At 43.9% G+C, this 288,358-nt stretch overlaps 5 protein-coding genes across 9 annotated transcripts; all 5 read left to right on the top strand.

Annotated features, from left to right (window-relative positions):
• The first annotated feature begins 2,991 nt into the window (after positions 1-2,991).
• Positions 2,992-31,668, top strand: ZBTB22 (zinc finger and BTB domain containing 22). 2 transcript variants are annotated; one of them, XR_016307326.1, is made up of 3 exons: positions 2,992-3,053; positions 16,887-30,253; positions 30,308-31,668. XR_016307326.1 is itself a non-coding variant. In XM_089657183.1 (2 exons), exon 2 carries the CDS (start codon positions 16,914-16,916, stop codon positions 18,231-18,233), a length of 1,320 nt encoding a protein of 439 aa, XP_089513309.1. In that variant the 5' UTR covers positions 2,992-3,053; positions 16,887-16,913; the 3' UTR covers positions 18,234-31,668. The 2 variants fall into 2 exon arrangements, 1 of the variants encoding a protein (XP_089513309.1); XM_089657183.1 differs by having other exon boundaries at positions 16,887-31,668.
• A 14,583-nt stretch (positions 31,669-46,251) lies between these two features.
• On the top strand, positions 46,252-89,164 carry TAPBP (TAP binding protein). The gene is made up of 8 exons (XM_089657184.1): positions 46,252-46,498; positions 63,754-63,942; positions 67,588-67,812; positions 71,932-72,273; positions 74,342-74,665; positions 78,490-78,579; positions 80,096-80,142; positions 83,213-89,164. Exons 1-8 carry the CDS (start codon positions 46,450-46,452, stop codon positions 83,231-83,233), a joined length of 1,287 nt encoding a protein of 428 aa, XP_089513310.1. The 5' UTR covers positions 46,252-46,449; the 3' UTR covers positions 83,234-89,164.
• A 16,835-nt stretch (positions 89,165-105,999) lies between these two features.
• Positions 106,000-228,864, top strand: RGL2 (ral guanine nucleotide dissociation stimulator like 2). Of its 4 annotated transcripts, none has more exons than XM_089657186.1 (18): positions 106,000-106,104; positions 123,108-123,209; positions 155,558-155,635; positions 164,334-164,497; positions 170,734-170,793; positions 173,908-174,175; positions 177,203-177,421; positions 183,297-183,400; positions 185,539-185,623; positions 189,422-189,487; positions 191,646-191,720; positions 192,544-192,576; positions 198,124-198,245; positions 200,563-200,652; positions 206,995-207,091; positions 210,370-210,630; positions 214,442-214,550; positions 228,236-228,864. In XM_089657186.1, the coding sequence occupies exons 1-18, from the start codon at positions 106,039-106,041 to the stop codon at positions 228,427-228,429; spliced, it is 2,193 nt and encodes a 730-aa protein (XP_089513312.1). In that variant the 5' UTR covers positions 106,000-106,038; the 3' UTR covers positions 228,430-228,864. The 4 variants fall into 4 exon arrangements, with proteins under 4 accessions (XP_089513312.1, XP_089513311.1, XP_089513313.1 ...); XM_089657185.1 differs by having other exon boundaries at positions 106,048-106,104; positions 210,367-210,630; XM_089657187.1 differs by lacking the exon at positions 106,000-106,104 and adding an exon at positions 108,109-108,477 and having other exon boundaries at positions 210,367-210,630.
• A 1,492-nt stretch (positions 228,865-230,356) lies between these two features.
• LOC149441574 (uncharacterized) lies at positions 230,357-236,819 on the top strand. The gene has a single exon (XM_089657189.1). The coding sequence runs from the start codon at positions 231,020-231,022 to the stop codon at positions 235,733-235,735; it is 4,716 nt and encodes a 1,571-aa protein (XP_089513315.1). The 5' UTR covers positions 230,357-231,019; the 3' UTR covers positions 235,736-236,819.
• A 19,691-nt stretch (positions 236,820-256,510) lies between these two features.
• LOC149441575 (beta-1,3-galactosyltransferase 4-like) lies at positions 256,511-260,953 on the top strand. The gene has a single exon (XM_089657190.1). It carries the CDS (start codon positions 256,740-256,742, stop codon positions 257,802-257,804), a length of 1,065 nt encoding a protein of 354 aa, XP_089513316.1. The 5' UTR covers positions 256,511-256,739; the 3' UTR covers positions 257,805-260,953.
• Positions 260,954-288,358: the final 27,405 nt, after the last annotated feature.

The following is a 288,358-nucleotide window of genomic DNA, read 5'->3' on the forward strand; positions in this document are numbered from 1 at the left end:
ACCCTCTAGTACAATCCTATAAAATCACAGCAGAGCAGTAAAGTGGGAGGTTTCTGCTCCAGGGTATCCACTTCAGCTCCATCGTCGTACCCGTACATTGCTGGAGTTCGAGTAGACAAACCGGGATGGTGCCAGCAGCTGCAGGCATCATCTCTACTCTTGTAAAAGCAATCCCAGCGACTAACTAGCTGCTGGATTGCTTTTAAAAGCAGCGGGAGGAGTCGTTCCCCACCTCCTCCCTCCTATGGCTTTACCAGGACCCACTTGGTGTACCGATCGACCAGCTGGTGCTTCTGCCAGCTGATCATAGAGCCAAACAACGACCGGATCGGCTTTGTTCGGCTGAGATATAGTAACCCGAGTAAGCGATGACTTGACATCCGATGAACAACACCATTTTTAAAAATGAAAAACATTGGATCACAGCGATCTTAGTTTTTCGAATGCTTTTAAGGGCAGAGGAGGGATTTGGGGGTCTCAGGGACCTCTCCATAAAGAGTACCCGTCACATGCCGATTGCTGTCATAGAGGATGTTTACATTCCTTGTCACAGCAATAAAAGTGATACAAAAAAATGAAAGCAACAGTTTAGAAAAAAAAGTAAAAAAAAAAAGGTCCCATAAACAGTGGTTGTTCTTGTGACAGCAATGAAAGTGAGCAAAAAAGAAAAAAAAATCAAAGCAACAGCGTAAAAATAATAAATAAATGAATAATAAAAATGAAAGTGCCCCCCCACAGTGCTCACACGCAAAGGCAAATGCACAAGTCGTCCCACACATGTGAGGTATCACCACGATCGTCAGATCATGGGCAGGAATTCTAGCACCACGCCTCCTCTGTAAATCTAATGTGGTCACCTGTAAAGGCTTTTAAAACGTTGCCTATGGATAGTAAAACTTTGGTCGCCGTTGAACGGGCGTGCGCAATTTTAAAGCCGGACATGTATGGTATCTATTTACTCAGCGTAACATCATCTTGCACGCAGTGATCGTCCTTGAGACAGCAATAAAAGTGAGCCAAAAAAAACTTAAAGCCAGTGTAAAAATAATAAATAAATAATAAAAATTAAAGTGCCCCCCCCAGTGCTCACACGCAAAGTTGAACACACGTGTCATCCCACACAGACGCAAACAGCAATTGTCCCACACGCGATTGTATCGCCGCGATCATCAGATCATGGGCAGGGATTCTAGCACCAGGCCTCCTCTGTAAATCTAAAGTGGTCTCCTGTAAAGGCTTTTAAAGCATTGCCTATGGATAGTAAAACTTTGGGTCGCCGTTGCACAGGCATGCGCAATTTTAAAGCCTGACATGTTTGGTATCTATTTACTTGTGTGACATCATCTTGCACGCAAACAATGGTTGTCCTTGTGACAGCAATAAAAGTGAGCAAAAAAAAAACTTAAAGCAACAGCGTAAAAATAGTAAATAATACAAATTAAAGTGCCCCCGCCCCACAGTGTTTGCACGCAAAGGCGAATGAACGCGTCGTCCCACACATGTGAGGTATCGCCGCGATCGCCAGATCATGGGCAGGGATTCTAGCACCAGACCTCCTCTGTAAATCTAATGTGGTCTCCTGTAAAGACTTTTAAAGCGTCGCCTATGGATAGAAAAACTTTGGGTCGCCATTGCACGAGCGTGCGCAATTTTAAAGCCTGACATGTTTGGTATCTATTTACTTGTGTGACATGATCTTGCACGCAAAGGCGAATAAACGCATCGTCCCACACACGAGGTATCGCCGCGATCATCAGATCATGGGCAGGGATTCTAGCACCAGACCTCCTCTGTAAATCTAATGTGGTCTCCTGTAAAGTCTTTTAAAGCGTCGCCTATGGATAGAAAAACTTTGGGTCGCCCTTGCACGAGTGTGCGCAATTTTAAAGCCTGACATGTTTGGTATCTATTTACTTGTGTGACATCATCTTGCATGCAAACAGTGGTCATCCTTGTGACAGCAATAAAAGTGAGCAAAAAAAAAAAAAACTTAAAGCAACAGCGTAAAAATAGTAAATAAAAAATAAAAATTAAAGTGACCCCACCCCCACAGTACTCCCACGCAAAGGCGAACACATCGTCCCACACATGTGAGGTATCGCCGCGATCGTCAGATCATGGGTAGGAATTCTAGCACCAGACCTCCTCTGTAAATCTAAAGTGGTCTCCTGTAAAGGCTTTTAAATGGTCGCCTAAGGATAGTAAAAGTTTGGATCGCCGTTGCACGGGCGTGCGCAATTTTAAAGCCTGACATGTTTGGTATCTGTTTACTCAGCGAAACATCATATTTTATATCTTACAAGAAATTGGATTATAGAGCTTTTTTTTTAATTAAAATTTTAAAAAGTGTATTATTCCCCATAAAAATGAGTTTGAAAAACCGCTGCGCAAATACCGCGTGACATAAAAAAAATGGCAAAGCTACCAATTATTCTCTAGGGCCTCTGCTTTAATTTGGGGGGCTCTAAGGTATTTTGTAGCACAATCACAGTGATTGTATAGTGGCAGAGAAGGCCTGGTGTGGCAGGGGGTGTACAGAGAATACAATGACCTGTATACAGCACACACATGTATTGTACACGTCCCCTGCATCCCATCACATGTACCCCATGTCCCGGTCCATTCCCAGTACTGCCATCCACCAATCCACATTCAGCCTGCTCCCCCCCACCCCACACACATAAATCTTCGCCTATACATTGTGTGTCTCCGCATCCGCACAAAGCCTTCTATTTAACCCAACGGCCAATCAGCGTGCTGCTTTTCCAGCTGTTGCCTTGACCGACAGCCCCTCCGACCAACCACAGCCGCCGCACGGGCCCTGCGGACGAGGTCGCCTGAACCAAAAGAGGCGGGGTCTCTTGCGCTCGGCGGCCAATCGGCGGTGGCTGCGCCGGTGACCGCATCCTTAAGGGTAAAATAATTTGTGTCGGTAGAGCGCGGCTCGCTCGCTGGGAGGCGGAGGTGGCTGTGCGCCCTTAAGGGAGGGGGCGGAGCCTGAGGAGGCCTGAGACACAGAGGGTGTTAAAGAGGCAGCCAGAGACAATCGTGGGGTGAGATAAACTGCTGTGTGTGCGGAGATTAGAATGCAGCGTGAGGGGTGAGACCCTCCACTGAGCACTGTGTGTGTGTGCGATCCCTGCACCGCCTGTGTGCCGCATACATTGTGTGATATACAGGAGCAGGGCAGCCTGGTGTACTAGTCATACAAGGCTCTGTGTGTCCATCTATCTATGTGTGTGTGTATGTATCTATGTGTATGTGTGTCCATGTATCTATGTGTGTGCATACATCTATCTATCTATATATCTATGTATGTATGTGTGTCCATCCATCCATCTATGTATGTATGTATGTGTGTCCATCCATCTATGTATGTATCTATGTATGTATGTGTGTCCATCCATCTATGTATGTATGTATGTATGTATGTATGTATGTGTGTCCATCCATCTATGTATGTATCTATGTGTGTGTGCATACATCTATCTATCTATGTATGTCCATCTATGTGTGTATCTGTGTATGTATGTATCCATCTATATAATCTATGTGTGTCCATCCATCTATGTATGTATCTATGTGTATGTGTGTCCATCCATCCATCCATCTATGTATGCGTGTGTGCATACATCTATGTATCTATGTATCAGTCTATATAATCCATCTATGTATGTATGTATGTGTGTGTTCCATCCATCTATGTGTGTGTGTTCCATCCATCTATGTGTGTGTGTTCCATCCATCTATGTATGTGTGTTCCATCCATCTATGTATGTATGTGTGTCCATCCATCCATCTATATATCTATGTGTGTATGTATCCATCTATATATCTATCTATGTATGTGTATCCATCCATCTATATATGTGTGTGTGTGTATGTATGTGTATCTGTGTTCCATCTATCTATGTGTAAGTATGTATTTTTATGCATCCATCTATAGATCTATCTATGTGTGTGTTCCATCCATCTATAGATCTATCTATCTATGTGTGTGTTCCATCCATCTATAAACATTGCACTTTGCATGTCAGCCTGCTGCAGTGTTACCAGCAGAAGTGTGAATGGAGAGGGAGGGATGTGTGATTTGTATAGAATACATGTGTGTACTTACAGCAGTATTGCATTGTGCACATCAGTGAGCTGCTATATCCAGAACAGCAGGAGAGCCAGTCAGATGGTTGTAAATTCTATATTAATAAATCCATATAATGCGCATCACCCAGGATGCCAGGCATCAAATACTGAGTGGTATAGGGGGGTGTGAGATATATATTATAATTGTTTTATTTCAGGTACTTGTATAGTGCTGTTAATTTATATTGTACAGTCACATCAGTCCCCGCCCCTGAGGAGCATACAGTCTAAGGTCCCTAACTCACATTCATACATACACATACTAGGAGCCAATTCACCTACCAGTGTGTGTGTGTGTGTATATATATATATATATATATATATATACACACACACAACACACATACTGTACATACACACACTGTACATACACAACACATACTCTCCATACACAACACGTACTGTACATACACACACTGTACATACACAACACATACTCTCCATACATACACAACACGTACTGTACATACACAACATGTACTGTACATACACACACTGTACATACACAACACATACTCTACATACATACACAACATGTACTGTACATACACACACACTGTACATACACAACACATACTCTTCATACATACACAACACGTACTGTACATACACAACATGTACTGTACATACACACTCACATACTGTACATGCACATACTGTATGTACATACACACATACATACTGTGCATACACACTCACATACTGTACATACACATACTGTATGTGCATACACACTCACATACTGTACATACACATACTGTATGTACATACACACACACATACTGTGCATACACACTCACATACTATACACACACATACTGTACATACACAACACATACTGTACATACCCGCTCACACACAAAACCTTTATATTGTGGGAATGGGATGGTGAAATGAATCTGAAATCTTTGTTTCTTTATAATGTAACTATGTCCATCTCTCTAGATGTGTATGTGTGTGCTTCCAGGAGTATTACATTGTGCACATCAGGGCGCTGCAACATCCAGATTGCCAATCAGATGGTTAGACGTGTGTGTGTATATGCGTGTGTGTATATATATGACATTCTGAAAGCCCCTCTGCACACTGCTATATACCCTTACAAGCAGACTATGCAATGAATAGGGATATTTGGTTCACATATATTTCAATATGTTAAGCCAGCCAACTGCGTCAAAGTATATACACACACACCTGGGACATATAGCAGCCAGGGTGAAGATGCCAAATAGCGCCGCCCCCCCCAAAAAAAATGTATGAGCATTATGTGTCAGCAAAAATCACCCCCCCCCCCCCCAAGAAATAAAAAAAAAGAAGTCAAGCACTATAGGGTGGCTATAGAGGGTTATAGGAGGGCAGTGTCGGGGTGCTTCACTAGAGATGCCACTGGCTGTCAGATTGTCACTGTGCAGTGCTTATCTACTCCCCTACCTATGTTCTTTGCTGGAAAGAGATGAGGGAAGATACACAAACAATGCACAGTGGTGATCTGACAGTCCCAATCTAGGAGAGCTGCAGTGGCAGGAGGAGGAACTGGAGGGGAGAGAGAGCACAGCCCGCCCCTCTTCCCTAGCTCTCTCCTCATGTCTAGATCTGGTTGGTATCCTCACTAAGCAGACCGGAGTAGTGAAGTTGCCATCAGTACTCCTGTCAGCTTGTAATTAGGAAATCTCCATGTGGTTCCCTCCCACCTCACATGATATCACCGCGCCCAGGGCGGCCACCTCTTGTCCCGGCCTTGTATATATGTGTGTGTGTATATATATATATATATATATATTTAGTGGTGCAACAAAATGAAAATTCTGGACTGAAACCAAAAATGTTGGATGCACTTGGCTGAAAACCAAAACCGAAATGCACAGTAAAAAAAAAAAAAATAATATATATATATATATACATATGTGTGTGTGTATATATATATATTATATGTGTGTGTGTGTGTATATATATATATATATATATATATATATATATATATGCCATGTGGGATCTCCTGCATGGTGGGGGTTGGGGAAAGACCTGGCATCCTACCCTGTAAAAATAATTGCTATGAGAATTCATGTAAAAAGTCGCTTACAAATGACGGTCCATGCAATCGCCAAGGGTTGGATACGACTGAATGGATAGATATATATAAAATTGTATTTAACGTTTTAATTTTATTGAGGGCAGGCATTGGAGCAGAGTATTGGCCGCAGAAACCAGCCATTATTGGCACCAATTTTTTTTATTTATCGACAAAGTTCTCATAACCCTATTTTTGGCGGCTGATGTATCAATGCATCCCTGATAGATTATATATATATATATATATATATATATATATACACAAACACACACCATTCATTTGTTCTCCATCCACTTAATTTGCAAAAATCTAAATTGATTTTGACATTTTTGAGCCCAAAAAAAAATTGAAGGAAAAGTGTGGAAACCGTCTGTTGAACGGGTGATAAATTGAAAGCTTAATGTATATCTCACCTGTTAAAAATCGAAGTGTTGGTTCTGCACATATGTGACCCAGAAGCAAATTAACAGATGAAAAACTGGTTCATGTCCATTGAACAATTTATCGTTCGACATTCAAGCTCTACATGATGGCAATATCATTTGCCCTCACAACCACATTCTCTTTTTTTGTTTTTTTCAAAAACCCATTCAAATGATTTTTTTGACTAATGTATGGCTAGCATTAGGCAGGCCATAGATTATGTAATTTTCTTCCTTCAGCTACGAATTAAAGGAAGCAAAATTGCTCAATTCCCCCATCAGCACAGTCAGCGTTGATGGGGATATACCTCCCGCAGCACGATTGTGTTCTGCAGTCAGGGAGCACGGGGAGTCTTCCCCACTGGCAGGATACAATGATCACTGACGGAGGCTATAGCCGCCGGCAGTGTTCACACAAAAATACCTGACAGGCTGCTTGTACAGAAGTTGATTGATAGATTGACTTCAGCACAACAGCTTGCCTATGGTTGGATCACAATTCAGCCGATTCCTTGTAAACCAGCCAAATGTCGATCCATCTATGGCCGGCTTTAGGTAACATTCAGTAGATTGTGGCTGGCAGTGATACAAACCGCTGTAGGTGCGGGATTTGTACGGCAGTTACATGCAAATACCGACCTTGGGCGCAGCTAGTGCATGTCCAGGGTTGGCCTTTCTGTTGAGTTTTGGCTGCAGGCAATTGGCCAGTTTTTATGCAGCCATAGCAGAGATTTGTTGTGTCCAGAGGTGGTGTTTAGCTGCCCCTGAATGTCACAAAGTATCCGCGCAGGAACGTAGCTTTAGGGCCAGTTCACACTACATGCGTTTCAGTTGCTTTTTTTTCTGCATCCAAAACGCACAGAAAGTAGGTTTTATGGTTGTCAATGTCATAGTTCACATCAGTGCTTGCAGTTCCAGTGCGTTCCAGTTGCAGGAAAAAGTAGAACCAGCTGCATTTTTCCTGCACAGAACTGTACTGGAATGTGGTAAAACGCACCAAAATGCACCGGAAGACACTTGTCCTGATTTAAATTGAAGAAAAAGAGAAGGGAAAAAATAACCTGGAATGCATAAAAAAAATCGGAATGTGTAAAACATGCATCAAAAACACACCGGAATGTGTAAAAAATGCATCAAAAACACGCCGGAATGTGTAAAAAATGCATTAAAAAAATGCCGGAATGTGTAAATAATGCATACAAAACACGCCGGAATGTGTCAAAAGTGCATCAAAAACGCTCATGCGGAAAAGCATCCAGAATGCATCTAGACTGCGCTTCTTTGGTGTGAACCGGCGCTTAGGGATCTTTAAAAGTGGAACTTAACCCAAAAGGGAATTCCACTTGTGCTTGCCCCCCCCCCCCCTACATTGCCACTTTTTTGGGGGAGTGGGTACTTGGGTTTGACAGGTACCCACTCCCACGGAAGATCGCCGCATGATCTTTTGGCCTCTCCTCCTCCACCAATCCCCCCCCTCCCCCCATAGCCATCTGGGACACACACAGGTCCCAGAAGACTGCGGGACCAGTCACACAGCTTGCACATGTGCAGCAGGAAGCTGGCTGTGAGGCCGGAAGGTTTCACTACCGGTTTCCCTTACCCAACATGCCCGCTCCTGCACCCGAAGCCAACTGAAGAATCTGTTCTGGTGAGGTCATCGCTGGATCCCTGGACAGGTAAGTGTCTTTATATTAAAAGACAACAGCTACAGGATTTAGTAGCTGGTGACTTTTTATTTTTTTGGGGGGGGAGACTCTTTAATATCATAGTTATAAAATATTGCATAGCCATTCAACCAGCAAATCTGCGTGTACATTTGTTCTGTGCAAATTGGGCAAAAACACAAATGTCGATTTTCTCTTTGGAGTATTCTTTTATTATGGGCAGTAGTACAATACCACCTTTTGGCCATGAGATGGCGATGTGGAGCATAGATAATACAAATGCAGATACAATGTAACAAATCTAGAGAACACTCGAGGGAATTGGCAAATACATGGAATCGTTCACAAATAAATGTAACAATTGGTTCCATGTATTGCTAATCCGCTCTGGTGGTCTCTAGAATTATGACATTGTATCTGTTGTTACAAAAACGTATGTACAGTATTTTCTAGGCTCTCTGCTCTATCTGTGCATTAAACCAGGGGTCTCCAAACTTTCTAAACAAAGGGCCAGTTTGCTGTCCTTCAGACTTTAGGGGGGCCAGCAGGGGCGGACTGACCATTTGGAAACTCGGGCACTGCCCGAGGACCCGGGGTCAGTAGGGGGCCCCATGAAATGCCTCTGGTACCTTTTTCATAGGCTTTTTTCAGTTTGGGCAAAGACACAGGGGCCCCATGATCCCCTATTGCCCGGGGGCCCCATGAGTTGTCAGTCCGCCCCTGGGGGCCAGGCTGCGGCCAGTGGGAGTAGAAAAGGTCCTGACGTCAGTGGGAATAAACTGCCCCTTCTTTGGTTTTAGTGGGAGCAATTGCACCCCATAATTGATGTCATTGGGAGGATTTGTGCCCCATAATTGATGTCATTGGGAGGAATTGCACCCCATAATTGATGTCATTGGGAGGAATTGTGCTCCTCCATTGGTGTCACTGGAGGGAATTATGTCCCATTGGTGGCATTGGTGGATTAAACAGTGCCCCAAGGGCCGGATAAAAGCAAGCAAAGGGCCACATCTGGCCCTCGGGCCAGAGTTTGGAGGCCACTGTATTAAACTCCTGCCTGGTCACATTCCTTTTTTGTTTTGGTTTTTTTTGTGGGGTTTTTTTGTTTTGTTTTTCCTAAAGTTCCACTTTAACATTCAATTTTGGAATGATTGGACTTTACAGAAGGAAAACCGAATTCACTGTTTACAAATCTGTTAGTTTGAGAATTTTTTAGTCATCTTGCTCCTTGGAATTTTCTCATCACTGCACTTGAAAATGAACACTGATTTGACCCCACTAACAATTAGAAAATGGATAGAATGTTCTGTAATCGATAATTTTCTCACGAAGATCTACTAGTGTATGGCCATCTTAGGGAAGCACATCCCTCCTTACAGTGCTACAATGGAGAATAAGCCCACTAGCTGAATAAATTCCAGGTGTTTTATATATAGTTACATTGGTCCAGCTTGGAACAATGTAACCATGTATACTCCATACCTGGCTAATGTGCCTGGCAGATGGAAATCACTGAAAGAGACATCCGCTACTCCAGTGATCTCCACTAGCTTCTGGTTCACATGCCAAACGGCTGCATTCTATACACAGAAGGTTGGTTGCTGGGCACCATCCCACCTCTCTGCCTCATTCAGTCAGAGAATACCTTGTATTCACTGAGAAAATGTGAAGCATTCTCTGAATGGCACCTGTGCTGAGCAGCCCGCCTCCTGTGTTCAGTAAGTAGAAATGCAGCTGCTCATCACGGGTGGGTTTTTTTTTTTTTTGCTTTTAGCCCTGCTGTGGGCAAGCAGCAGCGCTCACCTGTCAGGTGGAATCAATCCGGCAGCAGCGCTCGCCTGTCAGGTGGAAGCAATCCGGCAGCAGCGCTCGCCTGTCAGGTGGAAGCAATCCGGCAGCAGCGCTCGCCTGTCAGGTGGAAGCAATCCGGCAGCAGCGCTCGCCTGTCAGGTGGAAGCATTCCGGCAGCAGCGCTCGCCTGTCAGGTGGAAGCAATCCGGCAGCAGCGCTCGCCTGTCAGGTGGAAGCAATCCGGCAGCAGCGCTCGCCTGTCAGGTGGAAGCAATCCGGCAGCAGCGCTCGCCTGTCAGGTGGAAGCAATCCGGCAGCAGCGCTCGCCTGTCAGGTGGAAGCAATCTGGCAGCAGCGCTCGCCTGTCAGGTGGAAGCAATCCGGCAGCAGCGCTCGCCTGTCTGGTGGAAGCAATCCGGCAGCAGCGCTCGCCTGTCTGGTGGAAGCAATCCGGAAGCAGCGCTCGCCTGTCTGGTGGAAGCAATCCGGCAGCAGCGCTCGCCTGTCTGGTGGAAGCAATCCGGCAGCAGCGCTCGCCTGTCTGGTGGAAGCAATCTGGCAGCAGCGCTCGCCTGTCTGGTGGAAGCAATCCGGCAGCAGCGCTCGCCTGTCTGGTGGAAGCAATCCGGCAGCAGCGCTCGCCTGTCTGGTGGAAGCAATCCGGCAGCAGCGCTCGCCTGTCTGGTGGAAGCAATCCGGCAGCAGCGCTCGCCTGTCTGGTGGAAGCAATCCGGCAGCAGCGCTCGCCTGTCTGGTGGAAGCAATCCGGCAGCAGCGCTCGCCTGTCTGGTGGAAGCAATCCGGCAGCAGCGCTCGCCTGTCAGGTGGAAGCAATCCGGCACCAGCGCTCGCCTGTCAGGTGGAAGCAATCCGGCAGCAGCTGCCCAATTGCTTCCGCACCTCCCACAGTATCAGCCTCTCCCCCCGCTATATGTCCCGGGCTCCGCTTGCCCATCTGCGGGCCTGAGACTAGTTCAGTGGGTATAGGGGAGGGAGGAGGAGAGCGGACACATCAGCTCCCCTCCCTTTCTTCTCCTGATCCAGAAGTGATCTGACATCATTTCCAGGTCCCCATTCAACAGATTCCCGGTCATTGAGACCTGGAAAGAATGTAATGCGGTGCGATGTGCACTGCATTACATTCAGTGTAGTACAGGAGAGAAGACCCTGCATGTCTCAAAAAAGAGAACCTGTCACCAAAAATCATCACATAGAGGACTTTTTGTCCCGTATGTAATTTAAAAAAAAAAAAAGTTAATTAAATTTTTTTAAATGGAAGTTACACCCAAGCATATAACCCCCCCCCCAAATTTTTCAAGGCCCCCCACCCCCACGTATGCACACACGCACAAACGTAAAAGTATGCGCTGTGGTGCGTACACATGAAAACGTTGATTGCGATACACACGTTACATATGACCGCACACACCAGAATGACAGCAATAATTCTAGCACCAGACCTCCTCTGTACACTATACTGATGACCTATAAGGGGCTTTAAAAGCGTCAATTATAGAAAATATAGGGTACTAGAGTTTGTTGTCATTTCACGAGTGTATGCAAATTTAAGGTTTGACATGTTGGATATCTATTTACTCGATGCTACCTCGTCTTTTAGATTTTACAAAAAAAAATGGATAATTTATTGCTTTTTGTGCCCTAAAATTAACTTAAGTGTATTTTTTACTGAAATTTTGCATTTCCTAGACCTTTGTGATAATATCGTGTGACATAAAAAATTGGAACTACCGCTATTTTATTCTCCAGGATCTCTGATTTCATAAAATAGACAATGTTTGGGGGGTTTGTGTCATCTTCAGGCCTAAAACGATTTTTTAAGCGTGTGCAAAAAACGCAAAAGCAGCTCTGGCAGCGAAATGGATAAAGGATAAGTCGGACACTCCCCTTTCCTGACGAGCAGCCAATCGATGCTCATCACAACTACAAGGTCTCTCTCCTGTAGTCCCCGGGTGCGGTGCTGGAGACAGGCGGGGGAGATAAACAGCACAATGTTAAACATATTAAACAATTAAGTCTCTATAAAGCCCCTTCTGTTTTCAAAGGCCCCAACATTACTTAAAGCAGATTTAAATACTGTTTAGGTTAAAAAACAATTTTTTTTATCAGGACAAGTAGTTTGGGACACTGATCTAGTCCCTGGCAAGGGCGGACTGACCATTTGGGCATCCGGGCACTGCCCGAGGGCCCGGGGTCAGTAGGGGGCCCCATGAGATGCCCCTGGTACCTTTCATAGACTTTTTTTGGGTGTGGTTTGAATGTAGGCAAGGAAAAAGGGGCCCCATGATTTCTTATTGCCCAGGGGCCCCATGAGTTGTCAGTCCGCCCCTGGTCCCTGGACAAGTAGTTTTTTCAAAAATTTCCACACCCCTGCATTGGTCCAAGCTGGACCATGTATAAAATATACCATACTAGGAATTCTTCTTTAAAGTGATATTAAACCCACAACAGTAAAATCAGTCTGTATATGCAGTAAAGCATACTTGTTATACTCACTGTGGGACCAGGGGTTAATCCTCCGCATTGTGTAAAAAGGCTGTTTGATCCTGACTTCTCTGATCCTCCCCTTCTACTGTGCCCAATCCATCTGCTGATAGAACAGAGCCTTGGGGGCAAACAGCACATGCTCAGTTTGGTGTGTATTATTAGACAGGTTTTTTGGGGGGAGGGTGCATGTGATCAGTACAGGGCTAATCAGCGCTGTCCTGACAGAGGTTATGCAGCCTCATCAGACAATCAGGGGAGAATGAAAACTCCTCCTACAGCTTTAACTACTGCTCTGCTGGACACTGATAGAAGTCACAAGACTGCTATATACTGCTGATGAGAAAAAGTATTGAACTGTTTATATTTACTAAAATAATTAGGGATGCACCTATACCGAGTATTTTCATGAATACTTGAGAAAATACTCCCAATACCTTAACCGATACATTGCGTCCATTAACGCATATTAGACCGCCAAGATTAGCATGCGATTTGAACCGGAATGCTATTCTTATCCAAATCGCAAGCGTTCTCCCCACTGCTCCTATGTGAACCAAGGCTTGTCATAGGCCGGGCTTACACAGGAACGGTGCGGGAAACCTCCCTGCAGGCATCCCACGCTGAGTCTCAGTGGTAGGAGAGGAGAGAAAGTGGTGAGGATTTGAAATCCCCGCTGCTTTCTTTCCTCTCCTTGCAGCGATGACGGTTCAGGCTAGATGGCATCTGATTGGTCAGCTGCTGATAAATGGAGGCCATAAGGCATTGGTTTGTTGATGTGGGCAAACCATTGTGATCTATTGGAAGGTGTCATTTGTCTCCATAGACCCAGAGTGCAGGCTCCACGTGGGTGCTCATCCTGTACATTTTCTGATTGAATAGGAACCTTTATTTTTTCTCCTGCCTTGGAAGCGTGCTGTAATTGATTCTCTGATTACTATGCATTTCTAGCCCCGGTTCAAATATGCGCATTTCTGGATGTGGTTTGAACTGTCCAAATTTGGATGACCGTGTAAATGGAATGTGTACCTATGGGGGTGATGTGAAGGGTGGGGGGATACAGGACAAAGCAATGGGGGGAGGGGTGTGATGTGAAGTGGGCAGAGGACACTGCTTTTAGATGGGGGGGGGGTGTACTGGACACTACAATGGGGGGGGGGGGTTGAAGTGGGCAGAGGACACAACATTGGGGGGTACAAACACTGCTGTGGGGGAAGGGGGGGGCAGAGGACACTACAGTGGGGAGGGGGGTGAAGGGGACATTACAGTGGGGGAGTGTGAAGGGGGCAGAGGACACTACTGTGGGGAGGGGGGTGAAGGGGACATTACAGTGGGGGAGTGTGAAGGGGGCAGGGGACACTACAGTGGAGGGGGTGGTGTGAAGAGAGCAGAGGACACAGCATTGGGTGGTACAGGACACTGCTGTGGGAGGAGGGGGGTGGGGTAGTGATATGAAGGGGGCAGAGGACATTGCAGTGGGTGGGGGGGTTATGTGATGTGAAGGGGGCAGAGGACACAGCATTGCAGGGGGGGAGGGGGGGTACAGGACACTGCTGTGGGAGGAGGGGGCAGAGGACACTACAGCGGGAGGGGGGGAGTGATATGAAGGGAGCAGAGAACACTACAGTGGGGGGGGGGTGATGTAAAGGGGCAGAGGACTTTACAGTGGGGGGGATGATCTGAAGGGGGCAGAGGACACAGCATTGGGGTGGGGGGTACAGGACACTGCTGTGGGGGGAGGGGGCAGAGGACACTACAGTGGGGGGGGGGGGGGGTTATGTGAAGGGGCAGAGGACTCCACATTTGGACACTACTGTGACACATTATGTGTTCTTCGTGTCGTCTTTATATTGGGAGCTTGTATTTATTTTTTTAAAGGGCACTGCTTCATACCCAACACTGGGATCTTTGCTTTCCTCCATATAGTCCAGGTGGATCTCAGCCTCTGAAAGGTTGCCTACCCCTGATTTTAAACGTTTATACATTGCCTAATAATATCATACCACTGTGACAGAGTGAGGCCCTGCCACTCGGAAAATGGTGTGGAAGAGGACACCGGACTCTCAAGTTTACAGTTTGAGAGTCTCCAGAGTATGTTTTATGCGCTGAGAAAATCATGTATTGAGTTTTCTCTGGTATTTGTACTTCCAGATTGGAAGCCTGGAGCTTGAAGGTTCCAAAGTGTCTTGGGTGGGATGGAACCTTCAACCCTGTGTCTGGGCTTTGTTGGCCACCTGCGGCCTGTGTCAGTACATGGGTGTGCAGGGTCATTATGAACCAGCCAGGAGGAGAGCTCAGGGCCGTTGGAGGTGCTACAGCCAAAAGAGAGGCGTGCGCCTATCGGAAGACAGGTGTGTGTTTGTCTAGAAACCAGGGTAGTCTACTCGAGACAGGGCTCTATGTGGGAGAGGTTCCAGGTCATTGGACTGAGGGAGTTGGGCTAACTGAGAGAGTCTTGGGGACTAGAGTTGAGGAAACTGGGGGATGGTTCAGGGGACCAGAGGAATCTGTGAGTCTCAGAGGAGTGAGAGAGCCTGGGGTGTCAGGAGAACCCATACCTACAGGCTAGGAGTGGGCCTGTGCAGTGAGGGACTGCAACCAAGGCTGAGTGAGCCTTAAGAGCCAGGTAGCTTAATATTGCTGGAGAAGAACCCCTGTGTGGGAAACCTTGTGTTTCTGTAGATTTGTTTCCTGTTAATGAAAATGGGCTGCCTGCCCCTAAGCCACAGACGGTTTGAGTCTCGGCTGGTTGTGCAAGGACCGGCTGAGATAAACAAAAATATATGGGCAGGCTAAATGTACCCAAGTTGATTGATCAACTTAAGTACAACCAACCTATAAGGTTTTACATTTCTGCAACTCATGGTTGCAAGAAAGGAAATCGCTCCGTCTGTGGCCAGCTTTAGCAAACAAGCTAGCTGATCAGCAAGGAAAACTTGAAAATTATAGTGGGTCACCGAACCCCTCTTGGAAGACGGTATTATGGGAAAAAAGAAAGTTCCTACGAAAGTCATAGGGGTTGAGGGGAAAGATCATAGGAGAAGAGGGACGAGTTGAGGAGAAGGTCAGAAAAGGATCAGTGTAGAAGACATAATGGCTAGGGAGGGATATAAGAGCCCATTGATATTTGTCGCAACCCATGTTTCCCAATGAGTACCATTCAAATATGTGCGACTTCAAGTCAGTTCCTGCACTATTTTTATGCAACTTTGGTACAATGAATGGAAACGTAAGAACAAAGTCACACCAAAAGTCAAGTCACGCTCCGAAGTCGCACTGGAAATTGGGCGATTTTGGAGCCACGGTAATGTGAATGGAGCCTAAGAGGAAAGTAAGGGGAAGGGTATGGTAAAGATATAGGGTGCTCACACACTAGGGAATCTCTCTCTACTCCTGGGCAGGCTGGACCCCTGCTATTGCCCCCCTGTTCCATAACTCAAAAATTGTACTCACCTTGTTTTATTTCCTTGTATGAGACAATTGAAGAATGCACAGTAGGTCTCTGAAGTGGGAATGGACATTATCCTTTTGATTATTTTCTTTCATTGTTGCTTTGTGGTGTATCCAACAGAACCAAGTAAGGTTGTATTTGAGAAGTCAATCCCGTGTTACATGAACATCATTCCTCCATTTCATCTATTCTAATTTTTTTTTACCATTCCTGCAAGATAGGAATGTGTTTGGACTTCAATGAAGTGCTATGCTCATCTTGACAGTGTTGATTAAATACCTGGCTAAAGATTGAAAGTATTGTTTCTTGGGGAGGGAGGTGTGGTGTAAAAGAAAATGGGAATAATGTATAGGGTAACTGAAGACCAGGGGCGGACTGACCATATGGAAACTCGGGCACTGCCCGAGGGCCCGGGGTCAGTAAGGGGCCCCATGAGATGCCCCTGGTACCTTTTTCATAGGCTTTTTTGAGTTTGGGCAAGGATACAGGGGCCCCATGATCCCCTATTCCCCGGGGGACCCATGAGTTGTCAGTCCGCCCCTGCTGAAGACTGTAGATTCGATACACTGAACCTCACACCAGAAGGTTTGTAACTCTGCACATTGGCACCAACATAAAGCTGTGTGCTGTCCTCTTGTTCACATCTTCAACACCATCTAGTCATGTTTGGAGAAATCTCATGGAGTAGAAAAGGTGTTCGTATGAACTATCTTTTGCTTAGATGATCCAGTGTCCCACTTACGGACATCTGTATTTCGTGACAGCTTATATCTGTGGTTAGGAATATTGTCTTGGACTTTATATATGTTTGTATCCGTGCCAATAAACTTTTCTTGATCTTCTAGGTCCCCCCCCACTCTTCCTACGCTATCATGGAAACCACTGGCCCCCTCATCCATGTGGACTTCCCTGATGTGGCCAGCTCCCTCCTGGAAAGCCTCAACCAGCAGCGTATGGAAGGCAAGCTCTGTGATGTTTCTATTCATGCGCAAGGCCGTGTCTTTCGTGCCCACCGAGCGGTACTGGCTGCCTCTTCCCCCTACTTCCATGACCAGGTGCTGCTTAAGGGAATGAGCTGTGTGGTTCTGCCTAATGTAGTAGACCCGGGGGCCTTTGAAGCCGTGTTGTGTGCTGCCTACACGGGTCGCTTGACCATGCTGGCCGACGAGATTGTCAATTACCTGACGGTGGGCAGCGTCCTCCAGATGTGGCATGTTGTGGATAAGTGCTCTGAGCTTTTGAAGGAGGCTCGAGCCAACAGTGGCTCCAGTAGCGTAGATGGAGCTGGAAGCAGTAGTAATGTCCCAACACCACAGAGACCTCATTCTGGAAGAGCCAGCGAGAACCAGTCTCCCAGTAGCAGCAACTACTTTAGCCCACGGGAGGCACCACCGGAACCTTGTGCAGAGAGGAGTAGAAGAAGAAGCGATGTAGCAAGTGAAACTGCAGAGGAAGCTGGAGTTGAGGAAGACCAAGGAGGAGGAGAGGCTTCTGTTGCAAGTTGTTCCAGTTACCGAAGGCCCAGTATTGTGCCACAAAGGCATTGGGTGTATGTGAAGAAGGAACGGCCTCACCAGGGCCTGGTGTTAACATGTGAAGGTGAGGAGGAAGAAGATGAAGAAGAACTGGAGGAGGATGAAGAAGAGGAACACTTGAGTATAAGTGATGTCCGCACTCTCAATGCTCCAGAAGAGCAGGTGAACTTCTGCGAGCCTTCAGATGGCATGCCTTATGAGGAAGGCACAGCTGCCAGTTCAGGCTATCCGCAGGGTCCTCCACTTCTGCCTCTGGACATGCAAGGAAACCAGCTGCTGGTCTTGCCATCTGGGCACGGAGCAGCTGGGCAAGGGGGCACAGGGACAACCCAAGGAGAAGGCGGAAAAATATTCCTGTGCCACTGCGGGAAAGCATTCTCGCACAAGAGCATGCGTGACCGTCACGTCAATATGCACCTCAACCTGCGCCCCTTCGACTGCCCTGTCTGCGGAAAGAAGTTCAAGATGAAACACCACCTAACTGAACACATGAAAACGCACACAGGAGTAAAACCGTACGAGTGTGAAGTGTGCGCCAAGAAGTTTATGTGGAGAGACAGTTTCATGAGGCATCGTGGGCACTGCGAAAGGAGGCACAGGGCAGTGGCAGGAGGAGGAGGAACGGGGCAAGGAATTACGGAAGCCCCATCTGTGTAACACAGGCAGGGGGGCAGAGTGTGGAGGCAGAAGGGTGAGCAGAGGTACAGACTAGTTTGGAGTAGTTGAACATGAGGGCCAAAATAAGGAGATAAAGTCTGGAGAACATGATAGGGGTGCAGAAAATGTGAGACAAAGAAGACTGCTTCTACTGTTCTTGGAAGACTAAAATGTTAAATGTAGTTGTATAGTACTTGAAGACTGAATTTTGGAAAAAAACAAAACAACGTCACTTTCTTTAAACCAGTGTATTGATCCCTCCGCTAACTTAGTTGCCCTCCTGCAATGGTCCTAAATCAATATTCTTAGTAGACCCCAACTTTTTCGTATGTCAAAGGTGAAGTTTATGCCAGCTCCAGGGCTTACATACTACCAACTCTATGGTGCTAATTTGTTACTGTGCCATTTATGTTCTGCACAGTTTAGGCTTCTCTAGCTAAAGGCCAGAGTCTTCCTGCTCTCTTACTTTCCAAGTGGCCCTGAATTTTGAGCCCATAAAATGATGGCTGTGCACTGCCTGGTTCTAGGCACCCGCTATCCATAGCTTTCAAGGACGGTAAGTTTACACAGGATATAGTATATATTTCTATAATATATGAAGCTGTAGAATACTGTGTACCCAATCAGTTATTCCTAGAAAATTCAATCCCAACTCCAGCTATAACCTATATTTAGGGTTTGGATACAATAGGGAAACATTACACAGGGTGTAATGCTTCCAGATGACCAAAACTAGAAAACGTCAGGAGTTGGGCTTTAGACGCATAATTATTCTCCCACCTTACAGTATGATATACTGTACTTAAATTACAAAAACCCACCATCTACAAAAAAATTACATTTTTTAATTCTGTACTGATCACATGAACTGTGCTGTGGCGTATGTCACATGTCCTTGCAAAAGTGTTGCATCGCTAGTGCTCTTACATGAGGGAGTATGATCCTTTAAAGGCTCCGTTCTCATCTGGGAATTCGTGACCCTGGGAAGAATCTCCGCAATTCTGCCCACCATCCCAAAACACTCTGCAAAAATGACAAATCGCACTACGTCTGTTCGGGTGCCATTCATTTTCAATAGTACCAAAACGCAGTGCAGTTCAGTCGTGATCAATCAAGCTTCAGTAGTGGCAAACCACATCGCGCGAAGCTTGTCGCTCAAAAGAAGCTCCTGCTTATTTGAATGGCAAGCAGTGTGCAATGCAGTTAGGCACGATTGCAGAACTGTTTGGATGCCATTGCAAATGAATGGCACCCAAACAGGTGTGGTGCAATTCGTCATTTTTTGCAGAGTGTTTTGGGATTGCCCGAGATCGCAAATGCCCAGATGTGAAAGGAGTCTAAGGGGGGATTATCGGCAGAGGATGCTTATCTAGAATTGTGAAGAAGATAGATACATATCCATGGCATTTCTTAAGCTGGCCATACACCAGTAGAACTCTGAACATTTTTCTTTTCCAAAAATTTCTTTGATTTTCTAATGGTTAGGGGGGTTCAAATCTACGTTCACTTTTCGACCGTAGCAATGAAAAAATGTGGATGCAATTTGTACATATTGTAATGAAAGCTCTTTAATGCTTTTGGGATTACATTCAAATAGCGGGTCTAGACAAAATTGTTAGGGCTTTCAAACAAAATGTATTGACTCAACAATGGCCAGAAAGAATGTTCTGATGAATGATTTTTCTATGCACGTTCAAATGAAATAACTGGGTATGACCAGCTTAAAGATTGAGAGAGGAGGTACTGTAGAGAACAGATCACTCATTTGAAATTGCTGGTTAGTTTTTGTATATTCTTTGTTTTATTACAGCTGACCTACAGGCTGCAGAAAATGTAACCCTTGATGTGGGTACCCTCCACACTGCAAGGGTTAGATATATTTTGGCAAGGGTCTCCAAACTTTCTAAGCAAAGAGCCAGTTTATTGTCCTTCAGACTTTGAGGGGCTGGACTGTGACCAGAGAATGCCTGGACATCAGTGGGCATAAACAATGCCCCATCATTGGTTTGAGTGGAAGGAAAAATTTCCCATTGTTGGTATAAATAGAATAGTGCCGCATCAATGGTGTCATTTGGTAGAATAGTGCCGCATCAATGGTGTCATTTGGTGGAATAGTGCCGCATCAATGGTGTAATTTGGTGGATTAGTGCCCCATTGATAGTATCATTTGGTGGACTAGTGCCCCATCGATCGTATCATTTGGTGGACTAGTGCCCCAAGTGCCAGATAAAGGCAAGTCACGGGCCACATCCTGCCCCCGGACCCAGTTTGGAAACCACTTGTCTAGGGGATGATGTATAAGCAGCAGTCCTTGCCTTTTTCGTTCCTCCCCCAGGATCCAACACTCTCCTCTGCTATTAAACATTCCCAGAAATGTGGGCAGGGCGTTGGCGTTCTCATGTACATGGCAGGAGCACTGGTCCTGTATTATACGTGGTAACATCAGAAAGCTGCAGTTGAAGAGGAGCAGCTTTGGGCAAATGGTTGTGCAGCAAGAAGGCGGCCAGGAGGCATGGACAAAACCAGCTTTTAGACCTTGCAATGCGAAGGGAGGCCCACTGCAAGTTTTACGTTTTCTCCAGCCTGGAGTTTAGCTTTTTTTTTTTTTTTTTTTTTTAAGGATCTAATGGAGTATAAATTCATTGCTTTGCATTGGTTAGAGACACTTTCAAGAATGAGGCAGTAGTTAGTCAACATTACAGAATGAGCTTGAGTTGAGGAAGCCACTTGGAAGAATAATGAAACCTCTTCACATTTACAGAACAAGCTAATCTAAGCTGAATGTGATTACCTATTTGGTGTACCATGACCTGGATAAGAACCTTCACAAACAATGAGGAACATAATTAGGAGACATTGCAGGAGGGCACATACAAATCCTTAAATTCAGCTTTCTGAGCTTCATCCTCTTTGTTTCAGTTCCAGCAGCCAAAGGAATGAATCTGTTTCACTGGTCACATCTTAACAATTCAACTTTCATCTCAGTAAAAGCAATATACTGATGTTCTCCTATGGCTCTCAGAAAGTTGGAGTTGCTCAGGCCCTTCTAATCCACGGACACAAACTGCCCCCACCATGATATGACTTATCTTCAAATTCTTGCTCAGCTGCAAAGATAACTGTATAACAGCGGCTGACATTGAGTTCTTACGTCTGGCATTGTTTTGCAATGGGCGACGCTTCACCCAACAGACGTTCTGACAGCCGGGGAAGCGATAGCCCTATCTACTCTTATGTTATAGAGGGTGAAAGATGCCTGTGCCAAGGGTCGGCACACAAAGACAACACTTGTACAGTATTTTAGCTTCTTGGATAAGAAGTGTAAACACTACAATTCTCCTAAAGTCCCAGATCCATTGTGTGAGCAGACTGCCCCATTTTTATATGCACATTATTTATTTGGCTGAAGACACGGAGGGATACCTCTAAAAACGGCAACTAGAAAAAGAGCTTCTAAATACTGTCACATTGAGATTTATTTCACATGAGGTTTCCTGTATGTAAGAAACAAGAAGCTTGCAGTGGGCGTGTCTGGGAGTAGATTTTTTTGTATCACAAGCAGGGGTTCCCAAATCACCAGTTGCCTGTTTCAGTAGAGCTGATAAACAACGCTCCATGTAGAATTCCAAAGGTTTAGCTTTCAACATTCTTTGTCGGAGGAAAGTCACTGTTGGCACGCAGAGATGGGCTTTCCTGGTTCACTCAGCCTGTAGCGACTTCTGGCCTCTCTATAGGGTATCTCCTGGCATCCTGGATTCTCTCACTCCACCAAGATCTCCAGATTCCTTCAGTCTCCTGGACCTGCTTAGCCATCTTGGATCTCCCAGACTCGCTTAGCTTCCTTGACACTAGATCCATTTTCAGCTCTAGTTGTGCCTGAGCAAGCTGAGGCAACAGGAAACGCCAAGGCTTTAGCAAAGCTAAACTGGGGTTTGTGCTCAAATCTGAGCACAGCAAGTCTACGAAAAATGTATTTTACAGAGAATGTGGGATAGCTTTTATATATTCATAATTTTTACAGCCAGTTTTTATAATTATTCCTCCTGTCTTCCTTCCAAAAAAAGAAAAAAAAAACACTTGTTACCCACTTTTGTATGTGAAAGAACACATATATGTATAGGACATATATACAGGATTTTGACAACTATTATTAGAAGTTCTGAGTCCATCCTGAGCTAATATTTCATCTTTGGGTGGACTCGGGTGCATTAATACACACACCAACTTTTTGAGATCTCTTGGAGACTTTAATACAAGCTCTCCTGAATTGCCCAATACAGCTATTGCATGGGGCCTCCTTCTCTGCTCCTTGATGCATCCTGTGTTCATACATTTTACATTGCAGAGGATGCAGGTGGAGGAGTAAGACGTGGTGGCTTTGTAATGGTAGGGAAGGAAGGGAAAAAGTGGAGAACTCTGGCAAGGAGTTTTCACTATTGGAGTCTAAGATGCCATTGGGCAATTTAACCCACCTAGAAATAAAATGTCCACCTTGGGTGGACGGATCTTTTAAATCTGTGGTATCCAAACTTTGTAGACAAAGGGCCAGTTAATTGTCCTTCAGACTTTAGGGGGGCAGGACTGTGGCCAGCGGGAGTGCAGATTTTCTAGGCAACAGTGTGAGTAAACATAAACATATTGGGTAGAGGAATATTGCCAAATTGTTGGTGTCAGTGGGAGAAATGATGCCCCATTGTTGATGTCAGTGGACAAAATAGTGCCTCATATCAGTGGGAAGAATAGTGCTGCAAGGGCCAGATAAAGACAAGCAAAAGGCCACAGCCAGCCCCCAGGCTACAGTTTGGAGACCACTGCTTTAAATGGAGGTGTGTTTGGGGAACCAACCTGGTTTTCTTTAGCAGGTTGTGTGTTATGGTTGGCTATGCAGATTCAAAGAGGTAGTCTTTTCCAAATCTTAACATGCATTTTTATGAAGCTCAAAGAGGTCTAGCCACAAATGAATACTTAAATGGATTCTAAACTGGTAGAGATTAAAGCATGTGAATATTGTGTACGATGGTCACCCAAAGGCCTTGTGTTGTATCACCTACCTGCCCTAACCCAGTTCTGTTGAGTGTCATATTTCTAACATTTGACCAACGGTTTCAGCGCTCCCTCTCCCAGCTGTTAGGTACTATTCTCTTGTATTCTGATCAGAAGCCTCAAACTCCACCAAGATGGCGGTGTCTGATGCCATCTTGGCGGAACTTAACACAGAAGAGACATGTTGCAAGAGCTAACAGTCTAGACTTGAAAGGTAGCACCACACAGAGGATATTATGTGAACTGGTTAACCTTCAGAATGTGACTTATTCAAGATGGAGGGTGCTTAAAGTGACACAACCAGGGGCACCATGTAGAAATCCAGTAAATGGAGAAGGTCACCAGTGCTCCTGTATATTCTTTTCACCACTTTATTGTCGAAACATCATGTCACGGCGTTTTGCAGGGTCCATTGCTGAAGGCAGAGCATAGAGAGTACGCCAGGGTTTCTCAACTAGGGTTCCTCCAATGATTGCTAGGGGTTCCTTGAGCAGTTTCTGCCACTCAGATAAGTTCCCACCATTACCATTTACCTTTTTAGCTATCTGTAATGGGGTAATTCTTCCCAATGACCACAAATGTAAGCAGCATTTTTCCCAATGTTCATCACACTACTGTATCATGAGTTGTAGATATACAGTAGTACTTTTTAGCAGGGTTTCCCTGAGACCGGAAAGTTATTTCAAGGGTTCCTCTGTGTTGAAAGGTTGAGAAAGGCTAGACTATGCTAAAGTGACTATTCTGCCCTGGGAAAGGGTCCCTGTAAGGCCTCCGGAATTTTTGGCACGAACCCTATGATAGATATTTTCACACTAAAGTGGTGAGAGGAATATTCTGGAGTGCTGGTGACTTTTTACATTTGCACATAGGTTTGATGTGTCTGGCTTTTAACCACATGACTGTAAAATGACCTTCCAGAAGATTAACTTGTATTTATTTAAATGTTTATTATCCATTTACATTTCTTTTTTAAACTCTGTATATTTCAAATCTAACATTAATATATTGCCAAAAGTATTAGGACCCTCCCCCATATCATTGGATTCAGGTGTTCCAATCACCTCCATGGCCGCATGTGTATAAAATCAAGCCCCTAGGCATGCAGACTGCTTCTACAAAAATTTGTGAAAGAATTGACCGTTCTCAGGAGCTCAGTGACTCCAAGCGTGGTCCCGTGATAGGTTGCCCCCTGTGCAATAATTCTATCTGTGACATTTCCTGGCTGCTAAATATTCCACGCTCAACTGTTAGTGGGATTATAACAAAGTGGAAGCAATTGGGAACAACAGCAACTCAGCCACCAAGTGGTAGGCCACGTAAAATGACAGAGCGGGGTCAGCGCATGCTGAAGCACACAGTGCGCAGAGCCAACAGCTAAAGACCTCCAAACTTGGTGTGACATTCATATTAGCTCAACAACAGTGCGTAGAGAGCTTCATGGAATGGGTTTTTATGGCTGAGCAGCTGCATCCAAGCCTTACATCACCAAGTGCAAAGCGTTGGATGCAGTGGTGTAAAGCACGCCGTCACTGGACTCTAGAGCAGTGGAGACGTGTTCTCTGGAGTGACGAATCACACTTCTCTGTCTGGCAATCCAATGGACGTGTCTGGGTTTGGTGGTTTCCAGTAGAACGGTACTTGCCTGACTGCATTGTGCCAAGCGTAAAGTTTGGTGGAGGGGGGATTATGGTGTGGGATTGTTTTTCAGGGGTTGGGCTTGGCCCCCTAGCTCCAGTGAAGGGAACTCTTAAGGCGTCAGCATACCAAGACATTTTGGACCATTTCATGCTCCCAAGTTTGTGAGAATAGTTTGGGGATGGCCCCTTCCTGTTCCAACATGACTGCACCCCAGTGCACAAAGCAAGGTCCATAAAGACATGGATGAGGGAGTTTGGGGTGGAGGAACCTGACTGGCCTGCACAGAGTCCTGACCTCAACCCCATAGAACACCTTTGGGATGAATTAAAGTGGAGCCTGAGAGCCAGGCCTTCTCGTCTGACATCAGTGCCTGACCTCACAAATGCGCTTCTGGAAGAATAGTCAAACCTTCCCATAGACACCCTCCTAAACCTTGTGTACTCTGAAGAGTTGAAGCTGTTATAGCTGCAAAGGGCGGGGCCAACTCATTATTGAACCCTACGGACTAAGACTAAAGTTCATGTGCGTGGAAAGACAGGCGTCCCAATACTTTTGGCAATAGAGTGTATATACAGGCTTATCAATTGTGCAAACAGCCAATTAAATTTTTAGTTAAGACTTGTCCTCTTTAAAGAGCACCTGTCACCAGCTCAAAGCTGAGGCAGTCACTTTGTGGGTTAGAGTGCAGTGACTATGCTACCGTGCAGCCTATCCATTCACAAAGTGCCTTGTGCTGTTGGCACTGGTTCCATGAACTTTGGTGAGATTAATTGGTGGGGTGAGAGCTCGGCCTGCATAGTACCTGCCTCCATGCTGTATGGGTAACAGGTACGCGTTAATATGTACAGAACATAAATGACAAACACTACAGGAATGTGTATGGAGGGGTACGGGATTCGATTATGTTGTGATTGACAGTGGCACACTTATGGATCAGGGCAATATTCATGAGAATAATGACAGTACTAGGGCACCTTGAGTTTCCATGAATATTGGCCAGCCAGACAATATGGTCACCATATGTGAATGTGGCACGTCTTAGTGATGTCTGCGGTTCCTTATGATGTGTCCATTGGACACTTGGTTACATTTTGTGATCACCAACCTCAAAAAACCTATAATTTTGTTTATAGGATAAAATCTTAATATTTTGCCTATCACTGCTATAATTATCCTTAAAGGGTAACTCTAGTTTTATTGAAAGTAATACAGAACACATATCCCCTCAAGCCATTGTGTCCCTTATTTGTCCTTAACAATTGGCTTTCCAATCTGCAGCCAGACATTGTCTCCTGAAATAGATGAGAAAATTACATTTCTCTACTTTGCAATTACAATAGCTCTGACCCTGTAAGGAAGCCATTCTCCACTACGGTTCTAGGGGTTCCCTGAGCTTTGGCTGATTGACCTTCGATCTGATGGGGCCTTCATAGTTATGGAGCCAACTCCACTATAAAGAGTGAGCTGCATGACACCAATTACCTTTTTAGTTGTTCAGAAGGGTGGCAATATGACCACCACTGTAGGGGTTGCATTCCTCCTACTGACAACCAATGTTAGGGACAGTTTTTGCTATTAACCACCCCCCCCTTCCATGAATTGGTTTTAGTAAGGGTTCCCTAGATACATGAAATCATCAACCCCTGCTTGTGGAATTAACTCATAGATCATATTACTGTTGGCCCGCTGTATGGTATAAGGCAGTGATTTCCAAACAAAGGGCCAGTTTACAGCCCCTCAGGCTTAAGTGCCCTATTATTGGTGTCAGTAGGAGGAATATGTGCCCTATTTTTGGTATCTGTGGGGGGACCAGTGCCTCATTGTTGGTGTAATTGGGGGGAATAGTGTCCCCATTGTTGATGTCAGTGGGGGGAGTAGTGTCCCAATGTTGGTGTCAGTGGGGGGACTAGTACCCCATTGTAGGTGTCAATGATGGGAATACTGCCCTGTTTTTGGTATCTGTGGGGGGAATACTGCCCCATTGTTGGTGTCAGTTGGGGGAATAATGTCCCATTGTTGATGTCAGTTGGGGGAATAATGTCCCAATGTTGATGACAGTGGGGGGAATAATGTCCCAATGTTGGTGTCAGTTGGGGGAATAATGTCCCAATGTTGGTGACAGTGGGGGGAATAGTGTCCCAACGTTGGTGTCAGTGGGGGGAATAGTGCCCTATTGGTGTCGGTGGTTTGAATAGTGCCCTGTTGGTGGTGTCAGTGGGGAGGAATACTGCCCCATTGTTTGTCTCAGTGGGGGAACTAGTGCCACGCTGGTGGTGTCAGAGGTAGGAATAATGCCCCATTGGTGGTGTCAGTTTGGAGGAATATTGCCCCATTGGTGTTTCCAGTGGGGAGGTATACTGCCCCATTTTTTGTGTCAGTGGGACAAATGGTGCCACATCATTTGTGTCTGTGGAAGGAATAGTGCCCCAAGGGCCAGATAAAGGCAGGCAAGGGGCCATATCTGGTGACCGCTGGTATAAGGCATCGCCAGCAATGTCCATACGCTTACTGCACTTGTTTTTTCACCTTTGGTGAGTTCCATTCATGTCCAAAGGGATGCTGGGGTACCAATCTTTGTATTGCAGCACTGGAACTGATCATATGAGCATTGTGAAGCCAAACCCTCACACATTTTTTGGCATTGACACAAGTGTTTGGCATTTGCATGGAGATGGCCGGTTTGGATATTTATGGAACAGAAGCAGATCAGGATTTGCAAGAAAGTTCACCTGGAGGGTTTTCACCAAAACTGGAGTTTAACTTTAAGGATCACTCTCTAAACTGTTCAGAGGTACCTATCAGGTGGCTGGGAACGCGATACGTCGCTTCCTCATTTTCGGTTTTAACCTTTTAAAAAGGCTAAACCGCAGTGCTGCAACCCAGTGGTGTGTTTAGTTCTTATGCTGCCCTAGGCAACTCAGAACCATTCCCCCCCCCCCACCACCGCCACCACCACCACCAACCGACACAACCGCTGCGTCCATGTGTGGCTCCATTAACTTTAATAGGTCATGTTCATTGGCAGTACTGCCTGCTGAATAGGACAGAGGGTTTCATTTTTGCTCCACTTCTGTACAGCTCTGGGCATCTGCATGACTTTGTTTAGGTGGACGATTGGGGAACAGCAAAACCGCAGATCAACCGCCTGCTTTTACTGCCCCTGTCCACACATCTGAATGAGCCCCTAGCCCTGGTTCACACTGGTGCGGCTTTGAAATTGTGCTAGTTCAGCCTGATTTCAAAGCCGCAGATTGGTGCGATTTGTACTGCCGACTTAATTTGCGACTTCACTTAATAGACATCTATGCAAATCTCAATGCAATTGACAAAAAGTAGTGTAGGGGACTTTTTCGTAATCGCTACGACATGAACGGTTCCATTGCTGGCAACAGGGTGCGACTTGTCATGTTGTAGTGCGGTTGGCAAAAAGTAGTGCAGGAACCTTTTTTGTAATCGCTACAACATGAACGGTTCCATTGCCGGCAACAGGGTGTGATTTGGAACTGTAAAATCGCATGACAAGTCGGCCCGGTGTGAACGGGGGGGCTTAGAGCTGAACAATAAGAACCTGACATCCATCACGCTTCACAATTAAGGGGCCATTTTCTGTGTTCAGGAAAACACAACTTTGGAATTCACAAGGAACCGCTGACATCCGAGGCTCGCCATATAGACCAGAGAGCCATCATGGTGTGCACAGAGCAGTAACCCATAGCAACCAAGCTGACTGCAGTTGTCTCAAAGCCAGTTGGTTGCTATGGGTTACCGCACTTCCCTCCATTCTTACAGCTCCCTGCAGCCTCCTATTGAATGAGCCTGAAGGAGGCGAGGAACTGCCTTCTATGTAATGAACAGTCCACTGCAATTTCCATGAATTCCCGCAGTAGCACTACAAGTCCCAGAGGTGAATCGGTGGATGTACACACATGCGTTCAAATCCATAGGAGACATAGCAATATTACTGGGCTGGTGTACATGTTTGCATGGCAGGAACCCAACAGGTCTGACATCTCTGGAAGGTTTTAACAAGACGCCATTTTTATCTCTGAACGCAAAGGGGACAGTCCAGTAGGCTGGATGAACGATTTTATCTGATTCCATTATCCAATGTGTGACAATTCCATCCTCAGAATGGACTGATTCCCTCTACACTAGCAGCCGTTGTCACTTTCAAAGTAGTCCCCCTTGGGAAGCGACGCACTTTTATTTACCTGACTATACCACTGCATATCTTTTTCCGGAATGCTGCGCAGTATCTTTGTCGCGGCGCGCTGGCTGTCTGCAACGTCATCATCTGTGTCCTATTAATACATTTTTATTTTGGAAACCGCCAAACGTCTCAGGGTGCTAAGTCAGGGGAATAAGGTGGTTGGCCAATTTCAAAATGGATTTCTGGGCCAGGAACTCGCGAACACTTGACGCATCATGTGCAGGAGCATGGTCATGGTGGCGAATCCACTCGTCAGGTCAGAGTTCCAGTCTTTTCCTCCGAACAGATTCCCGTAACCTTTTCATTTCCCACATTTGCATCCATTTGGTGCGTTTTTTGGTTCCCCACGTCGTAGGCATCATCCCGCCCTCCTTCAACCACCTAGACCATTCTTCATGGAATGTTCACCATAAGCCTGTTGTAGCAGACCTAAAGTTTCTTTTGCACCTTTCCTAATTTTCATGCAAAATCTGATGGTATTTTTCTGCTCTAGATTCCTGTCACTCATTTTCCGCCAACAGCACGCGTGTTATTTCTCGCACTACTCCATAAAGACTGAGTCATCTGGCCTGTGACCCAGGAGAGTGCAGGTCAGAACATGTCAGAACACGCTTGAGTGCGAATGGCTGTGCGACCCACCACCATCATGCTACGCTGCGGGCATTCCAGGAATTAAATGGTCACACCTGTATTATCCGGCGATAGGCTTCAGTGAGTTGACCCGAAAATGGCAGTTGGATTCCATGAGACTCCTATCTAATCAATGTACGGGTCAAGCTTTAACCCTTAAGGCGTATGTCACACATCTGTTTCCATGTTTTCCATTGCTCCGTCACTGGAAGGATTCATTGACAAGGTCACATAGGAGAGGCGTTTGTGTTGCTTTAATAAACCTTTCTAAATCCCTTGCATTGCCAGTGCCTGTTCTCTACACCAGTGCTCTCCAAACTGTGGCCCGAGGGCTGGATGTGGCCCTTTGCTTGCTTTTATCTGGCCTTTGGGGCACTGTTTTATCCACTGATACCCCAATGGGGCATAATTCCCTCCATTGACATCAATGGAGGAGCACAAATCCTCCTAATGACATCAATTATGGGGCACAATTCCTCCCAATGACACCAATAATCAGGCCCAATGACACCAATGATGGAGCACAATTCCTCCCAATGACACCAATAATCAGGCCCAATGACACCAATGATGGAGCACAATTCCTCCCAATGACACCAATAATCAGGCCCAATGATGGAGCACAATTCCTCCCAATGACACCAACGATGGGGTGCCATTGCTCCCACTAAAACCAAAGAAGGCATGGTTTATTCCCACTGACGTCAAGACCTTTTCTACTCTCAATGACCATAGCGTGGCCCCCCCCCCCTAAAATCTGAAGGACAGCAAATTGGCCCTTTGTTTAGAAAGCTTGGAAACCCCGATCTACATGAATAGTGAATGGTCTAATACACTCAGTATGTTTGCGTCATTTTGCATTCATTTGATCTTGCTTGCAATGTATAGCAGGTGCTACAACTTGCAAAGCTTGCCAAAACCACCATTCTAAACCATTGAAGTACACCACAAACATGTTCCGAATACCACATACCACAAGTGTGTCCTTAAGATCCCTATTCTAGAACAACATCAAGAATGTAAAAAAAACCCTCTGCATTCAGAGAGGAGCGAGTTGTCTCGATCTCTATATTTTGACTAATATGTAATTCTTATGATCGTCTGCTCCATCTAGTGGCCATAATGTGGTATTTTCCTGAAGTAACACAATCAGGAAAATACTGCATTATGGCCACTAGATGGAGCTGAAAATACGCCTGTTAGACAAAACACAGGATTTTTAGTGATGGCTGTGCTATTTTCTATAAGTAGACCGCCCCCTTGGATTTCAAGCTTTTCTAAATAGACCCTCCCAAGCGTTAAAACCCATATTTCCCAGAGATGATACCTCTTCCGTTCTGCCATGTGTCCTAACATACATACCAGCCCTGTGTGTGTATATCTGTGTACACTGTACCCGCACAAAGGTATTGTATCCTTATGCAATATTGTTACAGATGTATATGACTAGACTATATTGAGTCCTCGCAGTAGATGTGTGTGTCTATGTATATAGTTTGTTTTTCCAGACACCTATATGTATGTATATAATGCGGCGTCTCTTAGAGAAGCCAAACTATTTATAAGTGTAATTAGACTGACATAAGGTACGCCCAGACATGAGATGTGCCATCCCTTCCTGTTTGTATACACACGTGCGTATAGATGCACAGTTGTGAGCGCACCGCGTCATAGGTGTACGGATGTATGCGTGTAGATCACATGTACATAGACAGGTTCTCTTACTGTACTAACCCGAGTAAGAAACACTATTGTGTATACATAATTGTACAAGTGTGTATGTACGGCTGTGTACATACAAAGACACACACACAACTTTTTTTAATGCCATAATTTATTGTAGTGAGGGGGCGTGGCCCTCGTTAAGGTGACTAATTACTGTTGGCTTGTAGAATAAAGTGCGTTTACCCGAAACTGTGTGATTGTTTTCTTTCGAGCTTTAACCAATTCAATACCGGGCAATTTTACACCTTCCTGCCCAGGCCAGTTTTCAGGTCTCAGCGCTCTCACACTTTGAATGACAATTGCGCGGTCATACAACATTGTACCCAAGCTAAAATTTTATCATTTTCTTCACACAACTAGAGCTTTCTTTTGGTGGTATTTAATCACCGCCGAGGTTTTTATTTTTTGCTAAATTAACAAAAAAAAAGACCAAAAATGTTGAAAAAAACCACGTTTTTCTTTGTTTCTGTTATAAAAGTTTACAAATAAATAATTGTTCTTCATAAATGTAGGCCGAGATGTATTCTGCTACATGTCTTTGGTGAAAATAACCCAAATTAGGATGTATTATTTAGTTTGTAGGAAAGTTATAGAGTTCACAAACTATGGTATAGATCTGAATATTGATCAATCCTGAAGTACTGACGGCAATCTAATTTCTTGAGGTCCAAGAATGTCAGAATAGTACAGATATCCCCCAAATGACCCCTTTTTGCAGAGTAGACAGTCCGACGTACTTCATAAGAGGAATGGCGAGTTTTTTGAAGTTGTATTTTTTTTGTCATAATTTTTCGGAAAATGAAAAAATGAAAAAAATAATTTTCACTATTTTTTTTTTTACATATTGTCACCAGTGCAGTACAGCGTCTTCATATAACTGGCATGGCGGTGATCAGGGACACTGACTGGTGACAGTATGAAAATATATATATATATATATTTTTTTTTTATTATTTTTAATTTTTCATATTTTACTATGACCAAAGTAGTACAATGTTACCATAGTAACATTGTACTACTTTGGGGAAGTGATCAGTATTTTTTTTTTACACAATTTGCTTATAGCAAAGAATTACTTTGCTATAAGCAAGCATTTACCTGAATGACCGATTCGTTCAGGGTTTTTTTGTTTTTGTTTTTGTTTTTTTGTGCTTAGCTGTGATTTGGCCACAGCTAATCACATGACATGTGACCTGCTGTGACCATTCACAGCTAGACACTAGTATACAATGGATGGCATGAATGAAGCCATCCATTGTATACAACTGTCATGTGACCTGCTGTGATTAGTCACAGCAGGTCACATGGTACCGGCAATGGGGGCCGGTACTCAGATCTGTCATCGGCCTTGTCCGAGGTACACGGCCGGTGATAGATCGCGCCGCTGCACGGCTCTGCAACCGCGTGAACTGCGCATGTGCGGGAGGACGGCAAATGGCGTATACCCCGGAAATCTAATGCATTTTTGCGGCCGCCAAACGGCTATAGGCCAGGCGGCTAATGGTTAAAGTAGAACTATGGGCAAGATGAAAATATGCACATACAGTGGGGAAAATAATAATTTGATTCCCTGCAGATTTTGTACGTTGCCCACTTAGTCCTCATGCACACGGGATGTTTTTATAACGCTGGTAACGGTAAAAACGTGAGTTTTTTTGCATTAGCGTTTAAAGGCCTTTTGCCGCGTTTAGAGGCGTTTTCCCATGTTTGCGTTTTTTAGTGGGTTTTTCTTTACAAAAAAAAAATTTGGGGGGGTCAAAAAAGTCCAAAAACGCTGGTTTGTGGTGTTTTTCAACATTAGAGCATTTTTACAGCTAAAAAACGGGGGGGGGGGGGTTTCCAGCTAAAAAATGTTGATTACAGTCTGTGTGCATGGACACATAGGATAACATGCTGGGGGGTTTACTGGCTGTAGAAAAAAACATCAAAAGCCAAAAACAGCCGCTGTAAAAATGCCCCGTGTGCATGAGGACTTATGAAGAAATGAAGGGTCTATAATTTTTAGCATTGGTGCATTTTAAATGATACAGAATATCAACCAAAAATCCAGAAAAAATACAATACAAATGTTATAAATCGAGTTGGAGTTCAGTGAGTAAAAAAAGTATTTGATCCCCTACCAACCAACCATAATTCTGGCTCCCACAGACTGTCTATGTACTCATGTGGTACACAGATTAGTCCTGTCAATTTAGGGCTCCATGCACACGGGGGGGGGGGGGGGGGGGATTTTAATAAAGCTGGTAACATTAGTTGTTTAAAGTTACGTTAAAAATGTGAGTTTTCAGCAGTTTTTAGTGTTTTTTGCAATAGAGTTTAGCTGCGTTTCGCCACGTTTTTTCAGGTTTGCATTTTTAGTGTTTTTTAACGTTTTTCTTTACCCAAAGAAAATTTTTTGGGGTCAAAAAAAGTCCACAAATGCAGATTTGCCACTTTTTTAGCATTAGAGCATTTTTACAGCTAAAAAGCACCTCTAGAAACACACTAGTTCTTTGTTTTTCCAGCCAAAAAATGCCCCTGCCAAAAAAATGCTGATTCCAGTCTATGTGTGTATGGACACATAGGTTAACATGCTGGGGGGTTTACTGGATATAGAAAAAAACTTTAAAAGTCAAAAACAGCCGCTGTAAAAACGTCCCGTGTGCATGAGGACTTAGAAGGTGCTCCTAATGACAACTCGTTATGTCTATAAAAGACATCTATCAGCAGAATCTCTTTTTTGGGCACAATCATGGGCAAGACCAAAGAGCTGTCAATGTCAGTAACAAGATTGTAGACCTGCACAAGGCTGGAATGGGCTATAAGACCATCAGCAAGAAGCTTGGTGAGAAGTAGACAACTGTTGGAGTGATCATTCGCAAATGAAAGAAATACAAAATACCCATCAATCACCCTTGGTCTGGAGTTCCATGCAGGATTTCGCCTCATGGGGTAAGGATGATCATGAGAAAAGTGAGGGATCAGCCCAGAACTACACGGAAGGAGCTTGTGAATGATCTCAAGGCAGTTGGGACCACAGTCACCAAACAAACCATTGGTAACACAATACCCCACCATGGAATGAAATCCTGCAGCATCCGCAAAGGTCCCCCTGTTCATGAAGGCACATCTGAAATTTGCCAATGAACATCTAAATCAGTGGTTCTCAACCTTCCTAATGCCGCGACCCTTTATTACAATTCCTCATGTTGTGGTGACCCCCCAACCATAAAATTATTTACCCAGTTATTATAATTCATAAAGTGTCGTTTTACCTCCAATACTGCTGCTTTCAACACAGTAGCTGCTTTCTACACAGTAGCTGCTCTTTACACATCGGAAATATGTGTTTTCCGATGGTCTTAGGCGATCCCTGTGAAAGGGTTGTTCGACCCTCAAAGGGGTCGTGACCCACAGGTTGAGAACCACTGATCTAAATGATTCAGAGAAGGATTGGGAGAAAGTGCTGTGGCCAGATGAGACCAAAATGGAGCTCTTTGGCATTAACTTGACTTGAAACATGCTGACTATGACCTTAAGAACACCATCCCTACACTCAAGCATGGAGGTACAAACATTATACTTTGGGGCTAAAGGTACGGGCCAACTTTGCCACATTGTGGGCCAATGGACATGGCCCTGTATTTTAAAATCTTGGATGAGAACCTTCTTCCCTCAGCCAAAACACTTAAGATGGGTTGTGGATGGGTCTTCCAGCATGATAATGACTCAAAACATACGGCCAAGACCATAAAGGAGTGGCTCTAGAAGAAGCACATTAAGGGCATGGAGTGGCCATGTCAGGCTCCAGACCTTAATCCTATAGAAAATTTATGGAGGGAGCTGAAACTTTGAGTTGCCAAGCGACAGCCAAGAAACCTTAAGGATTTAGAGAAGATGTGTAAAGAAGAGTGGACACAAATCCCTCTTGAGATGTGTGCAAACCTGGGAACCAACTACAAAAAACGTTTTACCTCTGTGATTGCCAACAAGGGTTTCTCCATCAAGCACTAAGTCATGTTTTACTTAGGGATCAAATAATTATTTTACTCACTGAACTGCAACTTAATTTATAACATTTGTGTTGTGGTTTTTTCTGGATTTTTAGTTGATATTCTGTTTCTGTCATTTAAAATACACCAATGATAGCAATTATAGACCCTTCATTTCTTTGTATGTGGGCAAACCTACAAAATCTGCAGGGAATCAATTAATTATTTTGCCCACTGTATGAAGCTGGCTGTCACCAAAATTACCAGCAGTTTTTGCTCTTTTGAGTCCCCCCGAAAAAAAGTTTATTACCTGCATAAATAGAGGGACCGCCGCTCTCCCGCTTAGCCCAAGCTACTTAGAAGCCTAAATGTTTCCACCAAACTACGCCCTGTGATACGTTTCACCACGCCCACCAGGGCTTAGTCATAGGGTAACCCAATGACTAAGCCCCTGTGGCCAGGATGAAACCCATCAGTTGGCATGGTATGGTGGAGACATGCAGGCTGAGGTGGTTCTTTACTTCTATATATCACAGGTTGGGAAGGAATGCGGCAGTCACTCTATTTATGTACAGTTGTGTTCAAAATAATAGCAGTGTGTTGAAAAAAGTGAATAAAGCTCAAAATTCTTCTAATAGCTTTTATTTCCATCCACACAAATGCATTGGGAACACTACACATTCTATTTCAAATCAAAACATGAAGAAAAATAGATCAAATTGGTGTTGTTCCTCTAAAAAAATTGAAGAAAAGTGAATATTAGACTGTTCAGAAAAATCGCAGTGTTTGTATTCTTCTTTACAAACTCAAACATTCACTATATAAACTGAAAAATGTTTGAAGATTTTGCTTTCCTTTGAAAAACCTTTATCCCAAAAGGAAAATCAAACTATTGCTCTAAGCCCGGGTTCCCACTGATGCTGTGCGGAATTTGCAGCGTTTTCAGTGTGAATTCCACACCGCATCAGAATCGCACCCCGTTCATGCGAACCGCTGCGGGTGTGTATGTTAACAACACCTTGAAATCGGTCCACAAAACGCGGTGCGATGTGCAGAATCGGATCGCATAGGTGTGAATCCCCATGCGATCCGATTCTAGTGTGGACCAAAAAAAGGGTCCTGCACGTTTTTGGTGCGGGTGCTGTGCGAATAGAGCCATACAAAATGTACGGCTCCAGTCGCACCGCATACAATTCACATGTGATCTGCACAGGAATGCGGTGCTATTTCTATGCGAATCACATGCAATATACCACACCGCACATATGTGAACCTGGGCTCAGTCTGTTGTGTTTTCAATAGAACAGCTCCTACCACTGACAGGGGTGCCTAAAGTGATCAGCTTTTATTTATTTATGTAAAACGTTTATCCCAAAGAGAAAAAACCTGCTGCTCTAACTGTATATACAGTAAAGTGTCAGCTGAAGCTTGGTTTCAATCTGTTAGTGTATCTAAATCTGCTAGTACATCTAATAGACACCCCCCCCAGACTGATGATGTTCCTGTCCAAAGGTGCCCCCTGTGCTGTCATCCAGAGTGGGGGCACTCTAATACAGGAGGTGTGTTACTAACCAGATCACCAGATGCAAACAGAGGGGAAAAAAGCCTAAAAAAGAAAACGAATGCAGCCGCCACATCTAATGATTGGTAAGCTACAATATATTACATTTTTGGTTTGGGGTTTAATGCCGCTTTAAGCTGCTCACCAATAACTGGCGGAGTGTCTGTCGGTGGCCCGGTTTCACACCTGTGAGCAGTAACTGAATTTTTCAGAATCGCTGGTTAGCTTCCTGTGTTGTCACCACAATCTGTGCCAACGGTCCACCTAGAGCCGAGCTGACAAAACGTGCTCACAGCTGCATGACAGCAACTATAACACTTTGTATCAGAGGTAGTTTGATATATATATATATATATACAGTTAGGTCCATAAATATTTGGACACAGGCACAATTTTTGTTTTTTTCAGGTATTGACCAAAATATATTCAAGCTCTAGTTATATAATGGATATGGGCTGAAAGTGCGCACTCTCAGGTTTAATTTGAGGGTATGTACATCCACATTGGAGGAAGGGTTTAGGAGTTACATAATATAAATATGTGCCGCGCTCCAATAAATAAATATATAAATAAATAAATAAATAATCAATATGCTATAAACCATATAATTGAAAACCAAAATTAAAAAATATATATATAAAACGTGACTCAAAATATCTATCCACCTGTATAATATAATATGTAATATAGATTATCCAATTTGTGCAAAAAATGATTATTTGAAATTACGTATAAATATATAAATAAATGTAAAAAATATAAAACATAAAAAAAATATAAATAAATAAATAATAATAGATTTGATATATTAATATATATATATATAGATAGTGTCCACTTGATTTGATTTTCTTATGCGCTCACCTTAATTTTAGCCTAACTGAAAATTAGGCTAAAACATCCTTTTGTCCTAAAAGGAGAGATGAGATATTTTCCTGTGGTAGAACTCCTTCCCGAGATGTAGGTTATACGTTGTAATATTTCTATTATTCCACCTGGGGTCTCTCAGGTTAGCTGATCCCTGTGTTGGATATGGATGGATGGATTTCTCCCTCTCTCCTCCAGGGGTCTACTGCTTCCTTTTGGCTCCACTTCTCAATACTCCATGTAAGTATTGTCAAAAAAGAAGAAAGAACATAGTGCCTTATCCTTTTATAACCTTTTATTGGTAAATTATATAATATTCCACTCACATTTGCAAAATATAAAACCTCTTTTGTATTGTGAAAAAACAACTTTTGTGTGTGCTCTGCACACTTCCTGTACTCGCCGTGTAATCCAGAAAGCGCCGTGACGTCAGAGCCCCTCCCCTATGCGTTACGCCACATGGCTTCATCAGGGAGATATGATCATATCATATCAAGGGATCAAAAGTAATTGGACAATTGAATATAATCATAAATAAAATGTTCATTTTTAATATTTTGTTGAGAATCCTTTACTGGCAATGACTGCCTGAAGTCTGGAACCCATGAAAAAAACTAAAATTGTGCCTGTGTCCAAATATATATGGACCTGACTGTATTTCAAGGATAAAAGTAGGAATTTCAGATAGATAGAAGTGAACACTTGGTGGATTTGGCACGCACGGATTTTTGGCACATTTTGTGATCGTGATTCATTAGCACAAAAAATGTTTGAATGTAAAAGGATAATGCACTATGTGTGTTTTATGTGCATTTTGCGGGGATGAAGATATTGGAGTGAAGATGTGTTAATGGACACCTGAGGAAATTAGGAAAGAAGGAGAGTTTATTGCTTGGACACTGGGAAGGATTCATATCAAGTTTGTGTGTTTGTTGAACACACAAACTTTACAGGCATTCGGCGGGCTCTTCGCCGGCCCTGCCCCACAATGCACTATACCCTGACAGTGTATTGTGATTGGCCAAAGCATTGTGACTAAACACAGGTCAGATGCAATGCTTTAGCCAATCACAGGGCATGTTAATGTCACAAGAGGGTGGGGGGTGATCCCGCCCCCTTGTAACGTCATCACCCTATTTAAGAATTGTCATCGTGGCGCAGCTGTCAGACGGCAGGAGCCAGCGTCGAGAGAGGAGCAGTTTTTTGTTTTCTTTTTTCGGTTGGGTGGTGGCGGCGGGCATCGTGATTGATGCTGGATCTACTTCGGGGGACATATTTTTATTTGTTATTTTTAATAAAGGACTTGTCAAAGACTGTTATTGTCTTTTTTTACACTGTACTTTTTTTTGTGAATGGGTAGCAGTACCATGTACCCCATACTCTTGCACATGGGGGGCACTGGGATTTGGTGGCCCCCTTGTTAAAGGGGGCCTCCAGATTCTGATAAGCCCACTGCCTGCAGACTCCCACAACCACCGGCCAGGGTTGTGGGGGAAGAGGCCCTTGTCCCCATCAACATGGGGACAAGGTGCTTTGGGGGGAAGCCCTCCTGCCCCAAAGCACTCCTCCTATGTTGAAAGCATGTGGCCTGGTATGGTTTGGGGGGTGCTCTTTGTCCCCCCTCCCCTTTCCTGACCCGCCGGGCTTCATACTTGGATAAGGGTCTGGAATGGATTTTAGGGGGGACCCCCATGCCATTTTTTAAAACATTTTGGCACGGGGGTTCCCCTCAAAATCCATACCAGACCCAAAGGGCTTGGTATATATGGGAGGGGGGACCCCACACCGTTTTTTAAAACAAAAAAATGTAATTGTCGGGCAATGCCCTCTGTTAAGAATATCAATCATCAAAAAACATATGGGTGATGGGGTTGCCAATCCCATGGGGCCAATTTCTAGTTTTTTCTTTCAGGGACCTAACAATTTGATTGCAAGGTGTGTGTTGACTTTAACCACTGGAGCTCCGGAACATTTTACCCCCTTTATGAGAGAGCCAATTGTTTTGCTATTCAGCACTGCGCTACTTTACCTGGCAACTGCACGGTCATACAATACTGTACGCAACTGACATTTTTATCATTTTTCTCACACAAATAGATCTTTCTTTTGGCGGTATTTTATCATCACTGGGTCTTTATTTTTTCTGCAATATAAACAAAAAAAGAACAAAAATTTTGAACATCCATATCATATACAATAAAATCACATTTCGTCATAAATTTTGTCCAAAATGTATTCTGCTATATGTTTTTGGTAAAAAAAATCCCAATAAGTGTATATTAATTGGCTTGTGTAAAAGTTATGGCCTCTACAGACTATGGTATGTATACACTATATTGCCAAAAGTATTGGGCCAGCCCTCGAAATCATTGGATTCAGGTGTTCCAATCACCTCCCTGGCCACAGGTGTATAAAATCATCACCTAGGCACGAGACTGCTTCTACAAACATTGGTGAAAGAATGGGTCGCTCTCAGGAGCTCAGTGACTCCAAGCGTGGTCCCGTGATAGGTTGTCACCTGTGCAATAAGTCCATCCATGACATTTCCTGCCTACTAAATATTCCACGCTCAACTGTTAGTGGGATTATAACAAAGTGGAAGCAGCTGGGAACAACAGCAACTCAGCCACCAAGTGGTAGGCCACATAACATGACAGTGCGGGGTCAGCGCATGCTGAAGCGCACAGTGTGCAGAAGTTGCCAACTGTCTGCAGAGCCAATAGCTAAAGACCTCCAAACTTGGTGTGGCCTTCAGATTAGCACAACAACAGTGCATAGAGAGCTTCATGGAATGGGTTTCCATGGCTGAGCAGCTGCATCCAAGCCTTACATCACCAAGTGCAATGCAAAGCGTCGGATGCAGTGGTGTAAAGCACGCCACCACTGGATTCTAGAGCAGTGGAAATGTGGTCTCTGGACTGACCAATCATGCTTCTCTGGCAATCTGATGGACGTGTCTGGGTTTGGCGGTTGCCAGGAGAACGGTACTTGCCTGACTGCATTGTGCCAAGCGTAAAGTTTGGTGGAGGGGGGATTATGGTGTGGGGTTGTTTTTCAGGGGTTGGGCTTGGCCCCCTAGTTCCAGTGAAGGGAACTCTTAAGTGTCAGCATACCAAGACATTTTGGACAATTTCCTGCTCCCAACTTTGTGGGAACAGTTTGGGGATGGTCCCTTCCTGTTCCAACATGACTGCACACCAGTGCACAAAGCAAGGTCCATAAAGACATGGAGGAGCCAGTTTGGGGTGGAGGAATTTGACTGGCCTGCACAGAGTCCTGACCTCAACCCCATAGAACACCTTTGGTATGAATTAGAGTGTAGACTGCAAGCCAAGCCTTCTCGTCCGACATCAATACCTGACCTCACAAATGTGCTTCTGGTAGAATGGTCAAACCTTCCTATAGACACCCTCCTAAACCTTGTGGACGGCGTTCCCAGAAGAGTTGAAGCTGTTATAGCTGCAAAGGGCGGGGCCAACTCAACATTGAACCCTACGGACTAAGACTGGGATGCCATTAAATTTCATGTGCGTGGAAAGGCAGACGTCCTTATACTTTTGGCAATATAGTGTATATGTTACAATGGAATGGAAGAAGTGAAAGATGAGGAGAGTCAGAGCTGGAGTAATCGAGCCATACAAGCAGCATGTGACCGATCCATTTCCCTAGTATTTATCTGTAACTGAAATACCGGTTTTGGGCAGGCAGACATGACTTCAAGCCCTGAGTGTATATTTACGATACAGGCACAATACATGGTACTTACAGGGTTAGATGGGGTCACACAAAGAACATGAGTGGTCCTTCTTGTCAATGAGAATGTTGACTTTCCGTTGGCTGAGATTTTGTAGACAACTCAGTAAGATGACACAAAACTCCGGGGGGTCTCTTCCTCGAGAAGTTGTCTCTTTTTTCCCAAGCAGTCCTAGGCGGTCCTCTCTGTTCTCAAGAAAGCTGTTGTAGATACCTTCTAAAAAGTTGTATGAGCATCACCTTGTCCCCAGATTGGCGTCACATCCTGGGCAGCAGGAAGAGAATCAGGAAATCTGCAAGAGAGAGCCTCCTGAATCTCGAGAGCGCTCAGTGCCCGGCTGATGGAGAGGCATTGTCCCCTCCGTGCTCCGTTATTCTCAATAACCTTGCTGGCTCTAAACTTGTCTGCCAAGAGTCTCGGCAGGAAACCCCTCAAGCCCTGAGTGTATATTTACGATACAAGTACAATACATGGTACTTACAAGGTTAGATGGGGTCACACAAAGAACATGAGTGGTCTTGTCAATGAGAACGTTGACTTTTGGTTGGCCAAAATTTTGTAGACAACTCAGTAAGAGTCCAGTAACCTTGTGGACGGCCTTCCCAGAAGAGTTGAAGCTGTTATAGCTGCAAAGGCCAACTCAATATTGAACCCTACAGACTAAGACTGGGAGGCCATTAAAGTTCCTGTACGTGTAAAGGCAGGGGGCCCAATACTTTTGGCAATATAGTGTATATCTGAAAATTGATCAGTCCTGGTGTACGGATGTAAGAATGAAAAGAAAAAAAATGCTGTTGGATGTTACAAAAAAAACATAGCAGCTAGCACAATACCATAATGCATAGCATAATAAACATCACAAAACAATAGTGCAATACTAGGATAAACAGCATCTCAGGGTGTCCTTACAATAAGTGATCATTCCAGCTTGGGGATTCCCAGCTGACAGGTGAATGTAAAAAAAGGAGAAAAAAATGGCATGGAGTCTCCCCAAAATTTTTTACCACACCAAGTGGGTCTAGTATGGATCTTAACCACTTCCCATCCACATTTATAGATCCTCAGACAGGAAGAGGCGCAATAGTTGAGAAATAATTTTCTTCCATTTCCCTTTACCATAAAAGTAATCCTAGAGGATAAAGAGCAGCTGGATTACCTTTTTACTGAAGGAGATGCCCCCCCCCCCTCTATCGCCGTTATTGGGCTCTTTTGCTGTGATCAGAGTGCCCGGAAAGTATGCGACCAGCGGCATCCAGTTCCTGGGACACAGTGGGAGGAATGGATGTTGTTCCTTCCACTGTGTGGTGTCAGAAACTGGAAGCAACGAGGACTTCGGCATTTCCGGTTTCAGTCTCAACAAGCCATTACCGGCTTGACCAAGGATCTGATCTCGGTTTGATCAGATGCTTTGGAGGCCAGAGGAGAGATATGAGGTCTAATAGACTCCAGGTCTCTCCATAAAGAGGACCTGTCAGCAGTGGCGTCTTGAGGCAGGTGTGGGGGGGGGGGGGGGTTCGCGACACACCGGGTGACACCTACCGCATGGGGTGACACCGGACCTGCTCCATGAAAAGGTAAGTTGTAAAGCAATCCGACGATCCCCGCAGGATGGTTTGGATCTGCGGATTAAGCATACTGGATCAGAGTCCAATACATTATGCTCCCCAATCCGCAGATCTCATCCATTCTGCGGGGATCATCGGCTTTCTTTACAACTTACCTTTTCGTGGAGCGGGTCCGGTGTCACCCCGTATAGGTTGCATGCCGACGATCCCCGCAGAATGGATGGGATCTGCGGATTGGGGAGCATAATGTATCGGACTCCGATCCATTATGCTCAATCCGCAGATCCGAACCATCCTGCGGGGATCGTCGGCATGCAACCTATACGGGGTGACACCAGACCCGCTCCACGAAAAGGTAAGTTGTAAAGAAAGCCAACGATCCCCTCAGGATGGATTGGATCTGCAAATTGGGGAGCATAATGGATCGAAGTCCGATCCATTATGCTCAATCCACAGATCCGATCCATTCTGCGGGGATTGTCGGAGGGGGTGTCACCAACCCTAGGGACGCCCCTGCCTGTCAGGTTCCATGCTATCACAAGGGATGTTGCTCAACCCGCGTGACAGCAATAAAAGAGATTAAAAAAATGTAACCCCTTGGTGCCGACAGCCTCCCAGCCCTTTAAGGGTTCTAAAAGCTGGGAGGTGCGCCTTTGGGTCATGTGACCGCTGTGATTGGCTGTCACAGCGGATTACATGATCAGGAAGGTCACATTTGCAAGTATGCATTGCCCACTTACCGATCACCGCCGGCTACCATGCTGGGAGTGTGCAGGAAGAGTGCTCCTAGCACGTTAAGTAGTTTTAACAGAGCCGCATATGCGTGCCGCCGGTGTCAACAGGTTAAAGATTCAGTGAAAAATGTTTTTTTAATTAAATGAATAAAAAAATGTAAAGCTCCCCTGTCCCCCCAAGCTCACACGCAAATGCAAACTCAGACACAGGTCCCGCACACGTATGTAAATGACAGCCACACCACACATGTGAGGTATCACTGCAAACGTCAGAGCGAGGGAAATAATTTTAGCAGCACACCCATGTCTGATAACCTGTAAGGGGACCATAGTTTGGCACTGTTCCACGGACGGATTTACTCGGCATAACATCATTTTTTATATTTTACTTTGTATTTTTTCCCAAAAATTTGGTGTTTGATAAAAACAAATATCGTTAGTGATGCACTGAAATTAAAATTCTGGACTGAAGCCGAAAATTCAGGATGCACTGCTCCAAAAACCAAAAACAGTTTTAAAAAATATATATTTTCTTGTATATAATTGTATTATATTCGACTTTTTAATTATTAACATGAATTTAAATGAATATGAATTTAAAAAATACAATCCAGTAACATAAAATACCTTTTACTGAGAGTAACACACAAAAACTGGACAGAAAATAAATTGAAATATATATCAAAATAAAAAACTTAAATAGAGGTGTTTTTGCATTGAAGTCAATAGGGGGCGTTTTTGCATTGAAATCAATGGGACATGATTGTGCAGTGAAGTCAATAGGACGCGATTTTGCTTTGAAGTCAATAGGGGGTATTTTTGCATTGAAGTCAATGGGATGCGATTTTTCATTAAAGTCAATGGGAATGCGATTTTGCATTGAAGTCAATGGGAATGCGATTTTGCATTGCAGTCAATAGGACGCGATTTTGCATTGCAGTCAATAGGACGCAATTTTGCTTTGAAGTCAATAGGGGGTATTTTTGCATTGAAGTCAATGGGATGTGATTTTTCATTGAAGTAAATAGAGGGCGTTTTTGTACTGAAGTCCACAGGACGCAATTTATGCATTGAAGCGTGCACAAAATTACGTATATATAAGTGATTTAGCATTTTCTGGTAGCTGTACACGCGCCTCAATTCGCGGCCGCGGCTGTCAATCACCAGGTCCTGGCCGGTGATTAATTGCCGGCGCCTAGTGATTTCCAACGATCATCAACGGGAGGAGAACTGTTTTGTTTGCTAACAGACCTTTTCCATGTCGACTCGGGCACACTGCTCTGGATGGCTGGAAGCACCAACACACCCAGCACACAGTTAACCCTTTGATCACCCCTCATGCTAACCCCTTTCTGCCCAGTGCCATTAGTACAGCGTACAGTGTTTTTTTTAGCACATATCACTGTAGTAGTGTCACTGGGGATGTCAGTGACAGCAAGTCAGATCCCCCCCAGTGTCAGAATGCCCTCCGCAGTCCTGCTATAATCCCAGTATCTATACCATTTGTAAACGCTGTGACTTTCACGTAAACCAATTAATTTACACGTATTGGGATTTTTTTTAGCAAAGACATGGAGCAGAATACATTTTGGCCTAAATTTATGATGAAATTTGATTTTTAACATTTTTTTTACTGGACATGTTTAATAGCAAAAAGTAAAAAAAAATATAGTTTTTTCTTCTCAAAATTGCCAGTGTTTTTTTTTCTCAAAATTGTTTTTTTTTTTATAGCACAAAAAATTAAAAATGCACAGGCAATCAAATACCACCGAAAGAAAGCTCAATTTGTGGGGAACAAAAAGGCAGTACATTTCATTCGGGAGCAGTGTTGCGCGACCATGCAATTGCCAGTTAAAGTAATGCAGCTCCGTATTGCAAAAAAAAATGGCCCCTTCAGGTAGGGGGGGTAAATCCTCAGGAGGGCAAAGGGTTAACTAGAAATGGGGGTCAGTTTTAGAATTTTTTTTAGAAAAATGAACAAAACTTTAGAAAAATTAACAAAACTTTCTTAGAGCGTTCTTTTTCTGGGAAATTTCCTTTGAAAATTCTACCCGTCTAGCTTTAGTAGTTTGTAATGTACAGCGCTGAGCAAACTGTTGGCGCTATATAAATACTGTATAATAATAATAATAATAGTAGTAGGCCCTTAGGGCTTGCTGGGATTAGTAGTCCGCCTGCAGCTAGGAGGCTGCCTGTTGGCCTAGTCACCCCCTGGAGGCTCAGGCATACACAGCGGCAGTTGGACAAGTCCTGCGTGTTGTGATATACAGTAAACTGCCAGCTTTCAGGAAAGTGAAAGTGAAAGAGTCGCAAGCACAGCTCTCATTGCAGTGAGCAGAGGATCTGTGAGCGGAGGGGCAGAAGGGGGTACATGCTGCACTAGGGAGGGTGAATGTTGTATTAGAGGGGGTGACAAGGCACAGCGAGGGGCAGAGGGTCGTTCGTTCATTCGCTGCGATCTCCCAGCACGGCATCTGATCTCTATAATTAGAACAGAGACATCGAGGCCTTTGTCAGCATGATTCCCTCGACAATCTACAAAATCCTCTCCTTTATGTCCCCTCTGGGTAAGTACGGATAATTCCATACCTGCCTCGTCCCCCCTTCCCCTTCACCGCCTTTGTATTTACAGGCCAAACTTAACCCCTTCATCCCCACTTTCTTCCCCCCCCGTCTCTAAACTATATCCTTGTTTCAATGTATAGATCCACGTCTCCTTCCGTTTCAACTGTTTGTTCCTTTTATTATTATCACACTAGCTTTGTTAGCAGGCTTTAGGCAGGCATTTGGGAAGCTGTTTTAGCACTCCTCAAACGCCTATGAAAACTCTACACATGACAACACACAGTGATGTTCACACTGAAGCGTTAGCATCGCTTCACGGCAAAATTGGCACCTCATGTCGAGTCAGGAGTTAAATATATACTTTTTTAAAAACTGTCCATTTCGGTTTTTGGCCAAGTGCATTTCGATGCACCACAACTGCTCTAACTGGTGATGAGAAAAGGTATTTAGCAGTTCATATTTACTAAAATAATTACATTTCCATGTTGTGTGTACTGTGAGAGACCAGATATAGTGAACGCAGGGTCCGGGGAGAGCGGATATAGTGAATGCAGGGTTCGGGGAGAGCGGATATAGTGAATGCAGGGTCCGGGGAGAGCAGATATAGTGAATGCAGGGTCTGGGGAGACCGGATATAGTGAATGCAGGGTCCGGGGAGACCGGATATAGTGAATGCAGGGTCCGGGGAGACCGGATATAGTGAATGCAGGGTCCGGGGAGACCAGATATAGTGAATGCAGGGTCCGGGGAGACCGGATATAGTGAATGCAGGGTCCGGGGAGAGCGGATATAGTAAATGCGGGGTCCAGGGAGACCGGATATAGTGAATGCAGGGTTCGGGGAGAGCAGATATAGTGAATGCAGGGTCCGGGGAGACCGGATATAGTGAATGCAGGGTTCGGGGAGAGCAGATATAGTGAATGCAGGGTCCGGGGAGACCGGATATAGTGAATGCGGGGTCCGGGGAGAGCAGATATAGTGACTGCAGGGTCCTGGGAGAGCGGATATAGTGAATGCGGGGTCCGGGGAGAGCGGATATAGTGAATGCAGGGTCCGGGGAGAGCGGATATAGTGAATGCGGGGTCCGGGGAGACCGGATATAGTGAATTCAGGGTCCGGGGAGACCGGATATAGTGAATGCGGGGTCCGGGGAGAGCGGATATAGTGAATGCGGGGTCTGTGGAGACCGGATATAGTGAATGCAGGGTCCGGGGAGACCGTATATAGTGAATGCGGGGTCCGGGGAGACCAGATATAGTGAATGCAGGGTCCGGGGAGACCGGATATAGTGAATGCAGGGTCCGGGGAGAGCGGATATAGTAAATGCGGGGTCCAGGGAGACCAGATATAGTGAATGCAGGGTCTGGGGTTAAGTAACAATGTAGGCTAAGTTCACACTTGCGTTGGAGTGTGGAGGAGTCGAAGCCTCCCATTCAAGTCTATTTGTGGTGTGGTTCTAACGCTTGGAAAATGCCTATCAAAAACGCGCATAGGGCATTTGGGAAGCATTTGAGGAGCGTTAAAAACGCTTCCCAAGCGCCTACAGTCATGGCCGAAATTGTTGGCACCCTTGATATTTCTCCAGGAAATCATGTATTTCTCACGAAACGTATTGCATTAACACATGTTTTGCTATACACATGTTTATTCCCTTTGTGTGTATTGGGACAAAACAAAAAAAGGGAGGAAAGAAAGCAAATTCGACATAATGTCACACAAACCTCCAAAAATGGGCTGGACAAAAGTATTGGCACCCTTTCACAACTGCGGATAAATAAGAATGTTACAAGCATGTGATGCTCCTGTAAACTCACCTGGGGCAAGTAACAGGTGTGGGCAATATAGAAATCACACCTGAAAGCAGATAAAAAGGAGAGACGTTCACTTAACCTTTGCATTGTGTGTCTGTCTGTGCCACACTAAGCATGGACAACAGAAAGAGGAGACGAGAACTGTCTGAGGACCTGAGAACCAAAATTGTGGCAAAATATCAACAATCTCAAGGTTACAAGTCCATCTCCAGAGAACTAGATTTGCCTTTGTCCACAGTGCGCAACATTATCAAGAAGTTTGCAACCCATGGCACTGTAGCTAATCTCCCTGGTCGTGGACGGATGAAGAAAATTGATGAAAGATTGCAACGCAGAATAGTCCGGATGGTGGATAAGCAGCCCCAAACATGTTCCAAAGACATTCAAGCTGTCCTGCAGGCTCAGGGAGCATCAGTGTCAGCGCGAACTATCCGTCGACATTTAAATGAAATGAAACGCTATGGCAGGAGACCCAGGAGGACCCCACTGCTGACACAGAGACATAAAAAAGCAAGACTACAGTTTGCCAAAATGTACTTGAGTAAGCCAAAAGCCTTCTGGGAAAACGTCTTGTGGACAGATGAGACCAAGATAGAGCTTTTCGGTAAAGCACATCATTCTACTGTTTACCGAAAACGGAATGAGGCCTACAAAGAACAAAACACAGTACCTACGGTAAAATATGGTGGAGGTTCAATGATGTTTTGGGGTTGTTTTGCTGCCTCTGGCACTGGGTGCCTTGACTGTGTGCAAGGCATCATGAAATCTGAGGATTACCAAAGGATTTTGGGTCGCACTGTAGGGCCCAGTGTCAGAAAGCTGGGTTTGCGTCCAAGATCCTGGGTCTTCCAGCAGGACAATGACCCCAAACATACGTCAAAAAGCACTCAGAAATGGATGGCAAAGAAGCGCTGGAGAGTTCTGAAGTGGCCAGCAATGAGCCCAGATCTAAATCCCATTGAACACCTGTGGAGAGATCTTAAAATTGCTGTTGGGAAAAGGTGTCCTTCCAATAAGAGAGACCTGGAGCTGTTTGCAAAGGAAGAGTGGTCCAAAATTCCGGGTGAGAGGTGTCAGAAGCTTATTGATGGTTATAGGAAGCGACTGATTTCAGTTATGTTTTCCAAAGGGTGTGCAACCAAATATTAAGTTAAGGGTGCCAATACTTTTGTCCAGCCCATTTTTGGGGTTTTGTGTGACATTATGTCATATTTGCTTTTCTGCCTCTGTTTTATATTTGTTCCAATACATACAAAGGGAATAAACATGTGTATAGCAAAACATGTGTTAATGCAATACCTTTTTTGTGTGAAATACTTGATTTTCAGGAAAAATATCAAGGGTGCCAACAATTTCGGCCATGACTGTATCTAAACACCTGTCAAACGCTATGGGGCATTTGGCAAGAGTTAGTCCTCATGCACACGGGATGTTTTTACAGCGGCTGTTTTTGGCTTTTGACTTTTTTTCTACAGCCAGTAAACCCCCCAGCATGTTATCCTATGTGTCCATACACACATAGACTGGAATCAGCGTTTTTTGGCTGGAAAAAAACTCCCAGAACTAATGGGTTTCTAGATTAGTTTTTTAGCTGTAAAAATGCTCTAACGCTGAAAAACGCAGCTAAATGCTAATGCAAAAACACTAAAAAAAAGCTGAAAAACTCACCTTTTTAATGTGACTTTACACAGCTAACAGCTAACGTTACCAGCATTAGCCCTCATACACACGGGGCGTTTTAATAACGCTGGTAACGTTAGCTGTGTAAAGTCACGTTAAAAACATGAGTTTTTCAGCTTTTTTAGCATTTTTGCATTAGCTTTTAGCAGCATGTTTCCACGATTAGCAGCATTTTTCCAAGTTTGCATTTTTTAGCATTTTTAAAAAAAAAAACTCTAGAAGCCCACTAGTTCTGGGGGTTTTTTCCAGCCAAAAAATTTTGATTCCAGTCTATGTGTGTATGGACACATAGGATAGCATGCCGGGGATGGACACACAGGATAACACGCCGGGGATGGACACACAGGAGAACACGCCGGGGATGGACACACAGGATAACACGCCGGGGATGGACACACAGGATAACACGCTGGGGATGGACACACAGGAGAACACGCAGGGGATGGACACACAGGATAACACGCCGGGGATGGACACACAGGAGAACACGCCGGGGATGGACACACAGGAGAACACGCCGAGGATGGACACACAGGATAACACGCCGGGGATGGACACGTAGGATAACACGCCGGGGATGGACACGTAGGATAACACGCCGGGGATGGACACATAGGATAACACGCCGGGGATGGACACACAGGAGAACACGCCGGGGATGGACACACAGGAGAACACGCCGGGGATGGACACACAGGATAACACGCCGGGGATGGACACGTAGGATAACACGCCGGGGATGGACACGTAGGATAACACGCTGGGGATGGACACCTAGGATAACACGCCGGGGATGGACACCTAGGATAACACGCCGGGGATGGACACCTAGGATAACACGCCGGGGATGGACACGTAGGATAACACGCTGGGGATGGACACGTAGGATAACACGCCGGGGATGGACACGTAGGATCACACGCCTGGGATGGACACGTAGGATCACACGCCGGGGATGGACACGTAGGATAACACGCCGGGGATGGACATGTAGGATAACACGCCGGGGATGGACACGTAGGATAACACGCCGGGGATGGACACATAGGATAACATGCCGGGGATGGACACATAGGATAACACGCCGGGGATGGACACATAGGATAACATGCCGGGGATGGACACATAGGATAACACGCCGGGGATGGACACATAGGATAACACGCCGGGGATGGACACATAGGATAACACGCCGGGGATGGACACACAGGATAATGTGCATGAGGACTTATTAAAACGCCCAGTGTGCATAGAGCCTTAGAAGTTAGTCAAGTGTGGGCAGCACAGTGGCTAAATGGTTAGCACTTCCGCCTGGCAGTACCAGGGTCATTGGTTTGAATCCCGACCACGGCACCACCTGCCTGGAGTTTGCATGTTCTCCCTGTGCCTGTGTGGGTTTCCTCCGGATACTTCGGTTTCCTCCTACACTCCAAAGACATGCTGGTAGGTGAATTGACTCCTGTCTAAATTGTCCCTAGTATGTGTATGTATGAATGTGAGTTAGGGACCTTAGATTGTACACCCCTCGAGGGTTAGGGACTGATGTGAATGTACAATATATATGTAAAGTGCGGCGTAATTGATTGCGCTATGTAAGTACCTGAAATAAATAAGCATGAACGAGCTCTTAAGGCTTGGGGACTTTCCAAGTCAGTTACTTTCATTTTGTTGGTGGCCATATTGCTTTGTCTGTCATTTTCCGTGTGTTCACCTGTCTAGTGAATTGTTAGTGTGGGATTGAGTTATTACTATTATACAGGATTTATATAGTGACAACAGTTTGCGCAGCACTTTATAAAATGAAGGCAGACATTACAGTTACAATACAATTTGGAGGAAACAGAGGGCCCGGCTCGTTAGGGCTTACAATCTAGGAGTTATTGGTTATTTATTTATTTCAGGTATTTATGTAGCACCAACAATGTACGCAGTACTTTACATATATATTGTATCGTCATATCAGCCCCCAACCTCAAGGAGCGTACAATCTAAGGCCCCTTTCACACGGGCGTTATGTTTTTTTCATCAGTTCAGTCAAATTTTTTCCAATCAGTTTACATCTGTTTTTCATCAGTTTTTTCATCCATTTTACATCCATTTACATCTGTTTTTCATCAGTTTTTTCATCCATTTTACATCCGTTTATGTCTGGTTTTCATCCGTTTTCAGCTGGGTCAGGGTTTTTTACGAAAGAAAAATAGGTCTTTCTTCCGTTCAAAAGAAGAGATCTTAACCACATCCCTGCCGCCCTACAGCAGAAATACTGCTACAGGGCAGCAGCAGCAGGGGTGCACAAAATCACATATATACATATACATATATACATATACATACACAGTATCTCACAGAAGTGAGTCCACCCTTCACATTTTTGTAAATATTTGATTCTATCTTTTCATGTAGTTTTGTATTCCTGGGTAGGGGGCGCGCACAAGCCCAACCCCTGCCACCATTCGCGGCCGCACCTGTCAATCATCGGGTCCCAGCCGGTGATTACCTGCCAGCGCCCGATGATTATCGAGGATCTCCAACGGAGAGGAGGGCTGCTTTGTATATTAACAGTCCTCCTCCCTGTCGGCTCGGGCACACTGCTCTGGGTGGCTGTGCACACAGTGAAGCACACAGACACCGCCTCCTGGTAAAACACACGCTGCACACAGTTAACCCTTTGATCGCCCCTCATGTTAACCCCTTCCTGCCCAGTGCCATTAATACAGTGTCAGTGCTGTTTTTAGCACTGATCACTGTATTGGTGTCACCGGGGATGTCAGTGACACCAAGTCAGTTCCCCCCAGTGTCAAAATGCCTGCCGCAGTCCAGCAATAATTCGCTGATCTTTGCCATTAGTAGTAAAAAAAAACTATTCCAGTTTCTATACCGCCAATTGTAGACGCTATAACTTTCACATAAACCAATTAATTTACACGTATTGGGATTTTATTTTTAGCAAAGACATGGAGCAGAATACATTTTGGTCTAAATTTATGACGAACTTTTGATTTTTAATTTTTTTTTTACTGGACATGTTTAACCGTTTCAATACCGTGCAATTTTCCCCCTTCCTGCCCAGGCCATTTTTCAGGTTTCAGCGCTCTCACACTTTGAATGACAATTGCGCGGTCATACAACATTGTACCCAAACTAAAATTTTATCATTTTCTTCACACAACTAGAGCTTTCTTTTGGTGGCATTTAATCACTGCTGGGGTTTTTGTTTTTTGCTAACTTAACAAAAAAAGACCAACAATTGTGAAAAAAAACAAGTTTTTCTTTGTTTCTGTTATAAAAGTTTACAGATAAATAATTGTTCTTCATAAATTTAGGCCGAGATGTATTCTGCTACATGTCTTTGGTGAAAATAACCCAAATTAGGATGTATTATTTAGTTTGTAGGAAAGTTATAGAATTCACAAACTATGGTATAGATCTGAAAATTGATCAATCCTGATGTACTGACAGCCAATCTAATTTCTTGAGGTCCAAGAATGTCAGAACAGTACAGATATCCCCAAATGACCCCTTTTTGCAGAGTAGACAGTCCGACGTACTTCATAAGAGGAATGGCAAGTTTTTTGAAGTTGTATTTTTTTTGTCATAATTTTTTTGGAAAATTAAAAAATTAAAATTTTCACTATTTTTTTTTTACATACTGTCACCAGTGCAGTACAGCGTCATCATATAACTGGCATGGCGGTGAACAGGGACACTGACTGGTGACAGTATGAAAAAAAATTATATATATATATATATTTTTTTTTTTTTTGTATTTTTTTATTATTCTTAATTTTGTATTACATTTTTTTTAATTTTTTTTAACATTTTTCTTTTCATATTTTACTATGACCAAAGTAGTACAATGTTACCATAGTAACATTGTACTACTTTGGGGAAGTGATCAGTATTTTTTTTTTTTTACACAATTTGCTTATAGGAAAGAATTACTTTGCTACAAGCAAGCATTTACCTGAATGAAATCGATTCATTCAGGTTTTTTTTTTTTTTTTTTTTTTTGTGCTTAGCTGTGATTTGGCCACAGCTAATCACATGACATGTGCATGTGACCTGCTCTGACCATTCACAGCTAGGCACTAGTATACAATGGATGGCATGAATGAAGCCATCCATTGTATACAACTGTCATGTGACCTGCTGTGATTGGTCACAGCAGGTCACATGGTACCGGCAACGGGGGCCGGTACTCAGATCTGTCATCGGCCGTGTCCGAGGTACACGGTCGGTGACAGATCGCACCGCTGCGTGGCTCTGCAACCGGGGAAAATGCCAAATGGCGTGCACCCGGAAAGCTACAGCATTTTTGCCGCCGCCAAACAGCTATAGGCCGGGTGGCTAATGGTTAATAGCAAAAAGTCAAAAATATTGTTTTTTTCTCAAAATTGTCAGACTTTTTTTTTTTATAGCGCAAAAATAAAAAACCACACAGGTGATCAAATACCACCAAAAGAAAGCTCCATTTGTGGGAAAAAAGGGACGTAAATTTCATGTGGGTGCAGCGCTGCATGACCGCGCAATTGTCGGTTAAAGCGACACGGCACCGTAACGCAAAAAATTACCTGGTCAGGAAGGGGGGCAAATCCTCTGGAGGGCGAGGGGTTAACGAATGCGGACATTAACTGATGTAAACAGATGATCATCCGTTTACATCCGCAAGTCCATAGAAATACATGGGTGTCCGTTTTTCATCTGTAAACGGACAGATGAAAAACGGCCATACGGAACGCCCGTGTGAAAGGGGCCTAAAGTTTCTAAATCTGGCCACAGAGGGATAGAAAAAATAAAGTGCCCCCGTCCCCCCCATGCTCGCGAGTAGTTATAAATGCATACATAGGCCACGCCCACATATGTAAATGAATGCAGGGTCTGGGGAGACCAGATATAGTGAATGCAGGGTCTGGGGAGACCAGATATAGTGAATGCAGGGTCCTGGGGGACCTTATATAGTGAATGCAGGGTCCGGGGAGACCAGATATAGTGAATGCAGGGTCCGGGGAGAGCGGATATAGTGAATGCAGGGTCCGGGGAGACCAGATATAGTGAATGCGGGGTCCTGGGGGACCTTATATAGTGAATGCAGGGTCCGGGGAGACCAGATATAGTGAATGCAGGGTCCGGGGAGAGCGGATATAGTGAATGCAGGGTCCGGGGAGACAAGATATAGTGAATGCAGGGTCCTGGGGGACCTTATATAGTGAATGCAGGGTCCGGGGAGAGCGGATATAGTGAATGCAGGGTCCGGGGAGACTAGATATAGTGAATGCAGGGTCCGGGGAGAGCTGATATAGTGAATGCAGGGTCCGGGCAGACCAGATATAATGAATGCAGGGTCCGGGGAGACCGGATATAGTGAATGCGGGGTCCGGGGAGATCAGATATAGTGAATGCAGGGTCCGGGGAGATCAGATATAGTGAATGCAGGGTCCGGGGAGATCAGATATAGTGAATGCAGGGTCCAGGGTATAGTAACAATTTAGGCTAAGTTCATGCTAGCTTTGTAAGCAGGTGTTTGGCATTTGTGAAGCATTTTTAAAGCTGCTTAAACCCCTATGAAAATTCTACACATGGCAGCACACAGTGCTGTTCACACTAAAGCATTATTGTTGCGGCAAAATTAACGCCTTATGTTGAGTCAGGAGGAGTTGAAGCCTCCCATTTAAGTCTATGGTGATGCTCCTCAAAGTCCTGGAAGGTGTTTTCGAGGCATTTGCGGAGCGTTAATACTATTAAACTTCAGTATAGGCATTTGAGGTGCGGTTTTAATGCTTGGAAAATGCTTATCAAACGCCTCAAAAAGGTTCATAGGGCGTTTGGGGGGTGTTTGAGGAGTGTTAAAAACGCTTCCCAAATGCCTGTCAAACGCTGTAGGGGCATTTGGTGAGAGTTAGAAATTAGTTAAATGTGAATGGGCCCATACACACAATAAGAAAATTGTATAAACATTTCCATTTGCAGAACAATTGGTTAAAAATCTGTTTGTTAGTATAGTGCTTTCTACAACCAATTCTGACTGTTTGGACAAAAAAACTAAACAAAAAAAAAAAAAAAAGGTTCAAGTTAGAAAAATTTTATTGCACAGGAACCCATGTCTGATTTTAATTAAATGCGTACAGTGATTGCATAGAAATACTCGAATAGAAAAACGCCTTCATGGAAAATCCAACGATCGTTCATCTGATTTTATCCGTGTGATTTAGGCTTTAGGAAAATTTGAAGCACATTCCCAGAACCTTCACATGTTGTTCAATTGTTTATAACATTTGATTTTGGACTTTACTGAACACAATACACATACACTATTAGAAGTTCAGTTGAGAAAAAAATTCCATCCCGCTTCTTTAGCTTTTCTCATCACTGCAGTCGAAAGTGAAGATCGATTTGACCTCACTAACGATTAGGCTCCATACACACGGGGCGTTTAATAGCGCTGGTAATGTTAGCTGTGTAAAGTCATGTTAAAAACTTGAGGTTTTTTAGTGGTTTTGCATTAGCGTTTAGCATCATTTATTTAGCATTTGCGATTTTTTATTTACCAAAAAAAAATCCAAAAATGCCGGTTTACCGCATTTACTGTGTTTTTCAGCGTTAGAGTGTTTTTACAGCTAAAAAACTCCTCTAGAAGCCCACTAGTTCTGTTTTTTTTTCCAGCCAAAAAACGCTGATTCTAGTCTATGTGTGTATGGACACATAGGATAACATGCCAGGGATGGACACGTAGGATAACATGCCAGGGATGGACACATAGGATGACATGCCGGGGATGGACACACAGGATAACACGCCGGGGATGGACGCATAGCATGACACGCCGGGGATGGACACACAGGATAACACGCCGGGGATGGACGCATAGGATGACACGCCGGGGATGGACGCATAGGATGACACGCCGGGGATGGACGTATAGGATGACACGCCGGGGATGGACGTATAGGATGACACGCCGGGGATGGACGTATAGGATAACATGCCGGGGATGGACACATAGGATAACATGCCAGGGATGGACACACAGGATGACATGCCGGGGATGGACACACAGGATAACATGCCGGGGATGGACACATAGGATAACATGCCGGGGATGGACATACAGGATAACACGCCGGGGATGGACACATAGGATGACACGCCAGGGATGAACACATAGGATGACAGTCCGGGGATGGACACATAGGATGACAGTCCGGGGATGGACACACAGGATAACACGCCGGGGATGGACGCATAGGATGACACGCCGGGGATGGACACACAGGATAACATGCCGGGGATGGACACACAGGAGAACATGCCGGGGATGGACACACAGGATAACACGCCGGGGATGGACACACAGGATAACACGCCGGGGATGGACGCATAGGATGACACGCCGGGGATGGACGCACAGGATGACACGCCGGGGATGGACGCACAGGATAACACGCCGGGGATGGACACACAGGATAACACGCCGGGGATGGACACACAGGATAACACGCCGGGGATGGACACACAGGATAACACGCCGGGGATGGACACGTAGGATAACACGCCGGGGATGGACACACAGGATAACACGCCGGGGATGGACACATAGGAGAACACGCCGGGGATGGACACGTAGGATAACATGCCGGGGATGGACACATAGGATAACACGCCGGGGATGGACACATAGGATAACATGCCGGGGATGGACACATAGGAGAACATGCTGGGGGGTTTACTGGCTGTAGAAAAAAACATCAAAAGCCAAAAACATCCGATGTAAAAACGTCCCGTGTGCATGAGGACTAAGAAAAACAAACTCTCTTAGAATATTCTGTTCCTAAGAATTTACAGGCGTACCTCGGTTTACGAATGCCTCAGGTAACGTAATTTTCAGTTTACGAATGAAAATCCATTGAAAATAATGCCTCAGTTTACAAATTTTTACAAAATTTTTTCGCAATACAAGTGTATGCCAGTGCCGACTTTTAAATGCAATTACCGCCTTTTTTTTTTTTCTTCACTATAGCTCACAGAATTAGCTGTCACTTTCCCGGAGCTAAAGGATACTTTGTTTCTTTTATCTCTGGAAACAAACTAAAAGGAAACTTTGTTTCTTTTAGCTGGAGGGAAAGTGACAGCTGATTCTCTGAGCTATAGTGAAGAGGAAAAAAAGCCGGTAATTACATTTAAAAACCTGCAGGTTTTTTTGGCTGGAAAAAGAACCCAGGACAAGTGGCTTTCTAGAGGAGTTTTTTAGCTGTCAAAATGCTCTAATGCTGAAAAACATGGTAAATCGTGGCAAACTGGCGTTTTTGGACTTTTTTGACCAAAATAAAATTTTTTGGGTAAAAAAACGATAAAAAATGCAAACGCAAAAAAAACAGCTAAATGCTAATGCAATAACACTAAAAACTGCTGAAAAACTCACATTTTTAATGTGACTTTACACCGCTAATGTTACCAGCGTTATCAAAATGCCCCGTGTGTATGGAGCCTCAAAACGCCCCATGTGTATGGAGCCTGAAAACGCCCCGTGTGTATGGAGCCTCAAAACGCTCCGTGTGTATGGAGCCTCAAAACGCCACGTGTGCATGAGGACTTAGAAGCCTTGTCATGTTTTTATTGCTGTCTCTTAGCCATGTAGGTTCTCCCTCTCTATTGGTCCTGGTGACTGTTGGTCGCTGGTACAAAAATGATGGAAAATCCTACATTTTATAGCGCTCACTAGAACAAAAGGTAAGAGTACATCTTCTAAGAGCTACAATATGTGACAACTAAGAGGGGAATCCCCCCCACTTTGGAGAGGTTTGCTTTCACTTTCAGTTGTATCTCAGGAAATGAAGGGAAACCTCCCCAATAGAACATAAACAAGAAAAAAAATTAGCTCCAATTGAAAGTTTAGTTTAAAGTGGTTGTAAACCTCAGACATGAAATATGAACAAAGCACATCCCTGTATAGTGTGTGCTTGTCTCAATCCAGAGCACTAAGTGGATAAGTGGGAGCCTGTGGATAGAGACAGTCTATGCAGCTTTGACTGAAGTTGGACAATGCCCTTGTTATAGGTGTAGGCCATTTACACACCTTCTGAAGTCTAGCCAAAAATTCCCAGAGATGGCCTCGTCCTGTTCTGCCTTGTTTCTGGGGTGTGGCTCAGACACTCCTCACCATTGCTGCTCATCCCCACCATCACAGGGGTGAGCACCCAAAACCCCCATACATGTGTGGTCCACTGTCCCCTTTATCGCAGCATCAAAGCAGTGGTCTCTCTGCACAGGTTAACCACATGCCGCCCAGCCACTGTAGATATACGGCGACAGGGCGGCACTCGCAGGCAAAACCACGTTTTAAAACGTGTGTTTTGTAAACAAATAGGGGGCGCGCGCGAGGCGTGCCGCCGCCCTATCTGTCCCGCCGATCACCACCGCAGATGTGAGTCGCCGGGTCACAGCCATTCCTTAGTGGCTGTTTCCCAGCGATCGTTGGCAAACAGTGACAGAGAGCTGTCACTTCCCTGTCAGCTCGAGGATGAGCTGATCGAGAAAGAACAGTTTTTCTTTCTCGATCAGCCTTGTCCCGCCCAGTACACACCCCCGCCCCCTAGTAAAACACTCCCCTCACTCCTATAACCCTTCCCTGCAAAATAAAGTTAACCCCTTCCTCCCCATTGCCATTAGTACAGTGTCAGTTTTTTTTTTTTTTGCACTGATCACTGTATTAGTGTTTTTGGGGATGTCAGTGACCCCAAGTAAGTACCCCCCAATGTCAGAATGTCCGCCGCAGTCCCGCAGTCCCGCCATAAGTCCCTGATCACCGCCATAATTCGCTGATCTCCGCCATTATTAGTATAAAAAAAACCCTAAAAATCCCAGTATCTTTCCCGCCATTTGTAAACGCTGTAACTTTCACGTAAACCAATTAATTTACACGTATTGGGTTTTTTTTTAGCAAAGACATGTCGCAGAATGCATTTTGGCAGAAATTTATGACTAAATTTGATTTTTGCATTTTTTTTTACTGGACATGTTTTATAGCAAAAAGTCCAAAATATTGTTTTTTTTTTCCTCAAAATTGTCAGCCTTTTTTTTTATAGCACAAGAAATAAAAACCGCACAGGCAATCAAATACCACCAAAAGAAAGCTCAATTTGTGGGGAAAAAAACTATGTAAATTTCATTTATGTACAGTATTGCATGACCGCGCAATTGTCCATTAAACTAGCACAGCGCTGTATAGCAGAAAAATGGCGTAAATTGCAGTATCTATACCATAGTTTGTAGACGCTATAACTTCCACACAAAGCAATCAATATACACTTATTGGGATTTTTTCTACCAAAAACATGGAGCAGAATACATTTTGGCCTAAATTTATAACCAACTTTGAGTTTACTATATATTTTTTATAGCTGAAAGTAAAAAATATTGTTTTTCTTCAAAATTTTTGGCCTTTTTTTGTTTATAGCGTGAAAAATAAAAAGCGCACAGGTGATCAAATACCACCAAAAGAAAGCTCTATTTGTGTGAAAAAAAGGACGTAAATTTCGTTTGGGTGCAGCATTGCATGACCGCGCAATTATCAGTTGAATTAGTGCAGCGCCGAGTAGCAAAAAGAGGCCTGGTCATAAAGGGGGGTAAACCCTCTGGAGGTCAAGTGGTTAAAGTGGTTGTAAACCTCAGACATGAAATATGAACAAAGCACATCCCTGTATAGTGTGTGCTTGTCTCAGTCCAGAGCACTAAGTGGATAAGTCTATGCAGCTTTGACTGAAGTTGGACAATGCCCTTGTTATAGGTGTCGGCCATTTACACACCTCCTGAAGTCTAGCCAAAAATTCCCGGAGATGGCCTCGTCCTGTTCTGCCTTGTTTCTAGGGCGTTGCTCAGACACTCCTCGTCGTTGCTGCTCATCCCCACCATCACAGGGGTGAGCGCCCAAAACCCCCATACCTGTGTGGTCCGCTGTCCCCTTCATCGCAGCATCAAAGCAGTGGTCTCTCTGCACAGGTTAAGCAGGCCATACATGGGTCAAATTGTGAACAATTTGTTCTGTAATGGTGCCACCAATTTCGAAATTTGGTCATTTTTCATGAATTTTTCAGCATGCCTGATAAACGAAATGGGGAGGAACCACGATAATCGGCCAGTGCCATTGCCCCACTAACAGAGCGAAAATCGGCTAATTATTCTTAGGTCCGATTTTTGAATGAAAAAGTGTTCGAAAATCGACCCATGTATTTCCGGCCTTAGGTTTTCTCTGAGCTCACTGAAGGCCTGAGCAGGGGGTGTGTTGGACCACTGCAGTGAGACCGCTGCTTATGCACACCAAGCAAGGGTACTTCTCTAAAGCATGCTGGCAGGGGACAGACTTTTCTACTCAGGCTGTGGTTTTTTTTTTTGTTTTTTTTTCTTTATTATAATTTTAATTTGTCCAATAGTTTTTATTGAAGATTTTCAAAGTACAAATAGTATCAAAGACAAATGGTATGATATAAGAAAAGAAATTGCTCATACATACGAATTCCTGTAATTAACAAACAGACATATCGTAAGAATTTAAAGGGTTTTTTTTTTTTGTTTTTTTTTTTAAGAAAACAAACTGTAAGACTTTGTAGTTTATGTTTTTAGATGTAATTAGATGAACCCTTACATAGTTAAGGAGTTAGTTAGTCTGGTTGACCTACTGCAACCAAAAAAAAGGATAAATAAATAACAGTGAAGTGACTGGCCTCATGTAATACACGGAGATGAAACAAATCCCCCTACATGAGTTGTACCTTTTTATCTGCAGTCAGCTCTTTGCTGCATCTGTTCAAAGTGCTGAATTTATAAAGCTTGTCTGAGAGACCAAAAAAAAAGGACAGAGATCTGAAATTACACTCTGCAGAGCTCAGTGAGGAGAGCTCTGAGAGCTGATTGGAAGGAAGACCCCCCCCCCCCCCTTTCACACAGCACACAGGAACAGAGCTGAGGCTGTCAATCAGCAGGAGGTCCCTCCCCTGTCACCATTTTTCTCTTGGTGTCAAGAAAACTTGTCAGAAATGACTGATAGCAGGGGAACAAGGCAGCAGACAGAAATGACTGATAGCAGGGGAACAAGGCAGCAGACAGAAATGACTGATAGCAGGGGAACAAGGCAGCAGACAGAAATGACTGATAGCAGGGGAACAAGGCAGCAGACAGAAATGACTGATAGCAGGGGAACCAGGCAGCAGACAGAAATGACTGATAGCAGGGGAACAAGGCAGCAGACAGAAATGACTGATAGCAGGGGAACAAGGCAGCAGACAGAAATGACTGATAGCAGGGGAACCAGGCAGCAGACAGAAATGACTGATAGCAGGAGAACAAGGCAGCATACAGAAATGACTGATAGCAGGGGAACAAGGCAGCAGACAGAAATGACGCTTAGTTACCATAGTAACATTGTACTACTCTGGGGAAGTGATCAGTATTTTTTTTTTTTTTACACAATTTGCTTATAGCAAAGAATTACTTTGCTATAAGCAAGCATTTACCTGAATGACATCGATTCATTCAGGGTTTTGTTTTTGTGAATAGCTGTGATTTGGCCTACCGCTAATCACATGACACAGCTGGGCTGTGATTGGCCCAGCTTGTGCATGTGATCGCTGTGACCATTCATAGCTAGACACACTAGTATACAATGGATGGTATGAAAGGAAGCCATCCATTGTATACAACTGTCATGTGACCTGCTGTGATTGGTCACAGCAGGTCACAGGCTACTGACAACGGGGCCGGTACACAGATCTGTCATCGGCCGTGTCCGAGGTACAGGGCCGGTGACAGATTGCGCCGCAGCGTGGCCCTGCGGGCACGTGCAATGCACGTTCCTAAAAGGACGCCATAAGGTGTCCACCCGGAGTGACGAGCTGTTCGCCCAGCCGCCATCTGGCAACTGGTTAAGAACTTCCAGCCTGGTGCAGCTGTCAGTTGGCTGGGAGCCCGCGTGGAGAGCGCAGCATTTTTGTTTTTTTTTCGGGTCGGCCTTTTTACTAAAAAACTTGTCAAAGACTGTCTTCTCTCTTTTTTTACACTACATTTTTTTTTTTGTGAATGAGTAGCGGTACCATGTACCCCATACTCATTCACATGGGGGGGGCTGGGATCTGGGGGAGCTTCCAGATTCCGATAAGCTCCCTGCCTGCAGACTACCCACAATCACCGGCCAGGGTTGTGGGGAAGAGACCCTTGTCCCCATCAACATGGGGACAAGGTGCTTTGAGGGGGGTGTACCACTGCTTCAGAGCACCCCCCATGTTGAGGGCATGTGGCCTAGTATGGTTCAGGAGGGGGGGGCGCTCGCTTGTCCCCACTTTCCTGACCTGCCGGGTTGCATGCTCAGATAAGGGTCTGGTATGGATTTGAGGGGGGCGGGCACTCCATTTTAATTTTGGCATGGGGGTTCCCCTCAAAATCCATACCAGACCCAAAGGGCTATGGATTGGGGGGGACCCCAATATGTGTTTTTTTAAATTTTTCAATTGTCAGGCAATGCCGACAGTTCGATTTACATTCAGCTGTCAGCGGGGGACCGTGGGGGGTAGCTGTGCGGTATCTTACCACATACTCAGGTAAGATACCGCTTAGTGAATGGTCCCCTTTGTTCGAATTTTGCGGTCGAACTTACGTTATGTTTGAATGTTCGTCCGCAAACCGAACGGGGGGCGGGTGTTCGGCCCATCACGAACTGTGTCCTCTGTGCACTGCGCTCTCACACCTCACCACTTCTTTCTGTCATTTGTTCTTTCTTGCAGCGGTCATCCTGCTTGGGCCATTTCCTGCCATGGGGGCCGATCCTCCGTCCTGCTGGTTGGTGGAAGAGGTGGGCTCACCCCGCAGTATCCGTCAGACGCCTGTCCTGCTAGTGTTCAGCGATTCCACCGGGCTGACGCCAGAACCTCCAGTGACCCCTGAACCCGGCACCCTGGTCTTCCATGTGTCAGGTGAGAGGTTGCGGTGCTCCAATCACTAATGAAGTAAGTGTCAGTAACCCACGGCAACCATTTGTTTTTGTTTACTGCAATGCTGCAAGTGCTGACGGTGCTGTGAGTAAAGATACACTGCTGGTTGCTATGGGTTACTCTACTTCATCCACCGCCAATTCCCTTATTAAATGACCTAGCCCATGACAACTGGAGATGAGGCCAGCCATCCAATAATGCACGGAGAGTCCTAAGGCCCTTTCACACGGGCGTTCCGTATGTAAACGGATCTAAACGGATGAAACCGGATGTAAACAGATGAAAAACAGATGTAAAAGGATCTAAACAGCTTAAAAACAGATGTAAATGGATGAAAAACAGATGTAAACAGAAGAAAAACATGTAAATGGATCTAAACAGATGAAAATGAATGTAAACAGATCTAAATGGATGAAAACAGATGTACATGGATGAAAAACAGATGTAAACGGATCTAAACGGATGAAACCGGATGTAAACAGATGAAAAACAGATGTAAAAGGATCTAAACAGCTGAAAAACAGATGTAAATGGATAAAAAACAGATGTACACAGATCTAAACAGATGTAAATGGATGAAAAACAGATGTAAATGGATCTAAACAGATGAAAATGAATCTAAATGGATGAAAACAGATGTAAACAGATGAAAATGGATGTAAACAGATGTAAACGGATCTAAACAGCTGAAAAACAGATGTAAACAGATGAAAATGGATGTAAACAGATGTAAACGGATCTAAACAGGTGAAAAACAGATGTAAATGGATGAAAAAATGGATGTAAACTCATCCGTGTTTTCTTTGAAAAAAATGTGACTGAACTGAAGAAAAGAAACGGAACGCCCGTGTGAAAGGACCCTTAAAGTAGAACTGCACTGCATCTGAGCATCAAAAATTAAAAATGCTATAGAATTCATTTTTAATATTCAAAGCAAACTCCCACATCCATCCATGTCTAAAGGCTTTATTTTGCTGAGAAATCACTTTGAAAAACTCCCCCTGGCATTTCTGTCAGTGGCCATCTTGAGTAAGGGCAGATGATTCATGTAGCAATTACTTCCAGGAATCCATCTGCCCTTAGCTTAGGCATAGGCTGAGCTGAGAACCCTCCCTTCCCTCCTGAAGACTCCTGGGATGTATGACATCAATTGCCTAGGCATGGAAACCAGGAAGGAACTGAAGAAATATTAAAAAAAACAAGTAAATCTGATCTACTTTCCCATCTAATTACTAATGCTACCAGCATAAGGATTATAAATAGTTCATGTTGATTGAGAGAGCGAAGTTCCACTTTAAAGTGATACCATACACACACTGTTCAATTGACATTGTCCCTTTTATTTCTGTATGTGGATAATGGCCACGTAATTATATTTATTAAAAAAAATTAAGTATTTTTCTGATCGATATACAGCTATCACATGACCCCAGCTCTTTCCCAGCCTGTCTGCAGGGAAACAGTGGCAGGTGGACCTTCTAGTCCTCTGCTGCTGGTCACATGTTCATAATAAAGAAAAAAAAAGCTTTTTAAATACGGAGGAAAAATACATAATTATTATCAATAAACTGTTTTGAATTGTCATACAAATATATATTTGAAATCAAATCTTTATTATTTTTTGGCAATAACATGGTGTGGGTGGATTCCTGCTAATCACAGGCTGTGTCATGCCCCTCCAGCTTGTGTCTTAGAATAAGATGGAGGTGAAGCTTCCATCAATCAAGATGTAACATACCTCCTCTATTGCGTATAACTGGTTCATGGGCATGGAGAATGGCAGGAGTGGGCCGTTATTTACCACTGTGTATACGCCCACATGTGTGACTCTGTAGTCTCATAGGCTGCTCAGATGTGATAGGGAGGAAAATGCTCAGCATAGATCACTGCAAACTGAGCATGTGCGGAGCTGCCAACACTGCTCTGCAATATCCCCAGCTGCATTGGGGACTTGGACAGAAGGGGGAGATATAAATAATAAACCTTTTTAGTGTCAAGGAAAATATATAAAAAAAAAACTAAAATTATTCATCCAAGTTTTGATCCATAATCACCGTGTATCTCCAAGAATGCCGTGTACCTCCAAAAAGAAATTAACTAGATAGTGTATTACCCTCAATATATCAGTGATCAACCACCTCCCGTCTGGCCGTTGTATATAAACGGCCTCCCCGTCCCCTGCTTGCGCGTGCTCCCTGGAAGCGTGCAGCGCCGCAATCCGGTGCCCGCTGTGTCCTCCGGACACAATGGAACACCGATCGTCGTACAGGACCTCTCTGTGAGGTCCCAATCATGTGATCACTGATTGGCCAATCAGTGATCACATGCAGAGTAGTAAGCAAGATGTCACTTCTGACATCATTGCTTACTACGTTTGAAATCTGTGAATGATCACAGAGGTCACATGGTACAAGGCTATTCACAACAGCCTTGTACCATGTGACAAGCTGTGACCAATCACAACTCACACAGTATTTCTCAATGGCTGCAAGAATGCAGCCAGAGAGAAGAAGAAATGATTGCTTTTATAGCCTTTATAGGTGTAAAAGCAATCAGTGTAAAAAAAAAAAAAAATCTTCATCACCCCCCACAAGTAGTACAGTGTCACCATGGTGACGCTGTACTGCTAGGGTGACAGTATGTAACAAAAAAGCATAACTAATAATATAAAAAAATAAAATAAAAATGTAAAAAAATTTTCAAAAAATTATAATTTTTGGTTATAAACTAATTTGGGTTATTTTTTTTTTTTACTAAAAAGATAGCGGAATAAATTTTGGTCAAGATTTATGATGACATTTTATTTATTTGCTAAATTTTCTAAGAAAAACATTTTTTTTTCAAAATGTTTGGTCTTTCATTTACATAGCAAAAAAAATTTAAATCCCAGCGGTGAATAAATACCACCAAAATAAAGCTTTATCCGTCTCAAAAAAATGCAAAAAAATTCATATGGGTACAGTGTTGCATGACCGCGCAATTGTCATTCAAAGTGTGATAGCGCTGAAAGCTGAAAATTGGCCTGGACAAGAAGGGGGTGAAAGTGTCCGGACTGGAAGTGGTTAAATCATAAAATATTTCAATCCAAAAAACTTAAACAAAACAATTTAAAGAACTTTTTTGTGCAAACACAAAACCACGCAAAATCGTGAAAAATTTGTGAAATAGTGAATCACTTTGTGTACACTTCTATATACACACTCTTCTGTGAACACATCCTTGTGGCTGAATTGCATACCCTTACCCTAAATTAATAATGTAAGAACTCCGCCACTTCCGGTTATCGTGCAACGTCCAACGCCACGTCCCTTGACGCGTTTCGTCACTTCCTGAATTCCTCGTAAGGCAAGCCTTATGAGGAAGTCAGGAAGTGACGAAACGCGGCAATCACCGGGTGCCGGCGGTGACTCCCCAGCCGGGACCCTGTGATCGACAGCTGAGGCCACCAATGGTGGCGCACCCCCTACCCGCAAAATGCAAAATCCTGTGCATATATACGTGATTTTGCGCAGCCCTGCCGCCCTGTAGCAGTATTTCTGCCATAGGGCGGCGGGCGAGCGGTTAATTGTCAGTGCATAAGGGCATCATGACTCTGAAATCTGAAATGTCTCCTCTCTCCTCCCTTAGACCCCTCTGGGCAGCTTCTTTCCTCCGAGTTCTCCTCCTGCGAGCTGACGCATCATTTACCCCAGGAGGTGCCGCTGAAGTGGGTGAGCTCCCTGACCGAGGAGGAAGTCAGCCCTCCATCTCTGGGTAAGGCGTGGTACAGCATGGCTGTCAGCGATGACAAAAAAGGGATCACTGTGAGCTCTGTGCTGGGACCAGCAGGGGACAAGAAGGACCATTTCGCAGGTAAGGCCTACGGTTTATTGTTTTTTCGCTGTTTTTGTGCACAATATCAAGTCATGCCAGCTCATGGAATGTAGAGGAGTCTCTGTGCCACTTCCAACATAAAAATGTCATAAAATTCAGCATTTATAGGATGGGGGAGGGTGGACAAAGGCACCAAGAGCGCAAATCCTCACAGGTCATTGGTATTTATCATTGTAGCACAGTATGGCCGGTGTACAAGTATTGATGATGTGACCGGCTCATGTAATTATTGATAACTAAAGGCAACTTTTTTTTCTGTTTTTGTTTGAGAGGGAAAGGGATTAGAGCCCCTGTCAGGTTTTTATTGCTGACTGTGTCCCCATTAGGGAGATTCACCCTCTCTATTTTTCCTGTTTACCATTACCCCAGAAATAAAATACAAATCCCACATTTTGGGTTGTCACCGGAACAGGAACAGAGGAAAAATTTTCCAATGGGGACACCAGTCCAGGGATTCACTCACTTTGACAGGATTTCCTCTCACTTCCTGTATTTGGCTATGGGAAAGGAAGTGAAGTAAAATCTCCCCAGTGGGACACAGAAGGCATAAAAAAACTAAAAGCTCACAGGGGCTATAACCATTGCTATTAGGGTGGATTTGATTTAAATCACTAGTCAGTAAGGCTTGATATAAATCCTCGTTTTCTACATAAAGACTAATTCTTGCTGGTATAACTTTAATATACAAGTAGATGAAGATTTTTAGAATAACTTTTCATATTAGTTTTTTTATCCCCAGTTTAATAGGTTAATCATTCATATTTGGACAACTTTTCTGTTGTACTTAGGAAGGAGAAAAATAATCATTACCTTAATAATAACAATTTAAATAGATTTATTCAACTGAAACAATAACATTCCAGCAGATGTGATTGGCTTAAACATCCATGTTTGGTAACTAATTCAGCTAAACAAAATATATATATTTTAAGAACCTTAGACTGTCAGCCCCTTCCTCCTCACACTGTCAGCCCCTTCCTCCTCACACTGTCAGCCCCTCCTCCTCACACTTAGTGTCACTTTCTTCTTGTGCAGATCTATTCCACTCCAAACAATCAGAAAAATATTGTTTCTATTCTATTCACTGAACTTCTTGAAACTTAGCACTGAAGGGGTTGATTCTGTATTCATAGGTTTGTAGAAGTTAGGATGAAGGTCTTTTTCTTAACTCTGTTCATGTTATAACATTTTTGCTGTGAAGAAGAGGCATGTGATCTCCGCTGAGTCAAATTCAGTTTTGAGAACTGCAAAAGTAAACCAAACATCTGTGATAATATCTTGTAGGCAGAGAAACTGCCCAATAATCTTACAGAAACCTCTGGAAGAGCCTGACATTTGTGAATGGATTCATGGAATTTATTTACCAAAAAAATTAAAACATATACAGCCTTATTCTACATAATTAAAAAACTAATCTTTATTTCATGATGGAATAACCTTTGGATGGTAATATATTTTCCTCAAAAAGCATTTTATTTAAAAAAATCCGATTTAACTAAAAAAAATCCGATTTAACTAAAAAAAATCCGATTTAAATAAAAAAAAATCCGATTTAACTAAAAAAAATCCGATTTAAATTAAAAAAAAAATCTGATTTTTTTGATTTTTTTAAAAAAAATCATTGATTTTTATCCACCCTGCTATTAGTGCTACTTTAAGCATTTCAGCTTTCATACCTTTGTACCCCCCATGGACCATTTCTGTTATGGGCCGGTTTAAAAGGTAATAATGTTGTCACTTACAGTGTCGTGTATAAGGATGATGAATACTTTATTTTATTTATCTTTAGAGTTAGGGGGTAAATTATTATTTTTTAATCTGTTATTACATATTAGTTATTTTATTATTTATGTATAATTATTTTTATTTATTTAATTCATTTATTTAATTTATTTTACTTTATTTTTCACTGGAGCTGAAAAACATGCGACAAAACTTGCGAAAACTCTTAAAAATTGCAGTTTTCCATTAATTTCTATGGAATTAAAACACTGGAAAGGAAATTGTGCAAGTCTGCCTAGGGGTGGACTAACAACTCATGGGGCCCCCGGGCAATAGGGGATTATGGGGCCCCTGTGTCCTTGCCCAAACTCAAAAAAGCCTATGAAACAGGTACCAGGGGCATCTCATGGGGCCCCCTACTGACCCCGGGCCCTCGGGCAGTGCCCGAGTTTCCAAATGGTCAGTCTACCCTTGCATCTGCTTGATTTAAGTGCCTGAAAAGGCTCCAGAAGTTGTTAGAGCCTAAAGGATAAGTTCACCTTTTGCACAAAAATAATAAATTCACTTTATTTATTTTTTTGCGCAGGTAAAAAAAGGTGCAGTTAATATTTTCTGTCTGCAGGAGCCTGTAAAGCATTGCACCTGCGATCAGCCCCACATGGAAGAAAAATATATTTGAACTATAATTAAAAAATATTCTTCCCAAATATATTGCCATATATTTGAAATGCTACAATTTTGGCCATATTCACAATATATTTCAAAATATATATGTATATATATATATATATATATATATATATATATATATATATATATATAGCATGCTGACATGCGTTTTTATTACAACATATGTGAAAAATACTTTTAAAAATACATTTCAAATATACTATATTTCTTTAAAAATACAAATCTACATTTTTTGGAATGCAATTACACATATATGTAAAAATATTTGTTAAAATGACTTTTTTTATATGTTAAAAAAAGTCTGAAAAATATAATTAAAAAATATATATAAAAACCTCATTTTAATATATATTTTTACATATATTTGTAAATGCATTCCAAAAATGTAGAATTGTATTTTTAAAGAAATACAGTATATTTTGAAATGTATTTTTAAAAATATTTTTCATATATTTTGTAATAAAAACGCATTTCAACATGCAGTATATATATAAAAATATATTGAATATGGCCAATTTTGTAGTATTTCAAATATATGTCAATATGTTTGGGAAGGATATTTTTAAAATATAGTTTTCTTCCATATGGGCTCTCCTGGTCATCCACTAGGATGCCCTCTTAACTTTCTCTTGATCTCCTCACCGCTCCTGAACTCCACACCGATAAATCAGCTGCAGCCATGAAACCCTCATCCTGATTGGCCCCGTGGGGATGTACTCTCTTCCTCCAGGAAGGCACGTGAGGAATCCTATGGAGTTGTGAAGGAAGTTGAAATATATTTAAAATGGCCAAAATTGTAGAATTTCAAATATATGGCAATATATTTGGGAAGAAATTTTTTAAAATATATTTCAAATATATTTTTCTTCCATGTGGTGCAGATCGCTGGTGCCATGCAGGTCTCCTGCAGACCTGTCAGTATATCGGTTTGCCCATATGGGACGTACAGGCAAGCAGATATACTGACAAGAAGATTCAATGGAGAAACAGAAAAAGGGTGCACCGACCTAGTGCATTATCGTTTAAAATAATTTATTGAAGAAACAAAAATAGGTATCATACTCACAATGGACATATTAACACAGGCATGTCAAACTGAACAAGATGTATGATCCAAACAACATCTGAGTCCATACGATGGAACCCTGGATGACCAACTGTCTAACGCGTTTCGAGGACACAACCTCTTCCTCAGAGCCATTTGCATCCAGTGTATTTGGACCACCCCGGTCTGTTGAGGGCAGCAAGCAGTGCATATTCCAGAAAATTCCAGAACATTCCTATTGGGTCTACTGAGTCCTTTCCTAGCGCAGGAGTAAAGTGTTTGTTGTGTAAGAAGATTCAATGAACTACCACAGCACTCCACAGCTGTCAGGACTTGTAGCGCGTTCATTCTTGGAACTCTGTGAATGAATGACGTGGCTGTGTGGGCGGAGCCCCACACGGCCGCGCTGTTTTCAAATCTGATGGATATTATGGGGAACGTCTCCCCGTACTTCTGCCATAGGGAGGAGGGAGCAGCGGCTGCAACATTGGGAACATGTTACGTGTTACATGTTACTCCTAAAAATGGGAGGAACATGTAACATGTTCCCAAAGGTGAACTTCTCCTTCTCTTGTATGTTTTCATCTACGTATGTCTCCATTGCAATCTCATGTCTCCACTGACAGTCCTTCTCCTCTCAGTTTCTCTAGCTGTCTATACCACCTCTGTGACGGTGAATGCTCCTCTGGGTAAGACTCTGACCTTGCCCTGTGGCCTGTGGCGTGGACAGCAGAGTCGCTTTGCCGTGGAGTGGCGCCACCGTGCTTTGGGAGAAGGAGAGGTCCTCTACGCCTATGATGGATGGCGTGACAGGATTGAGGAGGAGCTCCCGGGGTATGTCATGAACTTCTCCAACTTACACTCCAAGGGTGACGCATCACTCATAGTGGAGAAGGTTGAGACTTCACATGAGGGCACCTACCTCTGCATCATCTACGTGCCATACCTGAGGGCACAGAGGGATATCCAGCTCCAGGTCACAGGTAAGACCTGAAAACACATTGATATATATGTGTGATATATGGTTACATAATATACCTTACTTTTATGACGTGCCTGCAGGGCCGTGGATAAAGGAGTACCACCAGTCCTCCTGTACGGGGCCCAAAGCAGCAGAGGGGCCCAGGAAGCTGAGTGAATCGGATGTGGGCAGGGAGGGTAATTGGCATAGGGGGGGCAATTTCTGTACCAGATCCCCTGTATGGCTCTCTCTGCAGCAGATGAAAGCTGGCCTCTTCTCCTCTCCCTCCTGCTAGCTATCAGCTGCTGCAGTGGGAGCCATACAGGGGTTCAGTTCCAGTAATTGCCCCCCCAGTGTCATTTCTTCCCCCGCAGTGCTGGCAGCTTCCCTCTTCCCTTTCCCACCAGCAGCTACAAGCGCACTATATGTCACATTTACCAGCCCCTTTCTTTTCTGAATGAACACAATGAGTGATACAAAAGAGAGCATCGCTTTCATCAGGATCCCGTAAGAAACCTGAGGAACCAGTACTCAAGCTGGTGGTGTCTTCCACTCACACTCAATACAGGAATTCAAAAAGATAAACAGCCAGCAACTCAGTATCATCCAGTTACAAAAGTGTTTATTGGCCACAGGGTAAATAAAACATGAATATGTTTACGCGTTTCGACTACAAGGCTATGGTTAACCACTTTCACTGCTACAGGGCAGCAGGGCTGCGCAAAATCATGTATATATACTTGATTTTCATTTCTGGGTAGGCGACACGTGTGCCACCCTACCCGTGCCACTATTGGCGGTTAGAGATGTCTCACTGGGTCCCAGCCGGCGATTCCTGGCCAGCACTCGGCGATCATCGGGGAACGCTGACAGGGGAGAGACTGGTGTGTAAACGACACAGGTCTCTCTCCTGTGAGCATGGACATGCTGCTTTGTATCTCTGTACAGGGTGTCTCCCTACTAAAACACACGAGGCACCCAGTAAAACAGCACACAGTTAACCCTTTGATTGCCCCAGATGTTAACCCCTTCCTGCCCAGTGTAATTAGTACAGAGCCAGTGCTTTTTATTAGCCTTATCACGGTATTGGTGTCACTGGGGATGTCAGTGGTAGTTAGTCAGTTCCCCCCCCAGTGTCAGAATGCCACCGCAGTCCTGCTATAAGTCACTGATCGCCACCATTACTAGTAAAAAAAGATTAAAATAAAAATCCCAGTATATATACCACCATTTGTAAACGCTATAATTTTCGTGTAAACCAATTAATTTACACGTATTGGAATTTTTTTTTAGCAAGGACATGTCGCCGAATACATTTTGACCTAAATTTATGAAGAAATTAGATTTTTAAAATTTTTTTTACTGGACATGTTTTATAGCAAAAAGTCAAAAATATTGAAAAATAGTTTAAAAAAATTCTTTTTTTTAAATGTCGGTCTTTCTTTGTTTATAGCGCAAAAAAATAAAAATTACAGAGGTGATCAAATACCATCTAAAGAAAGCTCTATTTGTGGGAAAAAAGGAAATAAGTTTCATTTATGTACAGTGTTGCATGACCGTGCAATTCCCAGTAAAAGTAAAGTAGCGCTGTATCACAAAAAAAAATCACCTGGTCAGGAAGGGGGGTAAATTCTTTGGAGAGCAAGTGGTAAAGGCCTCACGGTCGAAACGCGTTAGGGCGCTTATCTTGTACTTTCCATGTAGCCAATAAATACTTTTGCAACTGGATGATACAGAGTTATCCATTCAGTAATTCTCTGAATGGCAGCCTTGCCGTGGCATGGGACCCTGAAGATTGCCGTGATCACTGGAGTAGAGGTGACTACTACAGTGATTCTCTGGTGGTCCCACATTTATGCCATTTTGTACACTTGCATTGGTCCAAGCTGGACCAATGTAACTGTGGAATACAAACCATACCTGGAATTCAGCTTTAAAACACAATAAGAGTTATTACAAATTTGAATGACCACCTTTTCTCTATCAGATTGAAGTTGCAAAGACATGAACGGTTTCTATAAACAACTCTGTGTTTATAATTGAGCCCCAATAGATCTTGCATTGATTCACATTCTTCATTGTTTCTCCAGCGAAGCCTCAGATCACCCTTCTGCCCTCCCCGCTGTTCGCCCGCCCTGGTGAAGAGGTGACCCTCTTCTGTGAGATCTCCCACTTTCACCCTCTGGAAATCTCGGTGGACTTCTTGGTTCAGCTTCCAGGAGAATCAAGCCCGACTCTAATGCCTGGAACCTCCCTGTCAACTCATGGCCACAACCAAGATGGCACCTACACCATCACCGGCTACCAACGCTTCAACGCTAGCCCTGAGCTCCACGGTGCACGCTATTCCTGCCAAGTCAGCCATGCCAGTTCCACGAAAGTGATGTCCCAAAGTCAGACGCTTCAAATTGCTGGTAAACATAAGATAATATGTACAAAGACTGATATGTCACTGAAGAACTCTGGTCTTCAGAAAACAAATTTATAGTTATCATGGTTGTTCTGTGTAGATCTGTGCATATAACCTCTAACATCTGTGCCCACCTGAGAACCAATCAGGAATTGCCAATAGTGATAATTTAAAATATGTTCCCTTAAATTGTTATAATAATGCATCCTAACATCTCAGAGATGGCTATGTGTGCTGCTAATCACTTATTTTCTCTCCTTGTCAATGCAGAACTATCAGCCTGGTGCCAGGCTGTTAGGCCCCCGATGGAGGCTAAAATATCTCCTGCCTATGCTCATGTTTTATAATTGACACTCTGTCCAGGCTGCTGGAGGAGGGTAGTACAACTGCCAAATACATACCGTATTTTTTGCTCCATAAGACGCACCTAGATTTTAAAGGAGGAAAACAAGAAAAAAAATATTCTGAACTAATGGACTGCAGACATAGTACAGGAAATGACCACAGACTGCGCACACAGTACAGGAGATAAGCAGAGACTGCAGACACAGTACAGGAGATGACAAGAGACTGCGGACACAGTACAGGAGATGACCAGAGACTGCAGACATAGTACAGGAAATGACCAGAGACTGCGGACACAGTACAGGAGATGACCAGAGACTGCAGATATACTACAGGAGATGACCAGAGACTGCGGGCATACTACAGGAGATGAGCAGAGACTGCGGGCATACTACAGGAGATGAGCAGAGACTGCGGACACAGTACAGGAGATGACCAGAGACTGCGGACATAGTACAGGAGATGACCAAAGACTGCAGACACAGTACAGGAGATGACCAGAGACTGCAGACATAGTACAGGAGATGACCAGAGACTGCGGACACAGTACAGGAGATGACCAGAGACTGCAGACACAGTACAGGAGATGACCAGAGACTGCGGACACAGTACAGGAGATGACCAGAGACTGCGGACACAGTACAGGAGATGACCAGAGACTACAGACATAGTACAGGAGATGGCCAGAGACTGCGGACACAGTACAGGAGATGACCAGAGACTGCGGACACAGTACAGGAGATGACCAGAGACTACAGACATAGTACAGGGGATGACCAAAGACTGCGGACACAGTACAGGAGATGACCAGAGATTGCGGACACAGTACAGGAGATGACCAGAGACTACAGACATAGTACAGGGGATGACCAGAGACTGCGGACACAGTACAGGAGATGACCGGAGACTACAGACATAGTACAGGAGATATATATAAATACAATGTGAATATGATATCAAATCAAAAAGCCCTTAAACCTACACTAATTCCAAATTGGAAAAAAACTTTCAACCCCTGAAAGCTTAAAATCAAATAAATTAGTCCAAAAGAGAATCTTCCCTCTTTTAACAAATAATCTACCTATATATAAAACAGCAAAACTTTCCCCATATAATTATAGTTCACGTATATAATTATATGGGGAAAGTTTTGCTGTTTTATATATAGGTAGATTATTTGTTAAAAGAGGGAAGATTCTCTTTTGGACTAATTTATTTGATAGTACAGGAGATGACCAGAGACTGCGGACACAGTACAGGAGATGACCAGAGACTGCGGACATAGTACAGGAGATGACCGGAGACTACGGACACAGTACAGGAGATCACCAGAGATTGCGGACACAGTACAGGAGATGACCAGACTGCAGACACAGTACAGGAGATGACCGGAGACTGCGGACATAGTACAGGAGATGACCAGACTGCAGACACAGTACAGGAGATGACCAGAGACTGCGGACATAGTACAGGAGATGACCAGACTGCAGACACAGTACAGGAGATGACCGGAGACTGCGGACACAGTACAGGAGATGACCGGAGACTGCGGACATAGTACAGGGGATGACCAGAGACTGCGGACACAGTACAGGGGATGACCAGAGACTGCGGACATAGTACAGGAGATGACCAGAGACTGCAGACATAGTACAGGAGTACAGGGCAGGTACCCGAATTTGACAGGTACCCGCTCCCACTTCTTCAGAGTTGTCCTCCTTTCTACCTTCCCGTTGTCTTCTGGGGCACATGACAGGTCCCAGAAGACAACGGGGCCATTCACAAAGCGCAGCGCTTCTTGCGCACGTGCAGTGGGCACCCGGCTGTGAAGCCGCAGGCTGTCATAGCCGGGTGCCCACACTGAAGATGCCGGCGCCAGGAAGAGAAGACTAATGCTAATAGTCTGCTAGCTTTGCTTGCTGCAATAGGGCATTGCATGCTATTGATGAGTATGTGATCTGATAGGAGCCCCAGATATTTTTTCATCCTCGTTTCCCCCAGAGGTTCTCCCCAACGCTCCGTAAGCAGGGCCCTCCTATTCCTTCTGTATTGAACTGTATTGTAATTGTCTCCCTTTATATTGTAAAGCACTGCACAAACTGTTGGGGCTATACAAATCCTGAATAATAATAATGATCATAAATTGACTTCCCCTAATCTTCTAAAATCGCCCCAATTAACCTTTTCCCTCCATTATAATGCAAAAAAGTGGGTCTTAACGCCCAGACGCCACACATGGCAGTCTGAGATTCTGTGCTGACTGAGAGTGCACTCACAGCATACTGAGTTTTCTCTGACAGCTCTTTTTGTGATTGCATACCAGCAGGATGGGCTCCGGATCCTGTGAGAGTCACACTGATAACATGATCAGTTAGTCACTCCGGCATTAAAGCTTGCATAACCTCCCTGGCGGTATGATTATTTCCGATTTTTTTGTGCTGAAAGCGGTGCCATTTTTTTGCATGGAAATATGTAGTTTTTTATTGTAGGCTGTAATTTTTAGGAATAACTCACTGAAATCTGTCCGAACAAGAGTAGTAAACATTCCGGGTATGATAAAACTTGAAACACGAAATCATAAATTATAATTTAATAATCATAAAAAATAATAATATAATAATAATAAATTTAATTCAATAATATAATCAAACCAAAAACACTGAAATTTGAAATACAGAGGCAAATTCACACATCACTGAGCAAAGTCGCAAAATCGTTTTCAGTGTCTGATGACGAATTTCCCCCACGAATCATTATCACTCAATTCTGCAAGTGGTTCTGATTTACTAACGCTGCTCTCTAGCCGGTCTACAACCGCTTTTGACATAAAGGGACGCTTTTTGGACGCCATGGACTTTTCTAAGTTTCCAGGCAGAAAGAACAGTCAAAATGCAGGCAGGGCGCCGGACAAAGCACTCGGGACAAAATATATGTGAAATGCATTGAAACAGCAATGTTTTACTATATAATAATCATTTTTAAAAAAATGACATTTTTTAAAAATTTCAAATTTGCCGCCGGTTCCGGCGCCCGTACGTCCCGACATCACAGGGACCGGAACACGGAAGCCGGATGCCGGCATCGGCTGGAGGAGATGGCCGGGGACGCTGCAGGGGACACATCGTGGGAGTGAAGGACAAGGTAAGTGCTGCAGGGACTCCCTGAGCAACGCCGCATGGTAAGCCCGAGTGTAGCTTGGGGTTACCGCTCTTTGTACTGAAATTTTACCCCGAGCTACACTCGGGAATACCGCCAGGGAGGTTAAAGGTTGACCAGAAGGCAGCGGGAAGGGGTTAACAACAATTCTAGTCTTCTTCTATGTAATCCTGATAGTATCCATGTTTGACAATGTTTTAAGTGTTTGTTTTCAGCACAGGCAGGAGATAGGACACACTAAAATACTGACTTTTAGCCTGACATGCAGACAAGGAGAGAATATAAACAGCCTACAGCCTTTGACTCTCTTTTTTCCTCTCTTTCCAGGTGTGTTGGGACCATCTATTGAGGACGGGATGTACCTCTTCCTGACTGCCCTCTTCTTGTACGGTTTTCTGAGTTACCTCCACAGGAAATGTGAGTAAAAAAATTACAATTTAACGTGGATTATAGGCTTACAATTATTTCTGAAATGTAACGGAACATACTATATATATATATATATATATATATATAGTTAAGCATCCCTTGTTTCATAGTGTAGCACCCTCCTACTTAGCTAGGGAGAGCTAGATAATTATGGTTTTAGATACAGGGCCGAGTAGCAGCCTGGGTGATAGTTCGAGGGTGAAATTTGGGTCAGGACTGAGGGGCTCTGCAGATCAGCTCACTGATACCTCCCCCTGATCTAGAGACTTGGAGAAGTCTGTAGAACTCAGTGGGTGGGCTGTGGAGGTAAGGTGGAGCGGGTCTGAACCCTTGAGGGATCCTGGCTTGGCAAAGGGTCAGGACAGCCCTTAAGAGTGGATGGGCCTGCTCAGAGAAAAGAGAGTTTGGGTGGAGGATATGAGGAAGACTGAGATGCAGGAGCCTTAGAGGGGGCCCAGTGGGAAAGGGCCTACCTACAGGCTGGGACCTTGGAAGGAGGATCACTCAGCCTAACTGACCCCAGAGAGACCTTCCCTGGCACCACCTCCTGTGGTGCCAGGGAAGGAGCCAGCATAGCAAAAGGCTTGGAGTAGTCTCTAGAACTCAGTGGGCAGGGGTTAGGTGGAACAGGTCTGAACTCTGGAGGGATCCTGGCCAATCCCAAGGCAGGAAGCTTGGCACAGGGTCAGGACAGCCCTTAAGAGTGGGTGGTCCTGCTCAGAGGCAGGAGAGTTCGGGTGGAAGATGTGAGGAAGACTGAGATGCAGCAGCCTGGGAAGGGGCCCAGTGGGAAGGGACCTTCCTACAGGCTGGGACCTTGGAAGGAGGATCACTCAGCCTCACTGGCCCCCATAGAGAGGACCGCCTGTGGTGCCAAGGAAGGAGCCAGCCCAGCAAAAGGCCTGAAAGCAGCTACCAACCCAACAGCTCACAGGAAGAGGACTGAGTGAATAATCCTGCACCCCTTGGGCCAAACAAAGGGAGAGAGCATTTAGGTGGGAAACCTGACTAGCTCCCTACCTGAGACTGTTACCCATTTTAGTAGCAGACACTGGATCCCCTTGCCCAGGGATTCCTCCAGGACAGCTGGGTAAAGAAGATCATTTATCTGGGGTCTTGGTTGGTACACCAGGAGAGGCTGGAGAGCTCTCCAAGAAGAGAAGTTCTGTCTTTGGACCTGGATACAGCTTCAGGAAGTTGCCCTCAGTTTGCAGTTCCCTTGGGGATCCCATACACCCCTTACCCCATCCAAATCCAAAACCCCTTAATAAAACATAAAAAAACAAGCTCAAGGACTGTTTACTGTCTTCTGTGTACAAGATCTGAAGGAAATGTGTGTTGCCTGGCTGTGTAGGACCATAGGGGAACCCAAAAACTTAGCAACTCCTAAGGGGGTACTACTATTAGAAAAAGATTAGAAAAAGATAGAACTGTCTCATGAGCATTCTGCTTTGTAATAGTACATACAGACTTACTCCCCTCTTACTCTCTCTCTCTGTTGCAGTTAAACTGTTCTTCAGCGCTGGTCCAGCAGAACCGAATGACAAACAGGTAATACGCTAATAATCAGCTAACACTCAAAGACCAGAATGTGGTCCATAAACTCCACCATTAAGCCGGTAATACGTCATATATTCCAGACATACAATCTCGTCTAGATGTACCAACATCTCTGTAGTGCAAAGGCATTCCTGAACAATCCATTACATTTACATCCCATCAGGCAGGCCCACGCACTACACCATGGTCAGCAAATCTAGGGGAGATCGTGCCATGAGATTGTTATGTGTGGCCACAATTGTACATGCTTGCGCTTTCATATTTTTGTTATTGTAGTAAAAATGGAGATGTGCAAATGAGCCTCTAGTGGGATCTCTGAATTGGACTCAGCTTCAATGCAGGGAGTTCAAAATTTGAATTGAGACCCTTGATTGGGACGTGTTTACATCTTCTGTCCTGAAATCTACTTCCATAGACCTAAATTGGCCCATACTCCTAGGGGTGTATTTATAAAAAAAAAAAATGTGCAGAGGTATTCGTCGTGTGAAACTTCCTATGCATTCATATTCTATTTTCTCTCCAGGTTAAATGCTATTCCTGATATAGAAGTGAGTGAATTGGGAGATTACCCCATGATGGTCACTAGATAGTGCTGACAACCATAGTACAGGAGTAATACGATTGCTTATGAAAGTTAACGTAATTTTTTGGTTTACAAATGAAAATCCATTGAAAATAATGGCTCAGTTTACAATTTTTTTTCGCAATACGAACAGATTAATTGGTTTTCAATGCATTTACAATTTTTTTTTAATCTTGTCCCTGTACAGTATTTATGCCTTTAAAGTGTACTTTATAAAGAGTTTTGAACAGATAAAATACTTTTTTTGTACTTTTTTCTGACCTCCAGAACAGATTCATTGGTTTTCAATGCATTTACGAAGTGATTTTTAACCTCTTGGCGCTGGCCGCATGCAAATGTGCGTGCTCCTGGCGTCTGGGCCTTGACACCGAGCGGCTGCACATTTGCGTGCAATTAAGAAAAACATATGTGCTGAGAGCGCGCGCCTTTCGAGTTCCCAGCACACATGTCCGGTACTCACGGAAAGGTCCCGATCTCTTTCGATTGGGACCTTTCCTGATCATGTGACTGCCGTGACAGCAAATCATGGCGGTCACATGACCCTAAAACCAACTCCCAGCTTCTGAAACCCTTAAAGGGCTGGGAGGCGCCGGCGCCAAGGGGTTAATCATGTCCCTGTACAGTATTTATGCCTTTAAAGTGCACTTTATAAAGAGTTTTGAACAGATAAAATACTTTTTTTTTACTTTCTTCTGACCTCCGGAATGGATTTATTGGTTTTCAATGCATTCCTATGCATTGTTTCAGTTTCTGAATTTTTTGCAATACGAAAAGTTCCACAGAACACATTAAATTCGTAAACCGAGGTACTCCTGTATACAAGTATATAAGCTCCGTCTAGTGGCCATAATGTGGTATTTTCCTGGTTCACTCGAATCTGTATTAATGAATACAGATTAGAGAGAAAATAGCCTACTAACATTTGATTTTGCCCCATCAGCATAGTCATACCTCTATGGCTAAGCCCAATCTGGGTGAAATGTGTCAGAGGGGTGTTGCCTAGATGCAGGGACTGTAGCTGAAGATCCAATGAGCAGGGGAAACAGGAGGCTTTTAAGCGGAACTTTGTTTTGTATCCCATCCAGCCACCATTGCAGCTTAACCCCTTCATGCCGGCCGCACGCAAATGTGCGGCCTCCCGGTGTCTGGGCCTAGACGCCGAGCGGCCGCACATTTGCGTTCATGTAGCAAAAAACATATGTGCTGAGAGCGCGCGCCCTGCGCGCTCCCAGCACACATGTGAGGTACTCACGGAAAGGTCCCAGTCCGCTCTTTGGATCGGGACCTTTCCCGATCATGTGACCGGCTGTGACGTGACATCACGGCGGCCACATGACACTAAGCCATGCCCCGTCCCGCCCACCTCCCGGCGCAGGAACTCCTATTCACGCCGGAACGATCCGGCGTGAAGGGGTTAAGGAGAGCCAATAAAACCTTGGCTCACTTTTTCCAGCCCCCCTATTCTGGTTTGAATGAAACTGAAAGTTATATTTTTTTGGAGCATAACCTCCATTTCCTGCTGCTTGGCTGGTACCGATCCCCATATATTGTCATTAGCCCATTTTTGAAAGTATCAGGTAGATGAAATTTGTGTAGATGATCATTACAAATTGGGGGGCAACAAACATACCAGGCCTCTCTGTCTTTGGAGAAGGAACTCCCTAGTGCCTGTGTAAGGAGCCCTGGAGTGTCAACAATGCACCAAGCCCATACAGATGGGCAAGAAAATTGAAGCCCACCTCTGGACAAAAAAAGTTTTCATATGCAGTTCGGCTGTGCCCGCACCCCATGGGACAACTGTTTGTTTTTGTCTAGGGGATTCACCGTTCTAATTTATATCCACATGAACTTGTTTCTAGGGACATTTTATCTTTATGATTGCATGTTTTTATGTATATTTGATGTTTTCAATTTAATTATTTTGATTTGGTATGTATATTTTACATTAGCAGCAAAGCATTCAGTTTATTTTGTTTATAATGGATGTTCCAGTACGTGATATAGCATCTTCTAAAGCCGTGTGCAGTGTGCATAGGCTATCTGTGCAGCACTGTCGGCTGGAATTAAAGCAAAAGGCGGTCCAACAAAACACTGACATAAGGAAGTGATCCATTTTCCATCTCAGTGATTCTGTTTTTGAATATTTTTTTTTTCTGATATGTGGTTGGTGTTATGTGTTTCACGTGGATGTTATAAGTTGCACTGAGTAAGTACAGCTGGATAAAACAAAAACTGGGTCTGTCTTCATTTCAGGCTGCAAAGCAACAAAATGTGATTATTTTAAAGGGGGTGATTATTTTTTTATGCCCACTGTAATTACATAATTGGTAAGGTTGAATAAAGACACTGGTCCATTCAGTTTCAATGTGTGTGTGTGTGTGTGTGCGCGCGTGCGTGTGTGTGTGTCATAACAATATGTAAAGGGTTAAATGACCGAAAAATGTGATTCACCTTGGTTCCTGTTTGTTTTTATTTCAGAAAAACCATAAAAGAGAGTAAAAGATCGGTCAGACGCTGAAGAACGGACCCAAACACTGTGTGTATGTATGTATGTTTGTGTGTGTGCAATACAGGGACGTACTGATAAACTGTCAGAGGTACAACATTAAAATGGGACAGATTACAACATATTTTACTAGTGTGACAAATAAACAATGATTCACAATGCATCCTGTGGAATGTGTTTCAGAAATAAGAAAAAAAACGTATCTGTGTCATTTTACAGAAATGTCGCAATTTGTGCAACATTGGAAGAGATTGTCTATATTTTGGGTGCACAGAATAGACACAACCAGTAGGGGGCGCAGGACTCTTTATAAACTATGGTGACTTAAAAGATCATTTGTTACAATTTGCAACTTTTTTGTGACTGTTTTGCACATAATGGCCCCACCGAGCCTAGAGAGAGTGTGCCACACAGAGGGCCCGATACATTTGTGGTGGTGCAGCGTGGAAAATTGCAACAGGGAAAATATGTGCAAAATTGTCACAACAAATGTTGCAAATTGTGACAAATGATATATGGTGTTGCAGTGACCATAGTTTCCCTCCGCCACCTACTACATGGCACATGAATGCACTTATTCTATGGGCCCAAAATATACACAGCCTCTTCAATATGATGCACAAACTGGAACATTTTTGTGACATGGGGAATAAGGATTTCAATATTTCTGGTGCACTTGTCACATTCAACAGGAATATGCATTGCGAATCATTATTTGTCAAACTAGTAAAAAAAAAATTGCAAAAAAAAAAAAATCGCAGTTTGCACAATTTTAATATTGCACTGCTGATAGTTTATTGGGCCCAAAGTGTGTATGTCTGTGTGATAGTCTAGTTTCTTTAACGGTGCCCCAAAGCTACCTGTTGTGGTTGCTATGGGCAGCCCGTAAAATTTAATTTGCTCTCCATGTAGGAATCCATTTGTGTAACACTGATAATGCTCACCCTGCGTGGTGTAGTCCTTTCTGGTGTCACTCCTGTGCTGGGCTGTACTGATAAGATATTGAAAGAAATAGCAGCAGTACTACTCATGACCAGCAGGTGGTGACACAGATGGGTTTCTGGTAAAGGAAACCCAGCATGGAAGCAGCCATTGCTGGCCTCTACCTTTGGAAATGCTGATTGGCTGATGGTCAAATGGACCCCAGGCTTCAATACTTTTTGGGAGATTTACTAAAACTGGAGTACTCAGAATCTGGTGCAGCTGTGCATGGTAGCCAATCATCTTCTAACTTCAACTTGTTCAGTTATGCTTTGACCATAAGGCTAGGTTCACATATGTGCGGGTGGTGCGGCTGCGGATCTGCACGAAAATCCGTGCAGCCGCACCACCAGAACAGAGGAATGGGGACCCGCAGGCGGGTGCCATTAGTTCTAATGGCACGTCGCCCACACTGCAAATCGCAATCGTACTGGGAACTGAGGTTCCAGTGCAGGCTGCGTTTTCAAAAGAAGTGCTGGGACTTCTTCCCTGCGTGTCATGGAGCACAGGAGTCCATTCAAATGAATGGGCTGTCGTATCCGCGCAAAACGCAGCCCGCACGGCCGCATATATGTGAACCAGGGGTCAAACCTGGAAGCTGATTGGTTTCTTTGCAGAACTGTACCAGATTTTGCACTCTCCAGTTTTGGTAACTAACCCCCTTTAACTCACCAACCCGGATCAGGGCTTTCTGACTTCTCTTCCACTCTACTATTTGTTCAGCGACTCAGAAACCATTGAGGCCTAGGGGGTAGGTACAACAGCCAGGCAACTAGCCTTTTCAGAGAAGGGTCAGCAGTAGATAAACGAAATGTAATGTGAATTCAAACACATCAACAGAGTTTCTGTTCTTTGTGAAATTTATCGTAACCTTGAAAATGGAAGAATCCAATCAACCACAGGTAATGGAGATATACAAAGGCAGATATTTGAAGTCCAGCCTGGGTGGCCATGGACAGGAATTGTAATTACAGGATCACCAAGGGGAAAAAAAGCCTAAAAAAAAAAAAAAAGGATCTTCGTAAGTTTTTTTTTTTTTGGTTTAGCTATGCTTTAAAGGACAATTCCATCTTTACTACCATGTTTCATATAACGTCCGTATTTAGGGTGCAAGGTGGAACATGGTACCATTCTGCAGCCCTATACCCTCAAATGCCTTCCACGTTTACCTGAATTCTTCTCCCTGCAGCATTCTGTATATTTTTAAACTCCGGCTCCACCCGCACAACCGTGTCATCCATTTACAGGATATGTGAATGGAAAAACTACAGGTTCCATCTGCCTGTGGAAATGGGATTCACAGTCCTCAATGGATCAATTGTAGTGCTATCACTAAATATATAGAAAGTGCAGTTCTAAAATAAGTGAATGATATTATAGTGAAAATAAAGTGCAAAGTCAATCTGACCTATAGCAAAAAAATAAATAAATAAATGATCAGTGGAACAGTCAAGTGCAGCATATAAAAATCAAATATAAAAAATGTTCAATAAATCATTCAATAAATGTTCTGCACCAACTGGGCCCAGTAACACCAATGATGGGGCACAATTCCTCCCAATGACACAAACGATGGGGCACAATTCCTCTCACTGGCACCAATGATGGGGCACAATTCCTCTCACTGGCACCAATGATGGGGCACAATTCCTCTCACTGGCACCAATGATGGGGCACAATTCCTCTCACTGGCACCAGTGATGGGGCACAATTCCTCCCACTGATACCAATGATGGGGCACTATTCCTCCCACTGATACCAATGATGGGGCACTATTCCTCCCACTGATACCAATGATGGGGCACTATTCCTCCCACTGATACCAATGATGGGGCACTATTCCTCCCACTGATACCAATGATGGGGTACTATTCCTCCCAATGACACCAACAATGGGGCACTATTCCTCCCACTGATACCAATGATGGGGCACTATTCCTCCCACTGATACCAATGATGGGGCACTATTCCTCCCACTGATACCAATGATGGGGCACTATTCCTCCCAATGACACCAACAATGGGGCACTATTCCTCTCACTGGTACCAAAGATGGGGCATTGTTTGCTCCCACTGATGCTGGGACATTTGATGCTCCCAATGTCCACTGTTCAGCCCCTGTAAAGTCTGAAGGACAGTAAACTGGCCCTTTGTATAGAAAGTTTGGAGACCCCTGGTCTATGTCATCAACAAGATTTTTGCAATTTTTCCTGATTAGGAATAATCTGTTTAGTTAAAATGAATAGGATTTCCTTGTGCCTTGCCCTGCAGTATTAAAAGGAATTTGCCAAGAAACAGAAACGTGTGAGAAGCCTTAGATAGAAGCGGCCTCTACCTGTTAGCCAGTTCCAGGGTACTGATGTTACTATTGGCACAGCCTTGGGACTTCTACATGGCCTAGGTGTAGGGGAGCTTCAATCAAATGCTTGTTTTCCTCAAGACATATCTCCTTTTAAATTGCCAGAGTCAGGCTCTGAACTGCTGTGTGACTGTACAGTTACAGTAAATAAGCGGCACGTGATTTTCTATGTCGCACATGCATCCAGTGAGAGTAGGTTGGAGTGTGGTCATCATGGCAGGAGGACCACGTGGTGGGTGATTGATCATCACATTAGCGGAGATCAGCCTGTCCAGCTGTGGAGGAGATCTATGGTGTTCTAAGAGCACATCAACACTTTTCTATTGGTAAGGGAAGACACAAGAGAGTGCACTCTCCTTACCACGATACAGATGTATTAAAATTTGGTAACAAGTACATACTCACAAGCAGACCATGAAACATTGAGGCTAGACATTTAGGCTTTAGTATGATTCATTTAGATATAAGTCCATATTTGTTTTAGGGGTGTCAGTATTGACTGTGACCATTAGTGGTATTGGGGTGTTCTGCTTGGCTTTTGGTTGGGCACTTTAGCATATTGACACCTCCTACGAGCCTGGTTGTTGTCTAGTCCCTATCATGTACATTTGCATGACACCATGGGACCCTATGTGGACATGTCCTTGTGCTAGGGCAGATGACCCCCATGGGGGATCTGTCCCTTCAGATAGGCCTGGTCCTTTCCTGGCCTGTTCTTCTCCCCCTCTTTTGGTCCATCGGGCATGTCAGTGCAAGACTGTCCTACATGTGTTGGCTCCTTCTCATGCACATTTAGTAAGGCTGACCATACACTATACAATTTTCTGTTCAATTACTGCCCAATTTCCTTTAGATTTACCTTCAACTATGTAGTGCAAGGGCCTGCTTAATTGGATACAATTGAAATTGTTGTTTAGGTTTGACCTCCTATTATATGGTTTTTGGTAAATCTAAAGCAATTTTCTAAAGAAAATTGTATCATGTGTGGCCAGCCTTAGTGTGCACACGTGATCTGTATATACTTTTAATTTGGATGTTATTACAGATAGTATTGTTTTTGTTTGTTGTTTTTTTTGTTTTTTACCTACATTTAATCAGCATCATTTGTTATTACCCCTGCCTTCTTTGTGCATCCACATTCCCATTCATATATATATATATATATATATATATATATATATATATGTATATATTTATATGGTTTTTGAAATGTTTTTATAGTGTTGAAATGTGTTTCTTGTGCGTTTCTTATTATTATATAATTTTTATTATATGTATTTCCCCTGGGTGTTGTGCCAATGCTGCATATTTGGTCAAATTTTGTGTGGTTTTTCTCCACCTCCTCCACCATTTTTTCAGCCCTTTGCATCCCAGCCATCTCCCTCTGTCAGGTTAATAGGCGTTACTTTTGCCCGTTTTTTGTTGGTGCATTTCCGCCCCTGTCATGCACGACTGCATTGACACACTTCTGGTGCGCTGCTAACAGATTATTTCCCTTGGGCGGGTCTGACAGGGCGCGTGCGCCTCCGCCAGACGTGAGGGGTGCGCATGCGCACCAGCGATGGTGCATTTCTGGTGGTTATGGATCTTTGGCTTGCGATTTGTGCCGTGCCATGTGGCTGGAGGTGGCAACCATCTCTCCAGTCCATCCCGGACATTTTTATATACCCGTAAGTTGGCCACCATCATAATTTAAGATATTTTTATATATTTATATTGATATTTCCTTTTGCCACTAATTTTTCATATATCCATGTGAATGGCAATAGAGATTGCATTTTATTTGTAGCATGCCAAAAGTCTATTGGCCCTTATTGAGTGTGCGATCTAGAGTTTCTGTTTAGGCATTCCATCAGCTGCGGGGCGTATACGTCGGGTGGCCCTTGGTGGGCCCCGCCCTTGGTGGGCCCCACCCTTGTCATTTCCATTCGGAGGGGGTGTGGTGATAGCCTACACATGTTATTTCCCCTATATATGGGGTATTGGCACCTCCAGTTGTCTTAGCTCTGAAGAAGGGAGTACGTCTCCTGAAACGCGTCAACTATTTCCAACTGGGCATTTGTTGGGACAGGACCCCAGTGTCTGGGGCTGAAAGATTTGGCTCAATGTCTGTTTTTATGATCTGCTTGTGATTATTCATCTGTTAACAATTTGAATATATAAATTTGTATAACGGTAATGCACAAGGACAGTGCACCCCCTTGTGTTTTCTCTTCACAGTACTTAGATTTCTTGATCTTTAGAGGACTGCACCTCATCCAATGACAGATACAGTGTAACACTGAGGAGCACGAAGATTAGAGCGCTGTTGTTGTTCATTTTACTTCATTGACTTTTCTATTGATACCTAATCAACAATCAACACACTGTATAGTATCTCGGGTGCCTAGGAAATACATTGTTTTAGCTTTTATGCATTTGTTTGGCTGCAAGCAGAATTATTTTATATTGTTTCGTAACTTGTTGATTTATCCTTTAATTTAATTAGAGAAATAAGATGATCCATGATTGTTAAATGGCATAAAAAAATGTTTTTTCTTCTGTGCATTGGTTTGCTCAATAAAATTGGGATGAGATTCTTCTATAGGTGTCTTTGTGTTATTTAATGGGAGAATTATCAGTCGCTGAGCTGGGTGAATGAAATATGAGGCAGGTGTCTGCATGTGGTGTCAGTGGGCTTTAAAGTGTAAGTTCACCTTTATAGAAATAATGCAAAGGGAGAACGAACACCCGACATCCTAGGCATCGTTGTTACTATGGTGAAGGTCTTTTTGGCTTTCTACAATTGCGCAAAATGTATATCTGAACTACAGAGCTGCAATTTGTACTGGTTGTACTTGCCTTTTGTGTGTTTGTAAAAATACAAGTGTTATGATATATATATATATAGGGGCGAACTGACCATTTGGAAACTTGGGCACTGCCCAAGGGCCCAGGGTCAATAGGGGGCCCCATGAGATGCCCCTGGCACCTTTTTCATAGGCTTTTTTGAGTTTGGGCAAGGACACAGGGGCCCCATGATCCCCTATTGCCCGGGGCCCCATGAGTTGTCAGTCCGCCCCTGTGTAGGCTGGCTGGCCGGCCATACACTAAACAATTTTCTGCCCAATTTCCTTTAGATTTACCTTTAACTATGTAGTGCAAGGGCTTGACTAATTGGATGCAATTGACAGTGTTTATGTTTGACCTCATATTATATGTTTTTTTGTAAATCTAAAGCAAAATTCTCAAGACAATTGTGTAATGTATGGTCAGCCTAACTCAGCAGCTCTGCACACTCTGCTCCCCCTTCCAGCAGTGATTCAAGCAACTTTGCACCTCTCTGCCAGCAATGACTTAGCAGCTCTGCTCTCCCTCCCAGCAGTGGCTAAAGCATTTCAGCTCCCCTTCCCAGCAATGACTCAACAGCTCTACTCCTCTATCCCAGCAGTGACTCAAAAAGCTCTACTCCTCTCTCCCAGCAGTGACTCAAAAAGCTCTACTTCTCTCTCCCAGTAGTGACTCGGCAGCTCTGTTCCCCCTCCCAGTAGTGATTCAAGCAGCTCTGCTCCTCTCTGCCAGCAGTGACTCAGCAGCTCTGCTCCCCCTCCCAGCAGTGATTCAAGCAGCTCTACTCACCCTCCCAACAGTGACTCAAGCAGCTCTGCTCCTCTCTCCCAACAGTGACTCAACAGCTCTGCTCCCCCTCCCAACAGTGACTCAAGAAGCTCTACTCCACTCTCCCAGTAGTGACTCAAGCAGCTCTGCTCCCCCTTCTTAGCAGTGATTCAAGCAGCTCTGCTCCTCTCTCCCAGCAGTCACTCAGCAGCTCTGCTCCTCTCTCCCAGCAGTCACTCAGCAGCTCTGCTCCCCCTCCCAACAGTGACTCAAGCAGCTCTTCTCCTCTCTTCCAGCAGTGACTCAGCAGCTCTGCTTCCCCTCCCAGCAGTGATTCAAGCAGCTCTGCTCCCCCTTCTTAGCAGTGATTCAAGCAGCTCTGCTCCTTTCTGCCAGCAGTGACTTAAGCAGCTCTGGTCCCCCTCCCAGCAGTGACTCAGCAGCTCTGGTCCCCCTCCCAGCAGTGACTCAGCAGCTCTGGTCCCCCTCCCAGCAGTGACTCTGCATCTCTGTTCCTGGCTCTTAGCAGTGATTTAGCAGCCATCCCCTCTACCATCCCAGCAGCGATTTATTAACTGGCAGGAATACTGGGATTGTGAGCTGACCTGCTTAGAGAAAGACTTAAATGATTATAGCGCTGCTCATGTGAAATTTGAGGATGAATTACTCTAATGTACCTGCAGCTGCAGAGGTCAGAGAGGAGGAGTTTTAAAGCTTATTGAACAACTTATTAAGAATGTGTACTGTAAATACTCATATACCCAGAGCCTGGTCAAAGCTACACTCTAAAATACTCAGAAACAGGAGGCAATGGAAATTCTCCAAAAAGGACTGCTTTTTTGGTGACAACTGCCTGGGGACATCCTCCCCCCCCTCCCCCACTCTAGAGAGAACTCCTCTCACTTCCTCTTATGTCTCCAGGACAGGGAGTAAAGTAAAATATTTTCAATGTGAAGACAGCAAAAAACAAAACAAAAACTGAACAATGTTTTAACCCTTCCTTTATCCAATACTGAGAGAAAAATGTTTGGCTTTAAAAACATTTTTAAGTGTTGGTGTTCTACCAAACGTTCATGTCATTTTTCTGTCTTGTATTGAACAACATCAGGTTATTATTGTTTTGTAGTATGCTGACATCTAGTGGTGGGTTTGGGCTACTACAACTAGTTTACCTTCCTCTGTCCTCCCTTTCTGTTTAGTGCTAGTTAGACCCTTGCCACTTCATCCATATTTCCTCAGTCAGTGTAAGTAGTTTGCAGAGACAGGGTTCAGGAAAGTCCTCTTACACTTCTAAAGACTGGAAAAAACATCCTCTGTATTGCAGTTAAATGAAGTAAAATTGCATTGGATTCAACATTTTCGAAGATTTATGCTGCCTGTGAATGATGTCAAGTCAGCAGGTTACCATACTACGTCTAAGTAGTCTAAGGAGGTACATCAATGCATAAAGTGGCATTTGAAACAGAACATTGGTGTGATGGACCGCCTGGCACCCCGCTTGGGTCTTCCATCAGAGAACTGCTTCCTCACCGCTGGGACACAGGACCAAGGTACTACAGTTGGGCATTGCACTACAGACTAGGCGACACTAGCTTAGGTGCAAAACCGGAACAGAAATACAGGTTTTTTATACACTTCAGAAATAGGGGCAGTCCCCACATGAACAAGAAAAACAATTATTACATATTGGGATAAACATGCCACACTGATTAGGTAAGAGCTTGATCACATTATCCTAAAGAATGCAAACGGTAAACAGTATAGCTAACAGTGATCAAATTAACTTCAAGCTAATCAACAGCCAAGCACCAAGACAAGCCAAGGAGCCCACCCCTGACAGCCCGCCACCTCCAACCCTGAATACACTAAGTGCATTTCACATGCTGTCTTTCAGGTGTTTTTTTTTCACTTGTATAATCTGTCCATTGTAAGACAAAACTCATACAATATTCCAACAGTCTGAAAAAGTGGAATTCATCTATCTTCATAGATTTCTTGTGGGAGATTGTTGATAGATGATTCTGTCCCAAGTGGGGGAGGTTCTTCAACCCGGTCTGCAGGAAGGCCCCATATTTCCTGACCATTACCCTGTATAAGGATATTACACCTCTCCATCCACTGTACAAGGGAAGCTGTATTGTCTTTACTCGGAGAATTATTATTATTATACAGGATTTATATAGCACCAACAGTTTGCTCAGCGCTTTACAATATAATGGGAGACAATATAGCAACAATACAGTTCAATACAAGAGGGATAGGAGGGCCTGATCCTTGGAGCTTACAATCTAGGAGGGAGGGGCTAGTGGCACAAAAGGTAATAACTGTGGGGGATGGACTGGTAGGAGGAATAGAAAATTCCATTATTAGCTGAAGGCAGGATAGGCTTCCCTGAAGAGATAGGTTTCCAGAGATCGCTTAAAAGTGAGCAGAGTAGGCGATAGTCGGATAGATTGGGGTAGAGAGTTCCAGAGGATGGAGGCGGCTCTGGAGAAGTCCTGGAGACTAGCATGGGAGGAGGAGACAAAGGAGCTAGACAGCAGGAGGCCGTGGGAGGAGTGGAGAGGACGAATTGCGTGATATTTGGAGACAAGATTGGTGATGTAATTTGGGGCAGAGTTATAAATGGCTTTATATGTTATTATTGTTTTGAATTTTATTTGTTTGGCAATGGGAAGCCAGTGGAGGGATTGGCAGAGAGGGGTGGAGGACACTGAGTGGAGGCCAGTGGAGGGATTGGCAGAGAGGGGTGGGGGACACTGAGTGGAGGCCAGTGGAGGGATTGGCAGAGAGGGATGGAGGACACTGAGTGGAGGCCAGTGGAGGGATTGGCAGAGAGGGATGGAGGACACTGAGTGGAGGCCAGTGGAGGGATTGGCAGAGAGGGGTGGAGGACACTGAGTGGAGGCCAGTGAAGGGATTGGCAGAGAGGGGTGGAGGACACTGAGTGGAGGCCAGTGGAGGGATTGGCAGAGAGGGGTGGAGGACACTGAGTGGAGGCCAGTGGAGGGATTAGCAGAGAGGGGTGGAGGACACTGAGTGGAAGGATTGGCAGAGAGGGGTGGAGGACACTGAGTGGAGGCCAGTGCAGGGGTTGGCAGAGAGGGGTGGCAGATACAGAACGGTTAGTAAGGTGGATGAGTCTGGCAGCAGGATTCATGACCGACTGAAGAGGGGATAGCCTGCGATGAGGTTGGCCAATGAGGAGGGAGTTACAATAGTCAAGGCGAGAGATAACCAGGGAGTGAATAAGTTGCTTAGTGGTTTCCGAATTACTCCCAGCATCGCTCTCAGCGTTCATCACGTTGTTGTCCATCAGAGAATGATCTGCTCTCTCCATGGACCATGATCAGTGGGTAGAAGGCTAGCCCCTAGTCCCCTTCCAAAGCCCCTGTCCTGGTTGGGTCTGTCACTATCGGGTCAAGCCAAAACCTTTTTTCTAGTTTTAAATGGGTTTCTATTCTTCGGGGCTCATTTTTCGAGGAATTCATCTAATGTCCTCCATTGCTAGGATGCGGGCAGCTTCTAAAGGGAAGCCTACCTAGCTTTCCTCTGTTGCCAGGATGCAGGCGGCTCTTCTACTCCAATAGAGCACATTTGCACAGTTCGTGGTTTGCAGGTAAACGGTTATCACAAACATACAGTATAAAATATAGTTCATATGCAGCACCTTACAGGCAGATTTTTCTCATTTCAGATTTTTTATTTTTTTTTACAGATCTGAGCATGGGCTCATAGAAAACAATACACCTGTGTTCTCATCTGTAAAAAAAAAAAAAAAAAAAGTACTGATAAAACACTGGTATTTCATGGCCATGCGCATCAGCCTGTGTAGTAGGTACGCCTAGTGATCTTACGTGACAGAAGCATGGCAGCAGCATTGGGGTGAACTGAGGGCAATAGCTCGGTGTTCTTGTTTTATATAATAGTAAACATGGAAAAAAGTACAAAGTACATCACATAGAAAAAACATTCTTATGCTGGTTGCCTGCAGATCAGGGCATTGCTGGATCCTCTCATGAGTGGACAGCGTTTGCCTCACAATGCAGAGGGACGCCTACAGAGGGAGAATGCGTTGTGCTCCATGGAGGTAATATAACTGGATATAACATTTATAGGTAAAGGTGATCCAGGGAATATCCGATTGCCTCTCGGGGGATCAGGAAGGAATTTTTTGCAGGGGCAAATTGGATCATGCTTTGCTGGGGTTTTGCCTTCCTCTCGATCAACTGTGGGTGTAGGATTATTATTATTTTTTTTTTAATGGTTGAACTGGATGGACTTTTGTCTTTTTTCAGCCAGACTAACTATGTAACTATATATCAGCAACTACATTCACAGAGAAAGGTAAACAGATGATGCCTCGACATGCTCCAGGAAATTCCCCATACAGTCATCTGTGAAGAAAGGCTGAGCGTTCCCCAAGGGCCCCTTGACACCTCACACATTACCACCAGGAAACTCAACCAGGTCCCCCCTGCGATAAGCATTAGACATGTGCGGTTCGTTTCCTTCTGAATCGAATTTCAATTTTTTTTTTTTATTCAGAGATTTGGATATATCAGAATTCCGAATGCTAAAAATAACACATTGAAACAAATCCAAAAAAACAAAATTAAATTCAACTAAAATTCAACTCGAAAACAAAATCGAACAAACATTCAAAAACCAATTTAAAGTGGAGCTCCACCATTAAGAATTGGCACCTTTGGGAAGCGGGCACAATTTCTCCCAATGACACCAACTACGGGGCCCAATGACACCAATGATGGGGCACAATTCCTCCCAATGACACAAACAATGGGGCCTAATACCAAAGGCTTTGGTATCAAATCTAGTTGAGGCAAGTGCACACTGCAGTAAGGCAGACCGTGCCCCAGAAAATAGATGCAGCAAGACATTTTTGGTACGTACATTGTAGTGTGCACTGCAAGGATAGAAATATTAGGGTCACAAAAGGAAAAACTAGAAAAGTGGCCCATTTGTTGGTAAATAAATTACATTCTTAACATGTTACTAAACCCCAGACCCTGCATCCACTATATATGACTATATCTGGTCTCCCCGGACCCTGCATTCACTATATCCGGTTTCCCCGGACCCTGCATTCACTATATCTGGTCTCCCCGGACCCTGCATTCACTATATCTGGTCTCCCCGGACCCTGCATTCACTATATCCGGTTTCCCCGGACCCTGCATTCACTATATCTGGTCTCCCCGGACCCTGCATTCACTATATCTGCTCTCCCCAGACTGCATTCACTATATCTGGTCTCCCCGGACCCTGCATTCACTATATCTGGTCTCCCCGGACCCTGCATTCACTGTATCCGCTCTCACCGGACCCTGCATTCACTATATCCAGTCTCCCCGGACCCTGCATTCACTATACCCGGTCTCCCCGGACCCTGCATTCACTATATCTGCTCTCCCCGGACCCTGCATTCACTATATCTGGTCTCTCCGGACCCTGCATTCACTATATCTGGTCTCTCTGGACCCCGCATTCACTATATCTGCTCTCCATGGACCCTGCATTCACTATATCTGCTCTCCCCGGACCCTGCATTCACTATATCTGGTCTCTCCGGACCCTGCATTCACTATATCTGGTCTCTCCGGACCCCGCATTCACTATATCTGCTCTCCCCGGACCCTGCATTCACTATATCTGCTCTCCCCGGACCCTGCATTCACTATATCCGGTCTCCCCAGACCCTGCATTCACTATATCTGGTCTCCCCGGTCCCTGCATTCACTATATCTGCTCTCCCACAGTACACACAACATGGAAATACAATTATTTTAGTAAATATAAACTGCTAATTACTTTTTCCCATCAGCAGTATATAGCAGTCTTGTGACTTCTATCAGTGTCCAGCAGAGCACTGGTTAAAGCTTGTTGTAGTTCTCATTCTTCTCTAGGAGGATGCAGGACCCCTGACCTCTGTCTGGACAGTGCTGATTCGCCTTGTGCAGATCACATGCACTCTCCCAAGAAAAAACAAAAACCTCTCTAGCAATACACTCCAAACTGAGCATGTGCAGAATGACTCCATACGATATGCCTTATCAGGAGATAAGAGGGGGACACTGGAAGAAGTGGAGGATCAGAGATGACAGGATCAAACATACTTTTTACACAATGCAGAGGATTGTCCCCTTAGGTTCCACAGTGAGTATAACAAGCATGCTTTACTTCATATACAGACTAATTGTACTGTTGTGGGTTTAGTAACACTTTAATCTGTGCAGCACATGGCAGAGACTGAACTTACATCCCCTACATGCAGCATCATTGGTGATCATGGACTTATTGCCAACCTCAGTCTAATCACACATTAATTGTATGTACGTCTTACCCGTTTTTTCCTAATAGTTCCTCCCACCCTGTTTTGTTAATAAAGCTTGGAGATTACATTCAGTCTGGCTTATTGCAGAATAGGAGGGTTTAGCTGCATGTCGAGTTACACACAGGGGACAATGTAGTGAGGAGAAAACCTATAATTAATAAAATAAAATGTGTAGCGCTACCCGCACAGGAGCCCTGTAAGGGAATTCCTGTACTGGCGTATACAAATGCGCATGCGCGCAACATCACGCATAGAAATGAGCACGGGCGCATTGCTAATAAAAATGAGCATAGGTTCTCGCATGCATGCAAGAATGTGCGCACACAGGTGCACACACGCGGGAGCATGCCCACAGTTTCTGGCACCAGACGGACTATTTAAAGGAGGCTCTTACTCTCTGTCAGTGCTGACTGGTCTTCAGCCAATTCCCTGTGTCCTGCTGTATCCTGTGTGTATCCGTTACTGACCCGGCTTGCCATTGACCTGCTCTTGGATCCTGTTTATGCTTCTGCTCATCGGTTTCTTATCCTGGCTTCCTCCTGATCTCGTCCCTGTCTGATGTTCCGGTACCTCATCGCCTGCTCGTTGCTGACCCTGGCTATTGCTCTGACTACACTTCCAGCCTCACGCTTATCAGAAGCTCCGGCAAGCCACGTACCCAGATCTTGCAATTCCAGTGGAGTGCTTCCTTAACCTCAACTGGCCGTTCTGGCATCTCCTCTGTTCCTGACTGGATACCCTGCTTGATTTATCAAGGTTACACCTCCAGCCATAAGTTCTGCAATCAATATCCACAGGCACTCGTGTTCCTCCTGTCCCTCGGCACCATCTGTTCCACCTTCAGTGGGGCCTGGGTTGGAGATATAGGAGAGGCTGACCTCGTCAATTCAGACTTCTATCAGGTACGTGACAAGCCGCTTGGTAACTTCTCTATTCTGTACCTTGACTCCAAGAACAACCTCAGCACCTTTCTCTTGGTTGTGAATTACTACCAGGAAAAAGACGCAAGACTGTTCAGTGGTAAATGAAATCAATGTATTGGTTTGGGTAAGAATAAATGTGGGTTTGAGCATAAATGAACACACAGAAGGGAGGTTCAGACAGCTAGACAGTATATTCACTATGCCAAGGCAACTCAGAAAAGAATACCGTACCACTAGACTGGGATTAACTCATGAATCAGCAAAGTCAAAAGAAAATGGTGCATATTAACTGCAATGTGAATAATACTACTATGACTAGTCTAGAGTCTAGAGGAGGATAGCTAGGATATGGTGCACAGTCCCCTGAGAGGTCCCTCTTAGCATAAGCAATTAGCAAAGGCTCTGTGTAGCAGCTCTAAAGTCTTTTAGTCTTAACGCTTCAGCCGGCTAGTGTTGGGGCCCAGTTATACCGTTCGTACACATGAGAATAGTTAGAGTGCTGCCTATTATTTGTTCATAGAGTATTATTCCTAGGTCTTTCATGAGGAAACCCAATCTATGGTTCCAGCACCTGTAATTAACCCTTTATGCACTGATGTTGTGATTAGGAAGTGCATTAGTTTACCTTTTGTCTTACACATGAGAACAGGCCCAGTCAAGCCTACAGGCAGTGACAAAGCTACTAGATGGTTGTATAGGCAGCTCATAAAAGGCTCTGTCTCTAAAGCATATTCAGAGGTGAGTGGGGGGGGGGGGGGGGAGCGCTAAGACTCATCTACCCTGTGTGTGGTTGGGGATGGACCATCAGCTTTGGGGAATAGTAGAAGGTCCATGTGGAGGTGGTGTCCAAGTCCATCTGTAGTGGGGGGCTTGTAGTAGTGTGGACTTGTCCAAGGAGGCAGCCAGCTGCAAGAGCTTGTAGATACTCCTAATGCAGGTAGAGAAGAGAGACAGCAGCACCACTCTAAGTGTACACGGTTAAAATCAGGCAGATTTTATGGTAAAATTGCACTCACGTAGGTAGGTAACAGGTAGGCATGTCAAGTGATGGAGGTCCAGTGGGAGCATCAGGTCCTTTGGCCAAGCTCTGGGTGTTTTCCCACCGCTCCGGTGGTGTCCAGGGCTCAGGGAGTATCAGAAGGGCGCAGGGAGGCTCACAGGGATGATGTCACCACATGGACCAGGTTTCCAAGATGGCGTGTGTTCAGAGCATGCTCACTCCTTCATCTGTCTCTAAAGCAGCAGATAGTAAATTCCCACAGGGGCAGCTCACCAGTCCCAACGATATTGCAGCTCAGCATCCGATCACACGCCGATTAGTCCACCCTCTACTTTGCACCCAGGTGACTCTGGTTGTCGGCTCCCAAAATCAGTGCTCTGGATCCCATTCAGGCCACCAATATAGTTACATAGTTAGTCTGGTTGAAAAAAGACACAAGTCCATCCAATTCAACCAATAGATGAGAAAAAAGTATATTCAATCAGAAATACAGGACCCTATATATCCACAATTGATCTGGAAGGACAAAAAAATCTCCAATCAAGCATGATCCAATTTGCTCCAACAGGAGAAAAATTTTTTTCATGATTCCTCAAGAAGCAATCAGATATTCCCTGAATCAACTTTACCTATAAATAATAGAATCCAGTTATATTTTGTGTATCTAGGAAAGAGTTAAGAACTTTTTTAAAACAATTCACTGAGCTGGTCAGAACCAGCGATGGTGCACACTGGATTGCGATGTGCTCTCCAATCTCCCTCATGGCAAGAGAAAGTTATGTCCTGTCCAGCTTCAGAAAATGCAGCTCTTTCCCCTCCTCCTGGTAATCTCCCTCTGGGAAATGCAGTTCAAAAGCTCTTGATTACAGTAGAATTTCTCTCCTCTGGACTACAGTTCCCACAGTGCAGTGCTGCCTGACTCAGCCTATTGAATTCTTCCTGCTCAGCAGATCCCTCCTCTTGCTGATATAGCTGTCAGTCAGTTCAGCAGATACAGTCAGCGTTTCTCTCACATTTTATTAGCTAAGCACCTGGCTACAATTGTGTTGCACTCTTTCAGTCAGCACAGGGATAACTATTTCCAGGAAAAGCCCCCACAGATTTATCAGAATGATGAGGATCATGGGATTTGATGTCAAGAAAGTAAGTCATATTGTGGAGCTTATGGACCCTTTGCACTGTATTTCCCAAGAGACACTGTGGCAGCTGCTCTTCTGAGACTGTCCCGCTATGTTCTGCCTCTTGGCACCAAAGGAACCGTTGAAAGCACATCTACTGCTTACTGACCAGACTGCTGAGAGGCCAGACCAGTGAAGACACCTAGAGCAACGCAGCACAGACTGCAGGGATCACATCTGCACAGTTGGCTCTGGGAGACCAGAACATCTTCTCACCCTTTACTTCCCACTGCTGAATCTCTGGAGGCAATCTGTGGAGAGACTGAGGGGGGCGCCCTTCTAATGGAGAGTTCACAGCTGCACCACAGGGACTGTTGAGAGGGCTCACAGGGACTGGACATTATGTATACTGCACCTGTACCAAACCTATACTGCATCTTTAGTGCAGCTATAGTGCATGCTGGTTTACTAAAATGGTCATTAAGTGCAGCAACATGATCCAAACGATAGCAAACAGCATCTAAATCCATCCTGCAAGTCCCCTTTGTTTCCTTCACCCATTTCTTTCATTTCTATGGAAATTGCACATCCAGTACTTCTAGGCCAGGCATAGTCACTATCAATGCCCGTTGGCACTATAGTTCCTGTGTTCGGTCAATCAAGCTTTATCACTGCTCACTGCTGCACTTTAGGTGACCCTGATACTGTTTATGCTGATCTGGATGCCAAGTGTCATCTTATGCCCAGTCCTTATTACTCATCACTCTTTATGTTAAATTGTGTTATTACCATTGTTAATCCATTTACAATGACCCAGAGGTCATATACAGAGGACCCATCCTAACCAGCGGTCTCTATGGGGGCAACGCTACATTAGTCATCCCCTTCTCTATCCAAGGCTGAAAAAAGAATGTTTAGCTTTAACCACTTCCCAACCACGCTATAGCCCAGTGATGGCGAACCTTTTTGAGCCCGAGTGCCCAAACTGCAACACAAAACCAACTTTTTTATTTCAAAGTGCCAACACTGGAATTAATCACTTGCCTACCGGGCACTTCTACCCCCTTCCTGCCCAGGACAATTTTCAGCTTTCAGTGCTGTTGCACTTAACAAAGACAATTGTGCGGTCATGCAACACTGTAACCATATGCAATTTTTATAATTTTTTCACACAAATAGAGCTTTTTTTGGTGGTATTTAATCACCACTGGGTGTTTTATTTTTTGCACTATAAATGAAAAAAGAGCAAAAAATTAAAAACATAAAAGGTTTCCTTTGCTTCTATTATAAAATTTTGCAAACAGGTAATATTTCTTCTTTGATGTGCGTTGGTGAGGCTGCACTGATAGGCAGCACTGATGGGCATTGATGAGGCGGCACAGATAGGTAGCACTGATGAGGCGGCACTGGTGAGCATTGATGAGGAGGCTCTGATGATGCACTGATATGCAGGAAATGATGGGCACTGATAAGCGGCACTGACAGCACCAACTGGAGGCACTGACAGACGGCACTGACTGGCGGCACTGCTGGGCATCATTGATGGGTGGCACTGATGGGCAGCACTAATGAGGTGTCACAGATAGGTGGCACTGATAGGCGACACTGATAATGGGTACTGATAGACAGCACTGATAGGTGGCACTGACTGACATCACTGCTGGGCACTGACTGGCACAACCGCTGGGCACTGACTGGTGGCACTGACTGGCAGCACTGCTGGGCTGCACTGATGGGCACTGGTGGGTGGCACAGGTGGGTGGCACAGGTGGGCACTGGTTGGTGCATTGCTGGGCACAGGTGGGCGCACTGTTGGGCACAGGTGGGTGCATTGCTGGGCACAGGTGGGCGCACTGTTGGGCACAGGTGGGTGCATTGCTGGGCACAGGTGGGCGCACTGCTGGGCACAGGTGGGCGCATTGCTGGGCACAGGTGGGTGCACTGCTGGGCACACGTGGGTGCATTGCTGGGCACAGGTGGGCGCACTGCTGGGCACAAGTGGGCGGAACTTCAAATACGAAGCTTTATTAACTGCTCTAGTAGTAAAATGATATACATGATAGAATGTCCATGCAAAAAGATATATATAGGTAAAACAAAAAGAAGCCTCAGGACTAGGATTGGTGAACATCTGAGAGATATTAAAAATGAAAATAGGAATGCAAGAAAGGGAGAAAAAGAGAACCCACTGGCACAACACTTTAAAGAAGTACACGGAGGCAAAACAGATGGTCTAAAAGTGAAAGGGATTTTCCTGCTGAATATTTCGGCTCGTCGGGGTGACTTTGATAAAGTCCTCCTACAAAAAGAAAAATTTTGGATTTATACTCTGGGGGCACTTGTCCCATTTGGATTAAATACAGAACTCAACTTTGGGGTGTTTTTGAAATAAATTCCCCTGAACTCTTCATATACCCTGAGCTATAATCTATATTGGGATAACATGTATATGAATTAAATATGGACCTCTGTGGACAAAATATGAATCTAACTATGCAATCTTCTCTATTCCTTTTGGGTGGTGAGCATGTATAATAATAGGACTGATATTTGAAATCCTGGTGGCTGGACCTGGTCTTGATGTTTCCCTGTGTGAACAAGAAATATGTTAATAATAATTTCCTCTTTATTATCCTCTTAGAAGATGATTGGATCTATAGCAATTAGGCTCCTCCTGTATATCCAGCAATCATTCTTTTAAAATTCAAGATATGTGTTTTAATCCACTTTGGATATTCTCAGTGTAGTGATATTCTTTCAACACAAGATGGCGAGGTGGAGACTACTTGGTATGCAATTAGTGCACCATATAAGGCGAAGGATTGAAGTCCCCTCCCAGTTCTGACGAAGTCTGCGGTGATTGGCGGACGAAACGCGTCAACGTATTGACGTCACTACGCTCGGCGTCTTCACTGGGTGCGGTGCCCACGAGGCGGGAAGGAACGGCGGTGTCACAGCTCCCTGCTAGGAAGGCCCAAGACCCTCTGAGAACTACCACTGGGCCACTATTACAGCGGTTCGCATAACGGCAATCCCTCAGGGAAACATACCTTCCACCGGTGGCAAGTTATTTAAAGCTTACGGCTGTTGAGATTTATAGAGCCTATATGGTGGCAATAGGGCATGTTTTATGGGCCTAATTTACCCTGTATACTCGGGGAATTTTTTGGAAACCCTCTCTGGAGGATAATCTACATGTATATACATATATACGCTATCCTATTCAGGCATTTTTTTCTGTGACATAGCCACATCCTTATAAAACCGCAATAACCTTCTCTAATTGAGCAATTTTTGGAAACCCTGTATTGGGTATATTAAACTCAGGTATCTACGGCCTGCTATATGCTACATACACATTATATATGTGTTTGGAATCCACGCACTGTGACTACCTGGCTCCTCACCCCCATATGCATTTTTGAAAAAGCATCAAGGACCTGATCCTATTTCAAGTCGACAGGAGTCTTCTTGATCTTTATTGATGGTAATATATCCACATTTTATGTGTGTTTTGTTTTCGGGGCCACTTGATGCCTATGATCTATATATTTATCATTATTATCAATTTTTTTCTCTATATATATCCTCAGAATCATTTGGTACTGTGGACCTTGTTTCACTTGGGGTGGCTATCCAGGAAGTCCCTACATTTGAGAAGCGGGCATGATAGTCTCATTATTGAGAAGGTAATAGTAGTATCCATTGACTAATGTGGAGGGAGGCCTGGTGAATTCTCGATGTGAATTGGTTTTCATATTCCTATACATACACTATGTATTCTTGTGTTCCAGCTCTTACATTCCAGGAAGTCCCTGACAAATATTGGGAACACATCTGTTGAACACATGGTTTACTCGAATTTAAGCGGGAAACCCACGGAAATCCAGGATAACTATCGCATCATTACACAACTCTGCCTTATATGGTGCTCTATTTGCTAAGATGACCCAAAATTGAAGACGCTAAGTGTTTTTTAACATGATTTTATTTTTTTCATATGTACACCGTGCTTATGTTTAACCTCCCTATGATCTATGTGATCAAATAAAGTATTGTTAAAATTCTTTTGAATTCATATTACTCCGCGTGGATCATCTAGTAACCTTCTTTTTCAGGTAGGGGTGTTCTTGTCACACTACCATATTGTTTAGGGCGCATTGCTGGGCACAGGTGGGCGCACTGCTCGGCATAGGTGGGCGCATTGCTGGGCACAGGTGGGCGCATTGCTGGGCACAAGTGGGCGGAACTTGTGTGTGGCACAGGTGGGCACCGATCATCAGGGCACTGATGATCAGTGACCCTGATGATCGGTGCCGATCCCTGTTCTGACAACTACCGGTTTTCGGCAGTACTTTCCTCACAATCTGACAGCGTGAGGAAAGTGCAGCCGAGAACCGGCATTTGCATTTCCCGGTGATCAGCGTGTCATTGGACACGGCTGATCACGTGGTAAAAGCCCGCTGTGATTGGCCTTTTACCATGTCACGTGATCAGCTGTGTCCGCAGGACACAGCGATCACGGAGATCGCCCGGTGCGCGCCCCCGGAGGTGCGCAGGAGAGCGCGTTCTCTTCCTCTTCCTCTCTTCCTCCTGGCATGCCCACTGAGATGGCTCTGCGTGCCAGCTCTGGCACGCGTGCCATAGGTTCGCCATCACTGCTATAGCCGAACGACGGCTACAGCGTGGTTGTCCAGTTCTGGGAGGGTGTCATATGACGTGCTCCCAGAACGCACCCTCCCAGGGGCGGACTGACAACTCATGGGGCCCCTGGGCAATAGGGGATAATGGGGCCCTGTGTCCTTGCCCAAACTCAAAAAAACCTATGAAAAAGGTACCAGGGGCATCTCACGGGGCCCCCTACTGACCCCGGGCCCTCGGGCATTGCCCGAGTTTCCAAATGGTCAGTCCGCCCCTGCACCCTCCCTCATGCCCCCGGGGGTGCTCACCAGGCCATCTCCGTGATCGCTGTGTCCTACGGACACAGCTGATCACGTGATGTGGTAAAAGGCCAATCACAGTGGCCTTTTACCATGTGATCAGCTGTGTCCAATGCAGTTGCCGGTTATCGGCTGCACTTTCCTCACGCTGTCACAGCGTGAGGAAAGCACTGCCGATAACCGGCAATTGTCAGAGGACAGATCGGCACCGATCATCAGGGCACTGACCATCAGTGCCCTGATGATCAGTGCTCATCAGTGCAAGTGCCCAGCAGTGCCCCCCAGCAGTGCCGCCAGTCAGTGTCACCCATTGGTGCTGCCGCTCAGTGCCTATCAGTGCCCATCAGTGCTGCCTATCCATGCCACCTCATCGGTGCCGCCTATCAGTGCCCATCAGTGCTGCCTATCAGTACCCATCATTGTTGCATATCAGTGTAGCATCATCAGTGCCCCCTTTCAGTGCTGCCTATCAGTGCCTATCAATGCTGCCTATCCATGCCACCTCATCAGTGCCGCCTAACAGTGCCCATCAAGTGCTGCCTATCAGTGCCCATCAAGTGCTGCCTATCAGTGCAGCCTCATCAACGCACATCAGTGAAGGAGAAAAATTACCTATTTGCAAAATGTTATAATAGAAACAAAGAAAAACGTTTTTATTTAAAATTTTTTGCTCCTTTTTTCTTTATAGCGCAAAAAATAAAACACCCAGTGGTGATTAAAAACCACCAAAAGAAAGCTCTTTGTGTGAAAAAAATTATAAAAATTTCATATGGGTACAGTGTTGCATGACCACACAATTGTCATTCAAAGTGTGACAGCGCTGAAAGCTGAAAATTGGCCTGGGCAGGAAGGAGGTATAAGTGCCCGGTAGGCAAGTGCTTAAAATGCAATTTTTAAATTCTTTCATATAGCCAGCAATCCCAGGTACCGTATTAAAAACTGCACCCCAGCAGATCCTGAAGGCCCCATGCAAGCCTTGAGCTGGGACCAGGGGCGGACTGACCATTTGGAAACTCGGGCACTCAGTAGGGGGCCCTATGAGATGCCCCTGGTACCTTTTTCATAGGCTTTTTTGAGTTTGGGCAAGGACACAGGGGCCCCATGATCCCCTATTGCCCGGGGGCCCCCTGAGTTGTCAGCTGGGACCACTGCTTTTCAGTGACTATCAGCTCCTGGGTTTCTGATCTTGCTACAGAGCGCCCCCTAGGAACAATTGTAGCAGAATGTGGACGCATTGTATTTATATCTGAAGTGTAGTGACATCACAATTCATGGCACTTCCTCTTAGAATGGAGGCTGGACAAAGCTGTTGCAGTTCTGTCCAGTCTCTCTCTGCAGCAATAAATCACTGCTATAGTGATGTATTGCTGGCTGATCACAGCCGGCAGTAGACCACCATTACTCAGATCACACACATACTGTATATAAATTTTATTTTATATTAAAAAATATCAATTTTTTTTCTACTGCAAGGAAGACGGTCTATAAAAATAAATTTTCTCAGCATTATCCCCAGGTTCCAGCAATGGCAATGGATGATCTGGATGAGATGATGACATCGGCATTTACCACGCAAGGATCAATTGCTCAGGTAAGTGAAAGTCATTTAACGATCGCAAAAAGTAAATGTACTAATTTGTGCCCTCGCCAGCCGAAAATTGATCGGATCCTAAGGTTAAGCTTTTTCTTTTCACTTGGAGCCTTACCACTTCATTCCATTACTTAAAAGTCGCGTTAATGTGATATCATTCTAATCAGCAGACGATGATGATTTTTTTTTTTCTTTTAGGTAAAATTTATGGGGGGAGCACAAATAATGTGTGTGTTGTGTTCAGAAAAATTACAGGAAGACACCAATTTTTTTTAAAATTTTTTACCACTTATTCTGAATAAAAAAAAAAGAAAATATTTGTATGGGCTACCAATTAAAGCCGTATCTTTCCCCCCAAAAATCGATGTAAAATATTTTAGGGGAGATATTGCCAAAAACGGAAAAAAAATCCTTTGGGACTCGAGATGATTTATGCTCACCTTGAGCTTTACCAATGCACAACTTTTGATAAAAGTCACACTAATCACTTTAATCAGCAGAATTTGCCAATTATATTTATATTCTAAAGCGCTGAGCAAACTGTTGGCACTATATAAATCCTGTATAATAATAATAAAAATAATAATAATAGTAATAATAAATAATCATAATAACAATAATAATAATAATAATAACTGGGCATAAATATATGGGGATGTGCAAATTACATAAATGTTTCATTAGGGATAATTAAAGGAAAAATCTATTTTTTTAGACAATTTTTTTACTGCTTATTCTCATTAAAAATCAGGGAAATAAAAATATATGTATCCACACTTTCTGCCAGATTTGTCCGTCTCCCGCCCCAAAAAGGATGTATAATACTATAGGGTTGACTAAAAAACATAAAGCATCATATGTGGGCAGCACAGTGGCTAAATGGTTAGCACTTCCGCCTGGCAGTACTAGGGTCGTTGGTTCAAATCCCAGCCATGGCACCACCTGCCTGGAGTCTGCATGTTCTCCCTGTGCCTGCGTGAGTTTCCTCCCACACTCCAAAGACATGCTGGTAAGTTAATTGGATCCTGTCTAAATTGTCCCTGGTATGTGTATGTATGAATGTGAGTTAGGGACCTTAGATTGTATGCCTCTTGAGGGTTAGGGACTGATGTAAATGTAGAATATATATATATGAAAAGCAATGCATAAATTGATGGCGCTATATAAGTACCTGAAATAAATAAACATATGGAAAAAAAAAAAACAACAATCTGGAACTCAAGAGGCTTTAAAAATTAAAATGCCCTGGGACTGAAGTAGTTAAGCTTTGCACAGATGACTCACCCTCCTGTAATAAAGTTCCCTATTTTGAATAATGAATGCTGACAAGTCTAAGTGGTGTTAAGTTGCAATACCCCCAGTGACCTGAAGTGGTGCTGCTGTGCACTTTAATGTCATTCTTCCCAATTTAGCCCATCAGGATATATAGATCCCCACGTATCAAACTGCTGTATATAATAAGAACTCTTTTTCCATGAGGGACCATCCTTTGATTCATTCTCAAACTGCCCTGGAAATGACATTTGCAATCTGATTGGCTACTATGAAAAACACAGCCAACAAAAATATTCATTTTTTAATCAAATAAGCTCAGTGTTCTTTTTCTGCATCTTAAAAATTTGCCAAGCTATGCCTAACCATAGACCAGCCACTTGTTTATTTCTTTCTTCGGGCAGGGCATGCTGAGAATTGTAGTCCCTCACTGTAATCTCAGGCCACAGGTTATCTTATCACGGCCTAGCGTACGATAATCTCACACCCATCGCTGGCACGCAGTTATTTTAACGCAGCCAGTTTGGCATTTGGGTGACACTGCCAAGCACGGTGACAAAGCATAGTCAGTGTGCGGTGTATAAATAAAAGATCTGCAACGTCCTTGTCATATTCATAGAGAGGAAGTCCTCCGAGTTTAGTAACATTGGCACAATAAGGCTTGTTTCGGAAAGGAGAAGAGGGGTTTCCTGCCGAGGCTCCTGGCAGACAAGTTTAGAGCCAGCAAGGTTATTGAGAATAACAGAGCACGGCGGGGACAATGCCTCTCCATCAGCCGGGCACTGAGCGCTCTCGAGATTCAGGAAGCTCTCTCTTGCAGATTTCCTGATTCTCTTCCTGCTGCCCAGGATGTGACGCCAATCTGGGGACAAGGTGAGGCTCATACAACTTTTTAGAAGGTATCTACAACAGCTTTCTTGAGAACAGAGAGGACCGCCTTGGACTGCTTGGGAAAAAAAGAGAACACTTCTCGAGGAAGAGACCCCCCGGAGTTTTGTGTCATCTTACTGAGTTGTCTACAAAATCTCAGCCAACGGAAAGTCAACATTCTCATTGACAAGAAGGACCACTCATGTTCTTTGTGTGACCCCATCTAACCTTGTAAGTACCCTGTATTGTGCTTGTATCGTAAATATACACTCAGGGCTTGAAGTCATGTCAGCCTGCCCAAAACTGGTATTTCAGTTACAGGTGAATACTGGAGAAATGGATCGGTCACATGCTGCTTGTATGGCTCGATTACTCCAGCTCCGACTCTCCTCACCTTCACCATGAAGTCTCACTTCTTCCATTCCATTGTAACTATATCATTGTTTCTCAACCTTTTTTCAGTCAAGGCACCCTTTAAAATTATGGACAGTCCTGAGGCACCCTTTAAAATTATGGACAGTCCTGAGGCACCCTTTAAAATTATGGACAGTCCTGAGGCACCCTTTAAAATTATGGAAAGTCTTGAGGCACCCTTTAAGATTATGGAAAGTCTTGAGGCACCCCATTCTAAAATGTGGAAAACTATTCTAATAGTTTTATATAACACAGCAATATCCACACATGTAGGACACCCAATGTTGGAGGGGATTTATTCTTCGAAAGCAAATACACTTTTGCAGACTGGTACTGACTAGTATTCCAATGTTTCTCTTCTCCCTCAGTTTTTCTCCATCACTGAGCTAATGTGACCACAGCACTGATAGAGAGGGGCAGGGGAAGGTCAAGCAAGGGTGCTGTGCAGACAACCGACATCCTCCTTATCAACTGATGATGCCATTGGTTGTAAGGATGCCGGTGGCTAGAAGGTCCTAATGGTGCACAATGAAAACCTGTGGCTTTGTGCAACTAAAAGGCAGGCTTTTCCATCTGCTGGGTCATATACATGTTTTGGGCAATTTTTAGACATTTTGCCAAGGCACCCCTGAAGAAACCTTAAGGCACCCTGGTTGAGAATGGCTGCACTATATTGCCAAAAGTATTGGTCGGCCGGCCTTTACACGCACAGGACCTTTAATGGCCCCCCAGTCTTAGTCTGTAGGGTTCAATATGGAGTTGTCCCGACCTTTGCAGCTATAACAGCTTCAACTCTTCTGGGAAGGATGTCCACAAGGTTTAGGAGGGTGTCTATGGGAAGGTTTGATCACTCTTCCAGAAGCGCATTTGTGAGGTCAGGCATTGATGTCAGGGGAGGAGGCCTGGCTCACATTCTCCGCTCTAATTCATCCCAAAGGTGTTCTATGGGGTTGAGGTCAGGACTCTGTGCAGGCCAGTCAAGTTCCTCCACCCCAAACTGGCTCCTCCATGTCTTTATGGACCTTGCTTTGTGCACTGGTGTGCAGTCATGTTGGAACAGGAAGGGGCCATCCCCAAACTCTTCCCACAAAGTTGGGAGCAGAAAATTGTCCAAAATGTTTTGGTATGCTGACGCCTTAAGATTTCCCTTCACTGGAACTAGGGGGCCAAGCCCAACCTTTGAAAACACCCCCACACCATAATCCCCCCTACACCAAACTTTACAATTGGCACAATGCACTCAAGCAAGTACCATTCTCCTGGCAACTGCCAAACCCAGACATATCCATCGGATTGCCAGATAGAGAAGTGTGATTCATCACTCCAGATAACATGTCTGCACTGCTCTAGAGTCCAGTGGCGGCGTGCTTTACACCACTGCATCCAACGTTTTGCATTGCACTTGGTGATGTAAGGCTTGGATGCAGCTGCTCGGCCATGAAAACCCATTCCATGAAGCTCTCTATGCACTGTTGTTGTGCTAATCTAAAGACCACACGAGTTTTGGAGGTCTTTATATTGACTCTGCAGACAGTTGGCGACTTCTGCGCACTGTGCGCTTCAGCATGCGCTGACCCCGCTCTGTCATTTTACGTGGCCTACCACTTGGTGGCTGAGTTGCTGTTGTTCCCAGTTGCTTCCACTTTGTTATAATCCCACTAACAGTTGAGCGTGGAATATTTAGTAGCCAGGAAATGTCACGGATGGACTTATTGCACAGGTGACCACCTATCACGGGACCACGCTTGGAGTCCCTGAGCTCCTGAGAGCGACCCATTCTTTCACCAATGTTTGTAGAAGCAGTCTGCATGCCTAGGGGCTTGATTGTATACACCTGTGACCATGGAGGTGATTGGAACACCTGAATCACATGATTTGGAGGGCTGGCTCAATATTTTTGGCAATATAGTGTATATCCATTTGAGCTCCGGAAGGTTTTACCCCTTTCATGACCAGGCCATTTTATTTGCTGTTTGGCACTGTGCTACTTTATTTGGTAATTGTACGGTCATGCAACGCTGTACACAAACTAAATTTATATTTTTTTCACACAAATAGAACTTTTTTTTAGGAATATTTGATCACCACTGGGTTTTTTATTATGTAAATGAAAAAAGACCAAACATTTTTACAAAAATAAAAACAATATTTTTTTAATTTCTGCTATAAAACCAAAATGTATTTTGCTATGTCTTTGGTAAAAAAAAAATCCAAAAAAGTGTATATTGATAGGTTTTCATGAGTTTTACTGTCTATAAACTAATGTGTGTATATATACTGTAATTTTTTTTTATACTAATAATGGAGGTGATCAGCAACTTTTATGACTGTGATCATGCGACAGGCAATCTGACACTAACTGACACTGGTGAGGAACTGACAAACTAACTGTTTTGCAGGTAAAATAAACAGAGAGATTGTTTTCTCTGTACAGAGCTCTATGTTGATTGTCACAGCGTGAGGAAAGTACTGCCGATAACCGGCTGTCAGAGGACGGATCAGCACCGATCATCAGAGCACTGATGATCAGTGCCCAGCAGTGCCACCCACCAGTGCCGCCCACCTGTGCCGAGCAGGGTCACCCACCTGTGCCTAGCAGTGCCACCCACCTGTGCCCATCAGTGCCTAGTAGGGCCACCCACCTATGCCACCCATCAGTGCTGCCCAGCAGTGCCACCCAGCAGTGCCGTCAGTCAGTGCCACCCATCAGTGCCCATCAGTGCTGCCTATCAGTGCCCATCAGTTTGCTTGCTTTAGAAATCACAGATTGGCATTGCATGCCATTATTAAGCTTGTGATCTACCAGATCCCCCAGATCCTTCTCCACCATTGATTCCCCCAGATCCTTCTCCACCATTGATTCCCCCAGTTGTACCCCCCCAGTATGTATGATACATGCATATTCTTAGCCCCCAAGTGCATAACATTACATTTATCAACATTAAACCTCATTTTCCACATAGTTGCCCAATTACACAGAGCATTGAGGTCGGCTTGTAAGTTAGAGACATCCTGTAAGGACGTTATTCCACGGCACAGCTTGGTGTCATCTGCAAAGACTGAAATGGGATTTATAATCCCAGACCCTATATTGTTTATAAATATATTAAAAAGTAAGGGTCCCAACACTGAACCTTGGGGTACACCACTGACAGCCTTAGACCATTCAGAGTATGAATCAGTAACCACTACTCTCTGAATACAATCTTTTAGCCAGTTTTCCATCCATTTACATACAGATTTTTCCAAGCCTGTAGACTTTACCTTACACATTAGCCATGTGTGGGGCACTGTGTCAAACGCTTTTGCAAAAGCCAAGTATACCACGTCCACCACCACCCCTCTGTCCAAGTATACCACGTCCACAGCCAACCTCTGTCCAAGTATACCATGTCCACCGCCACCCCTCTGTCCAAGTATATCACGTCCACCGCCATCCCTCTGTCCAAGTATACCACGTCCAATGCCACCCCTCTGTCCAAGTATACCACGTCCACCACCACCCCTCTGTTCAAGTATATCATGTCCACCGCCACCCCTCTGTCCAAGTATACCACGTCCACCGCCACCCCTCTGTCCAAGTATACCACATCCACCGCCGCCACCCCTCTGTCCAAGTATACCACATCCACCGCCGCCACCCCTCTGTCCAAGTATACCACATCCACTGCCACCCCTCTGTCCAAGTATACCACATCCACCGCCGCCATCCCTCTGTCCAAGTATACCACATCCACCGCCACCCCTCTGTCCAAGTATACCACGTCTACAGCCATCCCTCTGTCCAAGTATACCACATCCACCGCCACCCCTCTGTCCAAGTATACCACGTCCACCGCCACCCCACTGTCCAAGGTTTTGCTCACATCCTCATAAAAAGAAATCAGATTTGTTTGACAACTCCTGTCTTTCATGAATCCATGCTGTCTGTTGCTTAAAATATTTTTTTCCAGCAAGAACTCATCTATGTGGTCTTTTATTAAACTCTCCAGTATCTTCCCAACTATAGAAGTTACACTAACAGGTCTATAATTACTTGGTAAAGATTTTGACCCCTTTTTAAATATTGGCACCACATTGGCCTTATGCCAATCCAGTGGTACTATGCCAGTCATTATAGAGTCCCTAAGAATTAGGAACAATGGCTTAGAAATGACAGAGCTCAAATCTTTAAGGACCCGTGGGTGTATGCCATCCAGTCCAGGTGCTTTATTCACCTTTATTCTGTCTAAATATTTTTGGATCATATCAGTTGTGAATCAATGTGGATCATCTGGAGCTGTGTCGATACCATGTCCATTATGGACAAGAGCTCCCCCATCCTCCTTTGTATATACAGAGCTGAAGAAGGTATTGCCTTCTTTTTGTCCCCATTCACCCACTCTACATGCTCGGACCGGACCTTTTTACTATTAATATATTTGAAGAATTTTTTGTGGGTTGGTCCTGCTATCTTTTGCAATCTGTCGTTGATTTTCAATTTCTGCGGCCTTTATTTCCTTTTTGCATATTCTGTTATATTCTTTGTAATGTTTAAACGATGATAGTGTTCCTTCATTTTTATATTTAATAATCGCTCTTTTCTTATGATCTATAGCTTTTTTAAATTTGGCTGTAAGCCACATAGGTATGATTTTTAGCCTTTTATACTTGTTGCCCATGGAATATATTTTGCAGTGTGTTCACATACAGTCTTTTTGAAAAACTCCCATTTCTGTGTTGTGTTCATCAATGCCAATATTCCCTCTCAGCCTAAGTCTTGGAGAGCAGCTCTCAGCCTTGGAAAATTAGCTCTCTTAAAATTTAGCATTTTTATTTTTCCTGTATGTGCTTGATGTTTACAGCTAACAATAAATGAAATCATGTTATGGTCACTGCTACCCAGATGTTCTTTTATATGGACATTAGTAATAAGCTCTGCATGGTTTGAGACTACCAGGTTCAGCAGAGCATCATTCCTAATAGGGGCCTCTATGAACTGTACCATAAAATTGTCCTGCAGCAGGTTAAAAAATGTTTGCCCTTTAACTGTTCCTGCAGTACCATTACTCCAGTCAATTTCTGGGTAGTTAAAATCCCCCATTATTATCACTGTCCCAGCCCATGCAGCCTTTTCGATCTGTTCAAGGAGCTGAGTCTCCACCTCCTCATTAACACTGGGAGGCCTATAACAAACTCCAATGATTACCTTTGTAGTACGCACCCCCATGTGCAGTCCCACCCATAATGCTTCAGCCTCATCACAATCTCCATCAACTAGGTCCTGTTTCACACTCACTCTGAGATCACTTCTCCCATGATTACCTTTCCTTTTTACCCTGTCTCTCCGAAAGAGAACATAGCCAGGAATATTAATGGCCCAGTCATGTGAAGAATGAAGCCAATATTTAGCAATACCAATTCAATCATAGCTCTCTTCATACACCAAACCTTCCAACTCACCTATTTTGCTTGGCAGACGTCTGGCATTGGTGAACAAACACTTTAATTGATTGATACCTTGTTCACACATATTTTGCATATTTTTTATTGTCATACAAATGGTACCAATTCCACTGGTTGTTTGTAACATGGGAACCTTCTTATCATCTGCCACAGCCCTTCCTCCATCTTTCCCCATTCCACCCACCAATAAGAACTGACCCCTGTTTGATCTGTCTACCCCGTTATAATACAATTCTCCCTCCCCCCTCAATCCCAATTTAAATACTCCTCCAGGCTTCCCATAAACCTCTCCCCCAGCACAGCAGACCCCCTTCTATTAAGGTGCAAACCATCTCTAGCATATAGGTTGCACCCCAATGAAAAGTCAGCCCAGTGCTCTAGAAACCCAAATCCTTCCCTCTTACACCAGGTCTTCAGCCATGCATTGAGTTCTCTAATCTCCCCGTCTTTCCTGAGTTGCGCATGGCACAGGTAATATTTCAGAGAATATCACCTTGGAGGTCCTTCCCTTCAACTTGCAGCCTAGTTCTTTAAATTGATTCTTAAGGAGCCTCCACCGTCCATGTATCCTGTCATTGGTTCCAACATGGACCAAGACAGCTGGGTCATGCCCAGCCCCTGCCAGTAATTTATCTACCCGGTCCACCACATGCCGAACCCTGGCACCAGGGAGACAGCAAACCATTCGGTTGAGGCCATCCTGGTGACAAATTATTCCATCAGTCCTTCTGATCATAGAATCCCCTACTACCACCCAGGGGCAGACTGACAACTCCTGGGGCCCCCGGGCAATAGGGGATCATGGGGCCCCTGTGTCCTTGCCCAAACTCAAAAAAGCCTATGAAAAAGGTACCAGGGGCATCTTATGGGGCCCCCTACTAACCCCGGGCCCTCGGGCAGTGCCCGAGTTTCCAAATGGTCAGTCCGCCCCTGCTACCACCATCTGTCTAGGCCTTCCTGCACTACCCTCACCCCCCCTCCCAGATGGTCTGCCCTCCCGGCTATTAGGGATAGCAGTGACATCCAGGTCTACCACCCCTTAGCTTGCCACCCCCACATCTCCACCCAACTTGGCAAATCTGTTTGGGTGCACAAACCCAGGGCCAGCCTTCCTTTTCTGTGAGCCCCTACCACTCCCTCTCATTACAGTAACCCATCTTCCTACCTGATAATCCTAATTAGCCCCTCCCCCCTCCACATCAGAGAGCAGAAGACCCCTTTCAAGGTCCTCGTTCTGCCCAGTGTTGTAACTTGCTCCTCCAGATCTCTAACACGAGTTTCTAGAAGGGCAAGCCGCTCACATCTGTTGCAGCATTATCCATCCTGGAGCTGTTGCTCCATTGTTGCATACATGCGGCACACTGTGCACTGCACAAAACCTTCCACCCCGCCAGCACTCATATCATAGTTACAATATGAATATTACTAATAGGAAATATCAGTTGTCACTTACAGGTCAGTAGACTCCTGTTATAATCTCCTGTTTTCCACTCCGGTTTTTTAACTCCACTCCAGGTGATGAGAGATGAGATATGATTATGATGTGTGAGAGATGATGATAATGGAGAGATGGGAGATGGATGATGGAGAGATGGGAGATGGATGATGGAGAGGTGGGAGATAGATGATGGAGAGATGGGAGATGGATGATGGAGAGGTGGGAGATGGATGATTGAGAGGTGGGAGATGGATGATGGAGAGGTGGGAGATGGATGATGGAGGGATGGGAGATGGATGATGGAGAGGTGGGAGATGGATGATGGAGAGGTGGGAGATGGAGGGATGGTGGAGGGATGGGAGATGATGATGGAGAGATGAGATGAGAGACATTGTTGAGATAAGGAATTATATGAGAGGTGGATGAGAGATGAAATATAATAATAATGTGTGAGTGATGATAAGATGGTAGATGAAATGAAAGATGATGATGATGATGGAGAGATGGGAGATGATGAAGGGGAGTTGGGAGATGATGATGGAGAGATGGGAGATGATGATGGAGAGATGAGAGATGATGAAGGGGAGATGGGAGATGATGATGGAGAGATGGGAGATGTTGTAGATGAGATAATAAATTATATGAGAGTGGATGAGAGATGAGATATAATGATGTGTGATAAATGATGATAAGATGGTAGATGATATGAGAGATGATGATGGAGAGATGAAAGATGATGATAGAGAGATGAAATGAGAAATGTTGTTGATGATATATGAAATTATATGAGAGGTGGAATAGAGATGAGATGTAAGGATGTGTGAGAGATGATGATAAGATTGTAGATGAGATGAAAGATGATGATGGATAGCTTGGAGATAATGATGGATAGCTGGGAACTGATGATGGAGGGATGGTAGATGATGATGGATAGCTGGGAACTGATGATGGAGAGATGGAAGATGATGATGGCTAGCTGAGAACCGATGATGGAGAGATGGGAGATGATGATGGATAGCTGAGAACTGATGATAGAGAGATGGGAGATGATGATGGATAGCTGGGAACTGATGATAGAGAGATGGGAGATGATGATGGATAGCTGGGAACTGATGATGGAGAGATGGGAGATGATGATGGATAGCTGGGAACTGATGATAGAGAGATGTGAGATGATGATGGATAGCTGGGAACTGATGATGGAGAGATAGGAGATGATGATGGATAGCTGGGAACTGATGATGGAGAGATGGGAGATGATGATGGATAGCTGGGAACTGATGATGGAGAGATGGGAGATAATGATGGAGAGATGGGAGATGATGATGGAGAGATGGGAGATGATGAGAGATGGGAGATGATGATGGAGAGATGGGAGCTGATAAAGGAGAGATGGGAGATGATGATGGCTAGCTGGGAACTGATGATGGAGAGATGGGAGATAATGATGGAGAGATGGGAGATAAAGATGGAGAGATGGGAGATAATGATGGAGAGATGGGAGATGATGATGGAGAGATGGGAGATGATGATGGAGAGATGGGAACTGATGATGGAGAGATGTGAGATAATGATGGAGAGATGGGAGATAATGATGGAGAGATGGGAGATGATGGTGGAGAGATGATATGAAAGATGTTGTAGATGAGATAAGACGTTATATGAGAAGTGGATGAGAGATGATGATGATGCGTGATAGATGATAACATGGTCTATGAAATGAGAGATGATAATGGAAAATGGAGAGATGGAAGATGATGATGGATAGCTGGGAACTGATGATGTAGAAATGGGGGATGATGATGGAGAGATGAGATATGATGATGAGATGATATGTGAGAGATGATGATAAAATGGTAGATAAGAGGGGGTTATGGAGAGATGAAATTAAAAATGATGAAGAGATGAGATGAAAGATGATGTGTGAGAGATGAGTTGAGAGATGATGATGAAGACATGGGAGATGATGTCCTAGATTGTAAGCTCGAAAGAGCAGGGCCCTCGATCCCCTCATGTTTTGCATTGTATTGGTATTGTTCTGTCACATGTTCTGTCCCCCTTTGTAATGTACAGCGCTGAGCGAACTATTGGCGCTTTATAAATACTGTATAATAATAATAATAATGATGATGGAGAGATGAGATATGATGAGATGAGAGATGATGTGCGAGAGATGACAAAAATGATGATGATGATAAGATGAGAGATGATGATGAGATGATGACAGAGTTGCTGAGGAGTTGTTGAATGCCTGAAATACAGAGACACCACTAGAAGGAGAGTCTACAAATCTGGACACAGTACAATAATGGAAGTATGATGCAGCAGGCATTTTGTATTGCTGGGTCTGATGCTGTAAATTGGCTTTGGGAAAATAAGGAAGGCACAATCCAAGTGTCTGAGAACATGCTTAGAGTTTTGCCAGAGCACCCTGGAATCCATGCGAGACCTCAGGGTACACTACTGTGCAAACAACAACCCCAGCTTTTATGTTTGTTATGTAGCCTACCCTTCCCTCCTGCTTGCCTTTCTATTGATCAAAGAGTGTGACTGGTGGCCCGTCTGGCCATTAGGAAGGCTGGGCTACAAGGTGGGCTACAATGCAGCCATGAGGGTTGTGTTTCTTCCTTGCATAACAGAGTACCCCATGGTTGTAGGAGTTTCGGGGTGTTCTGGACACAAAATAAACATGCATGCTAGGACCTGGACTTCCCTGCTTTACCACCTCAGTTTAGAGTATTTGACAGTTCTTGAGTTTTTTTTTTTAAGACCAACTAAACTTTCAGCTTAAAATTCGCTAAATACATTCCAAGTCTGCCCCCTGGCAGCACCTGGCAGAGAATGAGTATTGCTCTCTGTGGGGAAGCAGCGGCTTCTCTGCAGAGGTCTGACACCCCCCCTGATGATTCACAGCTAGAACTCTCCAATCGACAGGGAACATGAGTTTTCCTACTTGCAGAGCTCATTGGCTACTTGAGTCTGACTTATTAGTGGGGGTTTCAGACCTCTGCAGAGAGACCACTGCTTCAGCATAGAGAACAGGTGTCCTCTGCAGCATGCTGGCAGGGAAGGATTCCCTACATCTGTACAATCGATCCCCCGAAGCCTCTTCTACAAGATGCTCTGGGCCGCGCTTGCACAATGATGTCAGGATGGCAAAGGACTGCCCAGAAGAGCCAAATCAGCAGAGAGTGCCGGAGCAAGGGTAGGGAAATTGCGCTCACTTGCATGAATTCAATCTAAAAACACAGACATTGGCGAGGTGCCATTGTGAATGATTAACACTGCAGCATACCAATGCATGTGTTGTTGCAGCTTATAGGTGTGAACCAGCCTAAAAAAAATGTGTTTTGTTAAAAAATATGAGCAGTGTAAATACCTGAATGTGACCAGGGGCGGACTGACAACTCATGGGGCCCCCGGGCAATAGGGGATCATGGGGCCCCTGTGTCCTTGCCCAAACTCAAAAAAGCCTGTGAAAAAGGTACCAGGGGCATCTCACGGGGCCCCCTACTGACCCTGGGCCCTCGGGCAGTGCCCGAGTTTCCAAATGGTCAGTCCACCCCTGGACGTGACATCAGTGTCTGACAATCTCTGTATAGCAGGGCCCTGTGGGGGGTGTAAAATCAGGTGGCTGAGCCATGATTTTATATCCCCCATGCCCCCCCCCCACTGCTGCCCGCCTAAACACTAACATACAGCTGTACACATGCTGGTGCCACCAACACATTCAAAAATTGGTTAGCACTTCCGCCTGCTAGTACTAGGATCGTTGGTTCGAATCCCAACCATGGCACCACCTGCCTGTAGTTTGCATGTTCTTTTTGTGCCTGCGTGGGTTTCCTCCAGGTACTCCCGTTTCCTCCGACACTCCAAGACATGCTGGTAGGTGGATTGGCTTCTGTCTAAATTGGCCCTAGTATGTGTATGTATGAATGTGAGTTAGGGACCTTAGATTGTACACCCCTTGAGGGTTAGGGACTGATGTGAATGTACAATATATATGTAAAGCGCTGCGTAAATTGACGGCGCTATATAAGTACCTGAAATAAAAAAATAATAAATGATGCGATTCTATGGGGCCAACCCACAACCAAACACGCGTTTGTGATGTGGTAGTCCAGCAATTACAAGGTTTATTATATATTTCAGGTACTTATATAACACCATCGTGTATGCAGCACTTTACATATATATATATACAGTATATACAGTTGTGTTCAAAATAATAGCAGTCAGACATCACTAACCGGATCAATCACTGTTTTTGGTAGAAATGATATTTCTACATGGCAAATAATTTACTAGCAGGTGTAGTAGAGTAATATAAATCCACCAGACCCAACAGTCATGACATGCATGCTGCTGATTCTGGGTCATTGAATCACTAATTGAAAGGGGCATGTTCAAAATAATAGCAGTGTGGAGTTCTATTAGTGAGGTCATTCATTCTTTGAAAAACAGGTGGCAATTATTGCCCTTATTTAAGGAAGGAAGGCAGCAAATGTTGTACATGCTGGTTACAGTGCATTTCTCTCTGAAATTCTGAGGAAAATGGGTCATTCCAGACATTGTTCAGAAGAGCAGTGTACCTTGATTAAAAAGTTGATTGGAGAGGGGAAAACATATAAAGAAGTGCAGAAAATGATCGGCTGCTCAGCTAAAATGATCGCAAATGCTTTAAAATGGCAACCAAAACCTGAAAGACGTGGAAGAAAGCGAAAAACTACCATTCGAATGGATATAAGAATAGCCAAAATGGCAAGGACTCAGCCAACAATCAGCTCCAGGAAGATGAAAGAAGGTGTGAGTACTGTTACAATTAGAAGACGCCTATGTGAAGCCAAGCTATCTGCAAGAAGCCCCCGCAAAGTCCCACTGTTGAAAAAAAGACGTGCTGAAGAGGTTACAATTTGCCAAAGAGCACATTTTTGAACCGTCTAATATTCACTTTTCTTCAATTTTTTTAGAGGAACAACACATAATTTGATATATTTTTCTTCATGTTTTGATTTGGAATAGAATGTGTTGGTTCCCAATGCATTTGTGTGGATGGAAATAAAAGCTATTAGAAGGATTTTCAGCTTTATTCACTTTTTTCAACACACTGCTATTATTTTGAACACAACTATATATACATATATATATATTGTACATTCACATCAGTCCCTAACCCTCAAGGGGTGTACAGTCTAAGGTCCCTAACTCACATTCATACATACACATACTAGGGACAATTTAGACAGGAGCCAATTCACCTACCAGCATGTCTTTGGAATGTTCTACAGTCAGGTCCATAAATATTGGGACATCGACACAATTCTAACATTTTTGGCTCTATACACCACCACAATGGATTTGAAATGAAATGAACAAGATGTGCTTTAACTGCAGACTGTCAGCTTTAATTTGAGGGTATTTACATCCAAATCAGGTGAACGGTGTAGGAATTACAACAGTTTGCATATGTGCCTCCCACTTATTAAGGGACCAAAAGTAATGGGACAATTGACTTCTCAGCTGTTCCATGGCCAGGTGTGTGTTATTCCCTCATTATCCCAATTACAATGAGCAGATACAAGGTCCAGAGTTCATTTCAAGTGTGCTATTTGCATTTGGAACTGTCAACTCTCAAGATGAGATCCAAAGAGCTGTCACTATCAGTGAAGCAAGCCATCATTAGGCTGAAAAAACAAAACAAACCCATCAGAGAGATAGCAAAAACATTAGGCGTGGCCAAAACAACTGTTTGGAACATTCTTAAAAAGAAGGAACGCATCGGTGAGCTCAGCAACACCAAAAGACCCGGAAGACCACGGAAAACAACTGTGGTGGATGACCGAAGAATTCTTTCCCTGGTGAAGAAAACACCCTTCACAACAGTTGGACAGATCAAGAACACTCTCCAGGAGGTAGGTGTATGTGTGTCAAAGTCAACAATCAAGAGAAGACTTCACCAGAGTGAATACAGAGGGTTCACCACAAGATGGAAACCATTGGTGAGCCTCAAAAACAGGAAGGCCAGATTAGAGTTTGCCAAACGACATCTAAAAAAGACTTCACAGTTCTGGAACAACATCCTATGGACAGATGAGACCAAGATCAACTTGTACCAGAGTGATGGGAAGAGAAGAGTATGGAGAAGGAAAGGAACTGCTCATGATCCTAAGCATACCACCTCATCAGTGAAGCATGGTGGTGGTAGTGTCATGGCGTGGGCATGTATGGCTGCCAATGGAACTGGTTCTCTTGTATTTATTGATGATGTGACTGCTGACAAAAGCAGCCGGGTGAATTCTGAAGTGTTTCGGGAATATTATCTGCTCATATTCAGCCAAATGCTTCACAACTCATTGGATGCCGCTTCACAGTGCAGATGGACAATGACCCAAAGCAGGCTGCAAAAGCAACCAAAGAGTTTTTTAAGGGAAAGAAGTGGAATGTTCTGCAATGGCCAAGTCAATCACCTGACCTGAATCCGATTGAGCATTTCACTTGCTGAAGACAAAACTGAAGGGAAAATGCCCCAAGAACAAGCAGGAACTGAAGACAGTTGCAGTAGAGGCCTGGCAGAGCATCACCAGGGATGAAACCCAGCGTCTGGTGATGTCTATGCGTTCCAGACTTCAGGCTGTAATTGACTGCAAAGGATTTGCAACCAAGTATTAAAAAGTGAAAGTTTGATTTATGATTATTATTCTGTCCCATTACTTTTGGTTCCTTAATAAGTGGGAGGCACATATGCAAACTGTTGTACTTCCTACACCGTTCACCTGATTTGGATGTAAATACCCTCAAATTAAAGCTGACAGTCTGCAGTTAAAGCACATCTTGTTCTTTTCATTTCAAATCTATTGTGGTGGTGTATAGAGCCAAAAATGTTAGAATTGTGTCGATGTCCCAATATTTATGGACCTGACTGTAAATCAGACCGCCTGTCAAGCACCTCTGAAAAGGTGTGGATCGCTCTTTAGAGGCAAGGCAGTCACTGCCACACTTGTGAACAAGCCATGCCGACAAGAAGCATGCTGCTAGAATGACAGAGATGAGCTTGTCTTATTTCACTGTCTAGCCACAAGGCTGTGGGTGGATTCAGGATGACCTGGGCTCAGAAGAAGCTGGTTGAATGATGCTGGCCATCAGACTGAGGACATCTAGTGGCAGGAAAAAAAAAAGGACTGCAGGGTAAATCTCTGTATTGAAGCTGAATATTGCAGAAAAGCTGTTTTTGATTTTTATTGTTTTATTGGGCTTTTCATTTTTATTGTTTTACTTTTGTCTGCTGCTCTGCTAACTCAGGATCTGTGATTTCTGGAAACACAGTATGTCACAAAAGCAATTGTTGCTGTTTTTGGTCCCCCCCCCCCCTGGTAATAACCAGGACTGTCCATCCTGACACTTCCACAGAAGAATTTGCAGCCCAGTACGCAGGATGGGGGAGGGGAGGGTGGCGTGTTGCTGCAGGCGGTTTTCTCATTATCCGTGTACTGTATAGGGCCCGGTCGTCTTACACATTTTTTTTCCGTCTTGTAACATGTCGGTTTGTTGCTGTTTTTGTGTTTAGTCTGTGGTGACACACATGATCCTGCGCACACGGAGGACGGCACTGGAGGAGGAGAGACGGGGACACAGAGCCAAAGCAGAGTCCAAGGATGACCAGGCGGAGGTGAGACCTTCCTTCTCCATACACCCTCCATGCAGGAGGAACTCTTCTAGGACAGGCCTGGGAGGAAAAACTTCTTCATGTATCACTTTTATGTATTTAGAGGTTCTGGGACTTTCCCTGGAGAAATATGGGGCTGCCGTGGCAGAACTGCTTCTGAAAATGCTGGTGGCCTGGCTTCTGACGTTCCATACTTTCTGAGCCGCCCAGAATCAGGAGTCCTCATGGGCACACTGGTGCGGAGTTAAGCCGGACATACAGTGCATGAATATCAGCCACGTGTCGGTTTGCCTAGGGCTTGTTTGCATTTGTGGCAGCCCTTGCCACCCCTCTAAAAAGTGATCTGTGGTGGATCATTCTTCAGAGGGCAGTTGACAGGTGATATCTTGCCTCCTCAGTTCTTGTTCCAACATGGAAGAAAAATATATTTTAAAAGTATTCTTCCCAAATATATTGACATATATTTGAAATAATACAATTTTGGCCATATTCAATATATATATATAATTATTATTATACAGGATTTATATCGCGCTAACAGTTTGCACAGCGCTGTACAAAATGAAGGCAGACATTACAGTTACAATACAGTTTGGCACAAGAGGAAACAGAGGGCCTGGCTCGTTAGAGCTTACAAGCTAGAATATATATATAGACTGTATGTTGAAATGCATTTTTATATTTTACAAAATATAGGAGAAATATAGGAGAAATATTTTTAAAAATACATTTCCAAATATACTGTATGTCTTTAAAAATACATTTAATCTACATTTTTGGAATGCATTTACAAGTATATGTAAAATTATATGTTAAAATTACTTTTTATATGTTAAAAAAAATCTGAAGACTATATTTAAAAAAACGATATATTTCAAAATATTTTTATACATTCATATATTTTGTAATATATAAAAAACGCATTTCAACATACAGTGTATATATTTGCGTGTATATATATATATATATGTGTGTATATATATATATATATATATATATATACAGTATATACACACACTGTATGTTGAAATGTGTTATTTATATATTACAAAATATATGCAAAATTAAAAAAAAAATACATTTCCAAATATACTGTATGTTTTTAAAAATACATTTAATCATCATACGAATAGCTGTGCAAATTTTTTTTTAAATAAATGCACCCTCTAGAATCTCTAGTGTTGGAATACAGCCCAAATCAAGTGTATGGGGAATTGTTGGTTTTTATCCCATATGGAAGAAAAATATATTTGAAATATATTTTAAAAATATTCTTCCCAAATTTATGGACATATATTTGAAATACTACAGTTTTGGCTATATATTATATATATATATATATATATATATATATATATATATGTATATATATACTGCATGTTGAAATGCATTTTTTATATATTGCAAAATATATGAAAAATATTTAAAAAAATATATTTTTTTTAAATATACTCTTCAGTTTTTTTAACATATAAATAAGTAATTTTAACATATATTTTTACAATGCATTCCAAAAATGTAGATTTGTATTTTTAAAGACATACAGTTTATTTGAAAATGTATGTTTAAAAATATTTTTCATATATTTTGTAATAAAAATGCATTTCAACATACAGTGTATATCAATTTTATTATATATAGTATTTCAAATATATTTTTCTTCCATGTGGGTTTGAAACTTTAAGATCCCTTTCAGATGGGGCGGATCCGGCAGTGTGATCCGCCTGCTCAGAGAGCCCCCCCCCCCCCATCTCTCTGTTGATCCCCACTGAGCTGGCAGATGACAGGTCTCTGAGAGAACGCAGGCACTGCCCGCTGATTTCAATGGAATGGTTGGATGGAAATGGACCGCCTGTCCGTTTCCACCTGATTGTCATCCGATCCGATCCACTGGATGGCGTACAGGATCAGATTGGATGCCGGTGGACAAAAGTCCGCTGACACCCGCAGAAGTCTATGGATTGACCAATCGGGTCTTCCTGAAAAACAGACAGGTGGACCCCATCTTTCTGCATCCAAAATGATCAGAACGTAGGTTATATGGTTGTCAATGTCATAGCTCACATCAGTGCTTGCAGTTCCAGTGCGTTCCGGGTGCATTTTTCCTGCACAGAACTATACTGGAACGCAGTAAAATGCACCAAAAACGCACCGGAACGCACCAAAAATACACATGTCCCAATTTAAATTGAAGAAAGAGAGAGGGGAAAAAATTAACTGGAATGCGTAAAAAAACGCCCTGGAACGAGTCAAAAACACATAAAAACCGCACTGGAATGTGCCAAAAACGCATCCGGAACTCATCTGGACAGCGTTTCTATAGTGTCAACCGGCCCTTAAAGCTTGCACAATCACCTGCATTGCATGTGGTTCCAGCGAAGCCCAGTCACTTGAATTTTTGCCTTGTCCATGAGGCAAAGCTTCACAGCCATGTGCACAGCCCCCTGCAGCTGCTGCGGGGTGTTGAGGAATTGGGGGGGGGGGGCAGGTAAACGGAATCAACTGCTTATTTTTACTGCCCATCCCCAATCACTTAGTGGTTGGTGCTTTGGGCCCACTCCTGCCTGACCTCCCGTCTTTGTAAATTCGAAGAAGCAAGGCAGAAAATTGTCAGCTGTGCAGCAGCTGCATCCAATCAGATACAGGAGATGTTCTGGTACCAGGGGCGGACTGACCATTTGGAAACTCGGGCAATGCCCGAGGGCCCGGGGTCAGTAGGGGGCCCCATGAGATGCCCCTGGTACCTTTCATAGGCTTTTTTGAGTTTTGGCAAGGACACAGGGGCCCCATGATCCCCTATTGCCTGGGGGCCCCATGAGTTGTCTGTCCGCCCCTGTCTGGTACTTTCGACAACTGATAGGGCTGGTATTATTATAGCCACAGTGAGAGTCTCATTCATCCACACTGTATGCATCCCTATGTGTATTGCCCGCTTTAGTGATTTGAGGCACTGAAGCAGGAGGATCGGAATGACAGCCAGGCAGCGAGTATTTGTGGGAGAGGTCTGCAACGGCCGCCTCCATGTTTCTCGTTTGCATGTGCAGGCAAAAGGAGGTGATAAATCCAGCTTCGGCTGTACTGCCTTGACAGATGTAATATAACCTGCTCCTCCTTACACATTGGTTTTTGCACGGAGATTACCATGATAGGATTTTTTTTCACTTTTTTATGGTGAATGTTTTTTGTTTTGTTTTTTTTTGTGACATTATTGTTAGTAAAAAAAAATTGTGTAAAAAAAAATAAATTTTTGATGAAATGAAAACATATTGTCACTAGTCAGTGTCCCTGATCATATATTCCATATACCAGGGGTAGGCAACCTTAACCACCTTCCGCCTGGCATATAGTCCAATGACGGGTGCAAGGTGGTTCTCTCGTTCTGATAGGACGTCATATGATGTCCTTCCATTCTCACCGTGCATGTGCAACTCAGGGAGTGCGCAGCGTGGCGATCGCCGGTGCGCTGTGTCCCTCGGACACAGCGGATCACGGAAAGAGCCGAAGTTGTCGGCTCAGTCATGTGATCAGCTGTGTGTAATTACAGCTGATCACATGTAAACAGGGAAATGCCAGTTATCGGCATTTCTCTTCTCTCGAGCTGACAGAGGAGAGGAGAGCCGGTAATCGGCATTTCTCTCCTCTCGAGCTGTCACGCTGACAGAGGAGAGGAGAGCCAGTAATCGACTTTCCGCGCAGGGGACATGTACACTGATCATCAGGGCACTGATGATCAGTGTGCCCTGATGATCAGTGTGGCCCCAGAAGTGCCACTTGTCAGTGTCCATCAGTGCCAGCAGTCAGTGCTCATCAGTGCCACGTGCCAGTGCCTATCAGTGCCACATCAATGCCACATATCAGTGCATACTAGTGCACATCAATGCCACATATCAGTGCCCATCTGAGCTGCCTTTCAATGTCACCCATCAGTGCCAGTCAGTGCCACTTATCAATGCCAATCAGTGCCACCTATCAGTGGTGCCAATCAGTGCCACCTATCAGTGCCAGTCAGTGTCGCCTATCAGTGCGCATCAGTGTCGCCTATCAGTGCGCATCAGTGCCGCCTATCAGTGCCAGTCAGTGCCACCTAACAGTGCCAGTCAGTGCTGCCTATCAGTGTCGCTTATCAGTGCCATATATCAGTGTCATGTATCAGTGCTGCCTTTCAGTGCCCATCAGTGATGCCTGTCAATGCCCATCAGTGCAACCTACCAGTGCCTCCTCATCAGTGCCACCTATCAGTGTCCAAAAATCACTTATTTACAAAATTGTTTAACAAAAACTAAGAAAAAACTTTTTTTTCAACATTTTCAGTGGTTTTTGGTTTGTTTAAGAAAAAATAATAATCCCAGGGGTGATTAAATACCACCAAAAAAAAGCTCTATGTGTCTCAAAAAAATGATAAAACTGTCATATGGGTACAGTGTTGCATGACCGCGCAATTGTCATTCAAAGCGTGACAGCACTGAAAGCTGGAAATTGGCCTGGGCAGGAAGGGGGTATAAGTGCCTTGTAGGCTAGTGGTTAAAGAGGTGGGGATCTGCCTGAACAACATGGGAGACGTCACAGATCACCGGGGCCCAGTGCTGCCTCCTCACACATGATTTAGACCTCTAATTGCCGTACTGCCGTGTTGCGATCACGCGCATTGCACGGCAATCATGGGTTTAAATCAGGTGTTGAGAATGCAACATATCGCCTCCTCGCCACCTGTCAAATGCACTGGAATCGCTTTGCAGAGGAGCAGTTGTGAATAAGCCCTTAGTTGTCATTGTCAGCAGCACCCTAAGGGCTTGTTCACATGTAAAGTTGGGAATAATCAATAGAGAAGATGGGGCTTTCAGGGTGCATAGACATGAATACCGCACATTAAAAGTTATATCATTTTATTTCGTATTTTGGTAAAACACAAGAAAGGAAAAAATACAAAAACATAAAAACAATTTTAATTCTAAGAATACCAACTGAGATTCAAACTTGGTTAGGTAAATGTAGTATACTCCCTACATGTTTCGCCCTCACGGGCTTCTTCAGGGGAGATTTTTTGAGGAAATTTCTACCACCAAGGTAGTCCTGGATATCAAAGCTCACAGAGCTAGAAGAAAATGACCTAAAAAAATCTTATTGGCCTACACGTCCAAAACAGTTGTAGAGGATATAATGGGCATCAGATATCATCTGTTAAATGCTTTAGAATATATAGGTATAACCTAAAAAAGATCTATTTTACATCCATCTGTTAAATATTACAATTCAAGTAGCAAGGAAAATGTAGGGAAAAAGGATTTTAATTTAGGATCAATTTTCAATTCCACCACCAGATATCAGCAAAGGACAAAAGTCCAGACGATATTAGCTCCGTTCAGATTCAATACAGCCTCCAAGATACTCAGTGTGCACTGGTGATTAGCAGAAAGAGAAAGTAAAGTTGGGGGTGGGATAAAACCCTGCAGTTGAATCACGGTTTTACCCCCCCCCAATCCCTACCCCCTTTAGCTGCACATGCGGCAGAAGGAATTACATGCCCTCAAAAAAAAAACAAAAAATGCAAAAAAATAAAAAAAATAAAAAAGAATTAAAAAAAAAAATTAAAAAATGCAAGTGTGTCGCGCTCCACCAATAAAATTAAATGTGAAATATGCACAATAGGATATATATATAAATTTTAATTAAAATAATAAATATAATTTAAAATAACTTAAGTGAGTCCAACATTAGTTCAGCAGCATGATATTGCAATCCTACTAATGCTGCGTGCTTGTCTTACGTTAATCAGTGACTGTCATGTTTCACACGACTGTCATTTTGACTGTCATATGCCTTTAAGTGTTTCTATATCTTGTCTCTGCTCCTCCCTTTCCTTTGGTTTAGTTAATGCTGTATAGATAGCTCCACCCCTTTTCCCAGTAAGGCATTGCAGCAAGCCTCATGTCATGATGTAGAGCACATTATGATCTTTTGACCTATCGAATGTTCATTGTTGTAAGATTCTCTCAGTTTATGGAATAAACTTCACAAGATCTACAAGGTGTCTTATCGATTGAGTCACTGACTGTGGTATCCAGCTGAGGTTGAAGTTATCGCTATCTCATCACAGCTGTAAGTTACAGAGATCACACTATCAATGCTTAGATTGGAGAGACAGAAAAGTGACTTTGGTGCAGGGGCTGACTGACAATTTATGGGACCCCTGGGCAATAGGGGATCATGGGGCCCCTGTGTCCTGGCCCAAACTCAAAAAAGCCTATGAAAAAGATACCAGGGGCATGTTATGGGGCCCCTTACTGACCCCGGGCCCTCGGGCAGTGCCCGAGTTTCCAAATGGTCAGTCTGCCCCTGCTTTGGTGTGTCTTTCACTAGTGACAAATAATAATCAAAAAGTCCACAAATCTTTGTGTGCTCCTTCACCCATGTGCGCTCACCTGATATATATGACCAAACTGTTAGGTGAGGTCAAAAACAGCTTGTGTCCCTTTAAATGGACTCAGAGATGAGTAGATATATGTATCCCTGTTTCCCAAATGGATGAGTGGAGTGTTTCCCTTATTCCAGAAGGGGTCTCGCTGTTTTCTAGAGACCTATTTCCTGGGGTCGGATGGATGGATGGAGTTATCCCTCTTCCCTCTAGGGGGTCTCTTCACTTCTTTCTGATTTATCTCTCTATATGCATAAGTGCCATGTAATTAAAAAGTAAAATATAGTGCCTTATCTTCTGTAAAAAAGTATTTATTAAACAAATATAATGCACTCACATGAAATACAGTGAGGAACAGAAGTATTTGAACACCCTGCGATTTTGCAAGTTCTCCCACTTAGAAATCATGGAGGGGTCTGACATTCACATTGTAGGTGCATTCCCACTCTGAGAGACAGATTTAAAAAAAACATTCAGGAAATCACATTGTATGATTTGTAAAGAATGTATTTGTCTCGCACTGCTGAACAGAAGTATTTGAACACCTGAGAAGATCAGTGTTAATATTTGGTACAGAAGCCTTTGTTTGCAATTACAGAGGTCAGACGTTTCCTGTAGTCCTTGACCAGGTTTGCACTGCAACAGGGATTTTGGCCCACTCCTCCACACAGATCTCCTCTAGATCTGTCAGGTTTCGGGGCTGTCGCTGAGCAACACGGAGTTTCAGCTCCCTCCAAAGATGTTCTATTGGATTTAGGTCTGGAGACTGGCTAGGCCACTCCAGAACCTTGATATGCTTCTTACGGAGCCACTCCTTGGTTATCCTGGCTGTGTGCTTCGGGGGTCGTCATGTTGGAAGACCCAGCCACGACCCATCTTCAATGCTCTGACTGAGGGAAGCAGGTTGTTGCTCAAAATCTCACAATAAATAAATCTCACATTCATCCTCTCCTTAATACAGTGCAGTCTTCCTGTCCCTTTCGCAGAAAAGCACCCCCAAAGCATGATGTTACCACCCCCATGCTTCACAGTAGGGATGGTGTTCTTGGGATGCAACTCAACCTTCTTTTTCCTCCAAACACAACGAGTGAAGTTTAAACCAAAAAGTTCTACTTTGGTCTCATCTGACCACATGACTTTCTCCCATGCCTCCTCTGGATCATCCAGATGGTCATTGGCAAACTTCAGATGGGCCTGGACATGTGATGACTTGAGCAGGGGAACCTTCCGTGCAATGCATGATTTGAAACCATGACGTCGTAGTGTTCTACCGACAGTGACCTTTGAAACTGTGGTCTCCGCTCTCTTCATGTCATTGACCAGCTCCTCCCTTGTAGTTCTGGGCTGATTCCTCACCTTTCTTATCATCAGTGATACCCCACGAGGTGAGATCTTGCATGGAGCCCCAGTCCGAGGGAGACTGTCAGTCGTCTTTAGCCTCTTCCATTTTCTAACAATTGCTCCAACAGTTGATCTATTTTCACTAAGCTGCTTGGCAATTGCCCCGTAGCCCTTTCCAGCCTTGTGGAGGTCCACAATTTTGTCTCTGGTGTCTTTTGACACCTCTTTGGTCTTGCCCATGGTAGTAGTTGGTGTCTGACTGACTGTGGGGTGGACAGGTGTCTTTAAAGAGCTCAGACAGGTGCTACTAAGTTAGATTAATGAGTGGAGTAGAGGTGGACTTTTTAAAGGCACAGTAACAGGTCTTTGAGAGCCAGAATTCTTGCTGTTTCTTAGGTGTTCAAATACTTATGTTCAGCAGTGCAAGACGAATACATTCTTTAAAAATCATACAATGTGATTTCCTGAATGTTTTTTTTTAATTCTGTCTCTCAGAGTGGGAATGCACCTACAATGTGAATTTCAGACCCCTCCATGATTTCTAAGTGGGAGAACTTGCAAAATCGCAGGGTGTTCAAATACTTCTGTTCCTCACTGTATATAATAAACGCTTTTATGTGCAATAATACAGATCCTCAATGTGTTTGCCGCACTCTAAATACTTGCTGTGTATTTTCCTTTAAGCATCGTGACGTCAGAGCCCTTCCCCAATGCGTTACGCCACCGGGTCACGTGGCTTCATCGGGGGAAATTATTGGTTTTTATTTTTTTAGGAAGTACACCCCCTGTTGCTTTTGATGGGTGCTACCGCCTGTCAACTGAGACCCATTCAAGTAAATGGGGCCACTCTGTAAGCTCCCTGCAACTGCATTCTTCTGTGGGGTCCAAGGGGTTAAAGCCAGTGGTGAGAAAGTGACACATCGCTGCCGGTTTAACCCCTTGTTTGCTGTACTGCAGTTGCAGAGCGACCTCATTCACTTGAATGGGTCATGCTTGGCTGGTGCTATAGCCACCAACCATGACAGGGCGTAGGAGCCGCACTACACAGGAGGGATCGGCATACGTGGCTCTTGCTTCGTACTACAGCTCCAACTTTACAAGTAGTCCCTCTGCACTGCACTCTGTTTGATGCTCTGGGATGGCGGGTCAGCAAGCCAAGACCGAGATCTACCAGCCACCTGGCTGCGATCTACTGGTTGCTGACCCCCGATATATACCATAGATTGTAGACTATAAAGCAGGCCATATATGAGTTGAATTCCAAATGATTTTTCGATCGAAAATCAAAAACCGTTCATTCTGTAATCCGATGGTGCCACCAATATTTTTTAAAATCGGTCGTTTTTTTACGAATTTTCCAGCATGCCCGATAAACGAAATGGGGAGGAACAACAGAAATCGGCCGGTGCCATTGGCCCACTAACAGAGCGAAAATCGGCCGATTATTCTTAAGTCTGATTTTCGAACTAAAAATCTTTTGAAAATCGACCCATGTATGGCCGGCCTAACTTTCACACAATCCAATTAACCACTTCCAGTCCGGACACTTTTACCCCCTTCCTGTCCGGAAACTTTCACCCCCTTCCTGTCCAGGCCAATTTTCAGCTTTCAGTGCTATCACACTTTGAATGACAATTGCGCGGTCATGCAACACTGTACCCATATGAATTTTTTTGCATTTTTTTGAAACAGATAAAACTTTATTTTGGTGGTATTTATTCACCACTGGGATTTTTATTTTTTTCTATATAAATGAAAAAGTCCAAACATTTTGAAAAAAAAAGTGTTTTTCTTATAAAATTTTGCAAATACATAATGTTCATAAATCTTGGCCAAAATGTGTTCACCTATCTTTTTAGTAAAAAAAATAAATAACCCAAATTAGTTTATAACCAAAACTTTTTTGCATTTTTATTTTATTTTTTAATATTATTATTTGGTTTTTTTTTTAAACATACCCTCACCCAAACAATACAGTGTCACCATGGTGACACTGTACTACTTGTGGGGGGTGAGGAAGATTTTTTTTTCTTTTTTTACACTGGTTGCTTTTACACCCATAAAGGCTGTAAAAGCAATCATTTCTCCTCTCTGGCTGCATTCTTGCAGCCATTGAGAAATACTGTGCGAGCTGTGATTGGTCACAGCTTGTCACATGGTACAAGGCTGTTGTGAATAGCCCTGTACCATGTGATCTCGGTGATCATTCACAGATTTCACACGTAGTAAGCAATGATGTCAGAAGTGACATCTTGTTCACTACTATTCATGTGATTGCTGATTGGCCAATCAGTAGTCACATCAATCGGGAACTCACACAGAGGTCCCGTGCAGCGGAACCTCTGTGTGAGGACACCGCAGGCACCGGATGGTGGTGCTGCATGCTCCCAGGGAGCACGCACAGGCAGTGAATGCGGGGGCCATTTATGTACATGGGCTGGACGGGAAGTGGTTAATATACACTGATGTGGGTTATCTTTCCCAAAGAAATGCAGCAGAATACATTTTGGCCTAAATTTATGAAGAAATTTTTTTTAAATTTTATAACAGAGCAGTGTGCCCAAGCTGACAGGGAGGAGGACTGTTAGTAAACAAAACTGTCCTCCTCCCCATCAGAGATCCTCGTAAATCACTGATTCAGTCGAGTAATTACCTGCCAGGACCCGGTGATTGACAGCCGCGGCCACAAATGGTGGCGCGGGTAGGGTGCGCAACCTACTCAGAAATGCAAAAATGCGTATATATACGTGATTTCGTGCACCCGTACCACCCTATAGCAGTATTTCTGCTATAGGGTGGATGGGAAGCAGTTAATTTGCAAAAATAAGTGCTGTAAGATGCCACCAGTACCAATATTAACCACTTGCCTACCAGGCACTTATACCCCCTTCCTTACCAGGCCAATTTTCAGCTTTCAGCGCTGCCGCACTTTGATTGACAATTGCGCGGTCATGCAACATTGTACCCATATGAAATTTTGATCATTTTTTTCTCACAAATAGAGCTTTCTTTTGGTGGTATTTAATTGCCACTGGGCGCTTTACTTTTTGCGCTATAAATAAAAAATTGCAAAAAATTTAAAAAAAAAATAAATTTTTCTTTGTTTCTATTATAAAATTTTTCAAACAGGTATTTTTTCTCCTTCACTGATGTGCGTTGATGAGGCAGCACTGATGGGCACTGATAGGCGGCACTGATGGGCACTGATAGGCAGCACTAAAGGGCACTGATAGGCAATACTAATGAGGTGGCACTGATAGACAGCACTAATGAGGTGTCACGGATAGGCGGCACTGATAGGCAGCACTAATGAGGTGTCACGGATAGGCGGCAATAATATGCAGCACTGATAGGCGGCACTGATAGGTGACACTGATGATGGGTACTGATAGACGGCACTGACTGGCATCACTGCTGGGCACTGACTGGCGGCACTGACTGGCACAACCCCTGGGCACTGACTGGTGGCACTGACTGGCAGCACTGCTGGGCTGCACTGGTGGGTGGCACTGGTGGGCAGCACTGGTGGGTGGGCACAGGTGGGTGGCACTGGTGGGCACAGGTGGGTGGGCACAGGTAGGTGGCACTTCTGGGCACAGGTGTGTGACACTGCAGAGTGGCACAGGTGGGTGCACAGCTGGGCACAGGTGGGTGCACTGCTGGGCACAGGTGGGCGGAGCTAGTAGGCACACTGCTGGGCACAGGTGGGCGGAACTTGCGGGTGGCACTGCTGGGCACCGATCATCAGGGCACTGATCATCAGTGCCCTGATGATCGGTGCCGATCCCCGCTGTGACAACTGCATTTCCCTGTGATCAGCGTGTCATTGGACACCGCTGATCACGTGGTAAAAGGCCGCTGGGATCGGCCTTTTACCACATCACGTGATCAGCTGTGTCCGTAGGACACAGCGATCACGGAGATCGCCGAGTGCGCGCCCCCCTGGGCGCGCAGGAGAGCGCGTTCTGGGGGGACGTCATATGACGTCCACCCAGAACTGGCCGGCCGCAGTGAAGCCATCATTCGGCTATCTGCGGTCGGCAACTAGTTAATGACAAAATCCGTGTCCCGGACGGACTGTATCTGTGGCTGGCAGTGGCAGGGTGATAGTTGCAGTGAGTGGAGGATGATGGATTCACACTCTGACAGATCCCAGGCTGGAATTCCCCAGGCAATGGGGGGAGGTAAAATTGTGACAGCAGGCAGCTGAACTGAGCGATCCCACACAGTGACAGATCCAACACAGCACACCACGACCAACACTGACACAGATCAGCAGGCACTAGAAGAGTAGGCTGTGGGATCGTGATGATGTCATCACTCACTGCCACATTGCACATGTGATGGATGTCCGGCCGGCCTGGTCACACACAGACACGATCACACAGTGATCAGCAGCCACCAGCAGGCTTGCAGTAAGGGACTGAGTCTAAGAGGAACACTGGGAGGAGCTGCAACTCAGACACCCAGCATCATGTCCTTTCTTCCTCCCCTCTACCACCCCTCCTCTCAGCTGGAGGATCATTCATGATACGGTGGCATCCCACACAGAGAGAGGACTGGCCTGTGGTGTGCCCAGGTGCCCCTAGGTGGCAGTGCGCCCTAGGTGGCTGCCTAGTTTGCCTAGTGGAAGCACTGGCCCTACAGTAATCGTGCACCATTTAGGAGATAATTACTATAGTAGCAGCCGGTGACATCCATTTAGAGAGTTTTGCGCGGCCATGACACCATCACATATGTGCGCAGGATGACGTCATCGCAGCTTGGCCAGTCAAACAGCCAAAGTCAGCAAACCTGGTGAAGATGGAAACCTTGTCAGTGGTGACAGCATGCCGCTGGGGGGCTTTGTTCTAAGGTAAGTATACTAGGGTTGTTGGTTTGAATCCCAACCATGGCGCCACCTGCCTGGAGTTTGCATGTTCTCCCTGTGCGGGTTTCCTCTGGGTACTCCAGTTTCCTCCCACACTCCAAACACATGCTGGTAGGTAATTGGCTCTTGTCTAAATCGTCCCTAGTATGTGTATGTAGAGAGGCAGACTGACCATTTAGAAACTCGGGCACTGCCCAAGGGCCCGGGGTCAGTAGGGGGCCCCATGAGATGCCCCTGGTACCTTTTTCATAGGCTTTTTTGAGTTTGGCCAAGGACACAGGGGCCCCATGATCCCCTATTGCCCGGGGGCCCCATGAGTTGTCAGTCAGCCCCTGTGTATGTATGAATGTGAGTTATGGACCTTAGATTGTACACCCCTTGAGGGTTAGGGACTGATGTGAATGTACAATATATATGTAAAGCTCTGCATAAATCGGCTGCAAACACATACCAAGACCAATTTAGACAGGAGCCAATTAACCTACCAGCATGGCTTTGGAATGTGGGAGGAAACCCACACAGGCACAGGGAGAACATGCCAACTCCAGGCAGGTGATGCTGTGGTTGGGATTTGAACCAACGACCCTAGTACTGCCAGGCAGAAGTGCTAACCATTCAACCACTGTGCTGCCTCTGTACTTGTAATCCCTTTCAAGATCTCCATTATCTGGTCTTTCTTTCTCCTGAGCTCCACACAGAATGACTCACACATGGCTGACTCCATCCCCATCAATGAAAAATCCATCTCCAGACTGACAGGCTTTCCAATTAGCTAATGAAGGCATTAGGGTGGCCATGGCCAGACTGATCTTCACATGGTGTACAACCTCTAACAATGAGCTTCTATTCTTTCTGGTCTTTTCAATATACCATTGAGTCTGGGATCACACTGATGCATTGGGGGACATCGCACGTGAGTCACACAGGGACCACACCACATTCCTGTACAAATCACATGCCATTTCTGTGCGACGCGATTGGAGCCATACATTTTGTATTTCAATGGTTTTTATTAATTAATAACAACTAATACAGGAGCAACAAATCACGCCCATACAGGGGCTATCAATTGCACATAAAAGGGAGCCATACATTTTGTACGGCTCAGATCGCACCAAAAAAGTGCAGGACCCTTTTTTCATCCGCAGCAGAATCCGATCGCATAGGTGTTCACACTGAGTCCCCTGCCTAGGGATTCCCCCAGAACAGCTGGATGAGGAGTATCTAGGGTCCGGGGTGGTACACCAAGAGATGCTGGCTAGCTCTCCAAGAAGAAGGATCTGTTCTTTTGCTGTTAAAGGGACTTGTAGATAGTTCAGGAGGATTGTCTTCCATTGCCATCACCCTTGGGCCTCCTATACACCCCTTACCCCATCCAAGTTTAAATTCCCCTAATTGGATCAAGAAAACAAGCTCAAGGGTTGGTTACTGTCTCCTGGATGCAAGTCTGATTGGAAAATGCGTGTTGCCTGGCTGTGCAGGACTATAGGGGGGACCCAGGGCTCGGTGACTCCTACAGGGGTAGTGCTACACAAGCTTTGATAACAAGTCCTCGTTCACACTAGTGCAGTTTTAAAATCAATAAGTGACCCCCGAACTCCTCTCTTGATTTCCCGCAGTCAGAGCTGCGCACCCCGTTTGTTTAAAAAAAATATATATATTTTTAACAGCAACTGCCACTTTTTTTGTGGGCAACTCCCACTTTTATTGGACTCCCTACTTCCCGGAATCAGTAGCTCTTCTCCTGTCAGGGGCCACACCTGCAAAGTGTAAACACACAGGTGATGCGAATATTTCACTGCCATTGTGCCCTAGAGGCTCAGCCGGGGCGCACAGTTCAGCGGTCATGGCCCTATGCATTATGTGTGGATACATATTCATTGCAGGAACTGGTTTGGCAGGGTGCGCGGCTGTACCTACAGAACGTATGTATAGATGCGTGTGAACACGTGTAGGTTTCAGGAAGGGAAGACGCCCAGGAACGAGACAACAATCTACCTGGTTTCCCCGCCTTAAATGTTTAACCCTTCGTTCCCTGCTTCTGTCTGCATTGCACGCCTCGCATCCTCTGCAGCTGCTGTGTTCATCCTCCCCGCATCCGGAACCCGACTTCTCCTGCCTGTCATCCTCTTCTCTATCTGGTGCCCCTTCTATGAATGTTGCCTTGAACTTCTGCCTGTCAAGGGGGGACCAGGGAGTCGCCTCCAAAACGACGTGGTACTGTCTTCCCGGCAAGGTGAGTCACCTGACACCTCTGCGCTGCCTTTGCTAGCTGGTGGCTCTGCAATTGTTGGGGAAGTCCAAGGGGAACCCATGGATGGAAAGCTCTAGGTGGCAAAGGGTTACTTCTGTGGAAGGCGCTACTGACCATTGGACATGACCATTGGCACACTGCCATGAGAAGTCAACGGATGCCCTGGGTGAGTCTGGGTTCCTTTATATGTGGTGGTCCCTTTAAGGACAATGACTTTGCTTTTAATTTAGATGTTGGTACTCTCATGGATCAGAGTAATGACATGCTGCTTCCGCATATGTTTGCAATGGATGAGTAATCCCACATGGAAGAAAAATATTTGAAAAATATTCATCCCAAATATATTGCCATATATTTGAAATGCTACAATTTTGGCTGTATTCAATATATTTCAATAAATATATATATATATATATATATATATATATATATATATATATACTGCATGTTGAAATGCGTTTTTATTACAAATTAGATGAAAAATATTTTTAAAATACATTTCAAATATACTGTATGTCTTTAAAAATGCAAATCTACATTTTTGGAATGCATATACATATATATAATATATATATATAACATGTTTGAAATATATTTTAAAAATATTCTTCCCAAATATATTGACATTTATTTGAAATGCTACAATTTTGGCCGTATTCAATGTATTTCAAAATATATTTCAATAAATATATACTGCATGTGTTTTTATTACTAAATATATCAAAAATATTTTTAAAAATACATTTCAAATATACTGTATGTCTTTAAAAATACAAATCTACCTTTTTGGAATGCATTTCCAAATATATGTAAACATATATATTATGTTTGAAATATATTTTAAAAATATTCTTCCCAAATATATTGACATTTATTTGAAATGCTACAATTTTGGCCATATTCAATGTATTTCAAAATATATTTATTTATATATATATATATATATATATATATATATATATATATATACTGCATGTGTTTTTATTACAAAATATATCAAAAATATTTTAAAAAATACATTTAAAAAAAAAAAAAATATATATATATATATATATATATATATATATATATATATATATATATATATATATAGTGCTACAATTTTGGCCGTATTCAATATATTTCAATAAATATATATATATATATATATATATATATATATATATACACACACACTGCATGTTGAAATGCGTTTTTATTGCAAAATATATCAAATATTTTTAAAAATACATTTCAAATATACTGTATGTCTTTAAAAATACAAATCTACATTTCTGGAATGCATTTACAAATATATGTAAACATATATGTTAAAAATAATTTTGTTATATAAAAAAGTCATTTTAACATATATTTTTACAAAAATTTTAAATGTGTTCCAAAAAATGTAGATTTGTATTTTTAAAGACATACAGTATATTTGAAATGTATTTTTAAAAATATTTTTCATATATTTTGTAATAAAAACGCATTTCAACTGCAGAGTGTGTGTAATATATATATAAATATATATATATAAATATATATATATATATATATATATATATATATATATATATATATATAATTTATTTTTTTTTAAATATATTGAATATGGCCAAAATTGTAGCATTTCAAATATATGGCAATATATTTGGGAAGACTATTTTTAAAATCTATTTCAAATATATATTTCTTCCATATGGGATGACATGCTGCTTCCACATATGTTTGTAGATGAATGCCTGGTGGTCTCTACTAACTCTCGGTTATTCTGTTGACTACTTGGCCAATTCTGACATTTCTGTCATACATGTAAAAATCTGCATTTATTTTGCTAGAAAATTACCTAGAACCCACAAACATATACAGACGTACTTCGGTTTATGAATTTAATGCGTTCTCTGGGACATTTTGTATTGCGAAAAATTCACGGTTTCCCACAGGAATGCATTGAAAACCAATTAATCCTTCCCGGAGGTCAGAAAAAAGTAAACAAAAAGTCTTTTATCTGTTAAAAACTTTTATCTGTTATAAAGTGCACTTTAAAGGCATAAATACTGTACAGGGAGATGATTAAAAATTTCCAGAATAGCTCCAAAACTCGATGCAAAAACTGCTCCAACACCTCCACCCTCGACGCCACGTGCTACCCACAGACTCCAGCATGCACGGGGCCGGCGCTATAAACCTCCCAGGCGCAATTCATTCTGGGGAAACTTGCTTCATTTTGCAAAAAAAATTTGTAAACCGAGGCATTATTTTCAATGGATTTTCATTCGTAAACCGAAAATTAGGTTAACTGAGGCATTTGTAAACTGAGGTACGCCTGTACTTTTCAAGCGGAGGTCCTAAAGAATAAAACGCTGGGTGTTTGGAATTTTTTATTGGCACGTGATATTTCTGCAGCAGTTTTTCAAAAGAAAATTTTTGGGGAAAAAAATACACTTACTGAATGTTAGTGAACACAAACACAATATAATTCCCAATTGTTTGGTAAAATATAAAAGATGATGTTATGCCGAGTAAATAGATACGAAACATGTCACGCTTTTATAGATGCGCACGCCTGTGGAACAACAAATTGTGGTATATTAAATTTTCCATAGGTGACGCTTTAACAACCTTTTAGGCTCCATTAACATCTGAGCGTTTTTGTAGCTCAAAGCTCTAGAACGCTTAAGGAGAAAAAATCAAATATTCTCAATGGAGATGGTTCACATCTCCACTCCAAGTCGCCTGAAGCTCAAACAAGTTCTAGAGCTTTTTTGTAGCTCGAATTGGGCAGATCCGCGCGTTTGTGACGTGTTTTTATTCCCATAGAAATGCGCGATTGGCGTGTTTTACCAAGCTTTTGCACAGTTTTCTGCTCAAATTAAAAATTAGTATTACTGTATGAATAAATAAATGTAAAATAAATAATGATAAATAATAATAAATAAATAACCTCTAACGTTAACCCCCTAACCCTATAAAAAAATATAACAAATTATTATTAATAATAATACTACAATAATAAATATCCACATCTGAACAAAAAATAAAAAAAAATAATTATAATAATTATTTTGTATTCTTATTAATATTATACTTATTTTAAGCATCAGGGGTTAAGGTTAGGGGGTAATATTTATCATTACATAGTATTTATTTATGATTATTTTTAATTGTGTATTTATTTTACATTTATTTGTTCATTATTATTAATATTAATACCCTAAACCTACCAAATAATAATAAATAAACAACAATAAGATGATAATATATTAACCCAACCAAAACCCTAACCCCTAATCTTAACCCTAACTTAACCAATTCAATACCGGGCAATTTTCCCCCTTCCTGCCCAGGCCATTTTTCAGGTTTCAGCGCTCTCACACTTTGAATGACAATTGCGCGGTCATACAACATTGTACCCAAACTAAAATTTTATAATTTTCTTCACACAACTAGAGCTTTCTTTTGGTGGTATTTAATCACCGCTGGGGTTTTTATTTTTTGCTAAATTAACAAAAAGACCAAAAATTTGGAGAAAAAAAAAAACGTTTTTCTTTGTTTCTGTTATGAAAGTTTGCAAATAAATAATTGTTCTTCATAAATTTAGGCCGAGATGTATTCTGCTACATATCTTTCGTGAAAATAACCCAAATTAGGATGTATTATTTAGTTTGTAGGAAAGTTATAGAGTTCACAAACTATGGGATAGATCTGAATATTGATCAATCCTGAAGTACTAACGGCCAATCTAATTTCTTGAGGTCCAAGAATGTCAGAACAGTACAGATATCCCCCAAATGACCCCTTTTTGTAAAGTAGACAGTCCGACGTACTTCTTAAGAGGCATGGCGAGTTTTTTGAAGTTGTATTTTTTTTGTCATTTTTCGGAAAATTAACAAATTTAAAAAATTTGTTTCACTATTATTTTTTTACATATTGTCACCAGTGCAGTACAGCGTCATCATATAACTGGCATGGCGGTGATCAGGGACACTGACTGGTGACAGTATGAAAAAAAAAAATTATATATACTATTTTTATTTTTTTATTTTTTTTTATATTTTTTTTTTCATTTTTCACTATGACCACAGTAGTACAATGTTAGCATAGTAACATTGTACTACTTTGGGGAAGTGATCTGTATTTTTTTTTTTACACAATTTGCTTATAGCAAAGAATTACTTTGCTATAAGCAAGCATTTACCTGAATGACATCGATTCATTCAGGGGTTTTTGTTTTTTTTTTTATTTGCTTAGCTGTGATTTGGCCACAGCTAATCACATGACATGTGCATGTGATTAGCTGTGACCATTCACAGCTAGTCAGTAGTATACAATGGATGGCATGAATGAAGCCATCCATTGTATACAACTGTCATGTGACCTACTGTGATTGGTCACAGCAGGTCACATGGTACCGGCAACGGGGCCGATACTCAGATCTGTCACCGGCGTGTCTGAGGTACACGGCTGGTGACAGATCGCGCCGCTGCGCCGCTCTGCAGGAGCGCAATCTGCGCTTGTGCGCGAGGACGCCGTATGGCGTCCACCCGGAACGCTGATGACATTTGCCGCCCGCCATTCGGCAAATGGTTAAACTAACCTTAAATCTAACCCCTTACCCTAACAAAAAACAAAATCATAATAAATGAATAATAATAAAAGAAATAGAAGCTGGTGGAAAAGCTAAAAAGCAGAAAAACCTAGCAACAAATGATGCAACAGATTATATTTTTCTCTATTGGCTAATTTTAAAAAAAGCTCAAAAACGGCTAAAAAGCACATAAAAATCATGGTTACAAATGCGCAAAAATGCCACGCTCAGATGTGAATGGAGCCTTAAAGGTTACCAGTTTAGAGTTGCACAGGAGGCCTGGTGCTAGAATTATTGCTCTCTCCTTGACATTCGCATTTGCGTAATGAGCACGGAGGGACATGGCTCTTGAGAATTTTTTATTTTAACATTTTATTTACATTTTTTTTACACTGTACCTTTTTATTTATTTATTTTTTTATCGGCTTTATTGCTATCACAAAAGAAGAACTTATGTGTGCAAAAAAAAAACCATGCAGCAAACACGGCAGAACACACAAAGCTCAAAGAGGTACATGGGCTCCTCTGCCGTGTGTACAGCAGCACGTTAAAGAGAATGGTCTGCTCTATGTGTGACGCACAACAATGCCCAAGGAAACGTACACATGTGCGATGCCGGGCGACATAATGTGAATGAAGACTTTGGGATGATACTGGAGAAAATCCAGATAAACTCTTATACAGGGGCGGACTGACAACTCATGGGGCCCCCGGGCAATAGGGGATCATGGGGCCCCTGTGTCCTTGCCCAAACTCAAAAAAAGCCTATGAAAAAGGTACCAGGGGCATCTCATGGGGCCCCCTACTGACCCCGGGCCCTCGGGCAGTGCCCGAGTTTCCAAATGGTCAGTCCGCCCCTGCTCTTATATATGTTACATTTCTCCATTTATATACTGCAATCTCTTTTCCACTGTGGATTTGGCTTCATCCAGGTCTCGTTTTACCAGCAACTAAGATGTAACAAGTAGAATCTTTTTGTGTATACATATACACACACACTATATTGCCAAAGGTATTGGTCGCCCGGCCTTTACACGCACATGAACTTTAATGGCATCCCAGTCTTAGTCCGTGGGGTTCAATATTGAGTTGGCCCCGCCCTTTGCAGCTATAACAGCTTCAGCCCTTCTGGGAAGGCCGTCCACAAGGTTTAGGAGGGTGTCTATGGGAAGGTTGGACCATTCTTCCAGAAGCACATTTGTGAGGTCAGGCACTGATGTTGGATGTGAAGGCCTGGCTCACAGTCTCCGCTCTCATTCATCCCAAAGGTGTTCTATGGGGTTGAGGTCAGGACTCTGTGCAGGCCAGTCAACTTCCTCCACCCCAAACTGGCTCATCCATGTCTTTATGGACCTTGCTTTGTGCACTGGTGTGCAGTCATGTTGGAACAGGTAGGGGCCATCCCCAAACTCTTCCCACAAAGTTGGGAGCAGGAAATTGTCCAAAATGTCTTGGTATGCTGACGCCTTAAGAGTTCCCTTCACTGGAACTAGGGGGCCAAGCCCAACCCCTGAAAAACATCCCCACACCATAATCCCCCCTCCACCAAACTTTACACTTGGCACAATGCAGTCAGGCAAGTACCGTTCTCCTGGCAACTGCCAAACCCAGACATGTCCATCAGATTGCCAGACAGAGAAGTGTGATTGGTCACTCCAGAGAACACGTCTCCACTGCTGTAGAGTCCAGTGGTGGCGTGCTTTACACCACAACATCTGATGCTTTGCATTGCACTTGGTGATGTAAGGCTTGGATGCAGCTGCTCGGCCATGGAAACCCATTCCGTGAAGCTCTCTACACACTGTTGTTGGGCTAATCTGAAGGCCTGACTCTGCAGACAGTTGGTGACTTCTGGGCACTGTGTGCTTCAGCATGCTCTAGTAAGTGCATTTTATTCCTTGTGTCCTAATAAATCTTTCCATCCTATTACACATAGAAGTACTTCCTCTCTTCCCTTGTCGCTGTTTAGAGCCTGGATTCTCTCTCCTGGGGTGCTGCTGCAAATGTTTGATGGTTATCCATTTCTCCCCATCACCACATGGATGTTTTCAGCTTACATACGACTGTTTGGATTCCTATGGGCTTTCTTACCAGAACTCCCTACATATCCTACTTATTGCTAACATGTATGGGGAGCAGGGCTTTTTTCTCAATAAATAGATGCAGGAACTCCCTCCTTCTGAGTCACTTCTGCGCCCTACCCACCTCTGAGCACCGTCCCTGGGTTCCATACCCTACCCACTTCCGAGCACCGTCCCTGGGTTCCGCACCCTACCCACCTTCCAGTACCTCTCCTTTTAGAGAATACAGAGCCAAGTATCATTGTGTGGTGTAATTTGTTAATACTAACAAGAAAAGCAGTAAACTAGACCCCCCTGGAACAATAGAGTCCCTCAGCAACAATGAACTCCTGGAATTAAATACCACCCCAGCAACAATAGACCCCGCAGCAGCATCAACAGACCTCCCACCAGCCAGCATCAATACACTCTCCAGCAGCCAGCAACAATACACTCTCCAGCAGCCAGCAACAATTCACTCTCCAGCAGCCAGCATCAATACACTCTCCAGCAGCCAGCATCAATACACTCTCCAGCAGCCAGCATCAATACACTCTCCAGCAGCCAGCATCAATACACTCTCCAGCAGCCAGCATCAATACACTCTCCAGCAGCCAGCATCAATACACTCTCCAGCAGCCAGCATCAATACACTCTCCAGCAGCCAGCATCAATACACTCTCCAGCAGCCAGCATCAATTCACTCTCCAGCAGCCAGCAACAATTCACTCTCCAGCAGCCAGCAATAATCAATACACTCTCCAGCAGCCAGCAATAATCAATACACTCTCCAGCAGCCAGCAATAATCAATACACTCTCCAGCAGCCAGCAATAATCAATACACTCTCCAGCAGCCAGCAATAATCAATACACTCTCCAGCAGCCAGCAATAATCAATACACTCTCCAGCAACCAGCAATAATCAATACACTCTCCAGCAACCAGCAACAATACACTCTCCAGCAGCCAGCAATAATCAATGCACTCTCCAGCAGCCAGCATCAATACACTTGAGCAGCCAGCAACAATACATTCTCTATCAGCCAGCAACAATAGGCTCCCTCCCTCAACAGTAGGTCCCTTCCAGCAAAAACTCACCCCCAGCAACAATATATCCCCCACCAGCAACAATAGACTGCCATGCAAAAATAGACCCCTCCAGTGACAATAGATCCCCCAGCAGTTAGCATCAATAGACCCTCCAGCACCCCCCAGCAGCCCTTGTTATGACATACATTCAGTGCTGGAGGTGCCAGAACTGCGTTCCCCCGCCTGAAAAAAGCCCTGACTGGTACTCATAAGAGGGTATTTGTAAATAAGTTCTTCATCCTATGAAACTGCTAAATGCTAATAAACTAATTTCTCCCAGAGTCAAATGTTATTCATTCATACAGAATAGAGGGAATCAGGCGCATACAGCATTATGGGCACTAGACGGTGCAGATGGTCATAGGCAATCAATAGTTATTTCCTATGATCGTCTGCTCCATCTTGTGGCCATACTGATGTATTTTCCTGATTCATCCTATTCTGTGTGAATGAATAACATCCACCCTGGAGAGAAATCAAGACTAACAACATTCAGATTTAGCAATAGTGGTGTGACCCTCCTGCGCTCCAAATAATGTGTTTAAACAATTAACAAATAAAATAAATGAACCCCAAACAGCTGCTAGCATTAAATCATATACCAGTGATCAAGTGAATATAAACCATATAAATGCTGCGCTACATTCAAAAATAAAAGTGAATGTGGAATCCAATGACATAAATCAATATAGTGACAATAAAAAACCATATAAATGCTGCGCTATATTCAAACTAATTAAAGTGAATGTGGAATTAAATAACTTAAATAAAACAATAGCAATAATAATAAATATAATAAAAAATTGTGCTTAGTGATAACACAAAAATAATGGCAAAACACAAACTAAAATCAATACGCATGTGCATAAAAATGCACATACATATATTACACGTGCAAAATGTGAAGTGAGGTCAATCTAAATAATACACACAAAACTCAAAATCCAATAATGGAATATTAAGGTGAAAAAAGTCCAATAATGGAATATTAAAGGTGAAGAAATTTTGGTTTTGGTAAACTGTGTTTCCAATATGCTGTAAGGTGACCACAGGTGAAACAAAACGTGCAGGTATCTGGGTGGACTGGCTGCTACGTGAGTGCTTTTTTATTATACATGTGATGTTCCTATGGTATAATAAACTTACTACACTATGGGAGGATCCATTTGTTTTATTCTGGGAAAGTGATATTTCATCTACACTTGGAGAAGAGCTGAGTGGGAATATTGTATCCTGAGAAGTGGTTTTGGAGTGCTGTGGTGCCTGGAGGATCTGTGAGAGAGATCCATACTGCTCTGTGACCCGCAAGGGTCGAAGTGATGAGGTGAGAGGCTAATCCAGAAGGTGGTTGGATTCACAAGTTATCTACACCCAGATACCTGCACGTTTTGTTTCACCTGTGGTCACCTTACAGCATATTGGAAACACAGTTTACCAAAACCAAAATTTCTTCACCTTTAATATTCCATTATTGGACTTTTTTCACCTTAATATTCCATTATTGGATTTTGAGTTTTGTGTGTATTATTTAGATTGACCTCACTTCACATTTTGCACGTGTAATATATGTATGTGCATTTTTATGCACATGCGTATTGATTTTAGTTTGTGTTTTGCCATTATTTTTGTGTTATCACTAAGCACAATTTTTTATTATATTTATTATTATTGCTATTGTTTTATTTAAGTTATTTAATTCCACATTCACTTTAATTAGTTTGAATATAGCGCAGCATTTATATGGTTTTTTATTGTCACTATATTGATTTATGTCATTGGATTCCACATTCACTTTTATTTTTGAATGTAGCGCAGCATTTATATGGTTAACATTCAGATTTGCCCTCATTTGCACAGAACATACTTGCTGTTTTACAGGATGAATAGCTCAGCAATGTTTTTTACTTCTTTGCTGTTATCTGCCACTTTCAGGTTCCCTTAATGATCATTTGTACAGTTGCAAGAAAAAGTATGTGAACCCCTTGGGATTATGTGGAGTTTTGCATGTATTGGGTATAAAATGTGCTCTGAACGTCATCTAAGTCACAACAATAGAAGAACACAGTCTGCTGAACATAATACTACACAAACATTAGATGTTGCCATGGTTTAATTGCACATAACATGTAAACATTCACAGTGCAGGGAGGAAAAAGTATGTGAGGCCCTAGCTTAATGACTTCTCCCAGAGCTAATTGGAGCCAGGAGTGAGCCAACCTTGACTCCAATCAGTGTGATGATATTGGATGTGTTGCTGACAGCTGTCCTGCCCTTAAAAAACACACACACCTGTTTTGGGTTTACTGGTTTCAAGAAGCACTGTCTGATGTGAACCATGCCTCGCAGAAAAGAGCTCTCAGAAGACCTACGATCAAGAATTGTTGACTTGCATGAAGCTGGAAAGGGTTACAAAAGTATCTCCAAAAGCCTTGATGTTCATGTGTCCACGGTAAGACAGACTGTCTACAAATGGAGAAAATTTAGCACTGTTGCTACTCTCCCTAGGCGTGGTCGTCCTGTAAAAATGACTGCAAGAGCACAGCGCAGAATGCTGCATGAGGTAAAGAAGAATCCCAGAGTGTCAGCTACAGACCTACAGAAATCTCTGGCACATGCTAACATTTTTGTTGACACATCTACAATAAGGAAAACATTAAACAAGAATGGAGTACATGGGAGGACACCACGGAGGAAGCCATTGCTGTCCAAAAAGAATATTGCAGCACGTTTGAAGTTTGCAAAAGAGCACCTGGATGTTCCACAGCACTACTGGCAAAATATACTGTGGACAGATGAAACCAAGATTGAGTTGTTTGGGAAGAACACACAACACTATGTGTGGAGAAAAAAAGGCACAGCACACCAACATCAAAACCTCATCCCCACTGTAAAACATGGCGGAGGGAGCATCATGGTTTGGGGCTGCTTTGCTGCCTCAGGGCCTGGACGGATTGTTGTCATTGATGGGAAAATGAATTCCAGAGTTTATCAAAACATTTTGCAGGAAAACGTAGGACCATCTGTCTGCCAACTGAAGCTCCGCAGAGGATGGGTGATGCAACAGGACAATGACCCAAAGCATACAAGTAATTCAACAAAACAATGGCTGCAACAGCACAGAATACGCCTTCTGGAGTGGCCCAGTCAGAGTCCTGACCTCAACCCGATTGAAATCCTGGGGCATGACCTTAAGAGAGCGATTCACACCAGACATCCCAAGAATATTGCTACACTGAAACAGTTTTGTGAAGAGGAATGGTCCAAAACTACTCCAGATCGTTGTGCAGGTCTGATCTGCAACTACAGGAAACGTTTGGTTGAGGTTATTGCTGCCAAAGGAGGGTCAACCAGTTATTAAGTCCAAAGGTTCACATACTTTTTCCTCCCTGCACTGTGAATGTTTACATGTTATGTGCAATTAAACCATGGCAACATCTAATGTTTGTGTAGTATTATGTTCAGCAGACTGTGTTCTTCTATTGTTGTGACTTAGATGACGTTCAGAGCACATTTTATGCCCAATTCATGCAAAACTCCACGTAATCCCAATCCCACATACTTTTTCTTGCAACTGTATATTGAAGGTATTCACACGTCTCATTCATCACATACCCCAAAAGTAAGCGAAATTATGCCCTAAAATAGGACAGTGGGCGGGGCCATGCAGATCATTCCTTCATGCCTTCAGACTTGTATACAAAAATGAAGACTGGTATGGCTCCCTAATGGTACTGTAAACACTTTACACAGGAAAAAATAAAAACACTAGTCATAGAGAAAAAGAACAAGAGGGCAATCAAAGGGTTTTTGGTATATATTTACATATGAACAGCCCCTACCTCAGAGTTAAGTACTTTGATATCTATATATCAGAGAGATTCCCTATATTAGATGTCACTGCTCCTGCCACGTATTCAAAATAAAGATCTGTCAGAAGGGGGAGAGGAAACCCACATAAAAATATAATACTAGATTGTACGCTCCTTGAGGGTTAGGGACTGATGTGAATGTACTATATATATGTAAAGTGCTGCGTAAACTGACGACGCTAAATAAGTACCTGAAATAAAATAAAAATAATGCCCTATCAGCCAGATGCACATCCAGGACCCCTGGTGCATAGTGCAGATAGAACCGAATACTATAGCACATCTGGCTTTTTGACCTTGGGACCAGGCAAGACAAGTTATGGTGAATAGCAGGTGCATGTCTACATACATTGCTGCCTAAGGTGGGCATTATTTCTGCCATCCCTGCCCCAAGGTTGCCACTATCCCGATACCACCCCATTTTTGTGGTCCCCCTTCCCCCTTTGTTAGTAGGACACTGCCACAGCAGCCAATGATGTTGTGCAGCTATTGTACCATTGGTTGCTAGTATGCAGGCGGCTGGGCCATAGAGCATCATAGCAACCAGCTTGGTAACACTGCCCTGGGTAATGTGAGTGAGGACGGAGTGTTTGGTATGGACAGTCTAGCCCAGAGGTCTGCAAACTGCAGCCCACGGGCGGGATGTGACACTTTGCTTGCTTTTATCCGGCCCTTGGGGCAGTTTTCCTTCCACTGATACGAAGCACTATTCCTTCCATTGACACCAACGATGGGGCACTATTCTTCCCGCTGACACCAAAAATGGGGAGCTATTCTTCCCGCTGACACCAGCAATGGGGCGCTATTCTTCCCGCTGACACCAGCAATGGGGCGCTATTCTTCCCACTGACACCAACGAAGGGGCACTGTTCCTCCCACTGACCCCTATGAAGGGGCACTGTTCCTCCCACTGACCCCTATGAAGGGGCACTGTTCCTCCCACTGACCCCTATGAAGGGGCACTGTTCCTCCCACTGACCCCAATGACGGGGCACTGTTCCTCCCACTGACCCCAATGACGGGGCACTGTTCCTCCCACTGACCCCAATGACGGGGCACTGTTCCTCCCACTGACCCCAATGACGGGGCACTGTTCCTCCCACTGACCCCAATGACGGGGCACTGTTCCTCCCACTGACCCCAATGACGGGGCACTGTTCCTCCCACTGACCCCAATGACGGGGCACTGTTCCTCCCACTGACCCCAATGACGGGGCACTGTTCCTCCCACTGACCCCAATGACGGGGCACTGTTCCTCCCACTGACCCCAACGATGGGGCACTGTTCCTCCCACTGACACCAGCGACGGGGCATTGTTCCTCCTAATGACAACAGCAACAGGGCCCTGTTCCTCCCACTGGCCCCAACAATGGGGAAGTGTTCCTCTCACTGACCCCAAGGATGGGGCACTGTTCCTTCTAGTGATCCCAATGATGGGGCACTGTTCCTTCCACTGACACCAGCGACGGGGCACTGTTCCTCCCACTGATACCAAAAATGGGGAACTTATTACCCCACTGGCACCAATGATGGCACACTATTCCTCCCACTGACCACTAAGCTTAGGGTATTGTTTATTCCCACTGATGCCAGGTCATTTTCTACTCCCACTGGCCACAATCTGGCCCCCCTAAAGATTGAAGGGCAGTAAACTGGCTCTTTATTTCAAAAGTTTGGAGACCCTTGGTCAAGCCAGAGTGCCTCCCCCCCACCATATGCCACCTGAGGCTGATGGGGACTTGAACAATCAAAGCAGTGTGTAGCACAGAAAATACTTCTAAGGGTTCACAATCACAATGGTGTGCAGCAGTTTGTCTGCAGCGCAGGTGCATGTGTATTTTGCATGCGTTTTTAGCCACAGTCCCACTGACTTCTATTAGGTTGTGCATTTTTTGCCGCACTTTCTGAATGCTCACCTGCAGGTCCTGCATGCCACATCTTTGGTGTGCTTTCAGAAAATGCAGCAAAAAGGTGCAACTTAATGGAAGTCAATGGGACTACAGCTGAAAAACGCGGGTAAAACACACATAGACTACGCATACACCTGTGTTGCTGCCAAACCGCAGCACACCAGTGTGAACCCAGCCTGAGCATGCTTGGAGCTGTGTACACCTGCATACAGCCTTCTCCTATAATTAGAGTGAAGCTAAACTCTCCCATTCAACATTTAAAGTGATTGTAAACCTCAGACATGAAATATGAACAAGACATATCCCTCTATAGAGTGTGCTTGTCTCAATCCAGAGTACGAAGTGTCATTTCTGTCTGCTGTCAGTATGAATCGCTTTTGACAAGTTTTCCAGACACCAAGAGAAAAAAGGTGACCGGGGAGGGACCTCCAGCACACAGTCTGTGATTGACAGCCTCAGCTCTGTTCTTGTGTGCTGTGTGGAGGGAGGTGTCCCTTCACTCCAATCAGCTCTCTAAGCTCCTATCACTGAGCTCTGCAGAGTGTAACTCCAGCTCCCCGCCCCCTGCTTTCTGACAGCTCAGACAAGCTTTAAAAATTCCGGACATTGACTAGATGTAAGGAAGAGAAGACTGCAGATAAACTGGTACAACTTATGTAGGAGGATTTATTTATTGTCTGTGTATCACCTGAGGCCAGTCACTTTACTGGGTATATGTAGTGTATAACCACTTTAACTATTTATTTTATTCCTTATGCGGCTAGCATTAGTAAATAGGTAGGAAGGAATATATTTACTTGTTTTAAACTTTTTTTTTTCACATTTCTTCAGTTTCTTCCTTGTTTGTGGCCTAGGTCAAAATGATGTTCTACATCCCAGGATTCTTAATGGGCATTTTTTTCTTTCTTCAGAAGGAGGGGCTTTCTCAGCTAAGGACCCCCTCTTACCTGCATTCCTGAGCTGAGGGCAGACGGATTCTAGGAAATAAATGCCACAGCCCACATGGAGGAAAAATATATTTGAAATATATTTTAAAATATTCTTCCCAAATATATTGACACATATTTGAAATCGAATGTTCGGTGTATTGTAACACTGAGAGACAGAATAGCAACAACAAATTCAGCAGAAATGCGTCTAACAAATGATGCACTGATTTGCATGTTCATGAGGGAAATAAGTATTTGATCCCCTTCACAAAACATGACTTAGTACTTGGTGGCAAATCCCTTGTTGGCAATCACAGAGGTCAGACGTTTCCTGTAGTTGGCCCCCAGGTTTGCACACATCTCAGGAGGGATTTTGGCCCACTCCTCTTGGCAGATCCTCATTAAGGTTTGGTGGCTGACATTTGGCAACTCGAACTTTCAGCTCCCTCCACAGATTTTCAATCGCAATAAGGACTAGAGACTGGCAAGGCCACTCCAGGACCTTAATGTGCTTTTTCTTGAGCCACTCCTTTGTTGCTTTGGCCGTGTGTTTTGGGTCATTGTCATGCTGGAACACCATCCACGACCCATTTTCAATGTCCTGGCTGAGGGAAGAAGGTTCTCACCCAAGATTTGATGGTACATTGCTCCGTCCATCGTCCCTTTGATGCAGTGCAGTTGTCCTGTCCCCTTAGTAGAAAAACACCCCCAAAGCAGAATGTTTCCACCACCATGTTTGACAGTTGGGATGGTGTTCTTGGGGTCATAGGCAGCATTCCTCCTCCTCCAAACACAGCAAGTTGAGTTGATACCAAAGAGCTTGATTTTGGTCTCATCTGACCACAACACTTTGAACCAGTCCTCCTCTGCATCATTCAGATGTTCAGTGGCAAACTTCAGATGGGCCTGGACATGTGCTTTCTTGAGCAGAGGGACCTTGTGGGCACTGCGGGATTTCAATCCTTGTCGGCGTAGTGTGTTACCAATTGTTTTCTTGGTGACTGTGGTCCCAGCTGCCTGGAGATCATTGACAAGATCCTCACGTGTAGTTCTGGGATGATTCTTCACTGTTCTCATGATCATTGACACTCCATGAGGTGAGATCTTGCATGGTGCACCAGACCTAGGGAGACTGACAGTTGTTTTGTGTTTCTTCCATTTGTGAATGATTGCACCAACTGTTGTCACCTTCTTACCAAGCTGCTTGGCGATAGTTTGGTAGCCCAGTCCAGCCTTGTGTAGGTCTACAATCTTGTCCCTGACATCCTTGGACAGCTCTTTGGTCTTTGCCATGGTGGAGAGTTTGGAATCTGATTGTTTGATTGCTCCTGTGGACAGGTGTCTTTTATACAGGTAACAAAATAAGATTAGCAGCACTCCCTTTAAGAGACTGCTACTAATCTCAGCTTGTTACCTGTATGTAAGACACCTGGTAGCCAGAAAACCAACTGAACGATAGGGGATCAAATACTTATTTCTCTCATGAACATGAAAATCAGTGCATAATTCGTTAGACATGCATTTCTCTTCAATTTTTTGTTGCTATTCTGTCTCTCAGTGTTACAATACACCGAACATTCGATTTTAGACTGATCATTTCTTTGTGAGTGGGCAAACATTCAAAATCAGCAGGGGATCAAATACTTATTTCCTTCACTGTGTGTGTGTGTGTGTGTGTGTGTGTGTGTGTGTGTGTGTGTGTGTGTGTGTGTGTGTGTATATGTGTGTGTGTGTATATATATATGTATGTGTATATATGTATGTGTATATATATATATATATATATATATATATATATATATATGATGCATTTTTTATATATTACAAAATACATATAAAGTAATTTTGACATATATTATTACATATATTTGTAAATGCATCATCTACCATTATTCAAGATGTCTGCGCCTAGAAATGCTCGGTGGGTGTTTTTCTTAACCTCCCTAGCGGTATTCCCGAGTGTAGCTCGGGGTAAAATTTCAATACCAAGAGCGGTAACCCCGAACTACATGGCGTCCCCGGCCATCTCCTCCGGCCGATGCCGGCATCCGGCTTTCGTGTTCCGGTCCCTGTGACGTCGGGACGTACGGGCGCTGGAACCAGTGGGAAATTTGAAATTTTTAAAAAAAGGCATTTTTGCTGTCATTGCTGTTTCAATGCATTTCACATACATTGTGTCCCGAGTGCTTTGTCCTGCGCCCTGCCTGCATTATTACTGTTCTTTCTGCCTGGAAACTGAGAAACGTCCATGGCGTCCAAAAAGCGTCCCTTTACGTCAAAATCGGTTTTAGATCAGCTAGAGAACAGCGATAGTAAATCAGAACCACTTGCAGAATTGAGTGATAATGATTCGTGGGGGAAATTCCTCATCAGACACTGAAAACGATTTTGCGACTTTGCTCAGCGATGTGCGAATTTGCCTCCGTATTTCAAATTTCAGTGTTTTTGGTTTGATTATATTATTGAATTTAATTTATTATTATATTATTATTTTTTATGATTATTTATTAAATTATAATTTATGATTTCGTGTTTCAAATTTTATCATATCCGGGATGTTTACTAGACTCTTGTTCGGACAGATTTCAGTGAGTTATTCCTAAAAAATTACAGCCTACAATAAAAAACAACATATTTCCATGCAAAATAATGGTACCGCTTTCAGCACAAAAAATCGGAAAGAATCATAACGGCGAGGAGGTTAAACAATAACGCATGTAGACATGGATGGATGGGGGGGTTTGTGCTGAATATTAAAAATTAATTAAATGGCGTTTTCAGTTTGTTGACTCAGATATAATTTATTTCCACTTTAATTTGTACAGGTGGGTATACACAACACTTATGGTTCCTGGGCACCAAAACACGGATGTATTTTCTGTTACCTGGCTCAGTATAGCTGTGTATGAGCCCTTATTGTTCTTTGTGGTGCTTTTGAATATGTTGTTTTTACAACTTTGTTTGTTCTGTTTGTTTGCCCGAGCAGCTGTGTAAATGCAAATCGTTTCGTTTCGAAGACGCAATGTGTGTTTTTTTCCGTTGCAGGCCTTGCAGTATGAGGGAGAGGAAGAGCAGGAAGGGGTTACATACAGCGTGTATTTACGTAGTACAAGCACACAACAGGTAAGGCGAGCTGTGCGTCTAATAATAACTATCACTTTACATAATAGAATTTGCCGATGTCGCTGGCCTGTTTTGGTCTGCACTGTGTCAGGGACTGGATAAGGAGTTACCAGTTACATTCAATTCCAAGCACACAGCTGACAAATATACAATTAAAATACATAACGCTCAATTCACAAAGCTAACACTCAAGGAAAAGTCAGTTTACATAGAAACAAAAAAAAAAAGTGACAGTTGTGCTCAAAAGTTTGCATACCCTGGCAGAAATTATGGAATTTTGGCATTGATATTAAAAATATGACTGATCATGCCAAAAAACTGTCTTTTATTTAACCACTTCACGCCTAAGGGTAAAACAAATCTTAATGCACTCCCTAAACGCACTCTCCGCTCCTCACAAGACCTCCTTCTCTCTAGTTCCCTAGTCTCCTCCTCCCATGCCCGCCTCCAGGACTTCTCCAGGGCATCACCCATACTCTGGAACTCCCTACCCCAATACATCAGACTATCACCTATTCTTCTCTCCTTTAGGCGCATCCTGAAAACCTATCTCTTCAGGGAAGCCTACGCGGCCCCCTGCTAATTGCCGATCTCCTCCAATCTTCCTACCACTCCATCCCCCACAGCTTTTCCTCCTGTACCACTATCCCCTCCCTCCTAGATTGTAAGCTCCAAGGAGCAGGGCCCTCGAACCCCTCGTGTATTGTATTGTTATTGTACTGTTGCATGTTCTGTCTCCCATTGTAATGTACAGCGCTGAGCGAACTGTTGGCGCTATATAAATACTGTATAATAATAATGCCTAAAGCACAATTTTGCAATGTTGACATGTGTTAGTAAAAATATCCATATCATCACAACTACTTTGTACATCCGGGTGGATTATACTGTGTTTTTTTCGGGACAAATGGGCTTTCATCTGGTGGTAAATGGTAATGGATATCTCCTGATTTTTTTTTTTTTTATTATCAAAGGAACACTGGCCCAAAATAGTAAAAAATGTAGCTGTGTGTTTCTTGTTACTACCATAACTTACCACCAAAGAACAACCCAAAATACATTTTCCAGCTCTTGACGATCACAGCAATACCATATATCTGTATGTTGTTTGTACCCCGTAGTACAGCCCTGAAATAATAGTGCGCATTTTGTTTTTTTTGTGGGTTTTTTACTTAAAACACAGTGACACTAACACCAATTAAAAAAAAAAAATCCTGACCTTTGACCCTGACCTTTTGACCTTTGACCCTGACCTTGACCAAAACACTAACCCTGGCACTGAACTAGATCAAACCTTGTTCTAGGTATTTTTTCTTTATTTTTTTTAATATTTATTTATCTTTTTTTTCTAACAAACATTTTTTTTCCTCTATGCAAGGAGTTAGAGAGATACAATGTATCTCTCTCCTGCATTCATAGAGAAAAAAACAAGGGGGCGGGCTATACAGTGACTGATCACTTTGATAGCCAATCAGAGGCTATCAAAGCAATCATGTGACCCAGAATCGGGAGTCCCAGGTCCCGATCGTTAGAACTGGACCCGGGGCTCTCAATGACACCCCGGTCTTTGTGGTGGGAGTGTGCTGTGCGGCACGTTCCCAGCAGAAACACAGGTACGCAGATATTCTGCCCCTCAGAAAAAAAGCCCAATTCTGTGAGGCCGCATATCTGTGTTATGGCGGCGTGAAGGGGTTAAGGAGAGTGATCATAAGAAGCCATTTATTATCACATAGTTGTTTGGCTCCTTTTTAAATCCTAATGATGACAGAAATCACCCAAATAGCCCGGATCAAAAGTTTCCCTCCCCTGGAATGTTTTGCCTCGGTACAGACACACAAGGTGACACACACGGATTAAAATGCAAATTAGAGATCAATTTCTCACATCTGTGGCTTTTTAAATTGCAATTAATATCTGTATATAAATAGTCAATAAGTTTGTTAGCTCTCACTTGGCTACACTGAGCAGGCTACATACTGAGCCATGGGGAGCAGAGAAGAATGGTCAAATGACCTGCGTAATAAGGTAATGGAACTTTATAAAGATGGAAAGGGATATAAAAAGATATCCAAAACCTTAATGATGCCAGTCACTCACTTATTAGGAAGTGGAAAATTCGGGGTTCTCTTGATAACAAGCCAAGGTCAGGTAGATCAAGAAAGATTGCAGCCACAACTGCCAGAAGAAATGTTCGGGATACAAAGAAAAACCCACAGGTAACCTCAGGAGAAATAAAGGCTGCTCTGGCATGGTTGTTTCAAGGAGCACAATATGACAATACTTGAACAAAAATGAACTGCATGGTCGAGTTACCAGAAAAAAGCTTTTACTGCACCAATGCCACAAAAAAGCCCAGTGTGGAATGTCAAGGTGTTGTTGGGCATATTGTTGGCTCACTGAGCAGGATAGACACTAAGCCATGGGGAGCCGGAAAGAACTGTCAACAGACCTGTGTAATAAGGTAATGGAACTTTATAAAGATGGAAAGGGATATAAAAAGATATCCAAAACCTTAAAGATGTCAGTCAGGACCAGGGGCGGACTGACCATTTAGCCAATCGGGCACTGCCCGAAGGCCCGGGGTCAGTAGGGGGCCCCATGAGATGCCCCTGGTACCTTTCATAGGCTTTTTTGGGTGTGGTGTGAGTGTGGGCGAGGACACAGGGGCCCCATGATTTCCTATTGCCCGGGGGCCCCAGGACTTGTCAGTCCTCCCCTGGTCAGGACTGTTCAAACACTTATTAGGAAGTGGAAAATTTGGGGTTCTCTTGATACCAAGCCAAGGTCAGGTAGATCAGGAAAGATTGCAGTCACAACTGGCAGAAGAATTGTTCGGGATACAAAGAAAAACCCACAGGCAACCTCAAGAGGAAAAAGACTGCTCTGGAAAAAGATGGCGTAGTTGTTTCAAGGAGCACAATATGACAATACTTAAACAAAAATGAGCTGCATGGTTGAGTTGCCAGAAAGAAGCTTTTACTGCACCAATGCCACAAAAAAGCCCAGTGAGGAATGTCAAGGTGTTGTTGGGCATATTGTAATCTGACTTTTTTGTGGCATTGGCGCAGTAAAGGCTTCTTTCTGGTAACTTGACCACGCAGCTCATTTTTGTTCAATTATCTTCGTTTATATCAATGCCAAAATTTCAGTTTCTACCAGGGTATGCAAACTTTTGACCACAACTGTATATGTAGACTGTTGCAGTATTATACATTAGGTCCTTTAGTGTGCTTTGATGACATTCATAGTGAACTGTACACCAATGCACCCTTGCCCTACATTAAGGTGCGGTATTCTGTGATGGATGAAGTCCTCCCCGTGGCACTGCAAACAAAGGCAGACGCACCTATTTTCATTCATGTGTTGAGGTGTAGCAGGCCAATCATTTTGAAAAGGCTACAGCTCATGAAAACGCACACATTACAGTGCAGGGCACTTTGGTTTGAATGGGCCCTTACCATCATTTTTGCTGGACAGCTCAGTCTGCATCAGGGGCGGACTGACAACTCATGGGGCCCCCGGGCAATTGGGGATCATGGGGCCCCTGTGTTTTTGCCCACACTCAAAACACGCCTATAAAAGGTACCAGGGGCATTTTATGGGGCCCCCTACTGACCCCGGGCCCTCGGGCAGTGCCCGAGTACTCAAATGGTCAGTCCACCCCTGATCTGCATGTAAAGGTGGAGAAAGATATAAATAAAGGCTTGTGTTATAGAAAAAAGGAATTCATATGCTGGTTTAAAGCAGGACTCCGGGCAAAATTTTTATTTTCCCATGCAGTGGCACTGCATTGGTTAACTGCTCGTTTTGTCCAGGGGCCCAAGGAAAAGCTATACTGGTATGGATTTGCCATTTTTTTTAATTTTGGCATGGGGTTCCCCTCAAAATCCATACCAGACCCAAATGGCTTGGTATGAATGGAGGGGGGGACCCCATGCCGTTTTTTAAATAATTTTTTTTAATTGCTGGCAATTCTTTTGTTTTTCATTCAGCTGGGGAACCCCTCTGACAGCTGAAACATTAACGCATGTTTTTCACTAATAAAATACAGCATGCCTTGATGAAATAACTCCATGCTGTATTTTATTAGCACTTTTTGGTGAATGCAAATATTTTTTTTAAAAATACTATGCGGTATCCTACACTCGGATGCGGTAAGATACCTCTAAGTCAATTGTGCCCAGTGAGCCTCTCACCGGGCCCCCTACCGACCCCGGGCCCTCGGGCAATGCCTGAATGGTCGGTTTATTCATTGTCTAGTGGAGAAGGTGTGACACCGGAAACTGTAAAGCTGAGGCTCAATATAGAGGTGTCATCTGGAGGAGTACCTGGATCACAAGACTACCCAAAGAGAACTATAGATCCTTTGGCAGGTGACACTGGTCACATATATGTATTTCAGCTGTATGTCCTGCAGGTCTGGCTGCAATAGTTTGATTCATGATCTCACCATCACTGCTCTCTGATTCATGAAAAAGTGGTCACATGTTCTAATTCCCCTTTAAACTCCTGTATTGCACAAGCTGGATGTATACATTTCATAAATACAGAACTGCCATATAATAGTAATTGCCATTACGGCAATAGCCTCACGTCACGTCTCTGTGCTGCTGCCTGACAGTTGTCCCTCTAAATTCTCTGTGCTGGTGGAGGAATCTGCTCAATGTCCAACTCTCCTCTCCTGAAATACTCTGCACTGTTGGAGGACTCTGCTCATTTCTCTACCTAACTATCCTCTCCTGAAATATTCTGCACTGTCGGAGGACTCTGCTCATTTCTCTACATAACTCTCCTCTCCTAAAATACTCTGCACTGCCGGAGGACTCTGCTCATTTCTCTACCTAACTTTCCTCTCCTGAAATACTCTGCACTGCTGGAGGACTCTGCTCATTTCTCTGCCTAACTCTCCTCTCCTGAAATACTCTGCACTGCTGGAGGACTCTGCTCATTTCTCTGCCTAACTCTCCTCTCCTGAAATACTCTGCACTGCCGGAGGACTCTGCTCATTTCTCTGCCTAACTCTCCTCTCCTAAAATACTCTGCACTGCCGGAGGACTCTGCTCATTTCTCTGCCTAACTCTCCTCTCCTGAAATACTCTGCACTGCTGGAGGACTCTGCTTATTTCTCTACCTAACTCTCCTCTCCTGAAATATTCTGTACTGCCGGAGGACTCTGCTCATTTCTCTACATAACTCTCCTCTCCTGAAATACTCTGCACTGCCGGAGGACTCTGCTCATTTCTCTGCCTAACTCTCCTCTCCTGAAATACTCTGCACTGCTGGAGGACTCTGCTCATTTCTCTGCCTAACTCTCCTCTCCTGAAATACTCTGCACTGCTGGAGGAAAACTTGCCTAATAAAGGCTGCTGGGAATACCAGCCGAACACAGACTTGTACGGATCATTCAGGTCTTGTTATGTTTTTGAAGAAATGACTCAGCTCTTCCCTGGAATATAGTCTGGCACATGCCGCGCTGGCAGGAGAGCACAGCCATTGTCTCATTATATTGGATACGGTACATATTGTGTGTCAGAGCTGTGTTCTCATCACTAGAACCTTAATATAATTTCCAGGAACATGTTCCTCAGCTCATTGCACACAACATCGTATGGTAAAGCCATGCAACACGCTATATGTAATTCTGATATGTTTAATAAACATGAGTTCCCCGGTCTGCACACTCACTGTAGACCATTATGAGAGACTCCCACCATGCGTGTGCTTAGTTCCTGGGTCTGCCAACCCACTATACCCATTATGAGAGACTCCCACCATGCGTGCACTTAGTTCCCGGGTCTGAACACTCACTGTAGACCATTATGAGAGACTCCCACCATGCGTGTGCTTAGTTCCTGGGTCTGCACACTCACTGTAGACCATTATGAGAGACTCCCACCATACATTTGCTTAGTTCCTGGGTCTGCACACCCACTGTACCCATTATGAGAGACTCCCACCATACATTTGCTTAGTTCCTGGGTCTGCCAACCCACTATACCCATTATGAGAGACTCCCACCATGCGTGCACTTAGTTCCCGGGTCTGAACACTCACTGTAGACCATTATGAGAGACTCCCACCATGTGTGCACTGAGTTCCTGGGTCTGCACACTCACTGTAGACCATTATGAGAGACTCCCACCATACATGTGCTTAGTTCCTGGGTCTGCACACCCACTGTACCCATTATGAGAGACTCCCACCATGCGTGCGCTTAGTTCCTGGGTCTGCACACCCACTGTATCCATTATGAGAGACTCCCACCATGCGTGCGCTTAGTTCCTGGGTCTGTACACCTGCTGTGCCCATTATGAGTGGTTCCTACCATCCCTGCCCTGAATTCTTGGATCTGCACAGCTGCCATACCCATTATGATGGGTTCCCACAATCCCTGTAGAGTCCCTGTACCCATTATGGGGAACTCCCACCATCCCTGTGCCGAGTTCCTGTGTCTTCCAAATTTCTTATGACTAAGTCCAATGACGAAACGCGTCAAGGGAAGTGACGTCAAGATGCACAGCTGAACCGGAAGTAACCGAGCGGCCATTTTGGATCCTGGAAAGTCCGAGATTATACACATGAGAGGGTCTCAGAGGATCTCCAGAGGTCTGGCTGCTACTATTCTGATTTGATTGCAATTTGAAAGATGAAGGATAATGTAAGCATGTAATAAAGTATTTACTCATGATTATATGTGGATTTACACTATTATTTACTCCATATATTTGATGGGCATCGTTGTTGGAGCATGGTGTTCAGGAAAGAGTGAGCTTTTTTCTTTTTTTTCTGAGGTTCTATGGTCCCAAAAATCACTTTGGAGGTTGTTTTGCAACATGAAGGTTTTTTGAATTTATGGACGTTTTTTTGAATTTTGAGTGACTATATTTATTTTGGAGGACATTTCTAATATTTTGGTTTGTGTTAATTTATTTTTATTTTTTTGGATAATTTGGACAGTGTGGGATTGTATTTTATGCATATTTTTGATCAGAGTTCCTGTGTCTGCTTGTCTGCTATACCCATTATGAAGGGCTCCTACCATCTCGGCCTTGAGTTCCCAGGTTTACAAAACTGCACTGACCTTGTTGAGGAACTCTCTTCATCCCTGTGCTTAGTTCCTGGGTCTGCACGCTCATTATGAGGGGTTCCCACCATGCCTGTGCTGAGTTCCTGGGTATGTACACCTGCTGTGCCCATTATGAGGGGTTCCCACCATCGCTGCCCTGAATTCTCAGATTTGCACTCCTACCATACTCATTATGATGGGTTCCCACCATCCCTGAACTGAGTTCCCAGGTCTGCACAACTGCTGTGCCCATTATGAGTGGTTCCCACCATCCCTGCCCTGAGTTCCTTGATCTGCACACCTGCCAGGACCACTAAGAGGGGTTTCTACCTGCTTTTCATTGAGTTCCCAGGTTTACATACCCATTGTGCCCACCAACTCAAGAAAATAATTATTTGCACCACAAGATCAATAAATGAGCCCTTTCATTATAAAAGACTGCTTGGTTACAATCAATGTCTTTTTATTTTTTTTTTATGGCAAACAACTGCATATCTCTGTTTGATTGTTTATCTTCAGGGTGGATAAAAATCAATGATTTTTTTAAAAAATTCAAAAAAATCAGGTTTTTTTTATTTAAATCGGATTTTTTTTATTTAAATCGGATTTTTTAAAATAAAATGCTTTTTGAGGAAAATATATTACCATGCAAAGGTTATTCCATCATGAAATAAAGATTTGTTTTTTAATTATGTAGAATAAGGCTGTATATGTTTCATTTTTTTGGTAAATAAATCCCATGAATCCATTCACAATGTCATGCTCTTCCAGAGGTTTTTGTAAGATTATTGGGCAGTTTCTCTGCCTACAAGATATTATCACAGATGATCGGTTTACTTTTGCAGTTCTCAAAACTGAATTTGACTCAGCGGAGATCACATGCCTCTTCTTCACAGCAAAAATGTTATAACATGAACAGAGTTAAGAAAAAGACCTTCATCCTAACTTCTGCAAACCTATGAATACAGAATCAGCCCCTTCACTGCTAAGTTTCAAGAAGTTCAGTGAATAGAATAGAAGCAATATTTTTCTGATTGTTTGGAGTGGAATAGATCTGCACAAGAAGAAAGTGAAACTAAGTGTGAGGAGGAGGGGCTGACAGTCTAAGTTTCTTCAAATATATAGATTTTGTTTAGCCAAATTAGTTAACAAACATGGATGTTTAAGCCAATCACATATGCTGGAATGTTATTGTTTCAGTTGAATAAATCTATTTAAATTGTTATTATTAAGGTAATGATTATTTTTCTCCTTCCTAAGTACAACAGAAAAGTTGTCCAAATATGAATGATTAACCTATTAAACTGGGGATAAAAAAACTAATGAAAAGTTATTCTAAAAATCTTCATCTACTTCCATATTAAAGTTATACCGGCAAGAATTAGTCTTTATGTAGAAAACTAGGATTTAAATCAAGCCTTACTGACTAGGGATTTAAATTGTGATTTAAATCAGTTTGATTTAAATCAAATCCACCCTTTTTATCTTTATGTATATGGCCAGCACTAACCTGTATATGTTCTATTGACTGAAACCCTCCCCGTCTGTCAGCTGATTTACAGCTCAGTTTGGCAGGATTGTTCTGCACATTGACAAGGATGACTTGTGTAATGCAATCTGTCTTCTCTCCAGGCTCCTGTGAAAGTATTAACACTGCGTGCTGGAACTCTTCCAAGACTTGTCCGCCATCTTCTCGAAGCCCGAATTCTGGGGGACACCTCCTACATCCCGGTTTTCCTGGCCACTTATCGCACTTTCAGTAGCACCAGTGAGGTGTTGACGTTACTGCTGGACAGGTTGTGTAATTTTGCTATGTGTGGGGGTCAGTGTGGTGAAGGGGGGGGGGGGGGGTGCTATAGAATGGCAATGTAGATTTTCCCCCACATATTTGTCCATTATGTGGCTTTTGGTGATCCCCTCCTTTGATTCCTCTGAAATGAAGTCTAGCAGAACCAGTTTCTAAAATGTACCTAGAAATGGATAGGTTTAGAACCTTGGTCAAGTTTTTTTGCTGATATCGTCCCCACTAGGGAGATTCAGCCTCTAAAATTGTCCTGTTGATCATTTTAGAAGAAGAGAAATCCAACATTTTTATACTCACCGGCCACTTTATTAGGTCCACCTTCCTAGTGCCAAGAAAATCTCCTCCACACCATCACACCACCACCACCAGCCTGAACAGTTGATACAAGGCAGGATGGATCCATGCTTTCATGTTGTTTACGCCAAATTCTGACCCTACCATCTGAATGTCACAGCAACCAGTCTGCCCATTCACCTCTGACCTCTGACATCAACAACACATTTTCCTCCACACAACTGACACTTACTGAATATTTTCTCTTTTCCGGACCATTCTCTGTAAACCCTAGAGATGGTTGTTCGTGACAATCCCAGTAGATCAGCAGTTTTTGAAATACTCAGACTAGCCCTTCTGGCACCAACAACCATGTCACGTTCAAAGTCACTTAAATCCCCTTTCCTCCCCATTCTGATGCTCGGTTTGAACTTCAGCAAGTTGTCTTCACCACGTCTACGTGCCGAAATGTATTGAGTTGCCACCATGTAATTGGCTGATTAGCAATTTGTGTTACCAAGCAATTGAACAAGTATGTGAGTATAACCTGTGCAGAGGACTGATCAATTAGACTGGCTGCTGCTAGCAAAATCACAAATGTGTACAGGTGAACAAATGTGTGAGTGCAAGGGGGGGGGGGGAGGGGGAGTCCTCTTTTTTGGTGGGACTTTAACAGCACAATTTATTTGTATGATAAATTTCAACAAAAGAGATATTTTTATAAAAACAGTATGAAATTAAATTTTTACAATCTTCAAAAATAAATATAAAGCTATAAAACATATTGCGGCGTTGTCATCAGAGATGGTATTGCAAATCTAATCATGGATCATGCATGGTTCACGCTTGACGCATTTCGAGATCAACAAAAATCTCTTCTTCAGAAGTGCTCAAGAAGGCATGACGTCTATCACAAACATATATCAATATACATGACGCAATCTAATTATTGTAAACGATTTGATACTTTACAATATGGTTGTACACTTACATGATTCCATGTGAGGTAAAAACCGCCAGGAGATATTAAAAACAAATTGTTATGTGAACACAGCCACGGATTTCTGCCTGAGATATATGAGAAATCCGTGGCTGTGTTCACATAACAATTTGTTTTTAATATCTCCTGGCGGTTTTTACCTCACATGGAATCATGTAAGTGTACAACCATATTGTAAAGTATCAAATTGTTTACAATAATTAGATTGCGTCATGTATATTGATATATGTTTGTTATAGACGTCATGCCTTCTTGAGCACTTCTGAAGAAGAGATTTTTGTTAATCTCGAAACGCCTCAAGCGTGAACCATGCATGATCCATGATTAGATTTGCAATACCATCTCTGATGACAACGCCGCAATATGTATTGTAGCTTTATATTTATTTTTGAAGATTGTAAAAATTACATTTCATACTGTTTTTATAAAAAAATCTCTTCTGAATTGTTGAAATTTATCATACAAAAATTGTGCCGTTAAAGTCCCACCAAAAAAGAGGACTTTTCCCCCCCTTTGTATTTGTTAGGGATGTTGGCACTTTGTGTATTATATCCCTTCCTCTCTCTAAATGTGTGAGTGCAAACATAAAAATTGCTGCGCTGCCTCTCCCAAACACTACTTTCAATAATTAAATAAATGAATGAACTCCCTACTATACAAAGGGTCCCCACAAATGTGCATGTGTTATAATGCCCCGTGGGCTGACAATTATATCCCTCCTCCCCAGTGACTAAATCCCAAATAAACCAATAAGTACATACAAAGTGCTTAAAAGACAATAGTGCTAAAAATAGCACATATACAATGCCATGAAACTGTGTATACATTGAAATTATATAAAAATATATATATATTAAAGTCCCAATAATTGTGCAAACATATAAAAGTTCCAAAAAAACCCCAAAGAAACCTTCATCCGCATCCGTTGTGAATATTAAGTGATACAGTAGTAAATCTTATTATCCATAGCAATTCTCTATGCGAAGTGCTCCAATTAGTGCTCCCCCTCCAGAGCCCCACTCAGCACAGATTGACCACCTGGAATGGTAGGTCAATTATTATTATTATACAGGATTTATATAGCGCCAACAATTTGCGCAGCGCTTTACAATATAAGGGAGGCAGTACAATTACAATACATTTCAGTACAGAAGGAGTGTGAAGGCCCGGCTCGTGGAGCTTACAATCTAAAGGAAGGGGGAGGTGATACAGAAGGTGATAGCTGCGGGGGATGATCTGGTGGAGGTGATTCAAGTACAGTTCTTAGGTGGAGGTGGGGTAGGCTTCCCTGAATAAGTGAGTTTTCAAAGATCGCCTAAAGGCAGACAGGGTGGGGGCTGACTGGACATACTATGGTAGGGAGTTCCAGAGGATGGGAGAGGCTCTGGAGAAGTCCTGGAGGCGAGCATGGGAGGAGGTGATGAGGGAGCTGGAGGGGAAGAGATCTTGGGAGGAGCGGAGTGGGCGATTTGGGCGATATCTGTGGATAAGGTTGGCAATGTAGCTAGGGGCAGTGTTGTGGATGGCTTTGTAAGCTGTGGTTCGTATTTTGAATTTTATACTTTGGGTTAGTTAGTGGAAGAAAGTGAAGGGATTGGCAGAGAGGGGCAGCAGTCACTGATCGGTTGGTAAGGTGTATGAGTCTAGCAGCAGCATTCATAATAGACTGAAGGGGGGATAGCTTGTGTAACGGTAGACCAGTGAGGAGGGAGTTGCAGTAGTCAAAGCGGGATAAAACCAAGGTGTGGATAAGTTGTTTTTTGCTGTCATTGGTCAGAAAGGGGCGGATTTTGGAAATGTTCCGGAGGTTGAGGCGGCAGGATTTAGCCAGTGATTGGATGTGGGGCCCAAAGGAGAGGTCAGAGTCTAGGATTACGTCTAGCATGAGATGTTGCAGTGCTCTCCTGCAGGAGAGGTGGCCGTCTGTGTGGTCTTGACACCTCTATACGCTGATGACAGACTCCATAGTGGAAACACCTCTAGATCAATTGTTTGTGCCAAAACTCCTCCAGAACCTCCACAGTACTCCACCACCTTAAAAACTTCAAAGGGAAACTTCCATAGCGTAACCGTATTTATTAGGTAAAAAAACATTTAAAATTGGACTTACATAAAAGCCATGTGTATGGCACTTTAAATCCCAGCAAAACGCAATTCCTTCTCAGAGGACAAGTGTAGCGCTATCAAGCCGCGCCCTACATGTTTCGTTGTATGATGTCATCAGGAGCAAGGTGAACAGGTGTACCTAATAAAGTGGCCGGTGAGTGTATATTTGCCAACAGAACAGGAATAGGGAAAAAAATCTTGCCCCCCTTTGTGTCTATAACAGCCCCCAGCCTTCTAGGAAGGCTTTCCACCATATTTTGGAGGGTATCTGTGGGAATTTGTGTTCATTAGGCCAAAAGAACCATTTGTGAGTCAAGTTACTGATGTTGGAAGACTTGATTCCTAATGAGCTTTGCCGTTCTTCCCAAAGATGTTCAGTAGGGTTGAGGTCCGAGCTCTATAGTGGCACTCTAGTTCAGAGGGTCTCCAAACTTTCTAAACAATTGGGTGGAATTGTGCCCCATCGTTGGTGTCATTGGGAGAAATTGTGCCCCTTCATTGGTGTCAATGGGGAGGAATTATGCCCTCTTGTTTGTATCAATAGATGTAATAGTGCGTCAAATACCACATAAAAGCAAACAGTTTGGAGACCACTCATGCTCCTCCACACCAAACTCAGCTTTTTCCCATGTGGTGTATCACCAATATTCTGAATTTCTGAATTAAAATTGCCTAAAAATGTCCATGTGTGGCCAACATAAGGGGACTTTTGACAGGAAATGAGTCCCAATTGTATTTATATTTACCCACTCAGCAGTAATACAATTTTAATGAAAGTATTCAGTGTCTTCTGTAATAAGGGAAATTCCTTCTTCCTTCAACCTCTTTTGATGAGGAGGGCCACTGTTTGGGTAGAGCTTTTGATTGGCTGGCTTAACATCAAGCAACCGATCTAGATCTACAAATAGACACCTTGAAAACAATTGCCAGGAATTTCCCACTTCACAGATAAAACTTTTTGGGGACTTTCATTGGCATTTCTTTAACTCTAGCTGTATAGGTGGGATGACCTTCTTGGCTTTAGGTCTTCTTTATGGTATGAATCTACGTCTGCGAAAAACATGTTCCTGTAAACTAGCGCAATCAAAATCAAATACAATTTAATGGTTGCAAGGAAGCACCAATTTATAGGGGCAGATTCAAATAATTATTTTAATACTTTAAATAATAATATCCAGAAAAGTGCAGTGGAGTCCCTAAATGCCAAGAAATAGTTGGTGCTTGAAACCTGTAGGCTCACAGCAAGGGCTCTATATTCTATTCAGCCAACATAGGAACCAGAGAAGTGCATTGTCTGCTGTCTCTGTAAACTGTTGGATGGCGAAAAAAGAACGTTAGTTGGTGGGCTCCCAGAAGGGAGGGATTTCAGTGCAGTAACAGTCATGATTGGTCCAAGGCATACAGGTTCAGAAACTGCAGAACGGGTGGGTTGGAAAAGTGGTAACATCACATTTGATGGGCAGCCACAGACAGGACAAGGTCATCTAGAGCCTAGGGTGGACATGCCAAACTGTGAGCGCCGCCCCCCCCCCACAAGAAGTATGAGCATTATGTCAGCAAAAATCCCCTCCCCCCCCCCCCCCCCCCCCAAAAAAAAATGAGCACCAACTTGCAAGCTTGTCCCCTAAGCATACATTTCCGAGACTAAATCCCCCTCCCAGCACAAATCCTTAAATCTTTGCCCCCGATTCCGCATCCTATCATGTCACCTCTTCTACCACAAACCCCCCAAATCTCCCCTCCTAGCATAAATCCTCTCCCCCCCCCCATTCCTCCTCCCAACACAAATCCCCCTAAATCACCACTCCTAGCACCCCCCTCCCCCAGTTATCCCTCCTAGAACATTTCTTACCCCCTGCCGCCCCCACAATTCCCCCTCCCAACACAAATCTCCCTAAATCACCACTCCTAGTACCCCCCCCCCATTATCCCTCATAGAACACTTCTTACCCCCTGCTTCCCCCACAATTCCCCCCTCCCAACACAAATATCCCTAAATCAGCACTCCTAGCACCCCCCCCCAAATTATCCCTCATAGAACACTTCTTACCCCCTGCCGCCCCCACAATTCTCCCTCCAACACAAATCTCAATAAATCACCACTCCTAGTACCCCCTCCCCCACAATTATCCCTCATAGAACACTTCTTACCCCCTGCCGCCCCCACAATTCCCCCTCCCAACACAAATCTCCCTAAATCACCACTCCTAGCACCCCCCTACAATTATCCCTCCTAGGACACTGCTTACCCCCTGCCACCCCCACAATTCCCCCTCCCGACACAAATCTCCCTATATCACCACTCCCAGCGCCCCCTCCCACCCCAATTATCCCTTCTAGAACACTGCTTACCCCCTGCCAACCCCACAATTCCCCTTCCCAACACAAATCTCCCTAAATCACCACACCTAGCACCCCCTCCCCCCAGTTATCCCTCCTAAAACACTTCTTACCCCTTGCCGCCCCCAAAATTACCCCCCCCCCCCCAACACAAATCTCCTCCTACCCTATCTCCTCGCAGCTCTTTCCTCCACCAACCTCACTTGATACCACAGTGCCCAAGGCAGCCTCCCCTCCTGCTCACACCTTGTCCTTGTCCTTGCCCTGGCCACAGAGCTCAGCAGGGATGGCTGGATCACAAGAATAAATCAGCACTTCCCCAAATTTCCAGCAACTACAGCGATTCCTATATACAAATATTCAATGTGTGTTCAGCAGTAGTTGTGGCATGCCTATATGGAGAACTGTGGGGGGGGGGGGGGGGGCAGGGTAAGAAAGTAGGAGCTCTACATCGCCATCTAGAGGAGATAATTGTAGTTACACACTGACACTTCTGTCTTTTGTTGCAGATTACAGAACAATAATCACTTACAGAGCAACGACCAATCACTTAGAGGGAAAGATGATGAGTGAGTATGAAACCTTTTGCACCCGCGCTGTTCATTTTTTTTTACACCTAAAATAAAATATATATGAAAAATTAATACAGTGTGAGTGCATGTACAGTATATGTGTGTGTATGTGTGTGTGTATGTGTGTGTGTGTATGCAGGTTTAAGAAACAGAAATAAAATGAACAAGTAAAAAATGTTATATTTTGTATGTGTGTATGTATGTGTGTATGTATATGTGTGTGTGTATATGTGTGTGTATGTGTATGTATATATATATATATATATATATATATATATATATATATATACACACACACACACTAGATTGCCAAAAGTATTGGGCCAGCCCTCCAAATTATGTGATTCAGGTGTTCCAATCACCTCCATGGCCACAGGTGTATACAATCAAGCCCCTAGGCATGCAGATGCTTCTACAAACATTTGTGAAAGAATGGGTCACTCTCAGGAGCTCAGTGACTCCAAGCGTGGTCCCGTGATAGGTTGCCCCCTGTGCAATAAGTCCATCCGTGACATTTCCTGGCTACTAAATATTCCACGCTCAACTGTTAGTGGGATTATAACAAAGTGGAAGCAACTGGGAACAAACGTAACTCAGCCACCAAGTGGTAGGCCACATAACATGACAGAGCGGGGTCAGCGCATGCTGAAGCGCACAGTGCGCAGAAGTCACCAACTGTCTGCAGAGTCAATAGCTAAAGACCTCCAAACTTGGTGTGGCCTTCAGATGAGCCCAACAACAGTGCGTAGAGAGCTTCATGGAATGGGTTTCTATGGCCGAGCAGCTGCATCCAAGCCTTACATCACCAAATGCAATGCCAAGCGTTGGATGCCGTGGTGTAAAGCACGCCGCCACTGGACTCTAGAGCAATGGAGATGTGTTCTCTGGAGTGACCAATCACATTTTTCTGTCTGGCAATCTGATGGATGTGTCTGGGTTTGGCAGTTGCCAGGAGAACAATACTTGCCTGACTGTATTGTGCCAAGTGTAAAGTTTGGTAGAGGGGGGATTATGGTGCGGGGTAGTTTTTCAGGGGTTGGGCTTGGCCCCGTAGTTCCAGTGAAGGGAACTCTTAGGGTGTCAGCATACCCTTCCTGTTCCAACATGACTGCACACCAGTGCACAAAGCAAGGTCCATAAAGACATGGAGGAGCCAGTTTGGGGTGGAGGAACTTGACTGGCCTGCACAGAGTCCTGACCTCAACCCCATAGAACACTTTTGGGATGAATTAGAGCGGAGACTGCAAGCCAGGCCTCCTCCCCCGACATCAGTGCCTGACCTCACAAATGTGCTTCTGGAAGAATGGTCCAACCTTCCCATAGACACCCTCCTAAACCTTGTGGACAGCCTTCCCAGAAGAGTTGAAGCTGTTATAGCTGCAAAGGGCGGGGCCAACTCAATATTGAACCCCACGGACTAAGAATGGGATGCCATTAAAGTTCATGTGCGTGGAAAGGCAGGAGACCAATACTTTTGGCAACATAGTGTATGTATGTATTTGTATACACAAAACTATTCCACTTGTTACATGTTCATCGTATTTCTTAAACTAGCAATGCATGACGTATATTTATAGCAAAAATTGTGGCGCTAGTTATATTGTGAAATTGCATTTGTTCTGTGCAGATGCGAGCAGAATTTTATCTTACTAACTCTAGTCGAATGTTATTCATACATACAGAAAAGAGTGAATTAGGAAATTACTGCATTATGGCCTCTAGCTGGTGATGAGGATCATAGTAAACAAGTAGATTGGCTCCATCTAGTGGCCATAATGTGGTATTTTCCTGGTTTACTCTTCCATATTAATGAATAAAATTGGAGAGAAAATAGCTTCACAACATTTGATTTTGTCCCCGTCGGCACAGACCTGATGTATATGCAGTCACGCAGGACAAATAGCTCTGCAATTTTTTTTAATAAATGCGCCCTCTAGAATCTCTAGTGTTGTAATACAGCACCATTCAAGTGTATGGGGAATTGTTGGTTTTTATCCCATATGGAAGAAAAGTATATTTGAAATACTACAGTTTTGGCCATATTCAATATATTTAAAAAAAAAAAAAAAAAAAAAATATATATATATATATACACATACTGCATGTTGTGTTGAAATGCATTTTTTACATATTGCAAAATATATGAAGAATATTTTTTAAAAATATATGTTTTTTAAATATATTCTTCAGATTTTTTTAAAATATAAAAGTCATTTTAAAATAAATTTTTACAAAGCATTCCAAAAATATAGATTTGTATATTTGAAAATGGAATTTTAAAAAAAAGTTTCTTATATTTTGTAATATAAAACACATTTCAACATACAGTCTGTGTTTATATATATATTTATATATACAGACACTGTATGTTGAAATGCATTTTTATTACAAAATATATGAAAAATATTTTTACAAACATTTTTTAAAAATATATTCTTGAGATCTTTTTAACATATAAAAAAAGTCATTTTAACATATATTTTTACAATGCACTCCAAAAATGTAGATTTTTATTTTTAAAGACATACAGTATGTCTGTATGTGTGTGTATGTGTGTGTGTGTGTATATATATATATATATATATATATATATATATATATATATATATATACTGTATACATTTTTATATATAATTTTTTTTTTTTTTTTTTTTTTTAAATATACTGAATACGGCCAAAATTGTAGCATTTCAAATATACGTCAATATATTTGGGAAGAATATTTTTAAAATATATTTCAAAAATATTTTTCTTCCATGTGGGATTTCCCATGATCATCAGTTACATGTAGTGGCCTTTATGTGATATTTATTTATTCACTCTATCCTGTATAAAGGAATTACACTTGACCTGGAGAGAAAATAGCCTAGTAACATTCGATTTTGCCCTTTTTCACACAATAAATGTACATGAAGTTTTGCAGGATGAAGAGCTCTATGAATTGTTTTCCTATTCTCCTGTCCTTTTAGTAGTGATATTTGGAGTCATGACCATGGTAGGTTAGCTTGGTAAAGATCTGGTCCCGTTTCTAGCGTGGATTTTGCCGCTATTGCGCCATATAGTGTGTAGTCCTTCATCCTCACAGTTCTGTCTTTTCTATACTCTCTCCAGCCTCAGCAGTCTCTTCTGTGCCTGGATGTCTCAGCACCCCGAAGACTTTCTGTCTCTTCAGCCGGAGAAGAGGGATCAGCTGGCTGTGTGCCTTTGCAGACTACGGAAGGCGAATTTGGTAGCAAAACTACAGGAGCTCAGAGCCGCTGACAGGGACGGTGCAGATCAGTCCCCAACGGCAGGGGACGGGACAGAAAACTCAGACCCTCTGGATGTCCTGACATTTCAAGCTGGATATGTGGCCGAGCAACTCACCTGCCTAGAAGCTGTGAGTAAAATCAATGCTTCTATGTCTCTAATGGTGGCCATCTACGATTCAATTTCATTGTCCAATTGATGTGTGACTCAATCACCACGATCGAATCAGGAATTGATCAAATAGCCATAACCACCTGTAGCACCCCTCTAGTTAGCTAGAGAGAGAGACTGAGTAGCAGCCTGGGCATGAGTCAGCCAGGTCATATTTAGGTCAGGCTGAGGGCTCTGCAGATCAGTTCCCTGAAACCTCTCCCTGCTCTAGAGACTTGAGAAGTTTCTAGAAGGCAGTGGGTGGGGGTGAGGAGGGTCTGATCTGCACACTTAAAGTGTTACTAAACCCGCAACAGTAAAATCAGTCTCTATATGCAGTAACCCACGTGGAAGGAAAATATATTTAAAAAATATTTCTTCCCAAATTTGAAATACTACAACTTTGGCCGTATTCATTATATTTAAAAAAAAAAGTATTCTATCTATCTATCTATCTATCTATATATATATATCTATATATCTCTATATATATATCTCTATATATATATCTCTATATATATATCTCTATATATATATATATATATATATATATATATATATATATCTCTATATATATATATATATATATATATATATATATATATATATATATATATATCTATATATATATATAATGCATTTTTTATATATTAAAAAACATTTTAAAAAATACATTTTCAAATATATGTCTTTGATAATACATTTAATCTACATTTTTGGAATGCATTTACAAATATATGTAAAAAATATATGTTAAAATGACTTTTTTATAGGTTCTGAAGAATAAGAAATAATATATATTTTTAAATGTTTGCCTTTAGAAAATATATTTGAATTAAAATTTTTTAGAATACATGTTAAAATATATGAACATAGGACAATATATTATAAAAAGATGTCACATATATAATTTTTTTTCTAAATATATTGGAAATATATTTCTCTTCCATGTGGGAAAGCATGTTTGTTATACTCACTGTGGAACCTAAGGAGTTAATCCTCCGCATTTTGTAGAAACACTGATCCTGACTTCTCTGATCCTCCCCTTCTTCCAGTGCTCCCCTCTTTTCTCCTGATAAGACATATCGTGTGGAGTCACTCTGCTCATGCTCAGTTTGGTGTGTTTTTTTCTTGGGAGAGTGCATGTGATCAGCACAGGGCCAATCAGCACTGTCCAGACAGAGGTTAGGGGTCCTGCATCCTCCTAGAGCAAAATGAGCCGCCATAAACCCAACTCCAGCCATTATTTATTTATTTTTGGTGTGGAAGGGATAAAACCCTCAACCTTTTATTGTATTTGGTCCAGTCCGATCCACCTGTCAGTTTTTCCAATGGCTTTTAAATGGGCCCTCAGCCTTGAATTGAAAGGTACTAGCACCAAGTTCCCACCCCGGAACTTAGTTTATATATTAATCAATACATAGAAATTGTAAAAATAAACATGACTAGTGCACCCGAGATAGGTTCATCCAGACCCCACTACACCACCGTTACCCTTTACCCTTCCATACCAATCCCCTTTACTTACTATACTTACAGAAAACACAACACCAATTTTGGAGTATAATGGCCAGCACGGCCTTTTATTAACAAATCAATTTTAAACACATCAACCATTCCTTATAACAGAAAACATAAAGAGTTGTCGTTGGTCTTTGAAGGCACCCCCAAAACGATCCGAAATGCACCTGCGGACAACCATATTCCACTAGGCCTCCAGCCGCAACCAACCAGCTCGGAGACAACCATACCGTCCGCAGTGCAGCACCACCACCTTCCAGTTAAACCTCGGTTAACTGGGAATGGTCCCGGGCACACCATACCAACGATGGATCCCACACCATTTTGTACCTCCAAGATAAGCACCGCCTCCAAAGACCAACCACCGCCCAGGAACCAAATTAACACCCCCCCCCAGGAGGAACACAACATTCACCAAACAGGGTGGGCGGGAGGGAAGCTCTCTCTCCCACGTCCAGCTCCCAACTGATGCCCCTCCCCAGAACACCCCACCCTAAAGTGCAGGAGACCCCACCTACACTCTCCTCTACCAACCAGATCCCCCAGCTATCCTTTACCAATTCTAAACAATCATTAACCCTCACACGTCTTCCTTCCCACTCTGGGCCTAGTCATGCCTGCCCTTCGCTAATTCTTTTCTTCTTTTATCGCTGCGGGCATTTCTTTTCAAGTGATTGTAAACCCTCACCTTGTAACAACCCATTCAGAAATGAAAAGCAAAACATTTTGTGTATAGATATAACAAAAAAAAAATACACTTTTTTTCCCACTTTGTTTATATAAGTGAACACATTCTCTCTGTTCTCAGCTGCAGAAGAGCTGGAGGAGGAGAAACAGAAGCTCACTAATCTTCCCAGTGAATGGCTGTGCAGGGAGGGGAAGGGGGTGTCAGGACAAGTCTGATTGTTGGAGGAGAGCAGGCTGAGTCCCCAGCATGGCTAGAGAACTGACCACACTGTAGCCTCATGCCTAGTGTGGTCAGTTTTTAATAAGAGATCCGAGGGACTGGCAGGATCACTGGGGATTTCACACGAAGGAAGCAATACAAAGAGAACAGGATACTGTTTCATACAAGTACAGGGTACAGGAGGCACATATCGGGAATATAAAATGTTAGGTTGGTATATCCTTTAACCTCTTGGCGCCGGCGCCTCCCGTCCCTTTAAGGGTTTTAGGGTCATGTGACCGCCGTGATTAGCTGTCACGGCGGTCACATGATCGGGAAAGGTCCCGATCGAAAGAGGAGATCGGGACCTTTCCGTATCGGACATGTGTGCTGGGAGTGTGCAGAGCGCGCGCTCTCCGCACGTATGTTTTTCTTAATTGCATGCAAATGCATCGGCATCAAGGCTCAGACGCCGGGGGGCCGGTGCGAAAAGGTTAACATATAATGGGTCTCTAGGGGCCCCTGTACTTTCCTGTTTGATTCCCCTGTAATCTCTCTTGTGAACGCTCACTTTTTGTCATGTTCATATCTTTCCTTCAGGCTCTGTTCTTAAGAGTGGTCCCATACGAGTGCCTGGGGTCAGTTTGGTCCCGAAGAGACAAGGGAGGGGACCATTTCGATCGATGCCATTCTGTCCGAGAGACCGTCCGTCACTTTAATCGACTCTCGGGCACTGTGACCGCTTCTTGTGTCCAGGACCCCTATCTGAAGCCCCAGCAAAGGGCGCGGATCATCGAGAAGTGGGTGAAAGTGGCCGAGGTAAGTGGACAGGACCAACTGCAGAACCGTCTCGCTGGTGTGACTCTGTTAAAGGGTTATGATGCCAATCGTCTGTCATTAATTTTTTATAGAAGCGGCCATTCTTGGACCCATGTACTGCATGGTAGTTTCCTTGATGGTGACTGGGTTAGATATCCTATGGGCGCCTGGGGCCGTATGATGTAAAATTTGGCCAATTTTCCCTGCTTTGGAGTCATGGGTACTGCACACATATATGTGATTTTGCGGTTCCAGGTGGGGGGGGGGGGTGTGCGCCCTACCCGTGCCGCCATTCGTGGCCTCGGCTGTCCGTCACCAGGTCCCGGCTGGTGATCCTTCACCGGTACCCAGCGAGTATCTCTGACGGGGGAGAGACCTGTGTATGAACAACACAGATCTCTCCCATCAGCTCCTGCACACTGCTTTGTATGGCTATGCATAGCAGAGCCATACAAAGCAGTGTGCTTACAGAGAAACACACACACAGCCCCTATAGTGAAACAGCACACAGTTAACCCTTTGATTGCCCATGTTAACCCATTCCTGCCCAGTGCCATTAGTACAGTGTCAATGCTTTTTATTAGCACTGATCACTGTATTAGTGTCACTGGGGATGTCGGTGACAGTTAGTCAGTTCCCCCCAGTTTCAGAATGCCTGCCACAGTCCCTCTGAAGTCCCTGATCTCCGCCATTCCCAGTGACACCAAATCAGTTCCCCCCCCCAATGTCAGAATGCCCACCGCAGTCACTATACAATCAGAATACTATATAGTTAGAATCAGGGGCGGACTGACAACTCATGGGGCCCCCGGGCAATAGGGGATCATGGGGCCCCTGTGTCCTTCCCAAACGTAAAAAAGCCTATGAAAAAGGTACCAGGGGCATCTCATGGGGCCCCCTTCTGACCCTGGGCCCTCGGGCAGTGCCCGAGTTTCCAAATGGTCAGTCCAGCCCTGGTTAGAATACATTTTGGCCTAAATTTATGACGAAATTAGATTTTTAAAATTTTTTTTACTGGACATGTTTAATAGCACAAAGTAAAAAATACTGTTTTTTTTCTCAAAACTGTCGGGTTTTTTTTTTGTTTACAGTGCAAAAATTAAAAAAGGTGATCAAATACCACCGAAAAAAGCTCTAAAAAAAGAATGTAAATTTAATTTGGGTGCAGCGTTGCATGACCGCGCAATTGTCAGTTACAATAACGCAGCGCCGTATCGCAAAAAATGGCCTGGTCAGGAAGGGGGGTAAATCCTCCGGAGGGCAAGGGGTTCAAAAATCGAATTGTTAATATTTTAGCAAACACAGAAATATATTAATTTCATTAAAAAAGTGGAATAAATGGTGCACTGTATTATCTAATGTGGAATCAAACCAATCTTGTGCAAAAGAAAAAATGAAAAAAAAGAAAAGAGTCCAAAGTATCCAAAGCTCTGTGTAATAGCCACTCCCGGGGGAATGACTGCCATGTCTCTTCATTGGTAACCCTCACCTTAATGTTTGACCATCGTTAGGTCACATGGCACATCTTTATGATACCAGCATCCAGCAAGGGGCATAGTGGTGACACAGAAATAGTAACCCTCCAGTCTGCCTCCGCCAACATGCGCTAACAACATGACTCCACTAACCGCTTGTCCGCCGTCCTATAGTAGAAATACTGCTACAGGGCAGCAGGGCTGCGCAAAATCACTAAACAGCTCATCCACTCCCTCATCATATCACGACTCGACTACTGCAACTCCCTCCTCACTGGCCTGCCTCGCCGCTGGGTATCCCCGCTTCAGTCCATCCTGAATACGGCTGCCAGACTCATTCACCTTACCAACCGCTCCATCTCCGCCACCCCCCTCTGCCAATCCCTCCACTGGCTTCCGATTGCGCAACGGATCAAATTCAAAATCCTAACGCTGACGTACAAAGCCATCCACCATACTGCTCCGAACTACATCACTGACCTAATATCCAAGTACCGCCCAACACGCACACTCCGCTCCTCACAAGACCTCCTTCTCTCTAGTTCCCTGGTCTCCTCCTCCCATGCCCGCCTCCAGGACTTCTCCAGGGTGTCACCCATCCTCTGGAACTCCCTGCCCCAACCCATCAGATTATCACCTACTCTCCTCTCCTTTAGGCGCACCCTGAAAACCCATCTCTTCAGGGAAGCCTACCCCACCCCCTGCTAACCTGCCGACCTCCTCCACTCTTCCTACCACTCCATCCCCCACAGCTATCTCCTCCTGTACCACCATCCCCTCCCTCCTAGATTGTAAGCTCCAAAGAGCAGGGCCCTCAATCCCCTCATGTTTTGCATTGTATTGGTATTGTTCTGTCACATGTTCTGTCCCCCTTTGTAATGTACAGCGCTGAGCGAACTATTGGCGCTTTATAAATACTGTATAATAATAATAATAATAAAGAAATGCCCGTAGCGAAAGAAAGAAGAAATAGCGCAGGGCATACATGACTAGGCCCAGAGTGGGGGAAGGAAGAGCAGAAAGGGTTAAGGTAGCTCCAGGGGGATTTGTTATTGTTAGTGGGGGGTAGCTGATTGGTAGAGGTTGGTGTAGGTGGGGTTTTGCTGCACCTTAGGGTGGGAGGTTCTGTGAGGGGGCGTCAGTTAGCTGGGCGGCAAGAGTGTGAGCTTCCCTCCCGCCCTCCCTGTTTGGGTGAGTTTTGGGTCCCTCCAGGTAGAGGGGGGGATTATGTTGGTTCATGGACAGTTGTTGGTCTTTGGAGGCGGTTCTTATTTGGAAGGTAAACAACAATGGTGTGGGACCCATCCGTGGTATGGGATGCCCGGGGACATTCCCAGTTAACCAAGGTTTAACTGGAAGGTGGTGGTGCTGCACTGCGGACGGTATGGTTGTCTCCGAGCTGGTTGGTAGCGGCTGGAGGCCTAGTGTATATGGTTGTCCGCAGGTGCATTTCGGATCATTTTGGGGTGCCTTCGAAGACCAACAACAATTCTGTGGGTTTCTGTTATAAGGAATGGTTGGTGTATTGTAACTTGAGTTGTTAATAAAAGGCCATGTTGGCCATTTACTCCAAAATTGGTGTTATGTCTTTTGTTAGTATAATTGGTTAAGGGGAAGGGGGTTGGTGCGGAACGGTAATGGTGGTAATGGGGAAGTGGACGAGCCTATCTCTGGTGCAATAGTCATGTATACGTGATTCGCATTTCCAGGTAGGGGGCGCACGCGCGCCACCCTACCCACGCTGCCATTGGCGGCTAGGGATGTCAATCACCGGGTTGCGGTTGGGGATTCCCCATCGGCACCCAGTGATCGCCGTGTAAAGCTGACAGGGGAAAGACCTGTGTGTATACAACACAGGTCTCTCTCCTGCCAACAAGGACATGCTGCCTTGTATTTCTCTGCACAGCGGAGAAATACAAAGCAGCATGTCTCCGTAGTAAAAGAGCACACATTTATTATTATTTATTTCAGGTACTTATATAGCGCCGTCAATTTGCTCAGCGATTTACATATATATATTGTACATTCACATCAGTCCCTAACCCTCAAGGGGCGTACAATCTAAGGTCCCTAACTCACATTCATACATACACATACTAGGGCCAATTTGGACAGGAGCCAATTCACCTACCAGCATGTCTTTGGAGCATGGGAGGAAACCAGAGTACCCTGAGGAAACCCATGCAGGCACAGGGAGAACATGCAAACTCCAGGCAGGTGGTGTTGTGGCTGGGATTCAAACCAACAACCCTAGTACTGCCAGGTGAAATGCTAACCATTTAGCCACTGTGCTGCCCAATAAAACACAAGCAGCATACAGTTAACCCTTTGATCACCCAAAAGTTAACCCCTTCCTGCCCAGTGCCATTAGTACAGTGTCAGTGCTTTTTATTAGCGCTGATCACTGTATTGGTGTCACTGGGGATGTCAGTGACAGTCAGTGTCCCCCAGAGTCAGAATGCCCGCCGCAGTCCCTCTGTAAGTCACTGATCGCCGCCATTACTAGTATAAAAAAACAAATTACAGCATATAGACCGTCATTTGTAGACGCTCTAACTTTCATGTAAACCAGTTAATTTACACGTATTAGGATTTTTGGGATTGGGAAATTTTATTTTTAACATTTTTTTTATTGGATATGTTTTATAGCAAAAAGTCAAAAATATTGTTTTTTTTTTTCAATTTTGTTTATAGCGCAAAAAAATAAAAAAACACAGTGGTGATCAGATACCACCGAAAGAAAGCTCTATTTGTGGGGAAAAAAAGGACATAAATTTCATTTATGTACAGTGTTGCATGACTGTGCAATTGTCAAAGTAACGCAGCACCGTATCGCAAAAAATGGCCTGGTCAGGAAGGGGGCAGAGGCGGACTGACAACTCATGGGGCCCCCGGGCAATCGGGGATCATGGAGCCCCTGTGTCCTTGCCCAAACTCAAAAAAGCCTATGAAAAAGGTACCAGGGGCATCTCATGGGGCGCCCTACTGACCCCGGACCCTCGGGCAGTGCCCGAGTTTCCAAATGGTCAGTCCGCCCCTGGAAGGGGGGTAAATCCTCTGGAGGGCAAGTGGTTAAGCTTGCAAGGAACAGCTTCAACAATCATCCATCAAGGTAAAGCCATCCAGGGAGAAACTCCAAAAGACAATGCTACAAAAAAAAAAAAAAAAACAGGAAAAAAACATAGTGCTCACTGCTGAAAACTGATTCATTAAAGCTTAAAGTGGAACTGGATGTTTTCACAGCGGCTGTTTTTGGCTTTTGACGTTTTTTTCTACAGCCAGTAAACCCCCCAGCATGTTATCCTATGTGTCCGTACACACATAGACTGGAATCAGCGTTTTTTGGCTGGAAAAAAAAAACAGAACTAGTGGTTTTCAAGAGGGGTTTTTTAGCTGTAAAAATGCTCTAACGCTGGTAAACGCAGCAAACCGCATTTTTTGAGCCAAAATTGTGTGTGTGTGTGTAAAAAAAAAACACTACAAATCACTAATGTGGAAAAACACAGCTAAACACTAATGCAAAAACATCTGGCTGGGCAGCACAGTGGCTAAGTGGTTAGCACTTTCACCTGGCAGTACTAGGGTTGTTGGTTCAAATCCCAACCACAGCATCACCTTCCTGGAGTTGCATGTTCTCCCTGTGCCTGCGTGGGTTTCCTCAGGGTACTCTGGTTTCCTCCCACACTCCAAAGACATGCTGGTAGGTGAATTGGCTCCTGTCTAAATTGTCCCTAGTATGTGTATGTATGAATGTGAGTTAGGGACCTTAGATTGTACACCCCTTGAGGGTTAGGGACTGATGTGAATGTACAATATATATGTAAAGTGCTGCGTAAATTGACGGCGCTATATAAGTACCTGAAATAAATAAACTGAAAACGTGGAAAAACTCAATTGACATGACTTTATACAGCCAACGCTACCTGCGTTTTTAAAACGCCCCGTGTGCATGAGGGTTATGCTGCTAGCATTACTATATTATATTTGCTTATTTCAAACTTTTTTTTTTGTTTACATTTGTTTACATTTTTGTTTACATTTCTTCAGTTCCTTGCTGGTTTCCAGGCCTAGGCAAATGATGTCATACATCCCAGGAGTCTTCAGGATGGAAGGAGGGGTTTTCTCAGCTAAGCTCAATTTACGCAGTGCTTTACATATATATTGTACATTCACATCAGTCCCTAACCCTCAAGGAGCGTACAATCTAAGGTCCCTAACTCACATTCATACATACACATACTAGGGCCAATTTAGACAGGAGCCAATTAATCTACCAGCATGTCTTTGGAGTGTGGGAGGAAACCAGAGTACCCGGAGGAAACCCACGCAGGCACAGGGAGAACATGCAAACTCCAGGCAGGTGGTATGATTTTAAATTTTTTTTTTTATTCTTCCACCAGGAATGTTGGAGTCTCAGGAATTTTTCATCGGTTTACGCCATTCTGTCTGCATTACAAAGCACGGCTGTCCATCGGCTGAAGAGAGTCTGGGCCGAGACATCAAAGTAAGGAGGCCTCTCGGCTTAGGTGTGGGAATGCTGTTGATTGGGGAAATATGCAGGTGGGGGGGCCCGGGCCAGACCAGTGAAGACCCAGATTGCAGCAGCATCTGACTCTTGAATGTGCTGCCGGCGTAGGGTATTGCTGCAGCACACAGCATGCAAAAAAAAATAAACATGAGAATATGTGTTTGTATGTATATTATATTTTTGCTGTCATATTTATTTGTATATATCCCCTTCCAAGTTTGTTCCCTTTTTCCCCTCGTTTTCTTTTTTTTTTTTTTTTTATATGGTATGCCCTGGTCCTGGGCTCAGGAGCTATTTTTGTTCCCCAGGCAGTGAGGACACGGCTGTTTGTTAGTGGGGGGTGGATGTAGCGCCCTCTAGGTCAGGGTTTCTCAACCAGGATTCCTCCAGAGGTTGGTAGGGGTTGATTGAGCAATGAGTGATTTCTGCCTCTCAGATACGTTCCCACTGACACCATTGGTCTTTTCAGTTATCTGTAAGGAGATAATTCTTCTCAATGGCCAATGTAATTCTTTTCAATGGCCACAAGTGTAAGGAGCATTCTTCCCTCTGACCATCACACCAATGTATCACGAGTTGTAGATATAGTCATTTTTAGCGGGGGTTCACTGAGACCGGAAAGTTATTTCAAGGGTTCCTCCATGTTGAAAAGGTTGAGAAAGGCTGCTCTAGGTAGATAAGGTTCTTTTGTTAGAGGCTTGTTAGAAAGTTGGGATGAGTAAGCCTCAGAGGGAGGCAGTGAGGTTACCTCAGGCCCGGCTGAGAGGCTCTACAGGTCAGGGCTTTTGGAGCCCTCCCGCCCTTCTAGAAGCTTGAGGAACTTTCTAGAAGAGGGCTGGAGAAGAGGAGGAGGCCTAGATTTGCATGTTTAAGGGTACTTGGCCAACCTCCAGGTAGGAGGCCGGGCATGGTGGCTAAAAGCAACTCTTAAATGTGAGACAGTGAGGTTACCTCAGGGCAGGCTGAGAGGCTCTACAGGTCAAGGTTTCTGGAGCCCTCCCACCCTTCTAGAAGCTGGAGGAACTTTCTAGAAGAGGGGTGGAGGAGGCCTAGATTTGCATGTTTAAGGGAAGTTGGCCAACCCCCAAGCAGGAGGCCGGGCATGGTGGCTAAAAGCAACCCTTAAATGTGAGGCAGTGAGGTTACCTCAGGGCAGGCTGAGAGGCTCTACAGGTCAGGGCCTCTGGAGCCCTTCCACCCTTCTAGAAGCTGGAAGATCTTTCTAGAAAAGGGGTGAAGGAAAGGAGGAGGCCTAGATTTGCATGTTTAAGGGAACCTGGCCAACCCCCGGGCAGGAGGCCGGGCATGGTGGCTAAAAGCAACCCTTAAATGTGAGTGAGCTTGTGGAACAGGAATAGTGCTGGTATTCGAGTGGAAGATGGATTAAGGAAGGTGCTGGAGCATGGAGCCTGGAAGGGGGCCCCAGGGAGAAGGGCCTACCTACAGGCTGGAGCAGACAGAAAGATCTCCACGGCCCTACAGTCTCCTAGGGAGGACAGTGTCAACAGGGAAGGAACCAGCCCAGCGTAAGACCTGAAAGCAGCTGCAACCCACTAAGCTACAGTACAGGACAGTGTGAGGACTTCTACACCCCCTGGGCGACAGAAGGGAGAGGGTGGTCAGCTGCAAGACCCAACTAGTCCTCATCTGGGACTGCTCCACAGTGGATTGTGGAATCCCTTGCCAGAGATACCCTCAGGACAGTTGGGTGGATGAGGAACATTTCATCTGGGGGTCTCAGGAGGTACACCAAGGGGGATTCAGTGCTCCTTAAAGAGTGTTTACTAAGAGGTTGTCCTCAAGTTTTTACAGTTCCTTGGGCATCCCATATACCCCTAGACCCCATCCAAGTTGTTAACCCCTTAATAAAAAGAGCAAAACCAAGCTCAAGGACTGTGTTACTGACTCTCTGAGAAAATGTGGAAAAATGCATGTTGGTTGACTGTGCACAGCTTAAGGGGACCCAGCAAAATCCAGCGGCCCCCAAGAGGGTAGAGCTACATTAAGATCTTATTCATATTATAATGTGTATGCAGTCTACCTCCAATACAGCAATAAATGCTCAGTTGTGCTTTAAGGAATCGATCAGTGATGTTGTGATGATGTCACTGCAGGGAGATCCAGCGCAGTTACCAGGAAATGCACGAGGTATTCTCGGAGCAAGACAATTACGCCAGGATGAGAGAGCTGCTCTTCCAGGTGAGGATTCTTCCACCCTGATCTGCTGTACAGTTAATGCTTTGTGGTTGGTGCCTCTGCCTTGCAGCCCCGGGTCCCCTGGTTTGAATCCCCATCATAACACTATCTACATGGAGTTTGCATGTTCTCCCTGTGCCTGTGTGTGTTTCCTCCGAGTACTCCAGCTTCCTCCCACACTCCAAAGACATGCTGGTAGGTTATTTGGCTCCTGTCTAAACCGGCCCTAGTATGTGTATGTATGTGAAATTAAATCAAAATTTGGGCAAAACTTTCATTATTCAGAAATAGGGGCGGACTGAACATTTGGAAACTCGGGCACTGCCCGAGGGCCCGGGTTCAGTAGGGGGCCCCATGAGATGCCCCTGGTACCTTTTTCATAGGCTTTTTTGAGTGTGGACAAGGAAACCGGGGCCCCATGATCCCCTATTACCCGGGGCCCCATGAGTTGTCAGTCCGCCCCTGTTCAGAAATTTGGATGTATCCCAATTTCCGAATTACAATAGTAAGAAATTTAAAACAAACTATTCTATTTCGATTCCAATTCAAAAACAAATTCGAACTGTAAACATATTGCTGACTAGTGCTGATTTAGTGTTAGACTATAGCCGTCTTGTGAAATTCGAACTTTGAAAAGAATAGAATAAAACAGGATAGAATAGATAATAAAGGAATAGAATAAAATAGAAAAGAATATAAAAGAAATTAATAGAATAGAAAAAAAGAATAGAATAAAATAGAATAGAATAAAATATAGCCATCTTCCGAAATTCGAATTTTGAAAAGAATGTAACAGAATAGAAAAGAATAGAAAAGAAAATAATAGGGTAGAAAATAATTTTTTTTTTCAATTCTATTCTTTTATTTTCTACCCTATGATTTATTTTTCTATTCTTTTCTATTCTACTACATTCTTTTCAAAATTCGAATTTTGGAAGACAGCTATATTCTATTTCATTCTATTCTTTTTCTCTAGTCTATTATTTTCTATTCTATTCCTTTTTTCTATTTTATTCTATTCATTTTTTGCTATTTTCTTTTCTAGGCTATTATTTTCTATTCTTTTCTAATCTATTACATTCTTTTCAAAATTTGAATTTCACAAGACAGCTATATTATTTCTATTCTGTAAAATTTTTTTCAATTCTATTCTTTTAACAGAATAGAAAGAATATAGCTGTCTTGTGAAATTTGAATTTTGAAAAGAATGTAATAGATTAGAAAAGAATAGAATAGAAAATAATAGGGTAGAAAATAAAAGAATAGAATGGAAAAAAATGAATAGAATAAAATAGAAAAAAGGAATAAAATAGAAAATAATAGACGAGAGAAAAAGAATAGAATGAAATAGTATATAACTGTCTTCCAAAATTCGAATTTTGAAAAGAATGTAATAGAATAGAAAAGAATAGAATAGAAAATAATAGGGTAGAAAATAAAAGAATAGAATGGAAAAAATGAATAGAATATAGTAGAATATAGCTGTCTTCTAAAATTCGAATTTTGAAAAGAATGTAATAGAATAGAAAAGAATAGAAAGGAAAATAATAATAGGGTAGAAAATAAAAGAATAGAATGGAAAAAATCTATAGAATAAAATAGAAAAAAGGAATGGAATAGAAAAGAAAATAATAGTAGAGAAAAAGAATAGAATAAAATAGAATATAGCCGTCTTCCAAAATGTTAATTTTGAAAAGAATGTAATAGAATAGAACAGAAAATATTAGGGTAGAAAATAAAAGAATAGAATGGAAAAAAATGTAATAGAATATAGCCGTCTTCTGAAATTCGAATTTTGAAAAGAATGTAATAGAATAGAAAAAAATAGAATAGAAAATAATAGGGTAGAATAGAATGGAAAAAATTGAAAAGAATATAACAGAATATAGCTGTCTTCTGAAATTCGAATTTCAAAATTTGAATTGAATAGAATAAAATAGAAGGAATATAGCCATCTTCTGAAATTCAAATTTCGAAAAGAATAGAATAGAATAAAACACAATATATTAGAAAATACAATAATAGAATAGAAAATATAGGAATAGAATAAAAAAACTATAAATGGGTAAAAAGATCAGTGAGCGCTTAATAATAGCCGCTAATGCACACAAAAGGTAACCAGATAAAACCTCCACATATACTAAAAAGGTGCAGTGCTAAAATATATATTAAACCAAATAGTAATCCAAATAATAAAATATAGTAATATGTAGATCATAAAAGGAATAAAATTATTAAATGTTCATAAAGTGACAGTTCGTGCTAAGGTGCCAGTTGATTGCTCCAGAATTCAGTGATGTGCCAAAGGTGTTGTAAAAATATGCACTCACCAGATGCGTATTTTAAATACGCATGTAAATTATATAGCCAGAGGTCCCCTCTAAGGACGGAATGGATGAGGTAAGCCGGGTATGGATTCTCCTCCCTCTGGGTAGTATACGGCCCTGCGGATGTCTCCTGGGTGTACAAGGATTGAATCCTGCCGGAGGTCCCCTTAAAGGATGGATGGGTGTTTTACAGCCTGCAGTAGAAAACTCCCTCCTCTGGTTCTGTGGGATACTGCAGCTATCTTCCAAGGTGGGCTCTGCAAGTGAATTCAGCTCGATATGGAGCCAGAGAATAGCCCATAGTGCAGTATTGCATTCAAAATTTATTGAACATCCAGGTGGTAAAACAATATAAAAGTATTCATGTAAAGTAATGTGGAGAGGGACTGACCATCCACCAAGCAAGGATGGAGCCAATACGCCGTGATGTCATGCCGCCGGAGCCTCGTGAAGGTCTGGCGGCCATCTTGCTTGGTGGATGGTCATTCCCTCTCCACATTACTTTACATTATTTACATGCGTATTTAAAATACACATCTGGTGAGTGCGTATTTTTACCACATCACTGAATTCTGGAGCAATCAACTGGCACCTTAGCACGAACTGTCACTTTATGAACATTCCTTTTATGATCTACATATTACTATATTTTATTATTTGGATTACTATTTGGTTTAATATATATTTTAGCGCTGCTCTTTTTTAGTAGAATAAAAAAACTGAATAAAATAGAAGAAATATAGCCATCTTCTGAAATTCAAATTTTGAAAGGACAGAATGGAATAGAAGAATAGAATAGAAAATAAAGCAATAGAATACAAAGAATATAGCCGTCTTCAGAAATTAGAATTTCGAATAGAATAGAACCAGCTATTCTTTAAAATGAATTTAAATCGATTCCATATTTTCGATTCAAATTCGATTAGAACACTGCAAATCCTTAGGGAGACATTTTAATCCGGTTTAAAGCGAATAAACTAAAACAAAATATATTACGAATGCAATAAACGTAGTAACTGAACAAATTGATCCGAAACAAAACAAAATGAACTCTTTCGTCCTGCACATGTCCGTGTGGGATGGGCACCTTAGATTGTAGTGCACATGAATTGTCAGCACCAGGGGCGGACTGACCATTTGGAAACTCGGGCACTGCCCGAGGGCCCGGGGTCAGTAGGGGGCCCCATGAGATGCCCCTGGTACCTTTTTCATTGTTTTTTTTGAGTTTGGGCAAGGACACAGGGGCCCCATGATCCCCTATTGAGGGCCTGGGGTCAGTAGGGGGCCTCATGAGATGCCCCTGGTACCTTTTTCATAGGCTTTTTTGAGTTTGGGCAAGGACACAGGGGCCCCATGATCTCCTATTGCCCGGGGGCCCCATGAGTTGTCCGTCCGCCCCTGGTCAGCACTATACAAAAACCTGTATTGCATGAAGAAATGTTACCATTGCCTAACTCTGCTGTCTGTCCTCCAGTCTCAGGACAGTTCTGATGCAACCTCCAAAAGGCATCCGCCTCGCTCCAAGGACCCCAGAGCCACGGTGAGTTTCCTCCACTTCTGATCACATGGGGAAAATAGCATTTCATCACTTTGACTTTTTTGAGACTGAGACACACACAGAACTGAAATCGCAACATCATCTTGTTTCTATGCTTTGCTTGTGAACAAGCCGGGTGCATTATCTGCTGCGTTTACTTCCACGGACACTTGTTAGTCCTCATGCACACGGGATGTTCTTACAGCGGCTTTTGACTTTTGATGTTTTTTTCTACAGCCAGTAAACTTCCCATCTGCCCATTCTCCTCTGACCTCTGACATCAACTAGGAATTTTCATCCACACATCTACCGCTCACTCAATATTTTCTCTTTTTCGGACCATTCTCTGTAAACCCTAGAGATGGTTGTGCGTGAAAATCCTAGTAGATTAGCAGTTTTTGAAATACTCAGACCAGCCCGTCTGGCACCAACAACCATGACATGTTCAAAACTTGAGGGAAGGGTGTAGCCCGTAGTGGATTTTATACCACAGAGGTTCTGTGTGCTCCAAAAACGTACTGAGGAATGACTTTATGGTGGATACAGGAAAACCCTGGTTTATCTAGGCCAGAGATGGTGAACCTTTTATAGATCGAGTGCCCAAACTGCACCCCAAAACCCACTTATTTATCGCAAAGTGCCAACACTGCAATTACACCTGAATATTGAGGTTATAGTTTAGAAAAAACAACCCCCATACAGTAATATCTTTTGTCACACAAATACAACACAATAACAGAGCATCTACTTACCAGCAGCACAAGGGGGCAAAGTTCCACTGACCTCCAGCACAAGGGGGCAAAGTTCCACTGACCACCAGCACAAGGGGGCAAAGTTCCACTGACCTCCAGCACAAGGGGGCAAAGTTCCACTGACCTCCAGCACAAGGGGGCAAAGTTCCACTGACCTCCAGCACAAGGGGGCAAAGTTCCACTGACCCCCAGCACAGGGGGGGCAAAGTTCCACTGACCCCCAGCACAGGTGGGGCAAAGTTCCACTGACCCCCAGCACAGGGGGGCAAAGTTCCACTGACCCCCAGCACAAGGGGGCAAAGTGCCACTGACCAGCAGCACAAGGGGGCAAGGTGCCACTGACCAGCAGCACAAGGGGGCAAGGTGCCACTGACCAGCAGCACAAGGGGGCAAGGTGCCACTGACCAGCAGCACAAGGGGGCAAGGTGCCACTGACCAGCAGCACAAGGGGGCAAGGTGCCACTGACCAGCAGCACAAGGGGGCAAGGTGCCACTGACCGCCAGCACAAGGGGGCAAGGTGCCACTGACCGCCAGCACAAGGGGGCAAGGTGCCACTGACCGCCAGCACAAGGGGGCAAGGTGCCACTGACCGCCAGCACAAGGGGGCAAGGTGCCACTGACCGCCAGCACAAGGGGGCAAGGTGCCACTGACCGCCAGCACAAGGGGGCAAGGTGCCACTGACCGCCAGCACAAGGGGGCAAGGCGCCACTGACCGCCAGCACAAGGGGGCAAGGCGCCACTGACCGCCAGCACAAGGGGGCAAGGCGCCACTGACCGCCAGCACAAGGGGGCAAAGCGCCACTGACCGCCAGCACAAGGGGGCAAAGCGCCACTGACCGCCAGCACAAGGGGGCAAAGCGCCACTGACCGCCAGCACAAGGGGGCAAAGCGCCAGTGACCACCAGCACAAGGGGGCAAAGCGCCAGTGACCACCAGCACAAGGGGGTCAATTTCCACTGACCACCAGCACAAGGGGGCAAAGTGCCACTGACCACCAGCACTTGCTAACCTCTTGTGTTAAAAAAATGAATGTATTAAAACTCACAGCCAGTCCAATAAATATATATCCTTGGCAGCGCACTGACCGGCCATGCGAAAGCTTGGACAAGTCGTGGCTTATGAGTCGCAGCTCATGATGTCATCGCCTGGCGCTCCTACTCCTTTCTGATCATGCGCATGGCCCCTATGTGCTCTGTTATCCGATTCTCGGCTGCTGGGGCGGCTTGGCCCGTGTGCTGACCGAGAGGACTCTACATGCCCGCCGCGGCACATGTGCCATAGGTTCACCACCACTGCTCTAGGTGGTGTCAGAGTATCTACCTCGCTTTATATTTCATACTGTTCCTGATTCTCATCTTTTGCCAGTCGGGGGTCTGAATTTTATCTTTTTCTATTATCACCGCACAGGGGGTGATCCCGTATCTTGGAGTCTTCCTCACAGACCTGGTCATGCTGGATTCTGCCATCCGAGATCAGCTGGAGGTGAGATTTTCTGTCTGGGGATAAAAATAGAAAAACAGTGCGGCGCTTCTATATCATTACAGCCCTAGATGTATTAGAGATACCTTATCACATGTAATTAATAAGTGATAAATAAGTGATACCACACAGTAAAGTGACTATAGCACAATAACATATATAGTGTCCATGTGGAGAGAATGAAGTCATGCAGGTGTGCACTACAAGTGCCAATCTTCAGACAGGTGGAGTGCCCCCCTCCTCACATAGATGGAGTGCCAAACTGCAGACACTACAAGTGCCAATCCTCAGACAGGTGGAGTGCCCCCTCACCTTCCTGCCCAGGCCCCACAGGACCAACGAGCCTTGGGTATATAATCGCTCTATACCCCTGAGCGTGGATGGATCCCTCTGCTGATGGGTTCCCCGGATGCCAGTATAGGGCTTCTCCTCCTCTTAACTCCTATGCAGATCGTTGGTGGTAGCGGTAGATCTCCCTCCCTCACGATGACAAATGAGGAAAGAGAGCTTGCATAGTGTAAAACCGCTTTATTCAGACAGTAAAAAGTCAGAAAACGTACTCACATGCTTCTAAAACAAAAACAGGCCTTGTCACCACTCAGAGGGTGTACTGTATTCGGGACCAGGTGCACCAAGATGGCGCCCGCGCCGGATGTGACGTCAGAACGTTCAGTCGTATAAGCTCCTCCCCTTGGCGTATCTACGCGTTACGTCACTCACACACGTGACTTCATCAGGATGATTTTCTGTCTGTTTCTTGGATGGATTTTGAAAACTGTAGCTGAATTTTATGTTCTATTCCTTCTATTTTCTTTTTTTTTTTCAGAACGGATATCTTAACTTTGAGAAGAGAAGAAAGGTGAGTGCGGAACATGAACAATATCACATTATCACGGGCAATAGCATGTTCACTACAGTAGTCACAAGACGGAAACTACGAATGTTCATTCATGTTGCCAACTTAACCCTTTCGCTGCCACAGCCGTTTTTGCACACGTTTACAAAATCATTTTAGGCCTGAAGATTACACAAAACCCCCAAACGTGATATATTTTCTGAAAGCAGACACCCCAGAGAATAAAATAGCAGAAGTTCCAATTTTTTATGTCACACGGTATTACAGCTAACGTCCAGGAAACGCTAAATTTCAGTAAAAAAAACACACTAAGGTGAATTTTAGGGCAAACAAATGCAATACATTACCCAGAGTTTTGGTAAAATATAAAAGACGAGTAAATAGATACCCAACAGGTCAAACCTTAAATTTGCGTGTGCCTGTGAAATGGTGTCAAACTTCAATACCCAATATTTTCTATAGGCGAGGCTTCATAAGCCCCCTATAGGTCAGTTCAGTGTTTCTGCTAGAATTATTGCTCTCACTCCGGCGTGCGCAACGATATGTAATATGGGTATCGCAATCGACGTTATCATGAGTAGGTGCCCCCGTCGCGTACGTTTACATGCATATATGTGGGGGTGGGGGGCCGCCCGACTGCTTCCACCTAATAGGTAGGAGTCTGCTTGTCAGTTTTGGACATAATCCTGGTGACCACTGGATTGTGTGTAAGCCCCCCGCTGTCAGGTCCATATGACATACGGATCTGGCAGCGAAAGGGTTAAAGCGGAACTGCACTGCATCTGGGCACCACAAACAAAACGTAATCTAATGAATATTTAATATTCAAAGCAAACTCTCCCATCCATCCAGCCATGTCTCCACGCTTTATTTTGCTTAGAAATCATTTTGAAAAAGCCACCCCTAGAATTTCTGGCCATGGCCATCTTGAGTAGGGGCAGGAGATTTATGTAGCATAGACTCCCTGGAATCCATCTGCCTTCAGTTCAGGCATACAAGCAGGAGGGCGTGCTTAGATGAGAAAAATCCCCTACTCCCCTCCAGAAGACTTCTGAGATGTATGACATTGTTTGTTTGCCTAGGTCAGAAACCAGGAAGTAACTGAAGAAAGGTATAAAAAGAGTTTAAAACAAGTAATTATGATATACATATCTATTCCTATCTATTTACTAATGCTGGCAGCATAACGATTAAAAATAGTCAATGTTGAATGAGAGAAACAAGTTGCGCTTTAAATAATATATTGAAGCCAATTACTAAAATCTCATACAAGCTTCGGCAATGTTTGATTTTGCCAGGGTGGGTTTCTTGATGGTGAAAACAGTATACCATGTCAGGTGTATTATAATTGCCACTCGTAGTCTCCATCAGAAGCCCATTAGACAGGGTGACAACACAGGTGCACAATTGGGAGGCAGGAACAGAGCGTTGTCACCCCATCAGAGGAAGTACTTGAGCAACCCATATGGAAGAAAAATACTTTTGAATTATATTTTCAAAATATTCTTCCCACATATATCGACATATATTGGAAATGCTACAATTTTGCCCATATTCTCTCTCTCTCTCTCTCTCTCTCTCTCTCTCTCTCTCTCTCTCTCTCTCTCTCTATATACACAGTTGCAAGAAAAAGTATGTGAACCCCTTGGGATTACGTGGAGTTTTGCATGAATTGGGCATAAAATGTGCTCTGAACGTCATCTAAGTCACAACAATAGAAGAACACAGTCTGCTGAACATAATACTACACAAACATTAGATGTTGCCATGGTTTAATTGTACATAACATGCAAACATTCACAGTGCAGGGAGGAAAAAGTATGTGAGGCCCTAGCTTAATGACTTCTCCCAGAGCTAATTGGAGCCAGGAGTGAGCCAACCTTGACTCCAATCAGTGTGATGATATTGGATGTGTTGCTTGCAGCTGTCCTGCCCTTAAAAAACACACACCTGTTTTGGGTTTACTGGTTTCAAGAAGCACTGTCTGATGTGAACCATGCCACGCAGAAAAGAGCTCTCAGAAGACCTACGATCAAGAATTGTGGACTTGCATGAAGCTGGAAAGGGTTACAAAAGTATCTCCAAAAGCCTTGATGTTCATGTGTCCATGGTAAGACAGACTGTCTACAAATGGAGAAAGTTTAGCACTGTTGCTACTCTCCCTAGGCCTGGTCATCCTGTAAAAATGACTGCAAGCACAGCGCAGAATGCTGCATGAGGTAAAGAAGAATCCCAGAGTGTCAGCTAAAGACCTACAGAAATCTCTGGCACATGCTAACATTTTTGTTGACACATCTACAATAAGGAAAACATTAAACAAGAATGGAGTACATGGGAGGACACCACGGAGGAAGCCATTGCTGTCCAAAAAGAATATTGCAGCACATTTGAAGTTTGCAAAAGAGCACCTGGATGTTCCACAGCACTACTGGCAAAATATACTGTGGACAGATGAAACCAAGATTGAGTTGTTTGGGAAGAACACACAACACTATGTGTGGAGAAAAAAAGGCACAGCACACCAACATCAAAACCTCATCCCCACTGTAAAACATGGCGGAGGGGGCATCATGGTTTGGGGCTGCTTTGCTGCCTCAGGGCCTGGACGGATTGTTGTCATTGATGGGAAAATGAATTCCAGAGTTTATCAAGACATTTTGCAGGAAAACGTACGACCATCTGTCCGCCAACTGAAGCTCTGCAGAGGATGGGTGATGCAACAGAACAATGACCCAAAGCATACAAGTCATTCAACAAAACAATGGCTGCAACAGCACAGAATACGCCTTCTGGAGTGGCCCAGTCAGAGTCCTGACCTCAACCCGATTGAAATGCTGTGGCATGACCTTAAGAGAGCGATTCACACCAGACATCCCAAGAATATTGCTACACTGAAACAGTTTTGTGAAGAGGAGTGGTCCAAAATTTCTCCAGATCGTTGTGCAGGTCTGATCTGCAACTACAGGAAACGTTTGGTTGAGGTTATTGCTGCCAAAGGAGGGTAAACCAGTTATTAAGTCCAAAGGTTCACATACTTTTTCCTCCCTGCACTGTGAATGTTTACATGTTATGTGCAATTAAACCATGGCAACATCTAATGTTTGTGTAGTATTATGTTCAGCAGACTGTGTTCTTCTATTGTTGTGACTTAGATGACGTTCAGAGCACATTTTATGCCCAATTCATGCAAAACTCCACGTAATCCCAAGGGGTTCACATACTTTTTCTTGCAACTGTGTGTGTGTGTGTATATATATATATATATATATATAATTATTATACAGTATTTATATAGCGCCAAAGGGTATGCTCAGCGCTGTACAGTAGCAAGGGGGACATAACATGAGACAAGACAGTGTGTGTGTGTGTGTGTGTGTATGTGTATATATATGTATATATATATATTACTGCATGTTGTAATACAAATGTTTGTAATACAAAGTATATGAAAAATATTTTTAAACACATTTCAAATATACTGTCTGTGTCTTTAAAAATACAAATCTACATTTTTGGAATTTACAAATATATGTAATAATAAATGTTAAAATTACCTTTTTATATGTTAAAAAAATCTGAAGAATATATTTAAAAATATATATTTTTTAAAATATTTTTCTTTATATTTTGTAATATATAAAAAAACGCATTTCAGCATGCATTATATATATATATATATATATATATATATATATATATAAATTATTTTTATTTATTTATTTTTTTAAATATATTGAATATGGCCAAAATTGTAGCATTTCCAATATATGTCAATATATTTGGGAAGAATATTTTTTAAATATATTTCAAATATATTTTTCTTCCATATGGAAAGCACCTTCATGGCAGGATCACCAAGTACTTAATGACAGCTTCAGATTTAAAAATATTGAAAATTACTTTAGAAATGATATACTACAGTCATGGCCCCCTGCATTTCTGTCTGATAATGCACTACTACACCCAGAAAATGGTTGCAATTACAAATGTTTCTGCACTATCATGTTTATTTCTTTTGTTTGTATTAATATGACACAAAAAAGTGGAGAAACAAAAAGCCAAATCTGACACATTCCACGCAAAACCCCAAAAATGGACTGGACACAATTATTGGCACCTTCTCAAAACTGTAAGAAATAATTGCGTTCCAAGTTTGAGATGCTCCTGTAATTTGTAATTAAACTCACCTGTATCAATAAACAGGTGCTGACAATATAGAAATTGCACCAACAACCAGTTAAAATGGTGAAGAATGGACTCCACCTTTTTGTTTTGTGTCTGTGTGCCGCATGGAGCTTGGAGAAGAGAAAGAGCAGCAAAGAATTGTCTGAGGATTTGAGAACAAAAATTGTGGAAAAGCATGGACAATCCCAAGGTTTCATATCCATCTCCAGAGATCTTAATGTTCCTGTGGCCACTGTGCGCAACATTGTCAAGAAGTTTACAGCCCATGGCCCTGTAGCTGGATGTGGACGAAAGAGAAAAATTGATAAAAGATTGCAACGAAGGATTGTTTGAATGGTGGCAAAAGAACCTCGACCAACTTCCAGACAAATTCAAACTGACCTTCAGGCTCTGGGTACAACTGTGTCAGCTCACACTATACGTCATCTGAATGAAAAGGGACGCTATGGCAGGAGATCCAGGAGGACCCCACGGATGACACAGAAACATAAAAAAGCCAGACTGGAGTTTGCCAGAACTACCTGAGGAAGCCAAAATCCTTTTGGGAGAATGTGCTGAGGACAGACGAAAGAAAATTACATCTTTTTGGTAAAGCCCATCATTCTACTCTTTTCAGAAAAATAAATAAGTCCTTTAAAAAAAAGAATCCAGTCCCTCCAGTCACACATGGTGGGGGGTCACTGATGTTTTGGGGTTGCTTTGCTGCTTCAGGCACTGGATGTCTTGACCGTGTGCATGGCATTATGAAATCTGAAGACTACCAAAGAATTCTGGGGTGCAATGTAGTGCCTGGTGTCAGGAGGTTGGGTCTCCATCAGAAGTCATGGGTCTTACAGCAGGACAATGACCCAAAGCACACGTCAAAAAGCACTGAGAAATGGTTTCAGGCAAAGCGCTGGTGAGGACTGAACTGGCCAGCAATGAGTCCAGATCTCAATCCCATAGAGCTCCTGTGGAGAGATCACAGAACAGCAGTTGGGAAAAGGAATCCTTCCAATCTGAGAGACCTGGAGCAGTTGATGATAGAAGAGCGCTCCAAAATTCCAGTAGAGAGGTGGAAGAAACTCATTGATGGTTACAGGAAATTATATTTCAGATTTTTTTTTTGTTTTTTATTTTTAATAAATTGCAGAGATTTCAAAACTAACTTCTTTCACGTTGTCATTATGGGGTATTGTTTGTAGAATGTTGAAGAAAAAAAATGAATTTAATTAATTTTGGAATAAGGCTGTAACATGACAAAATGTGGCGAAAGTTCAGCACTGGGAATACTTTCTGGATGCACTGTAGGTGACATTTGGAGGGGGGGGGGTGTTTTTGTTGCATCTACATTTCCTAACTGTCATTGCAATGTTCCTGTTTTAGGAGTTTGAGTCGCTTTCCCAGATTCGAATCCTGCAAAATGTCTGTGTGGGATACCGGTTCACTTCTGATCCACAGTTTGTCAGCTGGTTCCAAAATATGCGCTCAATGAGGGAGGATGAGAGGTGAGTCTACCCTGCAGGACCAGAGCCAAGCCATCTCCAGGCTTCCAGTCAATGGGCCATTAATGTAAAATTGCATCACAACAGGGATTGAGTCTATTCTTCTGGGGCAGGGATGTCAAACTGGCGGCCCCCCAGCTGTTGTGAAACTACAAGTCCCATCATGCCTCTGCCTTTGGGAGTCATGCTTGTAACTGTCAGTCTTGCAATGTCTCATGGGACTTGTAGTTTGGCAACAGCTGGGGGGCCACCAGCTTGACACCTGTGGTCTAGGGCGTTACTTCCTTGCTGGTCAGATCAGCTGGATAGTAGATTTATTCCAGGCATTTACAGTGCCCACAACTTATGGATCGCTTTACATGCTGTACACTTACATCAGTCCCTGCCTTCAATGACTCGACAATCTAACTTTAGGCAGAAACCAATTAACCTGCTAGCAAGTCTTTGGAGTGTTGGAGGAAACTGGAGTACCTACAGAAAACTAGACCTGTGCGGTTCGTTTTATTCCAAATCAAAATTCGGATGCAATTTTTGCGTTCCAATAGTAACGAATTTAAACAAATCTGAAATAGCAAAATTAAATTTTGTCTAAAAGAGTGAATTATTTGAATTTGAATCGAAACGAATTCAAAAACAAAATCGAAAAAAGACTGTGTATTAGTGTTAGAATATAGCTGTCTTTGAAAATTCGAATTTTGAAAAGAATAGAAAATAAAAGAATAGAATAAAAAATAAAGGAATATAAAAGAATATAGCTCACTTCTGAATTTCGAATAGAATAAAATAAAGAAATTCGAATTTCGAAAAGAATAGAAGGGAATAAAATAAAAAAAAACAGACTAAAATAGAATAGAATAAAACAATACACTAAAGGAATAGAATAGAATAAAATAGAATATCGCTGTCTTCTGTAATTCAAATAGCGAAAAGACTAGAATTGAGTAAGTTAGAATAGAAAAGAATAAATATAATAAAACAGAATAGAAAACAAAGTAATAGAACAGAACATAGCCATCTTCTGATATTTCAACTTCGAAAAGAATAGAACAGAATTAAATTGAATAGAAAAGAATAGGATAAAATGGAATATAAAAGAAAATAAAAGGAATAGAAAAGAATAGACTAAAATAGAATATAGCCCTCTTCTGAAATTTGAATTCCAAAAAATAGAATTGAATAAAATAGAATAAAAATAGAATAATACAGTATAGAATCGAAAATAATAGAATAGACTAGAATAGAAAGTGAAGGAATAGAATAGAATAAAATGGAATATAGCCATCTTCTGAAATTTGAATTTAGACAAGAATAGAACTGAATAAAATGTGATGGATTTGGTAAAATGCCTATTTCGTTTCCTATTGAATATATATATATACACTATTTTTATACACATTTTTATACATATTTACTTTTAAACTTTAATACATATGTTGTGTGAATATTTTCTGCCTGCTGGGCTTTGTGGTACTATAAGCAATCCTTAAGAAATGTCTGCTCACATGCACAGACCCCTCCCACCGTGTGATTTGGAAGACAAAAGAATGTTTTCCTATGAGATAAGGCCTGGAAGAAGATCACACCTATACCATGATGGAGATTGTTTTCGTGTGGAAATGACCAATCAAAGACTAATATAATGCTTATGCTGTTGTCACATGACTCTCGCATCATTTTGCATATATAAGCTCACTTTCTCATTATAATAAACTAGAAGTGTTCATAGACTGAACTTGTGTGTCAGCGTGAGTCTCTTCCAGTGTGCGCAGATTCCAGGGCTGGCCAGCATCATAAATTAGGACAGGAACAGATAAGCACTGGACGATTAAGTCCTCAACTAAATCAAAAATAGAATAGAAAATAAAGGAATAGAATAAAAAAATAATAGAATATAGCTGTGTTCCGAAAATTCAAACTTCAAATAGAATAGAACCAGCCATTCTTCACAATGAATTTGGAGCGATGCAATACTTTTGTTTCAAATTACATTGGAAAAATTTAAATCCGGTTGAAAATGAATAAATGGGTCAAAACTAAACTAAACAAATTTTGGTACGAATGCAACTAAACTACATTAATAACTTCGAGAACTGAAATGAAACCATTTTTTTTTTTCATTCTGCGCATGAGCTCTCAGCCACTGTGCTGTCTGTAGGTAGTGAAGCATAACATACCTAACATTCACTGTAATGCAGAATAAAGGAATCTGATGCCGGGTCCTTTTTAAATAAAAGTAGGATTCTAATTGGTTGCTTTTGCCTGTTACAGGATTTTGTGTGATCTTGTCATGTGACTGCTGCACATTTGATTTCTTCTGCAGTTATCGACTGTCATGTGACATTGAGCCAACGCAGGACACGCCGGCAGTGACCCCAGTGAAGCCCACAGTGGTCATCACACACTGCACTGAGTGAGTAAATGATGGGTATCCGCATTCATAGCGCTCTCGGTGTCAATGATATTGTTTTCTTAAAGTGTAAATTTACCTTCAGGACGGTTTTCCAAACATACCCCGGTGTGATTTCTATATCCAATGAATAGAATGTACCAGAACTCCTCCTGCTGTGATGTTGGATGTCCTCCCATTACAGACGCAGCTGTTGGAGAGCCTCCCTACAGAAACTACTCACCATGATACCTGCCCTAATACCATTCTGCCATTTGCAGGATCAGCTGATCATCACAATAATGCGCCCCCCCCCCCCGGCCATTCACACTGCATGCATGCCAAGTGTGCCCCCCCCAGCTCTAGTAGTGGCTGCTCCAGGCCATACAAATTGCACACATTGCGCGCAATTTGCATGGCCTGGAGCAGCCACTACTGAGCTCAGCTAGAGATGGAGACCACATACCGCACATGCGTGCAATTTGCATGGCCTGGAGCAGCCACTACTGAGCTCAGCTAGAAACGGAAACCATGTACCGTGCAGCCACTACTGAGCTCAGCCAGAGATGTAAACCACGTACTGCACTTGCACGCAATTTGCATGGCTTGGAGCAGCCACTACTGAGCTCAGCTAGAAATGGAAACCATGTACCGCGCAGCCACTACTGAGCTCAGCTAGAAATGGAGACCATGTACCACGCAGCCACTACTGAGCGCAGATAGAGACCACGTACCACACATGCGTGCAATTTGCCTGGCCTGGAGCAGCCACTACTGAGCTCAGCCAGAGATAGAGACCACATACCGCACATGCGTGCAATTTGCATGGCCTGGAGCAGCCACTACTGAGCTTAGCTAGAGATGGAGGCCACATACCACGCAGCCACTACTGAGCTAAGCAAGCAGCACACACTGAGCACTTGCAGTTTGCACGGCTCTCTAGATCATTGAGTACGGCTAAGTTCACACTGCTGCGGTCTCTAAGCCTCCGGTCACATCAAGCCCAACTTTGAAATTGTGCGACTTACAGTGAGGTCGCACAATTTCAAAGTCGGGGGAACCACCGATTTCAGGTGCGATTTGCAAGACATCTGACCAGGGGCAGACTGACCATTTGGAAACTCGGGCACTGCCCGAGGGCCCGGGGTCAGTAGGGGGCCCCATGAGATGCCCCTGGTACCTTTTTCATGGGCTTTTTTGAGTTTGGGCAAGGACACAGGGGCCCCATGATCCCCTATTGCCCGGGGGCCCCATGAGTTGTCAGTCCACCCCTGCATCTGACACAGATGTCTATGCAAATGGCACCAAAAGTAATGCATGTACTACTTTAGAAATCAGTGTGGCTCCGACCAAGTCAGAACCGCACCGATATGACTGCTCCAATTGCAGACAATAGGGTGCGACTTGGCATACGATTTGCAAGTCGCATGGCATGCAAATCGCATGCCAAATCGCACCCGATGTGACCGGGGTGTTAGGCTCTGTTCACACCTATGCCGTTTGCTTTTGGCCCATTTTGCAGTGATTTTCGCAGTTCGTTTTGCGTTTTTTTACACACATTTGTTCCACATTTTGTGTTTTGTTCAGCTCTTTTTTTTTTTATGTGGAAAATTTTTTGTGGAATTGCAAAGCGACGCAAAATTGCGGCAAAAACGCACTACCAAGCATTTCAGCAGATTTACTATTGAACTCTATTGTAGCAGAAACACTGCTTTTTGCTTTTAAAAAAGTCCCTGACCCTTTCCAAAAACGCAGCAGCTCAAAAAAAGCATAAATGTGTACATGTTTCATAGGAAACCACACTGAATGGACTGTAGTGCGTTTCTGCAAAAAGCAGTAAAAAAACGCATTGGTGTGAATGGAGCCTCAAAAAGCGATTCGCGGTAGACCCCCTTATAGAGGGCAGCAGAGCACTGGCTTTTTTTTTTTTTCTTTGCCAAAGGCCAATTTAAAATGTAACTAATGTGCCACATCTGTGACCTATGTGTTGGGCTCGTGGTTGCAGTGCAGCTCAAATAACTTAACCACTTCCAGTCCGGACACTTTCACCCCCTTCCAGTCCAGGCCAATTTTCAGCTTTCAGTGCTATCACACTTTGAATGACAATTGCGCGGTCATGCAACACTGTACCCATATGAATTTTTTAGCATTTGTTTGAGACAGATAAAGCTTTATTTTGGTGGTATCTATTCACCACTGGGATTTTTATTTTATTTTTTTGCTATATAAAATGGAAAAGTCCCAAATTTTTTTTAAAGTGTTTTTCTTATAAAATTTTGCAAAGAAATTATATTTCATCATAAATATTGGCCAAAATGTATTCAGTTATCTTTTTAGAATAACCCAAATTAGTTTATAACCAAAAATTATCATTTTAAAAAATGTATTTTTTACATTTTTATTTTATTTTTTTTGTTTTACATACTGTCACCCTAGCAGTACAATGTCACCATAGTGACACTGTACTACTTGTGGGGGGTGATGAAGAATTTTATTTTTTTGCACTGATTGCTTTTGCACCCGTAAAGGCTGTAAAAGCAATAATTTCTCCTTCTCTCTGGCTGCCTTCTTGCAGCTGTTGAGAAATAATGTGTGAGCTGTGATTGGTCACAGCTTGTCACATGGTACAAGGCTGTTGTGAATAGCCTTGTGCCATGTGATCTCTGTGATCATTCACAGATTTCACACGTAGTAAGCAATGATGTCAGAAGTGACATCTTGCTTACTACTATTCATGTGATCACTGATTGGCCAATCAGTGATTACACTGTTCAACAGGTAAAAAGTTTTGGGCATAAAATTAGCTAATCTTACATAATTTTGGGGTGCTGAAAACGAAAATGACCCTAAAAAATGTTGATTGGCTCTAGTTTCCATGATATATTCACCCATCTAATGACGTAAGCCATTCAAAATTATGATGCAACTTCAGCTGCATATTGCGCAATTGATACTGGTGACCAATAGAAAATTGCATGTATACTGAGATGATGCAATATTAGCCTTTAATTGCATCACTTCACTGCATAAAAGCTGCAGTATCTGTAGCTGATTGGAGTTCGACAGCGTCTTTACATTTCGTTTTATGCTTATATAGGCTACTCAGTAATGCCTCGAACTTGTGTGAGTAAAGTAGATAATTTCTGCTATATCTGCGGTGAAATAACTTTTATCTCACAAAAAAGGAGGATAACAGCAATGATTAAGAAAGCCTACAACTTGTATTTTCGCTGCAAGATAGGAGACCAGGACAAGAGCTGGGCACCACATATATGCTGCAATTCTTGTGGGACGGCACTGGAGCAATGGTTGAATGGAAAAAAGGCATCTATGCCTTTCGCTGTGCCAATGATTTGGAGAGAGCCAACAGATCATGTTAGTAATTGTTACTTTTGTATGGTGCCTCCAATTGTAAAAGGGCTAAATAAGAAGAAAAAGTTATCTGTGCACTATCCAAATATTCCATCGGCAATACGTCCAGTTCCTCATGGAGAGGGGCTACCAATTCCTAAAGCACCAGAATCCTTCGTGGTTGAGTCAAGTGAGGAAGAACCTGAAGCGTGTAGTCACGTGCAGTTGTAAGAGATAGCCCTTTCCTCGAATACAAGAGAAAAGCCAAGAGAAGCAAAACCGACACAAACTGAAGACAAAACTAGTGAGAATCCTAAGTATTAAAATGATTCAACTTAGCTTATGGCTATAATTTTTCTTGGTAATCCTATGCAATATATTATGCCATTTAGGCTTTGTTATGTAGTCAATATCACTTGCTTTATATTTGTGGAAAGACATCTATCTATATAATTATTGTGCATTATGTAGTCATTACGCCTATAGTAGAAAACTTTCCGTTTACAGAAAAACTAGAGCCAATTGACAAATTTCTTTGTTATATTTGAACTCAGAATGTGAAATTCATTAAGAAATGGATCCTTTTGTTTCCAAAACTGGCAAAAAATAAAAATTTGTTGAACAGTGTTACATAATCGTGACCTCACACAGAGGTCCCGTACAACGATCGGTGTTCCACTGTGTCCAGAAAACACAGCGGGCAGCGGATCGCAGTGCTGTGCACTCCCAGGGAGCGCGCACAAGCAGGGAGGCTATCTATAAACGGCCACCTGACCCTGCACTGCCACCGTCTATAGATAACGGCTGGACGGGAGGTGGTTAAAGGATAAGTTAACTTTTTGGACAAAAATAATAGATGCACATTATTTTGCAGATAAAAAATGTGCATTTATTATTTTTGTCTACAGGAGACTGGAAAGCATTGCACCTGTGATCAGTAGATCGCTGATGCCATACAGGTCTCCTGCAGACCTGTCAGAATATCTGCTTGCCATACGAGATGTACAGTCAAGCAGATATGGTGACAGGAAGCTTCAATGAACTACCAGGATGCTCCACAGTGCCGTGGTGGTTCATTGAAAACTTCAAGCCAAGAGCCGCTAAGGCTACCAGTACTTGCAGTTCATTCACTCATGGAAGTCCCGGAGCCCCGCACTTCCACACTTTTCAAATCTGACAGTATGGGGAGACGTCTCCCTGTATTATCTGTCAGGGGGAGGTGGGTGTGACTTGTACATTCACATCAGTCCCAAACCCTCAAGGGGTGTACAATCTAAGGTCCCTAACTCACATTCATATACTAGAGCCAATTTAGACAGGAGCCAATTAACCTACCAGCATGTCTTTGGAGTGCCTGGAGGAAGCCCACACAGGCACAGGGAGAACATGCAAACTTCAGGCAGGTGGTGGTGTGGTTGGGATTCGAACCAATGACCTGCGTACTGCCAGGCAGAAGTGCTAACCATTTAGCAACTGTGCTGCCCCATTTCTATGTTGTGTAATGCAGGAATGATCTATATTTCAGTAAATTTTGTACTTAGTTCACTTGACTCGTAAAAAACTGACACTTACAGAAGAGATATGCTATATCACATCTGCAATAGTGAACACATACTTGCCTGCTCACAGTCTTCTATGAAATGCACATTGAGCTGCACATGCACATGCTTGTGTTACTTGGCCTGTACCAGAATGACAGAATCTAGTGTGCGGGATGACGTCATTGCCTGACTGACCAATCAAGAGGCACAAAACCTGGCCAGGGGAGAAGGTGAGAATGGTCGGGATGGTAGGGATTAAAGGGGAGGTTCACCTTTTTTCCAAAAACAAATAAATGCTCTTTTTTTGCAGGTAACACAATGTGCATTAATATTTTTTGTTTCTGGAGCCTGCAAAGCGTTGCACCGGCAATCAGCAGATGGCTGGTGCCATGCAGGTCTTCTGTAGACCTGTCAGTATATCTGCTTCTCTGTACGGGATGTACGAACCAGCAGATATATTGACAGGATGAATCAATGAACTACCACGGCGCTCCATGCTAAGGTTGCCGGGACTTGTAGTTCATTCCTGCACAGAACACCGTGAATGATTGACGTGGCCGAGCAGCTAGCGGGGAGGAGAAGATCGCCCCCTAGCTGCCACAGTGGGGAGGAGCGGGCAGGGCTGTGGATAAGGGGGTACCACCAGTCCTCCTGTAGGGGGCCCAAGCCAGCAGGGGGGCCCAGGCAGCTGGGTGAATCAGATGTGGGCAGGGAGGGTGATCAAAACAGCGGAGGGGCAATTACCAAAACTGATCCCCTGTATGGCTGTTTCTGCAGCAGCAGAAAGCCAACTTCTCTCCCTTCCATCGGCTTTCAGCTGCTGCAGACAGAGAGCCATACAGGGGATCAGTTCTGGTAATTGCCCCTCCGTCATGCCTATGACCCTCCTTGTGCACCATATGTTTCCCCCTGCTGCCCAGTCCCCCCCCACCCCCACAGTGCTGCCGGCTACCCTCCTTTCCCTCCCTCCGGCACATGCAGGCACTAGGACAATAGGATCCTTCTAGATGGTGAGTGGAGGAAGGTTCCAGTATATATGTCACATTTACCAGCCCCTTCCTTTCCTGAATGAACACAATGAGCGATCAGCACTGATTACTTGCTGTGTTCATTCATAACTGGTTCCTTTTATTTATTTGTTTTTTTTTGGGGGGGGGGGTGGCTGTCAAGTTTGATGTATGGGGCCCTGTGGTTTCTAACAGCAGCCCTGGGAGCGGGGGCTGATCCATTCATAACATGTTACACCCTGAATATGGGTCGAACATGTAACATGTTACAAAAGGTGTCTAAAAGTGCAGCGCTATAAAACGCACAAACTGTATGAAAATATGAATACGGTAATTCTCATAAAATGTTACAAAAGGTGAACTTGTCCTTTAGCCACCACATTCTCTGTAATGAGGAGGCGAATATATTTGTGGGGTTATTTCCGATATGCAATGTATAACACTCCTGCTTCCTTTTGTCTCTGCAGTCTTTTGGCTTCCATTGTTGCTCCATTCGGATCCAGCATGCACTTGGTGTCTTGGGATGTGCCCTCTGACCGACTCATGGCGCCCGGCCTCACAGCGGTATTGATGTTTTTCCTTTACGTGTGTTCTGCCCGGCCAGCCATTGTTTTATCCGATCCTAGTTATTGTAAAAGAAAACCCCAGTAGGTGAGAGGGAGGACACTGACCATTTGGAAACTCAGGCACTGCCCGAGGGCCCGGGGTCAGTAGGGGGCCCCATGAGATGTCCCTGGTACCTTTTTCATAGGTTGTTTTGAGTTTGGGCAAGGACACGGGCCCAGGGGCGGACTGACAACTCATGGGGCCCCCGGGCAATAGGGGATCATGGGGCCCCGTGTCCTTGCCCAAACTCAAAAAAGCCTATGAAAAAGGTACCAGGGGCATCTCATGGGGCCCCCTACTGACCCCGGGCCCTCGGGCGGTGCCCGAGTTTCCAAATGGTCAGTCCGCCCCTGCAGGGGCCCCATTCTCCCCTATTGCCCAGGGGCCCCATGAGTTGTCAGTCCGCCCCTGGGAGGGGATCCACCAGCAGAGAGATGTTTGGCTTTCTAACTCTTGGCCAGTCTTGCAGCCGACAGTCATATTTGTCCATTGTGGACATATGCTGGTGACTTGTGTGGTGTTCTCTGGAATCATGGTAAGGTGAGTGAGCCCGGGTTCACATATATGCGGTGCGGTATATCGCATGTGATTGCACAGGAACCGCACCGCATTCCTGTGCAGATCACATGTGTTTTGTGTGCGGTGCGATCGGAGTCGTACATTTTGTATGGCTCTAATCGCACCGCACCAAAAAGGTGCAGGACCCTTTTTCTAGTCCGCTCTACATGGGTATTCACACCTATGTGATACGATTCTGCACATCGCACCGCGTTTTGCGGACAGATTTCGGGGTCTGGTTAATTTAACATACACACCCGCAGCGGTTCACATGAACGGGGTGCGATTCTGATGCGGTGCGGAATTCGCACAGAAAACGCTGAGAATTCTGGACCGCGTCAGTGTGAACCCGGGCAGTTCCGATTTGAGCGCAGATGCTGTGTTTTCTTCATTCCTTTACAAACAAGGTGGATGGAGGAAACTCCGCAAGAAGGGGAAATTGTCAGAATACATTGATCAGTGGCGGCAGCTGATCACTGGAACATTTTTCAACATGTTTAAAGTGATATTAACCCCTTGTCCTCCTAAGGATTTACCCCTCCCTCCCCCCCTTCCTGACCAGGCCATTTTTTGCGTTACGGCGCTGCGTTACATTAACTGACAATTGTGCCGTCATGTAACGCTGCACCCAAATGAAATTTACATCCTTTTTTTCCCACAAATAGAGCTTTCTTTTGGTGGTATTTGATCGCCTGTCTGACAATTTTGAAAAAAAAAATATTTTTTACTTTTTGCTATTAACCAATTCAATACCGGGCAATTTTACACCTTCCTGCCCAGGCCAGTTTTCAGCGCTCTCACGCTTTGAATGACAATTGCGCGGTCATACAACATTGTACCCAAACTAAAATGTTATCATTTTCTTCACACAACTAGAGCTTTCTTTTGGTGGTATTTAATCACCGCTGGGGTTTTTATTTTTTGCTAAATTAACAAAAAAAAAGACCAAAAATGTTGAAAAAAAAACACGTTTTTCTTTGTTTCTGTTATAAAAGTTTACAAATAAATAATTGTTCTTCATAAATGTAGGCCGAGATGTATTCTGCTACATGTCTTTGGTGAAAATAACCCAAATTAGGATGTATTATTTAGTTTGTAGGAAAGTTATAGAGTTCACAAACTATGGTATAGATCTGAATATTGATCAATCCTGAAGTACTGACGGCCAATCTAATTTCTTGAGGTCCAAGAATGTCAGAACATTACAGATATCCCCAAATGACCCCTTTTTGCAGAGTAGACAGTCCGATGTACTTCATAAGAGGAATGGCGAGTTTTTTTGAAGTTGTATTTTTTTTGTCATTTTTTGGAAAATGAAAAAATTAAAATTTGTTTCACTATTTTTTTTTTTAACATATTGTCACCAGTGCAGTACAGCGTCATCATATAACTGGCATGGCGGTGATCAGGGACACTGACTGGTGACCGTATGAAAAAAAAAAAAATTTTTTTTTTTTTTTATTTTTTATTAAATCTTTTTTAAGATTTTTTTTTCATATTTCACTATGACCAAAGTAGTACAATGTTACCATAGTAACATTGTACTGCTTAGGGGAAGTGATCTTTTTTTTCTTTTTTCTTTTTTTTACACAATTTGCCTATAGCAAAGAATTACTTTGCTATAAGCAAGCATTTACCTGAATGACATCAATTCATTCAGGGTTTTTTTTTTTTTTTTGTGCTTAGCTGTGATTTGGCCACAGCTAATCACATGACATGTGCATGTGATTAGCTGTGACCATTCACAGCTAGACACTAGTATACAATGGATGGCATGAATGAAGTATACAACTGTCATGTGACCTGCTGTGATTGGTCACAGCAGGTTACATGGTACGGGCAACAGGGGCCGATACTCAGATCTGTCATCGGCCGTGTCCGAGGTACACGGCCGGTGACAGATTGCGCCGCTCTGCAGGAGCGCAATCTGTGCATGTGCGGGAGAACGCCATATGGCGTCCACCCGGAATGCTGATGACATTTGCCACCCTCCCTTCGGCCATAGGGCGGCAAATGGTTAAACATGTCCAGTAAAAAAAATAAAAAAATCAAATTTCATCATAAATTTGGGCCAAATGTATTCTGCTCCATGTCTTTGCTAAAAAAAAATCCCAATACGTGTAAATTTATTGGTTTACGTGAAAGTTACGGCGTTTACAAATGGCGGTATAGACTGTATGCTTGAATTTCTTTTTTCAACTAGTAATGGCGGCGATCAGCGACTTATAGCGGGACTGTGGCGGACATTCTGACACTGGGGGTGAACCGACTTGGCGGCCTGGGACCAGAGCGGTGGCAGTAGAGAGGAGGATCTCAGCAGGTCAATGCTGGATCCTCTGGGTGGGTGAATATCTGAATTGTGTATAACCCGGTAAGCGGGGTTAAAAAATAATTGGGGGGGGGGGGTGAAGATCTGCTCTAATATGCATTGAAAAAAAAAAACCTAACACAGAAGTGGGTCCAGCCATGAAGCATTTGATTTCTATTGCAGAAAATGGAGACAATGTGACCTCTACAGCGTAGTTATTACTATTGCGCCTCCCACTTGGAAAGAGTAGGAAGGGTAGAAGGCAGCCTAAGACGTCACCCCGGGCTCAAAATCTACTTCTACATTCAGTTGATTGTTCACATTTATGTGTTGGTGACTCGATCTTACACAACTTTTCCCACAACAGCAGCAGAGAAGCCCCTCTGTCCCGGCGCTGGACGTACAAAGCTCCCCCAAGCCGTCTCCTAAGGGGTTTCTGACACCAGCTGTTGCTGGACGCACGCACCGACGCTCCGCCTCCTGCGGCAGCCCGTTCACCACCGTTCAACACAGCTCCTCTGCGGAACCCATCGCGGAGCCAGGCAAAATCCCAGATCCCGCTGAAGATCACCGCATCATTCGCGCACGAGTGGCGCCGGCAGAGGAAACCAGTGTTTACAAAAGTGTGCGGGTGAGTGCGCAATTGTGACTTCCACACCGACACGGAACCCTGTGTTCCAAAATGTCTAAAGATCTGCGGTTTGGGTTTCCCACTTCAGCTTGGCATTGCAGCTCCTTCCTGAAGTGGCCTGCCATGAGAACTCAACTGGAAAGTATGATTCAATGGGCATTGGCCAATCTAATCCTTCTCTATCTCTAATGGTGGCCATACACACAGCGATTTTACAGTATGATTGTATTGTCATTCAGTTTACTGTCTGGGAGAAGAGTAGGATCAGGATTGGAAGATACCTACATCTAACACAGCATATCAGTCTATCTACTTCTCTACAATTGGACCAATCAAAGTTGGTTTTTGGCAAATTGATCAATGACTCAGTATGGGGTCTAGATATGAAAATATTTGGTGCACGAATGCTACAAGCATTCACTCGGCCATAACAAATGTAGATTGTATTTTGTTTAAAGGGCACCTTCAGCCAATAATAAAATGGCTTCAATAATTGGAGATTATTACCTTTTTTTTTTTTTTAATGATTTATGACCTCTTTAGTGCTTTTTAGTTCTTTCTTTTCCAGGAGAGAATGCAGTGGTGTATTTAGGCTTTGTGCTGCACTAGGCTACACAAAAATTGGACGCCCCCCTCCTCCCCAGCGGAGAGGGCCTGACACCAACACTAGACACCCCCCCACAGAGAGAGGCTGACACCAACCAACAGCAGACACCCACCCACGGAGAGAGCATGACACCAACCAAGACCAGACCCCCCCCCACTGCAGAGAGAGTCTGACACCAACCAACACCAGACCCCTCCCCTGCAGAGAGAGCATGACACCAACCAACACCAGACCCCTCCCCCACGGAGAGATTCTGACACCAACCAACACCAGACACCCCTCCGCAGAGAGAGCCTGACACCAACAAACAGCAGACACCCCCCCACGGAGAGCATGACACCAACAAAGACCAGACCCCCCCCCCCACCACAGAGAGAGTCTGACACCAACCAACACCAGACCCCCCCTTCCCGCAGAGAGAGCCTGACACCAACCAACAGCAGACACCCATCCCACTGCGGAAAGAGCCTGACACCAACCAACACCAGACCCCCCCCGCACCGTGGAAAGAGCCTGACACCAACCAACACCAAACCCCCCACCGCAGAGAGAGCCTGACAGCAACCAACACCAGACATCCCCCCCCCCCCCCCCCCCCCCGGCGAGAGCCTGACACCAACCAACACCAGACCTCCCTCCCACCGCGGAGAGAGCCTAACACCAGACCCCCCGCCCCCCACGGAGAGAGCCTGACACCAACCAACACCAGACCCCCCCAATGCAGAGAGAGCCTGACAGCAACCAACACCAGACACCCCCCTTGGAGAGAGCCTGACACCAACCAGCACCAGACCCCCCCACCACAGAGAGAGCCTGACACCAACCAACACCAGACCCCCCCCCCCGCGGAGATAGCCTGACACCAACCAACACCAGACACCCCCGTGGAGAGGGCCTGACACCAACCAACACCAGACCCCCCTCCCACCACGGAGAGAGTCTGACACCAACCAACACCAGACCCCCCCCCTCCTCCCGTGGAGAGAGCCTGACACCAACCAACACCAGACCCCCCCTGCGGAAAGAGCCTGACACCAACCAACACCAGACCCCCCCCCCCACCACAGAGAAAGCCTGACACCAACCAACACCAGACCCCCCCCCGTGGAGAGGGCCTGACACCAACCAACACCAGACCCCCCTCCCACCACGGAGAGAGTCTGACACCAACCAACACCAAACCCCCCACCGCAGACAGAGCCTGACAGCAACCAACACCAGACATCCCCCCCCCCCCCCCCGCAGCTAGAGCCTGACACCAACCAACACCAGACCTCCCTCCCACCGCGGAGAGAGCCTAACACCAGACCCCCCGCCCCCCACGGAGAGAGCCTGACACCAACCAACACCAGACCCCCCAATGCAGAGAGAGCCTGACAGCAACCAACACCAGACACCCCCCTTGGAGAGAGCCTGACACCAACCAGCACCAGACCCCCCCACCACAGAGAGAGCCTGACACCAACCAACACCAGACCCCCCCCCCCCCCCCGCGGAGAGAGCCTGACACCAACCAACACCAGACCCCCCACCGCTGAGAGAGCCTGACACCAACCAACACCAGACCCCCCTCCGCGGAGAGATCCTGACACCAACCAACACCAGACCCCCCTCCATGGAGAGAGCCTGACACCAACCAATACCAGAACCCCCACCGCGGTGAGAGCCTAACAGTGACCAACAACATCCTTGCCCCATCCCCCCTCCCCACCCGAGAAAGCCTTCCACTAACACTCCCCCACTGGTGATAGAGTGAAAGACACCCACCTTCACATCTCTGGCCATCCCCGGGAAGGACAATCGGACTCTGCATACACCATCAAGCAGCCCGCAGCCTCTCTCGGATCCCACCTTATCCTCATGTCCCTTCTTACGCGGGGCTGCCCCCCTAAGAAATGCTTCCCTAGGCAAATGCCTTGTTTGCCTTGTGGTAAATACGCCCCTACTCCAGAGATGTCTACATAATGCAAATCAGGAAACTGTTCTGCTGACAGGCACATGCATGCCACAATATTCCGCACATACGCAGATTATGCATGTCTTTGGGACCTGGCACACCTACACACGCATGGGGGTTTCCTGTGCCTATGCACATACACTGCAGGTGTCAAAGTCCCAGATACTAGCGTGTCTGTGCATGCATTATTAATCCCTTTGTATGCACAGGTGTGCCACAGGTCTCTGCTGGATTCCAAAGAGCAGGCAACCCCCCCCCCCCCCCCCCGGTACATCTGCTCACACGATAGTGGTAAGGGAAAAGAGGGGCAGGACCAGTATTTTGGGGGACTGAAGTTCCTCAACATACTGATTTCCTATGATTGTCAGCGCCATCTAGCGGCCATATTTGTGGTACTTTCCTGATTGAGATATTTCAGGGAAAAAAATGCTTTATGGCCACTAGATGGGGATGACGATCATAGGAAATAAACATATTAAGCACAATATGCTCAGAATTCATGATTCCTGGGTGAATGTTTGTGACATTTGTCTATCATTTTTTTTTCTTAATAAATAGATCCTTAAAGTGATATTAAACCCTTTATTTTTTTTTTTAATTAAAATAACAAACATGTCTATACTTACCTGCTCTGTGCAGTGGTTTTGCACAGAGAAGCCACAATCTTCCTCTTCTGGAGTCCCCTGCCGGCGCTCCTGGCCCCTGCTCTTCGACTGGTGCCCCCATGGAAAGCCACGGTCCATGGGGGCACCCATGCAGGCTCGCTCCCAAGCTGCCCTGTTTGTGTCCAGTGACACAGAGCGGGTGGTTTGGCCCCACCCTGCTTTGTCACAGCATTTGAATGCCAATGGCTCCCACTGCTATCAATCTGCCCAATGAGAAGGGAGACATCGGCCAGAGCCGCTGCTCTCATGCACATCGCTGGATCGGATCTGGCTCGGGTAAGAAAAAGGGGGACTAGGGGGGCTAGGGGGGCTGGGGGGGAGCTGCAGCACAGAAGGTATTTCACCTTAACGCATAAAATGCATTAAGGTGAAAAACCTTCGGGCTTTAGAACCACTTTAACCGTCTTTTCAATTTCATAGATTCCATTAAATTGTCTAATTCTGTGAAGAATCGTTTGATTGGATCATTATATGTATGGCCACCATAATGCTAAGAATCTGATTGGGTGCTGCGGGAAAATTAGAAACTTATTTAATTATTATTTTTTTTTTTAAGATGAGCCCTTTGTGTTGCCATTTCAGATCAACAGCCAGGAAAAAGCTCCAGCAGTGATTGATCGCATCCTGAGAAAACATCACCTGAACACACCGGGTTCACATGAGCTAGTCCAGCTATTGCCAGGGAATAAAGGTCAGAAATTGTTTTTTTTTGGATCTGTGTAATTTATTCTGCAGCAAGTGTGTTACATTAAAATGTTTTTAAGAAAAAGCGCCACACCCTCTAAATCCAAAAGCAGCAAATTCCCCACTCAAAAAAACAACAAATCTTTTGCTTAAACAAATAAATAAAAGGAATGCGCTAATTAAGTAAATAATACAAAGTGAATATAAGAAAAAAGTATTGAATAAAAATTATGCAAAAAAAGTGTCCATAAATGTCCAAAAAGATTTTTAATTAAAGTCCACACTGTATTAGAGTCACCACAAAAAATGTTTTTAAATCACCCAACTACCGTATTTTTCGCCGTATAAGACGCACTTTTTCTTCCCCAAAACTGGGGGTGAAATGCCAGTGCGTCTTATAGAGCGAATATGGAGCGGCCGGTCCGGTATTTCCACCGCGGCCGTGTCAGAATACCGGGCCGGCCGCTCAGCTCTGCAGCGGGACCTTACCTGTTCCTCTATCCAGCGGCACGTTGTCTTCCCGGCTTCTGTAGTGTGGGCACTGGGCATGACAGCCGGGTGCCAAGTGCGCATGAGCGAGAAGCGGTGCTTTTTGTGAATGGTAAGGCGGCACCTGGGACACATGACAGATCCCAGAAGCCGCCGGACCAATCACAAAGCGCAAGTGCTTCTCGCTCATGCGCACTGGGCACCCGGCTGTCATGCCGAGCGCCATTACAGAAGCCGGGAAGACAGCACGCGGCTGGATCGAGGAACAGGTAAGATCAAAGAACAACTGCGGAAGTAAAAGCGGGTACCTGTCAAATTCAGGTACCCGCTCCCCACCTCCCCAAAGGTCAGCAGTCATCTGTACTGTCCGCAGTCTCTGGTCATCCCTGTGCTGTCCGCAGTCTCTGGTCATCCCTGTGCTGTCCGCAGTCTCTGGTCATCTCCTGTACTGTCCGCAGTCTCTGGTCATCCCTGTGCTGTCCGCAGTCTCTGGTCATCTCCTGTACTGTCCGCAGTCTCTGGTCATCCCTGTACTGTCCGCAGTCTCTGGTCATCCCTGTGCTGTCCGCAGTCTCTGGTCATCCCTGTGCTGTCCGCAGTCTCTGGTCATCCCTGTGCTGTCCGCAGTCTCTGGTCATCCCTGTGCTGTCCGCAGTCTCTGGTCATCCCTGTGCTGTCCGCAGTCTCTGGTCATCTCCTGTACTGTGTCTGCAGTCCATTAGCTCAGAATTTTTTTTTTTCCTGTTTTCTGCCTCTAAAACCTAGGTGCGTCTTATGGTCAGGTGCGTCTTATACGGCGAAAAATACGGTAAGCTCAAAAATAAAAATAAAAATAAAACAAATACCTTTTTGCTCTAGGCAATATATAACAAATCAATTCTTGAATACAATACTGTGTAAATCAACGAACGAATTTTCCTCCAATGAAAAATATTATTGTGTGAATCAACGAAGGATTTTTCCTCAGATGAAAAACCACCATTCAAAGATATAACAAGGATATATCGCAATCCGATTCTTAGATGTGAGAAATGAACAAATTTTCAGATGAAAAAAGGTATTTGTTTTATTTTTATTTTTGAGCTTAGTTGGGTGATTTAAAAACACTTTTTTGTGGTGACTCTAATACAGTGTGGACTTTAATTAAAAATCTTTTTGGACATTTATGGACACTTTTTTTTTGCATAATTTTTTATTCAATACTTTTTATTTTTTTCTTATATTCACTTTGTATTATTTACTTAATTAGCGCATTCCTTTTATTTATTTAAATGTGTTACATTAACTTTTCCTTCATTAACTTAAAAAAACTAATCTTGGGCACATGCTGTCATTGAAAACTCTTCTTTGGAGAAATACTGCCTTTGCAATGGGTCTACCCTGCACTGTATTGCTAGAGGGCTTTTTTTTTTTCTTGGGAGAGAGCATATGATCAGCACAGGGCTAATCAGCACTGTCCAGAAAGAGGTCAGGGGTTCTGCATCCTTCTAGAGCAGAAAGAAAACTTCTACAAGCTTTAACCAGTGCTCAGCTGAAGTCACAAGACTGCTATATACTGCTGATGAGAAAAGGTATTTAGCAGTTTATATTTACTTAAATAATTGCATTTCCATGTTCTGTGTACTGTGGGAGACCGGATATAGTGAATGCAGGGTCCGGGGAGACCGGATATAGTGACTGCAGGGCTAAAATAAGAAACCTGCTACAACATAAAGAAACATGTGTAATAGACTACTAGTGCTTAGTAGTGATTTGTAAGTGTCCTCATAGCATATATGCAGTAGTCCCAATAAACTTGTGCAAGACGTGATGAACTCCGTGCTGTGAAGTGTTTAATAATATGCACTCACCAGAAAGCGCATAAAATGCGCATTTGAGTTGTCAGACCACTCCTGGTCCCAGAAAGGTTGCACCTATATGGATCATCTGGCAAGCTGTCACTCTGTCACTCCTTAACCAGCAGGGGGACTCCCGACATCCAAAGGTCCCCACAGAGATAATCCAGGCTTATACCCAGGGCACTTTCATGCAGTATCCACCTTGAGAGAGGGGGGGCTTGACCAAGAAGCCCACCCCAAAGAACACTGATAGTGTAGTATGTTCCAACCAATAGTTCTTTATTAAAGATATAGTATACAGAGTAACTCACAGAGTATCCAGATATAAAGATGGCCGCCGGCCTCCACGAGGTACGGAACGGCGTGACGTCACCGGCTAGGCTCCACCCTGACGCGTTTCGTGCGGACGAGCACGTTATCAAAGGGAGCGAGCACTAGCCGGACTGATCTATATATACCGTTCCACGCGCATGCGCGGTGGAACAAAAAAGCCGGTGACGCCATCTTGGCCCGCTCGCGCATGCGCAAACCATGCGATAGCGGCCATTTTCAAGGTTATCGTGGCTCAGGGTAGGCGACCCTTGTGCATTCCAAAGAAACTCCCTCACCTACCCTGTCACAACAGAGACAGGTGTAGCGGGGGGCGGCAGATCACGGCAGATCACGGCAGATCACTGAAAAACCTTATATATTAACCGCAGGGAGTGAGAAAAATGTTAATAGACTGCCCTTAGTCTATTACCAACGAATTTAGATATAGGTGCAGTCAGAATAGCATGTATAGGGGCTGATTAAATAGTGCTTATTGCACACCCCAAAGTACATGTTAGAATTTGGCCAAAACTCCCTCAAAACCCACAAGACTTTATAAATACTAAATAATGCCTAAAATCACCCCCCTGAGCCATAATAAATTGCACATAATATATGAAAATACTACATGACATATAAATAGAATAAAAAAAATCATAAAAAAATACATAAACATCAGCAAATGTGTAAATAGTCAAAACAAAGTGAAATATATGTATAAAACGTTTAAAATGATAAAAACTCATCAACTTGTATCAACTAGTATCAATAAAACAATTAATGTCAAGGTCTACATTCAGGCCTTGGGGGAAAAAAGACTGTAACTCATAAATCCACTTGGTTTCCAATTTGGAAACCGATCTCTTTTTGTATGTACCCCTCCAATGTGGTTTCACGATATCTATCGCTGCAAATTTCAGGCATTTGGGATTACAGTTATGGTGCAGTCTATAGTGTAAAGATAGTGAGTGGTCCTTGAAACCTTTTTTAATATTTTTAAGGTGCTCACGTAATCTGTCCCGTAACCTTCTTGTGGTCCTCCCAACATATTGTTTCCCACACCCGCACTCTAGTAGGTAAACGACATAAGTACTGTTACAGGTGATAGTATTTTTAATTTCATATGTTCTGTTGGTAGTGTTGGAGGCAAAAGTCTTCACCGGTCTTTTGTGTGTGCCATTATTAACACAGATCATACACCTATTACAAGGATAAAAACCTTTGTGTCCAAAATTAAAAGTAGCATTATTTGGAGGATTCACAATATTAGGGGCTAAGGCCAACCTAAGAGGTGGTGCTCTACGGAAAATGATCTCAGGACGGTTAGGTAATTCTTTTCCCAATATTGGGTCATTTAAAAGAATGGACCAGTTTTTCTTAATTATCTTTGAAACATCTTTAAATTGGGTATTAAAATTAGTAATAAACGGGCAGATCATATTATTTTTGGCCGCCATAGTGGGCTCGAGTAATTCATTCCTGTCTTTATTAAGTACTTCCTCTATTGTTTTAGTCAAGAAAGGTTCGTCATAGCCCTTTTCCAAAAATCTTTCTTTTAGGGTTATAGACTGTCTGTGAAAATCCTCAATGTTATCACAATTTCTTTTTATCCGAAGGAATTGACCTTTAGGGATATTCTTTAGCCATTTTGGGTGATGACAACTGTCAAGTGGAATAAAACTGTTCCGGTCTGTTTCCTTAAAAAATGTTTTAGTAAGAATATTCATGTCTGATACAAAAAGGGTAAGATCTAAAAAATCTATTTGTTTAAGATCATACTGGTAAGAAAATTTAATATTTGATTCATTAAAATTTAATGTGATAAAAAAATTCTTAAGAGTGAATTCATCCCCCTGCCATAGTAAGAACACATCATCAATATATCTTCGATAAAACACAAGGTTAGGCCATTCTCTGGAGTAGATGAGGTCTTCCTCCCATCTCGCCATAAATAGATTTGCCAGGCTTGGGGCAAACTTGGCGCCCATAGCGACGCCCGTAGTTTGTAAATAAAATTCATTCCCAAACCAAAAGTAGTTGTGTGTCATAGCAAATTTAAGAAGGTCTAAAATGAATATCCTTTGTGTTGTAGGAATGTCCGTGGCCATATTCAGATAAAAATCGGCTGCCGCCATACCATCATCATGTTTAATGCTGCTGTAAAGTGCTGACACATCTGCTGTGACCAAATATGTGGGAGAATTCAATTTGATGGTTTTAATGTCTAAAAGCATTTGTTTTGTGTCTCTTAGAAATGCTGGTGTTTTGGCCACCAGAGGCTGCAAGAAATGGTCTATGTATTCACCAATCCTTGAGCTTAGAGAGCCAATTCCACTCACTATAGGTCTCCCCGGGGGGTTAGTCAGATCTTTGTGTATCTTAGGCAAACAGTATAGAACTGGTAGTTTAGGTGCAATGGGGCACAGATATTCTTTTTCTTTTTTGGTTAGAATACCCATATCATAACCCTTATTTATGATACTCTTCAAAGATTTTTTATAGGGTACCAGAGGGTTACGATCCAGGGTTTGATATGTGTTCTTATCGTTTAAGATAAGATATACCTGTTTGACATAATCTGTCTTGTCCATGATGACTACCCCCCCGCCTTTATCGGCTGGGCGAACTACCAGATCTTTTTCATCGAGTAATGATTTAACCAGAGAATCTCTGTGTTTGTGGTTGTCTCTATTCTTGACCTTGATTTTTTCCAGGTCTTTTAAAACTAGATTTTTAAAAACGTTAACATATGAATGAGCTGGGGGGTTGAACAAAGAGGCATTCTTAAGACCTGAGTGCTTGAAAGTGCTAGTGGCAGAGTTAGAGGAAACCCTCTGGTACCCTATAAAAAATCTTTGAAGAGTATCATAAATAAGGGTTATGATATGGGTATTCTAACCAAAAAAGAAAAAGAATATCTGTGCCCCATTGCACCTAAACTACCAGTTCTATACTGTTTGCCTAAGATACACAAAGATCTGACTAACCCCCCGGGGAGACCTATAGTGAGTGGAATTGGCTCTCTAAGCTCAAGGATTGGTGAATACATAGACCATTTCTTGCAGCCTCTGGTGGCCAAAACACCAGCATTTCTAAGAGACACAAAACAAATGCTTTTAGACATTAAAACCATCAAATTGAATTCTCCCACATATTTGGTCACAGCAGATGTGTCAGCACTTTACAGCAGCATTAAACATGATGATGGTATGGCGGCAGCCGATTTTTATCTGAATATGGCCACGGACATTCCTACAACACAAAGGATATTCATTTTAGACCTTCTTAAATTTGCTATGACACACAACTACTTTTGGTTTGGGAATGAATTTTATTTACAAACTACGGGCGTCGCTATGGGCGCCAAGTTTGCCCCAAGCCTGGCAAATCTATTTATGGCGAGATGGGAGGAAGACCTCATCTACTCCAGAGAATGGCCTAACCTTGTGTTTTATCGAAGATATATTGATGATGTGTTCTTACTATGGCAGGGGGATGAATTCACTCTTAAGAATTTTTTTATCACATTAAATTTTAATGAATCAAATATTAAATTTTCTTACCAGTATGATCTTAAACAAATAGATTTTTTAGATCTTACCCTTTTTGTATCAGACATGAATATTCTTACTAAAACATTTTTTAAGGAAACAGACCGGAACAGTTTTATTCCACTTGACAGTTGTCATCACCCAAAATGGCTAAAGAATATCCCTAAAGGTCAATTCCTTCGGATAAAAAGAAATTGTGATAACATTGAGGATTTTCACAGACAGTCTATAACCCTAAAAGAAAGATTTTTGGAAAAGGGCTATGACGAACCTTTCTTGACTAAAACAATAGAGGAAGTACTTAATAAAGACAGGAATGAATTACTCGAGCCCACTATGGCGGCCAAAAATAATATGATCTGCCCGTTTATTACTAATTTTAATACCCAATTTAAAGATGTTTCAAAGATAATTAAGAAAAACTGGTCCATTCTTTTAAATGACCCAATATTGGGAAAAGAATTACCTAACCGTCCTGAGATCATTTTCCGTAGAGCACCACCTCTTAGGTTGGCCTTAGCCCCTAATATTGTGAATCCTCCAAATAATGCTACTTTTAATTTTGGACACAAAGGTTTTTATCCTTGTAATAGGTGTATGATCTGTGTTAATAATGGCACACACAAAAGACCGGTGAAGACTTTTGCCTCCAACACTACCAACAGAACATATGAAATTAAAAATACTATCACCTGTAACAGTACTTATGTCGTTTACCTACTAGAGTGCGGGTGTGGGAAACAATATGTTGGGAGGACCACAAGAAGGTTACGGGACAGATTACGTGAGCACCTTAAAAATATTAAAAAAGGTTTCAAGGACCACTCACTATCTTTACACTATAGACTGCACCATAACTGTAATCCCAAATGCCTGAAATTTGCAGCGATAGATATCGTGAAACCACATTGGAGGGGTACATACAAAAAGAGATCGGTTTCCAAATTGGAAACCAAGTGGATTTATGAGTTACAGTCTTTTTTCCCCCAAGGCCTGAATGTAGACCTTGACATTAATTGTTTTATTGATACTAGTTGATACAAGTTGATGAGTTTTTATCATTTTAAACGTTTTATACATATATTTCACTTTGTTTTGACTATTTACACATTTGCTGATGTTTATGTATTTTTTTATGATTTTTTTTATTCTATTTATATGTCATGTAGTATTTTCATATATTATGTGCAATTTATTATGGCTCAGGGGGGTGATTTTAGGCATTATTTAGTATTTATAAAGTCTTGTGGGTTTTGAGGGAGTTTTGGCCAAATTCTAACATGTACTTTGGGGTGTGCAATAAGCACTATTTAATCAGCCCCTATACATGCTATTCTGACTGCACCTATATCTAAATTCGTTGGTAATAGACTAAGGGCAGTCTATTAACATTTTTCTCACTCCCTGCGGTTAATATATAAGGTTTTTCAGTGATCTGCCGTGATCTGCCGCCCCCCGCTACACCTGTCTCTGTTGTGACAGGGTAGGTGAGGGAGTTTCTTTGGAATGCACAAGGGTCGCCTACCCTGAGCCACGATAACCTTGAAAATGGCCGCTATCGCATGGTTTGCGCATGCGCGAGCGGGCCAAGATGGCGTCACCGGCTTTTTTGTTCCACCGCGCATGCGCGTGGAACGGTATATATAGATCAGTCCGGCTAGTGCTCGCTCCCTTTGATAACGTGCTCGTCCGCACGAAACGCGTCAGGGTGGAGCCTAGCCGGTGACGTCACGCCGTTCCGTACCTCGTGGAGGCCGGCGGCCATCTTTATATCTGGATACTCTGTGAGTTACTCTGTATACTATATCTTTAATAAAGAACTATTGGTTGGAACATACTACACTATCAGTGTTCTTTGGGGTGGGCTTCTTGGTCAAGCCCCCCCTCTCTCAAGGTGGATACTGCATGAAAGTGCCCTGGGTATAAGCCTGGATTATCTCTGTGGGGACCTTTGGATGTCGGGAGTCCCCCTGCTGGTTAAGGAGTGACAGAGTGACAGCTTGCCAGATGATCCATATAGGTGCAACCTTTCTGGGACCAGGAGTGGTCTGACAACTCAAATGCGCATTTTATGCGCTTTCTGGTGAGTGCATATTATTAAACACTTCACAGCACGGAGTTCATCACGTCTTGCACAAGTTTATTGGGACTACTGCATATATGCTATGAGGACACTTACAAATCACTACTAAGCACTAGTAGTCTATTACACATGTTTCTTTATGTTGTAGCAGGTTTCTTATTTTAGCGCTGCATGTATTATTATTTTAGTGTGAAGGTTTGAAGTTTGTGCCTTTCATGCCAGCTGCTTGTTACGCATCTCCAAGCGCTCGTTAATTATCCCCTTTTTTCTATAGTGACTGCAGGGTCCGGGGAGAGCGGGTATAGTGAATGCAGGGTCCGGGGTGACCGGATATAGTGAATGCAGGGTCCGGGGAGACCGGATATAGTGAATGCAGGGTCCGGGGAGACCGGATATAGTGACTGCAGGGTCCGGGGAGAGCGGGTATAGTGACTGCAGGGTCCGGGGTGACCGGGTATAGTGAATGCAGGGTCCGGGGAGACCGGATATAGTGAATGCAGGGTCCGGGGAGACCGGATATAGTGAATGCAGGGTCCGGGGAGACCGGATATAGTGAATGCAGGGTCCGGGGAGACCGGATATAGTGAATGCAGGGTCCGGGGAGACCGGATATAGTGAATGCAGGGTCCGGGGAGACCGGATATAGTGAATGCAGGGTCCGGGGAGACCGGATATAGTGAATGCAGGGTCCGGGGAGAGCGGGTATAGTGAATGCAGGGTCCGGGGTGACCGGATATAGTGAATGCGGGGTCCGGGGAGACCGGATATAGTGAATGCGGGGTCCGGGGAGACCGGATATAGTGAATGCGGGGTCCGGGGAGACCGGATATAGTGAATGCGGGGTCCGGGGAGACCGGATATAGTGAATGCGGGGTCCGGGGAGACCGGATATAGTGAATGCGGGGACCGGTGAGAGCGGATATAGTGAATGCGGGGTCCGGGGAGACCGGATATAGTGAATGCGGGGTCCGGTGAGAGCGGATATAGTGAATGCAGGGTCCGGGTAGACCGGATATAGTGGATGCAGGGTCCGGGGAGACCGGATATAGTGGATGCAGGGGCCGGGGAGACCGGATATAGTGGACGCAGGGGCCGGGGAGAGCGGATATAGTTGATGCAGGGTCCGGGGAGAGCGGATATAGTTGATGCAGGGTCCGGGGAGACCAGATAGTGAATGCAGGGTCCGGGGAAAGCGGATATAGTGAATGCAGGGTCCTGGGAGACCGGATATAGTGAATGCAGGGTCCGGGGAGACCAGATAGTGAATGCAGGGTCCTGGGAGAGCGGATATAGTGAATGAAGGGCCCTGGGTTTAGTATCACTTTAATCTTCCATCTGGTGTGGATAGTATTTGTCCCATCTTCGAGGGGCAACTCAAGGCCAGATGTGAGGTTGGACAACTCCATCTCCAAGCATTTACCAGCTTAGCTGAAACCCCCCCCCCCACCCCCCAATCCTCATGGGACGCCTGTGTTGGGGAGACAGAAAAGTGTCGCTTGTCAAAGCAGCTGTCTCTTTGCTAGTTGCATTGTCGGAGGTCAGAGAAGGGAGAGGAGGTGCCCTGTCTGACCTATCCTCCTAGGTGCTGGATAAGGCTAGCTTTGAGGTCAAGGTACTATATGTACTTTTTTGCACTGGGGAATAGAATACATTAACAAAAATAGTGAGACTTCTTCTACACTCCCTCCTCGTCATTTTTTTTTTTTTAATTTGTTTCCTTGGTTGTTGGGTTATCCTCAAAAACATATTCACATGTGCAACAACGAATCCAAGGTTGTCTTGCTGCAGTCCACCGCTGCATGCTGGGTCCAGGGGCATATTTACCACAAGGCAAACAAGGCATTTGCCTAGGGCGACACTTTTCAGGGGGCCAGCTCCGCCCCCCGGAAGAAGGGACACTTGCAGCATGGGGATCAGGTGGGATCCGAGAGAGGCTGCACACTGCTTGATGCTGTATACAGAGCCTGACTCCTGTTCCCAGGGATGTCCAGAGCTGTGAAGACGAGTATTTTTCTCTCTCTGTGGGGGAGGGGATATGTGTTAGTGAAAGACTCTCTGGCTGGGTCCCCCACCTTTGTGTCATCTAAGGCTTCGTTCACACATGACCAATTTCTAAAGCTTCCCAAACGCCCCTATAGTATTAGACAGGCGTTTGAGAAGCATTTTTAACCCTCCTCAAATGCCCTATGTGTGTTTTATAGGCGTTTTCCAAAACCGCACCACAAACACCTATAATGAAGTTAATGGTATTGACGCCTCGCAAACGCCCCACAGTGGGATTTCAGTGGGAACAGCACTGTGTGCTGCCATGTGTATAAATTTCATAGGCGTTTGAGGAGCCCCTCAAACTGCTGCTTACAGAGCTAGTGTGAACTTGGCCTAAGAGCCAGCTGTTTTTTCCAGGCTCTTTTAACCATTTGCCGCCCGCCCTATGGCCGAATGGCGACCGGCAAATGTCATCAGCGTTCCGGGTGGACGCCATATGGCGTCCTCCCGCACATGCGCAGATTGCGATCCTGCAGAGCTGCGCAGCGGCGCGATCTGTCACCGGCCGTGTACCTCAGACACGACCGATGACAGATCTGAATATCGGCCCCGTTGCCGGTATCATGTGACCTGCTGTGACCAATCACAGCAGGTCACATGACAGTTGTATACAATGGATGGCTTCATTCATGTCATCCATTGTATACTAGTGTCTAGCTGTGAATGGTCACAGTTAATCACATGCACATGTCATGTGATTAGCTGTGGCCAAATCACAGCTAAGCAAAAAAAAAAAAAAAACCCTGAGTGAATCGATGTCATTCAGGTAAATGCTTGCTTATAGCAAAGTAATTCTTTGCTATAAGCAAATTGTGTAAAATAAAAAAATACTGATCACTTCCCCAAAGTAGTACAATGTTACTATGGTAACATTGTACTACTTTGGTCATAGTGAAATATGAAAACAAATCTTAAAAAAAAGAAAAAAAATTTAATAAAAAAAAAAAAAGAAAAAAAAATATATATATATATTTTTTTTTCATACTGTCACCAGTCAGTGTCCCTGATCACCGCCATGCCAGTTATATGAAGACGCTGTATTGCACTGGTGACAGTAAGTAAAAAAAAAAATAGTGAAAAATTTTTTTTCATTTTTTCATTTTCCGAAAAATTATGACCAAAAAAATACAACTTCAAAAAAACTCGCCATTCCTCTTATGAAGTACGTCGGACTGTCTACTCTGCAAAAAGGGGTCATTTGGGGGATATCTGTACTGTTCTGACATTCTTGGACCTCAAGAAATTAGATTGGCTGTCAGTACTTCAGGATTGATCAATATTCAGATCTATACCATAGTTTGTGAACTCTATAACTTTCCTACAAACTAAATAATCCATCCTAATTTGGGTTATTTTCACCAAAGACATGTAGCAGAATACATCTCGGCCTAAATTTATGAAGAACAATTATTTATTTGCAAACTTTTATAACAGAAACAAAGAAAAATGTTTTTTTTTTTCTTTTAAATTTTTGGTCTTTTTTTGTTAATTTAGCAAAAAAAAAAAACCCCAGAGGTGATTAAATACCACCAAAAGAAAGCTCTAGTTGTGTGAAGAAAATGATAAAATTTTAGTTTGGGTACAATGTTGTATGACCGCGCAATTGTCATTCAAAGTGTGAGAGCGCTGAAACCTGAAAACTGGCCTGGGCAGGAAGGGGGAAAATTGCCCGGTATGGAAGGGTTTAAGATATGAATGTGCTCCGTCATCTGCAAGAACCAGGAAGAAAGCACCTGCCCGTGATCATGTGCTGCTGTAGAATATTCAAGGCCTTCTGAGATGCCTGCTGTTAGGATCCCAGGAGGCTGTGGCAGCATTCTCGCCTAGACAAGAATCCAGGAAGTGTCAGGAGTTATCCCCCCAAAAAAGTAATAAAAAAAAAAAAAGTGCAGCTGTGAGAGAAGAGTGGGGTAGGTGCGCAATGAGGGTGAGCCCTGGTTCACACCGATGCGGTGCGGAATTCTCAGCGGATCAGAATCGCACCCCGTTCATGTGAACCGCTGCGGGTGTGTATGTTAAATTAACAACACCCAGAAAGCGGTCCGCAAAACGCAGTGCGATGTAAAGAATCAGTGTGAATACCTATGCGATCCGATTCTAGTGCGGACCCAAAAAAGGGTCCTGCACGTACAAAACGTACGGCTCCAGTCGCACCGCACACAAATCGCATGTGATTTGCACAGGAATGCGTTGCGCACACAAATCACATGTGATGTACCGCACCGCATTATGTGAACCCGGGCTCAAGGTTCAGCTTTCAGTAGTGAAAAGGTTATTCCTGCGTTGGAGCATGCAGCGTCAGCAATTATTTATCTGCTTGATTGCTCTGGGTTACTATACCTTCAGCCTTGCCATTATTCTGGGTTACTATACCTTCAGCCTTGCCATTATTCTGGGTTACTATACCTTCAGCCTTGCCATTATTCTGGGTTACTATACCTTCAGCCTCGCCATTATTCTGGGTTACTATACTTTCAGCCTTGCCATTATTCTGGGTTACTATACCTTCAGCCTTGCCATTATTCTGGGTTACTATACCTTCAGCCTTGCCATTATTATTATTCTGGGTTACTATACCTTCAGCCTTGCCATTATTATTATTCTGGGTTACTATACCTTCAGCCTCGCCATTATTCTGGGTTACTATACCTTCAGCCTTGCCATTATTATTATTCTGGGTTACTATACCTTCAGCCTTGCCATTATTATTATTCTGGGTTACTATACCTTCAGCCTTGCCATTATCCTGGGTTACTATACCTTCAGCCTCGCCATTATTCTGGGTTACTATACCTTCAGCCTCGCCATTATTCTGGGTTACTATACCTAAAGCCTTGCCATTATTCTGGGTTACTATACCTTCAGCCTTGCCATTATCCTGGGTTACTATACCTTCAGCCTTGCCATTATCCTGGGTTACTATACCTAAAGCCTTGCCATTATCCTGGGTTACTATACCTTCAGCCTTGCCATTATTCTGGGTTACTATACCTAAAGCCTTGCCATTATTCTGGGTTACTATACCTTCAGCCTTGCCATTATTCTGGGTTACTATACCTTCAGCCTCGACATTATTCTGGGTTACTATACCTTCAGCCTTGCCATTATTCTGGGTTACTATACCTTCAGCCTTGCCATTATTCTGGGTTACTATACCTAAAGCCTTGCCATTATTCTGGGTTACTATACCTTCAGCCTTGCCATTATTCTGGGTTACTATACCTTCAGCCTCGACATTATTCTGGGTTACTATACCTTCAGCCTTGCCATTATTCTGGGTTACTATACCTTCAGCCTTGCCATTATTCTTTTTGCTGCCCAAATAATTCATCCCACTTATTTATTCCTTACAAATAATATTTTTTTTTTCCAGAGCTGGTGTTTCCAGGGACAGCAAACGTCTTTTATGCAATGAGTTCGGCCAGTATGGACTTCCTGGTCCGTCCACAGCAAACCGCCCCAACGCCTCCCTCCGAGCCCAAACCTCACCACCTCCGGGTACAAATAAATGCCACCTATCCCAAAATGAAGGCCAAGGCCGGAGACCTGGCAAGGTCCCTCTTCTAACTGGCCGTTCTACAAGTGGAGCTTCAAAAGGACATTTTTTTGTTTTCTTTTGTTACAATGGACGTATGTTTTTGAAGGAATGCACCGAACACAACGTGTCTACCATGAAGCCTTCACAATCACTCCAGCTCAGGATAAGGTGCTCTTATTGCTTTACCCAAAGTGGCCTTCCATTGACTTTTATTGGTGTTCAGACATCAGCTTAACACGGCTGATAGGAAGTGCCGGCACAAGCCTTCCATCAGCAGGAAATGGTGCAATTTACCATTTGTGTGACATCACTGCACCTCACCCAGGAAGTGATGTCACACTGCAAGTTATAACGTGCTGCTCAATCCTCCATACACTAGCATCAAAAACACTATGTACTGTTATTTTTATGTATTTCTGTCTGTCACTTTTTATCTATGTAATATTAAAAAAAAAAATTCCAAAGCCTGATCGCCATTTGACTGTAATGTAAATGTTCTTCATAGTTACATAGTTAGTCTGGCTGGAAAAAGACAAAAGTTCATCCAGTTCAACCATGAAAAAAAAAAGTTATAATCCTATACCCACAGTTGATCCAGAGGAAGGCAAAAAAAAAACTAGCAAAGCACGATCCAATTTGCTCCTGCAGGGAAAAAAATTCCTTCCTGATCTCCCGAGAGGCAATCGGATATTCCTAGATCAACTTTACCTATAAATGTTGTAATGTACATGTAAGATTTATTGTAACGAACATGTAAGATTTGAGTGGAAATATGGTATCATAGCCATGACAGGTTGAGTAGATTAGATTATGTCAGGCCCTTTCATTACAAAGGTGTGTGTAGGAACAGTCTGGTCATTAAGGATGTACATTGAGCCCCCTGGGCAGTGGGGAAATTAGTAGAAGATACAGACAAATGGTCTGGGGTCAGATGTGTATGTATACACAATTCCTCAGTGGGCCTTACAGACCCAATCATCATTTAGCATTAATTAGTCTACAGCCAGGTTCCTGGAGGTGACAACTTTTGTGTGTCAATCAGGTTATCACCTTCTGGGAAAGTCAGTGACAGCAGACAGACTGTCTGCCTTTTGTAGAAAGTTCTATAAGTAATATTCACATCAAAGAAGTATGTTTAATCTCTTATAAAAGCCAAAATATTAGTTGGAGAGAGATGGAAATGCTTCCTTTGTGCAGGCCATTCTGAATGCTACATTTACATATAAGAATCATATTTGTGGCTTGGGGAGGAAGCCAGGGAAATGCATGGAATGGTTAGATGACGCGGGGGTGCGACAGTCGGATGGTGTTTGGTACTGTTGCGATCGGGCTGACACACTGGTGTCAGAAATCCAATCCCCGACTTGATGTTCAGGCCAGTCTCGGCCCAATTGAACTTGGGCAGGTCCATACACAGTACCTCTTGTGGGCAGGTCAGGACCACCTCCCCCAGAGTCAATTGGCCGAAGACTAATATCCCGCCCATGTCCAAATCGCCATAAATTGAGCGCATGGACATTTGGACAGGGTGATTCGTACGGAGCTGGTTCGATTGACTAGCGGATTGCCAAGTTTCTGGCTTGCTCCAGCCGCAGGGTAAAGTGTTATTCTGTCTTTTTATTCCCTTTTATTTTAAAGTAATTAGTCATTTGTGTGTCTTCTTATATCTTTTGTATTTGCTGTAACCTTTTATCTTTTGTACATGTTTTATGCACTGCCCACTTTGGGAAATTAAATCTTAAAATTAATTAGTGACTTCTGTGTATTTAAGCACGTGCTCATATCTTCGGAGAGACTAGATCAGAGAGATTAGATTGTATTGTATTTTAGTGCCTTTAAAACGCTCGGTTAAGCTCATTGCCAATCTGTATGCAACTGCACTGTGAGTGGGCAGATTGCACGCAGATTGCAAAGGTAACAGATCTGCCAGACGGAGATCTGTGTGTGTTGTGGTGTCTCAACAGACCGTTCTGCGGATAAACTGTTGGGTGGTGGCAGGCTACCTTTGTGGTGCGTCTGGTGTGGGGGTGTGTGGACAGTGGAAGGGTTATCAACACCGGGGTTCAAGCTAGGATAGCTGAAGGGACCTTTAGAAGGGTGTGTGATTACTAAGCTGGTCCTCAACTCTAATCAGGGCACCAGGTTGTATGTAAGATCGTATCTGCCAGTGTGTGGTCGACCAGCTGGATTGGAGTGGAGTCTCCATCTGGTGGTGGCCAGAGGTAGTGCGGGCTGTGAAAAGGTATCACGGCTGATCTTATATACGGTTTGAGATATTCAAGTGTAAATCCCTTTATTCCCCCTCTTTACCACCCTGTCTCGGCCGCACGCGTGCGTCACGGTTAGCTAGTCGCTGTGGGCGTGGCGTGTGGCGGACACGTGACAGGGTGATCATTTTTAAGTGAATCCTTGACAGTTGGCGGCAGCGTGCGGGATCTGCTTAGTACATTAGTGCGTGGTTTATTCATTTAACCCATGTACTAAAGGTTAGAAGCTCGGTGGAAGTGACTGACCTACAGAAGCTCACTCAGTGCATAATTTTTGTTTTGTAGAAGACATACTTGGCTATTTGCTCCCCCCCTTTCTTTGTTTTTCTTTTCTATCTTTTATTTTGGCAAAATGGCTGAGACAGTAATCAGCTACAAGAAGCAAAGTCGAGATGACCTGATGAATCTGTGCGAGATCAGAGGTATCCCGACCACAAGGGACCAGACAAAGGAGCAGATGATACATGCCCTGGTCGAGAAAGACGGGGAGGAGCGAGACTTGGATGTGGAGCCACAGGATGTGGAACAGCCACTTTCTCCGTCACTGGATGTGGATCGTGGTGACATCCGAGAGGGCCAACTGGAAGCCCATTCGTTGTCCCTGCGGGATGATCTACAGCTGCTGGGCCCAGTCAGTGAAGCATTACGCATCAAGTTCATTTTGGAGCGCCGGGAAGCAGAGGACAGGCGGGCAGAGCGGGAGGACAGACGAAAAGATCGGGAAGCACAATGGCGACATGAACTGGAGCTAGAAAAACTCCGGATGCAGCAGAACAGGTCTGCTGGTAACACTGAGTCCAGGGAAGAACGGATACACAGAGTTTCCCTGGACAAATTCCCCACCATGGACGTGGATGGTGATATGGACACTTTTTTACAAGGGTTTGAGAGGACTTGTCGTCAATACCTCCTGCCCAAGGAGCAATGGGCACAGTACCTTATCCCAGGCCTGAAAGGCAAGGCCCTGGATGTGCTTCTGAGTCTTCCAGAGGGCCAAGAAAGGGACTATGAGACTCTTAAACAGGCCATTGTTAAACGGTACCAGCTCACGCCAGAGGTGTACCGCAAGCGTTTCAGGACATTGCATCGAGGTCCTAATGACAGCTACACAGACCTCGTCTGCAGTCAGCGCACTGCTTTCCAGCAATGGCTAAAGGGACTGTCTGTAAGCACCTTTGACGCCCTCCAGGAACTCATGATTAAGGACCAGTTCCTACAGACATGTCCTTTTGAGGTCAGGCAGTTTATACTTGACCGAGATCCCAAGACAGTGGATCAAGCAGCAGAAATAGCTGACTCCTATGCGGCTAACAGAATGCCTGTCACCCGGAGGACTACTGAACCCAGCTGGAAGGGAGGAAAGGCAACCGGCCGCTCTTCTCCGGACATCCAGAAGACCAAGGCATCCAGACTTTTAGGAGCCGCCCCAACAACTGTGGATACCCGGAGATGTTTTTGGTGCCACCGGATAGGTCATCTCAGTGTATCCTGCCCTGAGAAAAAGAAGGCTGTCCCACCTTCTACCAAGACAACCCGCCTGGAGTCTACTGTTTTGTGTGTTTCCAGGAATGCAAGAGGGCTCGCCGATAACCTGCAGCCTGTAACTGTGGGTGGCAGAGTTACCACTGGCCTGAGAGACAGCGGAGCGGAGGTGACTTTAGTGCATCCAGAACTGGTGAGCCCTGAGGATCTTATTCCTGGTAAGACCATGACTGTGAAAGGTGTTGGGGGCATCAACCCAGCGGTCCCCACGGCCTGTGTTTATTTAGACTGGGGAGCTGGGAGAGGAATGAGAGAAGTGGGAGTAACCGATGCCATTCCCACTAGTGTATTATTGGGTACTGACCTGGGGCGGTTGGTAGCCCATTATGAGCCATATCAAGCACCTCTAGAACCTACATCGCCACCTGAGGCCCTGGACTCGTGTAAAGTTCTGTTTAAAGACTCCATGAACACTGGGGATTCTGGGGAGGGTCAGGGGGTGAAGGACTGTGTACCAGGGCCTGGCTCTAGTGGATGTCTGGAGTCCAGGCCTGAAGAAGAGTTTAAAATCATAGAGGACTTTGCAACTAATAATGTTTTATGTGATGCCAAATGTAATGACATGTCCAAGGCAGACTTTCCCTCTGCTGCAGTGGTGACTCGGGGTGCCCACCAGGTGGCCCTGGACCAGTCATTGCCCACTGCTGCGGAGGAACTGTCTGTGGAAGGGCCCAATCTAGCTGGGTCGGACCCTTGTGAACCTGGCCCAGAGGGCCTAAGGTCTCCTCAGACTGTCATCTCCCTGGCAACTGTAGCAGGTAGCGCAGAGTTCTCTGAGGCTGTTAGAACTGATAGCAGCCTGAAGGAACTCAGGGGCCTGGCTGACAGGCCACCAGCTGAGGGTGACAAGGTATGCATATACTGGGAACAGGGCAGGCTATACAGAGAGGCCATTCCTTCGGAGCCAACTGACGAAAGCATAGCAGAGCGGCAGTTGGTTGTACCCCACAAGTACCGGGAGCAGTTGTTGCAAATAGCTCATGAAATTCCTCTCTCCGGGCACTTGGGGGTTCAAAAAACTAAGGCCCGTCTTGCACACAGCTTCTACTGGCCACACATGGGCACCGACATTGCTAATTATTGCCGGTCCTGTGTTGCGTGCCAGCGTGTCGGCAAGGCAGGAGACACAAGCAAAGCCCCTCTGAAGCCCTTGCCCATTATTGAGGAGCCCTTCCAAAGGGTGGCAGTAGACATTATAGGGCCTTTAGCCATACCCAGCAGTTCAGGGAAACGGTACATACTTACTGTAGTAGACTATGCTACCCGGTACCCAGAGGCGATAGCCCTGAGCTCCACTCGGGCAGACAAGGTTGCGGACGCACTGCTGAGCATTTTTAGCCGAGTTGGTTTTCCCCGGGAAATGCTCACTGATCACGGCACACAGTTCATGTCTCGCTTGATGGAATGTCTCTGTGAGAAGATGCAGGTGGAGCATATTGTGGCCAGTCCCTACCACCCGCAGACAAACGGGCTGTGTGAGCGATTCAATGGCACTTTAAAACAGATGCTTAAAGTGTTTGTGGAATCGCAGGGAAGGGACTGGGAAAGGTATCTACCCCACCTTCTCTTCGCCTACCGTGAGGTGCCCCAGGCGTCCACAGGATTCTCCCCCTTTGAGCTCCTATATGGGAGAAGGGTCCGCGGACCCCTTGATCTCATTCGGGAGGCCTGGGAGGGGCAGAATATCAGTCCAGAAGTCTCAGTGGTAGAATATGTACTCAAACTGCGGGAGAAACTAGACACTCTGATGGGCTTGGTGCGGGAAAATCTTACGCAGGCCCAAGCCACTCAGAAACAATGGTACGACCAGACTGCCCGGGAGAGGGTGTATGAGGTAGGCCAAAAGGTTTGGGTATTGGTCCCCCTGCGGCAGAACAAGCTGCAAGCTGCCTGGGAGGGGCCCTATACCATACATGGGAAGAGGGGTGATGTGACCTATGTGGTATCCCTTGATGACCGTGGTAAACGGCTCAAAGTGTACCATGTGAACATGATGAAGGCGCACCATGACAGATCAGCCTGCGCTCTCCCAGTCTGTAGCCTGTTACCAGAGAGTGAGGCCGAGCCATTAGTGGATCTCCTGGCGGCCACCAAGGAGCCAGACTCCCTTGGGGAGTTGCAAATCAACCCCCAACTGACGGCGGGGCAACAAACGGGGCTGTCTGGGGTGCTGGAGCCCCATCAGGATACCTTCACCTCCCGGCCTGGCCTAACCTTTCTAGCTGTCCACCATGTGGACACAGGGAGCCAGAAGCCTATTAGACAGGCAGCGTATAGGGTCTCCCTGGAGGTTCAAGTAGACATTAAAAGGGAGATCGATGAAATGCTAGCACTAGGTGTGATACGGAAGTCCCAGAGTGCATGGGCATCCCCTGTAGTGCTGGTGCCCAAACGAGACCAGACAACAAGGTTTTGCGTGGACTATCGAAGACTGAATGCGATTACAGTCTTTGATGCGTACCCAATGCCCCGGGTCGATGAGTTGTTAGATAAGCTGGCCAGCGCCCGCTATCTGACAATTATGGACCTAAGTAGAGGATACTGGCAGATCCCTCTGACCGCTGAGGCTCGGGAGAGATCTGCCTTTATCACCCCCTTTGGCCTCTTTGAGTTTAACGTTATGCCATTCGGGATGAAGAATGCCCCTGCCACCTTCCAAAGGGTCGTGAATGGTCTGCTGGAGGGGATGGAACACTGCGCTGTGGCCTATCTAGACGACATTGCAGTGTTCAGCGAAACCTGGGAGGAACACTTAGCACACCTAACACAAGTTTTGGAGAAGATCACCACAGCCGGCCTGACAATTAAGCCCAACAAATGCCAGGTCGGCATGACCAAGGTACAGTACCTGGGACATATAGTGGGGGGAGGCATGGTTCAGCCTGAAACTGGGAAGGTAGACGCCATCATCTCCTGGCCCACCCCCCAGACCAAGAAGCAGGTCATGTCCTTCCTGGGGACGGCAGGGTACTATCGGAAGTTTGTTCCGAACTACAGTGCCCTGGCCAAGCCCTTGACGGATTTGACCAAGAAAAAGCTACCGAAACAGGTTCACTGGACAGCAGACTGCGAACAAGCATTTGCAGCCCTTAAACATGCTCTGGCCTGTGCTCCTGTGCTGCAGGCCCCGGACTTCCGCCGCAGGTTTGTGGTCCAGACTGATGCCTCGGCCTATGGCCTAGGCGCCGTACTAAGCCAGGTAAACCCAGCTGGGGAGGAGCACCCTGTTTTGTACCTCAGCCGGAAGCTGCTGCCCAGAGAGGTGGCCTATGCCACCATAGAGAAGGAGTGCTTGGCAATTGTTTGGGCCTTACAAAAGCTGCAGCACTATCTCTATGGTCGTGAATTCACGGTGATCACTGACCACAACCCTCTAAGCTGGTTGCATAGAGTAGCTGGGGACAATGGGAAATTGTTACGCTGGAGCCTAGTTCTGCAGCAATACAACTTCACCATTCAGCACAAGAAAGGAAGCAATCATGGAAATGCGGATGGTCTGTCCCGTCAGGCGGAACCTTCCATGTAGCCGCGTTAGCCGACCCGTTTAGGCTCAGCTATGCGTCATCTGGAGGAGGGGAGATGTAATGTACATGTAAGATTTATTGTAACGAACATGTAAGATTTGAGTGGAAATATGGTATCATAGCCATGACAGGTTGAGTAGATTAGATTATGTCAGGCCCTTTCATTACAAAGGTGTGTGTAGGAACAGTCTGGTCATTAAGGATGTACATTGAGCCCCCTGGGCAGTGGGGAAATTAGTAGAAGATACAGACAAATGGTCTGGGGTCAGATGTGTATGTATACACAATTCCTCAGTGGGCCTTACAGACCCAATCATCATTTAGCATTAATTAGTCTACAGCCAGGTTCCTGGAGGTGACAACTTTTGTGTGTCAATCAGGTTATCACCTTCTGGGAAAGTCAGTGACAGCAGACAGACTGTCTGCCTTTTGTAGAAAGTTCTATAAGTAATATTCACATCAAAGAAGTATGTTTAATCTCTTATAAAAGCCAAAATATTAGTTGGAGAGAGATGGAAATGCTTCCTTTGTGCAGGCCATTCTGAATGCTACATTTACATATAAGAATCATATTTGTGGCTTGGGGAGGAAGCCAGGGAAATGCATGGAATGGTTAGATGACGCGGGGGTGCGACAGTCGGATGGTGTTTGGTACTGTTGCGATCGGGCTGACACACTGGTGTCAGAAATCCAATCCCCGACTTGATGTTCAGGCCAGTCTCGGCCCAATTGAACTTGGGCAGGTCCATACACAGTACCTCTTGTGGGCAGGTCAGGACCACCTCCCCCAGAGTCAATTGGCCGAAGACTAATATCCCGCCCATGTCCAAATCGCCATAAATTGAGCGCATGGACATTTGGACAGGGTGATTCGTACGGAGCTGGTTCGATTGACTAGCGGATTGCCAAGTTTCTGGCTTGCTCCAGCCGCAGGGTAAAGTGTTATTCTGTCTTTTTATTCCCTTTTATTTTAAAGTAATTAGTCATTTGTGTGTCTTCTTATATCTTTTGTATTTGCTGTAACCTTTTATCTTTTGTACATGTTTTATGCACTGCCCACTTTGGGAAATTAAATCTTAAAATTAATTAGTGACTTCTGTGTATTTAAGCACGTGCTCATATCTTCGGAGAGACTAGATCAGAGAGATTAGATTGTATTGTATTTTAGTGCCTTTAAAACGCTCGGTTAAGCTCATTGCCAATCTGTATGCAACTGCACTGTGAGTGGGCAGATTGCACGCAGATTGCAAAGGTAACAGATCTGCCAGACGGAGATCTGTGTGTGTGTGTGGTGTCTCAACAGACCGTTCTGCGGATAAACTGTTGGGTGGTGGCAGGCTACCTTTGTGGTGCGTCTGGTGTGGGGGTGTGTGGACAGTGGAAGGGTTATCAACACCGGGGTTCAAGCTAGGATAGCTGAAGGGACCTTTAGAAGGGTGTGTGATTACTAAGCTGGTCCTCAACTCTAATCAGGGCACCAGGTTGTATGTAAGATCGTATCTGCCAGTGTGTGGTCGACCAGCTGGATTGGAGTGGAGTCTCCATCTGGTGGTGGCCAGAGGTAGTGCGGGCTGTGAAAAGGTATCACGGCTGATCTTATATACGGTTTGAGATATTCAAGTGTAAATCCCTTTATTCCCCCTCTTTACCACCCTGTCTCGGCCGCACGCGTGCGTCACGGTTAGCTAGTCGCTGTGGGCGTGGCGTGTGGCGGACACGTGACAGGGTGATCATTTTTAAGTGAATCCTTGACAACTATACCTTCAGCCTTGCCATTATTATTATTCTGGGTTACTATACCTTCAGCCTCGCCATTATTCTGGGTTACTATACCTTCAGCCTTGCCATTATTATTATTCTGGGTTACTATACCTTCAGCCTTGCCATTATTATTATTCTGGGTTACTATACCTTCAGCCTTGCCATTATCCTGGGTTACTATACCTTCAGCCTCGCCATTATTCTGGGTTACTATACCTTCAGCCTCGCCATTATTCTGGGTTACTATACCTAAAGCCTTGCCATTATTCTGGGTTACTATACCTTCAGCCTTGCCATTATCCTGGGTTACTATACCTTCAGCCTTGCCATTATCCTGGGTTACTATACCTAAAGCCTTGCCATTATCCTGGGTTACTATACCTTCAGCCTTGCCATTATTCTGGGTTACTATACCTAAAGCCTTGCCATTATTCTGGGTTACTATACCTTCAGCCTTGCCATTATTCTGGGTTACTATACCTTCAGCCTCGACATTATTCTGGGTTACTATACCTTCAGCCTTGCCATTATTCTGGGTTACTATACCTTCAGCCTTGCCATTATTCTGGGTTACTATACCTAAAGCCTTGCCATTATTCTGGGTTACTATACCTTCAGCCTTGCCATTATTCTGGGTTACTATACCTTCAGCCTCGACATTATTCTGGGTTACTATACCTTCAGCCTTGCCATTATTCTGGGTTACTATACCTTCAGCCTTGCCATTATTCTTTTTGCTGCCCAAATAATTCATCCCACTTATTTATTCCTTACAAATAATATTTTTTTTTTTCCAGAGCTGGTGTTTCCAGGGACAGCAAACGTCTTTTATGCAATGAGTTCGGCCAGTATGGACTTCCTGGTCCGTCCACAGCAAACCGCCCCAACGCCTCCCTCCGAGCCCAAACCTCACCACCTCCGGGTACAAATAAATGCCACCTATCCCAAAATGAAGGCCAAGGCCGGAGACCTGGCAAGGTCCCTCTTCTAACTGGCCGTTCTACAAGTGGAGCTTCAAAAGGACATTTTTTTGTTTTCTTTTGTTACAATGGACGTATGTTTTTGAAGGAATGCACCGAACACAACGTGTCTACCATGAAGCCTTCACAATCACTCCAGCTCAGGATAAGGTGCTCTTATTGCTTTACCCAAAGTGGCCTTCCATTGACTTTTATTGGTGTTCAGACATCAGCTTAACACGGCTGATAGGAAGTGCCGGCACAAGCCTTCCATCAGCAGGAAATGGTGCAATTTACCATTTGTGTGACATCACTGCACCTCACCCAGGAAGTGATGTCACACTGCAAGTTATAACGTGCTGCTCAATCCTCCATACACTAGCATCAAAAACACTATGTACTGTTATTTTTATGTATTTCTGTCTGTCACTTTTTATCTATGTAATATTAAAAAAAAAAATTCCAAAGCCTGATCGCCATTTGACTGTAATGTAAATGTTCTTCATAGTTACATAGTTAGTCTGGCTGAAAAAAGACAAAAGTTCATCCAGTTCAACCATGAAAAAAAAAAGTTATAATCCTATACCCACAGTTGATCCAGAGGAAGGCAAAAAAAAAACTAGCAAAGCACGATCCAATTTGCTCCTGCAGGGAAAAAAATTCCTTCCTGATCTCCCGAGAGGCAATCGGATATTCCCTAGATCAACTTTACCTATAAATGTTATATCCAGTTATATTCTATGTATCTAAGAAAGAATCCAGGCCAGGGGCGGACTGACAACTCATGGGGCCCCGGGCAATAGGGGATCATGGGGCCCCTGTGTCCTTGCCCAAACTCAAAAAAAGCCTATGAAAAAGGTACCAGGGGCATCTCATGGGGCCCCCTACTGACCCCAGGCCCTCAATAGGGGATCATGGGGCCCCTGTGTCCTTGCCCAAACTCAAAAAAGCCTATGAAAAAGGTACCGGGGCATCTCATGGGGCCCCCTACTGACCCCGTGCCCTCGGGCAGTGCCCGAGTTTCCAAATGATCAGTCCGCCCCTGATCCAGGCCTTTCCTACAGCAATCCACTGAGCTGGCCAGAACCAACTCATTAGGGGGTCTATTCCACATTCAGAGCTTGTAGAATCAGAAAATCCCAGCAGACAACTAACCTAGAAAATAGGTTCTGCACAGTGCATAAAGAAAACCTATGTAAGACTCCATCCACACTTGCACGACTCCAAAGTCGCAAAATTTCCAGTGAGACTTTGAACAGACTTTACATTCTCTGGATCAAAGTCGCATCAAAGTAGCGTTGGCACATTTTCAAAGTCCCTGCGACTTTAAGTTACACCAGTTTGAACTAGTGCCATTAAAAAGAATGGGCTGCAATTGTCATGTGACTTTGATGTCCAAAGACGCATGACAAGTCGCACAACTGTGAATGGAGCCTTAGGGTGTGGAAGGGAGACACACTGCAGGCACTTTTCCTGCTGGCAGCTTACAACTTATAAGTACAGACACTTTAACATGGCTGTTTAGTAGGACATGGGCTCTTGCAGACCTGTAAAGAGAGCTTGCAACTTTAGGGAACAAGAAAAGAGATGAGAAGGTAGGAGCGTCTGCTGATTATAATGGTTGTAGGGTACAGGCAGGGGCAGACTGACAACTCATGGGGCCCCCCGGGCAATAGGGGATCATGGGGCCCCTGTGTCCTTGCCCAAACTTAAAAAAGCCTATGAAAAAGGTACCAGGGGCATCTCATGGGGCCCCCTACTGAGCCTGGGCCCTCGGGCAGTGCCTGAGTTTACAAATGGTCAGTCCGCCCCTGGGTACAGGTCTGTAGGTCTGTTTATGGAAAATGTTAAAACAAAAAAAAAGAAAAGAATGTGCAGGTTTGATGTCACAGTAATGCTCTGAGGTGAAGTATGATAGATGAGCCTGGCACACCATAAAGTGGTTGTAAAAGTTTGTTTTTGTTGTTTTTTTACTTACCTTACTTCATTCTCTGTCCTGTGGTTAATAAAAAAAACAAAAAACAAAAAATAAAAAAAACATTTAACAGTAGCTCTTCCCTTCCTTTAAACACTGACCTGAGCCCAATCCCAATCCAACACTGTGCAGGTCTGCAGTGCCTCTTCTCGCCTCTCCCACAGGCTTGGCTCCTGCTGCCATCAGTAAAAGCCTGAGAGCAGGGGGCAGGGCTAAGCAAGGCTGCCTGTCTGAATAGACAGCATGGGATTTGTTTACTAAAGCTGGAGAGTGCAAAATCAGGCTCACTTCTGCATAGAAACCATTCAGATTTTAACCTCAGCTTGTTCAATTAAGGTTTGGCAATAAAACCTGGAAGCTGATTGGTTTCTTTGCAGAAGTGAGCCTTATTTTGTACTTTCCAGCTTTAGTACATAAACCCCAAACAGTCCAGTTTGGGATTGAGCACACGAGTGCCCCCATAGGAAGTGGCTTCTTATGGGGGCACTCGGAGGGGGGAGGAGCCAGGAGGGCCAGCAGGGGACCCCAGAAGAGGAAGTGGGAGGCGACTCTGTGCAAATCCATTACACTTAGCAGGTAAGTATGGCGTGTTTATTATTTTAGTTTTTAAAAAAATAAATTTTAGAATCACTTAAAGGCACCTTACCATCAGCAGGATTACTGAAATACAACTACTTTATATGGTGAAAACGGCTCACCCACAGGCACATTCTTGGAAACCACAACAGAAAAAAGGGTGTCCAAGGTGACATGAGCCTAAATTTTTCTACAGCCATCAGATGGCAGCCAACACACAAAATATGGTGGACAACTATACAGTTGCAAGAAAAAGTATGTGAACCCCTTGGGATTACGTGGAGTTTTGCATGAATTGGGCATAAAATGTGCTCTGAACGTCATCTAAGTCACAATAGAAGAACACAGTCTGCTGAACATAATACTACACAAACATTAGATGTTGCCATGGTTTAATTGCACATAACATGTAAACATTTACAGTGCAGGGAGGAAAAAGTATGTGAACCTTTGGACTCAATAACTGGTTGACCCTCCTTTGGCAGCAATAACCTCAACCAAACGTTTCCTGTAGTTGCAGATCAGACCTGCACAACGATCTGGAGTCATTTTGGACCACTCCTCTTCACAAAACTGTTTCAGTGTAGCAATATTCTTGGGATGTCTGGTGTGAATCGCTCTCTTAAGGTACCACAGCATTTCAATGGGGTTGAGGTCAGGACTCTGACTGGGCCACTCCAGAAGGCGTATTCTGTGCTGTTGCAGCCATTGTTTTGTTGAATTACTTGTATGCTTTGGGTCATTGTCCTGTTGCATCACCCATCCTCTGCGGAGATTCAGTTGGCGGACAGAGGGTCGTACGTTTTCCTGCAAAATGTCTTGATAAACTCTGGAATTAATTTCCCATCAATGACAACAATCCGTCCAGGCCCTGAGGCAGCAAAGCAGCCCCAAACCATGATGCTCCCTCCGCCATGTTTTACAGTGGGGATGAGGTTTTGATGTTGGTGTGCTGTGCCTTTTTTTCTCCACACATAGTGTTGTGTGTTCTTCCCAAACAACTCAATCTTGGTTTCATCTGTCCACAGTATATTTTGCCAGTAGTGCTGTGGAACATCCAGGTGCTCTTTTGCAAACTTCAAACATGCTGCAATATTCTTTTTGGACAGCAATGGCTTCCTCCGTGGTGTCTTCCCATGTACTCCATTCTTGTTTAATGTTTTCCTTATTGTAGATGTGTCAACAAAAATGTTAGCATGTGCCAGAGATTTCTGTAGGTCTTTAGCTGACACTCTGGGATTCTTCTTTACCTCATGCAGCATTCTGCGCTGTGCTCTTGCAGTCATTTTTACAGGACGACCACGCCTAGGGAGAGTAGCAACAGTGCTAAACTTTCTCCATTTGTAGACAGTCTGTCTTACCGTGGACACATGAACATCAAGGCTTTTGGAGATACTTTTGTAACCCTTTCCAGCTTCATGCAAGTCAACAATTCTTGATCATAGGTCTTCTGAGAGCTCTTTTCTGCGAGGCATGGTTCACATCAGACAGTGCTTCTTGAAACCAGTAAACCCAAAACAGGTGTGTGATTTTTAAGGGCAGGACAGCTGTCGGCAACACATCCAATATCATCACACTGATTGGAGTCAAGGTTGGCTCACTCCTGGCTCCATTTAGCTCTGGGAGAAGTCATTAAGCTAGGGCCTCACATACTTTTTCCTCCCTGCACTGTGAATGTTTACATGTTATGTGCAATTAAACCATGGCAACATCTAATGATTGTGTAGTATTATGTTCAGCAGACTGTGTTCTTCTATTGTTGTGACTTAGATGACGTTCAGAGCACATTTTATGCCCAATTCATGCAAAACTCCACGTACTCCCAAGGGGTTCACATACTTTTTCTTGCAACTGTATATGAAGGAGAGGGGAGAACATTCAGGAGCTGGTTTATTGCTGGGGAAAAACAGCAAACTGGTGGGATAAAATTCAACCTGGCCAATTTTGTTAACTGAACGGTAAAAAAAAAATGCATTTGCATTTAATAAGATGAAGGAAGCATATATTAAAGCCAAGGGAAGCCATCTCGTGACCCAGGCCAACCTGCAATCCAGTGTAGAGAGAAGCCGCCTGCAGTACATACAGCTACAACACATCCAGAACCAGTCGGACAGCGTGGGAATATTCCATAATGATATGCGATGCTGGGGGTGTGGACGGGGGCATGTGGCTACGCGTTGCAAGGCGGTAACATATTTCTCAAGCCTTCGTGCCCCCAGGATCTGACATCTTCTTGGAATATTCCCCAGTCTAACTGACTCAGGTGTTGTAGCTCTTCATGCCGCAGGCAGATTCTCTCTTCACCTACCTGAATTACTGCAGTTCGACCTTGGGACCCGAGATGACTGCCCTTGGTTTTCAGATATGCTTCTTTCATCTTACTAATAGTGAGTGCATTTCTTACTATTTTTAGTAATAAACACTAACTTGCTACACTTAGAAGTGCCCTCTGGTGTCTATTATACTCTGTGGACAAAACTGGCCAGTTTGAATTTTACTAATTTCAGTCGCTGGTTTTCCTTAGCAATACACCAGCTTCCGAATGTTCTCCAGGTGTCCATTACATAGTTACATAGTTAGTCTGGCTGAAAAAAGACAAAAGTCCATCCAGTTCAACCATAAAAAAAAGTTATAATCCTATACCCACAGTTGATCCAGAGGAAGGCAAAAACAAACCCAGCAAAGCACGATCCAATTTGCTCCTGCTGGGAAAAAATTCCTTCCTGATGCCCCGAGAGGCAATCGGATATTCCCTGGATCAACTTTCCCTATAAATGTTAGTATCCAGTTATAGTCTGTCCAAACCAAAATGATGCAGCACTACCCTAATAATAATATATGGCAAAAAAAAAAGTGACATAAATATATATATATGTGACAAAAAAAAAGTGGGGATCTCAATATAAAGTGACATAAAATATATATACATGCCAATACAGTCAGGTCCATAAATATTGGGACATCGACACAATTCTAACATTTTTGGCTCTATATACCACCACAATGAGTTTAAAATGAAACGAACAAGATGCGCTTTAACTGCAGACTGTCAGCTTTAATTTGAGGGTATTTACATCCAAATCAGGTGAACGGTGTAGGAATTACAACAGTTTGCATATGTGCTTCCCACTTGTTAAGGGACCAAAAGTAATGGGACAGAATAATAATCATAAATCAAACTTTCACTTTTTAATACTTGGTTGCAAATCCTTTGCAGTCAATTACAGCTTGAAGTCTGGAACACATAGACATCGCATAGTGTACTTTGGTGAATACGGTTGCCGCTCTGAGCCTCTGAAAGAGTTCTGGGATTAGTGGCAGAGGATATCTATTCTTTACAGTGATATTGTTTAATTCCTGGTAGTCTACACACGGACAGAGGGAATGCTCGTTCTTTTCAACAAAGAAGATTCCTGCCCCAGCTAGAGAGGTGGAGGGGCGGATGAACCCCTTTTTGAGGTTATCGTCAATATAGTCCTTTAACCTCCTTGGCGGTATGATTCTTTCCGATTTTTTTGTGCTGAAAGCGGTACCATTTTTTGCATGGAAATATGTAGTTTTTTATTGTAGGCTGTAATTTTTAGGAATAACTCACTGAAATCTATCCGAAAAAGAGTCTTAAACATTCCGGATATGATAAAACTTGAAACACGAAATCATAAATTATAATTTAATAATCATAAAAAATAATAATATAATAATAATAAATTGAATTCAATAATATAATCAAACCAAAAACACTGAAATTTGAAATACAGAGGCAAATTTGCACATCGCTAAGCAAAGTCACAAAATCGTTTTCAGTGTCTGATGACGAATTTCACCCACGAATCATTATCACTCAATTCTGCAAGTGGTTCTGATTTACTATCGCTGTTCTAAAACCGCTTTTGACGTAAAGGGACGCTTTTTGGCCGCCATGGACTTTTCTAAGTTTCCAGGCAGAAAGAACAGTCAAAATGCAGGCAGGGGACAGGACAAAGCAGTAGGGACAAAATGTATGTGAAATGCAGTGAAAAAGCAATGACAGCAAAAATGTCATTTTTTAAAAATTTCAAATTTCCCGCCGGTTCCGCCGCCCGAACGTTCTGACGTCACAGGGACCGGAACACGGAAGCCAGATGCCGGCATCCGCTGGAGGAGATGGACGGGGACGCTGCAGGGGACACATCACGGGAGCGAAGGACAAGGTAAGTGCTGCAGGGACCCCCAGAGAACGCTGCATGGTAAGCCCGAGTGTAGCTCGGGGTTACCGTTCTTGGTATAGAAATTCTACCCCGAGCTACACTCGGGAATACCGCCAAGGAGGTTAATGCCTCCAACTCACACTCCGATAGTGAAAAGATCCGACCGAAGGGGATCTCAGCTCCTGGTAGCAGTTCGATTGGGCAATCGTAAGGTCTGTGGGTGGAAGGCTGTCTGCACCACGTTTGCTGAAGACGTCTAGGAAGTCATGGTATGCTGCCAGAACCATCTGGCCTACCTCGGTATCGCTCTCCATGCACAACAGAGGCCCGGACGGAGCAGGACTTTGAGGAAAGCAGTGCACATGGTAGTAGGCCAATTTAAAGTCCACTTCACCAGATACCCAATTTACACACTCGTTCCAACTGGTATCAGTGCTCCAGCGCCGGAACTCGGTTACATAGTCTTCAGCTGCCCTATGGCCCTGCTGGAGAGAGTGTAGTGTGGCTTCTGCAGATGCAGATCGCTGAGGATCGTCATAGAGCTGTGCCATAGCTTCAAAGAAACTGCTCAGAGAGATAAGTTTGGCATCTGCCTTCTCCAGCAAGTTGTGGGCCCATGCTTGTGGTTCACCCTGGAGAAGTGAGATCACAAATCCCACTTTGGTTGCCTCTAGGGAAAAGGTGCGGGGTTGCAACGCAAAATACAGTTCACATGCACTGCGAAAGGCCCTGAATTTGTGGCGGTCCCCAGAAAATCTCTCGGGCATAGGTACCCTAGGCTCAGGGGGCAACATCATCACAGTAGGGCTCGCCATGGCTCCTGGAGTGACAGTTGGACAAGGTGTCGCTGTGGTGCTCGCAGAGGATGCAGGTGGAGATAGGGCCTGGAAACGGTCCTCCAGACCGTTGTACCCCTCTTGTAGGCCCTTGACGGCTTGTGTCAGTGCCGCAATATGATGGCAAATTTCCTCAAGAGGAGAGGCCCCTCTCTCAGGCTCCGACATGGCCTTCTGGTACTGTCACGTACCTGGTTGGGGAACCTGATGTGGAGAGAGGGCGTCCTCTTACATCTCCTGCTCGGAGCCCCTGATAGTGGGAACAGTGGGCGCAGAGCCAGGAGTGGTACGAGTGCCGGGTGGATCTGGAGCTGGCGACAGGTAGCTGGGGACCCAGGAGATTCGGATGCAGGCCAGGTGCAGGAACGTAGGTGCAGTAGCAGGCAGGTATGGCGGCAATCAGGATGCAGACTGGAACTGGACACCGGAGCATGGGTGCAGTAGCAGGCAGGTATGGCAGTGACCAGGATAAAGGCCAGGTACAGGACCGTGGGTGCAGCGGCAGGTAAGTATAGCAGCCGTCAGGACGTAAGTCAGGTACAGGTGCAGGTAGATGCAGCAGAGTCAGACAAGCCGGGTCAGTATCAAGCGGGCAGATAAAGTACAAGGGAGCAGGGATAGCCAGGGATAGCTGAGGTCAGTGCAAGCGGAGTTCTTTCTTAGTCAGGCAAATCAGAATACAGGTAACAGGATCAGGATTATGTGCAGGAACGTTATAGACCAGAAGGCATTGACTTTACTGTTCTGCAGGTTGAAATAGCCCGCCTGGCGTGACGTGTACTGCGCATACGCGAGTTTTCCGCGCTACTGCGCATGTGCACTCGCACGCTCCCGTGCCTGCGCACTCACACCGCCACAGCCCGAAGGGATCCATCGCCGTTGCATGGCTGCACGGCGACAGGATCCCTGACAAACCCATTACAGGTACCACTAGAGGTATATAACCCATTAACCAAATATATACAAATCTACACTACCCCTACTAAAAATATATCTTTATTAACACATATATAAACAATACTAGGGGATATTGATAAAAAAAACAATAACGTTTTTTTAAAACGCATGATAAACATACAAAACATAAACGCATGGATAAAACTATCTAGGGATGGGATCCTGATTATTATTATTATACAGTATTTATAAAGCGCCAACAGTTCGCACAGCGCTGTACATTACAATGGGAGACAATACATGAGACAGTATAATAACAATAAGTGTGATACATGAGGGGATCAAGGGCCCTGCTCCTTGGAGCTTACAATCTAGGAGGGAGGGGATGGAGGAAATAGCTGTGGGGGATGGAGTGGTAGGAAGAGTGGAGGAGATTGGCAATTAGCAGAGGGTAGGGTAGGCTTCCCTGAAGAGGTGGGTTTTCAGGGTGCTCCTAAATGAGAGGAGAGTAGGTGATAGTCTGATGGGTTGGGGTAGGGAGTTCCATAGGATGGGTGATGCCCTGAAGAAGTCCTGGAGGCGGGCATGGGAGGAGGAGACCAGGGAAGTAGAGAGAAGGAAGTCTTGTGAGGAGCGGAGTGTATGTTTTGGGTGGTATTTGGATATTAGGTTGGTGATGTAGTTTGGGGCAGAGTTATGGACAGCTTTGTACGTCAGTGTTAGCATTTTGAATTTGATCCGTTGGGTAATCGGAAGCCAGTGGAGGGATTGGCAGAGGGGGGTGGCAGAAGGGGAGCGGTTGGTAAGGTGGATGAGTCTGGCCGCCGTATTCAGGATCGACTGAAGCGGGGATAGCCTGTGGTGAGGTAGGCCGGTGAGGAGGGAGTTGCAGTAATCGAGTTGTGATATGATGAGGGAGTGGATGAGTTGCTTAGTAGTTTCCGGGGTTAGGAACGTGCAGATTTTGGAGATGTTGCGGAGGTGAAGTCTGCATGAGTTTGTTAGCGATTGGACTTGGGGCTGGAAGGACAGATTGGAGTCTAGAATGACACCTTGTTCTCACCTTGTTGGCTTGTAGAGTGGGACTGATGGTGGCATTGTTGGTCATGATGGAGAGAGGAGGGGCGCGGGCTGGGGGGAAAACCAGGAGCTCGGTTTTGCAGAGGTTCAGTTTAAGGAAGTGGAGTGACATCCAATCTGATATGTCGCTCAGTAGGTGTGTGATTCGGGCGGAGACTGAAGGGGTGAGGTGGGGGGTAGAGAGATAGATTTGTGTGTCGTCGGCATAGAGATGATAGTTGAAGCCGTGAGAGTGTATCAGTTGGCCAAGGGAGGAGGTGTAGATGGAGAAGAGAAGGGGCTTTGAGGGACCCCAACAGAGAGGGGGAGTGAGGGGGAGGTGGTAGCGTTATAGGTAACGTTGAAGGAGCGTTGTGATCGGTAAGACGAGAGCCAGGAGAGAGCGGAGTCTCTGAGGCCGAGGGAGTGTAGTTTTTTGAGGAGGAGGGGATAAACTCTGATATAAAAATTATAATTATAAAAAATAAATATATATATATTATTTTACACCCAATAAAAAGGTATATAAATCTATTTTTAAAATGATATATCAAAATTAATAAATATAAATAAAAAAAAAATATATAAAAATTATATATATAAGAAAATATTATTTTAATATAATAGCCAATAAAATAAATGAATCTCCTCAAATGTTAAAAAAACACTTAATAAATGTACTGATGATGAATGCACACTGGGTGTGTATACCCCAGGCAAGTACACCCTTACCATCGGTGTACATAATTAATCACTAAACATAATAAAAACACTTAAAAAACAGTCAGGTCACTATATTATTAGGATAATAAGGGATGCATAAATACTTAGAATGTATCCATGAAGTAATATGCCTAAATCCATTAAAAATCACTAATAAAGCAATTTAAATCAAACTCCACGTTTAAACCTTTTTGCACTAAAGTCTGCATGGAAAAAATCCATCTTGATTCCGCTTGACTCAATGTTTGAACCTTATTACTACTTCTCCAGTGCCTTTTGTACTTTTCTATTCCCCAAAATGTCAGAAAAGAGGGATCCTTATTATGATGGGAGGATGAGGAGGAGGAAGACAAGGAGGAGGAGGAACACAGCTGTTCTTCTACTCCTATGAGACTGCACCTTATGAGCCTGTTTTATCACAAATATATGTGAGTTGTTCTACATTTGATACTATTAAAAGTTGTTCATACTGCACTTAGAGGCGCTTCTTTTCTTTTTCATTTCGTCTTCTCTGATGACACCTTTGTGTAGTTGCTGTCACCCAGCAGCTGGATGTATGACCCCGGTACGGTTGGATGGCATCCTAGGTGTGATCTACAAGGAAGCTCAGCCAGCAAAGTCTAGTGATGGAGTATTTGGGGTCTTCTCCTGCCCCCGGCAGTAAGTATAGGGACGCCGTGTCTGCACGGACACAACCGCTCATCCTAATGTGACAGGTGGGCAAGGGCAGGTGAGGGGCCAACTCAGCAGACAGTGTATGTTTCGGGGCTGTTCGCCTGCACCCCGGTCACATTACCAGCTGCGTCTGTGCAGCCGTTACGTTTTAATAGACTTCAATGGGCTGCCCAGGGGCGGACTGACCATTTGGAAACTCGGGCACTGCCCGAGGGCCCGGGGTCAGTAGGGGGCCCCATGAGATGCCCCTGGTACCTTTTTTCATAGGCTTTTTTGAGTTTGGACAAGGACACAGGGGCCCCATGATCCCCTATTGCCCGGGGGCCCTATGAGTTGTCAGTCCGCCCCTGGGGCTGCCTGCACTCAGCACCTTCAAGCTGAGACGCCAGAAAAAAAAAAGGCTGTTCACGCTATACAGGCATCATCACCAATGTGAACAAGGCCTCATACTGCTAGCGTGGGGGTGCAGCCAGTAGGATTTTTTTTTTTACATTAATACATTTTTAATGAGAGGTGTCCTTGTGCTGCTGGCTGGCTTAGCTGAAACCTTCCATCCTCTTCCCTTCCCAACACACACCACAGCAGTGATCTTCCGGTGCTGCGGGGGTTCATACATCCCCCTGAGGAAGCCACGTGACCCTGTGGCGTAACGCGTAGGGGAGGGGCTCTGACATCACTATGTACCCGGCATCAGACGGCGAGTATACTTTGTGTGAGACACACAGAGGAGGCTGTCCCACGGATTTAATATAACAGCTGTAAATTTTAACAAAGCGAGTATTATTGTACACATTGTGAGTGCATCTGCATATGGGGCACTAAATAAACACACATTTTATGAAAACGATAAGGCACTCTGTATGTTTTTCTCTTTTAATGTGTAAACGAGAATTAATTGGAGTAAAGAGCAAAGGAACGGAGAGAAACCCTGCAGGGTGGGGAGGGAGAAATCCCAGCACCAGCATACAATCAAAGCCCAACTGAGGAGTACACAGAAGTCATCTGAGGCTCATCCCATCCTGAAGGATTTGATTATATTATCCAACAAATCACCTTTAATTAAAGTATAAAGCTATCTAAACCTTTAATAAAGCTAAAAAGGAGGTGAGCATATACAGTCATGGCCGAAATTGTTGGCACCCTTGATATTTCTCCAGGAAATCATGTATTTCTCACGAAACGTATTGCATTAACACATGTTTTGCTATACACATGTTTATTCCCTTTGTGTGTATTGGGACAAAACAAAAAAAGGGAGGAAAGAAAGCAAATTCGACATAATGTCACACAAACCTCCAAAAATGGGCTGGACAAAAGTATTGGCACCCTTTCACAACTGCGGATAAATAAGAATGTTACAAGCATGTGATGCTCCTGTAAACTCACCTGGGGCAAGTAACAGGTGTGGGCAATATAGAAATCACACCTGAAAGCAGATAAAAAGGAGAGACGTTCACTTAACCTTTGCATTGTGTGTCTGTCTGTGCCACACTAAGCATGGACAACAGAAAGAGGAGACGAGAACTGTCTGAGGACCTGAGAACCAAAATTGTGGCAAAATATCAACAATCTCAAGGTTACAAGTCCATCTCCAGAGAACTAGATTTGCCTTTGTCCACAGTGCGCAACATTATCAAGAAGTTTGCAACCCATGGCACTGTAGCTAATCTCCCTGGTCGTGGACGGATGAGGAAAATTGATGAAAGATTGCAACGCAGAATAGTCCGGATGGTGGATAAGCAGCCCCAAACATGTTCCAAAGACATTCAAGCTGTCCTGCAGGCTCAGGGAGCATCAGTGTCAGCGCGAACTATCCGTCGACATTTAAATGAAATGAAACGCTATGGCAGGAGACCCAGGAGGACCCCACTGCTGACACAGAGACATAAAAAAGCAAGACTACAGTTTGCCAAAATGTACTTGAGTAAGCCAAAAGCCTTCTGGGAAAACGTCTTGTGGACAGATGAGACCAAGATACAGCTTTTCGGTAAAGCACATCATTCTACTGTTTACCGAAAACGGAATGAGGCCTACAAAGAACAAAACACAGTACCTACGGTAAAATATGGTGGAGGTTCAATGATGTTTTGGGGTTGTTTTGCTGCCTCTGGCACTGGGTGCCTTGACTGTGTGCAAGGCATCATGAAATCTGAGGATTACCAAAGGATTTTGGGTCGCACTGTAGGGCCCAGTGTCAGAAAGCTGGGTTTGCGTCCAAGATCCTGGGTCTTCCAGCAGGACAATGACCCCAAACATACGTCAAAAAGCACTCAGAAATGGATGGCAAAGAAGCGCTGGAGAGTTCTGAAGTGGCCAGCAATGAGCCCAGATCTAAATCCCATTGAACACCTGTGGAGAGATCTTAAAATTGCTGTTGGGAAAAGGTGTCCTTCCAATAAGAGAGACCTGGAGCTGTTTGCAAAGGAAGAGTGGTCCAAAATTCCGGGTGAGAGGTGTCAGAAGCTTATTGATGGTTATAGGAAGCGACTGATTTCAGTTATGTTTTCCAAAGGGTGTGCAACCAAATATTAAGTTAAGGGTGCCAATACTTTTGTCCAGCCCATTTTTGGGGTTTTGTGTGACATTATGTCATATTTGCTTTTCTGCCTCTGTTTTATATTTGTTCCAATACATACAAAGGGAATAAACATGTGTATAGCAAAACATGTGTTAATGCAATACCTTTTTTGTGTGAAATACTTGATTTTCAGGAAAAATATCAAGGGTGCCAACAATTTCGGCCATGACTGTATAAATGGTATTTTTTGGAAGAGCAGAGTGAAACAAACACGAGGAGTAATTTAATCACATTGGGACAATTATATATATATATATATATATATATGTATTAATTTCTGGCATGAATTATTATTTATATATAATTCATTTTTCTAATTGATTTATGATTTATATTAGGGGAATATTGCACGCAATTAATTTAGGCACAGTGGATCACATTATAAAATTGGTATATTAATATAACTTTTAGTGCATTTTATATGGAGAAGTGTATCATTATATAGGTAATACAGTAATACCTCGGTTCAAGAACGCCTCGGTTAAAGTAATTTTCGGTTTACAAATGAAAATCCACTGAAAATAATGCCTCGGTTTACAAATTTTGTATGAATTTTTTTCACAATACGAAATGTATGTCAGTGCTGATTTTTAAATGCAATTGCTGGCTCTTTTTTCTTTCTTCACTATAGCTCACAGAATTAGCTGTCACTTTCCCCAAAGTTAACGGAAATGTTGTTTCTTTTAAGAAACTAAAAATGAATATTGTTTGCCCCCCCCCTTTCCTGACCTGCCAGGCTGCATGCTCTGAAAAGGGTCTGGTAAGGATTTTGGGGAGGACCCCCACGCCATTTTGTTTAAAATTTTGGCGTGGGAGTTCCCCTCAAAATCCATACCAGACACGAAGGGCTTGGTATGGATGGGAAGGGGACCCCACACAGTTTTTTTAATTATTGTTTTAATTGCCGGCAATTCTTTTACATTCAGCTGTCAGTGGGGAACCCCGCTGACAGCTGAAATATTAACACATGGTTGTCACTACTAAGATGCCGCATGACTTGATAAAATAACTCATGCGGTATTTATTAGTGTTTACTTTTTTCTGATCTCCGAAACAGATTAATTGGTTTTCAATGCATTCCTATGGGAAACGGCGTTTCGGTTTAAGAATTTTTCGCTATAAGAAAAGTCCTGCAGAACGAATTAAATTCTTAAACCGAGGTATTACTGTATATGAATTTAGATATGGATTAGTAGTAACTAAGTTTTGGGGCGCGGTATTGTTTGTTATCACTTGGGGGTTAATACAGCTGCTGGACCTGATACAGGCGATCATCAAGCATGCCGACTCTACCAGTCCTTTCTGCCCCCCTCCTCCATTCATAAAGTTGTACTATAACTTCCAGCAGTGAAAAGAGCTCTGTGAAAGGAGGAGGTGGACCTTTCATTCATTCACCCGCCCTCCATTCACAGAGTGCGCCTTCTTGATGGAAGCTCTAGTACAGCTTCTATGAATGGAGGAGGGGAAGGTGGGAAGGGCCGGTATAGTCGGCAATCTTGACAAATGCCTATTGTCATAGGCATAGAATACATGAAGGTAAAAAAAAAAACATTAAGCCTTTAGAACCACTTTAATGCAAGGAATGCATCAAGTTAAAAAATGTGTTTAACTTTAGTATCACTTTAAAGGCAAAACATTTTTTCATTTTGGATAAGGTAAGAAGAGCTGTAACCCCTATTGGGGTTTTTTTCTGCCATCTGTGTCTTATTGGGGAGATTTTCCTTCACTTCCTGTCCCATAGCCAAAACAGGAAGTGAGAGGAAATCCCTCAAAAATGAGAGAATCCCTGGTTGCCACCTGAACTATTGTCCCCATTGAATTGCCCCTCTATTACTGTTCTGGGGACAACCAGAACAACTTTCATTGATAAAGTGTGTGTAACAAGACCACCATAGTACCAAAATTAACTAACTTTAGAAAAAATTAGTAGGACTTTACTGGTAAAAAAAGGAACACACATAACAATACATCAAAACATAACCATGTTTTATTACAAATAATTCATAAAATCACAACTGGACATAATCAAGGTCCTAAAATCAATTGCCTTAAATACAATTTTAATATTATTATTATTATACAGGATATAGAGCCAACAGTTTGCTCAGCTCTTTACAAAATGAAGGTAGACATTACAGTTACAATTTGGTACGAGAGGAAACAGAGGGCCCGGCTCGTCAGAGCTTAGAATTAGTGGTGCACCAAAATGAAAATTCTGGTGCCAAAAACAAAAATTCAAAATGCACTTGGCCGAAAACTGAAACCGAAATGCACAGTTTTTAAAAATGAATATATATTTTTGGGGAAAAAAATACACTTTGATTAAAAAAAACCCCCAAAAAATATATACACCAATTTTTTTGTAAAATATGAAAGAGGATGTTTCAGCGAGTAAATAGATACCCAACCTGTCACGCTTTAAAATTGTGCACACTCTTGGAATGGAGTGAAACTGCGGTACTTAAAAATCTCCACGGGTGATGCTTTAACAATTTCTACAGGTTAGCAGTGAGACGTTACAGAGGAGGTCTAGTGCGAGAATTATTGCTCTTGCTCTGACGTTTGTGGCGATTCCTCACGTGTGTGGTTTGAACACCATTTACATATGTGGGCATGGCCTACAGAAATAAGTATTTGATCCCCTGCTGATTTTGAATGTTTGCCCACTCACAAAGAAATGATCGGTCTATAAATCGAATGTTTGGTGTATTGTAACACCGAGTGACAGAATAGCAACAAAAAATTCCAAAGAAATGCATGTCTAACAAATGATGCACTGATTTGCATGTTCATGAGGGAAATAAGTATTTGATTCCCTATCATTCAGCGGGATTTCTGGCTACGAGGTGTCTTTCATACAGGTAACAAGCTGAGATTAGAAGCAGTCTCTTAAAGGGAGTACTGCTAATCTCACATTGTTACCTGTATAAAAGACACCTGTCCACAGGAGCAATCAAACAATCAGATTCCAAACTCTCCACCATGGCAAAGACCAAAGAGCTGTCCAAGGATGTCAGGGACAAGATTGTAGACCTACACAAGACTGAATTGGGCTACCAAACTATCGCCAAGCAGCTTGGTGAGAAGGTGACAACAGTTGGTGCAATCATTCACAAATGGAAGAAACACAAAACAACTGTCAGTCTCCCTAGGTCTGGTGCACCATGCAAGATCTCACCTCGTGGAGTGTCAATGATCATGAGAACAGTGAGGAATCATCCCAGAACTACACGTGAGGATCTTATCAATGATCTCCAGGCAGCTGGGACCACAGTCACCAAGAAAACAATTGGTAACACACTACGCCGACAAGGATTGAAATCCCGCAGTGCCCACAAGGCCCTCTGCTCAAGAAAGCACATGTCCAGGCCCGTCTGAAGTTTGCCACTGAACATCTGAATGATGCAGAGGAGGACTGGTTGAAAGTGTTGTGGTCAGATGAGACCAAATTCGAGCTCTTTGGCATCAACTCAACTCGCCGTGTTTGGAGGAGGAGGAATGCTGTCTGTGACCCCAAGAACACCATCCCAACTGTCAAACATGGTGGTGGAAACATTCTGCTTTGGGGGTGTTTTTCTGCTAAGGGGACAGGACAACTGCACCGCATCAAAGGCAAGATGGACGGGGCAATGTACCATCAAATCTCGGGTGTGAACCTTCTTCCTTCAGCCAGGACATTAAAAATGGGTCGTGGATGGGTGTTCCAGCATGACAATGACCCAAAACACATGGCCAAGGCAACAAAGGAGTGGCTTAAGAAGAAACACATTAAGGTCCTGGAGTGGCCTAGCCAGTCTTCAGACCTTAATCTGATTGAAAATTTGTAGAGGGAGCTAAAAGTTCGAGTTGCCAAACCTCAGCCACAAAACCTTAATGACTTGGAGAGGATCTGCCAAGACTAGTGGACCAAAATCCCTCCTGAGATGTGTGCAAACCTGGTGGCCAACTACAGGAAACGTCCGACCTCTGTGATTGCCAACAAGGGATTTGCCACCAAGTACTAAGTCATGTTTTGTGAAGGAATCAAATACTTATTTCCCTCATGAACATGCAGATCAGTCATCATTTGTTAGACATGCATTTCTGCTGAATTTGTTGTTGCTATTCTGTCTCTCAGTGTTACAATACACCGAACATTCGATTTTTAGACTGATCATTTCTCTGTGAATGGGCAAATATTCAAAGTCAACAGAGGATCAAATACTTATTTCCTTCACTGTATGCGTTCACCACTACGTGCGAGCACGGGGGGACAGGGGGCACTTTAAACTTTTTTTGTTTTAATTTGTCTGGTTTTTTTTTGCGCTGTCCCTTTCATTAAATTTTAATCACTTTTATTCTTATCACAAGAAATGCATGCATCCCTTGTGATAGAAATAATTAGTGACAGGTCCTCTTTATGGAGAGATATGTGGTCAATAAGACCCCACATCTTTCCTCAGCAATGTAAAGCATTCGATCAAAAAAAGCATTGATCTAGTGCTTTAAAAAACAAAACCGGTAATGGGAAGTGACTTAGCTCTCAGGCATGATTATGAAATACATAATTTCTCATAATTACTCAACGATGGATGTGAAGACACACCTCGGCATCACCATATACTGAATCTACCCTGCAGACAACAAAGTTTAGACCCCACCTCTCAATCTTTTGTCAAGCAAAGACAACGGCGGAGCCCTGATAGGATTTGATCACAAGTTGGCGGCTAAAGAACGTACGGGAAGAGAAAGCCAACAAAGCAGAGCCTACAGAACTGAGAAGTATCCAGCTCTTCACATCATGCGATTAATTATTGCTGCTTACCTGCGCTTGTTCTGCATTCATAGACGGCGCTGGTCTTCCATGTTTTTACTTCTCTCTTCACTTCTGTTGCTGCTTTTTCTGTCTCTGTCCGGGTATCTGGAAGAGTCTTTGTCTCGAGCACTGCCCATCTTCTACCCAAACCCTTCTCAGCTTTCCTCTTCTCGACTCTCCAGCATACCATTGTCACCTTTCCTGCTCTCTCCCGCCAATGCTTGCTCCCCACCACCCTTACTCCTTATTTTAGTCTCCAGTGCCCCTTCCCATAGAGATAGGAGAGATACAATCCGACAGACTTGGGGGAGCCTCTCTTCCGCCACGGCTTCTTCCACCCTAACTCTGTTCGTCTTGGCAGTTCCTGATAAAGCAGAAGAGAGATCAGCCCTGGTGCATGAGGCAGTGGTTCATGGAGACATCATTCAAGCCAACTTCACTGACTCTTACCGGAACCTGACACTAAAAACTCTAACCGGATTGGCATGGGCCTTGCAGAAGTGCCAAGGTGCTCGATTTCTGCTCAAGACCGATGATGATGTCTTTGTCAACACTCTGGCCTTGTCAGCCTTTCTAAGGGAGCAGCAGCAGGGACTCCAGTATTTCGGCCGGATAAACTGGCGTGTCTTTGCCTGTCGGGATCCAAAGAATCGCCACTATGTGTCACATGAGCTTTATACCGGTCACTATTTTCCCCCGTATTGTAGTGGCATCAGCTACATTTTGTCTCATGGAGCAGTTGGTCACCTTTTGCAGGAAGCTGGTAATGGCCCTTGGCCTGCGGTTGAGGATGTTTACACCGGCATCTTGGCAAAGGCAGCTGGTATCGCCCCCCAACATGTTGCTAAGATAGCAGGTGTTGAATCAATCCCGCACAACAGTTGCTGTTACCGGACCATGTTTACCTCCCACGGACATGCACCCCGTGGTATGCAGGAGGCCTGGAATATGCTGAAAGAGGAAACAAAACACTGGTGCCCCCCGCTAACCCTACTATACTGTAGAACATTTGGGCAGCCATTGGATCAAGGAGAAAATGGAGCCAGTTAACAATCTGGAAATATATCTTCTTGGGATTGGGGTTGTGATAGACATGACCTGGACCAACTAAATTCCTGAAATTATACAGAGTACCGATAAAAAGGTTGACATCTAATCTTTTGGAACCTTTTTCTATTATGAATGAGAAACACATTCACTCCTCTTGAAAGTCTTCGGATGGCTTTTAGGTTCAACAGACCAGCTCCTGAATTCCAGATGTGTAAAAGTATCTCATGAGGGTCTCTTGATTGGCAGCTGATAATTACAATTTCCGTTTCTTTTTTCTAAACTCTGCTAGAGATGTAAGAAATATGGTTCCTGCTAACAACCGACTCATTTCATACGTTGAGCTCTTTTTTTTTTTTTTCCTGTGTGAAATCTCCTGGGCAGCTCCAGATGTTCCAACTACTGAAATATTCTGCTACCTTACTGAACCACTTGAACTACTGAAATGACGTTGGAGATCAGTTTTGTTTTGGATGAACTTGTGCACTTGTGCATTGTGACTCTCTCAATACTAAAGTGACTCTGCTATTTACAACTTGACATTTTTGGGATTCCCGAATACCGTGCAGCTAAAGAGCCTTGTTTGTGGTGATATCCAACAGCAGCTGTACCTCGGATCCCTCTTTGGTTTCATATTTCTGAAGAATCTGTATTTTTTTTATTCTGATACCTTTTGAGAGGTTTTTGGCATTTTCTTTTTTTAGGGTTTGCAGTTATCAACTTTTCTTTTTTTTTTTTTTTTTAAAGGTACTTATTAACATTACTATCCTGGAAGGTCCTTTTGAAGTAAATTTAGGTCTAGTGGAGCCAATGCTAATGATTCCTGATTGTATCTCACCACTAGTCTGATTGAATTCACAATTCCTGGTCAGTCCCGTTCCCTGATCTATAATAACCTTTAGGGCCAGTTCACACTACATGTGTTTCAGTTGCTTTTTCTGCATCCAAAACGCACAGAAAGAAAGTTATATGGTTGTCAATGTCATAGTTCACATCAGCGCTTGCAGTTCCAGTGCGTTGCAGGTGCTGCCAAAAAGTTGAACAGGCTGCATTGTTTATGCATAGGACTGTACTGGAATGCGGTAAAACGCCCTGGAACGCACTAAATCGCACATGTCCCTAATTAAATTGAGGAAAAAGAGAGGGGAAAAAATTAACTGGAATGCATAAAAAAATGCACTGGAACACGCTAAACATGCATCAAAAACGTGCATGCAAAAACGCATCTGGAACACATCTAGACTGTTTCTATAGTGTGAACTGGCCCTTAGGACTTGTTCACACCATTTGTGGTGCAGAAATGCATGCAAGAGCATGTTTTTTCCAGCACAGCAAAGAAATCCAATGCCCTCTGCAGATGTGTGCAGGTACCATGATGAAAACTTAATTGCACCTCCACACGTCTAGTAAACACAGACGCATTCACAGCCACCAAAACGCATGGCACCACACTGCTGTGGGGTTAGGTGCAACACACTTTTAAAATAATATGCCTGCCGTATTTTTGCATGTTCCCACACATTAGGCAGCCCTTTGAAATTAATGAGCTGAGGAAAAAAAAAGTAAAAAATGCTCCATTCACACAGGACCTCTGGCCTGTACAGCATGAATGAGGGGGTTGTTCATGTGGCTGGAGCCACCTATTACACTATGGGGACACAGCAGCTGTATGTGATGGCCACTGATAAGATGCACTGATGGACACTGATAGGTGGCACTGATGGGCACTGATGAGGAGGCACTGGTAGGTGGCACTGATGGGCATTGACAGGCATCACTGATGGGCACTGAAAGGCAGCACTGATATATGGCACTGATATATGGCACTGATATATGGCACTGACTGGCACTGATGGGCGGCACTGACTGGCACTGATAGGCGGCACTGATGCGCACTGATAGGTGGTACTGATTGGTGGCACTGATTGGCAGCACTGATAGGTGGCACTGATTGGCATTGATAGGTGGCACTGACTGGCACTGATGGGTGACACTGAAAGGCAGCTCAGATGGGCACTGATATGCACTGGTAGGCACTGATATGTGGCACTGATGGGCACTGGCAGGTGGCACTGTTCAGCACTGACAGCTGGCACTGCTGGGGCCACACTGATCATCCGGGCACACTGATCATCAGTGACCTGATGATCAGTGTACATGTCCCCTCCGAGGAATGCCGATTACCGACTCTCCTCTCCTCTGTCAGCGTGACAGCTCAAGAGGAGAGAAATGCTGATAACCGTCATTTCCCTGTTTACATGCGATCAGCTGTGATTGGACACAGCTGATCACATGACCGAGCCGACATCTTCGTCTCTTTCCGTTGATCGGTGATTCACTGTGTCCAAGGGACACAGCGCACCGCCGATCGCGGCGCTGCGCGCTCCCTGAGCCTCGCATGCGCAGTGAGAATGGAAGGCCATCAAATGACGTCCTATCAGAACAAGAGAACAACCTTGCGCCCATCATTGGACTATATGGCGAGCGGGAGGTGGTTAAACAGCGTCTAAAAAGAAAGCGCCCACGGCAGAGGACTAAAATGTGTTCTGCACATGCTCATTTCTATCCCTGCATAGACGTTGGAAAAGCGTCTAGTTCTTGACTGTCACGAATTCCCTTAAAAAACTATTTTACTCATTGAAAATTTGTTTTGAAATGTAATATATTGTTTAAAGTGAAGTCCAGATATTTGGGAAAGCAAATTTCAATGTGAACATGTCTCTGCAGTGATTTTTCATTGTGTTAGATGTTCTTCTAGCACGACTGCTTTCTTAGACCTATTCCTGGATTGTGCCTAGTTAGTAAATTTGGAGTCTACTTGTTAGACTCTTTCTTTGGTAAATGTCTTTGCCGTCTGTAAGGAAATATGTCGTAGTAACTGTCATCCATGTTGTATAATGCCTTCATTTCTGGACGTGTGAACAGTTAGTTTCGGTTTTGTAACTTCTCTCTCGTTTTCTTAGACTAGTTTCATTTCTGTCAACGGAACTACCTTATATGGTGTCCCTCAACTATTTGCGGTTTCTGTTTTTTATGTAACTTTATTGATAAGAATGGAATGTTTCATTGGTCATCCTGAGATTAAGCAACTCATGCTGAGTTCTGTATAACTGTTCTTGTCATGCATTAAAATTTCAGAGATTTAGATTTCACACTTCGGTGTTTGTAGCTTTATTTCTCCAAGGCCTGAGGGTGAAAATAACGAGGACAAGGGCTACAGACCAGGGGCGGACTGACAACTCATGGGGCCCCCGGGCAATAGGGGATCATGAGGCCCCTGGGTCCTTGCCCACACTCAAATCACACCAAAGAAAGCCTATGAAAGGTACCAGGGACATCTAATGGGGCCTCCTACTGACCCCGGGCCCTCGGGCAGTGCCCGAGTTTCCCATTGGGCAGTCCGCCCCTGCTACAGACATAGGTTGAATCCTTGCAATCTGGTGTCAGGAAGTGGGATTAAAGGCGTGGGTGGTCAGGTAAACTGAGCCAGTCTTAGTTTTACCTGGATTGTCCCCAGGGACAGTAGCCAAAGTTTCCATTTGAGATTGTTGGATCTCACGGAGAGTCTCTGAGGTGGGTCCTCAAAGGGAATTCAGAGGTTTTGGAACCTCTGGGGAAAAATTGCCTAGGCAGGTATAATTGTGAATTCACAGGAGTCCTCGTTTATTTGTTCCATTTTAGAAGTATAAGTGCTTATTTGCTGTATGTTAAGAAACTGTTAAGTAGTAATTTGTGTTACAGTATAGGGATATTACAAGGTCCGTACTTTTAAGTGTTAAACTCCTGAAATGTCGGCATAACAGCCTCTCCGCTCGGGCCCCTTCTCTTCTCCATCTACACCTCCTCCCTTGGCCAACTCATACACTCTCATGGCTTCAACTACCACCTCTATGCCGACGACACACAAATCTATCTCTCAACCCCCCACCTCACCCCCTCGGTCTCCGCTCGAATCACACACCTACTGAGCGACATATCAGACTGGATGTCGCTCCACTTCCTTAAACTGACCCTCTCCAAAACCGAGTTTCTTGTCTTCCCCTTCAGCCCGGACACCACCCCCCATTGACTTCTCCATCACATCCAACAACGCCACCATCAAACCCACCCCGCAGGCCAGAGTACTTGGTGTCATTCTGGACTCCAACCTATCCTTCCAGCCCCAAGTCCAATCTTTAACAAACTCGTGCAGACTCCACCTCCGCAACATCACCAAAATCCGCACGTTCCTAACCCCAGAAACCACTAAGCAGCTCATCCACTCCCTCATCATATCACGACTCGACTACTGCAACTCCCTCCTCACTGGCCTGCCTCACCGCTGGCTATCCCCGCTTCAGTCCATCCTGAATACGGCTGCCAGACTCATTCACCTTTCCAACCGCTCCATCTCCGCCACCCCCCTCTGCCAATCCCCCCACTGGCTTCCGATTGCGCAACGTATCAAATTCAAAATCCTAACACTGACGTACAAAGCCGTCCACCATACTGCCCCGAACTACATCACTGCCCCAATAACCAAGTACCACCCAACACACACACTCCACTCCTCACAAGACCTCCTTCTCTCTAGTTCCCTGGTCTCCTCCTCCCATACCCGCCTCCAGGACTTCTCCAGGGTGTCACCCATCCTCTGGAACTCCCTGCCCCAACCCATCATTTTATCACCTACTCTCCTCTCCTTTAGGCGCACCCTGAAAACCCACCTCTTCAGGGAAGCCTACCCCACCCCCTGCTAACTTGCCGACCTCCTCCACTTTTCCTACCACTCCATCCCCCACAGCTATCTCCTCCTGTGCCACCATCCCCTCCCTCCTAGATTGTAAGCTCCAAGGAGCAGGGCCCTCGATCCCCTCATGTTTTGCATTGTATTGGTATTGTTCTGTCACATGTTCTGTCCCCCTTTGTAATGTACAGCGCTGAGCGAACTATTGGCGCTTTATAAATACTGTATAATAATAATAATCCTGACACTGTAATATTTATTGCTTTGCCTAACAGCTGTTTTTGCTTTAAGGGGGTATATCTAAGGTGAGAGATCTCTACCCAAACATTAAGCTCCCGTGTAAAGCGTTAAGTGATATTGCTGAAAAAAAAAGAGGCAATATATCCTGAATTGTCTAGATTAACTTGTAAGGAATATGTGATAATGGTATTGTTAGGAGATACAATATCTGAAAGCAGCAGGTTTTCACTGGCTGAAATATGCGTCTGGTTACACTCCAGAGCACAGTAACGTAAATCTCTACTCTTTACCCCCCCCCCCCCACCGTCTGCTCCGACAAGTTATACAAAAGTATATTCAGCTTTGCCTAAAAGAGAGGATGATTTTTTTTTTCTCCTCAGACCTTAAAGGGCAGACAGACCATCACAATCTCCCTTAGTTCAGGCAGAAAAACAGAGTCCTGATAGTACAGAAAGGGAGAAAGGAGGGGTAGAGAAGTGAGGGGTAGAGAAGGGAGGAGGAGAGGAGAGCCATACGAGACAGACAGTGTTCACAGCAGAACATGAAATGAATAATTGATGGAATTTTGGGATATGACATGGACTCAGGGTTTGACTGGACAAAGGTGCCTACAATATATGTTCTAGTTGATCCTGGAACCCAAGCAGTCACCCATGTATGGCTGAAGGAAGACAAAGGTGTGAGAGTAGGTGACCGCCGAGATGGAGAGAATATGGAAGAGTAGGATATCATTAGCAACTCCTGTTGTTTGTAAGCAAGGAACAAAAGAGACAGTGACAGAGTATGTGAAAAGATTTAGAAACATTTGGAAGGAAGAAGCTGGGATGAATATAGTTAGTGCAGAAATGGGCACTATACAGTTGCAAGAAAAAGTATGTGAACCCCTTGGGATTACGTGGAGTTTTGCATGAATTGGGCATAAAATGTGCTCTGAACGTCATCTAAGTCACAACAATAGAAGAACACAGTCTGCTGAACATAATACTACACAAACATTAGATGTTGCCATGGTTTAATTGCACATAACATGTAAACATTCACAGTGCAGGGAGGAAAAAGTATGTGAACCTTTGGACTTAATAACTGGTTGACCCTCCTTTGGCAGCAATAACCTCAACCAAACGTTTCCTGTAGTTGCAGATCAGACCTGCACGACGATCTGGAGTCATTTTGGACCACTCCTCTTCACAAAACTGTTTCAGCGTAGCAATATTCTTGGGATGTCTGGTGTGAATCGCTCTCTTAAGGTCATGCCACAGCATTTCAATCGGGTTGAGGTCAGGACTCTGACTGGGCCACTCCAGAAGGCGTATTCTGTGCTGTTACAGCCTTTGTTTTGTTGAATTACTTGTATGCTTTGGGTCATTGTCCTGTTGCATCACCCATCCTCTGCGGAGCTTCAGTTGGCGGACAGATGGTCGTACGTTTTCCTGCAAAATGTCTTGATAAACTCTGGAATTCACTTTCCCATCAATGACAACAATCCGTCCAGGCCCTGAGGCAGCAAAGCAGCCCCAAACCATGATGCTCCCTCCACCATGTTTTACAGTGGGGATGAGGTTTTGATGTTGGTGTGCTGTGCCTTTTTTTCTCCACACATAGTGTTGTGTGTTCTTCCCAAACAACTCAATCTTGGTTTCATCTGTCCACAGTATATTTTGCCAGTAGTGCTGTGGAACATCCAGGTGCTCTTTTGCAAACTTCAAACGTGCTGCAATATTCTTTTTGGACAGCAATGGCTTCCTCCGTGGTGTCCTCCCATGTACTCCATTCTTGTTTAATGTTTTCCTTATTGTAGATGTGTCAACAAAAATGTTAGCATGTGCCAGAGATTTCTGTAGGTCTTTAGCTGACACTCTGGGATTCTTCTTTACCTCATGCAGCATTCTGCGCTGTGCTCTTGCAGTCATTTTTACAGGACGACCACGCCTAGGGAGAGTAGCAACAGTGCTAAACTTTCTCCATTTGCAGACAGTCTGTCTTACCGTGGACACATGAACATCAAGGCTTTTGGAGATACTTTTGTAACCCTTTCCAGCTTCATGCAAGTCAACATTTCTTGATCGTAGGTCTTCTGAGAGCTCTTTTCTGCAAGGCATGGTTTACATCAGGCAGTGCTTCTTGAAACCAGTAAACCCAAAACAGGTGTGTGTTTTTTAAGGGCAGGACAGCTGTCAGCAACACATCCAATATCATCACACTGATTGGAGTCAAGGTTGGCTCACTCCTGGCTCCAATTAGCTCTGGGAGAAGTCATTAAGCTAGGGCCTCACATACTTTTTCCTCCCTGCACTGTGAATGTTTACATGTTATGTGCAATTAAACCATGGCAACATCTAATGTTTGTGTAGTATTATGTTCAGCAGACTGTGTTCTTCTATTGTTGTGACTTAGATGACGTTCAGAGCACATTTTATGCCCAATTCATGCAAAACTCCACGTAATCCCAAGGGGTTCACATACTTTTTCTTGCAACTGTATATATCCAAACCTTGATGGCAGGATACAGGTTTGAAATTTTGCTGTTGGTAAGACAGCCTATTTCAAACTGGACAGAGATGGATGCAGGTATGTTTGAAAAACAAGTGATGGAGAAAGACGCCGCTGAATGTTTTGAGGTTTCCAGATTTACAAAGCACATTTTCAGGAGTTACAACATAGTTCTAATCCTAGATAAAGAGGTAGCAAAAGAAATAGGGGACAAGAGTAGAATGTGAATCTTCAGACGGTATCACTGGGACATGTGCCAAAACCTGGGAAACACCCTTTTGAGTATTTCAGACTCTCACGGGAAAGGTTCCATAGTGAAACATTCTTTCAAAATCATATCAGGATGCCCTGTGAATTTGCTAGACAGAGATCTGTTGGGAAAATCCAAGGCCACAATCAGATTAATTGAAAAGGGAGGGGTGCACATGGAGTCATCTCACTGTTTTGTGCGCATGATAGGTTTAGGCAAAGTGAAGCCTGAAGGCTGTGCCAACAGTAAGCTAGATGAAGGTATATTCTCTGTATACCTTACAAGGCCAGACTCAAACCTGCAGTTGGTCCAGTATATCAAAAGCAGTATCCTTTGTCACAAGGAGATTGATGGTACTTACTTTACTGTTTAGAGCAAGATCTCAGGGCCATTAACAATCTCATTATTCCAATTACACCCATTGTCCCAGATGTGCCTTCATTGATTACCTCCATTCCACACGATACACAGTATTATCCTGTGATCGATTTAAGCAAAGTTTTTTTTAATCTGTCCAAGTTGACGAAGAGACACAACTACTGTTAAGTTTTACTCTGCCCAACAAACAGTTAACCTGGGCCAGATTGCCCTAAGGCTACGTGAATTCTCCGGCTGTATATTCCATGGTCCTCCGAGAATCCTTAAAGGGTTGGGCACCCCAACATGGTTCCACATTGCTCAAGTACGTGGATGATATTACTTTGTTCACTCAACAGGGAGGTTTGTAGGCAGGACAGTATATCTCTGTTAAATTTTCTGGGTACAAAAGGACACAAGGTGGCAAGGCATAAAGTACAATGTTGTAAAATGTCAGTGGATTACTTGGGTTTCAGTCTGTCACAAGGCACCAGAATGGTGAGCCAGTCCAGGATCCTAGCCATTATGGGTCTGCCCTGCCCAAAAACTAAAAAGGAAATGTTCTCCTTCCTTGGTATGGTCAACTAGTGTCACCAATGGAACCCTGACTGCTCCCATTATGACAACAAACTCAGGCAGCACACTAAGACTGAGGCTTCAGACCTCATTAAGTGGGATCAAGTATCCACCAATGCCTACCAAATCTTGAGGTCCTTACTAGTTTTGATGTTGATTTTCATGTGTATGCTCATGATAATTGTAAAACCATGATGGCTGTGATCGCTCAGGATCATGGAGGACACATGAGGCCAGTAGCCTATTTTTCAAAAGTAGTGCCAAGTCCGGTACAGGGCATGCCAGCATGTCTGAGAGCCCTGACCGTCTGTTCCATGGCGGTGGAGGACTCAATGAGCGTGACCCTGGTACATAGAACCATCCTTCACACTGCACATCATGTACTGCATATCCTTAAGAATCTTACTATGCAGCATATGACAGCACAAAGGGCAAGTGGTTATGAAGTGATTTTACCATCAACTGCTAATTTGGAAATATGCAGGTTCTAATTCAGGTCCCTTAGCTATGCTATTGTTTGCTAGGGATAAAGGGTGAAACTGATAATCCCCACCCCGAGGAACATGATTGTGTTCAGGTAATACATGAGGACACCACTCCCAGAATAGATATACAACAGAAAGGGTTGACATTAGATGCAAATGATCTAATGTCAACAGGAGGTATAACAGGTCTCCCACGTCATAGTGCACGTTTCCATGGCATAGGACATTGGGGTTGGCAGGTAGTGAGAGATGAAATAAAGAAAATATTTTTTGCAAAGGAAGTCATCCCTCGATGAGGATGTCTGGTAAGTATAGACTTGGACATAGGACCAACATTTACCTCAAAGGATACACACGAGGTAACCAAACTGATGAGCAATGACTGGAAGTTCCACATACCCTACCATCCACAGAGTTCTGTTCAGGTAGAAAGGGCAAATAGGACCCTAAAGGAGAAACTAAGGAAGATAACAGGTGGGACATTTATGGGATGGGAGGTGTATCTGTCAGCTGTTTTGGCTGAGATAAGGATGACATCTAATAAAGTCACCAAATGTTCCTTTTTGAAATTTTTATGGGCAGGCCATTCCCCACCCCCTGGACAAGAGGTCCTTTGGTAGTTATGCCAGGTGATTTAGATATATCCAGGAATTGATTAGGGTGTCGAATGGTGTATACAGTGATGTCTCTCTTTTGTTTTCTTTTTTCCCACAGATAATCCAGCCCACCCGTATAAGCCAGGAGATCAGGTAGTGGTTAAGGACCTTCACAGACACAAGACCACAGACCCGCCATACGGGAAACCTACCATAGTGACGGCTGTGATGAGAACCGCAGTTATAACTGCTGATTCCAATGTCTGGATCCCAGAACCACCAAAGAACCAAGAGCAACAGATAGAACAAAAAAAGGAGACAGACCTATAGACACCCTCCAATTTTCAGGATGCTGCTTCATCCAGAGACAGCTTGGAAGAATTTTCTTTTGATCAGGTTATCTCTCAGTGATAACTTTTTCAGTGGCTTACTGGGCTAGCTACTGCTACTATCACCAAGGAGAATGGCCACCAATCTGTGGCCACAACAGTAAGACTGTGAATGACACTGAACTAATAAAAAAGAGCAGAAAAGATCATTGACTAAAAATATGTCACTATTGAAATTTAAGTATAGGTATGCCAAGGTCTCAGGAATCAAGAGTTGTTGGGTTTGCAGTATGCTCCACCCTGAAACCGTGAACATTCCTTTGTATGCTGCACCAAAAAGTGTGACATCAATGTTTATTATTATTGGCAATCTGAGTATCATCCTTACAAATGTTACTACAACGCCTAAGTTTGAAGTGTTGGGAGTTATGATGGAATCTGAATAGTATTTTTGTGACGGTAGTAACTTTTGGGGTTGGGGGGACCCCTGTCTCAGCTCCTCCTGTTCCTCTTATGTCTAAGGTGCCCTGTGCCTGTTAGGGGTACAGGGTGAAATGTTCTAATATTGGTGTGGGGAATGTTTATTATTATTGGTAATCTGAGTATTATCCTTAGAAATGTTACTACAAGGCCTAAATTTGAAGTGTTGGGAGTTATGATGGAATCTGAATAGTGTTTTCATTTAGGCAACTAATCAAATGAAAGAATTTTGTAGTACGTCTAAACAATGTCAATGGGAAGGTACCTGAGGATGGTAACTTTGTATAAGTAAATACCACTAAGAATAGATAACAAAAAACAAAATAATAGGAAACATAACTACAGGTGTTTTTTGTAATGTTGAATTTGAATGCTGTATTGAGGAAACAGGTGCTCATGAATGAAATGAAAATAGAACAAATGGGTACATCATTGACCGAGTTGTGTGAGTCTACTACTGACTATGAGTGTTGTACATGGATACATAACACGTCTGCTGAGATCCCAGACTGCTATGAAGTCATTGAGAATCATAGAGCCCAGGTAAATGCTTTACAAGCTCGATGGTTTAAGAAAGTAGGTGTTGATTTTGTTGTTTTTACTAACATTTATATTCTATGTTGTTCTAAAATGTTGCATGTGCATTTGTAACACGTTTTTAAAGAACCCGGATTCATAATGGAAAAAACAATGGTGAAACTTGATGTGTTGTCACTATGTGACAAAAGAGAGGAATTGTAAGGAAATAAGTCTTATTAACTATAAATATAAAGTGCAGCGCTATCCCTAAAATTACTAAATGAATAAATATAAAGTGCAACCTAACTGTGCAAAATTAGCAGTGCTCTAAATAATACCACAAGGAACTAAGTTACCTGAGGAAGTCACGTGTTACCGTGACGCAAAGCGCCGGTACGCGAGGAGGATTCTGGGAGCGCGGTGACGTCATTTCCGGCGTGGCGGCCATACTTGAAATCCCTGTATCAAATACCCATGCATGAGATTCATAGCATGGGGTATTGAAGGCTTGTGATCAGATGAATACAAATGTGAGTGGGCAATTTTATTATATATTTATTAGAAGAATAAACAGTATTACACTATGTGAGCTTTTGTCTATATATGAACCGAGGAGGAGGCTGCTGAGAGAGTGTAAGAGGCGGGGGAGGACCCGGTGAGTCATCAGAGTGGTGTCCTGTTTTTTAAAGCAAGCTGACCCTGTGGGGTCTTGGCAAGGAGGTGAGGGGCCACTACAGCTATTGTTTGGATTCACACAGTGTGGACACGTGTGACACATGCATGAAGATTGAGAGTTTCTTATGTTGTATTTGGACACTATATTTTCCTTATGGACTTATTTTTATATAACAGATGTTTGCAGTGATTTTGCGTTAGTGATCGTCACTAATTTTCACTATATATTCCCATTTGGGATTACACGTGTTGCACTTTATTGTAATTGCACATTTTGCACGTAGGTTTAGTTCCTTGTGGTATTATTTAGAGCACTGCTAATTTTGCACAGTTAGGTTGCACTTTATATTTATTCATTTAGTAATTTTAGGGATAGCGCTGCACTTTATATTTATGTGTATTCACTCAATTTTGGTATAGAGGTTTGTGTCAGCAGCTTGTATAATAGGGCCCCATTCTTAGCGCAGGAAGTTCTTCCTTTTATATGTCTTATTAACTGTCATCCATGTTGTATAATGCCTTCATTTCTGGACGTGTGAACAGTTAGTTTCGGTTTTGTAACTTCTCTCTCGTTTTCTTAGACTACTTTCATTTCTGTAAACGGAACTGCCTTATATGGTATCCCTCAACTATTTGCAGTTTCTGTTCTTTATGTAACTATATTGATAAGAATGGAATGTTTCATTGGTCATCCTGAGATTAAGCAACACCCACTGAGTTCTGTATAACTGTTCTTGTCATGCATTAAACTTTCAGAGATTTAGATTGCACACTTCGGTGTTGGAGCTTTATTTCTCCCAGCCCTGAGGGTGAAAATAACGAGGACAAGGGCTACAGACATAGGTTGAATTCTTGCACGGTCTAAAAGTAGACGGACTCTATTGGAAAGTAGACGTTAGCCCACAGAAATGTGTCTAGGCACATTAGTAAATGAGGGCCAAAATGTCTACACACCCGTTAAAATGTCAGGTTTGTGATGTAAAAAAAATGAGTCAAGGAAATAATTTCAGAAGTTTTTCCACCTTAAGTCGTCATGCACACGGGACGTTTTTACAGCGGCTGTTTTTGGCTTTTGATGTTTTTTTCTACAGCCAGTAAACCCCCCAGCATGTTATCCTGTGTGTCCATCCCCGGCATGTTATCCTGTGTGTCCATCCCCGGCATGTTATCCTATGTGTCCATCCCCGGCATGTTATCCTATGTGTCCATCCCCGGCATGTTCTCCTATGTGTCCATCCCCGGCATGTTATCCTATGTGTCCATCCCCGGCATGTTATCCTATGTGTCCATCCCCGGCATGTTATCCTATGTGTCCACCCCCGGCATGTTCTCCTATGTGTCCATCCCCGGCATGTTATCCTGTGTGTCCTTCCCCGGCATGTTATCCTATGTGTCCTTCCCCGGCATGTTATCCTATGTGTCCTTCCCCGGCATGTTATCCTGTGTGTCCATCCCCGGCATGTTATCCTGTGTGTCCATCCCCGGCGTGTTCTCCTATGTGTCCATCCCCGGCGTGTTATCCTATGTGTCCATCCCCGGCGTGTTATCCTGTGTGTCCATCCCCGGCGTGTTCTCCTATGTGTCCTTCCCCGGCGTGTTATCCTATGTGTCCATCCCCGGCGTGTTATCCTGTGTGTCCATCCCCGGCGTGTTATCCTGTGTGTCCATCCCCGGCGTGTTATCCTGTGTGTCCATCCCCGGCGTGTTATCCTGTGTGTCCATCCCCGGCGTGTTATCCTGTGTGTCCATCCCCGGCGTGTTCTCCTGTGTGTCCATCCCCGGCATGTTATCCTATGTGTCCATCCCCGGCATGTTCTCCTGTGTGTCCATCCCCGGCATGTTATCCTATGTGTCCATCCCCGGCATGTTATCCTGTGTGTCCATCCCCGGGATGTTATCCTATGTGTTCATCCCCGGCGTGTTATCCTGTGTGTCCTTCCCCGGCGTGTTATCCTACGCGTCCATCCCCGGCGTGTTATCCTACGTGTCCATCCCCGGCGTGTTATCCTACGTGTCCATCCCCGGCGTGTTATCCTACGTGTTCATCCCCGGCATGTTATCCTATGTGTCCATCCCCGGCATGTTATTTTATGTGTCCATCCCCGGCATGTTATTTTATGTGTCCATCCCCGGCATGTTATCCTACGTGTTCATCCCCGGCATGTTATCCTACGTGTCCATCCCCGGCATGTTATTTTATGTGTCCATCCCCGGCATGTTATCCTATGTGTCCATACACACATAGACTGGAATCAGCGTTTTTTGGCTGGAAAAAAACCCGATAACTAGTGGGTTTCTGGAGGAGTTCTTTAGCTATAAAAATGCTCTAACTGTGTAAGACGTGGTAAATTGCAGCAAACCAGCATTTTTGAAAAAAAATTTTTACCAAAAAAAAATTGGGGGGGGGGGGTTAGAAAAAAAACTACAAAATGCGGCAAACCGCTAATACAAAAACGCTGAAAAACTCATGTTTTTAATGTGATTTTACAGAGCTAACGATACCAGCATTATTAAACCGTCCCGTGTGAATGGAGACTTATTTATTTATTTCTTTCAGGTACTTGTATATCGCTGTCAATTTACGCAGCACTTTACATATATATTGTACATTCACATCAGTCCCTAACCCTCAAGGGGTGTACAATCTAAGGTCCCTAACTCACATTCATATACAAGGGCCAATTTAGACAGGATCCAATTAACCTACCAGCTTACCTAATGTGACCTATAAACTGTACAACTCAGTTGAACAACAAACTGAAATCTTTTAGGTGGAGGGAAGTAAAAATAAAAAAACTAAAATAATATGGTTGCATAAGTGTGCACACCCTTAGACTAATACTTTGTTAAAGCCCCTTTTGATGTGATTCCAGCATTTTGGGGATGAGTCTATCAGCATGGCACATCCTGACTTGGCAATATTTGCCCGCTCTTCCTTGCAAAAACACTCCAAATCTGTCAGATTACGAGGGCATCTCCTTTGCACAGCCCTCTTCAGATCACCCCACAGATTTTCGGTCAGAATCAGGTCTGGGCCATTCCAAAATTTTCATCTTCTTCTGGTGAAGCCATTCTTTTATTGATTTGGATGTATGCTTTGGGTCGTTGTCATGCTGAAAGATGAAGTTCCTCTTCATGTTCAGCTTTCTAGCAGACGCCTGAAGGTTTTGTGCCAATATTGGCTGGTATTTGGAACTGTTCATAATTCCCTGTACCTTGACTAAGGCCCCAGTTCCAGCTGAAGAAAAGCAGCCCCAAAGCATAATGCTGCCACCACCATGCTTCACTGTGGGTATGGTGTTCTATTGGGGATGTGCAGTGTTGTTTTTGTGCCAAACATATCTTTTGGAATTATGGCCAAAAAAGTCCAACCTTGGTTTCATCACACCAGAATACATTTTCCCACATGCTTTTGGGAGACTTCAGATGTGTTTTTGCAAAATTTAGCCGGGCTTGGATGTTTTTCTACATAGGAAAAGGCTTCCAACTTGCCACTCTATCCCATAGCCCAGACATATGAAGAATACAGGAGATGCTTGTCACATGGACCACACAGCCAGTACTTGCCAGATATTCCTGCAGCTCTGTCCGAAAATGCAGCGCTATATATGAAAAAGGTAACAGCTGAAATGAACAGACAATAATATATCAGGTAATCATAAACATGCGCTGTGGAGCGCTAACATAATATCAAATATGCAACGTCTATAATGGTGATATACAAAAGTGCAAAAGAGTGACATATAGCAAATATAATATCACATCCCGCGACGTGATGATATTCCGTCCAATATTGAAAACAAGGTGAAAAATAGTGACTCCCCTGATGCTGAATGGATATATAATGCACTAACCAGATAGTGCAAACTAGTGCGCCTTTGAGTTGTCAGACCACTCCTGGTCATCAGGAAATGGAAAGGTAAGAATCAGGAGATCATCCGGCAAAACCAGCAGCACGACAGGTGATCAGCGTGTCATCTCTTTCCAAGTGCTGTTACTCATCCATCCACCAGGGGTCATATTCTGAGTATGGTGAGATTTCCATGCTGGATGGCTGATTATATGATACTCAGAATATGACCCCTGGTGGATGGATGAGTAACAGCACTTGGAAAGAGATGACACGCTGATCACCTGTCGTGCTGCTGGTTTTGCCGGATGATCTCCCGATTCTTACCTTTCCATTTCCTGATGACCAGGAGTGGTCTGACAACTCAAAGGCGCACTAGTTTGCACTATCTGGTTAGTGCATTATATATCTATTCAGCATCACGGGAGTCACTATTTTTCACCTTGTTTTCAATATTGGACGGAATATCATCACGTTGCGGGATGTGATATTATATTTGCTATATGTCACTCTTTTGCACTTTTGTATATCACCATTATAGACGTTGCATATTTGATATTATGTTAGCGCTCCACAGCGCATGTTTATGATCACCTGATATATTATTGTCTGTTCATTTCAGCTGTTACCTTTTTCATACATAGCGCTGCATTTTCTGACAGATTTATTTCAAAGGTTGAGAGGTTGCACCTTCATGCTAGCTGCTCGCTTTTTTATACTTGAGCTCGTATACCCCCCCCCTTTTTATTGTACACATTCCTGCAGCTCCTTTAACCCCCCTGGTGGTATTCCCGAGTGTAGCTCGGGGTAAAGTTTCAGTACCAAAAGGGGTAACCCCGAGCTACACTCAGGAATACACTGCAGCATTGCACAGGGATTCCCTACAGAGCTTACCTTGTCCTTCGCTCCCGCGATGTGTCCCCTGCAGCGTCCTCGGCCATCTCCTCCGGCCGATGCCGGCATCTGGCTTCTGTGTTCCAGTCCCTGTGACGTCGGGACGTACGGGCGCCGGAACCGGCGGCAAATTTGAAAATTAAAAAAAAATTACATTTTTTTTAAAACGATTATTTCACAGCAAAACATTCCTGTATCAACCCATTTCACATACATTTTGTCCCGAGTGCTTTGTCCGGCGCCCTGCCTGCATTTTTACTGTTCTTTCTGCCTGGAAACTGAGAAACGTCCATGGTGTCCAAAAAGCGTCCCTTTAGGTCAAAAGCGGTTTTAGACCGGCTAGAGAACAGCGATAGTAAATCAGAACCACTTGCAGAATTGAGTGATAATGATTCGTGGGGGAAATTCATCATCAGACACTGAAAACGATTCTGCGACTTTGCTCAGCGATGTGTGAACTTGGCGCTATATTTCAAATTTCAGTGTTTTTGGTTTGATTATATTATTGAATTAATTTATTATTATTATATTATTATTTTTTATGATTATTTATTAAATTATAATTTATGATTTCGTGTTTCAAGTTTTATCATACCCGGGATGTTTACTAGACTCTTGTTCGGACAGATTTCAGTGAGTTATTCCTAAATTACAGCCTACAATAAAAAACTACATATTTCCATGCAAAAAAATGGTACCGCTTTCAGCACCAAAAATCTGAAATAATAAGACCGCCAAGAAGGTTAATGTTGCCGTAGGCCTCTTGGCAGCCTCCCAGACAAGTTTTCTTCTCATCTTTTCATCAATTTTGGAGGGACGTTCGGTTCTCCTGACATCTTTTAACAATGAGATCCCTCTGATGCTTTGGAACAGGGGCGTCAAACTTGCGGCCCTCCAGCTGTTGCGACACTACAAGTCCCATCATGCCTCTACCTTTGGGAGTCTTGCTTGTAACTGTCAATCTTGAAATGCCTCATGTCAGTATTGCAATGCCTCATGTTTGGCAACAGCTGGTGGGCCTCCAGTTTGACACCTGTGCTTTGGAAGCTCTCTACGGACTGTAGCTTTTGCTGTAGAATGCGACTAAGAAAATGTCAGGAAAGACTTACTAGAACAGCTGAACTTTATTTTAAATGATGGCAGGTGTGTACTGACTCCTATTTAACATGATTTTGAATGTGATTGTTTAATTCTGAGCACAGCTACACCCCCAGTTATAAGAGGGTGTGCACACTTATGCAACCACATTATTTTAGTTTTTTAATGTTTACTTCCCCCCTTAAAAGATTTGTTTTTCAATTGAGTTGTACAGTTTATAGGTCACATTAAAGCTGGAAAAAGTTCTGAAATTATTTATCTTTATTTCATTTTTTTGACATTTGAATAGGGGTGTGTAGACTTTTTATATCCACGGTATATACTGCTGATGAGAAAAGGTATTTAGCAGTTTATATTTACTAAAAGAAATTACATTTCCATGTTGTGTGTACTGTGGAAGAGCAGATATAGTGAATGCAGGGTCAGGGGAGACCAGATATAGTGAATGCAGGGGCCGGGGAGACCGGATATAGTGAATGCGGGGTCCGAGGAGACCGGATATAGTGAATGCGGGGTCCATGGAGACCGGATATAGTGAATGCGGGGTCCATGGAGACCGGATATAGTGAATGCGGGGTCCATGGAGACCGGATATAGTGAATGCGGGGTCCGGGGAGACCGGATATAGTGAATGCGGGGTCCGGGGAGACCGGATATAGTGAATGCGGGGTCAGGGGAGACCGGATATAGTGAATGCGGGGTCCGGGGAGACCGGATATAGTGAATGCGGGGTCCGGGGAGAGCGGATATAGTGAATGCGGGGTCCGGGGAGAGCGGATATAGTGAATGCGGGGTCCGGGGAGAGCGGATATAGTGAATGCGGGGTCCGGGGAGACCAGATATAGTGAATGCAGGGTCCGGGGAGACCGGATTTAGTGAATGCAGGGTCCGGGGAGACAGGATGCTGTGTGCCCGGACCTACTGCCTGCTAGTCTGCCTCCTGTTGTGTGCTCGGACCTACTGCCTGCTAGTCTGCCTCCTGTTGTGTGCCCTCTGCTGTGTGCCCAGACCTACTGCCTGCACTGTGCCCTCTGCTGTGTGCCCAGACCTATTGCCTGCCAGTCTGCCTCCTGCTGTGTGCCCGGATCTGCCTGCCAGTCTGCCTTCTGTGTTCCCTCTGCTGTGTGCCCGGATTACCCATTGCTGCCAATCAGTCCCTTTGCTGTGTGCCCGGACCTACTGCCTGCCAGTGTGCCCTCTGCTGTGTTCCCGGACCTATTGCCTGCCAGTCTGCCTCCTGCTGAGTGCCCGCATCTACTGCCTGCCAGTGTGCCCTGAACTACTGCCTGCCAGTCTGCCTCCTGCTGTGTGCCCGGACCTACTGCCTGCCAGCCTTCCCCTCTGCTGTGTGCCCGGATGTACCCATTGCCTGCCTGAACTGCCCCTCTGCTGTGTGCCCAGATTTACCCATTGCCTGCCTGAACTGTCCCTTTGCTGTGTGCCCCAGACTAAACTCTTGCTATACCAATCAAGTGCCCCAAATCACTCAATAAAAACCTTGTGTGCCCACTGCTCTCCAAGTGTTTTCTGTCACACCCACACCTCCGGTGTCAGAGTGCCCATCACAGTCCCGCTATAAGTCGCTGATTGCCGCCATTAGTAGTAAAAAGGAAAAAGAAAAAAAAATTCCAGTATAAATACCGCCATTTTTAAACGCTATAACTTTCACGCTATAAAACTTTCCCTCAAAATTGTTTTTTTTTTATATTGCAAAAAATAAAAACTGCACAGGCGATCAAATACCCCCAAAAGAAAGCTCAATTCGTGGGAAAAAAGGACGTAAAATTAATTTGGGTGCAGTGCTGCATGACCGCGCAATTGTCAGTTAAAGTAATGCAGCGCCGCAACGCAAAACATGGCCTGGTCAGGAAGGGGGGTAAATTCTCTGGCAGACAAGTGGTTAATACTGTGATGGCACGTGCGGCATTGGGGGGACTGCTAGTTTACTAACATGTTACACCCTAAATATGAGTAAGATGTAGCCCGTTACTAAAGGTGAAGTTCTCCTTTAACTGTCCCTGGCCTGTCCCTTTTATTCATTGGATTTCAGTTCTTTCAAACCATGGAGGCTCAGGTCACATGGGGGTGTTACCTAGGGTGGTCTGGTATTTTCAGGAAGCTATGTACTGCCCCTCTCACTAGCCATAGAGGGGGAGAGGGAGGGAGAGAGAAGGGGGATAAAGAGAGGGAGGGAGAGGGAGAGAGAAGGGGGATAAAGAGAGGGAAGGGAGACGAGAGAGGGAGACGAGAGAGGGAGAGAGAAGGGGGGAAGAGAGAGAAGGGGGGAAGAGAGAGAAGGGGGGAAGAGAGAGAAGGGGGGAAGAGAGAGAAGGGGGGAAGAGAGAGAAGGGGGGAAGAGAGAGAAGGGGGGAAGAGAGAGCGAGGGGGAGAGAGAGCGAGGGGGAGAGAGCGCGAGGGGGAGAGAGGGAGAGAGAGAGGGAGGGAGAGAGGGAGGAGAGGGAGGGAGAGAGGGAGGGAGAGAGAGAAAGGAGAGAGAGAGGGGGGAGAGAGGGGGGAGAGAGAGAGGGGGGAGAGAGGGAGAGAGAGGGGGGAGAGAGGGAGAGAGAGGGGGGAGAGAGGGAGAGAGAGGGGGGAGAGAAGGGGGGAGGGGAGAGAGAAGGGGGGGGAAGGGAGAGAGAAGGGGGGAAGGGAGAGAGAGGGGAAGAGAGAGGGAGATAGAAGGGGGGAAGAGAGAGAGAAGGAGGGGGAGAAGGGGGGAAGAGAGAGAGACGGGGGAAGCGAGAGAGAGAAGGGGGGAAGAGAGAGAGAAGGGGGAGAGAGAGTGGGGGGAGAAGGGGAGAGAGGGGGAGAGGGAGAGGAGGGAGAGAAAGAGGGAGAGAGAAGGGGGGGGGGGGGGGGAGAGAGAAGGGGGGAGAGAGAAGGGGGAGAGAGAAGGGGGGAGAGAGAGAGAGAGAGGGGGAGAGAGAGAGAGTGTGTGTGTGTCTCTTTCTCAGGTGCTTTGTACAAAGATATAAAAACGATTTAAAATTCACCAAACCCGAATGAGTTGTTGAAACATCAAAATGAGTGTAACACGTAATCATGTTTAATTGCATGGAAGCTTACAGGAAAGTCGCTGCTTGCTTTTTCAGTATGAAAATAGCAAAATGGGACAAACAGTGGCTCGTTGGGAAGGGGGAGCTCCGGGCCGACACCAGGAGAGACCCTCCGAACAAGTACATAAATAAAGTAACACAATAGACCATTGTCTACATCCCATCTTAGGCCTTCACTGGTCCCTTCATCTGTGTCCGCTGGTACTCCTGCTGCAGTTTAGTGAGGGAGGCCCGCTGCTGTTCTGACTTCTGTTCCAAGTCCTTCAGTATGGTCTCATATCGTTTACTGAAAGAAAGAGCGAAAAATGAACGAGAGACCAGTATATGGGGTACAACACCACGGACCTTCTAAACTGCTATTTTTATCCCAGTTTCATCAGGAAGGTTGCTCTAAAATGCAGATGGACGGCAGAGGGAGAGGCTACGTATCTAAAAGTACGAGGTGGTATCAAAAGGTTTTCAGTTTTGTAACATACCAACAGATGGCAGCACCAGGCTACACCCAGTCACTGGGAGCACCGAGCTTCATAAATCAGTGTGTCAAAAGACATTTTCCTGTGTACATCGAGATCTGCGCAACTGGTGCTATTCTGACCACGTGCATTACCACGTCTTCCATTTCTTCATGCACAGCAAGCTAGAATGAAGAGAAAACCTGAAATTCTGCATGAAACTGGGCAAATCTGCCAGCGACGTTTGACATTATTCAGCAAGTTTAAAACGAGTCGTTCGAGGTGTTTTGAGTGGCACGCATGCTTCAAGAGCAGAAGAACATCACTGGAAGACAATGAGAGATCAGGAAGACCTTCAACCAGCTCAACCCCCGAAAATACCATCTTCCCAAAGATGAAGATCCAGCTCAAAGGTTGCCCATTTGACAACATTGTGGAGATTCAGCGATTTGCTCAGTTTCACACAGAATTTCACGTTTGCTCTTTATCGCATGTGGTCAGAATGGCACCAGTTGCACAGCTCTCAATGTACACAGGACAATGTCTTTTAGCACACTGACTCATGAAGGTCACTGCTCCCTGCGACTGTGCGTGCAGCCCTGTGTTGGCATCTATTGGCGTTTTAAAAAACTAGTCTCGAAACCTTTTGATAGCACCTCGTATATCTGAATTTAATAAGGGACAGCTATTGTGTGAAGGCGACATTCAAAATCATAGTCCTTGCAGCCTTAAACCAGATGCCAAAAGTGTAAGCTGTAGATGTACCTGTTAAGACCACCATGGTCTTAAGGTCCATCATTAGCTGAACTAGAACACACTAAAGCTATAGATGTAATTGCAGCATCTGAAGCCGGATACCCTTACCCTGGCTTCTTCATGAAGAGATCCACTGAGCCTGAACAAGAATGTAGCCAGTGAAAACTCAAGACCTGCACACTTGTTCAGATCAGTGTGACCTGTGAATTAAGTGTGTGTGTCTGCAGTATATGTAAAATATATACTTTGTATATACAGTGGTACCCCGGTTTACCAATTTAATTCGTTCTGCGGGACATTTCGATAGGAATGCATTGAAAACCAATTAATCCATTCCGAAGGTCAGAATAAAGTTAAAAAAAAAGTCTTATCTGTACAAAACTCTTTATAAAGTGCACTTTAAAGGCATAAATACTGTACAGGGACATGATTAATCAAGCAATAACATTTCAAACATCCAACTTTTAAAACATGGCAAACTTTTCAAAACAATTTCAACACTTTTTGGAAGAGGAGGAGGGCAACTGGGCAGCACTAACACAAGCAGGTTCTTCTTCTTGTTTAGGCTGTTTTAGTAGGAACCTTTCCTTTGTCTGCTGCCTCCGACGCCTTTTAAGCATCCCTTGGAAAGGGGACATGATGTCGGTGTCAAAACTATTCACAAGTCTTTGGGCTAGAGCCTTATCTGGGTGGTGCTTCTGTACAAAAGTCTTTAGGTTTATCCACATTTGGCATGCCTCCTTGAGTTCCGTGGAAGAGAGCTGTTCCTCACTCGTTTCCTCCTCCTCAAATGAGATCTGCTCCTCCATCGCCTCCTTCTGCAGTTCCACCAGGTCCTCGGTGGTTAGCTCATGGTAGTGTCCCTCCACCAGCTCGCAGACATCCTCCTCAGTCACCTCCAGCCCCATGGTCCTCCCCAAGGAAACAATCTCCTCCAACACTGTTGACTCTGGTGCAGGTGCAGAAGCATCGGAGTCAGGTGTCACAACACAGTCAGGCCACAGGTTGCGCCAAGCAGAATTTAGGATTCTCTGGCTGACCCCGGCCCAGGCAATGGTGATAATCTGCAGACAGCTCACAATGTCAAAACGGTCTCTCCAAAATTCATGAAGGGTGAGGCTTGATCGATCTGTCATCTCAAAGCATCGTCGGAAAAGCTCCCTTGTGTAGAGTTGTTTAAAATTGGAGATGACCTGCTGGTCCATTGGCTGGAGTAGTGGGGTGCTATTAGGCGGAAGGAACACGACCGTGATGAAGTTAAAGTCCTCCAGCAAGTCTTTCTCGAGGCCTGGAGGATGAGCTGGAGCATTGTCCATGAGCAGCACGGCCTTGAGTGGCAGGTTATTGTCCACAAGGTACTGCTTGACAGCAGGACCAAAAACCAGATTGACCCACTGCACAAACAAGAGGCGTGTAACCAAAGCCTTTGGGTTGGACCGCCACAAAACGCTCAAATGCTCCTTCTTCACCTTGTGTTTCTTGAAGGCCCGTGGATTCTCTGAGTGGTAGACGAGCAGGGGCTTGATCTTAAGGTCTCCACTGGCATTGGCGCAGAACAGGAGGGTGAGACGGTCCTTCATCGGCTTGGGGCCAGGCAATGGGGTCTCCTCTTCCGAGATGAAGGTACGCTTTGGCATCCTCTTCCAGAAGAGCCCAGTTTCATCGCAGTTGAAGACCTGCTGAGGAAGGTAGCCTTCTGAAACCATGACCTCCAGGAACTCAGTAGCAAATTCCTGAGCTGCATCAACATCGGAACTCGCCGCCTCTCCATGCCTGACCATGCTGTGGATGCCAGATCTGGCCTTGAACCTTTCGAACCACCCCCTGCTCGCCTTGAAGCCTTCTGCGTCGGTTGACGTTCCTGGCTTTTGGTGGAGGAGGTCAGCGTGCAAGGCCTTGGCTTTTTCAAAGATTATCGCCTTGGTCACGGTGTCCCCTGCACGCTGCTTCTCTTCAATCCAGAGCAGGAGCAACTTTTCGACCTCCTCCAGAACAGGTGGCCGTTGCTTGGAGACCCTGGTGACTCCCTTGGCTGCATCTCTCCCAGTTATCTTCTCTTTCATCTTGAGGATGGTAGCGATTGTGGATGCATTCCTTCCATACTCTTTGGCGAGGTCAGTCAATCGCATTCCTCCTTCATGCTTTCTGATGATTTCTTTCTTGACCTCGAGCAGAATCATCTCCTTCTTTCTCTTCCCAGCTTCCGTTGCTTTCTTGGGTGCCATGACACCACAGTCACTAAGTGAGCAGAAAATAAAAAAAATGCTTTACACCCGCACCCAGGTTCTCAATGCTCCAGTCCAAGAACCCCAAGTCTATCCACACAAGCTAATGAAAACCCCAAAAATCTGTCCATCTGAGCTGGCATGGAAACCACCCCACAATGCAAAATACATAGTAACAGGCATGCAAAGCACATGAGCTGGCATAGAAACTAACCCACAGTAAAAGGCATACAAACGACAAAGCTCAGCTCTCTACTTTTCCACGGACTCCAGCATGCACGGGGGTGGTACTATAAACCTCCCAGGCGCAATGCATCCTGGGTAAACTTGATTCGTATTGCGGGAAAAAAATTTGTAAATCGAGGCATTATTTTCAATGGATTTTCATTCGTAAACTGAAAATTACATTAACCAAGACAAAATATTTTTTGAGCTGCTCAAGTGTGAAATGTTTAAAATGGACCTTTATTCAGAAAATTAAAGTGGTTGTAAACCCTTTCATATACCCGGTGAAGCGACTGGTCTCAGATGATACACAGAGATGAAACAAATCCTCCTACATAAGTGGTACCTGTTTATCTGCAGCCATCTGTCCCCTACATCCATGCAAAGTGCAGAATTTACACAGGATCTCTCAGCTCTGAAAAGCAGGGGGTGGGGAGCTGAGCTTACACACTGTAGAAGAGCTCTGAGAGCCGATTGGAGGGAAGGGACACGCCTCCCTTCACACAGCTTACAGGAACAGAGATGAGGTTGTCAATCAGCTGGAGGCTCCTCCCGTCACCATTTTTTCTCTTGGTATCAGGAAACCTTGTCAGACGCGATTCATGCTGATATCAGAGGATGGAGGCAGCAGACAGAGATGACGCTTAGTACTCTTAATTAAGGCAAATACACACTATAGAGGGATATGCTTTGTTCATATTTCATGTCCCAGGTTTACAACCACTGTAAGTCCTAATGGATTTCAAATTAATAAAATACTTGTGAGCCACTAGAAGTTTTCTTACTTATAGAGCAATAAATTCTGTGTATGAAATTACTAATAATATTGAATTTATGAATCAAGTGAACAACTAATAAATCGATAACCGTGCTTAATTAAATAATAAATATTTAGATCGCCAGGTACTTTTTACACCCTCTCCAGGTGTATGGATGTTAATTTCATATATCTATATTGTACCGCGCTCCAAAATTAATAAATCTAAGTGCTCTAAATAAATAAATAAATAATTGTATATAACTAAAAATTCAATAATAATCTATATCCATAATACTTAAATTCATATTTGCATAATACTTGAATCCATGATAGAAGTGAAAAAATTCAATTAATATTGTAAATCAATACATAAAAAACTTCGTGCCTGAAAAACTATTTAAAAAAAAAAATAAATAAATAAAATAAAATAAACTGGAAGAAAATTTTGTATGAATTAATAATAGTTCAGTTCATACGAATTGAGATGGTAATGTGAATCAATCTGACTGGCGTGGTAAGTCTATGTTCATGGCATGAACCTCTCTCTCCTTCCTCCTCTCCTTTCTCCTCAATTCAGCTTTTCTCAATTAGGACTTTCTCCTCTATCTGCTTGGCTTATTCCTCCATAAACGATGCATACATAAAAAAGGGAAAAAGAAACATAGTGTCTTATCCTTAGTAAAATTGTTTAATGAGCTTCTGATCTCCCACTCACATGGTATCAGCAAAAGTAACGCTTTGTGTAAATAAATCCAGGTCCTCCTGCAAACAGCCCTGCAGGTGTGTGTGTGTTCACTCGCTATACTCGCCGTTTCCTCTGTGGATGCGTGATGACGTCACCGCCCCTCCCCTTGGAGGGGCGGTGACGTCATCACGCATCCACAGAGGAAACGGCGAGTATAGCGAGTGAACACACACACACCTGCAGGGCTGTTTGCAGGAGGACCTGGATTTATTTACACAAAGCGTTACTTTTGCTGATACCATGTGAGTGGGAGATCAGAAGCTCATTAAACAATTTTACTAAGGATAAGACACTATGTTTCTTTTTCCCTTTTTTATGTATGCATCGTTTATGGAGGAATAAGCCAAGCAGATAGAGGAGAAAGTCCTAATTGAGAAAAGCTGAATTGAGGAGAAAGGAGAGGAGGAAGGAGAGAGAGGTTCATGCCATGAACATAGACTTACCACGCCAGTCAGATTGATTCACATTACCATCTCAATTCGTATGAACTGAACTATTATTAATTCATACAAAATTTTCTTCCAGTTTATTTTATTTTATTTATTTATTTATTTTTTTTAAATAGTTTTTCAGGCACGAAGTTTTTTATGTATTGATTTACAATATTAATTGAATTTTTTCACTTCTATCATGGATTCAAGTATTATGCAAATATGAATTTAAGTATTCCTAATGGATTTCAGGTATACCTATATAAAACATTAAAAATAAGTGCCTAGACTGTCTAAAAACCAGTAATGCAAGGTGTCATCCTGCCCTGCACAGTGTCAGTTGTCCTGTATTCTTAGTACTGTGCTGATAATCAGTGAGCCACTAGAGGCCGATCTGCTGAAAGCCTAAATATTTACTGCTGCTGAGGGGGGAGGAAGCAACAGGAATAATACACTGTGCTGTGGGAACACAGATGAGGGAGGGGGAAAAGACTAAGGCTGGACATACATTATACAAGTTTCTTGAGAATTTTGCTTCAGATTGACCAAAAACCATATAATATGAGGTCAAACATAAACAACACTTTCAACTGTATCCAATTAGGCAGGCCCTTGCACTACATAGATGAAGGTAAATCTAAAGGAAATTGGACAGAAAATTGTATAATATATGGCCTGCCTTACTCTGCTGCCAGGCACAAAAGAGTTAAACTTACAAGGCTAATGCCTTCATCTCATCTCCCTAATATTCTGTCCTTTCTCTCTTAGCATCTGCAGCTGGGATTCTGAGCACTATCAGCAACTGCAGCCTTCCTCTCTAGCTGAGCCAAGACATACAATTAAGGCTGGGAATGCAAACATTTTAATTACAGAAAGTGACATATAGTTTTTGAGATTAAGAAGAGTTCTCAATAAGGAATGACTGCTCTGGGCTTGCTTTAGCAAGAATAAACAGGAGCAATACTGGTGGCACTTTACAGCACACACTCATTTTGGAAGCACAAATATTAACCTCCCTGGCGGTATTCCCGAGTGTAGCTCAGGGTAAAATTTCAGTACCAAAAGCGGTAACCCCGAGCTACACTCGGGCTTACCATGCGGCGTTGCTCAGGGAGTCCCTGCAGAGCTTACCTTGTCCTTCGCTCCCGCGATGCGTCCCCTGCAGCGTCCCCGGCCATCTCCTCCGGCCGATGCCGGCATCTGGCTTCCGTGTTCCGGTCCCTGTGACGTCGGGACGTACGGGCGCCGGAACCGGCGGCAAATTTGAAAATTTTAAAAAAATGATTATTTCATAGCAAAACATTCCTGTATCAAACCATTTCACATACATTTTGTCCCGAGTGCTTTGTCCGGCGCCCTGCCTGCATTTTGACTGTTCTTTCTGCCTGGAAACTGAGAAAAGTCCACGGCGTCCAAAAAGCGTCCCTTTAGGTCAAAAGCGGTTTTAGACCGGCTAGAGAACAGCGATAGTAAATCAGAACCACTTGCAGAATTGAGTGATAATGATTCGTGGGGGAAATTCGTCATCAGACACTGAAAACGATTCTGTGACTTTGCTCAGCGATGTGCGAACTTGGCGCTCTATTTCAAATTTCAGTGTTTTTGGTTTGATTATATTATTGAATTAAATTTATTATTATTATATTATTATTTTTTATGAGTATTCATTAAGTAAGTAATTACTAAGAATTGCAGGCCTACAATACATAACACCAAATATCCATGCAAAAAAATGGTACCGCTTTTGGTACAAAATTCCTGACATAATGATACCGCCAGGGAGGTTAATGTGGAATGTATGTTCCTTGCTAAAGAACATCATTTTTGCTATCAAATTGTTATGGGTAAAGTTCTACTTTAATGAATTACAGAGCAGGAAGTTAAGTCCTCATTCCAACTAAGTTCTTAACCTCTTGCCGTCCGCCTGCTGTTTATAAACAGCCGGACGGTGGCAGTCCAGGGGCGGGTTGCCGTTCATAAACGGCACCCGCCTTTTCTAGCTGTGCGCGCTCCCTGGGAGTGCGCACCACCGCGATCTGGTGTCCGCTGTGTCCTCCGGAAACAGTGAAACACTGATCGTCGGACGGGACCTCTGTACGAGGTCCCGATCATGTGATCACTGATTGGCGAATCAGTGATCACATGCAAAGCAGTAAGCAAGATGTCACTTGTGACATCATTACTTACTACGTGTGAAATCTGTGAATGATCACAGAGGTCACATGGTACAGGGCTATCCACAACAGCCTTGTACCATGTGACAAGCTGTGACCAATCACAGCTCACTCAGTACTTCTCAATGGCTGCAAGAATGCAGACAGAGAGAAAGAGAAATGATTGCTTTTACATCCTATATGGGTGTAAAAGCAATCAGTGTGTAAAAAAAAAAAATCTTCATCACCCCCCACAAGTAGTACAGTTTCACCATGGTGACACTGTACTGCTAGGGTGACAGTATGTAAAAAAATAAATAAATAAAAAGTAATAATATAAAAAAAATAAAATAAAAATGTAAAAAAAAATGTTTAAAAATTATAATTTTTGGTTATAAACTAATTTGGATTTTTTTTTTTTTACTAAAAAAATAACGGAATAAATTTTGGCCAAGATTTATGATGAAATATTATTTGCAAAATTTTATTTAAAAAAAACACTTTTTTTCAAAATTTTTGGACTTTTTCATTTACATAGTAAAAAAAATTAAAATCCCAGCGGTGAATAATTACCACCAAAATAAAGCTTTATCTGTCTCAAAAAAATGGTAAAAAATTCATATGGGTACAGTGTTGCATGACCGCGCAATTGTCATTCAAAGTGTGATAGCGCTGAAAGCTGAAAATTGCCCTGGACAGGAAGGGGGTGAAAGTGTCCGGACAGGAAGTGGTTAAAGTGAAATTCCAGGGAAACAGCTAAACACACATTTACTGTTTTGCCTGCCAGAGAATTTGTGGCGCTCTTCAGCCAGTCTTGCGATTCACACAAACACCTTTGCCGCACTACACAACTAAGAAGGTCACTTGTATTCACTGGTTGAGCTTTTCTTCCTCCCTCTTACCCAGAGAGAGGTGATGATGATGATGAATCACTGTACAGATAGGAGGCTGCAGCACTGAACCAAGAAACTGGGATGTCACTGGCCTGGCCGTGCAGTGTGGCAGGGCTGTGGAAGCCACAAAATTGATTGTTTGAACAGAACTGTAAGGCTCCATGGACACTAGTCGTTTTTTTTAAGCTAACAAAATGCTGAATAAACACTGGTAATAGTATTTTCGTAGTGTTTAGGAGCATTAGTGTTTTATTAGTGTTTTTACAATACATGTTGAGGACAAAAGAAAGCTTTTAGTAGTGTTTAGCAATTTTTTCTGCTGGAAAAACACTCCAAAAAAACTCTAGAAAAACATTTTTTTTTGCTCCTAGAAGCTGAAGCTAAAAAAAAATGCTAATAGCCCAACGTAGTGTGCATGGACACATAGGGTGACACTGTTCAGCTTCTAGGAGCAGAAAGAAAACCAACAGCTTTTAGGGGCTTAGAAAAAATGCTAGTGTGCATGGAGCCTAAATGTGGACAAGTAAAACATTACATGGCATTCCATCTATAAAGTGTGCTGGGAGTTCAACTCTAAACTGGCCAAGGGCCAAACAGAAGGAGCAAGAAAATCCCAAGCTGCCTGTGTAGGGTAAGGTTTAGTGCCCGTCCGCATATGAGGATTGGATGTGATTTGAACCGCATCCAATCCACATGACATGAGAAATAACATTGCTTCCTATGGTGCCTGTTCACATATGTCCGGTGCAGATTCAGTGCGGTTTTGAGCTCTGGTTCACATTTCTGCGGTGCGGCATATCGCATGTGATTCGCACAGGAACCGCACCGCATTTCTGCGCAAATCACATGTGATTTGTGTGCGGTGCAATTTGTATGGCTCAGATCGCACCGCATCAAAATAGTGCAGGACTCTTTTTTTGGTCCACACCAGAAACAGATCACACGAGTATTCACACCCATGCGATCAGATTCTGCACAGCACACCGCGTTTTGCGAACCGATTTCAGGGTGTCATTAACAAACACACCCGCAGCGGTTCACATGAACGGGGTACGATCATGATGCGGTGCAGATATCACACAGAAACAGGTGCGAATTCCGCATTGCATCAGTGTGAACCCGGTATAAAAAAAGAGTCATGTCCGATTTCAGGTTCAGGTGAGGATTACAGGCTATTGATTTCTATGGGAACCGTTCCTAAAGCGCATATGTGTGAACAGGATACGATCCTGAGCTGATCCTGTCCTGACGTGTACAACCAAGGCCGCTGTTAGATATCACGGGGCCCCGTACAGC

Source organism: Staurois parvus, unplaced genomic scaffold (assembly GCF_062004578.1).
Source record: "Staurois parvus isolate SC_StPar_1 unplaced genomic scaffold, SC_StPar_1.0 ptg000973l, whole genome shotgun sequence".
Lineage (NCBI taxonomy): Eukaryota > Metazoa > Chordata > Amphibia > Anura > Ranidae > Staurois > Staurois parvus.

Coding starts and splice junctions, on each gene's coding strand:
- TAPBP (XM_089657184.1), top strand. CDS start 46,450: ATGATTCCCTCGACAATCTACAAAATCCTCTCCTTTATGTCCCCTCTG. Junction 63,943..67,587: donor CCTGGTCTTCCATGTGTCAG/GTGAGAGGTTGC, acceptor CTCCTCCCTTAG/ACCCCTCTGGGCAGCTTCTT. Junction 78,580..80,095: donor GAGTTACCTCCACAGGAAAT/GTGAGTAAAAAA, acceptor TCTCTGTTGCAG/TTAAACTGTTCTTCAGCGCT.
- LOC149441575 (XM_089657190.1), top strand. CDS start 256,740: ATGCGATTAATTATTGCTGCTTACCTGCGCTTGTTCTGCATTCATAGA.
- RGL2 (XM_089657186.1), top strand. CDS start 106,039: ATGGCAATGGATGATCTGGATGAGATGATGACATCGGCATTTACCACG. Junction 164,498..170,733: donor TTGACGTTACTGCTGGACAG/GTTGTGTAATTT, acceptor CTTTTGTTGCAG/ATTACAGAACAATAATCACT. Junction 207,092..210,369: donor TGGCGCCCGGCCTCACAGCG/GTATTGATGTTT, acceptor CCACAACAGCAG/CAGAGAAGCCCCTCTGTCCC.
- LOC149441574 (XM_089657189.1), top strand. CDS start 231,020: ATGGCTGAGACAGTAATCAGCTACAAGAAGCAAAGTCGAGATGACCTG.
- ZBTB22 (XM_089657183.1), top strand. CDS start 16,914: ATGGAAACCACTGGCCCCCTCATCCATGTGGACTTCCCTGATGTGGCC.